Source organism: Ictidomys tridecemlineatus, chromosome 5 (assembly GCF_052094955.1).
Source record: "Ictidomys tridecemlineatus isolate mIctTri1 chromosome 5, mIctTri1.hap1, whole genome shotgun sequence".
Classification (NCBI taxonomy): Eukaryota; Metazoa; Chordata; class Mammalia; order Rodentia; family Sciuridae; genus Ictidomys; species Ictidomys tridecemlineatus.
In genome coordinates this window covers 192815407-193096336 of record NC_135481.1, presented here as the reverse complement: position 1 = coordinate 193096336, position 280930 = coordinate 192815407, and the positions used below count along the sequence as shown (strand labels likewise).

At 58.3% G+C, this 280930-nt stretch overlaps 1 protein-coding gene and 3 long non-coding RNA genes across 8 annotated transcripts; 3 read left to right on the top strand and 1 right to left on the bottom strand.

The window, feature by feature from the left end:
- Positions 1–35785: 35785 nt before the first annotated feature.
- Positions 35786–57007, top strand: LOC120886381 (uncharacterized). 2 transcript variants are annotated; one of them, XR_005729353.2, is made up of 5 exons: positions 35786–35926; positions 43210–43400; positions 43769–44842; positions 45626–45831; positions 45997–57007. It is a non-coding gene; the product is annotated as an uncharacterized LOC120886381 (long non-coding RNA). The 2 variants fall into 2 exon arrangements; XR_005729355.2 differs by lacking the exon at positions 35786–35926 and adding an exon at positions 39891–40083.
- A 35609-nt stretch (positions 57008–92616) lies between these two features.
- Positions 92617–96270, top strand: LOC120886805 (uncharacterized). 2 transcript variants are annotated; one of them, XR_013439793.1, is made up of 3 exons: positions 92617–93521; positions 94067–94215; positions 95137–96270. It is a non-coding gene; the product is annotated as an uncharacterized LOC120886805 (long non-coding RNA). The 2 variants fall into 2 exon arrangements; XR_005729915.2 differs by having other exon boundaries at positions 92617–94215.
- Positions 96271–116086: 19816 nt separating this feature from the next.
- On the top strand, positions 116087–122308 carry LOC144378172 (uncharacterized). The gene is made up of 2 exons (XR_013439792.1): positions 116087–120586; positions 121692–122308. It is a non-coding gene; the product is annotated as an uncharacterized LOC144378172 (long non-coding RNA).
- A 42652-nt stretch (positions 122309–164960) lies between these two features.
- On the bottom strand, positions 164961–280127 carry Nfatc2 (nuclear factor of activated T cells 2). Of its 3 annotated transcripts, XM_078051906.1 has the most exons (11): positions 279742–280127; positions 262637–263642; positions 257831–258002; positions 227470–227672; positions 226189–226361; positions 213275–213415; positions 200616–200671; positions 200096–200222; positions 197561–198250; positions 175371–175458; positions 164961–169122 (listed from the first exon to the last, which is right to left on the bottom strand). In XM_078051906.1, the coding sequence occupies exons 1-10, from the start codon at positions 279869–279871 to the stop codon at positions 175415–175417; spliced, it is 2742 nt and encodes a 913-aa protein (XP_077908032.1). In that variant the 5' UTR covers positions 279872–280127; the 3' UTR covers positions 164961–169122; positions 175371–175414. The 3 variants fall into 3 exon arrangements, with proteins under 3 accessions (XP_077908032.1, XP_077908031.1, XP_077908033.1); XM_078051905.1 differs by lacking the exon at positions 175371–175458; XM_078051907.1 differs by lacking the exon at positions 175371–175458 and having other exon boundaries at positions 262637–263146; positions 279742–279883.
- Between the last annotated feature and the right edge of the window lie 803 nt (positions 280128–280930).

The window sequence follows — 280930 nt, the reverse complement described above, 5'->3', positions numbered from 1 at the left end:
AGAACAGGTGACAATCACCTTCGAACGAAACTCCATGAATTATCCCAACCTCCGTGAAGAAACAGGGTGTTCCCCAACGTCTCACAGTTATGGGAATGTGGGGGTGTCAGAGGAAAGCATGTGGGTTGGCTCACGATACTCCTCTGTGTTCCCCTAACGTGGGGACACCGAGCCCTAATAGCTGGAAAAAAGTGCACAGCGTGACATCTGGCACCCATCAGTGACCCCAGTGCACCCTGATTTGCAATGATTGCATGTAAATAAACAATATTCTATTTAATTGTTCCTTGGTCACTTAAACTTTTACTTGAATCGGTCATTTTTCTGATGTTTCATTCATTTTATCTGCTGCTGATGTGAATTAAATGTCTCCTATTATTGCTTATAATCTAAATATTAATGGTGGTGCTTAATAGTTGTAATGTTTACAAGTCTGTGCATTCAGCTATGTTGAGTGATTCTTTTGGTGATTTTGGCACTTGGTGGATCTGGCACACTTTTCGATACAGTCCCAGGGTTGGACACCGACTTGCTGAGGCTGTCATTTTCCTCGGGAACAACACCCGCAGGAGTGTGATTCTCCTGTCAGTGTTAAGTTCCTAATGGAAGATTTTTATCTGTGCCGTTGATCTCAGGAAGGCTTTTGGAGGGCAAAGCACTCAGGTCATGGTCCCAAGAGATGGCTTGGCAAACAAGAAAGAGAAAGCAAGCGGGAGCCCAGGTCCCCAGCTGAGAACTGGGTCCTCTGAGCCTCAGTGGCAGTGCGACCTTGCAGGGTTATTAAGGAGAGTCAGGGTGACAGCTCCCTCCCTCCATGAAAGAGGTTTATCTTGATCTCTGCTAGAAGATTCCTGCCGACAGAAGAAGGGTTCAGAGGCCAAGCAGGTCAGAAGGGTAGTGGTTCTGGTGAAACCCAGCCGTCGACAGCCCTCGTAGTAGGACCAGGGGAGGCGGAAGGGGAGGCAGAACTGACCCAGGAGAAGTCTCGAGGCTCCAGAGTCAGCAAGCAGGCTACCGGAGTCATTCAATTTTAATGCCTTTCTCCTTTGGTGCATCTCGACTGGAAGAGCAAATTGAAATGGCAACGGCCTGTGGGAGCGTCTTCATTCGTTTTCCAGGCACCGTGAGGCCACCCAGAAGGAACTCGTGGGGTGGGGGGTGGTGTTGGGTGTTTGTTTTGAAAAGTGCCAACCAAAGAATTGGTGGCAAGATGCAGGGGGTGGCTTTCCTGAGCTCGTTTGACCTTGCAAGCAGCCTAAGAAAACCTCCAGCTAGCTATTGCCGGTGACACTGTGACACATTGTACCACCTCTTTCCTTGTTAAATAATTCAGAGGTCAGCAAGCTGGGCCTCCAAGAAGGCGGGTGTGTGAGGCTGTTATTTGCAGTGAGGTCACGTTCTTCCAGATTTCTGCAAACCTTGGTCTGTTTATCTGATTGCACAGTATAAATCTGCTTGGTTTGAAAACGCTGGCTGACACGCTCCATCACGTTCAGATGCCACCCGGGCTGGGATGAGACTTCTCGGCAACGTGCCGTGCATGGGTTCACCAAGTCGGTTTCTAAAATACTTGCCCTGTTGTTTATGCAGCTCCAGCTGTGTGCCGCTGGTTCAGCAGACACCCCCAGGAGGGAGACCAGCACCACAGAGCTTTCACCCCCTTGGTGATCGCGTCCCTCTGTCTCGCCTCCCTCACTTTTCTCTCCCGGCTTTATGCACAGGGCTGGCGCGTGGTAGGTCTGCAGAATCTATGTGCATGCATGGGGTTCAGAGAGGCCAACTGGGTCCAGTCTTTATGGGTGATTTCTGTGGACAGATGAGGACTTAGTGTAGTGGATATCAAGTCCCTCCGAGGAGCTGCCCGGCACTAGGACAGGGACTCTTCATGTCCACTTGCAGTGGCCCCATTGTTCAGGTGATCCAGCTCCAACATTTTGAAAGGAGCAGCTCATCTCTTAGGGCTCAGCCTGACCATTTTTTTTCCCTTTTTCTTTTTGGAACTAGGGATTGAACCCAGGGACACTTTCCCACTGAGCCACAGCCCAGTACAATACAGCTGCTTAGTAGCAGAGATGGATTCAAGTAGTCCAGGCTCTCCGGCTTAGGACAGGCACTCTTCTCCCTGCCATTTTCACTTTATTTTTTACTTATAGTCAGGGTCTCATTAAGGAAGTTGCTTGAGGCTGGCCTCCAACTTGCAATCCTTCTGTCTTAGCCTCCTGAGAGTCCCTGGGCTTGCAGGTGTGCACATTGCCCCTGACTTCAAGCTGAACATTCCTCACCCTCTAGCAAACTACACGCCCATGTTGCTGGAATCCGAGAAGCCGGAGTTGGAAGGGATGTACAAGTGTGGTCAGCTAGTCAACAGTTCATGATCTGTTTGAGACCCCCATGGGGACATAGTCACCTTACACTGGGTGGATTTTTACTGCTCTGGAGGTGGGACTGCAGCAGGGAACATGAGTGACAATCATCCCTGACCTTAAGTCCCAACCTCTGGGAAAAAGTGGGGGGAAGTAGTAATAAAGTCTTGTGATTTGAAGCCTGTGCGTGAGACGAGGCGAGGGAGGTTCGGGTGCACGTAGGGATTAACTGAGTGGTGACCGTGGGCAGGGAGGGTGTGGCCGTGGGAGGCGGGTTCCTGGGGTGTCCTGGGGGTTCGTATTTTACTCCTGGTGAGGGAGCTCTCTCTGCTCCTGTTGCCGTGGCCAGAGCTGCTTTCCTCCTCTGCGCCCTTCTGCCATGATGCTCTGCCCCACGTGGGCCCAGAACAATGGAGTCAGTCATCTGTGGACGAGGCCCCTGCAGCCATGAGCTCTGAAGGACTGGCCCTCCTCTATGTTGTCATTGTCAGGCCTTTTGGTTGCAGTGATGGAAAAGCTAATATAAACAGAAATAACAAAAGAATAGTAACAAATACACATGTCCCTGGAGTGGATTGGTGGACCCAGAGCTGAGGGGGCGGCAGGCGCCGGTGGGAGGCTAGAGATGCTCCCTTCCTGCTGGCTCCGGGGGCCTGGCTGGACGAGGTCAGGGTGGAAACCCGGCCAGAGCGGTGGGATGGATATTTCCCGGTCGCCGCAGGACACTCTGCATGAGAGACCTCCTGGGCAGCGGGCAGGGGCAGGGGGACAGGGTGGAGCCCCTGTGCGGTGGGCTCCCGCCTGCTGACTCGGTTTCCCCTGGGCCCTGTGTGGACCTCCTAGTTCAAGTTCTCGTCTTTGAGTTAATGACCATGATGGCCTCCTCCTGTTAGTGACTGTGATCTTTCTGCGTAAGGCATATGCTCACCTCGCCTGTGGACCTTGCCCTGCTCCGCCTGGTCCCCAGCTCTGCTGCTCCAAGTGACTCTTGGGTGTGGCTGCCAGCTGCTCGCCAGGCGGGTAGACGGCAGTGGAACCCCAGGTTTGGAGTGCGCAGCGACATGTGGGCCTGCTTCCCAGGCGGGCTGCACGTCTCCCGGGTAGAGAGAAGTCAGAGACAGAAACTGAGGGGGCTCTTTTAGGGCACTTGGGGTGCAGGACTGCCACCTTGGGCCTCTGGGAGTGCTATGGTCTGGATGTGAGGTGTCCCCCAAAACTCACGTGTGAGACAACAGGACAGTGTCCGCCATGAGCTCCAATCAGGGCCCGGGACCCCCATGGGGCACCCACAGGCCCAGCAAGTGCTGTGCTCACACGCCTGGGCCAGGACCTGGCTCCAACCTGCTCCTCCCTGTCCCCTTCCCCATGAGTGGCGTGCCATTGCCCTGCGGCCAGGACACAGCGGGTGCCCGTCTGCTTCCCTCCCCCTCAGGAGCCCCACTGAGTCCCGCAGGCCCCCAGCCTCCTCCCCCACCCCTCCCAGCAGGGCCGGGTGCCCTGGCTGCAGGCCTCCTCTCCTGCCTCCTCCCTCTGCGTCCCTGCTGTGCCCACTGGCTCTGCACGCCCCCTGGCACAGCCGGGCATGCTCAGGGCCGCGCTCCCGGGCAGGCCGGGGCCCTCCTCTCTGGCTCTCACTGCGCCTCCCCTCCCCCTCGTCACAGGCGCCCCCGTGACTGGAGCCCAGGGCAGGGGCTCGGCCCATGACCAGAGGTGTCCAAGGCCCAGTGGAGGCGCAGAGGGAGGGTCCGGCTCCCAGCGGGAGGTGGGGGAAGCCTCACGTGGGGCTGGCGTCCGTCAGGTACAGGGGACCCCTAGGGGTCTTCCCGCTGGAGAAGCAGGTGGCTGTTCTGGGAGGGCGAGCAGCCCGAGGAGGTACTGAGGGTGGGAGAGAAGAAGGTGCTCGAAGGAAAGGCGCGTGGCCGTCCGGGGAGGAAGGGGGCGCAGGGCAGGGCACCAGACAGAGCCAAGGGGCCTGGGAGACCCTGCAGCTGATGACCGTGGGCTCCATCCCAAGGGCCAGGAGCAGAGGTGAGGCTCGTGCAGCAGGAAGGGGGCCCTGGGAGGGAGGGGCTGGCCGGGCTGTTGGTGCTCCTTGTGCGACACCTGCAGGTGACCCCCGCTTCCTTCCAACCCGGGGCAGATGCTGGTGGCAGAAGGGACAGACCCAGGGTGATGCTTCTGGGGAAGGGGAGCCAAGACCAGTGTGGGCTGACGGGGCTTCCCCACCCTCTGAGCTGACATCCGGGTTACCAGCCAGGGCCTCTCTTGGGGGGACACCTCCACTCCCACCAGATGCAAGGGGCCCACCCTGACTGCGGGTGCTTCCCCTGTCTGGCTTCCAGGGCAGGAGCCAGGAAGGGCAGAGCCGAGTGTATTGAGTATCAGGCTAGTTGCTGCCGTGCCCTGGAGAATTGGCTGCTTGTTTCAGGACCTGAAAATCCACAGTGAATAGCCACCTGCCCAGGGGGGTTTAGAAAGCAGGCTTCGGGTAGAGCCAAACTTGAAGGTGGACAAAGAGGCTTGGTTCCACCTTTCCTCGAAGATCTACCACATGCCAGGCACAGCCTCATTTAATCCTCATGCAACTCTTCCAGGGAAGTAGTATTATTTTCATTTCAAAGGAAGAAACCAAGGCACAGAAAGGTTAAGGACCTTGCCTGAGGCCACACAGCAAATTCTTAGTTCTCAGTGTAGCACACAATCTCTACTGGTTCTCCTGGACTAGCTGCAAACTTTTTGCTTTTGTCCCAGATATATAATCACTGCTCAGCCCACGTTCTTCCACAAGCATAATTGCCAGTGTTTATTAAACATGTTCATAGTGCCAAGCACTGTCTGTTACATTATTTGGAATTCTTGCAACACACCATTTGAAGTGAGGGTGTTTATCCCCACTTTGCGGATGAAGAGTTGAGGCTCAGAGAGCTGAAGGGACTCATCAGGGTCATGCAGCTGGGAAGTACAAGCAGGTGTGCACCCGGGCAGTCCGACCTCAGCCCTCCTCGGGGACCAGCCCCTCAGTCTCCTCTGCAGACAGCTGGCTTCCCCTCTGCGCCTCCCCGCTCCCCACTCCTCCTCAGCAGGAGCTCTGCCCTGCACTTCTGCTCAGTCTGTCAATAAGCAAAGAGGGAGGGAGATGAAATGGTGTAATGAAGGAAGGGCCCTTTGGCATCTCAAAAGAATTGTCCAACCAGTGCCCAATCGCTGCCAACAGGCCGCCTTTTACTGTGTCTGTGGTCAGCAATGGGCCCCCGGCGGTGACTCTCTGTGTGCACTGGGTCCTCACCGAGCCGTGCTGAGCGGGTGGGAACAGTGCTCTCCTCCAGCTCTCCGGCAAAGGTCACGTCAATTCCTGCCAGAAATACAGCAAAAGAGCAAAAAGGCCCTTCTGCGCCCTGGGGGCTTCTCCCGCAGCATCCAATCAGGCTCAGTGTGATGCTCCTGGCCCGCCCCGCCACCCACCCCAGGCCCTTCCTGAGGGTCCGGCCTGCCCGGTGGGGCAACTGAGGCTTAGAGGTGACAGGGACTTGCCCTGTATCTATGGGTACATTGTGGGAATGGAAATTGGTCAGCGTCCCCTGGAGTCCCAGCTGTGCTGTGCTGGTAGATCCTCTGTCCCCGTCCCCACTAGTCACCTGGTGTGTGTCTGCTGAGGACAGACTCTGCACTGTGGTTTTCCTGGGTCAGGGTTCCGGGGGCAGCTCAGCTCTGGGCTGCAGGTCCCCATGTCACGGCCCTCTTGGGTTTGTCTCGAGCTCTGTTTCTCAGCAGCGGAGTCTGATGGGCCCCGGAGGTTTCTGAGCAGTCTCTGGAAGGCTTTGTCTCTGTGGCGCTGGTTTCTGGCCCCTCTGGCCGACTCTTGCTGTCCCCACTCCATGCAGTGTCCACTCAGGTCTGTCCTTCCGCCTCCCGCAGAATCACCCCGCCCACACCAGGCATTTTTTGCCCACAGTGGGCTTCCTAGGTAACGTTGGGGGCCCACAAGGTGACGGTCTCTGCAGCTGAGATTCCAAAAGTTCTCGGTTGACTCTCAGGCCTCGTGGGGCTTCTGTCAAGTTTTTATTCAAGGACACGGAGAAAGTGGACAAGTCAGATGGGTGCAGTGGAATGAAGCAGGCTCACAGCAGAACGTTCCAGCACCCCGACTCAGCAGCCCCTCCCAGCTCCCCGGCCCCATGCACTTTGCACAGGAGATCAGCGAATGCGGAGAGGACACCGGCCGTGGGCCAGATGCTGTAGGATCTCATTACACCACCTCTGAGCGAAAGCTGCTCCTATTCCTCATTGTGCAGATGAGGAAACTGAGGCTTAGATTAATCGCTGGCCCAAACCATGCTGGTGGGGGTGGACCTGGGGCTCCATTCTCCAGTGTCCCTGTCCTTAGCCTCTGGTCTGGGGAAGCATTGTGCACTTGACTCCTCTGTGCACGTCCTCGGCCCTCACGTGGACGCCCGCTCTGCCTTCCGAAGGCCAGCTCTTCTGAGTGACCACTGCTGCCTGACCTGGCCCTCCTTCACTGGGCAGCTGGTGGATAGCTGAGCGACTGCATGTCCAGGCTCACGAGTTGACTCAGCCTGAGGTCAGGGGACAAGAGCTGTGGGGACATAGGTGTCTCCCCAGAATCTGGCCCCTTGAGCACCCTCCCTGTGCTCCCTGCAGAGCCGTGTCCATCAACATTCCCTTGTCTTTTAATTTGGGGAAAGAGGACATGAAAGGCAAGAAACACAGTGGCGGTGGGGGGCGGGCAGGACGTCTTGTTGGCTCCCCGGGAAGGCGGGCAAGATGGATGGAGGGCCCCCGCCGTCCTCTGAGCTCACGCTGTTTGGCTTCAAAGTCGTTTCCCGCGTGATGCATTGTGCTATCTGGAAGATCGATTCCCCCTTCTCGAGACCACAGAAGAGTCTCCGTGTTTCAAAACGCATTTGGGCTTTTAAAAACTAACATATTCAGTCCCGTTGCCTCTGGGATCTGTAAGCAGACCCAGTTCCTGCTATTTTTGGGATCATTTCCAGAAAAATAATTTACTTTTCATTGTGGAGTCTGTCAGGCTAAGTGGAGTGAGTCTCTTTGTGGGGCTGGACGAGTAAATCCAGTCCTGAAAAAGATGGGGATTTAAAACCTTTCCTGCAGAGAGGGCTCGTCGCTGGGCCTGCCTCGTAGCTGGAAATCAAAAGGAGCTGTCAGGAGGCCTGTGCACGCCACACGCTTTGCTATCGTCTATCAGGTCTGTTTTTTTTTTTTTTTTTAAGTAGCCAGGGCTGTTTGCATTAATAATAATCATAATAGCTCTATCAAGAATCACCCTTGTGTGCTAAAATAGCTCCCTTCCTAGTTCAGAAGTTAAGAACTTAGACTTTGCAGTGGAATGGACCAGAATTCAAAGCTCAAGTTACTCAACCTCTCTGGCCTCAGTTTCCTCATCTGAAAAACAGGCTGAATACAGGTGTCTCCCACGGGGCGGTGTGAGGGGCAGGGGAGGGAGGCCCACAGGCAGGGCCAGAGTCGGCACTAGGCACAGGAGGCCCGAGGCCCACCTTGCTTTTCTAAAGGCCCCTTTAGAATGAGAAGGAAAATAATGAATAGGATGGTTAACAAACGTGTAGAAAACCAGCTTGGATTGTTTCCCCTTTGTATCACTATGGCCATAAAAATGTACTTTTAAATATCTGTATTTTTTTTTTTTTGGTATGGAGTAGGAGTTCACAAAGGCAAAAACGCCCCAGGCCTATGCAAGTCCAGCGCCAGGCCTGGCCTGCATCTGAGGCCAGGGCAGTTTCTGTCCTGTGAAGAAGTCCAGAAGGAGGCTGCTTGGCGCTGGCCCGGCCTCCCGGCTCCTCCAGGACCTGGACTTCTGTTTCCCATCACTTTGCCTCATGGTTTTAATGGCTGCTGGGACATTAGCCATCATGTCTGCATTCCAAGCATCAGAAAGAATGAAGGGGGAAAGGGCCAAAGGAGCCCTCTTCCAGAACGTTCTGGGAATTCCCCCAACCTGAGCTCAGTCCAAGGTCAATGGCTTAGATGCCGGGGCCAGGAGAGGGCGTGTTCCGTCTGTGGCTTTGCCTTTCCAGGGAAAGGGGTGCTGTTCCAGGCAGGGAGGAGGGCAGCTCCGAGACCCAGAGGGAAGGGGTGCTGGCTCTCCAGGGGAGCAGCCGGCCAGCAGGAAGAGGGAGACCAAGTCCTCCCCCAGGTCCTCTCGTGGAGGCGGCTTCATCCAGGCCTGGCCAGGCGCCCGGCAGGCACCGGTGGCTCTACGGACTGGGCAGGGTGAGGGAGGGACCCAGGGCCCAAGCAGGTGCGACGTCTGCGCCCACGGATCTGCACGCGGCCTTCTCTCCACCCCGTGGCCTGCATGCGTCCCGCGGTCTCCCCGGCCATGGGGAGCCTGTTTGGGGCAGGATCTGCCGGTCATTCCTCAGCAGCTCTGCCTGTCCCCCGCCCCACACACACTTGGGGCTCACAGGGGACAGGCGCAGGCTCTGGGCCTCCCCGGCTCCCACACTCTCCCGCTGCCCCACGGCTCAGGGCGCCTCGAGGCAGAGGAGCGCGACGTGTCGTTTTTGAAAAGGATTGTTCCCAGCTGTGTGGAAGGACTGGCCGTGGGGCAGAAGCTGGCAGCCGGTGGGGAGGCCCCTGCGGCTCCAGGAGTGGGGGGCGGCAGGTCCAGCAGGAGGCGCAGGGCGGCGTGGGGACAGGCCTGGGTGTGCCGCGACCCCACCGTCTCTGTTGCCTCCCGTGCTGTGCCGGCCTCCTCCACGAAAGGGGGCTGCTGGGACCTCCTGCCCACGGCTCTGACCCCCATTTACAAGGACGGCAGGTCAAGGAGCCCAGAAAGCCCTGTCCTGGGGTCACGAGGTCGCTGTCGGTGCTTACAGGTTTCTGGCTGTAGAAGGTTCCAGAACCAGAGTGACAGGGAAGGGACTCGTCTAATCCTGGCCCCTCCTCCCTTCCACTTTCCGTAGAGAGAGGAACAAAACATTCCCCAGTGTGTCCCTCGTCTGTGCCCAGAGCCGGCAGCCCGCCCGCGGTTTTACTGTGTTCGCTGGAGCTTCCCAGAACGTGTCCCTGGGCTTCTGCACCTGGGGGTTCTCTCCCAGAGCCCTCCTCACAGTGTGTGCGCGTGCGTGTGCGCGCGCGTGTGTGTGTGTGTACGTGTGTGTACGTGTGTGTGCGTGTGTGTACGTGTGTGTGCGTGTGTGTGCGCGTGCGTGTACATGTGTGTGTGGGGGTGTGCGTGTGTGTGCGCGTGCGTGTGTGTGTGTGTGTGTGTGTGTGCGTGTGTGTGGCATGGCTCTTGTTCCCATCCCCACTCATGGCCCTGCTTGTCATTCCACACTCCTGTCTCCCTTTGGTCCCTGAAGACAGCCACCCAGGGTGGAAGGACCTGCCGTGGGGGGACCCTCATGGGCAGAGGATTTGGAGGCTCCTCTGGAGTCTGCCGGGCGCTGAGCTGTGCGGAGGGAAAGGCCTTTTGCCCTCTGGGCTTCCAGGGGCGGTGGGTGGGGGAGATGCCTAGCCGTCATTTACCTTTTTCTACATTTTCCCAATTTTCTCAATCTGTTCCCATAGCAACCCTAATAGGGATTGGGTTGCTAGAAAAGCATTCGTTTCTATAGAAACAATTTGTTCTATAAGAGAAAAAGTTTACTTGGTAGCACATGAAATCTAATATTAGGATTTTGGTTTTGTTGGTGGATTTTTTTTTTTTCCTGTCAGCCAGAGGAATAGTTCCCGAGCCACCTACAGACGTATGTTGCAGCTTTAGGCTCAACATTTCATCTCACGTGTTTCCATATGGGATGGAGGTTGCTGAGTCTCAGTCCCTTGGATCTTTATAAGAAGACAAAATTAAAAACTGTTGACCACTTGCATATTCCGACACAGGGGCTAGACTAGGTAATCTCATGAGCTGTTATTAAAAAAAATTTTTTCCCTTTTGGCGCAGGAATTTGCTGTTTCTTTTGACTTTCCTTTAAAAACCCTGAGGCGTTTTGAATGGAATGAGGTAGGCACTTTGGTTGCAAGCAGCAGAAACCCAACTCAAAACTGGGCAAGAAAAACAAAGGAAGAGGAGGATTAATTAGTTTTCAGAATCCTGGTTTCAGGATCGGCTGGATCCAGGGCTTGTGAAGACCTGGTCCCTTACCCTCACTCAGCACTGTCTTCTTTCTGTGCTGGTTTCATTCTCAGGCAAGCTCCTGGGAGGTTCCAGAAGTTCCAGTTTGTTTCTCCAGGGAACGGAGAGTTCCACTTTTCCAAAAGTTCCAGGAAAAGTCAGGGGGATGATTCTAACCAGATTGACAGGTCGTGTGCACATCCCAGAATAGGTCGGTGGGACTGGAACAGGACGGAATGAACTGACTGGCCAGGCCTGGGCACTTCCCGTGGGGTCAGAGGTGAGGTCAGCCCTGACCGCCCCACAGACTGAGAGAGATGAGGAAAGTTCTCTAGTGGACCAGAGCCAGAGGTCAGCACGTGGAGGCGGAACCTGTCACGGACCACTCTGGGGACCAAGTCCAAATGGCCCGAGTGGACCGCTGTGTCCACAGCCTTACACGACGGGGCTGGCCTGTAAGAACTCGCTCGTGCCAGCCTGGACGGAGAGCGGGCAGCCAGGGCTTCCCCTCCAATCATTTCCTTTTCTAATTAACCTCCTACCAGCTCCACTTCGAGAACATCTTTCAAACAAGCGTTTCTTTTTTTCTCTTTTGAAGGAAGTTGAAAAAAAAAATCAGAATACATTTGCATGTTGCCTAAAACCTTCTAAACCCGTGTCTTATCTTTCTCACGAGCGGTCTGGTCTTTTCAGTGTCGGGAGCTATATAATGAGAGTTACCTTCAGCCTCCCCGGCTCTTTTTGAAAAGGTTATCGTGAACAGGGGACAAAAAAATCACCTGAAGCACAGCTGGGTCTGCTTTTCAATTGTCTTTTCATTGCAAAGTTCAGAGAGTTCCAGAAAAGCATGCATCAGCAGAAGCAGAGGCAGCAGCTGCCTCATATCTGTGCATTTTTTGGGGAGGATATTCCCAGGATGATGGAAGGTGCAAATTATTTCAGGGAAGGTGTTGGTGTGTGGCCAGTCATTTAGATCAACAGGATTTCCAGGGCTTATTAAGAGCTTAAAATAGGATTGTTAAAATTCAGAGAGCATTTTGATTTGAGTTTAACTTCTGCTATCTGGGCTTTTGGTTTCAAAAATGTTTAGTTCTCAGCGCCATTGATTTGCAAAGATATTTTAAAAGTTTGAAATATCCTTAGGATTCTTCTTTTCCTCGTTAATGATCTGGGTTAATGATTTCCGTAGAGATCATTTCCAACAGAGCTTCTGTATTTCCCGCCTGCAGCCTTCCTGCCGGGATCAGAAGGGAGCCAGTGGGAGTCTTTAATTTCAAGGCAGGACCGTGTGCCTCTCGTGCTTCTTGGGAGTGACCCCCGAGTCTCAGCAGCCATGTGAGGGGCTCTTCCAGGGATGGAGGGTTCCAGGGAGACTCGTGGGGAGGGCCTGGTGGTGAAGTGCGTCTGCGTGCACGAGCGTGTGGGGTGGGGGATTGGTCTATGATGAGTGTCCTTTCTAACACGGAGGACCATGGTGGCCTTCAGCTGTGGGGCAGGGGAGACTCAGGTGTCTTCCCCAGAAGGGCCATAGCTGCAGAGAAGTGACCAAGGGCACTCAGATGCACAATCGCACCACTGCCGTCGGGTGCAAGTGCAGGTCCTGACGCAGGCGGGGGCCTAGGAGTCAGTGCCCCAGTCATGCTTGCGGGCAAGAGGGAAACCACACACTCTTCAAGCTCTGCTGGTATCGCATTGACTAATGTACCCCTGTGTTTGTCAGCTTTCCAACACTATGACAACATCCTTGAGACAACTACTTTATAAAGTAGAGAGGTTTATTTAGCACCCAGTTTTGGAGCTTCCTGTCCAAGATCAGCTGGATTCACTGCTTTGGGTCTACGGTGAGGTAGCATATCATGGCAGGGGCATGTGGTGGAGCCAACTGCTCACCTCCTGGGCCAGGAGGAACAGGAGGGGATAGAGGTCCCACACTCCCAATGACCTGAGGACCTTCCGCTAGGCTCCACCTTTGAAAGCTTCCATCACCCCCCCAAAGCGCCACCAGGGGCCCTTGAGGGGACTTCAACATCCAACCAGACAAATGCTAGAGCAATCCCATGTCTATACCAGTGGGTGCCAGGAGGAGAGGGTGATGGGCTGCCTGCAGGGTGCAATTGCAGGGCTCCCTTAACTGGGGCCATTAGTGGAATTAATTGGCCACACAGCACCCGATTCCTAAAAACTTAATCAACACCTCATAACCACACACGTTTATGTGGTGCAGTGTGACACTGCCATAAAGTACACACACATTATGATCAAACCAGGGCAATTAGAATGTCCAGCACTTCAAACATTGGTCGTTTCTTTGTATTGGAAACATGCAGCTCCTTTCCTCTGCTATTTTTGAAATATGCAACACAATTGCTGAAGCTCTAGAACGTCTTCCTGTATTTGGGGGCCTGGCCACCTCTCTCCTGTCCCCACCCCTGCCCCCGCCTCTGGGGATGGCAGTCCTTTTCTCTCCCCTGTGAGGTGGACTTAGGAGGCTTCCACGTGAGAGCAGGAGCGTGCAGAGTCTCTCTAGCGGCGTCTGGATGATTTCACCTACATAATGTCCGCCAGGCTCATTCATGTTGCCACGAGTGACCGGGTTTCCTTCTGCTTTGTGGCTGGAGGGCCTTGGGTGGTGCGTGGTCAGCCACATCTTTGCCCACCCCTCCACTGAGGGACACCTTGGTCCATTCTGGGCTGTGGGGATGGGGGACGGGGCTGCGGTCAGCCAGAGCAGGCGCCTCCCCACCACCCTCTGGCTCTCCTCTGGTGCAGACCGTCACAGAGACGCGGCGGCTCCCCGCCAGCCCCAGACGGACAGCTCAGCCCTGGGTCTGCGGCCCCTGAGCCCGAGGCCTCTCCCTGCAACCACTTACTCTGGCTCATTCATGAAACGCTCACTGTCTCCTGGGCAGAGGGCTGGGCGCTGTCACTCCTTCCTTTGAAGTTTCACTTGCTTCGAGATCAACACCCACTTACTTTCCACCCCCAGATCAGCTCCACGTGGAAACTGCTAAAAGCTTTCGCCCACTCCTCGGGGTGGCTGTTGGATCCGTGGAATCATAGACTGTAGAATGAGGGAGGCCCCTGCCCCAAAGCCCCCGGGGGCAGCCATGCCCACTGCCCTAGAGATGCTGGGGATCTTGAGGGAGACCCTATCTACCACCTACTCTTGCAGGTGCTGCTTTTCATGATTAAAGCGCCTGGCCATACCTGGGAAGGTCTGTGGTCCACTAAGACCCTTGAATTATCACCTCTTGGAGGCTGTTTTGATCATCAATGCAAATAGCAATTTTTATTTCATGGGTTTGTTTGACTTTGATGGACTTAAAAGCATGTCATAAATCCTAAAGTGCCAAGAAAATGTAAGGGCCTCATTTATCACGCGTAGGAAGGAGACCCAAGTATACTTTCCTAGTGTGGCTGATGATGTGCTGGCAAGCTGGCTGTGCAGGAAGAGAAGAGAGTCTGATGGCAGGAGCGGCTGGTTTCCTTGGTGTGAATACACACAGCAGGGCCGATTTCTGCCGCGGGTGCTCTGATGGGCTGATCACCCGCTCACCAAGTTCCTGCGTAACAATCAGAATTCCCAGAGGTTTAACAACGTGCTTTCTTGAGCTAGTAGGAGTCGCTCCCGCTCACCCGGCCCACTCAGGTCCTGAACCAGCTCCGGCTCCTGCTGTCTCTGTAGTTTTGTGCAGGTGGCCAAACCCCTGAGTCTATTTCCTCATCTGTAAAGTGGGGATGTAATCGCACTTGCCTCCTTGGGTCAAAATAAAGACGCAGTGAGGTAATGCAGACAGAGTGTTTCACCCCCAAGTAGGTGCTCAGTTAATGCCAGCTACTGTTCTTCATGCCGTTTCTCTTGGTCACCTGCTCGTGCTGGGGTCTGGGCAGACACACTCCCTAACAGAGCTGCCTTATCCTGTCATCTGAAAGCCATGGACTCACCCCATTTCAGCCTGGGCACCGGGCACCTGCAGGTTGAGCTTCTCCAGCCTCTTACAGGTCACTCGCCCGTCCCTGCAGACCCCAGCCAGTGCCTCCCTGTGTCTTGCTGAGTCCTCCGGCAATCTGGGGGCGGGGGGAGCACTTCAGACACCTCAGTCTAACAGATGGAGCAATTGTGATGGCGGGAGGCTGGGTGTATGCCCAGTTTCACAGCTACCAACACGGAGGGGCAGGATTTGAATCCAGAATCTTTGTGTCTAAACCACACTCCCTGCTTTAGAAAAGGAAAACCCTAGAGTAATTTCCTGATTGGATCTATTCTTCTCAGCCCCCAGTTCAGATTTTGCCGTGCGGTTCGGTGGCTTCTCGTAAACTCACCAAGTCCTGCAAACATCACCACGACCTAATTTTAGAACATTTCCATCAGAACCCAAAGAAAACCTAGATGCCCCGTTTCCCCAACCCCAGGAGACTCGGAGATCCTGGACACACCTCTCGGCTCCCACGAGAGCACCTGAGCTGCACCTGAGCTGCACCAGCGGCCCCCACGGGGATGTGGCAGAGCTGGCAGAGCGAGGCGCTCACCGGGCTGAAGACCTGTCCTGGTCCCTAGAAAGCCTCTCCTGGCTGGTGGCGTCTTTCCTGTGCCCTCCCTGCCATCGTGAGGGGGTACTGACGCGTCTCCTCATCCCACCTCATGCCCTGCCTCCTCAGCTGCCCCCGATGCCCGCGGCTGCACATCTGCTGGGCGCTGGGGACGGAGCTGAGATGGGAGCCCCCGACGGAGCCAATCAGACATGGAAACCAGAGGGGGGCTCCAAGGGGCACCTGGAGGCGGCTGTGTGGCACTTAACCCCGGGCTGCTCAGTCCCCGGAGGACGCGTGTCAACTGCAGCCTGATCCTCGTATTGTCCCACAGCCCCCTGAGTCGGCGACTTGTGGCAGGCTATTTTTAGCTCCTGTTGCCTCTGGCCGTCCATTCACCTTCCCCGGCTGGTGACCGTGCGATGCTTCATCTCCTGACCCCCAGACTTGCTCCTGGTTGGGTGGTGGGTGGTGGTGGGTGGGAGGGGGAAAGGAGTGTTCAACAAAGTCACTTATCCCTGCTCCTTGTTGAGGCTGAGGGCTTGTGAGCCACACGGTGCCTGCAGGGGGGTGGGTTGGTGTTTCCGGATGATTCTTCTTCCTCTTTTCCACCTGGGAATCCTGCTGGCATTTGGGAAGACTCGCAGCGGCTTCCAATCCATGGCCGCAGAGAACAGCCAGGGCTGGTGGGCCCCGGGCCCCTCAGCTCCGGGGCTTTTGAGGACCACATCCTGGGCTGTGCGTTCAGACTCAAAGGCCACTTGGCGACCTTGTCCACAAAAGACGGCGTTTCACTCCTTTGTGGACCCCGGGCCTTTCCTGCAGAAGGAAGTCAAGTTCTCACTGAACGAGTCGACTCAGAACCAGGCCCCTGGGCCCGGGTGCCCTCCTGGGTGTCTCCCTGGGGGTGGCCCAGGCTGGCCGACTGCAGCAGCCCCGTGAGAAGGTCATGGACTACGGTCTCTCTGTCCCTGAACTTTCCAAGTCTAGCCTCCTGCCCTCCTGGCCGCCTTGGCGCTGTGGTACCCGGGGCTGGAGAGATCCTGGCTCACAGGGCGGTCCTGGGTGCTCCACGAGCATCTCCCCAGGACAACCCCAGGTAACCAGGACATGGCCAAATTGCTCCTGGGGGTGGGGTGGGGCACTGCTGGGGTTTTGAGAGAAAAAAAGGCAAGGGCGGGGGCAGGGAGAGGCCCACGTTGGGACCTTGATCCTGGCCCTGTTCTCGGCTGCACTGAATGGCTAGGTGGCCTGGCGAGTCTGCACCTTCTCCACGCCTTGGTTTCTCGTCTGTAAAGCGGGCACCTGCCGCACGGGCCTTGCTGGGCGGGCTCCACCCTGTCTCTGTGAACGTGCGTCGGGGGAGTGTCCCCTCCCCACTGCTGCCGTCCAAAGACATGTGTCCAGTCTGGTCCATGCGCACCTTTGCCAGCAGCAGCGGGCCGTGGGACGGTGCTCCTGAGTCCGCTGTGGGGTGAGGGCCGCTGTCCATGGCTGCGACTCGTGACAATCAGAGAATCATCCAAAGAAGAGTGAGGTGGGACGAGGGGCCCGGCAATGGTGGCGGGGCCCCTGGAGACAGGGCTCTGGGGAGGGGAAAGGGGTGTGGAACGTCGGGGCTGGGAGCCTCTGAGAACCCTCCCTCCCTTCTTGGGGCTGCAGCATTCAACCACAGGATGGTCAGAGCTGGAGAGCCGAGCGCCGGAGGTCACTCCTGCTGCCCGAGGGCCTCGCGCACCCGCTTAGCGAGAGGTGGAAGATGGCAGCTGGCGACTCCCCTGCTGCCGGGGCCCCTGCGCTGCCCCTGGCAGGACAGAGGAAGGTTTGGAGGCTAACATAGTCCCGAAGGCCTGGCCAGACCCGTGGTCATCTGCCCACGTGGGTCACTCTGGAGACACTTGTCCTGGTCCCAGACCCATGGCTTCCTTCTTGGCCGTGCCTGGTTAGATGGTGACCCTGCGGCCATCTCTGCCAGGGCATTCACCTGCCTCTTGTCGCACAGACAAGGGCCCTGGCCCTTGCCAAAGGTCCATGGCCTCAAGGACTCTCTTTCGCTCTGGGGTCATCCTTCCCTCCCTTCCTCAGGGACACTCATGTCCCTCTCCTGGGATTTAGGAGGGTGGCTGAATCCCACCACTGGGCTATTTGGCCTTCTCCTCCTGCACACTTCTCCCTGACCCGGGCAAGAAGCGCCGAGCTGGCCTTGCTAGAGTGGGGACAGGACATGGACGCAGGGAACCCAGGATGTCACCAGGGGGTCCTGACTTTTCTTTGTCATTCCCAGGCTTCCTGGCCACTGGCCAAGCTTCCAAAGTGTGGAGAGCCACCCGAGACCAGAGCCGGCTGTGGACCACACCTGGACAGTGGGGCCTCGTGCCATGGGGTGGGTGGGAGTGGACGGGTCCCGGGCTCCTGCCCTCAGGTGGAGATCACCCCGAGTTGGGGCTGCTGGAGCGGGGGTGGGCTGGGATGTGCCCCTGCCCTTCCTTGGGGGCAAAGGCTCGCTCTGTCTCCTGTCTGGTTGCTCAGCACAAGTTGGGGCACCTGCTCGGCCGCGACCGGACCCTTCTTCTAGTGCAGCGCCGTGCTCTGACATTTCCCCAACTCTCCTCTCCACTTCCATCTCCACGGTTGTCAGGGAAACGGTTTCCTGGGCAACCTGTTGACTTATTTGGCTGCCAAGTTTGTATTATCCAGAGTGGGGAGCCGTAGTGGAGGGTGGGGGAAAAAAGTGTCACCAAGGTAACCGTCAGCAGCCGCTTAATTATAGTTTTAGGTGGAGATGAATTCTCTTTTGCAAATGGGAGTGTATTTTTGGTTTGGGGAGGGAGACCCCCTCGGAGATGAACATTCTCTAATTATATGCCTGCGGTTGTGGAGGATTCGGCTTCATTGCAAGTAAACTTGGTCTCATTCAGGATTGATTGGGGGTGGGGGGACAAATAAAATAATGAAAACAAAGAGGAAAATGAATCAGTTGGATGGGAAACAGGCGGTGGGTGTGGTGAGTGTGGCCGGGCTGTGGGCAATGCTGAAGCCTGTCCCTGTCACTGGGGACTGTTCCCGAAACATGTTCCCCTTGGCCCAGCAAGGGGTGCAGGGGGCAGTCCTGCCCCGGGGCTGTGGAGTCACTCTGCCCCGGTTCAAATCCCGTCTTGGCAGCTCCTTGACTTGAGCAAGTGGCATAACCTGGCTTTGCTTCAGTTCCCGCAGCTGAACTGGGAGACACGAGTGGAGCCTCGCCAGGGTGACCCGTGGGGCCGAGATCTGGGTAAGAGGTCCTTGAAGGACAGCAGGGTGGCAGAGTGGCCCCATGCAATCAGCTGGCCTTGTCAAGCCGGCGCCTCCTCTCGTGCTCACCCTGAGTCCGTGGGCCACATGTTCACCACCCGGGTCTCCCGTGGGCCACTGGCTAGCCCACGGGCGTGGTTATCGCGTCGCTGTGCGGTGGTGTCATCGTCAGCCTGCCTACCCACCAGGGCAGAGCCACCAGGTCAGCTCACACTCACAACAGCCCCGGGAAGTGGGGACGGTTGTTGTGTCCACTGGACCAGTAAGGGAACTGAAGAGGGAGCGGGTACATTTCTTTTTCTTCGGTTAAAAGAGCGACTTTGCAGGACTTTGTAAGGAGCTGTCCTCGGGCTCTGTGTGGCTTTGACTCTCCCTGCTTGGTTTTGCAGTAGTTTGGACCAAATCGAGAATCCGGGTGGAGTTTTGGAGTTAACCTGGGTGCAGGGCAGTGTCCCTCCAGGGAGGCGCCCTTGCAGGTTCCTTGGATCCTGAATAATGGTAGGGTGTTCCGGAATCTTCCACCAGCCTCCTGACCATCAACCCTCTCTGGAGGTCAGAGCCCCAGGGCTGAGGAGCAGGCAGCTCTGGGGTGCAGGTGATGGTCCCCACTGGTCATTCTGCACACAGGTGAGCTGGGGATGATGCTGGCCAGTCCAGAGCAGGACAACCCTCTGCCAACACAGAAAGGGGCTTCCTTCTGCTCCTGGGATTCTGCAGCCCCAGGAAGCCCAGGTGTTCATGGTGTGAACTACCTGAGTCCACTGGGGAGATAAGGGTCCCAGACCTGCCGCTGGAGCCAGTGTTGAAGCCACTCTGTGGCTGTGGTTAGGAGATGAAGTGTCCCCCAGAGACCTGTGTGTCCAAGGCCTGGTGCCCACTGCAGCAGTGTCCAGGGCGGGCCCTGGATCATAGCTGAATGGGCTCTGGGGAAGGGGGAGAAACTGTAGGTGGTGGGACCTCGTTGGAGGGTGACTGTCTTGGGGACTATATCTTGTTTTCTGGCTCCTTCCGTTTCCTGGCATGGAAGTTTTCTCCTCTACACACTTCCGCCATGACGTTCTGCCTCCCGCAGGCTCAGGAACCATGGCGCCAGCTGACCACGGACGGAACATGAGCCCAAATCAATCTTTCGTCCTCTCAGTTGCTTTTCCCAGGCATTTTGTCACAGCAACAAAAAGTTGGCTGACAACTATTTTAGCTACCGGTCTGACCCCCGGCTGCAGTGACAAACACTGAAATCAGGGACCCTCGTGCTGAGGGCTATTACCAAGTAGGAATGACGCATCGAAATTTCCTTGCCAAGCGTACCCCATGCTGCTTAGAGGACATTCGATGGGACATTGCATGCATGCTTTAATAAGGTGACCTTGCTCAAGGACCAAGGCGGATCCGGGTTTAGAGCTGATCAGGTTTGAGGAAGTAACCGGCTCCTTGAGTTTAAGGCGTTGCCAGTTTAAGATAATGGGTTTTAGGGAAGTTAGAGGTTGAAGATTATTGCTGGGATTAGGGTGTTCCTGCTGCTTGTTCCCGTTGAGTTCTCGTGAGATTAAAATGGGATTTGGAGAGAGCCTCGTGGAGTAGGTGAATTGGGCGGGAGACGGCAGAACGAGATTGTCCCTGGACCTGTGTGGAGGCGGTGTGAGAGCGGGAATAAAGAATTGTTGTTTGAACCTACGAAGCTGTGTGGTGGCTCGTGATTCTGGTGCCAAGCCGAGACCTTGGCACTCTCGAGTCAGGGCCAGCACCTGCCACCATGTACCAGGTGACGTGGCAAATACCGCTGTTCTCGGTACCTCATTTCCTCACTGGTCAAAGGGAGACGATGGCCACCCCACTTCCTGGGGTTGTGAACTGAAATCATGACTCTGGAGCTGCTAGGACCAGAGGGACCCTCCGACCAGTGGTAGGTGTGGTCACGATGACCGACCCGCCGGGTTGGAACAGAGAAGTCCTCAGGGCCCAGCTGGGTGGCTCAGCCATGCCGACTCGGTCGCCTGACCCACATGAAGCGAAGCTTGGGCCCTTTCTTACTCCCTCTGCCCGTGGGGCCCCCGAGGCGTGAGTTGCCACAGGGCCACGTGTTCCGAGTCTCCTCTCTCCGTCTCTGCCGTCATCCACGCAGGCCCCTCTCTGCAGACCTCAACTGCCATTCGGCAGGGCCTGTTGGCTGTGCTGGTGACCCCTGGGGACAGCCGTCCTGTGTACAGTCTGCCCCTCTGCGGTGGATCATGGATATCCTCATCATCTTCAATGAAGACTGGGTGACCATGAGCCCGTGGGGCGAGGGAGGGACCTGGGGCCCAGGAGGGGGCGGGGAGGGCCTGGCCAAGGAGGGGCCACCCAGGGTCCTCAGGCCACTGTCTTCCTCCTGCCCAGGCCACCTTCTCTCCACCTCTGCGCTCCACCCCTGGGACAAAAGAGCAGCTTCTTGCTGGCAGTGAAACCGTCTCGCTCGCTCCCCACCCGTTTTCACAAAAGGCTCCTGGAGAGGCAGAGCCCTCATCCCACAGGGTGACGGGGCCAAGGTGGCCGCTATTAATAGAGGGAAAGAAACAAAACAGAAATTGTTCTCTTAGGGCCCAGGGCTGGACGGAGGGACAGCAGCCCAGACTGGGCCGATTTCCCGCCCCCAGGTGGACAGGAGCTCCCACCCTCTATCCAAGGTCACCAGCTACAGGACTGTGCTCGGGAAGCACAGGGGCTAGGAAGTGGCCTGTGTAGTGACTGCTCCATTAAGGGGGCCTCTTGGGGACTTGGGGCCGGGCAGGGGTGGAAGGGCACAGCAGGTGCCTCCTTGGCTGCCCTGGGCCTCAGAAGGTGGGGGGTCCCCGTGTCTTGGGGGAGCCATAGAACCAGTGTGTCAGGCGGGGACGATGGGACCTGGACAGTCAGATCATGGCCCACGTGGCTCGGCGCTCTCTAGGCTGCAGAGGGCGGCGGTGCCGGTGGAGTCCCAGTGTCGCGGCTCTCCAGCTGTGTGACCTTGGCAGGGCACTTGATCACTCTGTGCCTCCTTTTCCCTATCTGAAAAATGGGGCAGTGGACCACACATGTGGGCCTCGGAGTCCTGGCAGAGGAGCTGAGGCATGGGAAGCAGCCAGAGCCGTGCCGATTGGGCCAGCGCCCTGCAGAACCAGGGAAACCGGACTTCACCTCAAGCCTCTGGACTCCGGATCTGGCCGCGGTTTCTGCACGCCCACAGCTGCCTTCTGGTTTCTGCCTGTAAAGCCTCCAGCCCCCGCCCTGGGTGGTCGGGCAGCCTCAGACGCAACGCTCAGGACCCACCTTTCTGGTCATTGGCTTCTCTCTCTGTAAAATGCGATGACTTTGTGGTGATAAGAGATGACGCTGCTCATGGCAGAAACAGAAACTCAGACACAAAACCAAAGGAACGTTCCAGGGAGGTCAGTAGGAACCAGGCCTCTGTCCCTTGGTCCCTGGAAGCTTGTTGGCTTCTGCATTCGTCAGCTTTCCTCACTAGAACGAAACGCCCGAGGCAATGAAGGAGTAAAGAGAAAAGGTGTGTGTGGGCTCCTGGTTCCCGAGGCTCTGTCTGCCATCAGGTGGCCTCATTGCTTTGAGCCTCTGGGGAGGCAGCTCGGCCCATCATGGTGGGGCCTGGGGCGAGCAGCCTGCTCACCTGTGACCAGGAGGGAGAGGCAGGGGCGGGGTTCCCAGCCCATGACCACCCACTAAGACCCTCCCACTGGGCCCCATTCCTGAAGGTCCTGCCTCCTCCCAGGAGTGTCTGGGGGTCTGCCTTTCACACACGGGATTTTGGGGACAGGTGTGCCAGCCACAGTGGCTTCCAACAGGAGGGAATCCCTCCTGGGGGTACGCCTCTTCTTACTCAGGGCTGTGCCCCCCCCCCCCCCCCCCCCCCCCGCTCTCCCAGGTCTCTGGCTTTCCCTGTCCTTCAGCCAGGAAGCAGGATGTGGTGCAGGACTTCCCACGAAATTCACAAAGTGGGTCGGATCCATGTCTCTTCAGACAACTCGAAACAAGACAGCAGGGTTTTCTCTGAAACAGGCCCAGGAAGACCCTTCACCTGCCCCCAGGGCAGTGTTGCTGTAGGGAAAGGCGAGGCAGGGCCCAAAGACAGCAGGGGACAGTTTTATTTGGCTGCAGCCCGGTTCAGAGGGCACAGCCTTTGCTGTGATCAATCAGTCCTCTGAACCCTGAGTCCAGGGAGTTTCAGAGTTTTATACCCAGCATGCAAGGGGAGGGGCTCAGACGCCCACAGTCTGCAGAAGTTCACTTGAAGCAGCTTTTTTTCTCTCTGTTCTGGGTAGGTTGACCCTTCAAGGACAACACCTGAGAAGGGAGAGCTGCTGTTATGCTCGAATTCGGGGCCCCAAAAGACCACCAGAGACCAAGATGGATGTAAGCAGCAAAGAGGTGTTTACTGCGAGCTAGCTCAGTCCTCCGCGCACACAGCAACTGGTGACGCTGAGAGCCCAGGGTTTGCAGCAGTTTCACACATTCTTTGGAGAAGGCAGGGACCCCCACATACATCCTAGCATCTCTTAGCAAACCGTCACACACCGCGGGAAAATCAAATAACAGCTCTAAAACATGATTAGCACATTCACTGGCGGGAACAAGTGTAAGGGTCCAGCGGAGCGTGGGAGAAAGAGACCACACAACAGACTGGCTCCATGCAATTGGCAAAAGGGGATTTATTGGGGATCCATTCCAGCTCGCTGGGGCTCCGTGCTCACTCAAGAAGGGAGAGCAGCCCAGAGCCCAGAGCAGAGGTCAAGCAGAGCTTAAGTACACTTTTTGGAGAGGGCGGCGGGGGGGGGGGGGGCTTTGTATACATCAGAACAAATCATCATGAGGCGCGGGAAAATTGAACAACAACTCTGAGACAGGATTAGTGCATTCATTGGTGGGAACAGTCTGGGCAGGGGTGATTGGTCACTCCTAAGCGGGGTACACATTTAAACTGATTGGTTTTGGGACCTGGATGCTTACGTGCCGAGCTACTCGGAGCCCTTAGCTATTAAACAACCAGGGAACCAGGAGAAATATTTACTGGGCAGTTCAGGTATTGTCCTAACAGCTACAGGGATTACAGGTTTTGGGGGCAGCAGAAGAATTGTAACAATACCTAGTCTTTACTTTTTAGCCCAGGCCTTGCCATTTAGAGACCTTACAATACCCAGTCTTTTACACTTTAACTCAGGCTTTTGCAGCTTAGAATCAGCTTAGAAATTTTACCTTTACACAAGTTGGGTAGGGGTGATTGGTTACTACAAGAGGGGGATTCCTTTGAACTGATTGGTTTAGGCCACGAGGGGTGTTCGTGCTGAACTACATGGTTTCCCAACACGTTGTCAACCACCATAAACCACTGGGAGGGTCACCTGGCATCCCAGGTGTTTCCCTGTCTCATGCTGATTGGTGGCTGCTAGGGGGCTGCTATGGGTCCCCACCTAGCCTGACTGAGTCAGGGACACCGGCCCCGCAGATCTCTCCTGTTATTTGTAGATAAACCACTTAGCAGGGTGGGAATGAGCCTAGGAGTGCAAGAACAAAAGTGCGGTCCTTCCTTGGACAGGCTTTGCTCTGAGGTGGAGGCTGGTTTTTCACTGCTTCTCCCCCACTTTCCTCCCCCTCCAGCTGTACCACGGAGCCCAGTTGTAACTTCCTTTATCTCAGAAATGTAGCCGTCTCTGCGATGTTTACGCATTTCTACAAACTACTACACTGGATACGTGTTTGTGAAACTAGTCAGGGGGTGTCCAGCACCTGGAGTGCGGATTCCTTCCAGGCTAGCGGCCAAGTAAAATAGGGCAACACGAAAATAGAGTTTATCTACAGTGAACCCTTTTGTAGAGGCTCTTCTGCTGACAGCCCTAAAACCAGCCATGGTGAGGATTTCTGGAGAAGAAAGATGTTTTTGTGGAGGAGGGGGTGCCCCTACAGTGTGAGCTATGAAGACTCCAAGACTCGGGGGTGAACTGGCTGCAGGACCCCGGAGCTTCCTGTGGGCTCTGCAGCCCTGCACCCCGGGCCAGCTCTCCTGCCAGGTAGGGGTAGGAGGCAGCCTGCATTTTGTCCTTCTGCTGCACATCCGTGGGAGGCTGCTGAGGTCCTGCCATCCACTCACAGCTCACCTTGGTGAGACTTCTTTTAGCAAACAGTGTGGAGCGGTGCCACGTGCATCCCAAGATCTATCCTGTTCTTTTAAAAAATTTTTAAATTTAATTTTTAATCCTGTTCTTCTTGACAAATGAACCTGCTGGGTGGCTCTGTGCCCCACTCTGGGCAATCACTATTGGCTTAAGACTTAAACTTGAATCCTGTCATAACTTTCTCATTTCCCAGCTTCCTATGTAGTTGTGGATGGCCGTGCGGCTCATTTTCAACTCATGAAATGCACAAGGACGTCTGTTTCTAGCAGGTCATGGAAAGCTAAGCTGTGCTTTTCCCAGGTAAAAGGAGTGGATATGGCCGGCCATGCCCTCTGCCGTGCCCCTTTGTGACTGGTGAGCAAAGGTGATGGTTGGAGTTAAGCAGCTACTTTGTAACCATGAAGAAAAAGCTAAGTGCCTGGTTCACTCCAAGCGTGGTCTGAATTCTGCCCTTTTAGAAATGGAGAGTGCACCCCAGACCTTCTGAACCCAAATCTGCATTTGAACAGGATCTCTGGGTGAGGCATGTGCACATTGGGGTTTGAGAAGCCCTGTCTAGTGCCCCACAAGACTTCCTGCTTGCTAAGCTGCTGAGCCCTTGCTGCCGAGGACTGTCGTCCTCTGGGACTGTTGTCGTGGGTGGACTGTCACTTGCAGCCATGAGCATTCTTCATGGGTCCATGCAGCCCCAAGTTAAATGCCCTTTTGTGAAGGGTTTCCCTGACCCTCCAGGGGCCTGAAGAAAGTACTGTCATGTCCCTCCTTTAGACTCGGGCAGTGGTCAGCGGTACAGAATGCTCTTTCCCCCGGGGCAGGCAGTGGGGACGGGGCAGCCCTGCTGGATCGCTGACCTTTGACGTCTTCTGCCCTCTGGCCTCCGCCCCTCCAGCCTCCCGCCCAGAAGTCACCACAGAGAGAGCCCCACCCACCTGTGCCTGGCGGGCTGCCCAGGAGGTGCCTGTGGCTGGGCCGCGCTCCTGCTCCTGATCCAGGGCACTTCCTGGCGCATTCCCCTCAGGTCTCCTCCGCGCCTGTCACTCACACAGTTGAGGGGGCGCGTCGGCACCCTGCTCCCCTTCCCTGAGCCCTGGGCGGCTCCGTCTTTCCATCCCTGGCTGTCGATGGCCGCTTCGCGGTCCCTGGGGGACGGTGACTGTCCTGCCACCCCTGGACTTCCGCTGGTTTCCGTCCCCTCACCCCCAGGTGTGAACGGCTCAACTTCCCCATAAAGAAGCCCCGGTCTCTGCTGGGAAGTCCTGTCTCAGATTCCCCGGGGACTCCCTGGGGCCACCGAGGGGACTTGCGGACTCGGGGTGCGGGTTCTGGCCCAGTGTCCCCTCCTGGTGGCTTCCTGTGGCTCCCTCTTCTCTCTGAGCCCACGGGCGGGGTGTGCACTGGGCGCTCTGTGACGGTCCGAACTTCCTTGTCCCCTGTCGTCCCCACGGACTCTTCACACCTTCTCTGAGCCACATGCAGACAGGAGGCCGTGTGGGGAGCCCGTGTCCCTCTTACCTCTGCCCCGTCCCCTGTGGCAGGCAGGACTCCCACGGGCCTCGGGAGCCTCTGCCTTTTGCTGTTGGTTTCCCCCCTCCGTGCCTTCTCTGAGCTGCCGTCCCGGGGGCTGGTGGAGATGCCCTCTGTCACCTCCAGGATGTCCCTCACCTGGTATTGTCTGAGGCCTGGGGAGGGACGGCTTGGGTGGGACAGGCGGGCAGGCTGGCCCTTCCCCTCCCCAGGCACCGTCTGGTCTAGAGTCCCTCCTGGGTCTGCAGGCTCTGAGGCCGCAGGCACCGGACTTCTGCCAACTCTGAACCTTGCCCTGTACCTGGGCAGGTGGAGGGATGGGGCACCTTGAGGGGCACCGGTCCCTCCAGATGTCCACCTCTGGTCTTGCAGACACTCTCCTCTCTCTCCTTGCCTTGAAAACCCATCACCTTTTGCTGCCACCCGGGGACATGTGACATCTCCATGTTATTTTACCCAACTTTACTAGAGGCTTTGATTGGAGGTGCCTGTCCTCCCAACCTGTGGTGACCCCCAGGCCAGGAAGCCAAGAGGGGCCCCGTGCCCCGGAGGAACAGGACCTTGGAAAATGCAGGAGGGACAATCACCAGGAATCATATATTTTTTAAAGAGAATATTCCATTGCTGTCCTTCAAGGCTTGAAGAGTCCTGTGGTCAGGACACCTGCCAAGGGCTTCAGGCCTGTGTCCTTCAGCTCATCTCACCACAAGGCCTGCTCTCGTCTGTGACACCCTGTGGCCCTCTGTGGAGTCGTGTCAACACATTGGGGAACATTGATGTGACCCAATTACCATTGCAGTTGACCAGCGAGACAGGTACCAGCAAGAAGAAGTGGCTCTTCAGTCCCTCCCACCATGTCTGTCACCCACCCTCGGGTCCTCGAGGGACGCAGGACTGACTTGTGTGTTATTGCAGAGGTTTTCCTAAAAGCAGAGCGTAAACCAAGACCTTTCCAGGCATGTTTTGATTCTGCCGGGGAGGCTCACTATTTGCAGAGGTCCCCTTTAAATTCTTGTTTTTTAAGGAGCCACGAATCGCATCCTTGCTCTCACGGGCACATCTGGAGTTCAGGCTTTTCATCCGCCCTCGTTGTGAAATGTCCCGAGGACTCGAGAATCATCTCACAACCTGACATTCCCCGGCCTTGGGTCCCGATTTCTCTATCTGCAGACCCAAGGCTGGCGCGGCCCTGTGCGGGGACATTGGTCTGCAGGGCTCGCAGACCGCCACCGAGATCCGAATCGCTGATGATGTTCAAGGAGACAGAATGTGACACATAAATATCCTGTCGCAGAGGCTCTCTGGGCAGGGAAGGAAGAGGATTTATTGAGACGGTTCCAAGCCTGACAATGTGTCAGGTATTTATTTTTGAAATGATACTTGTATTTTAAATAGTGAATACATGTCTCTTGAAAAAAAATCCACACCCGAATTTAGACATGCAAGTGTCCCTGTGTGTCAGTGTCCAGCTACGGTGGTGACCCCCTTCTAGGGACTGAATGTTTGTCCCTTCCAAATTCCTATGCTGAAATCCTAGTATTCAGGGCAGTGACATGAGTCGGTGGAGCCCTGGGGAAGTGATGCGGTCCCAGGCGCAACCTTTGGGGACAGGAAGGGTGTCCTTATAAAAGAGGCCTGAGAGAATGCCCCCGCCCTCTGCCAGGTGGGGACACAGGCAAAAGACAGCCATCCATGCACCAAACACCTGGCACTCACCAGACCCCGTGTCTGCCTGGGCTTTGGAGCCTCCAGTGCTACAAAAAATAAACTTCTGTTGTCCAGGAGCCGTCCAGTGTTGGCAGCTTGTTACAGCAGCCTGCGTGGACTGATACACCCTCCCAAGATGCGACTGCTCTTATTGTCTTCTTAAGTCCTCCCATGGGCATCCCATATGCATGGGTTTGTAGAAATGCAAATTAGGTGCCTGAACATAAATAGGCTTTCTATATATACTATTCTGTACCTTGACTTTTGCTTGAAGATTGTTGGAGATTGTTCTTTTGTGTGTATGTGTGTGTGTGTTTGGTACCAGGGATTGACCTCAGGGACACGTGACCACTGAGCCACCCCCCCAACCCTATTTTGTATGTTATTTAGAGACAGGGTCTCCCTGAGTTGCTCAGCACCTCGCTTTTGCTGAGGCTGGCCTGGAACTTGTGATCCTCCTGCCTCAGCCTCCTGAGCTGCTGGGATTACAGTGTGGGCCACTGCGCCCAGCACCTTTGAGGATCCCTCTGTCAGTCCACACGGGGCTGGCTGGGTCTTGGACTGCTGGGTAAGTTCCTTGGGAGAGAGGGGCCTTCAGTGGGTATTGCCCCCTCTGAGCAGAACTTTCTAGTGCTTTTCGCCTTCTTGCCCTGGGTGGGTGGTGCTGCGCTGTGGGGGCTCCAGCCCAGTGCCCAGGACACAGAAGGCAGTGGAGAGCTCACTGACTGGGGTAGGGCCTGGGGGCGGCCACACATAGACGGCCGCCTGCAGAAGGGTCTCCCGTGCTGGCTGCCAGCAGGGCCAGGAGGGACTCCAGGGGAGCCGGGGTCTGGGGAGGAAGGGCCGGGCTGCAGGCCTGGGCCGGGGGCAGCCCTGGATGTGGTCCTTTCAGACCCGCCCAGAGCCCAGAGGAGGCTGTGGAGGGCCTACCCCGCTGCCATTTCCCTCCCCAGACTCGCCCAGGGGTTCCAGAGCAGCGGGAGGAGCCGCAGCGGGAGGAGCCGCAGGTGTCTCCCCCAAACCCAGGGAGGTCCTTCCGCAGAATCTTGAGACTTTGAATCGCCAGCGTGTCCGCATATTAGGACGGGAGGCCCTCGGCGCCTAGTAGCCGGCCTGGAGAAGCAGCGCCTATTTTTATCCCTAATTAACAGAGTCTTGCGGAGGAGCTGGGAGTTAATTGTCCTTCAGCACATCGTTAGAGGAAGTTAATTGGATAAAGATGGTCCCTTCCTCCCCACATCCCAATATTTGCAGGCAGATGGCATTGTTCCCGCGGAGAAGCTGCCGTGGCACCAGCACACACCGTCTCCTCCCTCCAAAGTATCGATCGGTTCCCGGGCCTCCTCGCGGGATGCTGTGACTGTTTGCATCTGTGCGCACTTTACAGTTTGCAAACACGTCCGTGCGCATTATCACGGGGAGTCCTGCAAGTGGCCGGGGTGTCATTATTCCCCAGGTTGGGGACAGGCTTCCGTGACTTGCCTCAGGCGGCAGCTCAAAGCAGGTACAGCAGGGCCTGCCCGGGTGCCCAGCTCTGCAGCGGCCACTTCTAGACGGTGGACGGGTCCTTGGTTCCTCTGTGACCTGGGTGGGCTGTGCCTCACCAGGGACGCATGCGGAGCGTGGTTCGTGTCATGTGTCCCCAAACCTGCTGGGTCAGTGTCAACGCATGGTGGGTGCCAGGGGCTCTCGCGAGCCTCTCTCCGCCACAGCACTGTGAAGAAGCCTCAGGGGTCCACTAGGCACAAGTGGAGCCCCACACCAGGAGAGGGCAGAGGTCAGCGGGTTCAGGGGCAAAGCTCAGTGAGCCTGGTTTGCCGGTGTCCCCTGTGCCAGGTCTGCGGCTCCTGGGAGGGCAGGACGGAGGACTTTGTGGGGGGAGGGCCACATGAGGCGTCCAGCAGGAGCTCAGTGTGCAGATGCCAAGGCCGCGCCTGTCCCCCTGCCTGTCCCCCCGGGGGAATCCGTCGTCCTTCCTTCCCGTCCCCCGGGGGATCAAGGGCTCCATTCTGTCCTCTGGGCCCTAACAAACCCAGGTGCTTTCCCAGCTCAGGGATGGACGGTGTAGCCGATGCCACAGGACGGGGTGTGTGCAGCCTTCCTAGAATGGGTCACTTTTAGCAGAGTTCCTGCCACACGCACCGTGTCTTGGTGTCGCACGCATGGAACTGTAGGGACGGTGCTGAGCAACCCGGAGGAGGCTGGCGACCCAGGGCCTCTCCTGGTAAATAAGTCAGGGACACTCTACGTCCCTCCCCCAGGGGCTCTCGGGCCTCCCTGCTGTGGATGGAGAAGCAGCTGCCGGGGACAGGCGTCAGGGCAGCACCACCAGAGCCTTCCCCGTGTGTCTGCACCGTCTCCTTTGACTGAGGGGTACAGCTGGCAGCGGGCTGGGCTTTGCTACGCATTTTAAAGAGCAAGTGCAGGCAGAAAACGATTCCCCATCCAGCGTCTACGCTGACTAAAGACTAGCAAGCGTGCAACTGGGCACACCCATTTGTGAGCAGTGTCAGTCACTCTCTGCCAGAGGTTCAGATCTGCAGGCCCTGGCATGAAGCTGCTCGGAGTCCGGGCTCCACCTCACGCACTATACAACCTGGGGCAAGGCATGAGACTTCGTCGGGCCTCGGTCTCTTCTTCTGTATGAGGGGATCAATGACAGTTCCTACCTCAAAGCATAAGGCCCTGGAAACATGCAGGTGAAGTGTTTGGCACCAGGTGGAGACCGCTCCAAATTGGACCTGGTGCTACTGTTCAATTAAGGCCCTACTTAACTCATGAGGCCACTGAGGCTCAGAGAGGGAGGTGATGAGCCCAAGGCCACACAGCCATGACTAGGAGACTGGGACCGAGGTCAAGCCCTCCACTGGGAACATCTAGGGAACCTATGGCAGAAGTGCTCTAAGTGTTAACGTTCTCAGAGAGTTTAGATGCTGTGTGTTTTTTACAGAATAACAGCGATTCCTTTCACGCGACATGTTTACTTGGCCCCACTCAGTACCTGGCCTGGGATACAGCAGAGCACAGTGACCAAGACCGGCCAGGTTCCGTGTCGTGTGGAGGCAGCAAGCCATCTGATGAGCAGGACATTGATTGATTGATTTTTGTACTGGAGATTGAACCCAGGTCCTTGCTCATGCTGGGCGAGCGCTCTGCTCCTGAGCCACATCCCCAGCAACCTCCTCCCTTTTGAGACAGGGTCTTGCTGCAGGCTGTCCCCTAACTTGCGTTTGTCACTGTTTTTGGCAAATGGGTGGTTTAATATCATGGGAAATGCAAAAGGAACACTACAACAGACTGAGGGGCCAGAGAGCAGCTGGCAGCTCCTGCCTCGGGGGATGCAGGGAAGGCATCTGCGAGAAGGTGACATTTGAACAGGAAGAGGAAATGAGAGAAGGAGCTGGAACGCAGTGAGCTGGTGCTTCAGCAGAAGGGCCAGCTTGTGCAAAGGCCCTGTGGTGGGGCAAATTTAATCACTTAACTTTCTTGGAGTGCTTTTCACGGTTGGGCTAATTTTCTGTGGCCACTCTAACAAATTACCACAAATAGGGTGGCTTCAAACAGCAGAAATTGATTCTGTCACAGCCCTGGAGGCCAGAGTCTGAAACGGAGGTGTCTGCAGGGCCGGCTCTCTCTGGAGGCTCCAAGGCAGAAGGCAGTCTTTGCGTCTCCCAGCTTTGGTGGCCACAGCCTGGCCTGACGGCGCCTGCCTCTGGCGAGGACCCTCGTCATCAGACCTCAGACACACGCAGATGACCAGGACGTGCTTCCCCCCCAAGTCCCTGACCTTTTGCATCCACAGCGAACTCACAGGTCCCAGGAACGACGCAGGGACGTGTCTTTTGGGGGACACGAGGCAGCCTGTCATGGAGGTCAAGGACGCGGAACAGGTTCTGACCATTGAGAACACCCAGAGGGGGACGAAACTCACCCCATTTTGAGTTGAGCCTGAAAACTGCGTCCAGTAGCTGGAACTTGTGACCATTCTGGCTCCTAGATGTTTAGTAGCAGATTCAAAGGTGCCGCTGGCCGCTGACCTCCAAGTCCTCCCACGCGCTTTCCTGGGCCTGTCTCTGAGGCCAGATGCGGCGCTGACGCGGTTCCCTGCGGGGCCTGGCGGCGGGTCCGCGGCTCTTCTCCTGGACATTCTGGTCTGGCCAGTGTCGGTCGGGAGGCCCAGGAACTGCATTTCCAACAGACGACCAGCTGTTCTGATTTGGATGTGAGTGGCCTGAGAGCGGCAGCGGGGACCTGCTGAAGTTGGGGTGGTGACGGGGGCAGGGGTAATGTCGGTCTCCCTCTCTGGTGGGTGCAGACACAACGGAGATGAGTGGCTTTGCTCCTCCTTGTGTTCCCGGTCACCATGAGCTGCCCCCTCACAGGCCCCAAAGCCACAGGTCCACCAGCCAGGTACCTCTGAAACCACGAGTCACGCCTCTCCTCCTGCTTGACATCGTTGTCACGGTTGGACAGCTGACCAACACGAGGGCAGCTACGGAGGCCACCAGAGCTCTGGGGCGGGGGACAGACGGGCTCAGGAGGCGTAGCTTCCAAAAAGGAGCAGTGACTCCACAGGCCAGCGGGGACAGGACTCGGGAAGGCCAGGTGGCCCTGTCCACAGAGGGGAATTAAAGCTCAAAGAGGGGCGTGACTTGCCCAGGAGGTCGGCCCTGGAGGACACCTCTTACAGCCAGGGACGGGCGGCTCGGGGGTGTCCCCCAGGAGCCCACGAGTTGGAGTAGAATAACCGCCAAGTCCACGGTGGCACTGAGGTGTGAGAGGGAAGGGCTGTCGGGGCCCAGCCGGCTCAGGGAGGCAGGGACATGTCGGGTGAGCAGGGCGGCCCCAGAGCTGTTCCTTATGGGTGGAAAGCAGTCACGACCCGGGAGGTACCGGCAGGTCCCTTGCCACACGCAGGCCCGGTCCCGGGACATTCTGCCCGATCACCAGCTTGATTCTGATGATAAGCCCTTGGGCAGGGACTGACACCACCTCCATTGTATGAAGGGGAGACTCGGACAGGTTGTTGTGGGCTCAAGGTCACGGGCCAGAAGGTGACAGCCAGGCTTGAACCTGAACGTTGGCTCCAGGCCGGTGCCCCGACTCACCATGCAAGGTCAGGGCTGAGCCACCCGCCACCGTCTGGGGTTCTGACCGCCGTAGCAGCTTGACTCGCTCTGCTGGTCAAGGTCTCGGAGGCCTTTGAAGAGATCCCGCCCTGTCACCTAGGACTGTCCAAGACAGGAGCCGGCCTGGGGGCAGGATTTGATGGGCATGACCACGTGTGACTCTCAGGCCCTCCCTTTGCAGTGAGGGCTGTGGGGCCCTATTTTACAGACGAGCAAGCAGAGCCCGCAGCGGCGAGGCCACCAAACCAGGCTGAAGGCCAGGGCCCTTTGTCCAGAGCGCTGCCGGTCCTGTCCATCTGCCACTGAGCCTTTTCTGAAACCTCCACGCCTTGGGCCTTTATTCTATGTCCCTCGAAGCCATCCCTATTCTTCCAGTAGCCATTGAGGAGTGACAGGTGAACTCTCTGCCTCAGGGCCCCCAGCTGCTGAGCGCAAAGCGGCTTCAGAGTCAGGTTGGTCCAAGCCCAGTGCTCGGGCTCCTTCGCCATCTGCGCCTCACGTCCAAGCACCGCAGACCGTCCTTTAAAATGACGGGCATCTTCCTTTGTAAAGTGGCCAGTCTGCAGCCAAACCCAGAGCGTGCCCAGGGGGTCACAGAGGCACATCTCCACTCCAGATCTGCTCTCACCAGCCGATGACCACAGCTGGTCAGTCCCTCCCTGAGCCCCCGGGGTGACAGAGACCCCCCCACGGGCTGGCTGTGGGGAAGACTGAGGTAGTTACTGGGTAACCCCAGAGCAGGGCTCCAGGGGCGGGGCTTGGGTCTGCATCAGCCAGGGCTTGCTGAACCCCTCTGGAATGAAGGGAGGGACTGCAGGAGGGGACAGAGGCTCACAGCCCCCCTGAAAATCCAAGTCCTCTTCCGGAGCCCCTGAATCCCAGCCTGGAGCAAATTCTGGGGGACTCTTTGTTGTGTCTCAGGAACCCTGGTGGAAGGTCAATGTGGACATTGCCCTTGGGGGCCGAGGCCTTCACAGGGAGTCTCACCTGGGACGGGAGGCCGACTCATTCCTAGGAACTCGACCCTTGATAAGTGTCGTCCTGCTTTTCACAAGCTTCAAATCCAGTGAGGAGGCCGCGCAGCTGGTCTGCACCGTTGGATTTGATGCTGGTTATTAAAGGGTCATCAGCAAAGCTTCCTCAGACCCCTGGAGCCTCAGCCTGGTGGGCGTCAGTGCCCCAAGGTGGAGGCACTGTGTGTGCTGATGGGCCCGTCCCTGGGGACACTGATGGCTTTTTGTTCTTGTTTGGTGCTGGGGTTGAACCCAGGGAGTTATACCACTGAGCCACGCCCCCAGCCCTTTCTAGTTTTAGTTTGTGGTTTTTTTTTTTTAATATTTTTTAGTTGTAGATGGACAATACCTTTATTATATTCATTTATCTTTATGTGGTGCTGAGGATGGAACCCAGTGCTTCACACGTGTGAGGCGAGCGCTCCACCACTGAGCCCCAACCCAGCCCCAACCCCACTGTTTAGTTTTTGAGACGGGGTCTCACTTCGCTGCCCAGACTGGCCTTGAACTTGGCATTCTCCTCCCTCCACCTGCTGAGTAGCTGAGGTCATAGGAGCGCGTGCCCACCAGGGCCGGAGCACGTGACAGTGACCCCCACCTGTGGCACACACCCCTGCTCTGGAAGCTGTCCATCTGCACCCTCAGGCCACCTCCACTGGGCCCCTCCCGACCCCGCCGAGCCCTCCCTCGGCCTCCTCTCTGCCCACCCTCTCCCACCAGCCCGCCTGCCCTCTGCTCGGCAGCCAGAAAAAGAAAACCCGGCCTCTGCTTAAACCGCCGTCGAGTCTCCTGCTCAGAATCTCTGCGCTGTCTTCGGGGCCGTGGCTGCCATTTGCAGGTGCGCGTTTCCTGGTTTATTTCCCACCCCGCCTGCCCCCGGGAATGGCAGGCTCCACCAAGATCCCCAGCGTTCACATCCAGGTTTAGCTCAGTGTGCGCACACAGTAGGTGCTCAGTAAGTGTCTGCTTAGTAAGTGAAAGAACAAGCACATTTCTAAGAGCCCCGAGTGGCCTGCTGTTCCCCGGGTGAGTTGAGGTTTGCAGAACTGGGGCCGCTTTCACCGTAAGGGGACAGCCAGGCCAGGTGTCTGGCAGGTGTATCTTAAACTTCTCAGGTGACCCGGATGAGAACCCAGGTGTCACAGGAGCCCCAGGACCCGTGCTAAGGGAACGCGGATGGGCAGAGTGGGGACGGAGAGCCCCTTCTGACCCAGCCACTGACAGCACAGACAAATGACTCCATTTGGGGGGCTTCTTTAGCCCCCAGCATGACCTCGCCCCAAGTGTGGCTTCCAGAAGCTGAGCTTGGCACAGTCCATGAATCGCGGGCAGCTTTCGTGTTTATGAGTCTGTCTGCTCCCAGCAGCCACCTGTCTGTATCAGTCAGCAAAGCCTTGTTTCCATTCATCGCAGGTGTAACAAAAGGGACCCCAAACAGAGGGGTTTTATCTGGGCACGTCTGGGGTGACAGTTCTGGATCTTGTTGGAAAGCTGCGGGGCCCAAACCTGGGGACTTCCCTGGAACTCCCAGACCCTGCATTGCTTCAAGCCTCTCCCATAGTAATTTGCAAAGGGAAGTCATTTCTTTAAGCAAAACAGGGTGCCCCCTCAGATTAGAAATCCAGAGACACAGTGACTGACGCTGTGGGTCACACTCACTCTAAGCAAATTCATCTGAGGTGTATCTGAGTCCAGATTTACCTGGCTTCCTATGGTTTATCCAGAAACCCTACTGGGGGTCTTACCCTCTGAGCCTACTTGAGGGCCAGTGGCATGGACATGGGTACTATAGATAACCTCTTCAGAGGCCAGCTCTGTCCCTTAGAGCAGACCCAGCCACAAGCTAGACGTTTAACTTCTAGAAGCTTCTGTCTTCTCATTAGCAAAAGCAGAAGATAATAGCACCAGTTTCTGTGGCTGTTGTAGCTATAAAGCACCACTAAGGGCTCAGTAAATGGCCTCTGTATAAGAAACAACCTCGGTAACACGCTATTTATAATCGTAAGACTCATGATTCCTTTTTTATAATTACAAGAATTCATGTATGTTTTAGAAAAATGCAGACAGACGCGAGGAAGGAAACAAAGATGACCTTCATTTCCACCACTCAAAGGTAAGTGCTTTTAACATTTTGAAGGTGTTATATTTGTTTTTTACCATTTGGTAATTATTCTCCCTTTTTTTTCCCTTAAAAATATACCTATGTTAATATGTGCACAGAAAAAGCCAGTTCCACGCTGAGGGTCTGCCTTTTCTTTCCACCTGACGTTATATTGTCAGTATCTCCCTGGCCTGTTCCGTCTTCTTTGAAAGCCTCAGCGTCACCGTATGGATGTAGATAACGTGTGTGGCCAGTCTCCTGTTGACACCTAGGAGCTCTTTATCTTTCATGCTAGTGCTGGGAGACTGTGGCCTGACCCTCAGGGCCTCCCCCAGCAGTGTCCCCAGTCGGCTGGCCACTGCTACCACCACAAGGGCTTTGCAAAGCCAAGGTGAACCGGTTTCCACCTGGGCAGGTGGCCCAGGGCGGCTCAGGGCCCAGTTCCTCGCTCTGGCCTTGGAGGTGGAGGCTGCTCTCTGCTGACAGGTGCCAACACCTGGTCCCTTCTGTCCTTTTGATCAAGGGGATTCTGTTTCTGGACTTCATTGTGTCCCTGGCTGCATGTGCGGCATCTCTGTCTATTGCCCTTAGCTCGCCAATTCACGGAATCAGGCGGGGAAAGAAAGTTTCCAAGGTCTTAAAGTTTTCACACCCTGAAAAATCCACCAGAAAACCTCAAGTGTCCACACTAAGCTTCCCCCTCCCCGGCCTCTGTGCCTCACAATCTGCGAGGATGAAGCCTCTGCCTCTGAGCAGCCGCCCACAGCTCTGCCCGTTTTCAGAGGTGCCGGGAGCCTGGGCGAGGGCCCTCTGGCTTCTCTGGTCAGGGGTGCTCCTAACGTTGGATGACCTGGGGCTCCTCGTCCTTGGAGGAGCAGAAAGATCCCCAAGACTGGTCCCACTTAGGAAGGAGTCTCCCCAGTGAAGCATGGTGGGCGGGGACGCCCAGCCCTGCAGCCCCGCTTCCTGTGCCTCATTATGTTTTGCTATTTTTAAGCTCAGCGAACATAGCTTGGTTTTGGTTTCACTCCAAGGGGCAGACCCCACACCAGGTCCAAACCACTCCTGTGGCGGCAGCCAGGAGGCAGAGCGCTTTACCTGCTCTTATTCTTGTCTCAGAACCTTCTGGAATGTGATTCTCAGAACAGATTTGAGATGGCAAATTGATTTAATTGGGGGACTCACGTGAGCCCACAGCATGTCTTCTTGCATGCACTGATTTTTTTTCTCTAAATTGGTTGAGTTTTAAAAAATGTGGTATTAAGCCTCCATCCACCCAGCCATTGTTCTTGGATAATTGATGTAATTTGTGGGTATTATTTAGCCCCAGGACATAGGGTCAAGTGCAGCTCTTGCTGTGTTTTGTGGAGCTACTGAATGGCTTGTTGGAGGGGCCTGAGGGACAGGGGCAGCCAGGATGAGGCGGGGCTTGTTATTCCCAGGTGACTACACCAGCCAAGGGGGGCAGCGGTGCCGGTGACTCGGGTTTGAGCCACAGCTTTGCCACGTGCCAGTTTTAAGACTTTGGCAAGTTGTTTCACCTTCCTCATCTGCAAAATGGGGAGAGCAATAGTTGCTATCCTGCAGGATGATTTTGGCTGTAGATGGATACTCTGCATTAATCACTGGAAGCAGGCCGCGACCGCCACTGGTTATTATTTGTCACGAGCCGAGTGGTGTTGGTGCTCTTTAAACGAGAGTCGCCAGGAGCAGTGCTTCCCCACCTTTAATGTGGAATCCTGCCTAAACAGAGACTTTGATCTGATGGGTTGAGGGATGGGTCTGTCCTCTGAGGGAGCAGTGGGCTGCCAGGTGGTCCCCTGGCTGCTGTTGGGGGACCACACTGGGAGGTTTGAGGACACTGAGTGTCAGATTGAAATTGCAGGTTCCCAGGTCCAAGCCAGGTCCATCCATAGTTCCAGAATCTCTAGGGAGGGGCTCAGACCCCAAGGGGTGAACTCACCCCCCAGGGGGTTGGCACGTGCCGGTTTGAACGGCTGGCAGGGCTCGTGGCCCAGGCTTTGATTCCCCTCCTCTCAGTTTCCGTCTCTTTCTGGGCCTGGCGGTGATCAGAGACCTCCTCTGGGTTTCCTCCCATCCCACCGTTGACCGGCCGGGAGACCCCTCTACCCAAGCCTGTGCCACATGGAAAGGGAAAGGGACCCCAGTGTTGGCCCGGGAGCCGGCGGCCACCCTCCAGGTCCTGACATTTGAGCTGTTTCTGCAGGGCCGAGGCCACACACCATCACGCTCCGCCTGGCCATTGCTCATCTGTGTGGTGGCAGTGGCAGGAGTTTGGGTCTGAGAGGCTGAGTGACGGGACCTGGCAGAAGGGGACGTGAATCCAGGCTCAGGGCTCGGGCGGGTGTGGAGGTGGGGCCTGGAAGGATGTGGGTGAGGAAAACAGAGGTGCCATTTCCAGGAGCATGGGGTGGGCTGCTGGCCGGGGGACACAGAGCCACGGGAGGGGGTTGGTCGGTCCCCCCTCACGCTCAGACTTGGAAGGGAGAGGAGTTTGTGGAGGGCCGCAGGGAAAGCAGCCGAGAGGGGATTCATAGCCAGCCAGAAAGTCCCAGCTGGGCTTTGAAACAGTCAGCACGAGGGGACAAAAGTCACACTGTGTTGGCATGCAGCCTCCCGAAGGCCCCTGAGAGGCCAGAACCAAGCCCGCCTTCCTGGGGGGCACAGCCAGCGTCTCGGCTGTTCGGGGCCAGAGGTGGCAAGAGCTGAGGCGTGTGGCACAGGGGCCAGCTTCATGCTCAGATCAGACTGGACCACCTCATGGTGGAGAAGGCAGAGGTGGCAGAAACCGGATATCACAGGACGTGGCCCTCGGGCAGCCACACTAGCTTATAACTAGGGGGTCCAGCTCCACCCGGAGGCCCTGGTTGTTGGGTGGCATCTGGAGGGACCGGTGACCCTGGGCAGATACCTACCGCTGGGTAGGTGCCTCTGAGACTGAGGCTGGTGGGAACCCGCCTGGGGTGTTCAGCCAGGATGCCAACACAGACGGGCGTTGTTGGTGGCAGGAGAAGCTCAACCTCGTGGGTAATGAAGGTTCAGAACTTCAAAGCAAGTGCCATTTGGGTTTTCCTCCCATCCCCTGGTCTGCAAATTGGCCAAGACAGCACCCCAGGGGACTCGGGGGCAGGGGAGACAGTCTGTCCGAAGGGGAGCATCGGCATGTGCAGCAGAGATGGCTTAAAGGACGCAAACCTTGGACCACGCCTTTCCTGGAGGGCAGCACCTAAGCACCAGTGAGCCCTGTGCGTAAGGCGTGTCACGGGGCTTGGGTTTGGAAAAGGTTAACCGTCCAGTGACGAGTTAAACACATTTGGGGTTGATCCACAGGATAAAATTTCAGGAAGTCGTGAAATGAGGACGCACAGCTTTTATGTGTTGCTATGGAAAGATGCTCCAGATATATCACTGGGCAGGACATATGCTATAAAATAACAGGCATAGTATGAGCTCATTTTGTTAAAAAAAAAAAAAAAAGGATCGTTTACATCTCCATATGAAAAGTACATGGAGATATTGAAAACAGCTCTCTGGTGGTGGTGAAGTGGCACCCCCTTTCTCCACAGAAAAGCCCCCTTCGCCATGGCTGATTTTAGGACTGTCAGCAAAAGAGTCCAATGTAGATAAACTTCCTATTTTCGTGTCACCCTGTTTACTTGGCCACTGGCCGGGAAGACACCGGCACTCCAGGTGCTGGACACCCCTTACTAGTTTTTCACAAACATGTATCCAGTAGAGTAGTTTGTAGAAATGTGCAAACAAGGCCTCTGGCCTTGAGCTGGGCTTCACGGAGATGTCTACATTTTTAAGATAAGTTACAAATGGGCTCCATGGTAACAGCAGGCGGGGGAGGAAAGAGAGGGGAGAAGAGGCTCTCCCCTTCTCAGGTGCTGTCCTTGAAGAGTTAACCTGCCCAGAACAGTGAGAGAAAAAGCTGCTTTTATGCGAACTTCTGCAGACTGTGGGCGTCTGAGCCCCTCCCCTTGCATGCTGGGTATAAAACTCTGAAACTCCCTGGACTCGGGGTTCAGGGGATTGACTGATCACAGCAAAGGCTGTGCCCTCTGAGCCTGGCTGCAGCCAAATAAAACTGTCCCCTGCTGTCTTCGGTGCCTGCCTCGTTCGTCCCTACAACAGTGGGACTAGGGGTGAGTCCTGGGCTTTCTAAGTGGTCACTTGAATAACTCAAGCAGAATGTCCTTCACATCCAGCGACCATGCTGGGAGGGTCTGGGAGGCTGGATGGTGGCCCAGAGCTGGGTGCTGGTCACCTTGGGCCTAGGTGACTCCTGCTCAGGCAGGTGTTGTCTAAGGGGCTCAGGGCAGGTGATGCCACCCTTCAGATTCTTGCTGTTGTCATGTGAGGTTGGAATCTGATGGCGTCTACTTGGTGACACCTGGCTGGGGGGATTCAGTGGGGTGTCTGTGAGGTGGCGGGTGTCGTCAGCCCTCGATGAAACTGGAGTCTATATAAATATGCTATCACTATAGATGGAGAGCATTCTCTCTCTCTCTCACACTCACACACACTCACACACTCACACTCACACACTCACACACACACTCACACACACTCACACTCACACACACTCTCACACCCTTGTCTAAAACTCCAGAGGGTGTAGCCCACAGGTAAGCCACAGGGAGACCCATGACACTCCAGGTGAGGTCCTTCCTAGGCACTTGTCTAGCATGCACAAGGCCCCGGGTTCGAGCCCCAGCAGGACAAAAGAGAAAATAGCTTTCCAGCTCCCCAGGGTGGGAGGGGGAGAGGCATCCTGGAGGCATGACAGTGGGTTCCAGTGAGCAGGTGGCAGAGGCTGGGAGACAAGGTTCGAGGTCAGATGACTGGGTGGACCTAGCCATTGGAGTCCTCCAGGTTCTCAGATTGAAGCCACTAGGTGGTGGACGAGAAGATGGCTCTAGTCCAGCAACCCGGGGCTGCTTCCAGCTGGGCCCTCACCCTGGGGAGCCATCTCTACGTCTCAGTGCTCAGTGGGCAGACGAACCTTGCTGGGCAGTTTTTGAAGGGATTGCCAATAATGAAATCTGGCTCCTACTCCTGGCATTATTTTTGGCCGTGCTGGGGACTGAGCTCAGGGCCTCGCACATGCTAGGCAAATGCTCTTCCGCTGAGCCACACCCCCAGGCTTTTGTATTTTTTATTTTGAGACAGGGTCTTGCTAAGTTTCTGAGGCTGGCCTTGAACTTGTGGTGCTCCTGCCTCAGCCTCCTGAGTGGCTGGGGTTACACGTCAGCACCACCGTGCCCAGCTCCTGTTAGTTTTGCTCTGGAGACAGTGGGGCTAGGACCTGGGCAACCGTTTGCTCCTTTCACAGATGCCTCCGGGCCCGTGGGTCCAGTTTCTGTGAAGCGCGGGGCCCTTGAAGTCTCCCTCACTCCACAGACGGCAGGTGTCCTAAACCCTGATCCTGCTGGGAGGCTTTATCACGGTGCCACACACGGGCAGCCGGGCCCTGCAGCCACGAAGCAGCTCTTATCAGAAAGTCACATCAGAGCTTTCCTGTGACGCGCACGGCTCCCTCTGACCTGGGCTGGACATAAGAAGCTCCAGGCGGGTTCTAAGATGCTGGGATTACTCTGGCTGTCCTAGAATGGAGGCTGGGGAAAGGGCCAGGGAGCGGTACCAAGCCCTGCTGGCTGTCCCCTCTGCTCCCCTCCTCCCTGCTCTTCCCCAGCAGTGCCCAGGAGGGAGGAAGGGACCTGGGAGCCTCCAGGACCCTGCTGGGAGGGGCCGCCCGTTGCAGGCTCTCTGCCTCCTGGTTGGTCCCCTGTCACAGACATCGCACTGCCCGGCCACCTTCCCTGGCCAACACAGTCCCACCTTGAGGGGCTCACCCCGTGTCCTGGCTGCGTGCAGCTGTGAACTCGTCTCCTACTGGCCCCAGGGCCCCCCCCCAAGCAGGTGCATGGAAGAGGGTCCCCAAGGCCCAGGGCACCTAGAACCCCAAGTTCACAGCCTGTGCATGTTTCATTACGTGCACAGCCTGATGCCACAGTGGCACCACACGCAACTTATAAAAAAGTCAACGTCATAGGTGATCACTGAAGTATATAGACAGTAATTCATAATCAGTACTTTGTTAGTCATACTAAATAAATTTTATTCTATTTCATAATTGTGGTTTTACCTGTAATGTGGACAATAGTAACTAATATATAATAAATAAATGATGTTCAATACATGCCAGTTATGAGCGTTTTCAATTACCATCAGTGCATGGCATTATCCCTACGGTGGGCCCAGGTCCTCATGATCCTACGTGCATGAACGTGAGTGGCACCATTCCAGTCCCGGGTCCTTCCACTGTCCCTCGCCTCCCGCTGCCCCCTCCTCTTCCTCTACTAGTCTTCCTTCTGTATATTCATCTTTTTTCTTAATTGCTGCTTTGTAGATATACTCAAAGGTGGAACTGGTCTAGACACAGCACAGGGTTGCTGATCGATGCTCCTGCTCCTCCCTTGCCCTGTCCCCTTCCCTCCCCTCCGTCCCCTTCCTCTCCTCCCCTGAGCTACATTTGGGGGGGATCCACCTTGCTTCCTCCTCCACCCCCCATTTTGCTCGAGCTTCTGTATATGAGAAAGAAAAACTGACTCTTGACCTTCTGAGCCTGGCTCAACTCACGTAGCGTGGTGGCCTCCATTTCCATCCACTTCCCAGCAAATGCCACAGTTTCATTCTTCTTCATGGCCGAGTAAAGCTCCGCTGTGTTAATAGACCACACTTTCTTCATCTGTTCACCCATCCACGGGCATCTGGGCTGGTTCCCTAACTTGGCTGTGGTGAGTGGTGCTGCTATAAACATTGAGTGCTGTGTCACTACAGTGTGCTGATTTTAGATGTTTTGGATAAATACCAAGGAGTGGGATAGTGGAGTCTAATAATATTGACACTAATATTAGTGCTAATAATGTCATATGTAATAAAATAAATCCTAATCAACACATACCCCTTATTACTGTGTTTAAAAGGTAGATGTGAGGGAGGGGGAAGGCAGAGGTCATGGGGACAGGAAAGATGGTGGAATGAGGGGGACATCATTACCCTAGGTACTCGTATGGCTGCACATATGGTGGGACTCTACATGGTGTACGACCAGAGAAACGAAAAGTTGTGCTCCATCTGTGTACAGTGCCTCAAACTGCATTCTGCTGTCATGTATAATTAATCTGAACAAATAAAAAAATAAAACTTTTAAAAAGACAATTTAAAAAACCCAAGTTCAATAGCTGCTCCTGCCCTGACCCTTCTAGACGATGTTTGCCGACTCTGGTCAACAAGGAAACAGAAGCCGTGTTTAGACACGTGAGCCCTAAGGCCTGCTGGTTCAGAAGGACGAGTTAGGGCACTAGTGGATGGCAGAGACCCCCACTAGAGAGACCCTCTTTGATGTCATGAGGATGGATCACAAAGCTGATACCCGTCACGTCAGGTGGATTCAAAGGTATTTTGTAATTTATTCCGGAGCTCTTCCCTTACAGTATCTCTGGGCTTGTGTTTCAGGGGACCCTAGCTGCCCTAGCTGATGTCCAAAGACAACACCAGCTCAGAAGACGTCTGTGTTCCCAAGGGCCAGGTCGTCACTGTTCCCAGAGCAGAGAGTCCCCGGGAGCTGAGGGCTTCCGTGGCCTGGCCAGATCCCTCTCCCCCTGCGGAGGGCAGAAGGGCCTACTTCCTTTTGGGGTTCACTTAAGCTGTGATTTGGGGGTTTCAGTCCTCCGGGTGGCCTCCTGGATGGAGGAGTTGGACCTGCCGGCTCTGGTGTGCGTTGAGCGCCATCCCCATTACTGAAAAGCTAATTTTGTTTTTCAGAATCTTCACCAGAAATATTGAACTGGAACGGAGAATTAAATTTGCCCAAGTTCAAATGTGGTTTGCTGTCATGGGAGCAAATGGCCTCTCTCCTGATTTCTGTAATCCCCTGTTGATCGTTGGGTGGACTCTCCTGAAGAAACTGATCATTTGCTCAAATGAGAACATAATAAAAATGGCCTCTATTTGCTAGTAACTCAGGCAGGTGGAACTGAATTTATTCAAATCCCAGAGCAAAGATTAGACAGCCGACTCCCGTTCTGGGACCTGGCTATTCTGTTTTTCTCCTGGTCTTCCAAACAGGGACAAGTGACTCTTGGCCTGTGCGCCACCTGGTTCTCCTCACACGGCTCCTGAGACCAGGAAGAGCGGTCCTGCTCACCTCTCTGACCACAGAGAAGTTTAGTGAGTTGCCTAAGGTCACCCAGCAGGAAATCTGAGGAGCTGGAACTTGATACAGGTCTAGCTGACTGCTGGCCCGCACCGTCTCCACGTCAGGGAGCCTGAAAACACTCACAGGTACTTGCAGGACGTGGCCTCGTCCCCCAGGGGTGAACAGGGGATGGGGCAGTGCTTGGCACATCTGCGGCTGGGGCCACGTTACTCCTGCCTCAAACCTTTCAGCGGCTCCCCGTTGCCTTCTGGGTAGAGCCGAAACTCCTGAGCCAAGCCTGCAGCTCCCCGGGAAGACCGTCCTCACTGCACCGACTCTGCAGGTTGGGTCAACACACTTTTTCTCTCTTTTTTAAAATATTTTTTTAGTTGTAGTTGGACACAATCCCTTTATTTTATTTATTTTTATGTGGTGCTGAGGATGGAACCCAGGGCCTCGCACGTGCCAGGTGAGCGCTCTTCCACGGAGCCCCAGCCCCAGCCCCCACACTTTCTCTTAAAGGACCACAGAGCAAACATTTTAGGTTTTCCTGGCCACGCACAGTCCCCCTGACGGCAGCTCTGCCCTGCACCAGGAAAGCGGCAAGATGCCATCCGAGGAGCATGGCTGTGTCCCAACGATGGACACAAGTGCGCAGAACAGCCTGCAGATTGCCGACCCTCGTGGGTGGAGGGAATTAGGTAGGTAGGAGCGCATGATGAGGACACTGCTCACAGTAATCATGAATCATTGCCGTCCGGCCAGGGCCCTTCACGTGCTCCGGGGAGTGGAGGACGGCCACCTGCCCCTCGTGACGGATGGCTCGCACAGATGAGTCCAGCTGCATTTCCTGGGCGTTGTGTTTGCCTTCTGGAAGCCTCAGAGCAGCGTTTAGACTAGAAGAAATTTAATTAAACCACAAAGAGATCTATGCTTATACAACTAACTGGCTGGTTTCGCCCACAGTTAATTGAAGTCTCCGGAGAATCATTTCAAAGTGGATTTTGTCGTCCTCCGGTCTGGGGCCTGGGACCCTGTTTGTCATTGTGATCAAGTCCTCTGGGTCTGTGGCTCCGGAGACCATCTGTCAGGGGCTGAGTGCGCATTTAGCTCCATTCGCCACCCAGGGTCCTTTTCCCGATATGCAGAGGCCAGCCACTCTGTTACCAAGTGGAATTGTCTTTAATCAAAAGTCTTAGAAAACGTATTTAGCCACCAGCCAGGAAACCTCTTTGTTCTTCTTGATCATTAGAATCCCAACTAGGAGGCCTGGGGTGGCTCAGGGTAGAGCTCATGCCCAGCGCTCCCAAGGCCTGGGGTTCCATCCCCCAAACAACAAACAAACAAAATCCAAATACGAATAAAGATCCCGGGCTTTTTCTTGGTTTTAGTGCCTCTTTGGAAATGATATTTGGAAATGATTTTCTAGAACAGGGTTTGGAATCAGATCCAGATTTAAATTCAAATGTATTTACTTACTACAGGTAACTGGAGGAAAACCCACTTGACCCCCAACTTGGGGATGCTGGTGCCTGGGTCCTCAGCCCCACTTAGACCAAGCCAGGCACTTGGAGGACTCGGCCGGGCATCCTTGTTCACGATGACCCCCACGAGGGGAATTGTTCTCTCTAATTCAAAGGGAGACCCTGAGGCGTAGGATGGCAAGGAGCTCACTAAAGTCACACAGCAGGTGAGTGTCAAAGCCAGGGCCTCAGAGGCGGGAAGGGGAGAAGCAGGTCGAGGACACGTGCGTCCCTGGGGGGATTGGGGGCTGCGGCCTGGTTCTGAAGCACGCACACTCCCCGCCTCCCCAGAGCCACTCCCGCCTGTAACTCATTCTTATTTGCTCCTGCAGGAAATGCAAGACAGAAATTAAAGAAGAAAAGTGCCCCACAGGTTTGGCAGCCACAGGTACAAAAAGATCTCCCGGCACCCAGTGCCCTCGGCCCCTCCCGGGAACGCCAAACGAGGGGCAGGGCACTGTGGGTGCCTGCCGTGGCTGCCTGGGGAGACCAAAGTTGCTCATCCCAGGCAAGTGACGGCAGGGCAGGCCGGTGGGCTTCCTGCCACCGCCACAGCCCTGCTGCCTTGTGGGTCTCAAGAGATACGAGGGGCCGTGCCCGACTCCTCAAAGGAGCACGGTGCTTGGAGTGAGGACCGCGGCTCAGTGGCTCTCCCTGGCCCAGGGAACACGTCTGCAGCAGAGGCCCCGTGGGCTTCTCTGACCCTGGTCCCCTCTTGCTTAGGTGTAGAAACTAGAGGGCTCTGTGCTCCTGGCCTCCTGGGCACGTCCGCTGAGCGCCCTCCCCCCCTGCGCAGCCCTGGGAATCCCACGCAGAGCGGGTCCTCCTTGGGGGGCTCAGACTCGACCTTCCAGGTGATTCTGTTTCTCGAGGCTGTTTTTAACCCCCGAGGTGCGTGTCTGCGGCCAGGAAACGTCCACAGGTGCAGATGCTCTGCTTCTGCCAGGGCTGTCAGCTTGCTTTGGATGACTTCCTGCAGAGGGAAATTAGAAAACCTAAACCAAAAAATCAAAGGAAAAAGAGGCCGCCGTCCACGGAGGCTTCGCACAGCCTCTCAGGCAGCTGAGATCTGAAGGCCGAGGCCCAGGGGGAAGTCCCTGAGCTGAGCCCGAGTCTCAAGCCATGCTTCTTGAGCACCTGCTGCTTTGGAAGTGGAGGTCCGAGGGGAGGGCGGAGCAGGTGCAGCAGAGCGCCAGAGAGAGGCCAGCCTGCCTCCCCAGGTAGGGCCTGGCAAGGAGGAGGCCCCGGGACACCCAGGGCTGAGGTGGGACTCTGCAGAGCCGTCCCTGGAGGCCCTGCCCGCCAGTCTGCTCCGTCTTGACGAGGCTGCTCTTCTCCTGGCCTTGCCGTTGGCCAGAGCAGGCAGGTCTCGGGGGCAGACTGGAGGGTCCCTGTGGCCTCCTCACCTCCTCGGCCCCAGCTTTCCCTGCAGCCCCTGGTGTCACAACTGACTCTGCTGTTGTCACTCCACAGCACGGCTCTCAGCCTCCACCTGGCTCTGCCGTGCTGTGCCACCCAGTTTCTCTGGTGCAGGAACAACACCAGCCTCAGCTCTCTCTCTCTCTGGGTGTAAATTAATAAGCTGAGTCTTCACTTTGTATGAAAGTGGGAAGATCCAGGAGCCACCAAGCCATCTCAGAGACAGACGAGGCGGGAGGGTTCGTGGTGCTCACCAGTGAGACTTCTCAACAGGTGACACAGTCAAGAGTGTGCTGTTGGCACAGGGAACTGAAAAGAATAGAAAGTTCCTGACACAGACCTGTGACAATATGATGTGACAGGAGTCATGACCGAGGTGGCCTTGCTGAGTGATAGGGGGAAAGGTGGTCTTTTCAGGGGCTGTGGCAGGGTCAGCCAGATGCCCACAGGGAGAAGTCATGGAGCTTGACCCCTGCCTGGAAATGACCAGCCCTAGGTGAAGAACAGGAAGCCGCTATCCAGAAGACAACCAGGCGGGGAGCGTCGTCACGACCTTGGAGTAGGGCAGGATTTCTTAAGCAGGACTCGACAGCATTGACCGCACGTGAAAGACCTGCAAATCGGATGACACTGAAATTAAGAACTTTTGCTTATCAAAGGCACTTAAGAAAGTGAAGAGAGAGCTGGGCAGGGTGGCCCCACCTGCACTCCCGGCCAGCTGGGGGCTGCGGCAGGAGGACCCAAGTTCAAGGCCAGCGGGCAACGCAGTGAGACCCTGTCTCAAGATAAACAACAGAAAGGACTGGGATGCAGGCCATGGTAGAGCACCCCGGCTCGATCCCCAGTAACCCAGCCCGGAAAAAAGTGAAGCCACAAGTCATAAAACGGGAGAGGTGTTTGTGACATGAATTACTGGGAAAGGGTCACGTTCGGGATATGTAAAGAAACCCTACAAACCAGTAAGAAAAGCTCCCTTTCCCGATTTGAATAGTAAATGGCAAGAATCTCAACACAGTTCACAAAAGATAATATCCACCTCTCGGTGCCGGCTTCCCTGGGCCCTGGGGGATGCTGATTAAAGGTTCCTGAGATGCTACTATAGACCTTTTGAGTGGCTGAAGTCAAAGGGACCAAGAATGCTCAGGGTACGATGTGAAGCCCAGGGGACCTTCACCCTCTTCTTTGGGGAGTATAAATTCAAACGGCCACTTTTGACAGCCGTCTGGCAGTGTCAGCTAAAGATCAACACGTCTTCTGACCCCATGTTTCCTCTCCTGGTACAGATTCAGAATCAAGTCCTTCTGCATGCCCAAGACGCGGATACCTTTCAACTGTCCAAATGTCCAGGGACAGAATGGATGGAAACAGTCCTGGTGTATTTTTACAACGAGGCGCCGGGCAATAGGAATGAACGTATTACAACTTCCGCAGCAATACGACAGGGCTCAGAAACAAGCCAGACGTGAGACAGTCCTCATTGCATTATAAAAACTTAATTTATCCAAACGATAAATGCCATATAAATACAAGGCTATAAAGTTTAATGCAGACAAAACGATGACTATCTTGGATGTCGGTAATGTGGTTACGTCTGGGGAGGAGGAAGGAGGCCTTGCAGATTTTTAGGATATTTCGTTTTTTCCTGGGTCAGGCTCACACAGATGTGCTCTTTGTGATAATCCAGTGAGCGGGAGACTTTGCTATACGTGTGTCTGCCTCAATAAAAATTTAAGAGTGTCAGCTAGAAATAACGAATGCTTGGAAAAGTAATTGTATTTAGCCGATGTGCATGTGCCAAGCCCTGTGCCAAGGAAACTGAAGAGATAGGTCAGGGTCCCTTCCTGGGGGTTACAAAAATGGAGAATCGTGTTGACCTGGTGGGCCAAGAGCGAGGTGCCTCCGTGGCTGGGGAGATGGCACCCAGAGCTGCAGGCTCTGCGGGGAGCCGGAGGCCACCTGGGGCCAGGCAGGGAAGGGTGTTCCCGGCAGAGGGAGCTGCCCATGGCAGGGCTCGCTCTTGTAGAATAAGAGGCTCGACGCACTTGAGGGACCCAAAGGCGCCCATTGTGAGCGGGCACCAGGAAGGCTGTGAGAGTAGTGGCCAGACCCTGTGGTTTCCTCTACACCCTGCCAACAAGTTGGGGCCTTACTCTGAGGGCAATAGGGAGCAGGAAGGGTACCTAGGGTGAGGGGACGGGGCAACAGGCTCAGACTTGAGACTTGAAGTGTCGATGGCGACTTCCGGGTGGTCAAGGGTGGAGGTTCAGAGACGAGCGATTGATAGCTGCAGCCGCAGGAGGCACGGGGTAGTGGCCCAGGAAGGGGGGTCTGGGAAGGACGTCGGACCAGGGCCTGGGGCTGAGCTGGCTTGAGAGGAGCTGGGACACCCCGGGCAGTAAGAAGCCACTTCCCAGGACATGTGAGGAGCAGGCTTCACCCGCATCCACCACCCAGGGCTCCAGGCTCAGCGGCATCCGCCCTTCTGTTTACAAGAAGCCCTGGGAGCTGACAGAGGGGACAGTGGAGCCAGCATCCTGACAAAGTGACCACAGCGTCAGCAAGAAGCTGCGAGTGAAATTTCCCGACTTCTGCACCAGACCTGGGTGCGAATCCAACACTGCATCTTCCCGTGGGCCCCGGCGCTGCCTTCTAGGAGCTGGGCGTCAGGCGTGGTGTGGTCTGGGCACTGAGGTCCCCAGGAAACCAGGGTCGGATGTCCGGCAGGTGGCAGCCTGGCCCCGGGACCTCCTGACAGCAATGTCTGGGATGGCCATCTGCAGTTCTGACCAGCCTGGCCCGGCTGGCCTCTCCTGGAAAGAGCTTCTCAGTATCCTTGTGGGGAACCTTCCCTTCTCCATGGTCAGCCCCGAGGGCAGATGGACCTGGCCCCACCCAGCTGCAGGCGTAGGTGGGGCCCAGGGAGGGAAAGCTCTTCTCATGGAGCTCCTGGAAGGATGGGTCAGCTTCTCAGGGTGTGCCCATCGGGTCCAGTCCTGGCCGCAGGGGTGCCTTCTGATTGGATGGGCGTGGCTCAGTGGCACCTCTCTGTGGGGGATGGGCTGAGCCTCCCGCTCAGGAATGGCGGGGGGCCGGGGGGCGACCTCCACCCCGCGGCTCTCATGCCCTGGCACGTCCCCCACGCCGTGTAGTTTTGTCTTGCCAGCTGCCCTGCCCCTTGGCAGCAACAAAGAGCCAGTGTCCCCGTCTCATCTCGGAGGACCTGTCGTCAAGGCTTCCTGCCCCTGCTGGCCGAGGTGGGCAGGAGGAGGCTGCAGCTTGTCTGTGGCTTGTCCTTTGACTCAAGGACCAAAAGTGGCTGCAGCTGACCAGATGGAGCCCCGCAAGTGCCGGCCAGCTGTGCCCGCAGACCTGTGTGACCTGGCGCTGCCCTTCTCCAGCCGCTCTTAAATGTTCCTTTCATTTTTAGGCTCAACTCATTTCCCTTTAAAATAATTCTCAGCGGTTTAATCTTTCTTTTAAAAAAAACTGAGGGAGAATGAAATGATTTGACACCTACCATCGTAAGGTGTGCGAGTCGGTGGCATGAACCGAGTTCACCGTGTGCACCCCTCTCTAGTTCCCAAACATCCCCAGAGGATGTCCCTGCCCCCAACACCCCACCCCAGCCCCTCCCGGCTGCCCCCGGCCACCACAGAGTGCCTTCTGTCTCCGGGCGCCTGTTCTGGAATCTGATGGACACAGGGGTTGATGGACACTGGGGTTGGTTGTTGGACACGGGGTTAGCTGATGGACGCCAGGGTTGATGGACATGTGGATTGATGGACGGAGTCAGCAGCCTGTGACCTCCTGTCTGGCGTCTTTCCCTAAGCAAGCTGCTCCCGGGGCCTCACACCGCAGGGGCACCCAGTGCCCTTCCTGTTCCAGAGCTGAGCAATGACCCACTGTCTAGGCCCACAGCGTCTCGCTCAGCCATCATCAGCTGAGGGACACTGAGGTTGATGGACATAGGGGTTGATGGACACGGGGTTTGATGAACTCTAGGACTGGCTGCGGGACACCAGGGTTGATGGACACCAAGGATAATGGACATGGGGGTTGATGGACACTAGGATTGGCTGAGGGACACCACATTGGCTGTGCCTTGCTGTGGCGCGCGGCAGCCTGGGCATGTCCAGCTGCCTCCTGCAGCTTTGAGGCGTCCCTGCTGACCAGGCCGGCAGAGCTCTCTTCACAGAGGGCTGTGGGACAGCGCGAGGAGGGCAGGAGGGAGTGGGGAGGGCAAGCGCCTGACCGGCCATCTGAGGTGGCTCCAGGGTGTTTGCAGAGGAGACGAGGTTTGAAGGTGTGGGCTGCATGCAGAGGCTTGTTCTCCTAGGGCGGGGCCATCCTCCGACCCAGGAAGGCCTGAACAGAAGGACGAGGCAGAGGACGGGTGAACTTGTGCTCCTGATGGAGCTGTGACACCGTGTTCTGCTCCTGGAATGGCCGCTCCTGCCCTTGGGCCTTTGATGAAGCCTGGGACACACACTGACCCCGGCTCCCCATCAGGCCTTCAGGCTCGGAGTGGACATACCCTATGGCTCCCTGGTTCTTAGGGCTTGAATCGAATCCCACCTGCTTTCCTGGCTCTCCTGCTGTGGACAGTGGTGGGGGGAATCCTGGCTTCTGTAAGTGTGTGAGCCAGTTCCTGTTATGCGCCTCTTGTGCATGCCCATGTGTGGCTGGGCACTGTTCCCTGGAGGACTTGGGCTGCCACTTAGAGGACCCAGCTTCAGCTGTGCCTTCTATGCAGAGCCAGGTGCCTTCTGTGGGCTGCCAGGCCCCCACATGCCCACGCTCATGGACCAAGCAGTGAATGAGCTTTTTCCCAGTTGGCTGGAGTTCTCATCTTGGAAAATATAGAAGAGAGAGAAATCCGCTTTGTTCGAGATCCTTTCAGTAAAAATACACAGTTTCTCAGTGAAGCAAAGCCATCTCCTGGGGACGGAGGGGAGAACCACGTCCTGACTCTCTTTTAGCTTGGACAGGCCAGGGCTCCTGTCCCAGGTCGGCCACCAAGAAGCCCTGGGGTCTTGGGACAGTTACTTCACCATTTTGAACCTCATTGATAAAGTGAGGCAGATGCACTCGAGACCAGAGTTAGCTATTGTTATCATGGTTCACTGCTGATCGTCCCACATTACTAACACCAGGGCCAAGAGTACTCAGCGTAAGGCATGCAGCTCACCCAAGCATTTAGAGATGACAGGGCTTCTCACCCGGCAGTGGCTGGTGCGGACTCTCTGGGCCTCCATGTCTTCACCTCTGCAATGACTCTCTTTTGAGGATTTGCTCTGAAGGTCTTGCTAAATAAGTTGCTGGGGAGGCTGAGCACGCGGCAGGCCTGGGTTGGCAGAGTTGAACTTCCAGCTCTGCCACTGGCTGTGTGACTTGAGCTACTAACCCAGCCTCTCTGAGCCTCAGTTTCTGTGTCAGTAAAATGAAGATAACAACGGTGCTTACAACTCAGGGGGTTGCGGTTGGAACTGAGTTAAAAGTGTGAAACGTTGAAAAAGTGCTGGGAACCCAGTGAGCACTTAATAATAAGCCTGATATGATTACCACCGCTGGATGCTGTGGTGCACTGGGATTCCGGGGCCCCTCCCCTCATGGAGTCTGAGGCACAGGAGGGGGTGGGTCAGGCACAACCCAGGGGGACATTCCAGGTGTAGGTGCTTAGGAGGGCACTGACCTGAGCCGGGCCCGGAGCTGGGCGGCTTGGCTTGGAATTCTGGCCTCAGACGGACTAGCCGTAGAGAGGACGTCGGCTCTAGGAGTCCACACCTGGCCCCGTGACAGGAGCAGGAGCTGGACACGGGGTCAGGTCTACTCCTGCTCCCCACCCCTGCCGGGCCCGTGGAACCTCCAGCGGAAGCCAAGGCGAAGCTGAGAGCTGACTCTGCCGGGGGACTCAGGCAGGGGACACGGGGTACAAGCGGCAGCTGTGGCCAGCAGTCTGCGAGGGCAGGCGGGATGAGCAGGGAGGCCGAGGTAGCCGGGCCCATGTTCAGTGACCAAGTGTCCCCTGAGCCCCTTTGGAGCCTGGCCGCTCAGGTCCAGCAGTGCACGGGGGACTTGGTGGTTTAGCCTTCAGCCCAGGATGGCGGGAGCCTGTGCAGGAAAAGGAAGCAGGAAAGGCCCTTCAGGAAAGAGGCAGAGGCCGATCCGGGAGGACTCAGACCCCGGCCCCCACAGGGGCCTGCAGCCCCATCTGGATGGAGCTGTCCTGATAAAGGACGGCCGGGCACCCTGGGCCCTTTCCCTGTCACCCCCAGACCTCGAGGACCCCTTGGGAGGGCTGTCATGTAAGACACGGGGCACCCCTTGAAGCTCGAACTTCAAGTAAACCATGTTCGGCCTGAGCGTGTCCCCGTGTTGTGTGGGGCACTTCCCTGGTCACCTCTGACTCCCTGGCCCAGGGGGCCGTGTCTGGAGCTGACCGCGGCATTTGGCGGAGCTCCAGGTTCCCCGGGGTGCCCACCTGTGCTTATCCTGCCGCCCAAGGAGGGCAGACGGGGCCGCCAGGCGAGAGGGGCCCGGAGCTGCCCTGCCGGCCCTGGTCCCCTCCCCTTCCCAGTCACCACCCTGCAGCTCGAGTTCCCTGAACCAGGGCACCCTGATGGCGTCCCGTAGCGCAAGTGTGGGAGACGGCTGTGGCAGGGGATGGCCACAACGTGTCCTTCTGAAGGCAGCTCATGGGCTGGCGGAATCCTGACCCCAAGCCGACTCCGCGGGGAGTGAGGCCGAGTGTGCCTGCTGCCATGTGGAAGGCCGCAGGCTCCCGGCCCAGGGGCTCAGCCAGGCCCGTGGAACATCCTGTGGTTTGCCTTTGTCAGGTTGACTCCTGTCCTCAGGCTCGGCTCCCGTGAGAAGGCTAAGCCCCGCTACCCTCCTCCTTCAGCCACCGGGGAGAGCCACTTCCTCCTCCTCAGGGGCCGGTCTCCCAGGCGTGACCTGAGCTACTGGGTGCAAACGCCGAGCTCCGTGGTGCCTGGCACTGGCCAGTATCCTCCAAGGTCAGCCTGGGAGCCACCATCTCTGTGTTACCAGGGAGGAGCCAGCTCCAACCCCGACCCCAACCTCCACCTTTCTGACACTTTGCCCCAGATGATGGAAAGGACCCCATGGGTTCTCCTGCCCGGGGCCCGTGGACTTCTTCAAGAAGCTGAAGCTTACTTGGTTATGAGACTGTGCATATTCATGGACTATAATTTGGAAAATGCACTTCTTGCCAAAAGAAGAAAATAAAGCTCCCGGCGTTCCCAGCCACCCAGAGAAAACCACGCTGATAAGCTTGCTGAGTATTTTAAGACTTCGGGGGAAATTTAAAAACCTAAAGCTGCGACTCCGTTCATGGCTCTCAGCCACAGCCTACGGTCTCTGCAGTCCACCGGGCGGCTGCGCTCCGAGCCCCGCGCCTGGCCGGGGGCTGCCCTGCTCTGTGGGGGGTTTGGCGCCGCCCGGCTCGGCCCCCCCCCCCCCGACGCCATTTGCACCCTCCCCCACGCACGTCAGGACTGTCAACAGTGCCTCCGGGTGGTGCCAGGGCCCCACGGGCCCTGCTGGAGCCTGGCTGGGTTCACGGCACCCCTGGGATTGGTGGCTTCTTTGATGAGGCCCCTCAAATCCCAAGCAAGTTCACAGCAAAAACGCCAGTGGCTTCGGCAGGCCCTTCTCTCCCGAGCGAGAGGCACGGCTTGTCTGCAGCCCTGGGACTCCGACCAAGAACGTGGCTCTGCAGCGGATCTGCTTCTGCCCCCATCTCTGCCCCCAGCTCGGAAAGTTCAGGAAAGTGACTGAACGTTTCAGTGCCTCCGTTTCCCATCTGTAAATCAAGGCAACTGTGGAACCCGTGGGGGTGCGCAGATGAAATGGGCTCACCCCATAGTAATGGCCATGCATCCAGTCCAGCACCACGTGCGTCCAGTCCAGCAAGAGGGGAGAGGAGGCCTAGAAACCACTAAGTGGGGTCCTGCCGATGAGAATCGCTGAGCAGGACGGGGCTCCAGACCAGGCGAAAGTGCTTGTCCACACCTCGGCTCCTCTCTAGACCCTGGGTGTGGTAGCTGTCCCCAGTGTCATCAAGCTTGAGTGACATCCGGTTAGCCTTGAGATCTGGGACAGTGGAGTCCACTCCCCAGGGAAGCTTTAGTGTAAAAAGGCCATTGTGCCCTGGGGCTCCCAAGTCTTTGAACTTTTGTTCTTTAATTGTGAACCTCTGTGTCACCATTCTGAGTGTGCAATCCATTAAGTACGTCCCCGTCCCCGTTGTACAGCCACGCCCACGTCCAGCCGCAGAGCTCTGTCCCACCTACACCGGCTGCCCACCCTCCTCTCCACCCTCCGCCCCTGGCAGCCAGGATTCCGCTTTCTGTGACTTTGAACTTGACCCTCTTCGGTGCCTTGTGGAGCATCAGAGCTTTGGCATCTGGCATGTTTCACGTGGCACGTTTCCATGTCATACCCACGTGTGGCATGTGTCAGACCCCCTGCAGTTCAGGCTGAGCGCAACTCCACTTCGGGCACAGACCGCGTTCTGTGTGCCCATTGGTTTTCGGCTGGGCGTGTGGGTGGCTTCTGCCTTTCGGTGCTGTGTGTTCGGTGGACGTGGTGGCAAGTGTCCGAGCCCCCACACTCCATCTTTTCGGGTCGGAACCTGGAATTGGGGTTTCTGCTCCAAGAGACGACTCCATGGCTGTTCTAGGAGCAATTGCTTCGGGGACGTTCCTACCAGCCACAAGCAAGGGCTGCGTGTTTCCACGGCCTCACCAACCCCCGTGTCTTAACCCAGCACCCTGGATCGCACACCTCGGAAACAGAGTGGTGCGCTCAGGGCCCCTCCTCATAGCGATTCTTCATTCCCAAAGAGCTTCTGACTTCTCCAGCGAGCTGCTGTGTGTTTGAACCTCCCGTCGGTGCCGCCAGGTGGGCGAGGCTGAACCGCCTCCGTGAGTCTAGAAGATTCTGAGTCAGCACTCGGGCCTCCTCTTTGGGCCTCTGCTCTAGAGCAAGCACTCTGCCCCCGCTGGGTCCCCTGTTCCCAGCGTGTCACAGGGGCCACCTCCAACCTGCTGGTGGGGAGAGGCCGTGAGGCTTCTGCCACGGGCCTCACTCTGCGCTGGGCTGAGGACGGGCCCGTGAAGCAGGATCAGCCGAGGAAGAGGAGCCCCAGGATTCCTGTCCCTGTCCTGAGCAAGACCCCTCCACACCTGGGAACAGAGGTGGCTCTTTATAGGTGACTGATGCTCTGTCGTCTGAGGGACAAGATTTCACACACAGCCTTTTCCAGCTGGCTTCTCTGTCACCATCAGGACATCTGTCACCATCATGGGATGATGCCAGTGGGGCTGCTGGGGACACACAAGCCAGCTTTGGTGACCAACCCTCCCACCCAGTTGTCACTCCCCCTTTGGTGTCATTGCTCTCAGGGTGGAAAACTTCCTGTCCTCATGGCCTGAGCTGGTTCGTGATGAAGCTCTCAGCCTTTATTTGGCCTTCATGTAGGAAGGTGTCATCCTCCGATGACGCGCCATGAGTTGGCAGGTCTGTTTTGCTGCCAGTCTTAGGTAGGAGTCACTCCATTCCCTCGGGTTCTCGTGACATTCAGTCGTCATCGGCATCATCCTTCCCGTAGGTGAGGTGCTGTCTTTGATTTTCCTGGCAGTGACAGTTTCCCGTATGTTTGGATTTCAGGAATCTGGCCACAATGTATCAATGTGCAGTCTCATTGTATTAATCTTATTTGGGGTTTGCTGGGCTTAGACTTATACATTGATGTCTTTCACCAAATTGGGAACTTTGAGGTCATGATTCCTTTCACTTGATTTTTCTTCTCGGATTCTCTCTCCTCTTCTAAGACCCCACATGTATGTTACCCACAGGCTGCACAGGTCAGAGGCTCTGCTAATTAAAGAAAAAATAGTCTCCCTGTTGTTCACATTTGTATTTTCTGTTGACTGGTCTTCAAATTCAGTGACTCTCCTATCTCTAATCTCAAGCTACAGACATTTAGTAAACTTTTCATTTCAGTCATTAGACTTTTCAGCTCTAGAAACTAGTTTTTGTTTTTTTAATCTTCTGTATTTCTAAGGTTTCCTATTTGTTGATTCACTTTGTGTACACATTCTTAGCCCCTGAGCACATTGATGATAATTGCCTTCACTGTTCCAACAAAACCTTCGTTAACACCTCGGATCACTTTCTCCTGACTGCTGTTATTCTTGGTGAGGGAGCACCTCGTCTTGCTTCTTGGTGTGTCTAGTGGCTCACGATTCCTTCTTGGCTGTCACCAGCAACGTACTGCAGACATTTCAGATTCTGTTGAGTTTCTCAGAACAGTGATACTTTCCCCCCTGGGCTGTGTTAATTTGGATGGGCTCCATTCTGAGCTCTGCTTTCCTGTGTCAGCAGGACCAGGACTGGACGCTGCTCGGTCCCTCCAGGATCTGAGCTGATCATACACCGCAGCCCCGTGAACATGTGGCTTCCCCCCACCCCTGTCCTTCCCTTTCTCCAGGGTGTGGGTAGGTGCTCCCGCCACAGCGTTCATCAGAGGATGTGGGGCGAGAAGAAGCGCCCAGCTCACCATCACAGGTGTCCACCCCTCGGGGGCCACAGACACCCATGACCTCAGGGGCAGAGGAACGCACTACGATTAGGAGAGGGGTTTTGAGGCTTTTTTGTTCTTCAAACGTAATTTACTTAATCTTACGCCTATGCGATTCAGTGGTAACGGTGGTTCTGTTCACCAGTGGGTCAGCAGAACCCCTAAACACACGGCAGCCTGCACGGGTCACTCCAGCTCACCGCCAGCCAGAGGTATTTTAAGGCCACTGCACTGTTTCTGGGGTGTGGGGGGTGGATCACAGGAGCCGCTGGGCAGTCACCATTGAGCTTTAAGATGCTGTTCCCAGAGCCACCACCAGAGGCCGCCCCTCTGGAGGTCTGGGGCTCCAGGGACCTGCCTTGGGTGGGAGGGCCCCCTGGGGGACTTGGGGCAGTTCTGGGTCTGGCAGTGGCCTGGAGCTGGTTCAGTTCCAGTGTGGTTCCATGGGGTGGAAAGGAAACCTCGCCAGAGGAAGGGAGTCCCTAGCCTGCACCTAGCGAGGTCACTGGGTCATTGAGAACAGAAGGAGCAGGCAGAGTGACCGGGCTGGAGGGGATGCTGGCAAGGGGCCTGCATGGCCTGTAGGGATGCTCAGTGGGCGTCTGTCCCCAGCCTGTGGACCAGCGCGGGGTGCGAGCCGCACAGACTTTGGAGTCTGAGGCCCCCACTTGTGGGCAGCCTCCCGCCACCTCGCATACGCTCTTCTGTCGAGCAGGGACGGTCATTCCCCACTCACAGGTGGCCCTGAGAAGCGCTGCCTGTGAAGTATCAGGGGGACGAGGGCCAGCGTCTCATTAAGGGGCCCTTCTTCCTGCCCAGGATAATCCAGGCCAACCTGAAATGCACAATCTCAAATAACTAGTAAGTAACAAAGCACAAATACTCAGAAATGTCTTTACATAAAGCAAAGCTCCTGATCTATGTGGTCCATGTGGGTTTTGGAACTAGACAAAGGAAACATGGCTCCCGTAGTTTATTTGAGGGGGTTCATCAAAGGCAGGGGTAAGGTTTCAAGGGCAGAGTCTTGCTTCCTGATGTCTTGCAGTCAGCTGTTTGATTGACGTCTTGGCAGGTCACACCCACATCAGGTGCTGCATGTGCCATGGCAGAGTGAGAAAGAGATTCACGTTGTCCCTGGGTTTAGCCAGAGGAAATGTCCACTGGTCATTCCCAGACACCAGATGTCTGTATCCACACGGCTTCTATGTGTGGGGACCCACAGGCCACCCATGGACGGCTCCTCACAGTGAAGGACCCCGTGTGGAGTAGCTCAGCACAGGCAGATGCACCAGTATCTCCTCGTGTGTGCACACGCACGTGTGATCACGCTGTGGGTGAGCAAGAGAACCAGCCCGAGGGCAGCAGTGTACAACCCTGGCTACCGCCAGAACTTGATGCGGAGTTCAAGGGCACCTGGTCTCCAGGCAGTCACTGGAAAGGTGGCTTACGCAACAGCACCTCTGGGAGGATGGCGTTAGCACGGCTGCAGCAGCTTGCAGAGGACAGGAAGGAGACAAGAGCACACTGTCCCATGGGGACAACTGCGGGAGGTGGAGGGATGTGCCTCTGCTCTGTGTCACCAGAGAAGAGGAGGATCTGAATGACTGATTGCAGCCCTTCAGCCGGCCCAGCTAGAAGCCTGTGAGCAGAGGCCCTGTCATTAAAGATGCAGGAGGCAGGAAGCACGCCGTCCGTCCGCAGGGTCCTCCTGCTCCTCAATGAAGCTGGCAGATGCCATCAGGCAGCTTTTAGGCGTTACTTTGGGGAGAAGCAGGGAGCGCTCCTGTCTCAGCAGGGCAGGTTTGCAGAGAGGCCAATCTAGAAATGGAAGGTTCCAGGGACGTGGCCCAGCAGAGGGGAGGGTGGAAGAGGGGCCACTCTTGAGGAGCCTCTGCCCAAAGGTACCCTAAGGCCTGCTAGAGGCCCTTCTCCAGAAAGGGGATGAGTAGGTAGAATAGAGGGCAAAGCGGTCAGGCAGTCAAGGCCATGGGCTCCAATGAAGGTTTCTTCCAAATGGAAAGAGCACTCCATGAGGTTAACCTGCAGGAACCTTCCAAACGCTCCCTGCGTGTAGGGAAAGTGGAAGTGGGGGCCGACCCCAGGGGAAAGTTCAAACTCAGGGGCTAAGGGACACGGCCAGTTAGAGGTCCCAGCCAAACCAGGAGCTCAGTACTTTCTCAAATACCCATTTCACACAGAGTCTGACAGCAGCCTAAACTCTCTTCCAATACCTCTTCACATGGATTCTGATCAGTGCCCACTCAGCTCCACAAGCCCCCAGACTGGCACATGCAAGTGGAAAGCCTGGTGTCGGGTCCCCTCCCGCAAGGAGGGGTTCTCTTTCTTCCCACTCACATCCATCCTCTGCTTTTACTCTGCCTTCTGCCGTGTTCCGTGGATTTCATTCTTGGAATCTGCAAGACAAGAAACGGGTGAGGCCTCACGCTGACTGGGCTCCGCTGCCAGCAGAGCACAGAGCCTGTGTCCTCTCAAACTCTGGTTTCATCTGGGGACTTGCAAAGAGCCCTGGGGACTTGCAAGGGATGGGAAAGGTGCTTGTTTGGGGACAGCCCTGTGCCCCTGGATTTGAATAGAGGCAAAAAGGGACAGAGCTGGCCAAGGGGCCAGGGTTCTGGGAGAGGCTGGAGCCCAGATTCAGGGTCTCGCAGGATTGGACGGTGGGAGCACTTGTGGCCTATTCAGAATCTAGGGAGTACCTGCTATGTGCGAGCGCCAGGCTGGCCGCGTAATTTTTTTTTTTTAATTTAATCTTTTTTTTTATTGGTTGTTTACAACATTACAAAGCTCTTGACATATCATATTTCATACATTAGATTGAAGTGGGTTATGAACTCCCAATTTTATCCCAAATGCAGATTGCAGAATCACGTCGGTTACACATCCACATTTTTACATAATGCCCTATTAGTAATTGTTGTATTCTGCTGCCTTTCCTATCCCCTACTAACCCCCCTCCCCTCTGGCTGCATAATTTTTCCAGTGCAAAATGAAAATGTAAAGTTGCACTGAAGAAAAAAAAAAAAAGAAAGAAAAAACAGGAAAATAGTGTCATTAAAGGTACTTAAACATAAAGCTTTTTCTTTTTTTCTTTTTCTTTCTTCCCATGCTCTTTCTTTCTCAGCTTATCATAGTGCTTTTTCCTTGCTATTTAACGCCATTCTAAGTAAAGAGAAATTAAATTTAAAAAATTTAAATTAGCATGCATTTTCCTGTTCACAGATTTCTATTTATTTTTGCAGTGCCCATTTAGAATGCAAATAGAAGAGCAGTGAGCGCATATGTGCAATCGCTGCGGTCACACAAGTGGGGGTTTGTGGGCTGCACGCGGAGATGGCTCTCATTCTTACCAGGAGAGTGGAACCCGCCCAGCACCGGGCCGGCTGCTCTTTCTCACTTGTTGATGTGCAGGTCCTACCCACTCCCACCTGGGCTGAGGGGCGCCAGGTGGGCCCCGAGGAAGGGGCCCTGGGCCGCTCTTTGCCTTCTCTCCGGGGTGTCTCTTTCAGGGTGCCTGGTTGGCTGGTGCTGAGTCCCACATCGGCTCAGAAATCAACTGAGAGGAATCCTTGGTTGATCCTGTCCCTTGGAACACCACAGCTTCTTTCTGTGATGGAAGTAAATTCTGACCAGGGCAGAATTGACCCTGGCCTTGTCCTCTCTCTAAGCCTCATGGAGCTCCGGGTCTCCCCATCTCTGGCAGCTCCTAGGGAGGCCCATCATGCACCTATGACCCTACGGAGTAGATGCTCATACTAGTGGCATTTTGCAGTTGAGAATTCTGGGTCAAGGGATCAAGGGACATCTCTGAGGTCCCAAAGCCAGGAGGTGGGGGGCACTGGCTTCTAGCTGGGAGTCTGGCTTCAGAACTCAGTTGGAACCACCAGGTTATTGTTTGACTAAAGGGGTTAGGGTACGTGGGGTCTCAAGTGTTGCTGATACCTGGGAAAAGGGGTACTTCCCACCTCACACCGTACACCCACGGCCAAGAGAGAGAGAGAAAGAAAAAAAAGCAGCCTTAAACATATGAAAACACAAAAGAATTAAAACTTTGGGGGAATATTCTTACAATTCTGGGTCAGACGAGTCTACTTAAAAGGGCACAAAACCCACAATGCGGAGGGACGGACACACTTGCCTACAAGAAACTTTTTACGCTTCTCTGTGGAAGAAACCATGCAGATCGAGTTAGAAGAAAAGCTGCAAATCTGGGAAATATTTGGATCCTAATGGACAGTCTTAGAACCCATGAAATACAGAGCTCCCTTAGAGATCCATCAGGAAAAGGCAAACTCTGCTACAAAAAAGGGCCAGGCCACCCGAGGCCACTCACAGGCAGGAGGGAGGCTTTTCTCCAAATGGCTCCCATCCGTTGGCCTCAGGCTGCTGGGGAGAGAGAAGGAGGCTGCGATGGACCCCAGAGAGGCCTGTGTTTTGGGTGCTGTTCTGGAATGTTCCTCCCAGGGCTCACGTGCATCCTCACTTCCTTCATCTCTGAGGGAGGGAGCATGACTCTGTCATCGACAGCGGTCCCCTGGCCCTGGGCTCTGCCTTCCTCCCTGGCTTGACCTTGGCACAGCTCTTCCCAGCAAGGCTGCCCCGGCTTCTGTGTTTGCCATCCGGCCCCCTCCCGGGCTGTGAGCTGCAGGGGGTTGGGCAGGAGCGTCCATTAGCCCAGGGCTGTATTCCCAGGGCACACAGAAGGTGCTCCCTTAGCATTTGACTGTCCAGGGAAGAGTGGAGATGTATCCGTGCTGTTTTCCTGACAATTTATCAGTGTCAAAAACCGAAAAATGCATGTCATTTTACCCAGAGATTCTACCTTACGAAATTTATCCTAGAGAAACATAAGAGGCAACAGGTATATGTATTTTTTTGTGTATTTATTGCCCGGTGTGGAAATCACCCCTAAGAAAGATCTACTTGGACCGACTCGGGGTGCACCGTACAATACAGTACTGTACATGCTTTTCCAAGCACGAGGCGGCTGCATTTAGGCTTAGAGAAAGCACAGCTAGAGGAAGAGCTCATTAACCCATGCAGACCGTGTATTCCAGAATAGCACGCAGTATGGAATGATTCCATTTTTACAAAAGGAAGATTCGTGCACGCTCGCACTGGGTATATGTAGAGAGACGTCCACGTGGGCAACCAGCCTGCTACCCAGGGCTTGCCTCTGAGAGCGGGGCGGGAGACTTCGCTTCACGTTTGTCTACTTGTTTAATTTTAAAAAATGTAATGAGCACGTATTGCTTTCTAGCTTTTAATTCCAGAATAATTAATTACAGACTCCCCAACATGCATCATTATGGTAATTATAAAATGCAAATCGGGTGAGGAAAATGCTGGCATGCAAGGGGTTCTGACTCCGTCGCAGCAGAACAGACTTGATAGTTTTGAAAGAAGAGGATGGTTCTAGAAATTACAGCGGCGTCTTCTCAGCAAAGACCACCACTCCCACCGCCACCTCCTGCAGCTGCCACAGGGCAGGGGCTGGGTGAGGGTGAATCGCAGGGTCCTGCTGAGAGCACAGGGGTTGAGGAGCAGGGCAGGGACCGCGGGTGCGGCTGGCGCGGCTCTGTCAGCGCTGAAGAACCAGCACACTTGGCTCTCCCCGGCCTTGTGCATCCATGAGCCTGGGACCCCGCCTGGCGTCCTGGGTCAATGGCGGAGGTTGGTGGACGGCTGTGCTGGAGGGAAATGCGATCCCTCAGAAGCCCTCATGTTTCACATTATGTCCAAGTTTCACGTTGGCATAGCTTCACTTGGGACATCCGATTCACCACGTGCCGACTATTGTAAATAAGATCTGCACAATAAGAAGCTCTGGGTGTAGGACAGTCTGCAGGAACTGGATGGGCACAGCTCCAACACTGAGCCACGTCCAGAGCAGAAGTGGACAATTCCCTTGGCAAATGCCCAAGGAAAATAGAGCCCTTAATTCACGAGTTTGGTCATGCATGCCCTCCCCCCTCCACCGCTCGTTTCGATATCTTTGAAATTGAGACACTCCACCGTCTGGACGGCTCTGCTTGCTCTGGGGCAGGGGCAGCAGTGTCGATGTGGTTGTCACCGCGCCAATGTGCAAACCCCGTTCCAGCGGTTCTAAGGCCGTCCCTTCTGTGGAGTTATGGGGAAGTCTGGAGCCAGCTGGGCCAAGTCTGTTTCCATTAAGAGGTCTTTCCGCCACGCTCACCTGGCCACAAGGCAGATGGGCCTGAGCACAGGCCAGTGGGCATTTGTTTGAAGTCAAGGAGGCGAATGTCCCTCGTTGGAGCTAGAATCATCAGTTCCAACTTTTTTCTTGTAAAGCAACACCACATGCTTTACAGGATCTAAAGAAGGAAGATGCAAGGGTCGGCGCAAGTGCGTTACCTTTGGTTGTTGAGGTCAGTGCTCCAGATCTCCCACCTCTGGCCTGTCAGCTGCACCAAGGGCAGGAGGAGGGGCCAGATCTCCTTGCAGAGGCAAAAGAAATCTAGAAACATTGAGGGGCTGGGGGAGCACTCACGGCATAGAGTCGGGACTGCTGTTAAGGCCTGGTATCATTTAAATGGCAACTTATTTTTCTTTTTTCATTTTTACTTGTGCATCAGCTAACCGTGTGTCTCACAGCAAATGGCACCTTAGATGGCACTGTGACAGGTGGCTCTACACAACTTGGGGAAACAGCACGAGGGGTGTTGCCACTGTAAAAGTGCCATCAGCGCGGTCATCCTTGTCCTTCTAATGGGTGAGTCATCATTCCCATCATGCCCCGGGCCCGGAGCCGGGTCTCTGGGGGCCCTCGCTGCCCAGTGTGGCCCCACCAGCCACGGAAACTTTAGAGCCACTGATGACAATTCTGAGCACAGGTGGAAGGTCTCAGCCACGCCCAGGGCGGCTCAGCTGGCTTTCGGGCAGAGAAAGGTCTCTTTGATCCACAATTTAGTGACTTGACTTATAAACTGTCAGCTGAGCCACCAGATCATCTCCCCAGAGTTCCAGCCGCCACACAGCCGCCCGCCGTGCGAGTGGAGGCCCTGGGTGTCTGTAAGGGTGTCCATCTAGTTACCCTCTGGTCCACCCTAACAGTGCCAGGATTCGCCAACAGGACAGCCTGGGCCTCATCTGGGAGCTTTTCCACGTTCCAGATGCTCATGAAGAGACACCGCAGTCAGACGGTGGGTATCGCAGGCTGGGCCACCGCGGTCACCTCCTCACACACGTGGTCAGAGGTCAGTACATGTGGTCGGCAGGGGAGTGGACAGGCAGTCTGAGAGTCTCAACCCAATGGTCATCAAGTCCCCAAGGATTCTGGGGGGCTTTCAGTCTCAGGGTCCTTGCTGGTGGCCTGGTGGGGGACTTGAGAGGATGCACACCACACACCGAGGTGGAGAGTGTGTAATGGGCAGGGTCAGCACCCGGCAGACAGGAACGGAATTCGAAAAGCTTCCAACACCCAAGTCCAGGGGCGTGGCGGCACCTTCTGAACACAGGAGAGACGTGTGCAAACTGCCTCACCAACAAAACCAGTGCTTCCCCATGGAGTGGAAGGACCCCAGGCCAGGTGACCTTCCCAGCTCCCTGAGCCTCGGTTTCTTTAAGGTAAAACGAAGCATCGCCCCCTCCCACAGAGCTGTTGCAACAAGGTTCACGTGAGCCAATGAGGGGGCCCTGGCACCGTTCTGGGCATGTAGTGGCTACTCAATAAATGCCACCTAGTTTAGATGACACCCCAAGCTCCAGGAAAGCCACAAAAGCCAAAGCACTGTAGAAGCAGGGTCAGGAACAGTGGATCAGACAAACCCCCCAACTGGGGCGGGGACGTTTCCTTGGGGATCCGTAATCAGCCTGCAGCACGCTGGGGTGTCTAAAGGCTCATGGCCACACTGGAGTGTCCTCCTGGGCTCTGCACCCAGCTGGCCCTGGGTGGAATTCTGAGCCCAGCTGGGGCCACATGTTCCCCAAAGCCCTGCAGACCTGGGAAGGGGCCCCACGAGGCGTGGCCGAGATGACTACAGAGATGGACAATCATCCCGCGGAGAAGGCAGGAGTTGGAAGAGTCACTAAATTGCCGAAGGGGATTTTAAAAGCATTTGATGCAGGCATATTTAATTTCCTCTCTTACCTCGGGGACAGGCGCTCGGTGCTGTCACATCCCTGCCTCCTGGCCTGCTGTCCTGTACACATGCTGAGCCACAGATCACCATGACTTCAATCAACGGGACGCTGGTACCTCACGGGGACAGGAGTCCGGCCACGGGTCCCTTGCTCACCTGTCACAAAGCCCAGTTGGAGGGGCGCAGGGCTGTGTGCGAGGGGCGCAGGGCTGTGTGCCTTTCTGGAGCTGGGGTCCTCTTCCAGGAGCACACTGCTGATGGCAGAGTTTGGCTCCGTACAGTGGAAGAGATGCAGCACCACACTCTTGAGAGCTGTCACTGTCCCGTCATGGGGACTCTGCTAACCTTGACCGTGGTTACTGAGGACTGGCTTCACGGTGTCCTGCCAGGCCATCTCCAGTGGCCTTTTGGAAAAGGCATCTGAATGTCTCTCTAGGAAAAATGCCGAGAGCCCGACTTGAGAGTCACAGAGCTGGGCTCCAACGGGACTGCCGGGCTCCACAGCCCAGGGTCTCCACATTCAAGGACTTGGGGACGGGATCCCTGAGTGGCCCAGGCAGGAAGTGGGGGGGACTGGCCTGTGACCTAGGACTGGGGCCCAGCAACAAGCTTCTGAGACCACTTTATGGGCTTCCTGACACACGTCCCCAAATAATAAGCCAGCTCACGTCCACCCAGGCTGGCTGCCCCCGGTAGGAGAGGAAAATGTTGGCAGCTGTTAATCTTGAAACTGGAGCAGGTTCATCCACCAATGACAAATTTGGAGTTCCTAATGGCTCTGTTTTCTGCTGGCACCGTGGGGAACGGAGAACCATCACTGCCAATGAGGACCTGGCAAGGTAATTGAAGAGAGTGTTCAATATTAAACTGAAATTTAATAATAGAAATATTAATAATTGACCAGCACCTGTTATGACGGCAGGGAAAGGGCCAGGCCGGGTAAGCACGTCACCTGCATTAATCCACTGCCTGTCGCCCACTGGCTGGGCACCACGAGGACCCTGTGGCAGGGCTACTATCCCTGATCTTCACTATGGAAGAGGGGCGGAGGGGCTCAGGGGGTGGCTCGAAGCCACACAGGGAAGGGGCAGTGCATCTCCTGTGGCGTCCTGCCCACGCTCATGGCCTCTGCCAGGCAGACCCCACAGGACAGCAGGAACAGGGGACTGAGTCGCCGAGCACCTTCTGGTAGGGACGTGGCTTGTTCACCGCAGCACACAGAGCACCGGGCTCTAAAATGATTTTCTAAATCTCTGACATGTAAACAATGCGTTTTGAAGGGAAGCTGCGATCCGGAGGGGAAGAGTCAAGGGGGACTTCCCTGCAGAGGAGGCTCTGGGCCATGGGTGGGCCTGGGCCTCCCTGGAGGACAGGTGCCCAGGACAGAAAGGAGGATTTTTAGATGGTCAGGGAAGACAGTGGCTTAGGACCAAACGGTCCCTCATATTCCCCACCTGACCTGGACCGATGAGGGCAGCAGGAGACACAGCCCCGGGGGCGGGACTTCCTCCTATTCCAGGCTTCTCTGGCCCAGCAGGTGTGCGTGTGGGCACATGTGTGTGTGCGTGTGTGTGTGCATGTGTGTGTGCACATGTGTGTGCGTGTGTGCGCATGTGTGTGTGTGCGTGCGTGCGTGTATGTGTGCACATGCGTGTGCGTGTGTTGGGCTGGGAGTGCCCAGCGGATACAGAGGAAATAATAATCCCAGCAATAAAGGAGGAAGGGTGTGCCATCTGCCGGTCCCCAGGTCCAGGATGAAGGGACCCAGCCACCAATCTGAGAAGCAGCTCATGTGCCCATCGTCCTGGTGCCTTAGCATGACCTTAGGGACCTCCACCCCGTTGGCGTTGGCTCCCTGCTGTGCGTTAAGAGAGACGCTTGGAGGTTCTGTGGCCCCATCGGTCCCCTGGTGTCCCAGCTGGGCAGCGCACACGGCCAGTTAGTGGCTGAGGCGACGGCAGAGTCCCCTGTGGGTGGTTAGTGTGGCTGGTGATCTGGTTTCTCTCTTCAAGGCTCTGCCCGATTCCCTGGCCCAGTTTGACTGTGGACTCTCTTCAGGAAGGCACAGGTGGCCTCCTTGTCACAACTGCGGAGGAACCTGGAGCACAGGGTGCTCTTGGTTCCGCTGCCAGCTCACTTGGTGGCCTCTGAAGGGCCGGGGCTGCTCCCACACCTCCACCTGCTGCTGCTGCCGGGTGGGTCTGTGCCCGTGCCCTCTGCATAGTTCCCCGGGTCTCTGCTGATGTGCGTCTGAGGCAGCGGGGCCCAGACACCTCGGGCTTCTGTCGGAGCTGTCTTTCTGGCATTTTGGATGCTGTGTGTGTCCTGTGCCCACCCCGATGCCCGCGGGATGTGATATTTCAACAAGAGTGGCCCTGATTGTCCAGCGAAGCTGCCATTGATCAAGCACCCAGGGCCAGGTCCCTCGTGGGCCTCCATCCTTACAAACATGGAAAGAGGTGACAGGAGGGCGTGGTCAGCAGGATTAGTTCTAGAAGGCCAGGCAGATGTGTCCAGGCACGGGACCTCACCTCCCTTGGGCCTTTCAGGGAGCCCGAGGCGTAGATGGGCAGCCACACGCACCTGAAGTGACGTGTTCAAAGCCAGTTAATACAGCAGAGTGGAGACTGGACCCCCTGCCCGTTTGCCCGCCCTGAAACAACCGTGCTATTCCCCTGGCTCTCGGGCCCACAGCCACCCTCTCCAAGGAGCTCACCTGCAGTAACTCCAGGTGGGGGCTGGGCTGTCTCGTGTCCCCGCACCACACCCCCTGGTCTCTCTGGGTGGACTCGAGGGTTCCCGGGGGAGCTGGCAGGAGAAAGAGCAGGTCATAGCTGCTTTCCCCAGCGTGGCCAGTGGGTGAGCATGACCCAGGGGGCCCCAGAGAAGTGTGGCCAGCCAAGGGATGATGGCTGGGCCTGCTGGACTCCTGGGAGGCCACGGAAGTCTCCAAAGGCAGAGAATATACTGACCCTCCCCTGAGTGCGGGGAGGGGGGTGTCACCTCCTGAATCTGGTTTAATTTTGACAAGAGCGGTGTAAAGGAAGCTATTTTAGGGAGAGAAAAGCCACTAGCCCAAGGCCCCCCGGGCAGCATGTGCTGGCTTTGGTGGGTTCAGATCCCAGCCGCTGGCCCTCCCCTCCTCCCTGTCTGCACTAGTCCCACCCAGCGCTGGACCTGACGATGGACGGCCCATCACGTGGAGGGCAGACCCCAGATGTTCCAGCACCGTGTAGGGCAGAGGTCACTGATGGGCAGCCCGAGGCGCACTCCGGCACGCTGCCCTGCCGTCTCTCTCTTGATGAAGATCTTTCTCATCCAGATAGAGTAAAAGCCACCTGCTTCGTACGATTCCAGGGCCGCACAGGCCTCCGGCTGCCACGTGCTCATCAGGCAGAGTGTCCAGCAACCGGTTTCCCTAGGCCTCCTCGTGGCCATCTAACAAAGACCATAGACGGGCGTCTAGGAGAAGCAGGCACCGCCCACCAGGAGGACGGTGCAGAGGGTCAGGCCAGGTAAGGGCTCCCTCTGCTTCATGGGCAGCGCCTCCGACTCTGTACTCCCGAGGAGGAAGGGACCAGCAGGCTCCGTGGGGTCTCTTTTGCAAGGACCAAGCCCTTGTGACACTGAGGCCTCCTACTGCCCCTCTTCTCAACGCTGTTGTCCCGGGGACTTGATCTCAACAAACGAATGGTGGACGGGCAAGCGCTCAGGAGGACTCGGGGGCACCCAGGGGCTATTGGCCATGGGGGCTCCCAGTGGAGCAGCAGGTGGCCGTGATTGAAGTGGGCTCCTGCCCAGTGACAGCAGGCTGGACTCCAGGCATGTGCTGCCCCCTGGACGGTCACTGCCCCCTTTGTCAGGAAGGCAGGGCCAGCTTCAGCATTTGCTTTTACACATTTGCAGTGACTTGCTCTGGCCACCGTGGTGAGTGGCCCTGGGACTTGTCACGTCTCTGCCTCCTGCTCTTTCTGAAGTGGCACAGATCGGGCCTGGGGTGGGATTCGAAGAAGGTGGAGAAGCTGCCGGTTGGTCACCATCCGTCCTGCAGCAGGGTGGCCAGAAACGTCCTTGGGGACGGGTCTGAGTGCAGCGCATGGCAGTCCACTCCCCATCCTCTCTCCTGGGTGCCTGGAACCCACTCAGGCTTCTCCCTGCACCACGTCACCCGGGCCTCCTCCTCGGTCCACGCCCTCGGCCTGCAGAGCTCGCTGTCTGCCAAAGCGCTCCGCCTCCCTGACGTGGAAGTGGAAGTCACCCTGTGGAGGCCGCTGGTGGTCGAGGGAAAGGCTGCCTCCCAGGGCTGGGGAGAAAGTCTCCCTGGCAAGGGCTCATGTGACCACAGCAGGGCGGCCCCAGGACACGGCAAACGCCCGTGGCCTGGCGAAGGCGTGTGTCCATGAAGGGAGCAGAGGCAGGACGTGGGGGTGAGAGGGGGACGTGGGTCTGGCAAGGATATTTTTTAGAGGTGAGCAAGGCCATCGATGGGGGAGGGGACAGGGAGAGAAGGGGGCTGACCCAGAGATGCCTTTCCATCGTGGCAGAGAAGGGAGGATGTCGCCCCTGGAAGTGTGGCTTTAGAGAATCACGCGGAGGCAGCTTTCCTTCATGGCAGAGAGGAAGAAGAGAACCTCACAGTGCATTTGGGGACATGTCCATAGAGGGTCCCCTGACATTAAGGGAAAATGAAATAATTGAGACGATTTTAAATAACTGAGAGGGTTTTTAAAAATGTTCATTTCGTGCCAACACATCCCAGGTGTCCTGAGCACACAGGTCTGAGGACGCGTTTGGTAGCAGAAGGAGGCCCCTGGCCCTCTTTTCCCCAAGCCTGGAGCAACTGGATGTGGCCATGTTCCAATAAAACTTTATTGACAAAATCGGGTGGTGGGCCATGGTTTCTTGATCCCTGCTTCCTACCAAGGAATGTCTGTGTACCGCTTCTTCGGTCTGCTCGGCTGGATGAAGCTCTCCCTGGAGTCAGTGTTTCTACATTTTATCATAACAAATTGGGAAAAGAGGGTTATCAGACCGTGACTGGAACAGCCAGGCCCCTGGGCAGTTGCCAGAGATTGGGATTTATCTACCAAGCTAACAACCTCTCCTCTGCCTCCAGCTGCCTTGAGGGCCTTGGGGAGGGGTGAGGAGGCACAGGAAGAGCTAATGACCACACTCGGTGAAGAGGAAATCTCCCCGGGAGAGAGAGACCCAGGCCAGGGCAGGCCCAGCGTCCCTGAGTGGGGACACCAAGCCTCCAGGCTAGCAGACTGCAGACCCCCAAGGTTTTTGAGCATCCTTGGCTCTTCGGAGGGACACTAGAATCTCTCCCTTATGCTTGTTTTCCAAAATTCTCTTATCCCTTCAGTAAAAAGGAAAGAAAAACTCTTCCTCCAGCAAGTTGCTTGAACCTTGGAGCTGCTAACTCCAGGACACGCTGTTGGCACCGAGCCTCTTCTGCAGATGTCCACTCTAAATTCTGGAGGTGGGCCTAGGAGGGGCAGCAAGAGGTGGAAGGTCAGGTAGTGCCAGGCTGCTAGCTGGCAGCCCGCAGGGCAGCTTGGCCTGGGGGCAGGTTTTTGGACATCACAGCAGGGGCTGCTTTCAAAAAAGGTTGTTTCCACTCAAAAGTCCACCTTTCTGTTCTCTTGAAAATCTGGAAGCCCTGGGGCCTTCGGGATCGACTTCCATGGACAACAACTGGTGGAGGCTAGGAGCGGAGGGCAGCCGGTGCCATGTCTGCCTGCTGCCTCGACGTGCAACGTGGAGTTTGGGTGCCTGTTTCCAAGGTGTGGAAGACCAGGGTGGGGGACCACGGGGGCCTCACTAGCCTCTGGTGTGGCCTCCAGCCTGCCCCCAGCCTCCACACTCAGCTCCTCGTAGCCTGCTCTCCATGGAACAGCTGGAGGAATCCTCTAAACCGCCAATCTCAGCTGCTGACACGGCGCCTAAGGACCAGCTTGCCTCCTGTGACTTTCTGGGCAAAGACCCAGGCCCTACAGCCTGCAGGGTGGGGGGTGGTCTCATCTCTGCCCCTCCCAGTTGCCTTCCAACCTGTGTGCCCCCCACTTCGCCCCTCCAATGCCATCTTCCAGGCATATGGAGCACCTTTCAATTCCTTATAAAGCCTTTTTCTACCTTTAAGAACCCAGATTTTACACATGGACTTTGCAGAGACATGGAGATTTCATCTGGGGCCAGGTGGAGCTGAATTTGACAGAAATTCAAAACCAGCAAAAGGAACGCGTTTGTGTCACGAAACAACCTGAGTGCGGGCTCAGGGCTGTGGGGCAGGCAGCGGCACAGACTCCGTCACTCAGACGCCCACTCTCGGTTTGCTCTGCTCCAGGGGGAGCACATGGATTCCAGGGGGCTGCATAGAGAGAGGGAGGCCGGAAGAAAGGAGCAGGGGTCACACACACAAGCACGTCCCTTCTTACACAGGACGCCCCCCAGGAAGAGGCCTCATTCCATAGTCCTCTCGTGGTCTCAGGCCAGTGGGGTGGCTCAGGGTCACACTGAGCTGCAGGGAAGGCTGGGAAGTCAGGTGTCCAGCCAAGGCTGAGCCATCTGTCCCCACAGAAGGCACAGTCACCACCACATGCCCTGCAAGGCCTCTGGTAGACTGGGAGAGATAAGAAAGTGTGGTGGTCCACCTTCAGAATCCAGCGTTTAGCTTCAAATGTGAAATCCCTGGGTCGGGAGACACACAGCCGGAGGAGAAATACGGCAGAGGGGGCAGCCCCTGGCAGTTAACTCCCAGCAGCCTGCGGAGGAGGCAGGTTCAAAGTCCCTGTACCCGATGAGGATAAGGGATCGGCCTGACCAACAGGGACAGAAATACCTTTGCTAAGAAATAGTGTCTTAAAGGAAGAAGAACTGTGTAGGGGCCACCCAGGATGGATGGAGGTGCAGACGGACTCCAGTGCATTTCTTTAAATAACCCGACAGGAGACAGAAAAACCTAGGGACTTCTGGAAGACTGTGCACCCCTCAGTCCTCAGCCAGTGAGGGGCCGGGGAGGGACCTTGTGCACCAGGGGAGAAAACGAGATCCTAACGGCTTTGGGTGCACAGCTCGCCCAGACACCCACCTTGCAAGATGGTCATTAAAGTCTCCCTTCTACTGCCCCCAGTGTTCCCAATCCGTTCTTTGGGTTTGGGAGGTAAGTGTGCTTCTCACCAGCCCTGAGCAGGGTTTGGGTTCAGAACCATCTGCCGCACAGCTGCGCCCTGGGCCCATGCTGCATTGCTGGCTGGGGAGCACAGCGTCACGCCACAGGGGCTTTAATGCTCATGAAGCAAGGAGATGCCAACGTGGGGCGGGGCCCTGGGGAAGGACTGGGCTGGGCGCTCACCTCGCTCTGCTCCCTGCGCGACTCCCTCTGCCCCGGAGGGAATGGCTTTGTAACTGAATTGACTTGGTCAGGATGGCGCACAGATCATTAGAAGCACACATTTTGAGGGAGCAATTCGATGAGTTTTGATGAATGTGAACACTCTCGTAACGGTCACTTCAACCAAGACGAGGGACATTCCTGTGATTGGGAAGGTCCACAATATTCCTGGGTGGCCAGTCCCAACCCCAGTCCAGCCTGGGCCATCATGGTCTGTTGTGTCACACATCAGCTTTGTGGGTCTTCGAGCCTCAGAGATGGGAACACACCGTTGAGGCCCTTTAAGGTCCGGCCTCCGGGCTCCACGGTGGGTACTGAACAGATCCTGTCATTGCTCCTGCCAGGGCTTTGCCCCTCTTTGTCACTGAGCAGTGAGGACATGGGTGAGGACGACCTGTTTGCCTGCTCACCTGCCGTCGCATATTTGGGCTGTTAGAGTCAAGCTCCTCTGACACTCCAAGACCTTTTTGTGACCCTGGGTTTTCATTCACACCCTCGGGAGGGGCCCGCTTGGCCGTGGTGACAGGAGCATGTGACGTTCGTGGTAAACTTCTAAACTGGGCCTGCGTCTCCCCTTTCTCACCTCTGCCCGCGAGGCCTGAGGGTCCTAGTTGCTCACAGCGTCGCCCACACTTGGTATGGTCGGTGTTCTGCTGTTGGTGAACTTTCCCGATTATCACGGGCGGCCGCGCAGGTGTACCTCACCTTGTGGTCCCAGCTTGCACTTCCTGAGGGCTAAAGACGCTGACCGTCGTTTCACATGGTTCCGGCCTTGTGTCCGGCTTTTTTTTCTTGGAGGTGTCTGTTCGACTCTATTCATGTTATGACTGGGCCTTTGCCGTGCTGATGAGTAGAAGAGTCCACCGAACATTCCAGGCCCAAGGCTCTAGTCAGCTTCCCTCTTCATTGTCTTCAGGGCGTCTTTTGATGAGCAGAAGTTTCCAATTTCAATTGAGACCATTGATCCTTTTTGCTCTGGTGGCAGGCACTTGGTGTCATGCTTTAAGACCATGCTGTGCCCCTGCTGTGCGGGTGACCAGGAGATGTCTCCGTGGTTGAATTTCTTCAGAGCGGAGCAACAACTTTCGAGTCCCTCTGGTATTTAGGTGCCCGCTAGGAGGCAGCTCCCTACCCTGATCCCCTAACATGCTAGAAATCAGGCTGAAGAAGTAGAAATCAGGCTGAGGGCGGGCCAAAGTCAGTGTGTGTGCGCGTGTGTGTGCGTGTGTGTGTGTGTGTGTGTGTGTGTGTGTGTGTGTGTGTGTGAGAGAGAGAGAGAGAGAGACAGAGACAGAGTGTATGGTTAGGTTCTGTTCTTTGCTGAAACACTACAAGAATAAACCAAGTGGACCGTGTCTCCTGTTCCCTGGGTGCGGTTTCTCCAGACACCTGCTCGGCCCCTGTTCTCTGGAAATGCTGCCCCATAAATCCCGGCTCCTGTGATCGCCTCCTGCAGGCCCCGGTGACGGCCTCCTAGACACGAGTCTGGAGTGGCGGTAATTACCCCTGCGCGAGTTCATTCAAGTCTGAGAGCAGATTAAATAATGAATAGGAACGTCCTCTGTTCCTTCCAGTTTAGAGCCTCGTCTCATTACTTTCCTGGATGAAACTGAATGTCAAGGGGAGGTGAGGACTTGAGGGAAGGGGGTGACGTGGGAACGGGGCACCGTGTGAATCTGGGGACAGGCTCAGGACAGCGCCCACTCTATTCGCCCACACACCAAGCCAGGTGCAGGGTGCTGGGGACGAGGGGCCAGGTGAGCAGCCCTGGGGACATGCCTGTGGGTTCTGCTGTCCTCGCTCCTGGAGAGCCTCTGCTTGTCTTGTGACATTTTTCCCGTGAACTGTAAAATGCAGAAAAGCAGGAAATCTCCCCGCCGTCCTGCCTCCCAAGGCAACTGTCAGGAGCCTCCCCTCCCCAGCCTCTGTTTTCCTGCTGAGCTGTTTTTAACACAACTGAAGGCCCCTGCTGTGCGGCTGCTTCCCCCAGGACAGGAGCAGTTTTTAATGGACGCTGTGCTCTTTATGAACAGCACGCTCTGTGGGCTCTGTCTTCTCCCCTGGGCAGCGGGTGCCCGTACCCAGCGTGTCAGATGGACAGGCCGCTCCTTGTGCCTGGGTGAGACCTCGTGGCAGTGGTCCTGCGGTGCCTGAACCCCACCCCCGGAAGAGAAAAGGCTTTCAGTGGCTGAGGGTGCAGCCCCAGGGCCAGCCTGGCAGTGCAGGGTCATGCTCGGGAACCTGTGCCTTGGAGCTGCACGACCCGGGTTTGTACCCCAGATCCATGGCTGTTCAGCTGTGTAACCCTGAGTAAGTATCTTAACCTCTCTGAGCTCAGTTTCTTCAGGTAGACAACCATTCTAATACTAATAAATATTACCTCGTAGGATTGTGCAAAGAATCCTGTGAAATAGATCAGAACCTGAGAAAGTGGTTCAGTTTTATTCATTGTTGAGTGACCTTGAACAAGTCATTTTACCTCTGGGGCTTAATTTCCTCCTCTGGAAGATGGGGGAGGAGTTGTGATAATTCAGTGGGATGAGCCATTTGAGGAGCTGAGCCTCAGTCCAGCTTCCACTACTTCAGACTGTCCCAAGGTCAGCGCCCCTAGAGCCCTCCTGGATCCCCTGCTTCTCCCCCTTTCCACATTCCTCCAATGTCCCCTGCTGTCCTCGTCACTGTGCTTCCCATGCAGCCCTGTGGTCTCCATTCTAACCTGAGTCCCCACCACACCCGAGTTCTTGGAAAGCAGGGACCACACAGTCACCACTGTCCCCAGGCCCCGGTGCCCAGCACCCAGTGGGTGCTCTGCAAAGCGGCTGTGCAGGGAAAGCATCAGGGTGGCCAGTCGGGAGGACGGTGGGGCAGCCGGATGGAGGCCAGCACCTCTATGAGCCGTCTCTGAGAAGAGGTGTTAGCAGAAGCTCCTGGAAAAACCAGCTGCGGTCATCAATCTCAGCTCTGCCTGGCCATGTTCCGTCGATCCATCTTTTCCTGACTCAATTCGAAATTGGAAGGGAAGGAAGGAAATTTGTCTGGATGACTCCACAGTAACAAACTGTAATGAAGCCCTGGGCACCGTGGGGCCCCAGCCACCAATGTGCATCGACAGAGGGCAGAAGGGGAAGAGTAGCCACTGGACCTTGGGCAGGGGTGGTCAAGGGACAGTGGCGAGGGAATTCTGGGCTTGTGTGCTCCTAAGTTCTGAATGTCCTGCTTCTTGTCTTCTAAGATCAACTCCAGGAGGCACAATTTCTATGCTGTGCAACGTACCGGCTTCCCCTCTGCAGCCTGAGGACTGATGCATGCACACACCTGTGTGTGAGATGTAGGTGAGATGTAGGACTCGGCTGTCAATCACTCCAGAAGCATCCCTGTGCCCTTGGCAGTCACCCTGCCCCTGCCAACCCTGCCCTGGGCAAACGCAGCTGATCTTTTGGTCCCCACAGACAGGTTGTGAGGTTTGGCTTTTCTGTAAATGGGACCATGCAGAATGTGGTCTCTGGAATCTGCCTTCTTCAGTCAGCAGAAAGCCTTTGAGATTCGCGTTGTGACTTAAGGGTAGGATTCACCCCGTGGATCCACACTCGGATCCCTCTCCAGACCGCCCAAGGCTGCAGGTGGGCGAGGTATGTGATCTGTCCTTACCCCGACTCTTCAATAACTGGCTTAAATGCCCTGTCTGAGATTCCTTCCCTGACTGTGTGTCCCCCGGCAGCGCCAGGCTAAGAACTGCCACTTAATGAGTCTTCACCCTGGTGATAAGGCCACGGCGTGTCACCACCCATTCCTAGGGATCACTGTTCCCATTTCAGAGAACAGGAAGCCAGGGCTCAGCGAGGGCAGCAGCTGAGCTGGCGTCTATGTAGGAACAGAGTCAGCATGAATCCAGACGCCACGCCCAGCCAGCCGCACTGTCTCTGGGTGGACGTCCGCCCCGTGTCCTCCCTGAACATGCCCGTCCTGCAGCCCTGCTGCGTGGAGCCCAGCACTGCTGGTGTCTTTCCCACCAGACTGGGTTTTTTTTTTTGTTTTTTTCCCTGCAAATAACACTCTAGCATTTAATCAGGAAGAAACTTATTAAAGGAGGTAGCAGCTCACAGCATCTGGGAAGCCCAGCCCCACACAGAGCCCTGAGAGGCGCCTGCCCTCTGCAGCCCCAGCTGTCCCGAGAGCCGCCTGCCCACTCCTGGACTGAGGCTCTTCCCACCTGTCTTCGGTGCACTTCTGAACTGAAGTAGCCCGTGACACTGATTCTGACACTGGACCAGGCCTGGGGCATGGGGGACACGGGAGAATGAGCCCCAGGCTTCCACCAGGGAAAGAGAGAAATTCCTCTGAGCCTGAAACAGACGTTCCAAAAGGACAGGCAGCCAGAGACGTGGCAAGTGCCCAGGACACTTCCTCTTAGACCCTGACCTCCTCTGGGGCAGGGAAGGAGTCTGATTTGATTCTGTCCCCGCACCTGGAGCGTGGCCCATGTAAGAGAGCTGCTCAGGGAGTCCGCTCGGGGTGGGTGAGTGGGCAGGGGTTTGACACGGGGGACCCCAGGATGCACAGAGTCATTTTGAGATACACCTTCTTGGCTTTGTACTTCTTCAACTCCTTCAAGACTGCAGGGTGACTCAAGCCGGGGACATTCCTCACTACTTCCCCAGTCAGGGACATGGGGCTCTCAGGACCAGCGTGCAGCTACAAGCAAAGAGAAGAAGCCTGTTGTGTGCCCATGTCAGCCGTGGAGAGGGGAGGTGACAGGTGACAAGCACCCACTGAACCCCATGGGCTCTGACGTGGGCCTCAGTGGCGCTTTGAGGCAAGGACGGACATTCCCACTTTAGAGATGGGGGAACTCGGAGACATTGTTATGGTGAAGAATTTTGTTTCAGCCACTAGGTGTTTTGAAATCTGGCTCCGCCGCCCTGTGACTTCAGGTGAGGGCAACTTGAGGAGTCCTGACGTCACAGGGGACGGCGTGGATTAAAGGTGAGGACGTGTGGGAAACACTTCCCGAGGTGCTTGGCACCTGGTATGTGCCCTAGAGACGTCCAGTTGTCCCAGCATGACTGTTGAAAAGGTCATCCTTGAACGGCCTGTGAGCCTTGGTCAAAAATCAGTTGGCTGTTTTGTGTGGGTCAATTTGGGGGCTGTCCATTCCGTCCCATTGACTTCTGGATTCATCCTTTTACAAATACCATCTATCTTGATTAGCGTGATTCTTATAAATCTTGAAATCAAGCACAGATTCCACAAACTAACTTACTTTCTCTTTCAATTCCTCCTTTTCTCCTTCTGAGAATTGTTTGGGCTGGTCTCAGTCCCTTATCTTTCCGTATAAATTTTAGAGTCGACTTGTGGAATCCGACAAGAGTCTCCCAGAAGTTGTGTCTGAATTGTGTTGAATCGCAGACCAAATTAGAGAATTGACACCTTAACGGTACTGAGCCTTTCACCCCAGGAACACAACATGTTTCTCCACTTATTTGGGTCTTCTTTGTTTGCGTTCATTTGTGCTCTTGGTTCTCAACGTAAAGGGCTTCCTCATATTTTGTTAGATGTATATATCAATTTCTCATGCCGTGGGTGCTGTCATCCATGGCATTTTTAAAATCTCCAGTTCTTATCCTTTCTGCCTTGTATCCTGTGAACTTGTGGAATCCACTTATTAGTCCTGGAAGCGTCTCGCAGACCTTACCAGGTATTCTACATCGGTGATCACACTTGGTGTAAACAGGGACAATTTCCCGTCCGTAGGCCTCATTTCCTTTTCTTGCCTCTTCCCATCCCATTAGGTCGGTGTCAGAGAGGATGTGAGCAGGTGTGGGCCAGGACATCTGGTGGATGGCACCAGTTGGTATTTGGATGTTAAAATAGCCTCGCGTTCCTGGGATAAGCCCCACCGGCCGTGATATCTTTTTAAATACTTAATATTTTTAACATACTCTTGATTTTATCTGCCCCTGCTGTGTTGAAGGATTGGTCTGGTTTCGGTCTGTGTTCTTGTAGTGGCTGCGTCTGGTCTTGCTATTGGGTTAACTCTGGCCTCATAAAGTGAGTTGGAAAACATTCTCTTCTTCTGGAGGACATGATACAGAATGGGCATTTAGTTCTTCTTCAAATGTGTAGAAGGATTTCCCCGTAAGAGTCTCTGGGCCCGAGGCCTGTCTTTTCTTTTGTTATTGGGAAGGCTTTAAACTACACGTTCGCCTGCTTCCCAAGTAGGACCCTCCTGCCACCTATTTCTTCTGGGGTGAACCTGTAGCTGCCTCACTCAGCTGCTGGACTCGCTGGCCTAAGATGCTCCTTTGAGGTCTGTGGCTGCCGCGTGACAGTCCCTCCCTCCATTTCAGACATTGCTCATTTGTTTCTTTTGAGGACACTGATGGATTTTACTGGTTGTTTCAAAGCAGCGGCTTGGGCTTCCTGCCTCGTCTCTGATCTTTTCCGATTCCTGCTTGAGTTCCCCACTGTCTCCCTTCTGCTGGCTCAGCGTCCTCTGTTCTCTGCTTTCTCTGGTTGATCGAGGCAGAGAGCTTACGCTACTGAATTTAGCTTTTTCTTATTTTCAAATGTAAGCATTGAAATGCACGAATTTCCGCCACCAGTAGCATTCCACAAATCGTGGCATGCTTTATTTCCATTTAGTCCAAACACTTCTTGATTTCCCTTGTGATTTCATCTCGAGTCTCCGTGAGTTTTTGAGAAGCGGAATTCCTTTCCCTTCCTGGCTTCTGGGAGCATAGTTGCTATGATGGCCGTCCTTTTAAACGTGTGAAGGTTTGCTTCATGGGCCAGATTGCGTGGGGTCCTGGCGAGTGTTCATGTGCATTCAGACAAATGTGCATCCTCCGTCGCTGGACCGAGGTTCTGTGAATGAAGCGAGGTTCGGGTCTTCTGGCCAGCGCCGACTTTCTGCCTACTCGTTGAGTGGCCAGGAGAGCAGCGTGGCCGTGTCCTGCTGCGTCTGTGGATCTGCTTCTCCTCCTCCGTTTGCCTCATCTTCCGGCCCTGTGGTTAGGCACGTAAGTGTTTAGAATTGTTGCGCCGTCATCTTGGAGAATGGCCAGCTTCCCCTTTGTTCACCAAGCTCCCCTCCATCCTAAACCCTGTTCTGAAGTCTGCCCGGTCTGGAATTAACATCTTCATTCCTGCTCTGGGGGGGTTGGTGTGTGTGTCTCTGGAACCTTAGTGTCCTGATGGGGGAGGCCCCAGGAGAATCTCCTTCTGTAAAGCAGCCAGCGCACATGCAGGGGCGTCCGTCCACAGAGCCACCGCCAGGCAAGAGTCCCCAGCGCAGCCCGGCGAGGCTCAGACGGTGACCCCTGCAGCCTCGCACCTGGGTGGAGATTTCCGAGTGGGAAGGCGTGGTGGCCGCCACCAGGGCTCGGGTGCTGCTGTCCTGTGGATGTAGATCCCTCTGTTTGCCGTGGGGAGCCCGAGGCACCCAGGACCCGATATTTTATTTTACTTATTTTATTAGGCATAATCTCTAAAATACATTTCTGTTTTAGTTGATATCGGGTCATCGCACATGTCCTTGGGGCCCAGGGTGACGTTTAACACGTGTGTGTCTTGGTCGGAGCTGCAATGTCCCCCTAAGCTCGGGGGTTGAGGACTTGGTTCCCGAATGCAGTGATGGCCAGAGGTGACCATTTTGAGAGGCGATTGGGTCTCTGGGACGCTGACCTCCCCAATGGACTGATGTATTTGGTGGATTAAAATGTTGGATGGGGGCTGGGATTGTGGCTCAGCGGTAGAGCACTCGCCTAGCTGGGGCGGGACCCGGGTTTGGTTCTCAGCACCACAGAAAAATAAAGGCATGGTGTTGTGTCCCTCTACACCTAAAAAAACAAAGAAATGTTAAAAATAATAAAAATAAAATGTTGGATGGTGTACTGGGGCGGGGAACCTAGGCAGGTGGAGCGAGGTTGGAGCAGGCAGGCCACTGGGGTGTGCCCTTCGGAGCTGTCCTGTCCCAGGCTTCTTCTTCCCCATCCTCCTCCCACCCCAGCCTTCCCGGCTCACGCCCTCTGTCATGTTGCTCTGCCTGACCTGGGACCCAGGCTGGTGTAGCCGGCTGACCACAGACAGAGACCTCGGAAACCCTGAGCCAAAATAAAGCTTTCCTTCTTTAAATTGTTCTCTCTGGCATTTGTCACAGTGACTAAAAGCAAACACAACGTGTAATGATCAGATCAGGGTACGGGCCTGCCGCTGCAGACATTCATCATTTCTATGTGTTGGGAACATTCAAAACCCTCTGCTCTCGCTCTTCTGCAATAAGCAATGAACGTGGCCAGCACATGAGCCCACGGTGCCACGGAACGTTAGAAGTCATTCCTCCCTCCCAGCTGCACCCTGACCCCCACCAGACCCTCCACCAGACCCTCCACCAGACCCTCCACCAGACCCTCCACCAGACCCTCCACCAGACCCTCCACCAGACCCTCCTCCAGACCCTCCTCCAGACCCTCCTCCAGACCCCCCAGGCCCAGGAATCACTCATCTATTCCCTACTTCAGAGATCAACTCCTGGGGGGAGCTCACCTCTATGTGGCTCGCATCTGTGCCCTCGAGGCTTAGGGGATGGAGAAGAAGCACATTCATAATCTCCACTGCCGTGGGACCTCAGGGTGGTAGTGAGGGAGGGAAGCCATCCAGGATCCAGCAGGAGACAGGGAAGACTGCCCCAGGCCAGCTCTCATTAGTGACCTGCGTTTCCTTGGAGTTTTAGCCTCAGCAGGGCTGAGAGGGCAGCGGCGAGGGGAGGGAAGGTCACCAAGCATGGCCTTCCGATTCTAACTGGACGTCACTGGAGACCGAGTGGAGCTGCCTAGGTGGGAGTAGCTGGCTGCCTTTGTAGGCCTGAGTGGGAGCAGCGGATGGAGCTGGGTGACAGAGTGGAGAGGAAAGGCTGTGCCAGCCTCCCTCTGCGGACCCCTGGGTGCTGGCAGCCACAATGAGGGCAGGACAGGCCGGAGTCCAATCCCACCTGCTGGCCGAGGGACTTTGCTGCTCTCGGCCTCGGTTTCCTTATCTGTAAGTGAGGATGCTCATGTGCATTTAGCCCGTCTGCCAGCTCACCCATGCAAATGATCTCCTTCTGTCTTTCCTGCTCCAAGTGCACAGCCCACGCCAGCAGCCATTGCTCCCCTGGGAGCCCAGAGGAAGTCCAGCGCCTCAGGCCCTGCGCAGCTTCTGCCCTGGCAGGAGCTGGCCTGCGGGGTTCCAGTGCACGCAGAAGCCTCCCACCTGTGTTCTTTTGCTGTCTCCAACCCTCCTTGCAAGGCAGTGCAGAGATAGCTGGGGTTTCCGTGGCCCCTTTCCTACATTATCCGAAGGCCCACCCCCCCCCCGCCCCCACCCAATGCACCGAGCAGTTGGAAGATGGCAGTTTCTTGCAGCTCCAAGGAGCTCCGGCTTCTGTCTGGAGTGTTCAGGCTGAACCCCCGCCCTCCGCTCACCCCCCCACGCCCACACACGGGCGAGCAAGGCTTACTGTGCGCATCTGTTCACATTTGTTAACATTTGTGAATAAATAGTTTTAGGCGACTCAGATCTCATTTTTTAAGTGCACCTAAGGGAACCTGCCATTGAAAGAAGTCCCATGGCGAACGTAGCTGCAAAGCAAATAATTGCCAGCTAATTCATCCATTTACAAAGCTTAATTTTTGCATATTACAGTTTCGGAACAAAGCCGGTTGAGCTGCTGGAAGCTTTAGTTCCTAATTAGCAATATTCTAGCTTTTTTAATTTTTTTTTTTTTTTTGGTGTGGGCAAAAAAGGTTTCTTTTCCCATTCTTGGTGGGATTCCAGAATCACCTGTGGAACTTACTGTTTTTAGTGCGTAAGTGTGGATATGCTTACCTGGGTATACACCTGTGCAGGTCAAGACGGGAACATTTTGGAGCCCAGCAAGTTCTCCCGAGTCCCTTGCTGGTGGATGCTGCCTCCCCAGGGACAGGTTTCTGATTTCTGTTGCATGGATTCCTTCTTCCTCTTCTCGAGTTCCGTATAATGGAGTTGCCTGAGTATTCCTGCATATCTCGTTTCCTCTAGTCGCCATTATTTCCTTGACTCCTGCAGGCGTGGCCCGCGGTGACGGTGGTGTGTGTGCTATCTGTGTAAGGCACACTCCGTTTCTCTTGTCCACTCCACAGCAGGAGGGCATTTAGGTTGTTTCTAGGCGTGTGCTGTTACGCACAGGGCTGCCGTGAACAGGATGGTACGTATGTTGGTGAACGTAGGTAGGTGTCACTGATGCGCATCTCCCGACAGATGGAGCTCTGGGGTCACAGGGTCCTTGACACCAGCCGGCGTGGGTAGATGCTGTCAACAGTCGCCGACATGTGCCAATGTACAGCCCGCCGGTCACAGGAGGGTTCCAAGGAAGGATTTTAATGTCAGGGAAATGAAATGACAACATGTTCCTGTCCCAAGAGTGAGGCTCACACACCCCTTGTGAGGTCTCAAGCACAGGGTTCTTTGGCTCAGCGGAAACATGAAGCATGAGGCCGTGGTCACCTGGGTCACTCTGACCGGGGCTGGATGGTTTCTGCAGACTCCCTGATACCACACAGATGACACACCAAGCCATGGGAGCCTTTCCCTCTTCCTGGAAGTCTTAGCTGGAAGGTGCAAGTGGCCGGCAGCCCCTGGACACGCTGTGCTGTCCCTAGAGCCTGATGCAGTGGGGACAACCAGCTTGCTTCCTCCCCCACCTTTTCTTTGTATTAATTCATAAAAACCTGGGCCAGCCAGAGGCACTTGTCCCAGTAGCTGGGGCTCGTCTGTCTCCCCACTGCCATCCTCGTTTGGCCTCCAATGCACTCTGCGTTCTCACACTTGGTGCCGGACCCCCACGCCCACCCCACGGCCTGTGAGGTTGACGGTCTCCGCTCTACACCCACGGGGACCTTGTACCACGACAGGTTCCTGGACTCTCGCTCAGAGCTACAGAATCAGACTGCCTTGGGGTTGGGGCTTGGGGAACTATTTCATATCAGTCCTCGGTGCTCTTGAAGACAAATTCGGTATGGGACACGGTGGGTCCTGGTCACCAGCAGCCGTCGAAGAAGGTGGTAAGCATCCTTCAGAGCAAAATAGAGAGAAAGTTCACCTGGTTGAACTTCTCTGGAATTTTTGATCTTTGTAGGCGAAGATGTGCGGTTTGTGTTTTGTGACTTATTCATGTTCCTGAGGCGTGCTGAGCAAGGAGGCGCACCGTCACCTGCCTCACGTGCGGCTTGCATCCTAAACGTCCTCTGAGACTCGTTGGTCAAAGGCTTGGTGCCAGCCGATGGTGCTGCTGGGAGAGGGCGGGACTGTTAAGAGGTGGGGCCAGTGGGAGGAAGTGGGGTGGGTCTCTGGGGTGTGCTCTGCAGGGAGTCCTAGGACCCGGCTTCCTCCTCGTACTGTACCTGGCCTGGTGCTGTAATTCTGCCAGGACCTACTCCCTTTCCAAAGGGGCCAAGCGGCTAGGCCAGGCGTCCCTGGACTGAAACCTACAAAACTGTGCGCCAAAATCAACTTTTCTCCTTGGAATCTGATAAAATTCATTTTGGCTAAGTGATGGAAACCTGACCGGCACGGCCTGTCGGGGCTCGGCCTTCTGGGAGTCTTCAGGCCCTGCAGCTACTATGTCAAGGGCAGCTGGAGGGTCCTCCACCGCCTGCTCCCCGATTCACCTTGACAGAATGGACAATCCCATCAATAGCCGTTGCTCCTTGATTTCCTTAAAATGCAAAAACCCTCTGGAAAAGCAGCTCAGGACACCATTTCTACAGGAGGTTGAAGTGGCTTATAAAATAGCTGGTCTCAGTCCTGAGGGAAGTTGTTATTTACGGTTGTGACAGTACCTGGCATTTGGAAGGAAGGGACAGGGAGCCTCATTGCCACAGTCTGGCTGGGCACAATTCACGAGCCACTTATCAAGCAGAAACAAACTGTATTTTTAGAACACACACAGCACCACACAAGCTCTTCAGGAATTCCCTCAGAGCCCAACTGCCACCAACTGCCACCACCGGCTTCCCACAAGCCTCTCAACCCCCCACCCCCACTCCTCCTGCGCTTGAGGCCGATTGGCTGGGTCATGTGGGCGGAGCCAAAAGAGTCCCCCAATGAGCAGCTCCGTGGTCTGAAAGGGAGGGGAAACAGCCCAATGAGCATCACGGCAGAGGAGCCAATCAGCTGGCAGCTGGAAGTTTTCTGGGGCCTCTGTGAGCCAATCATCAGCCGGCAGCTGGAAGTTTGCTGGGGCCCCTTCAGCTGTGGCTCTCAACATCTCATCATGCCACCTTGTGAGCCCAGCCGAGCCCAGTGTGTCCCAACCCAGGTGCACGCAGCACTTCCCTGAGAGACACTGACCCTCCCCATGGGGTGGATGGAGTGGCCGGGTGGGAGGACCCAGAGCTGGAGCCAATCTGGACTTCACCGTGTATTAGATGCATGACAAGTGACACCGCCAGCTCTGTGCCTCGGTTTCCTCCACTTCAAAGTGCAGGGCAATGGTCAACTTAGGTCCTCGGAGGCTCTAAGGACGACAGCATGTTGATGGGCGTGGAGGGCTTAGAGGGTGTTCCCAAGCGTTAATGCCGTTGTCCCCGGACCTGGAAGATGTAAGGACAAGGTTCCAGATGACACAGGGAAGAAAGGTGCTTCTGAGGGCCCCTCCGATCAGAGTTCAATTGTCAAAAAGTGCATAGACACGCAGTGATGGTGTGCAGTTCCTCGTGACTCAGGAGGAGCTGATGGACGGGGCAGCTCCGAGCGGGGGGCTCTAGAGTGAAGCGGGCACTCCGTGGAGAACATCAGAGTTAGTTGCAAAGTCTGGTGGGCACCTGGTTCGAGTCCTGCAGAACAAAACCCCCTCTTAGGCCATTGCTTCTCGTGGGCAGAAAGCATGTGTTTTGCTTCGGATAAAAGTGGCTCACAGGTGCTCTGTATTTTGACTTTCTGGAACCTTGACTTGGATCAAGACTCACAGTTGAGAAAGCTGCATTTCCTGACACCCCTGGCTCTCCACTTCCCAGAGTCACCTGGAAGGCTGGTGACACGGACAGGCACCGGACCCTTCTGCAGACCCTTCTCCCACAGTCTGCATCACTAACAAGTGCCCAGCGGATGGTCGGGGGCTCACTCTTCAAAAACAGCTGTCCCAGAGCACCAGGCCACCGGAGGCCGAATCGTGCTGGGTGGCTTTGAAAGCTCATGCAGTGACCTCCTCAGTTTTCCCTCAGTGGCCTAACTGTCCTGTGCCCCTGGCTCAGGGCACCTCTGTGCTGATTTGCCTGTCATGGGTAAGACGGGAGCCAGCGCGTCCCCGTCCTCAGCAGCCCGATCCCTACGGCAGCCTTGGATTAAGAGAAAGAAAGTGGAGATAAAGTTCTGTTTTCGGTGTATTTTTAAAAACATTTTTTCCAGTTGCCGATGGACCTTTATTTTCTTTATCTCTATGTGGGGCTGAGGATCGACCCCAGGCCTCCCACACGCCAGGCAAGTGCTCTGCGCTGAGCCCCAGCCCAGCCGCTTCAGTGTGTTTTTAATGAGGCAAAACAACTTGCTTTTTGAGCCTCTGAAGCGGCTTCACTGGGCACATTCTCCTGAGCCTCCGACCCGGGCCCCGTCCCCATGGAGGTCACACACGCAGGTCATTCTGATGCCCCGACCACAGGCGAAAAGCCAGGGTCTCTCCTTGGATTCTCTTCTGAGCCCCTGAGACCTGGAGGCACCGACATCCCACAGAGGCCACCCAGGAGCCTCACTGTCCTTTGAAAATGCAGGTGAGCGCCAGGTCCGCTGGCTGTGAAGGGAGGGTTTCTTCTCGGTTTTTATGAACAAAAATCATTTTGCTGTCGAGCAGGCGTCCGGCAGCGCCCACTCCCTGTCTGTGGGCTGCTGCTCCGGCCGCCGGCTGCGCTCCTTTTCCACGGTGGTGATTTCCCCCCCCCAACCAGCCGGCCCACCTCCCCCTGGAACTCGTTTCTGCTGCTGTTTTCCCTCTAAATTAATGGTTTCTCACCGCAGCCGACTCCAAGCTCCCCTCTGTAAACTTGCCCTCAGGAAATGGAATTCATAGATGACACAGCCTCTCTGCGGGCACAGGCTCAAGTATGAGAGACCGTGTGCTCTCCAGGGCCAAATGGGTGAGAGACACAAGACGAAATCATTTTCTAACAACAAACCTGTGTGCATATCATTAGGTAAGTTCCCAGAATGCCTCTGTCAGAAGGTAAAAAAGAAGAAAGATTAACGCCAGCTCCAACGTTTAGCACTGGAAAAACAGCCCGATACCCACGGGTGCAGAATGATCCAGATTAACAGACTGACCACTCAGGTGACATGACGGCATTTCTGTAGACAATGTGGTTTTCCAAAAGGGCAAACAATTCTTGAAAGCCCAAGACAAGCCGTAGAGCCTTCCCTTCTCATATGGGTACATGGTATTGCACCTCAGGAAAATCCGGGATGTGTCAGAAGTCATGCAAGAGACGCTTTTTAAATATATAAACTAGTGTTAAGTTCTAGGAGTTTATTTCAAATAGATTTTTTCTCCTTTGTGAGTGTCCAGTGGACATTTGGAAATTGCGTGGGATTTGGGACAATTCTTTCTTGGGTGTCCTGCTCCTTGGAGGCTACCTAGGCTTCCCTTCCCCCCGGTCACCAACAGAGTGATCTTACTGAGGCTGGCTTTGAACTTGCAATCCTCCTGCCTCAGCCTCCTGAGCTGCTGGGATTACAGACGTGTCACTGCACCCAGTATCATGTCGGGGTCTCGAAGCTCTAGGCCACCGACTTAAAGGGTGTCTTGAGATTCCGCAGTAGCGATGTCTCAGTCACTTGTTGCCACGACATTACTGTGTGACTCCACCCACCTCAGTTCAGTGGCTTCTAAGAAGGACGGTTTCGTGGTGGTCCTGTGTCTGCAGGTAGCCTGCCACAGGGGGTTCCCAGCCAGGTGCTTTTTGGACCAGCAGCTTCCTGGAGGCACGTGTCTCATGGCAGCCGCAGAAGGCCAGCCGTGCCAGCCTCTGCGTATGTCACTTCTGTCCCAGTCCCACTGGCCCAAACAAGGCCCGAGGCTGGGCGGGGTCAGGAGGAGCAGATGTGCCCTGCTCCTCCAGTGGGGCTCGACAAAGTCACCTGGGCTGAGGAAGTGGCGATGAATTGGGGTCCCCCATGCGATCTGCAGGACAAGGCATTCCCAGGCCACCGGACCCGACGAGGCATGAAGAGCAGGCGCCCAGCCTGGAGTCCTGGGGACGCATGTGCTTGCCACAGCCTCAGACCTTCATGGTCACCCCACGTTTCCGGAAGCATCTGGCCCTTCATCCCACACAGGCAATGGCGGCGCTCCTTACAGGGACTAGTGGCATGATAACGGCGCCGTCAGAGAGACGACAGGAGGCTGTGGCGAAGCCCGCGGTGTGTGCCCAGAGTGGAGGGTGCAGCCGTCACGGGATGGCGCCTGTCACGGCCAGCCAGGAGAGCAGGCCTGGGGCGGCTTGGTCCGAGATGTCAAGAGAGGCTGAAAATCCAGGATGTGGGTGAACTTCTTGACTTTAAAATAATGACTAATCAGAATCCAGGTGGGAAATGCACTGCAGGCCGCCACCATCTTGTGACTTCTGTTCTCTGACTCTGGATTTACGAGGTGTCGGCAGGACTTCTGTTTTCCCTGCGGCCACCGAGGGGACCACGGTTTGTCTTTAAGGTCCCGGCAGTGAGCGTCCCTGTGGAGAGGGAGGGGCAATGAATTCAGAGACTCCAGGGCTCACTCCTCCTCGTCCTCCTGTTCCCATAATAATTTGATTCCATTTAAACTGTGAGGCAAAGGGAGTCCTAATTACTATATTTATAAAAATTATACACAATTAGAGTGGGATTTCAGGAACCAGGCCAATTCTTCTCCAGAACACGTTGAAAAAGTACATTTTTAAGGGACAAAAGATGCTTTGGGGTAAGCCGATAATGGGACATCTCCTGGGCCACTTTGGTCATCTGGGGGCTGGGTATCAGGTGTTCCTGGGTCTTTGTTCTTGCTTGGACCCACACCACTCTAAGGACGTCAATCTCCGTCTGGGGACTGCAGGTAGCTGGCCGCGCTGCCTGAGCCAGAGTCAGGGCACTGGCTGGCTGAGGCCTGCCCGCTGGGCACGCACCTGCCGGGCGGCGTGAGGTCAGGGTGACAAAGTGGACCTGAAAATGAGGGGGGACGGGAGTGCTGCCCGGGGGAGGACGTCCGCAGGCCCTGCAGGTCCTCAGGCCTGGGACTGAGCCCACTGATGGAGGGGTGCCAAGTCTGGCCCAGGGCAGGTGCCAGGGGCCAGGGCCCCAAGGAGCCACCTGCTCCTCAAACCTCAATCTCAGGGCTTATTTGTGTCCCTGCAAGATGGAGCCCACTGAGCTCTCGCCCCGAAAGGACATTCCTCCGAGTTGAGCCTGCCCAGGACACCTGATGAGACCCTGCCCACGTGCCCCTGTGACTGTCACCCTCTACCCTGCTGCCACTCCTGCTGTGTCCTCGGCCAGGATTGACATGGCCCCCTCTGCCATTGGTCAAGACTCTGGTCCCCAGGGTCTCTTTAGTGGTGCCCACTCCACACAGAATCCAGCATCTTCCCTGAGCTCACGGGACACGTCCCATGGGTGCTGCGATTGCTCGCCAGATTGCTCCCCGGGTCAGGGTGCAAAGTCACAGTGGCTGGGACAAAGCCCGTCTGTATGCTCCCCTCCCTCCCATCACGGGATAAGCAGCCCAGGGCGGGCAAATGCTCCCTGCCCTGCTGGGCCGTTGCTCCACCTTCCCAGCTGTGGCCTGTCTGTTGGGAGAGTGCCCCCCACTACCGAGTTGGGGTGGCAGCTGGGAAGGAGGGAGAGGCATGCCTCCTTTCCCTCCAGGGTGCCACTGGGAGATGCACCCCGCCCCATTCATTGGCACCCTCAGCATTCCCACCCAGGACGGTTCACATCTGGAAACTGTTGTCAGAGCAGGCGGCCCCTGAGCTCCTGCACCAGCCGCTGCCTGCCCGGTGGAGGGGCCTTCGATGGCTCTGAAAGCTGCTCCCTCCCTCCTGGACTTCTCTGGGCCGCCTGCCCACCCAGTCTCCTGCCCAAAGCCTGGGTAATTGTGGGAGATGGTGCGTTTCATCTTCAACGTGGAAGACCCGCTCCCACGAAGCCCCGTTTCATTGGCTTCTCAGAAGCCGAGGCTCACTTCTCTTTGCGTGGCTTTAAGGCACCCTGGTGGCTTCTTTCCATTTCCTCATCTGCAGGAGCAGCAGTTCAACTTTCTGTTCTCCTTTTTGCTTCTGGGTCTTACAAGGCGCTATTTCTGCATTATGGACTCTCCCCCTTCTCCGACGCCCTTCCACCGTCCAATGGCCATAGGAACGCCCACCTCCTTCGTGACAGCTGGATAAGATAATGTCCGAGTGGAAGTTTGCTTAGCAAATGAAAGGACAGGACACCTGGGCCTAAAGTGCTGGTTCAGTGCTTTTTAGTGTATGTCCCAAATGTTGTGTCGGGTAGATTTATACTTAGAATCATGGTTTTCTCATATTGACCTGGCAGCCTGTATTTCATCTGACAACCTGAGTATGAGGGGCTTCACCGAGGTCACGGTTGGTTGGAACCGTTGGAGTGAACAGTAGGGATAGTGGTGAGGACGGCCGTGACGCTGATGGCTCTCCCGTGGTGGCAGAATGGGAACACCCTGAGGAGGCCGCCATCTCTTTGGTTGGTTTCCTCTTACAGAAGTGTCACCTTGCCCGAGTCAGAGTGTCTCCAAAAGCCACAGGTGGGTTCTTATAAAATCAGCAATGCCGCAGGAGCTTCAAGACGTCAAGAGACCCCGGATGAAGCCCTGGAGGGTCCTGCTCCTCTCCTCCCGCCCAGGTCAGTACTGACCCTCACTGTCAGTCACCCTTGGCCTCTGCTTCGCGAGGCTCCAGCAACCCTTCCCCAGTGTCTGAGTGGCTTCTAGGTATCCTCCTCTCCCTGCTCAAACACATGCCCCAAAGTGGCTTCCAAGGGGTGGCGCTGGGGGTCCGCCCCATTTTATCTCTTCCCCTGGAGCAGAACTGGCAGAGGCTGCAGTGACAGGCCGTCATCCTATGGTGACCACGTGGAGACAGAATCCTTGTGCAGACTGGCTCTTCCTTAAGAGTGACATGAAGAGCAAGCTGCCACAGCCTTGGGGAAGAGACTTCTCTTGGGAACTTTGTGAGAATTTCATGTCCCCTGAGTGGCAACGTGAGCAAAAATGCCTTTTGGGAAAGATTAAGGGATTGCAACGAAATTTAAAGATTAGTGCAGGCTGACCCTATTTGTTTCCCATCTGATAAGAGAGATCCTTAACTGCTATATACAGATTTCTAAGACGGGGAAATTGCCTCCGGGCTCTTCCAACACCATCTCTATCACTCTGTGTTGGAGAACTTTCCACATCAGTTTGTAGAGAACTACCTGAGTTTTAATGGCTCATGCATGGTATTTCACATTCCGGCTAGAAGGCATTAAAACAAAACAAAACAAACAAAAAACACTGAGATTGGTGTACATTTTGCTTCTGAAGAGAAGCAATACAGAATGTTGACTGAGATTCTTTAGATTCAAATCTCAGCTGCAGAAGTCCTAGCTGTGTGCTGCTGGACAAGAAGCTCAACCTCTCTGTGCCTCAATGCCCTCGTCTGTACCGTGGGGACAGTCCGAACACCTATCTCAAGGAGGATTCAAAGAGGGACACACGCAAAGGCATCCAGGACGGTGGGTGCCCAGGGAGCATGAGTCATCAGTATTAGTATCGCAAATTTTTTTAAACGTAACTAGGAAAACTTCACGGGGCAGCGATTAACATTTAACAATGCTCCCTTGTTTCCATGTTTCCTTGAATAGGGTTTGAAAACAGATTTTTTAAACATCAGTTCCCTAAAAAAATAAAAAGCCCAAAAAACTAATATCTGCTCATTATAGAAAATTTAGAAACAGAAAGAAAATCGCCCATAGTGATTTCTGCTGCCGTTGGCCCCCCGCGGGGTGGGGGTGATCCCCTTCCGGTTCTGCTTCATTCCCGCTATCCCAGCGCAGGGCAGGAGAATAAAGAGGAGGGGTAGGTGCGCGGGCAGACAGGCCACACAGTGTCAGGTGCGGAACTTCCCAGACACTCCGGCCACCTGGGATGGAGACGACTTGTCTTGAGGTTTGAAATGACCCCCACTTCCTGCCAGATGGAAATCACCCTAGGTCCAGGGTCCTGGTCCCCGGGTCACCCATTCCCTGCAGGGCCAGTGTGTGTGAGCACGGAGGAGTCGTCACCGAGAGCCTTGCCCGGGGCCCCGTCGTCAGGCGCAGGGCCAGGCGGCCGAGTTCAGAGCCGCTTTGATTCGGGAGAGCTGATTTTGAAGGCAGAGTGATTCTGGGCTCTGAATCAGAAATAGGCCCATCCATAATGCATGGGCCTCATTCTAAAGACAAGGGAAGGGAGTCTAAATCTAGCACAGGCTGGAAAAAGATGGAGAGTGATTGAGAAAGCCCCCGAGCCAAGCCCCCACCCCTCACCCCTGGGGAGCCTGGCGGGCACTGGTGTTAGGAAGATCTGCAGGGGAGATGGAGGGGACCGGAGGTGACAGATAAGATCAGCACAGGCGTTTCCTGACTCAGGGAGAACTTTGTGTCATTACTCTAGATCCTCTTGAGGATCTTATTTGGGGATTTTCCGGTTGGCTGTGGTGTTTGCCAACTGGACCCTTCTAAGCATCCTGGGTGGGGTGGGGGCCACCTATGGGTCGGGGGACCTGGCTGAACCTCTGTGGTCTGAAATGACCCCCTCCCCCCAGGCCAGACCTGTCTAGCCTGTTAAGCGACATTTCTAGAGCCTGCAGCCACCCATGCGCTGGTGCCAAAGGTCTGGTCAGTCTGGTGACCGCAGAGGGACTTCATTTGCTGCTGACACTAGGTGGATTGATTAAGGTGAGTTTGGAAGCCATCTGCAGCGGGTCCACAGGTCTGAGTCCTGACTCTGTGCCTGTGAACGTGACCTGGTTGGAAACACGGGTTTTCGCCAGTGGACTGTGGGGACGGGGAGGGGGTCTCTGGATTTGGGTGAGCCTACACCCAGGGGCCGGTGTCTTTATGAGAGAGCGGGCCAGCGGCGCACAGGGAGGAGCCACGAGAAGCTCGGGGTTGGGTGACGCTCCCTGAGCCGAAGCTTGCAGAGTCCCCAGCAGCTGCCAGCGGCGGGGAGGACCCTCCCTGGGGGCTTCAGATGCAGAGGACCCTGCAGGCACCTCGACTCAGGCCTTCGGCCTCTGGAACACGAGCGTGAGAAACCCCCCCGTTTACGGCCGTCCAGGGGTGGTGGTTTGTCACAGGTGGCTTTAGGAGAGGGACGGAATGTTCCAGATCTCAGTCTCTCTGGTTTCACTCTGTCCGGTTTGCTGTCCCTTTTATGTCTCAGCCTCAGGGGTTTCCTTGAAGTTTCCTGTTCCCTCCCACCTTCCCCAGTCACCACGTCCACCCGTGCTGTCCCTGGACTGTGGCTTGTCTCGCTGACCCCCGCCCCCCAATGGCCCCCGGGGAATCCTACTCCATGGAGACAGACCTTGTGCCACGGGGCATCCAGTGCATCCGTGTCCCAGGCGCTGCGCCCGGCCAGCACCTGGCCCTGCATCCCAGTGATTGGCGGGTCTTTCCCACAGAGGCCGAGGGGCCGCTCAGCCCCCACTGCGCTGCAGGCCGCTGACCTTTGTATGAGAGATTTTCTTTCTAAAGAAATGTTGGTGTGGACTCGGGCAGCCTCCCGCTCAGGGGGAGACGCTGGACACTTGGCATGGAGCCGGGTCCACGTGCTGGTTTTGCCTTTCCAGGGTCCCCGCTGTCCCCGTCCTTGGCTCCTGGCCCTCCACCCTCCACCTACAGTCTGGGTCCCCATCTCTTTTGCTGTCACCTCACGTCTCATTCTTAGGCTCTGGCCTCAGCCTCCCTCTGAGGACCCTGGTGATTCTGCTGTGCCCACGTGAGTGACCAGGCCAACCCCGTGTCAAGGGCCCTAACTCCATCCCACCTGCAAAGTCCTTCAGGCCTTGTGAGCTGTGGGACCATGGGCTCCTGGGTCAGGACGTGGGCACCTTTGGGGGCCTACGGTACCCACACAAGCGGCCATGGCGGTCAGCTCCCCCTGTCGGTCTGGGGTTGCTGGGGGAGGAATTCCCTGAGTCCATCTCCTTCGGGTGTGAACTGGTGGCAGCAGCAGGAAGGCCACGTGCTGCAGCACACACCCTGGCCATGGCTCCCTGTTGCGCTGGACACTGGACCTTCAACTCTGGTGGGAATTGATGGGTCCCCAGGAGAGGGACGGAGACCACCTCCATGGTCCTGCACCAGATGACGCTGTGGCCTGGGAAGGGCGTCCTTTCACTCCCCCCCAGTCCCTGGACCCGCGGGAATCGGGAAGGGAAAGGTGGTGACGTCCTGCCAGGGGACAGGATGCCGTTTAAATACGCAGCGTCTGAAGCAGTCCCTGGGAAAGGTGTCCCTCCCTGGAGGAAGGGCCAGGCCCTTTCATGAGCTGGTCCACGCCAGAGGGGGACCCACTGGCCACTTGGCCCATAGGGCCAGGCACTGGGTGACCCCTGGAGAGAACCACGCAGCTCTCACAGAACCAGGGGCTTTGAGGGCGTGACGTCCTCGTCCTCGTTCTGTTCTCTCTTACCCTGAGGCCACTGATCACCCCTCGGTTCGGCCGTGATGACCTTCCCACGTGGGTGGTTGGTGATAAGGAAGGTCCTGGTGACCTGGTCAGAGGAGAGAGGGATTGTAGTCCACTGTGGCTGGGGCCCACTTTCCTGAGCTCGTCTGCTTCAGTGAGGTCCCCGCCACCTGGGGGACGTGATCACCTGGGGGCGCGGAGGCTGACCTCTGCCCTCCTCTTCTGCAGGTGCCCATCTTTCCTATGAGGTTCACGCTCTGGGACTCCTTCTCCATCCCCCAGAATCGCTTTCTGGACCCCAGGACAGGGCTAAAGGTACCTGTGTGTGAGTGTCTCATCCTGGGGGCCCTGGGCCTTCCTCCGCAGCGACTCACCAGCCGCCTGCCCCAGGAAGCAGCCCTCAGGATCCTCTGGCCTCTGCAGCACTGACCAGTGCTGGGACCATGCCGGGAGCGGCTTCCAGGGTCCCGGAGAATATTCCCACGCGGAGGCGGGAGACGGAGCGACGGGGACGTGGGGTGACGACAGCAGGGCTGGGTCTGCCCCCACCTCCCCCGCACCCCCTGCTGCCCCCCAGCCAGCTGCCCGAGCTCTTCCTCTGCCTCCTCGCCCCTCGGGCCTCTGCCCTTACTGTTTCCTGTACCTGGAGGCCATTTTCCCGGAGGCGTTCAGGATGGAGGATCGCTCTGTCATTCAACTCCAGGGTCACCTCCTTGGGAAGGCTTTTCCTATTGTTTTGCTAGGGCCACAGACGGGTGGCCTCCATGACAGGAGAACACTGTCAGCCGGTTCCGGAGGCTCAGGCCAGGGTCGAGGGGAGGCCTCCTCCCGGCCGCAGACGGTGTCCTTCCCGGTGTCTTCCTATGGCCTGGCCCCTGTGTGTCTGCGCCCTCATCACCTACTCAAGGTCACCGAGGACGCGAGCCATCCTGGATGAGGGCCTCAGTTCAACTTAATCAGCACTTTAAAGACTGTCTCCGACACCGTCACAAAGGGGGGGACGGGGTGGGGACTTCAGCACGCAGACCAGGCCAAGGTTTGTTGGTTCTGCCCACAGGCCCGGCATGTGTATCCAGTGCCCTATTCTGTCTCCTTGGGGCGCTTGTGCCTCTCTAATGTCACCTTAATTGTGTTCCTGCTCATTTTTTTGGTTACTGGCTACAGAGCAGGGCTGTCTGGTGGCAATAGGACACCAGTGTAAAGGTCCCCATGCGGAGAGTTTGGCAGTTTCCGGTGACCACGTGGGGAAAGTGGAAAGAGACGGCTGGACTCACTCTTACTAGTGCATTTTATTTCATCCCCTATATCAAGATCACTAATATTTCCACATGTAGCCAACATGAATACCAGACATTTCACTTCTTGTTTCTACTGTCTTTAAATCTGGTGGGTTTTTAAAACGTCTTTTGGTTGTTTTGATTTGGTGTCAGGGATTGAACCCAGGTGTACTGAACTGCTGAGCCACATCCTGGCCCTTTTTGTTTTTGAGACAAGGTCTCACTGAGCTGCTTAGTGCCTTGCAGAGTTGCTGAGGCTGGCTTGGAACTGGTGAACCCCCTGCCTCAGCCTCCTGAGCCGCTGGGATTGCAGGCGTGCGCCACCAGGCCTGGAAAATTCAGTCGGTTTTATGCTGGATGGCACATCCGTCTCGCTTTGGACTGACCTCACTTGAAGGGCTCAGTGGACGAGCATCTCCGTATTGAGCAGCACAGGTCTAGAGTATCAGATCCTGGAGAGCAGAGGCCTTTCTCTGTGTCCAGCAGGGTATCTTGTGTCCAGCACCCAGTAGGTACTCTGCTTGCTGAAGGCTCAGTGGGTAGAACACACGCTCCGTGTGACTGTCCTCCCTCCTAGTCCCAGAGCGGCCACTGCTGGCCGAGCACAGTGGCTTTCCTGAGGTGGGGAGGGTTCTGCAGGCCGGTCCCCCCGCTCCCTGAAGACCTGAGGGTCTCCCCAGTGGGACCTCTTTGCCACCCCTGATGGGATCCTGGGGTGCGTGCCCCATCTGGTGCCAGCCATTTAGGGTGGCTTTGTTTGCAGCTTTGTGGCTTCTCTGGAACACACGGATGGCCGGTGTGAGGTCGGGGCTTGGCCCTCCCCCAGCAGGAGTGGACCTGGGGCAGCCTGGTCCTGCGGGCGGAGCGGGGGTTTGGAAGCAGACTTTCTGGGTCCCTGCCTTCCCTCCTCCACTTCAGCTGCCTAACGTCTCTGAGCTCGGGGGCAGACATTTTCCCTGAATGTCCAGAATCGCCTCCCTGCACCCAGCCCAGGCAGCACCCAGCCCGGGCCTTTCTCTCCCAAGCCTGCAGCTGCCTCGGCACAGCCGGGGGTCCAAGGCAGGAGCTGGCTTTGGGAGGACAAGCCCACCCAGACCGGCACCCACACAGGGGGCCCGGGTGGGCTCGGGTCACAGGGCATTTCTGCGGCGACTCAGGCCGCGGCTTCGATCTTGCTGGAGACTCTTGGGTGCAGAATCCTAGGGCTCAGGGACTGCAGGGTCCCTGCCAGGGCTGCTGGGCAGGACCGGTCCCTCCTGGGGTCCCCGAGGTCCTCGGAAGGCTGCAGGAAGGCGGGGCAGGTCCCCGATGGAGTCGGGGGCCATTCCAAGTGTGCGTGGGGCTCTGAGCAGAGGGGACGAGGCCTGACGCGGCTTCTGCAGGTCCCTCGGCTCTGCGAAGTGGCAGGAGGGAGACCCCGGGCTGCCCAGGGGAGAGGTGGCGGCCTGGCCAGGAAGGAGGGCCAGTGGCTTCTGGTCCCTCGCTCTCTGTCCCTGCGCTCGCCCTGCCTGGCTGGACCGAGATGAGGCCCCCCGAGGGATCCGCTGCCAGGGATTTTCTGGAACGTGCCTCATGAAGATGAGTCGCCTGCTCAGGACCGGGACCTTTGGACACTGGACCCTTTTCTGCTGACCTGTGAATTGCAGAGACTATTCAACCAATTCAATCTGAAAAAGAAGAAAAAAGAGTCTGGAGTGTGCCGGTCCTCCAAAGAGGGAGTCTGGCTGGGCAGGAGGGAATGTTCTAGAACGCTGTGGGCCCCAAGCAGTGTCTTGCTGCCATCCTGCTTCCCGGTCCCCGCCCCCCTGGTGTGTGGGTGTAGACTGGTGGCAGTGTCCACTCTCCCCGGCCAAAGCAGGGCAAGCCCCCGGGAGGACCAGGGCGAGGGGAGCCCGGAGAGGGCTGAGGATGCCCCCTGAGGGGGACCGGCCAGCCATGCTGCAGGTGGACATGGGCACTGCAAGTCCTGATTCCGGGGGACGTCGGTAAAACCCGCCCTCCCCACCTCTAACACCTGCCTTCCAGGGAGCCCTTCTCCCTCACGGGGGACACCCTGCAGCGTGTGTGGCCCCAGAGCCCAGGTCACCATGGAAGAACCAAATCTGAGCCTCATTAGAAGAGCAGCCGGGGGAGGGGGCTGTTCACGGGGGAGGGGCCGTGGGCAGCTGACAGTGCTGCGCGGTGGCATTCCTGGGGGCACCAGGACAGGAGCAGCACCGGGAGCTGGCACCCCAGGTAGTGTGGGTCAGTGCCCAGGCCTGGAGATGCTGACCCCAACGTCCAGCCCCATCCTACAGGACATGGCGCTCGGGCAGGTTAGAAGTCCTGCTGGGAATGGTCATTCTCCTATTGGGGGGGGGTGTGAGAGGTGATGGAGTCAGACTGGCCCCTGGTGACCCAGCAAGGTGCATGGCTCAGCTGGGTGGGTCTGGCCGCCTGACTGCAGACCCCACCCACTCGGCAGCCATGCCAAGCCCACGCGGGCTGGCATCTTGCCACCTCATTCTTCTACCATCAAAAGGATATTAATTAATCCTCATGTTCCCATGAGAACACTCTCATCCCTGTGAAACAGTTTCTAACGTGCGAACGATGTTCTAAGGGGCAGGGAGCTGTGTTAGCGCTGACAGGGTGGCTGCTGTTTTAATCACAGTTTCTGGTTGGGGTGGGGGCCCACGCCTGGAATGCTGGCTACTCGGGAGGCTGAGGCAGGAGGACAGGAAGTTGGAGGCCAGTCTGGACAACTTAGCGAGGCCCTGTCTCGAAAAAAGAAAAAGAAAAGCGCTGTGGACGCAGCTCGGTGGTGGAGCACCCCGGGTCAGTCCTGTATCCCACCCCAATCACTCGCTTCAGCAGCTGTCAGGCGGCTGGTCCTGAGAAGCGCCTCTGGCGAGCCGTGTGGACCCCATCGTGTCCTCTCAGACTCAAGATGGGCAGCTCTCACCCCGGGGTGAGCGTTGGGGACAGGGTGGAGGCCATTAAGGTGCGCCGAGGCCACGGGGTGGAGCCCCGGTGCCATAGAACCCTCATGAGAAGGGGTACAGAGGGTGGGGAGAGGTGACAGAGTCAGACTGGCCCACGGTGACCCAGCAAGGTGTGTGGCTCAGCTGGTTTGGTCTGAGCTGAACCCTGCAGAGGGGGTGCTGGATGTGTTTGGTGGCCCCCTTTACGGTGACAAAGCCGAGGTGGAGAGAGAGTTGGCAGAGTTGGGGTCTCTAGATTACGGTGGCCTGCTGAGGCATTTGTACAAGGGCCATACTGATTTAAGAACCAGCACATGGGCCCAGAGAGGGACAGAGATTTGCAAGGAGCCACACAGCAGGGCATTATCACCAAACTCACCAGAGTCAACTGATGGGGAATTTTTCTTCCCCAAAAGATGATTTTCTAAGACTCCATTTCCTCAGGGAGGCTCCGTGTGATGATTAATGCCCCCCTGGGGTTCGTGGGTGGCCATCGGCTGCTCCATGATTCTGCAGAGCAGGATTCCTTCCCCTCCTCCGTTCTGGGTGACATTCTGGAGGGAGGATCCTTTTCTGGGGAGGGCCGTCCCCTGCATCATAGGCGACCGACCTGGTGCGGGGCTTCAGGGGAGCCTAATGCACATTTCTGCCGTGCAGGGAGCCCCGGGGAGTGAGCTGTGGGGCTGGTACACTGGTGGCCGCTGCCACATCCCGTCACAGTATTTGCCTGGGACGAGGCTTGTCCCTCCCGCACTGCCCGCCCGTAAGGCCACACTCGAGGTCCTGCGGCTGAGTGAAGGAGGCAGGAGTCCTGGCCTCTGCTGTGAGGTCCCGCGATCTTCACGTCACAGCCCTCTGCTCTGGCCACCGCCCCTCCTTCCTGTGTTGGTGACAGGTCCCTAACCCCCTGCCAACTGCAGCAGCTCATGGGCTCTGGGGACCGGGCCACATTTTCACTTTCTTGGCGAGTGACATGGCTGTCAACACCACGTGTCCCAGCTGTGACTGCCAAGGTCCATCTCAAGCGCCGTCAGTCCACAGTGGCTGTCAGTCACCAGGGCCTGCCTTTCCTCCTGTGCTGGGGCCGTGGTTCCCGCAGGGGCGCGACATCTCCTTCCTTTCACAGAGCGCAGGCACTGCCCGGCCGACACCTCTCGTGCCACCATGTCACTGCAGCCATCTCCATCACGCTGCCCGTCACGGCTCTCCCTAATTTTAGAGTCTTCCCAGGGACGGGGCACAGTGGGGACCACGCCTTTCACTGCTGCAGAAACCCCAGCAGGAGCGTGAGACTCGGCCACGGGTGGCAGTGGCGGGCAGGGTCCCGTCTGCCTGTGCGCACATGGACGCCGTGGCTCCCGACCACAGAGTCACGGGTGCAGGGTCCCTTCTGATGACCTCTCACTCCTCTCTCTGGACCTCCCTCTCCGCTTAGCGGTGGGACTGCGGCACTTGGGAGTCCCCCCACCCGCTCCAGGCCGGGTCTGGGGGTTCGCTTCTCTCTTGGGACACGCGGCCTCTCGCTCGTGTGAGGCGCCGTGGCCCTTGCTCTTGCTCTGTCCCCAAGGGGTGCATGGGCTCCCTGCACGCTGCTGCCCAGCGTGTCCTCCTTCAGGCCGGGAATCCCAGCCACGTGTTCTAATCAGCCTCCTCAGCACAGGGAAGCGGGAGCAGGGCCATCTCAGGTGACAGCCCGGCCCTCAGGTGACCTGGAAGATGAGCGGGAGGGAAGTGGCCATGCACCTTCTGCTCCCGCTCCCAGGGCCGAGGGCGTGTCCCCAGCCCAGGGCCCTCTGGGCGGCTGGTGCCGGGTTGGACCCTGGCCTGGGGAATTGCACCCTGGACCACACCGACCCTGCCACCCGGCTTCCCCACCAGGGGGCGCGCTGACGGCCCTGAGCCCGGGAGCGTGGACTCCCTGCACCGCACCTGGGAAGCTGCGCAGGCCCCACGGCCAGGAGGCTGCGGCCAGGAGGCTGCGCAGAAGAGCCGCGCAGCTGGACCTGGACAGCATCGCGGAGGTGGAAAGCAGCCGCTGGGGACAGCGGGGGACAGGGCGGAGCCAAGAGCCCGCAGAGCATTCCCGCACCCTCCGCGCCTAACCAAGCGCTTGGCATATGGTAGACATTCAAAAATACTTGTTGGATGAATGAACAATCGAGTGAATGATGTTGCTTCTGAACGCTGTCTGGCTCTGAAGAACAGATGAGCCCGGGAACTAACTCGCCTGAATTCAGAAAGTCGTTCAGCTATGGAAACCGAGTCCCAAAATAGTGATGCCCACATATCTTCCTCTTTTGGGAGACAGTCTGTGTGAGCATATGGGGGCTAGTAGGGCAGCTTCGCCATCATCTGAAACCAGGCTCTTTATTTCTTCCTGTTCCGCCGTCTTCCACACACGGTTTCTATCTCATGGTCCAGGGTGGCTGCTCTAGCTCCTGCCACCACATCTGCCTTCTGACCATTTTTCATTGTGTCTGTCTGCCAGCCAGTGGTTAAAGGGAAAGAACGTTCATACTTTTTAAGGGCATGACCCAAAAGCTGTACCTGTAAATTCTACTTATATGCTATCGGACAGTTCTCAGTGAAGACGATCCTCAGCGATGCTTCAGTAGCCCCTGATTCATGCCAGGGCCCCTGTTACCTCTTAGGTTATCTTATCTTCAGCAGCTCAAAACTGTTGCCACAGCTCCAGCTATCATACCTTCCTTCACACCTCTGCATCCAGAGCAGGCTTTCTTAACCTAGACATTGGGAGTTGGACCGTACTTCCTAAGGAACTTTGCTGTGTACTGTAGGACATTGAGCAGTGTCCCTGTCCTCTGCTCACTAATATCACCAACTCCTTCCCTTCCCTGATCCACTCCCCTGGTTGGAACAATCAAAAATGTCTCCAGACGAAATTGGCCCCAGTTGGGAGACACTCAGCCGAGGCAGAGAGAGGGAAGGGCATGTTCTCTGCTGCAGCCCACACTCTCTGCACGGAGGAAAGCATTCCCGATGACCCCCGGGTGTCAGGTGGGTCCTGTGTCCCTGCTTTACTCAGAGAACCTTGCCTTCCGGCCCTGGCCACTGGGAGGGTGCAGGGGGACATGGCCGAGGGGAGCCCCCACCCCCCGTGAGCCGTGGCGTGCTCCACAGGAGGGCGCAGAGGAGGGCCTGAGACCTGCCCTGGTCTTTACACGCGGGGAAGGTGCTGGCCGTTGGGGACGGTCTCTCTGGCAGGGCGTCACGTGCCCAGCCTCGTCAGCCGCTGCTCAGGGTTTTACACATGGACATGGCGAGCTGTCACACTGGCTCTGGGGAGGCGACTTTCGTTCCTTACAGAGAGGAAGACGTCAGGGCTGAGAAAGGTCAGGCCTCTCACTGAGCCCCCACTGGTGAGGGGCCTGGGGTGACTCTGACCCCAAAGCCCCGTGGGCCCCTCTGCGTCCTCAGCAGACAGAGCCACACGGGCTACTCGGGCACAGACAGGGCTTCTGGGGCAGTCCCAGGCCCCGGGACCCAGGGCCGAGCGCAGAGGGCTGCCAGGGGCTCCGGAGCCCTGGTCTGTCACCACCTCTGGCCTCCACCCGCAGCCAGGGACGCGGAAGGCACTGTGGACAGTGCAGGGGACTGTGGACAGCCGTCAGGGTCGGGCAAAGAGACCGCGGGGCCTTCAGGAGGCCGCTGGGCCACAGGATCCAGCTGTCCCCACAGCTGGCTGCCAGGTTCCGGCTCTCGAGGGTCTCGTCCCAGGGCCTGTTCTCAGCCACCGGCGCTGGCTGAACTGCCTCGGGAGGCCCAGTCCCAGGGGTCGCCTGGGGGGGGTTCCCTCTTCCCAGGGAGACTTGAGGGAGGTGAGGTCAAGGTCACCTGCAGCCTCAGGCTTCTCCACACTGCCTGCTGCAGTCACCTGTCACAGGCTGGGCAGTGTAGGGGCCTGCCCTGGGTGAGGGCCTCCGTGGAGCTGAGGTCCAGCCACGGCCGCAGCAGCTCTGGTCCCCTTCCCCTGAGGGGGGCAATGGGCGGCTCCCGTGGGTCCAGGTCTGCACCTCGCTTTCTCCCTCGGCCCCTCCCCTCTCCGGCCACCTGCGGGCGGGTGGCCTCTTTCTCACCCCCATCACCCTTCAATTCCAGAACCCACTCCGAGCTGGTCGCCCTCTTGAAATTGCGCTCAAGAGGGTTACAGGGCCTGGGAGCTGCCGCTGGGCGGCAGGGCGTGTGATGGAGAGAGAAAAGAAAGGTTGATCTCGCCACAGTGTGTCTGGAAACTCAGAGACCCAGGAAGCCTAAGCCGACCTCGGCCTGAGCTGAGCATCTTCCATGACGCGTTCTAAACTGTATTAGTCCAAGAGGGAGAGACTTTCAAATCGGCACGCACGCCGAGCCACGGAAATCAGTTCACGGTCCCAGTGACTTTGGGCAGATTCTGAAATAGCCTCCCCCGGGCCTATGTGCACGTGTGTGTGCACACGCGTGTGTCAGGGAGCGGGAGAGGGAGGTTTAGCGACCCCACACTGATTCAGAGTAATTGCAGTCTCTTTTGAACCAAAGAGGGAACCTTTGAGACCTTCTTTTTAAAAGTTCTTTCCTGATTCTTTCTCCAGTAAATGGTGCTGAGAAGTGACCTGCTCCCTCCTCCCCCGGGTCCTCCTCTCCAACAGAACGGCCCCTCCATTTCCACCCCTGCTTTATCTCCCGCGGGTCTCCTCCCGCCCACAGTCCCCACCTCTTCTGTCACTCCCATCAGCACCCTCCTCTCCACCTCCTCCGTCCTCATTCCAGTCAACAAGGGAAATGGCCAGGAACCCAGTGGAGAGGGCAGCCCCTGGGGTGGAGAGAGAGGACCACGCCCCCTCAGGCCCCCTGTCTTGGTCCTTGGCTCTTGGGTCTGTGCCTAAGCAGACGAATCTTTTTAAAAAAAACATTCACCCACATCCCCAGTCATTTTTAAATTTTTTATCTGAGACAGGGGCTTTCCTAATTCATGAGACTGGCCTGAAACTGGCAATCCTCCTGCCTCAGCCTCCCGAGTCGCAGGATTACCGGCATGGGCCACCGGGCCCGGCAAGTGAATATCAATTTGATTTTTTTTTTAAAAAAGAAAATAAGAAGACTGTGTGACTTGAGTCTTGCAAGTAAGGACCCTGACCCCTGACTGTGGTGGCCACGCCTATTTGAAGCTTTTACATTCTGAAGATTACTAGGAGGCGAGTGTCTGGGGTGTGGAAGGGTATCAGAGGTCCCCAAGGCCACCCAGGGGACTCACAGCACACAGCTGACACTGGTGTTGGTGGCTACGATTTATCACACTGAGGGGTCAGAGCAAAGCAGCAAATAGAAAAGGCCCACGGGGCTGGTCCAGAGGAAGCCCGGTGCCAGCCCAGAGTCCCCGAGCAGTGACACCCAAGGACACCACGACTTCCTGCCCTGAGCCGCAGTGCGCATGGCAGCGGGGTCCGTCCACCAGAGGCTCCCTGGACACCCGCCCCGGGGCTTATACTGGGCTGTCCCTTAGCCAACTTGGGCCTGGTCTGTGCTCACTTCCCGGAAGGAAGCCGGGTGCAGCGTGAAGCACCTTGTGCCGCTCTCGCCAGGACCTGGCCGACCCTGGTGGCTCCACCTTCCTCGACGCCCCAAAGTGTCTGGAAAGCCAGTGGCCTTTGGAGGACAGAGTCTGCCCGCTGTGGTGACCGGCTTCTGCACCGAGAGCATTGAACATAAATAGCCTTCCCCGCCACCCCCTGGAGCCAACCAATCAGTCATTGTCCCCACCTGGAGAAGAGACCCAGGCTCAGAGAAGGTAGGAAATCTTCTGACAAGAGCGATGGAGTGCTGAATCCCAGACAGAGACGGGGAAATGAGGGGCCACACGGTCCTCACAGGCCACCTGCCCCTCCACTCAGCGACTTCGACTTTAAGGAATTACCAGCCGGCATTTACTGAGCCTAAGTCTCTCCAGGGCCAGGCACAGTTTTAACTCATTTCCCTGCCCTGTCCAGGTAAGCCCACCCTGTAAGATCGTATTACAGTTATGAACCATTTACAGACGGGGAAACCGAGGCACAGAGGTATTGACAAAGGCACACAAGGTCATGATGATGTAGCCCGGGGCTGGGAGCCTGGGGGGTAGACCCTGAGCTGAGTTCTGCACATTCAGCAGGCCTTTCTAGGTCTTAAGACATCCTTTAAGAAGTGCCCTGGCTGCTTCTGGTCGAGCCGGCGAGATCTAGGGGTGGCCCCGGGCTGGGGGGGGCTTGAGGTTTGTGTGCTTCTTGACTCCAGACTGAGGAGGTCCCATGGTTCATGTCAGAGAGGGGCAGCTACCATGGTGGGTACGTGGCACTCTGGTGCCCAATTTGTAGAGGAGGTTCAGAGACTATTAAAAAAAAAACGTGCCTGAGGCCACAGCTCGTGGGCAGCCCTGTCCCCAAGGCAGGTCCTCCTGCATTTGTGTACTGGCCCCGCTGAGCAGCCTGGCCGTGGGGCGGGGCGGGAATTCAGCCCTGGCAAGCCCTCCCCCTGAGCTCCAGCCCCGCCCAGAGGTGATCCTGATGGAGTGAGGGGAGTGCACAGAGAACAGGAAAGTCCCAGGAGGCCAGGCTCAGCAGGGCTCCAGGGGTTCCTCCGGAGGCCGAGTGGGCAGCAGAGGCAGCAGGAGGCTCCTTCACCACCTGCAGAAAGGGCAGAGCCATGGTGGGGGGGCGGTGCCAGCTCAGGGCTCCAGTGAGCTCCCATGGCAAAGCGCCTGTTCTGCCAGGGGGAGAGATGCTCTGCCATCTTCTTCCTCCTTCTCTTCTACCCTGGCCCCACCCTGGCCTGTGGCCATCAGAAGTAGGGACTTGCTGGGGCAGAGGACTCCTTGGTGCAGACCCATCTGACCAAGCCCAGAGTACCACCTGGAACCTGGGCAGAGCGTCGGGGCAGGACCAGTGAGGGAATCAAGTCAGAAGGCCTCGGGGCCCACTCAGGGCTGCTCCTAGGGCCACTGCCCGCCTCTGGCCCTGCTTCTCTGTGCAGTCACGGCATACCTGTCCTAAAGGGAGGCAGTTTGTGAGACATCCCACTGTCCTAGAGAAAGTGGACAGTGGGCACCGATTGTGCAGTCCTCTCAAGGAATGCCCCACGTTTCCACTGACAATGCAAGGTAATATGGTGTCGAGCTTATGCTAGTGGCTCAGTTAGTGTTCATTTGGAGCATCATGTGATCCAAACGGACACTGAAGTCTCTCGGTTGCATTTCCCTGCAGTTTGGAGGGAGATGGGGCAGAGCAGCAGGGACTGCCCACTGGGGATTTGTAAAGCACCCTGGAGGAAACGGCTGCGGAGCTGTCGAGCGACCACAGTGGAGAGGCAGTTTCTACCTCCTGCGCGCCTTGAAGCCTCGCCCATCCAGCTGAGCACCCAGCGCGTGGGTGTGACTGGAACCTTGGCCATCCAGGCAGCCGAGGGGAGAGGGCGCCTCCTTCACCTTTCAGTTCAGGCGAGTCAGTCACTTCGGCTCCCAGGCCTCAGTTTGCAAATCTGCAAAATGAAAATAACCACAAATGGAAATCAAATAACCAAGACCAGGGAAATGAGACCTAAGATGGCAAACGTAGGGCACCGTGGTGTGTGGCACGGAAGCGTCGCATGCACAGGGCCTCTGCTGCTGACGTCCTCGTGACCTGACTGCATCTTGAGCACTCACGGGGAGTGCAGCCCAGTGACACCGGCAGGACTGGCGTCGGTGCCAGGGCCCATATCTGAGGGAGACAGGGGTATCTGCCACCAACTAGTCTTTCCCCTTCCAGAATCTCCTTCATTCTTTGGGAAAAGATGACTCCACCCCCTTGCTCCAGTGGTGGGCCCTGATTGGTTTACAGAGTCCATGGTGGGCTCTGATTGGTTCACAGGCAGGGGTGTAACCTGGAAGGTCCTGATTGGTTTACAGAGTCCATGGTGAGCTCTGATTGGTCCACAGGCAGGGGTGTAACCTGGAAGGTCCTGATTGGTTTACAGAGTCCATGGTGGGCTCTGATTGGTTCACAGGCAGAGGCGTGACCTGGAAGGTCCAATCAGGATGCAACTTATGTTGACCTGCGCTCATCCTCCATCAGGGAAGGTGCGGCTGCGGGGATGCTGAGGGCTGTGCCCCGGAAGCACTGACTTGCTGTGCCGAGATGGTCCCAAGTGGCATTCCTAGGACTTTGGATCATCCAGCCCAGGGGCAGGACTTTGCACTTTTCATTTGCACGGGCTCCAGTGAGCCCCCATGGCAAAGGGCTGTTCTGCAAGGTGGAGAGAGGCTGTGGCCGCTCAAGCTGCATTTCTCCGACGTGCAGTCAGAGCACCCTGTCACCGCGCACTCTTATCACCTTGGCCATGGAGAGGACAGCGGCCTGTTTCATTACTCTGGGATCCTGCTTTCTAGTCAGTGTCGAGCATATCTCAGGCAATAAATCATTGTTTGTTGAATTCGTAGGACATGACTCTTCCCTTCTGGAACTTTCTGTCCCATTGAAAACATGAGACACATGGATATGAATCTAAGTAAAATATGAAACCAGCCGTGACTAAGTCCCTGTGCTAGTTCTACAGGCAAACGATGTTGTCATAGTTAATCCTCCTCTTTGAAGTGACCTTTAATGCTGTTGAGGATGGACAGAGTCCATCAATGACAGACCTGCTCAGACAGCCCAGTGTGGCTCTGCTGAAAGATTCATGGAGCGGAGGAGGTCTTCCCTTAAAGGGCAAGTTGGAGTCATTAATTAAGTGAGTGACAGGCCCAAGACAAGATGTCCCTTCGAACACTTTGGCTCAAATGAGACAGAGACTTGGTGGCAGAAAGCACACACACACACACATAGATGGATTTACCTGCACGAAGTGCGTTGATTTATGTGCGCATCCAGGGGTGTGTGGCTCTTTGGGGACTCGGCTGATGCAAGCCGAGCCTCAGCTTCTCCCCCTCCCCGAGCCTCAGCTTCTCCCCCTCCCTCCACTCTGTGCTCTCCCTTCCCGGCCGTACGGCTGCCAGCCTCGGAGCAACCTGGGGTCTCCTTCTACCTCACCAGCCCAGTGTCCCTCCCAGAACCAGCTGCTGTGACCAGGCAATTGTCCCATGCGTCCGGGCTTGTGTCACACACCTCATTTCTTAGGTTAGCCCAGGGGTTGTGCCCTAAGACACTAGAGGCACTGTCCCCGAGGAAGGGTGAGCGGCTGCTGGGACGGAGGTGACTAGTCCTCCGTCTAGTCCTCCTCCACACATTGTGTGTGGCCGTGGATGGGGAGGGCTCCCTGTTCTCAGGTGCACACAGTCGCACCTGGCCAACCTGCACAGGAATCCCAGCACCACCAGAGATGGCCTGGCTTGGGCACTCCCAGAGCAGATGACCGGTGACATTCTTCCTATCTAGCTTAGGACGAGGACGAGGCACAGAACTGGGTAAGACCTCCAAGGTGCCCCAGCCCCTTGCCCACAGGTGTTTCAGCCAGGAAGATGGAAACCCCAACAGCCCTCCCCTCCATCAGCAAGCGTGGCGGACTCTCGTCCCCTCCCCTTGGTTTCTTCATGTCTGGCGTCAGGATTCTAACCGCCCCTCCCTCCCAGGCTGTGCAGAGGGAGCAGAGACCAAATGCCTGGGAGCCACCAGGTTCCAAGCTGGGGCTCAAGCGGAGCCCGTCCTTGGCTCTGCTGGGGTGGCCTTCTGAGACGCGTCTGCCTGCGGTGAGCTTCTCGTCACGGCTGGGGGAGCAGTCGGGAGCCTGGCCTGGATTGTGCACCGCCACTTATTAGCTATGGGACACCTCAGCCTCTCTAGGCGTCAGTGTGACACCTGTCGCAGGTCTAGTGTGTCTGTGTGTCTGAGCTGCTGTACTTCTCCCTTCCCCACAAGCGTGCAAGGACCTCGGTTCGCCTCTGTATGGTCCCCCCAGCATCTGGCTCAGTGCCCAGCACACAGTAGGTGTTCAGTGAATCCAGAAAGCAGTGCCTGGTCCACACGTTGCGATGGGGGTGGGACATTCTTGGGAGGTGAGCTCAGGCTGCCCAGCACACTCGTCGGCTGGGAGTTGGTCTCGCTGTGGGTAACCAGGCGCCTGGGTAATGGGGCTGCGTCAAAGCCGGCTGCTTCTCCCTTACCCTAGAGCCTGGGCGGGACAGTGCAGAGCTGGGCCTGGACCCTGTGGAGTCAGCCCAGCTCCTCCCTAGGGTGGCTCTGGAGGCCACCTGGCCAGCTCAGGATGGCGCCCTGCCCACCCATGTCCAGGTAGCAGTTGGAGATGAAAGACGAGCACGTCACCTCCTGGCAAACCATCCACTGGGCAGAGCGTGGTGGCGGCCAGGCAGGCTGGGTTGTGGTCTCCCGGGGAGTCCACCTGCTTGGTTAAGAAGCAGGATTCTGTAGAGGGACGGGGTGGGGTGGGGGTCCGTCGGCTTTTCACCACTGTGACCAGAACACCCTCCAGGAACAACATGGAGGAGGGAGAGTTCATTTCCCCATCGAGGCTTTGGAGGTTTCGATCCGTGGTCACTGACCCCTCTGCTCTGGGCCTGCGGAGAGGGAGAGCTTCATGGTGGAAGGGCGTGGCCCCGAGGAGCTGCTCCATCTTGGCAGAGAGACAGTGAGGAGCCAGGGGCACGATACAGCCCGAGGGCACGCCCCGTGGCCTGCTTCTTGCAGTCAGTCCCCACCAATTACAGTCACCACCAGTCGACCCTTCAAAGCCACCAAGTGGACGAATCCACGACTGGTCACAACTCACCATCTAATCATTTCACCTCTGAACTTTCTTGCCTTGTCTAACATGAGCTTTTGGGGGACACCTCATATCCAAACAGAGGGGAACAGCCTCAGTCTCGGCCCCTAGACCAGAACACTGCCTGCTGGGCGGGTGGGGTCCCGGGGAGGTGAGTGGTTGGTCCAGGACAGCCGTCCTTTGGCGGGATGAGGGCCGTGGAGAAGGTTCTGGTTTAAATGGCAGCACTGCCTCTGTCCCCTGTCAGGGCCCTGAGAAGGCCCTGCCCAGGTTAAAGGAACCAGTTTCATGCAGTGCCAGACCCCAGGTCCCAGCAAGGAGAGGGAGGGGACTCTGAGAAAGACTCAAGGTGGACAGAGCCTCCGTCTCCCTCTGAGTAGGAGGCATGGCTTCAGGACAGGGAGAGGAAAAATTTAGAAGCGACAGAAACTAGCTCCTCCAGGTGACGCCTCTTTAAGGCAGAGCTTTGCCTGGCACAGGTTCTCCACATCCTCATCTTCTAGATGGGGCCTCTGAGGCCTGGAGACGGCGAGTGCTCAGCTCCTTGCTTCAGCCCAGGGGGTGGCCCACCGTGGTCCACAGGTCGAATGCGGCCCACCATCTGTTTCTGTAAATAAAGTTTTATTGGCACACAGCCACAGCCATTCGAGTGCCTGATGCCTGCTGCTGATTTCTCACTGCAACAGCAGAGTCGCTGAGCAGCTGAGCAGCTGCCATGGAGACCGTGTGGCCCACAGAGTCGGAAAGCGCCTGGAGTGGGGGGAGCGTTTGAACACCTGCTTTTCTCCTGGCCAGAAATCAGCTCAGGAGAGGGCTCCTAAGCCACTACGGTGAGTAGTTGAGACTTGTTGTGTTGGCAAGGGACTGTCACCATGGATCAGCTTTGTGTTCCAGGGCAGCCGACCGGCTGCTGAGCCAGGGGGGTTGCAGGGAGAGCAGCAGCCACCAGGAAGGAGGGTCAGCGGCTGGCGACTGGGGATCTGGGGAGAAGCAGAGAGAAGAACCAGAACAGACCTGAGCCAGGCTGATTGGAGCCGCCCTCCTGGAGCAGGAAGTGCAGGAGGAGGGGGGGCAGCCGTGGGTGCTGGGGGCTCACTGCGACGCACTGAGTCCAGGTATCCATGGACCTTGCTGGAGGTGGCCCTGTGGCCCTGCAGCTTAGGGGAGAGGGACAGGAAGGCAGAGACGCAGGACGGCAGCACAGAGGTGTCCACCGGGTGGGCCGAGCAGCATGGCCATCTCATATTAGCCCAACGTGCACTGGAGAAAGGAGAGCCTCTTCGCAGAGGGAGCTGGGAGAACGGGGAATCCTTAGGCAGTAAACCCCTGTCTCTCACCACGCACAAAACTCAGCTCAAAGTGGATCAAGGACCCAGGAAGTAAACCAGAGACCCTGCGCCTAACAGAAGAAAAAGTAGGCCCCCCGTCTCCGTGATGTCGGATTAGGCCCGACTTCCTTAATAAGACCCCTAGAGCGCAAGAATTAAAATACATCAATAAACGGGATGGATTCAAACGAGAAATCTTCTCAGCAAAAGAAACAATCAGTGAGGTGAATCGAGAGCCTGCATCTTGGGAGTAAATTTTTACCACTCACACATCAGGTGGAGCACTAATCTCTAGGGTCTATAAAGAACTGAAAAAGCTAAGCACCAAAAAACCAAATAGTCCAATCAATAAATAGGCCAAGGACCTGAACAGACACTTCTCAGAAGAGGATATACAATCAATCAACAAATAGGTGAAAAAATGCTCATCATCTCTAGCAATCAGAGAAATGAAATCAAAACGACTCTCAGATTCCATCTCATTCCAGTCAGAATGGCAGCTATTAAGAGCACAAACAACAGTAAGGGTGGGGGGAAAGGCACACTCTTACACTGCTGGTGGGACTGCAAGTTGGCGCGGCCAATGTGGAAAGCAGTAGGGAGAATCCTTGAAAACTGGGAATGCAACCCCCATTTGACCCAGCTGTTCCACTCCTCAGTCTATGCCCAAAGGACTTAAAAACAGCATACTCCAGGGACACAGCCACATCAAGGTTGACAGCAGCACAATTCACACCTGGACTTTGCTCCAACACCCACCTCCTGGCGGCTCCCCGCCTGCCACTGCCCAGTGCCCCTGAAACTGCCCCAGGACCTTGGGGGAGGCTGCTGCCCAAGCGGGGGGCTGAGGCCAGGCAAATGCAGCCCACCCCCGGATGCCCAGGCTCCAGCCTCAGCAGCAGGGGGAGAGCCCCTGCCTTGCGTCAGGACCCCAGGAGGGTTGAGCCGCCACCTTGGTGGGGACTTGATGCCTGTCCTGCTGAGGAGCCCTGTTTTGGTGCCTTGCGTCCCCAGCTGTTTCTGCAGAGCCTGGTCTGGAGCTCTGTGCACCCCACGGGGCCTCTCTGCCGTGGCTTCCTTCTGCCCCCGGCTCTGGGCGTCCCTCCCTTCTTCCTAGTGGCCGTGGAGCAGCGTGAGGGGAGGGTGGTAGGGTGGCCCCGGCGCTGTCCTGGCGGGTTGCAATGTTGGGGAAAGAGTCCCCTCGGTCTGTAGGCCACTTCCCACCCCTTCTGTGTCACTGCCTGCCTCCTCACGAGCCTCCAGTAGCCAGCTGCTGACTAGTGCTGGTTCTGTGGGTCAGAGCATTGCCAGAGGCAAGGGACAGAGTCAAGCCGAACCAGCTGGGGCACAGAGGGAAGTTATTGGCTTAGGTCATTGAACATTTTCGGGTAGACTCCACTTCAGGTAAAGCTGCATCCAGGAGCTCACTGGAGACGGACTGTGTCGGCTTCGTCCTCACACACTCTTCACGCTGTGGGCGCTGTGGGGTCCCAGCCTTCCCGACCAGAACACTCATTAAGACTCTGCTAATTAACGTGCGGTAGAAGTCCTGGGATTCGCGTCAGTGGCCCCGGCTGGAGGTTTATGGTGGTCACGGCCATTGCTAACCGGCCACTGTGGTCTGGAGAATGCTCTGCTCTCATTGGCCAGGCCAGGGTCACATGCCCCTCCCTGGAGCTGGGAGGGGGCAGCTCCAGCCACAGCACCCTGGGAGCCACAGGGACTGAGGCTGGGTGGGGCCGTGGCTCTCCAGAGCAGCTTTAGGGTCCTGCTGCTGCGGCGCTGTGACGGGCAGGCAGGGATGATGGGTGCTGGGCCGACCCTCCGTGAACCGTGATGGGAGCATGGCATCATGGCTCTCATGGCTCAAAAGAAGGAAGTCACATGCAAGGGGACTCCTGTGGCATGTCACATATAAGGCAGCCATCCACATGGGGGAGGTGGGGACATGAGGGGACTCCAGTGCGTGAGAATGAAGCCAGCACAAAGGACAGCAGAGCCCCGAGAGAGTCAGATCTCTAACGACCACTTGAGCTCCTGGATCCAGCTTTACCTGAAATGGACTCTACCCGGAAACTTTCAGTAACCTAAGCCAATAACTTCCCTCTTGTGTTTAAGCTGGTTTCACTTGAAAGTGTCCCTAGCTAAGACCCAAATGAGGGGGATGGGGCTCCAGCCCGGGGGAGGGCTCTGGCTCCCTCCCTCCCTCTTCCCTTTCTCTTCCTGACATTTGAGTGCTGTCCCAGGGACACTAGGGACCAGGGAGCTGGACAGAGACATTCCTGCCTCCCGCGGCCTCTGCTCTGCCGGGGGAGCCGGACAACAACCAGAAATGAGTCAAGACGGCTTCAGGGGAGCTGGAAGTGGCCAGAGTGCGGTCAGTGCCTCACTAGGTGGCCAGGAAGGGCTTCTCGGAGGAGGTGACCTTTGGGAAGAAGCACCAGGGGTGAGATGGTGGCCTCGAGGGCGCAGAGAGACAGCGCTGGGTGGAGTCTGGGTGGAGGGGTGCTAGAGCCCAGGTGGCTGAGCAGGGCCCAGGTGGCTGAGCAGGGCCAGGGGTGGCTGAGCAGGGCCCAGGTGGCTGAGCAGGGCCCAGGTGGCTGAGCAGGGCCAGGGGTGGCTGAGCAGGGCCAGGGGTGGCTGAGCAGGGCCCAGGTGGCTGAGCAGGGCCCAGGTGGCTGAGCAGGGCCAGGGGTGGCTGAGCAGGGCCAGGGGTGGCTGAGCAGGGCCCAGGTGGCTGAGCAGGGCCCGGGGTGGCTGAGCAGGGCCAGGGGTGGCTGAGCAGGGCCAGGGGTGGCTGAGCAGGCCCAGGTGGCTGAGCAGGGCCAGAGGTGGCTGAGCAGGGCCCAGGTGGCTGAGCAGGGCCAGAGGTGGCTGAGCAGGGCCCAGGTGGCTGAGCAGGGCCAGAGGTGGCTGAGCAGGGCCCAGGGGTGGCTGAGCAGGGCCCAGGTGGCTGAGCAGGGCCAGGGGTGGCTGAGCAGGGCCAGGGGTGGCTGAGCAGGGCCAGGGGTGGCTGAGCAGGGCCCAGGTGGCTGAGCAGGCCCAGGGGTGGCTGAGCAGGCCCAGGGGTGGCTGAGCAGGGCCCAGGTGGCTGAGCAGGGCCAGGGGTGGCTGAGCAGGGCCAGGGGTGGCTGAGCAGGGCCAGGGGTGGCTGAGCAGGGCCCAGGTGGCTGAGCAGGCCCAGGGGTGGCTGAGCAGGCCCAGGGGTGGCTGAGCAGGGCCTGGGGGTGGCTGAGCAGGGCCAGGGGTGGCTGAGCAGGGCCAGGGGTGGCTGAGCAGGGCCAGGGGTGGCTGAGCAGGGCCAGGGGTGGCTGAGCAGGGCCCAGGTGGCTGAGCAGAGCCCAGTGTGGTCCTGAGGCTGCCAGGAGCTTGGGTTTGGGGCTGAGGATGGGGCTGAGCACGGCTGGCTGCTGTCCAGGGGGCAGACAGTGGGGACAGAGAACCTCGCAGCAGCCAGACCCAACCTTCCAGGAGGAGAGAGAGGGGAACAGGGCAGGTGACCTCAGTGCCCTGTGTCCGTGTCCCTGACCTGGCCAGAAGGACCTCAGGGAAAGGCCTGGCCCCTGATTCACAGATGGGCGGGTGGCCGGGCACCTCACCACTGCGTGGAGCTAGGGCCCCGGCACAGGCCTTCCAGCCCCCAGCTCCCCTTCTGCACAGAACCGCCTGTCACCAGGCCACGGCGAGGACCAAAATAACACCTCCCCACACTCCTGGCACAGCCCACGAGAGCGTCCCTGTGCGTCCTGCCGCCCCTGGAGCACGGAGGTGGCCCCGGCTGCAGGCTGGCAGGACCCCGGCCTGAAGGCTGTGCCTCAGCCTGCGAGGCCGTGGGGGACACACGCCTGCGTCCCCCCCCTCTGGAGGCGGCTCTGCAGCAGGAGGGAGGATGGTTTTCCTGGCACCTAAATGTCACTCTGCTTCTTGCCTCCTTCTCTCCAGCGCGTTGGAGAGGAACGTGCTGCTTCCTCCTCCAAACCCCGCCAGGACCTCGCGGGGCGGCTGCCAGCGGAGCCTGTTCCCGGCCTGTGCCCCCGGCTGGCCTGCGAGGTGTGGGCGGTCAGGCCTGAGCCTCCTGCCCGTGCCTTAGGGTCCCCGCGGGGAACCCGGCTCCTGGCTGGGCGCAGGCCTCGGGGCTCTGCGACACGGGGCCTCCTGTCTGCACAGGCCATTTGTAGTCACAGGAGTCTGGTGGCTTTTCTCATAGGATCTCTGTTCCCGTGGGGATCACAGCCGCCTTGACCCTTGCCTCGCACCTTGTGGGTGGGCAGGAAACCCCCGCAGCCCCGTGTTTAGGAGTGATCGAGACCCGGGTCCGGGACAGTTGCGCGTTCTGTCCTCTTGATGATTCAGGTGTGAACAGGAAGCCCACCAGGGGAGGGAGATCCGGCTCAGGGGCATGGAGGTGCAGCAGCTGTCCCTCAGGAAAATGCCAGCTGCGCTCATGACCTCACGTGATCATTAGGTCTGAACTCCAGCAGCCTCAGGAATGGCGGAGTCCAGGGCTCGAGGATCTGATCCAAACCCGTCTTTCCCTGCGCTCCCCAACTTCCCGTTTTGCTCTCCTCTTTCAAGAGGGCTCTCCCCTAAGAGCAGTTCCCGCCGGACCCTGGGCGGAACCTTGTGGAAGAGTGGGAGCCTGCCCGGCCCTGCCCCCACCTAGTCAGGTGCCCAGACGGTCACCCGCCCTCTGGGGACCCCAAGAGGCATGTCACCGTGTACAGGACGGAGCTCCTGCGGGGAGGAGGTTGGCAATGGGGGTGTCCGGGTCTGGGACCGCAGGGTGCTGGTCTCTGGCCCCCCCTGGCTTTAGCCCAGGGTCTTGTTCTGGGGGGCTCTGGGGAGCTCTGGGCAGCTCACTCTGCCCATTCACAGCAGGAGACTCTGACACAGAGTTGCATGACTGTGGCCGGTGCCAGGCTCTGGGGTTGACACACTTGGGCCTGGCCCCTCTGTCTTTGTCCCTGAGAGATTGTGGTGGTGGTGAGCGGGGTCCCTACCTTCAGAGCTCCCGAGGCCACACCTGTGCAGCAGAGGTCACCACGCCACCGGCGTCAAGGCACCGTCACGGGGCTGGTGTCTGGCCCTGGGTCTGGCCCAGGGAGGCAGGGAGCGCTAGCCAGCGCCGGGCAGCCCCGTCACCTCGCGGGTGTGGTTTGGGGGAGAGGGTCCCTCAGGTTTTAAGGAGAGCTCAGTGAGAGGTTCTGTGTTGCTGAGAGCCGACCCTGAGGTGAGCAGGGCCTGCCCCTCAGGGAGTTGCTCAGAGCCTTGCTAAATTGCTGAGGCTGACCTCCAACCTGAAATCCTCCTGCCTCAGCCTCCCAAGTCCCTGGGGTTGCAGGCCTGGGCCACTGCACCCGGCTCCCTGACGCTTCTTTTGTGCACTGGCCCAGGTCACCCGCTGCCCGTGGTCCTGGCTCCAGCCTGAGGGTCTCATGGTTCCTCCTTGGCTGCCCCGGGGTGGCCAGCCAGGCTTGGGGTGATGAAGAGAATCGTGGGGTTCCGGGAGCCTCCTGCTCTTGGCGGTTCACTGGAGCCGACTTCAGTTCTGGGACTGGACGTCCGCGGGCCAAGCCGAGTGGGCGGGCTTCTGGGCCCTCGGGTGTTGGCTCTTAGCCGGTTGCGGACCCTGTGCAGGTGAACACTGACTTGATTTTGTTTTGAATCAACTCACTTTAAAGTGTTTGTTCACTCATGTCACTTCCCTCACTGGCCGCCTAGTGGGAGACCAGAGGGGACGGTGACAATGGCCTTCCACTGCCCCCTGGGGCCGCGGATGAACACACCCCTGTCCACAGTCAGGATGCAGGGAACCGAGAAGAGCGGTCCTTGTCACGGCGACACCAGGGGCAGCCGATCCCCGTCACTTTGCACGCCCAGACGGACACCCGCCGGCTTCCTGCAGTCACTCCCAGACACGCGCAGCAGAGCAGAGTGAGTCCCCGGGGGGCACATTCCTGGCTGGGTCACACTGCGGGGAGACCTTGTCACGGCTGGTCCACACAGAAGAGCCCCTCCTTGCCTGAGGAAGTACACGGGCCTCCGGGCCCCAGGGTCCACATCTGCAGACTCCACCAACCACCCAACCAAAGGCTGGGCAAGCCAGACCGCAGCCAGCCCTCCTGAGCTCGCCAGAGGTTCCCGTCCCCTAGACGCTGCCGTGTGGCCATGATCCCTTGCTACTGTGTTACGGGACCCAGTTCCCGGAGCCCCACCCCGGGTTCTGTGCCCGCGCCGTGCGGCTTTGTGTAAGGGACGTGAGCACCTTGGGTCTGGGTGTCCCTGGGTCCAGGAGGCGGGCCCTGGAGAGGCCGGGGGTGACCGCACGCTGGGTCAGCTCCGAGCGCTAGATTCCAGAGAGGCCCACGAGCCTCCCGCGCCCAGGGTAGGCTCCAGTGTGGGGCTGTGTCTGGCCTCGGGGGTCTCTTAGGAGGGTGTTTTCAAGCAGAAACACGCAGGCGGTCACCTACGATTGGTGGGTGACGGGGTTGTGGTCGGGGGCCCCTGGGAACAGCCTGGCTTTCCCTGGGAGCAAGCACGTGGCCTCTGCCCACTCGCTGTCCACAGTGACTTCCTGGGGCACACCAGCTGGGAGTCACTGGCACCGGCTACACGGGCCGTGGGTGGGGACACCATCATCTTCCAACCCACGCACGCCCCTGGCCACGGGCTGTGTCCCACTCAGTGTGGGAAAGTGTCCCTCCACAGGTCCCCACACGGAGAGCCACAGGACGGAGCCTCGCTCAGAACCCAGTCTGCCCCTGGGTTCCCACCCGCTGGGCCTCTGATGGACTGAGTGAGACGGGCCTATGGCCAGGGCAAGGGAGGCCCTCGGTCACCAAGGCCACAGCGGGGGAGGGGCAGGTCCCTACCTGGGGGCACAGCACCCGGGGGGCAGCCTCCTTTGCAGAGAGGGCTGCCTGTGCCCGGAGCAGGAGGACACACCCTGGGGAGGCCAGGGTCTCCGGTGGGAGCATTTGCATCAACCAAACCAAAGCCACGAGCCCCGTTGGCATCGAGGTTTACTTCTGCCAACAGAAGGTGCTTGGAGCTGCTGATTTTCTCCATGTTTCCGCGGTGTTGAGAATGCTCCAGAAGTCTCCCTGGGTGGATGGAGAAGTGGACTGGTCCCTGGCCGGTCCACTCAGGGATCTGCAAAATACGTCCTGCAGGCCGCTGAGACCAGCCCCGGCCCTGCTCTCTACGCCATGAAGGCTCAGAATGACTTGCATTTTTAAAAGGTGGGGGAAATGCAAAAATCGTCTTTGATTCCAAAGACAGAGAACACTGTGAATTCCCACATGAACGAAATATCACCCCCCCCAAATTCTTTTCTTCTCATCTGTAAATCTTTATTATTATTATTACTTTTATTATTATTTTCATGTACTCAGGCAGAATGGGGAGGTGCACGTCTGTAATCCCAGCTACTCAGGAGGCTGAGGCAGGAGGATCCCAAGTTTGAGGCCAACCTGGGCAAATTAGTGAGACCATGTTTCAAAATCTTAAAAAATGTAAAAAGTGCTGGGGACGCAGCTGAGGGATAGAGGCCCCAGTTCAGTCCCAGCCCTCAAAACAAGCGAGCAGACAGTCCCACGGTCCATCCCTCTCCTGACAGCTGGAATGTCATCGTAACAATGGGTGGAAATTGGTTTCTATTTTGTTCTCTGTGTGTGCTACTCATTTTGCTCCTGGGCCCCCAGAGCCTAATACTGACCGTGAGGCCCTGTACAGAAACGCTGGCCCACCTGGCCGCCCCCCGGGTTCCTGGTGAGGGGGAGCCGGGTCGGGATCAGAGCCCCCTCTGTACCCACGCGTCCCCTTTGCCCCTGGTGCTGTGGGGTGGATGCATGTCCCCCTCGCTGTCCTCTTTCCTGGAGTCTGGAATTCCCCAAGGTCAGGATAACAGGTAGAAGTGGACTGGATGCGCTGGCCAAGGCTGAAGGGCAGGCGAGAGCCCTGTGGCTGGGTCGGTGGCCTCCACCCACAGGCCGTGGCCCACCCGGGGCCAGCGTGAGCTGTTCAGGGCTCCTTCCTCCACCTCGTCCTCCCTCGTCCTCGTCCTCCGCGTCCTCGTCCTCCATCGTCCTCCGTCCTCCATCCTCTGTCCTGATCACCGCAGGGGCTTTCTCTTCCTTCCTCTTTTCCTCCTTCGAAATTCAGATGTCCCTGTCCACGTCCCCGTCCCAGTCCCCGGGTCAGACTCAGCAGAAGGCGCAGGGTCAGCGCAGTGCTGGTGGAGGAGGAGCAGCCAAACCCAGGGCAGCAGCCGTCAGACCCCGGGAAGGAAAGGACACAGGACGGGAGGGGGCGGCGTAGTCACAGTCCCCGCAGAAGGAAGCCAAGCCTGGTGGCCCGAGGCCTCTGTTTCCGAGATGGGACCAGGGCTTGTCACGAGCTGTCCGTGGGTTGCATGTGGGTCACTGCATGGAAGAACACAGGTGCTGGCCCTTCTGGTGGTCCGCCACCGCGGCCCCTCTGCATCCGTGCCCAACCCCCGCAGGCAGACGTGTGCCCTGAGGGCTCTGGCCTCTGGCCTCTAGGTGCTCCTTGGAGGCAGAACTGGCAGCTTGAGCCAGGAGAGAGGAAGCCACCTCCAGTGAGCTGTCCCTGGAAACCCGTGGACAAGAGTGCCCGGGTCAGCCAGCCTCCTCCTCCAGCTGGATGGACACCGGCCACGGTGGAGAGAGTCGCCTCAGGTCTCCAGGTGGCCCCTGGGCGGCCATGACCGCCTGTCCCCTAGACCGTTCCTCCACAGCCTCCTGGGAGGACAGCCCACAGGGGACCTGGCTCGCAATCGAGGGAGGCAACCGGGGGGCAGTTTGTCCCTGGTGTGACCCATCCTGAGCAGGCTTGGCTCTTGGTCCCCCAGCCCCAGGCAGGCCACTGACCTGCCCTGGCGAGTCACCCTGGGGACAGCGCTGCTCCAGGGCAGGTGCCGGCACACTGGAGGGTGTGGCCTCCCGGCCGGGATGGTGGCCCCTGCTCCCCACTCTCTGGCTGGGTGGCCTCTGGCCCGTGCCTTCCTCTTGCCGCGTCCCAGCTCTGCCCTTCACGGTGGCTGGTCTTGGGTGAATTAATCATCAGGTCCCAACAGCTCTCCCCTGCGTCTCACTGTCCAAGGAGCAGGGGGCGGCCGAGCGGCCTTCTGGCCAGAGGGTACTGAACGGGAGACCGTGGCCCCTCTCAGTTCAGTGAATAAGGTCATTGGAACCCAGCGGTCCCACCTCTCCTGGAGCACGGGTGGACGTGGCAGGGGACGAGCAGTGGGAACGAGGCGTGACCGGAGCACTCAGCAGCTGGCCGCAGCGGTCATCAGCTCTCCTCGGCTGCCAGGCCCGCCTCGCGGACAGTGTGCAGGGCGGCGCCGCTCCTGGTTATCGTGGGGGTGAGCACTTCCCTCTCGGCTCCCAAAGGCTCCTCCGTGCTTCTGTGCACAGAGCCCTGGGATCAGAGCTCCCTTTCTCACCAGAGGCCCCTTGGGAGTGGACGCCTGGGTGCTCCACACCCTGACCCCCACATGCAGGCCTCTAACGAAACCCACCGGGACCAGGCAGGGGACGCTCAGCCAGAGTGTCCCCGGGGACCTGCTCTTGGAGTCTGGGTAGGGCGGGGTCTCCCAGAGGCCGGAAGCAGGAGGGTGCAGAGGCTCAGCCCCAGCCTCCCGTCCTCTGCCTCCTCTGCCGGGAGCAGCCCTGAGCCCACCCCCTGAGCTCTCTAAGGCCCGTCTAAGGTCACGTGGGGCCCACAGCGGTCGCAGGCTCTTTTGGCCCCTGGAAGCACATGAGCACTTTAGCTTTGGGGGTCTTGCTGGGGGGTGGAAGGGAAGCTGCGTCCCGCCCCAGGATTGCCCGGTGGCGTCTGGTGGCCCTTTCACAGGGATGGCCACAGTGGTGCACTGTAGTCCCGGAGGCCTGGGCTGGGTGGGGTTTGGCCTCAGCCTGGATCCCGCTGGGCTTGGGGCTTAAACAAGAGACTCTCTCCACGCAGAAGAGAAGCCAGGAGTGGGGTCATCTCACGGGCCGGTCCCAGTCCTCGGGTCCGTGCCTCTCCCACCACCAGGGTTCGGATGCCATTTCCCCCAGGGACAGTGTGTGGGGAGCTCGGTCCCCGAGTGGTGGTCCTGAGGGACTGTAGGGGAGGGCCTGGGGGCAGGTGGCTGGGCCACGGGGTCCTGCTGCTGTTGGAAGGCAGTTCTCCGTGGCCCGTCAGTTCCCAGGAGAATGGGCTGTGGTGAGAGTGAACCTGACCCTGGGTCACGCCACCTGACTTCTTACCTGTGTACGTGCATCGTGATGCAGAAGTACTACCAGGAGGTTCTCACCAGAGGCCAAACCAATGGCTTGTCCAATCGTGCCCTTTCAGCCTCCAAAACTGAGAGCTAAATAAGCCCCTTTTCTTTCTAAAGTACCCAGCCTCGGGTATTTTATTATAGCCATGGGAACCAGACTGACACACATCCCTGTATTCTGCTTCTGATCTCTCCACTGTAGCCCTTTCCCCCACCATCCCGAGAAGCATCCGGAGAAGTTGCCATCACACAGACTAATGAAACATTCTTCCCGTTTCGTGCCGCTTCCTGTCCCTATTCAGACTTGCCAGGGTGGTGTTGAACATTGGATGTTGCAAACCCAAGACAATCCCATATCAATCACAAAATGAAATCGGACAGACCCCCCCAAAATGTGGGACTTCATGGAATTGAATAATGTGATGTTTAATAGTCAATTTCTATTTAAAGCCTTCGACAAGCTGGTGGATTGGTCCAACTACAAATCAAAGGTCAGAAAACTAAAGATCAGGACAGGATCGACTGCTTCAAACAAGAGGGGTCAACGGCGAGGCTGTCCTCCGGGAGAATGGAGGCAGCCTCCCTCGCAGTGACCCACTTGGCGACATGATTTAAAGTCGGATCTGAAGGCTGTTTGTCAAAAACCCAAGGGGAAGAGACTCCACGGGAAAACGAGCCACGCTGAATCCGTTCATTTCGCATTTACTCGTTTAGTCCACGGCTTCAATTATAACCTAAAATTCTGAAGTGTTTTTAAACTGTTCTCTTAATTTTGTGTCTCATGTTTCAAAATAAAGCTGACGTTTGTGGCTACTGAAATCCAGCCCGTGTTCTAGCACGTTCTCCTCAGGAGGCCATGTTTCAGTACCCGTTGTCACACATGAAGTCCCCCAGTGCCTGCCGGGTCACCCGTCGACCACGTGGCAGCACAGGCCTGTCCCTGAGGCCATGTGCCTGGTGTCATCTGGAAAGGGAATAACCCCGACCTCTACCAACAACGTCCTTCCCTTCTCTTCCAGAAGCTTCCGTGGGGACGTGGAGGCCACCCGTGGGATGGGGACCTACCGCGGGGCCGTGGCCTCCCTTCCTTTGGGGTGCTCTCACGGAGGCCTGCTGTGCCTCCCGCCTGACTCAACCAAGGGCTCCCCCGGGAGGCAGGGTCGACGCTGCCAGGGACGTCAGTGGCCCGGGTGGTGTCTGTGGGGACCACGCCTGGCTGAGGGAGGGAAGCAGGCAGCAGAGGGCCCTGTGCCCCCAGCAGCAGAGCCCCATGATCCCGTGGCGGTTTGGTGTGGTCAGTTTTCCCGTCCCATGACCTTGGTCAAGAACCTCGTGACTACAAAGCAGCTGCTCAGAGCCGGCCCTGCCGAAAGGAAAGTGCATCCGCCCGTCCATTCAGCAGTCACTACCGTGCGCCTGTGCTTCTCTGTCTTGTCTGTGGCTTGTCCCCTCACAGTCTCAGGGCTCACCACAGCTGTCTGTGCTAGAGGCAGGTGGGGGTGGCGGCTCCTGCAGCCTGCACAGGGCAGGAAGGAGCAGACTTTTCCAGAAGCCCAGCCGGAGCAGGGTCTTGTGAGCATCTAAGCCCTCAGGGGCTGGGGGATGAGCCTCCAGCAAGGGACATGGCTCCACCATGGGTAACTTGTCACACAGGCAAAGTACATGACCCACTGTGACAAGTTAGGACTCTAAGGGCAGGAAGCAGTGAGGGCCAGCCCTTGGGGCCAGAGAGCGCTCACGGGTCAGTCAGAGTCCTGTCTGAAGTGAGAACTGCTGGAGGACCCCCACCCTGCTGTCCCTGGGAGGGAGGGTGGTGGCCGGGAAGGGAAGGTGGCCAGGCTGCCTGGGAAGGACAAGTGCGCCCCCTGGTGGCTGTTCAGAGTGCAGCCCGGCATTCTCCAGGAGGAGGAGGTCTGTGGCCACCAGCCCTGGAGGGGATAGGGGACCGGTGACGCTGACCCTGAGCAGGAGCCTGCCACATGCCAGGACTACCTTTCCAGCCACCTCACGATACTCGGTCCTCTCGACACCTCTGCCAGGTTGGCCCCGTTGACGGATGCATTTAACCATGGGTCATCTGCCCGATGGTGCCAGGACAGGAGGTGGGCCCAGGTCCCCTCTCTTAGAAGAGGCATTGCAGCCGTGGGCGGGGGCTGTGCAACATGCCCCTAAAGACCACCTGGGGGCAGCTGCAGAGCTTGTGGGTTGCATTTCTTGATTGCTTTTATTTGCTTCTTTAAACACTGAACCACTATTTCCTAACCCGGAGACCTCAGGGGTCTTTTTCTAGGGTTTGGAAAGCCGTGGAATTGGAAGTAAAACGCCGTGGCCATCTCTGCACCTTTCCTGGGCCGTGGCCACCGGGTGGCCAAAGGCCGGGGACACACTGAAGGTGAAGGGCCTCCTCCCCCACGTTTCTATGCCGCGTTTATTCTTGCACAGATGTTGGGGGGGGGTGTCGCGGTGGAATTGATTGGAGCATGTTTGTCCCGAAGCCTGGGCGCTAATTGACTCGGATGATCTTACATTTTGCATAAATCAGCTTTTGTTTAGTTCTGGAAACATCTTGGTTTTGACACCTAATCAGGGCCTTTCAGGGGCGAGGAAGGCCAAAGCCACCTCTTTCAAGCAAAAACTGTTTAAAAAGTCAGAAGGGGACGTGGCAACCGTGGAGAATGTCAAGCGTATTTAATCAGGTCGTGCTTTGGCGGGGCTGGGGTGTGGCTGGGTGGCAGAGCCCTGGCCCAGCGTGGGTGAGGCCCTGGGCCCCGTCCCCAGCACTGAGGGGCAGAGATCAGCAGAGCTCTCCAGGCCGTGCCCCATGGTGACACGTCCAGCTCTCCAGGCCGTCCTCCATGGTGACACGTCCAGCTCTCCAGGCCGTCCTCCATGGTGACACGTCCAGCTCTCCAGGCCGTGCTCCATGGTGACACATCCAGCTCTCCAGGCCGTACCCCATGGTGACACGTCCAGCTCTCCAGGCCGTCCTCCATGGTGACACGTCCAGCTCTCCAGGCCGTCCTCCATGGTGACACGTCCAGCTCTCCAGGCCGTGCCCCATGGTGACACGTCCAGCTCTCCAGGCCGTGCCCCATGGTGACACGTCCAGCTCTCCAGGCCATCCTCCATGGTGACACGTCCAGCTCTCCAGGCCGTGCTCCATGGTGACACGTCCAGCTCTCCAGGCCGTACCCCATGGTGACACGTCCAGCTCTCCAGGCCATCCTCCATGGTGACACATCCAGCTGGCTTGGGACGACGCCAGCAGTCTCAGTGGGAGGACTCTGAACATGTGGCCAGGCCACTGCCCTCCCAGCCCTGCCCCCACCTCAGAAGGCACCCAGCAGCTGAGTCGTCGTCCCTGGAGATGGCTTGGAGTAGGACAGAGCATCCCCAGCCCTGCCCGTGCCCGGGACGAGTCGGAGGGGAAGCAGGCTGCTCTGTGAGAGCCCTGAGCTGGGGCCGGCCCGGGAGGGACAAGGACCCATCATGTCCTCACTGTGTGTCTGTGTGTCTGGCCTCCGTGCCGGGCTGGGGTCCGATCCCCACCCCACCCCACCTTCAGAAGGACGCACTGGAGCCTGTGCGGAGGACAGCTCTTTGGTGGCAGTGGAATGAAAGGTCTGGGCTTTGGGTTTGGCTTCTGCTTCTGCTGCCTTGGGCCGCGACTTGGGGTGAAACTCTTTGAACCCCGGACTCCTCACTCTCCAGGGACTGCTCCCTCCCCAGGAGTTTCAGGCAGCGGGAGCTTGGTGGGGGCAGAGGGTGGACAGATGCGGGGCTCTGCCCGGCCCTTGGGAACGCACACACAGGTCACTTGGAAACAGCAGACCTCCCGGGGTTGGGTCAGGAGCCATGACCCTGGACAGTCGCCCCCGCAGTCCTCCTCAGAGCCTCCTGGGGTCCTGCTCCAGTCTCATCTGCCCCCCCCCCCGTCCCCTTCCTCTCTGCCTCTTTCCTCCCTTCCAGATTCCCCTTGATTCCTGGAGCAGAGTCCTGCGGCCTCCTGGTGGCCTCCCTTCCAGGACCACCACAAACTGTGGCCAACACAAGCCCAGGTGGCTCCAGTGACATCACGGTCCACAGCAGAGGGCCACACACTTCGGCCGCTCACTGTCGGGTCCGGCCCCCCCGTCTGCTCTTATAAATAAAGTTTTATTGTCACGTGGGGCTGTGTGTGGCCCTGCTCCCTGTGCGACTGCGGAGCGGATCTGGATGTTTGCTCTTGGAACCTTTATAATTCGACTTTTTAAATTAAGTCCTAGACCATGTCTGGACCCAGCTGAGGGTCCTTCCCTGTGTCCCCTCCAGTCACATGTCCTCTCCAGTCACACTTTACTGTCAAACCAGTCACACTCCTCCATGGCCAGTCGGTTGGCCTGCCCTGGAACACAGAGAGGCCCCGTAGCCCCTGCTGCCTTCTTGAAGCTCCCAGCTATGCAGGTGAGTCTGTCGTGCACTGTGCAAGAAGCATGGAGCGGGGACAAAGTCACCCCAGGAAGGGGGGCCCTGCAGGTCTGAGGGCAGCTGGTTTGGCCAGCAGGTGGCCCTGCAGAGGCTGGAGGGCCAGAGGCGGCCAGCGTTCTCCCCTCCTTTCCTGGTTCAGGAGGTCCCTCTGGGCTCAGGCTCACCCGACTGCCCCACGGTCACGAAGACCTCCCAGTCTGGTTTTGGGTGAAATCTGCCGTTTTTGTAAACATGGGCACGAGTTACGCAATCAGACTTCTCCAGCTGCTCGGGCCACAGTCTGAGGCTTTGGACAGAAGGTGATGGACACCTTCCCTGATAGAGCCCCATGAGTCTCCTACACACGTCCCCTGATACCCCAGACCCTCCCTTCCCCACACAGCCCGGGACAAGGGGTCCTGGGCACAGGGACCACGGTGGAGGACAGGGAAGGGTCGTCACTGAGGGGACACTTCCTAGAAGGCAATAGAATGCGTCCCAGAGGGCAGCCAAGAAACCTGCAGGGGGGATTCGAACTCGGACTCTGGTAGCCAGGTGCCGACTGCAGCTCGTAAGGCCCTCCATTCGGAGGTGTTTGGTCACTGTTGCCACAAGCTGGGGCCAGCCGGGGCACTGATGATCCTTGCTGGTTCACCGTGTGGCCCGTGCTGGAGTGGTCACTGTGGAGCTTGGAGGACTGGCTCTGTGTGTGTGGGCGGTGGACTCCAAGGCCCTCTGCCCACTGGTACCTGGGAAGGCTCTCAGGCGTTTCTTCCAAGGTGCCGGGAAGATCCCACCATCGTCGGAGCGGCGTGTGGCGTCCATCGACAAGTCTTGACCCGAAGCCCTCTCCAGGTGGACAGGGCTGGACACGGACCCATCTGGGAGTCAGCGACTGGCAGCTCCTCTCTGGCCACTGGCGCCATCTGTACCAGGTGCTGGCAGTGAGTCTGTCGCACAGACTTACGGACACGTGTGTGAAGGCGGCTTGACTGTCATAGGCCCGGCCTGGGCACTGTCCCTAGCCTGGACTTGGCCCTGGGGTGGCCCAGGGTGGCGTGTGGGTTCCCACGCTCTCACAGAAGCAGATACAGCAATGGCAGGGTCCCCTGCCAGGGCCAGCCGTGAGTCACTGTCCCGCCACCCGCCCTCCACGTCTGCTCTCTGGGGCTCGTGGTTCTGGGGGGAGCGCGGAGCCTGCTTTGGGGGAGAAGGCAGCCGCTGTCACATAGCCGAGGGCCACTAACTCGGTGGCTCACAGCCCCACCCAGGTACCAGACGGGCTCGAGTGTCTGCGGGTCAGGTCCAGGCATGTGGAATCGGGTTCCCTGCTCCAGCCTCTCTTGCAGGGTGGGAGTCGGGGTGCTGGCCAGGGCTGGGTCCCAGTCTTCTTTGATCTAACCACGGACGTGCCATTCCCCCGAGTCTTTGTCCCTTTTGTGTTGCTTTAACAGGATTCCCAGCATCAGGTGATTTATAAAGAAAAGAGGTCTCTTTTGACTCAGTTACAAAGGCCAGAAAGTCCAAGCACACAGAGCTGACCCCTGGGTGGCTCCTGGGGAGGCCTCTGGGTGGAAGGGCAGTGGGTGAGCATAGAGGAGTCCACAGGGGGGTGGACTGCCTTACAGTCACCCACTCTGGGGACAGCCGATCTCACGGTCAGTGAGAGCTCAGCCCACTGGCTCCTGGAGGCGGCCTGGTCTCCTGGGCCCCCCAGGCCCCTGCCCTCCCCCAGGGCCAGCCCCTCGCCTGCAGGAGGGGCCAAGCCTCCAGGTGAGTTGACCAGCATGGCCATGTCCGTGGGTTTGGTGGACGTCACTAGAGGCCAGGGGTCTCCCAGGACGGTGGAGAGGGGGGTCTCATGGGCTGTGACAGCTGGGAGGAGCCACAGGTAGGGGCCGCCACCTATGAGTGCCACCCACGCTGTCCTGAGGTCACCTGCCCTCTGTCCAGGAGGACACTGCTCACGCAGGCCAGGACAGCACTGTGTGCGGGCGGGTGTGAGGACACATGGAGCTGACCAGGCCGTTCTCACACCAGAAGGACTCCTTGCTGGGCCGGCTGGGGGACGGGACACCTGCTGTGCAGCCAGGGCCGCTGGCTCCTCGCAGCTGGAGGCTGGGAAGCCCCTTCCGGTGGACACTGGTGCCGCCCTCTGATGCCCACCGGCCAAGGACAGGAGACCCACACGGGACATTAGGAGGGAGAGAGCTGCTGACCAAAATCTGAGGGTCCCCAGTGCCCTCTGGGGGGCCGCCTCTGGCACAGCAAGCGGGTGAGCCCTAGGGAGCCCCTTCCCCTGCCGTCCAGCCAGGCCAGCCACCAGGGCAGCCTGCGCTCAGTGGAGACCCCTGGTGGCAGCCGGAGCCACTGCCTGGCAGGTTGTGAGTTGCCACCGCTCCAGGCTGGGGCCTCCAGGTCCTGGGTGACGGTGGTGGTCAGTGGTGGGAAGGAGCTGGAGGAGGAGAGAGACGGGGCGCTGCGGGCTCCCCGTCCTTACTGACAGCAGGAAGCCCCGGGGGCATGTGGGCAACTCCATGATCGTCTTTCTTTTTGCTTTTGTGCTGCTGGGGCTGAATCCGGGACCTGATGCCAGCTGGGCAGGTCCACTGCTGAGCTACCTCCTCAGCCCCTTGAGGACCCAACCAGAGGTCAGCGTGCCTGGATCTAAGTCACACATGCGTGTCGGAGGCCTGGTGGCCTGTGGGCCGGCCCCAGCTAACAACACACTCTGCCGTGGACAGTGAGTGGGAGACGGAGCAAGGCCATGTTCCAAGGAAACTTATTTATAAGAAGAGCAGCCACGGCCCACAGGCGCTGCCCTGGGCTGGCCGCGGAGCCCGTCTCCCCACCGTCATGAGCAGAGGACCAGGCACGGCTTTGCGGGAGCTTCTTCCCTTCCCTGGTAAACGGAGGCCGTCTGTGGATCTGCTGCTCTTCCTGGTGCACGTGGAGAGGAAGCCCCTCCTTTCCCCTCTCCGCCGGGCAGTGGAGCCCGGGCCTGAGCTGCCCCCTGGCCATCTGCGGGGACTCTCTCGGAGCCGTCACTCGGGTGCCCTGGGTGCACACGCAGCAGCTCAGGAATGTACTACTGCGGTCACCAAGTGGAGCTGCTGTCTCCTGCTCCCAGAGTCTGGAAAAGTTTACAGACTGCACATAGAATCTGCGGATTGTGCCACCAGAGACGTCACTTCCTGTGTCACCCCCGCCCCCAGCACCCCAGCACCCAGCCGCCAGCCACAGCCGCTCAAGGCGAAGCGGCATCAGGGTTTCCACTGGGCGGGCGGCCTGCTCCAGCGGCCAACTCCGAGCCGCTGCTGCCCGCGAAGCCATGGCCAAGCCCGGGGCTGGGGGCAGTCTGGGGAAGCCACCGAGCTCTAAGAACCAGGGGTCCGGGTGACGGCGGGGTCCCTCCGCCCTCCCCCCCAGGCCGGCTGCCCCGCGGCTCTCTGCTCTTGGGGCTTTGCTCCTGCGGCTGTTTCCTTGTGGGCTGCTCTAGTCCTGGGCCTCCTAGTTTTATCTCAGGGCAGGGCCTCGCTGAGTGGCCCAGGCTGGCCTTGGACTTGCCAGCCTCCTGCCGCAGCCTCAGCTCTGGCTGATTCAAATGATTGAAAGCAGTGGAGCGATGGGGTCGGCGTGGCCTCTCCTGTTGGAAAGGAGAAGAACCGGCCCAACAGTCCCATCAGGAGTGGGTCCACCGGAGGGATGCGCCCGGGAGCTGGCCTTCTGCAACCGTGGGGCTGGCCCCTGTCCAGCTGGGGCTGTTTCTTGGAACCTCGATTCAGCAGGGCAGCCCCTGGGAGGGGAGGATGGTCAAGAGGGGGTGGGCAGCCTGCAGCCCACAGGCCGCAGGACCCTCGTCTGTCTCCCGCTGCCTCTCTGCACCCAGTTTGCTGACCGCTGGGCCCTGCGGGGGGATGCCTGCGTCTTCATCCCTCAGCTGAGCAGGCGCTGCCCGGTGCAGAGGAGCTCCAGGAGGTGCTGCGGGCAGGAGCTGCGGGCTCAGGGCCTCCTGTGCCCCCAGGTGACCCGCGGAGGGCGCCCACCTGGAGGGCCCCACTCCCGCACCCTCCATCCAGGCTCATGAGAACGTCCGCCCCCCCCTCCCCACCCGCCCAAGGTCCCCCGGGGCCTGTGCTGACCAGGACCTCACCAGGGCCTGCGGAGGGGACCTGGGAGCCCGAGGTGGCCGAGTCAGGGGGACGCGAACCTGCCCCAGCTCCCTCCCTCCGGGAGGTCGATGGCATGAGCACAGGCAGTGGGGGTCCATTAGAACTGTCCCTCCAGCTCCCGATTCACACGCGGACCCTACAACGTCCACCAGAGGAAGCTCCGCGCAGCGGGAAGGGCTGAGGGTCAGAAGCCCAGGCTGAGACCACGGGTGAGTGGCCGAGGGCCAGCCCTCGACCCCCTGAGACAGCGCGCTTCACTTGTGGGCTTCAGAAGGCCCACTGCGCGCCGATGACTCAGACAAGGCTGCGAGTAGTAGGTGCGCAGTGAGACAGCATGCGATACCTGGGGCAGCTCCACGTTCAGAAGTGCCACGCCCCTGAGTGTCCCACTAAACCTGGGGTCAGGGGTCCTGACCAAATGGCCAATGTGGCTGGGCACAGAGCCGCCAGCTCCGGGCAGGGCCAGCAGGGCCAAGGCCCCGAGGCAGGAGCTTGTGTGCAGGGGGAGAGAGGCCCACGTGGCTGGAGCAGGTGAAGGAGGCCGACGACAAGGAGGCGTCCAGCCAGGCCACGAGGGCCCGGCCCAGGGTACGTAAAGGTCGCACTCACAGGGGCCGGCGGTTGGTGCGTCTCTGGTCAGGGGTGGCCCTACCAGGCCTGGCCCCTTCTAGTCCCACCAGACCTGCAGCCGTGCTGACTGGGCCCGTTTGCAGATGGGGACACTGAGGCCACAGAGGCTACAGGACCTGCCTGAGGCCGCACGGTCAGGCTGTGGCCGGGCCAGGGCTCCAGGTGTGAGTCCACCAGCCGAGCTTGGTGGCCTGGGGACTCCGTCTGTCTCCCACCCCGTGGGACAATCTGTCTGAACTGGGATCTGCTGGAGCTGCTGGGAGAGGTCTGTGCTCATGTCCAGGCCCTGGACAGCGCTGGCCACCCATGGCCAGCAGGCTGGAAGTCAGGGTGGGCACGAGGCTCTGGGGAGGAGCACAGAGGCGGGGGGTGCCTGGGCCTCGCCAGCTCCCGAGGTGTGTGTGAGTGACCACGGGCAGCAGCGGGCTGGACAGGGATGCGCCATTCTGTGGGGACCACAGCCCCCCGTGCGAGGCCAAGCAGGCAAGTGTGTGGACAGTGGGGGCACCCTGCTCTGCTGGTGCTGCCCACGGTCCTGTGGCCACCGGCCAGCCCAGCGGGACCCCCTAGGCTGGTTTCAGAAAGGCCAAGAGAGTGGTTTTGGGGAAGGCCGAGGCCTGGATGTGGGGCCTGTCCTCTCCCACCCCATTACGAGCAGCGCTCCCCAGCTGGCCCGTTCCCCACAGGGAACTTGGCCATCCTCCTCCCGCACCTCGGAGGGAGCCTGGGCACCGCGGGCCTAACACGGGGACCAATAAGACGGCGGATCCCACATCACCCTCCTCGGGGCCTTGGGGTGGCTTCAGGAGCCTGTGAGGGTCCCCACTTCAGAGCACCCAGACAGGGCTTTAGTGTTGATAAGCAAGGACGGGTGGGGAAGACCGTCCAGTCTCCATTCTTCCTCTTCACCACGGACCCTGACCTGAGTCACTGCGGCATTGCGTCTGGTGAGAAGAAACCAACACCAGCCCCCCCCCCCCCCCCCCCCGGGCAGCTGGAGGAGCCAGTTGAGGGACCAGAGGGGCTTTGCCAAAGCCTTTTTACTAAGTGTCTACTTACTGGCTGATAGTAGAGCCGCTATGGTACTCCTCCTTTTGCCTCCTGTTTCCTGCCTGGAATGCCAACATGATGGCTGGAGCTCTGGCAGCCACGTTTACCATGATTTGCCATTCAGCATGGAAGCTGTGTGCTGAGATGCTGGAGCATGAGCCAAGGATGTCAATACCATGGCGTCAGCGCCAGAACTGAGCCTTTACCAGGCGCCGTTCACTGAGCTGAGAACCATGCTCCCACTACCCCATAACCCTCCCAATAACCCGCGGAGGCCGGAGGGCCGTGCACCCAGGTGGCCTGGATTTGAATCCTGGCCTCTTTCAACTGGGACGAGTGACCCCAGCTCTCTGTGTCTCACTGTCCTTATTCTAAAGTGGGAGCAGCATCAGCTGTGTGGACCCTCCAGACTGCCCATGGGATTAGATGAGATGATGCATGTAAAGTACTTCAGCTATCGCCAGGCACACAGTAGGTGTGCAGTGGACGTGCCCACAGTCCCGACCGTAAGATGAGGGAGCTGGGTGGTGAGTGAAGTGCTGTGTCCAGGGCTCCATGGCCAGAGCAGGGAGGGCAGGAGTTGAGTCCAGACAGGACCCTGCGGCAAAGATAAAATGCACCGTGTTTACCCTGAAAAGTTCCATAAGGACCGTGCTTGTTCTACACTCTGTTAGTCTAATGTCATGTGAAATAGTGACAACGGAGGTGACATGTCTCCATTTTTCAGCTAGTGAAGGAATACTCAAAGGAAAATGAGGAGCCCTACTGCGTGCTCAGGCTGGTGGGCCGCGAGAATTCGACGCAGGATAAACCAGTGTGACGGAGCCGGGCCTCCAGGGGCAGCTGGCCTGGCCCTGCTCACACACAGGAGGTCACAGGTCCCCAGCCACGTGAGCTCCGAGCAGGGGCTCCTGACCCAGGAATCCTAGCCCTGGAGGCTCCCAGAGAAGGGGACGTTACCCCTCTGTGACTCTGTCCTTCTGGTGGCCTGCTCGCCCTGTGCGGCCCTCTGGCAGGTGGGAGGTGGCCTGACCAGATGGGAACAGGAGACCCGCGAGCAGACCCGGACGTCTCCCGCGTAGGGCCCAGGACTGCCCAGGGAGGGGACCTGAGCGGGACCTGGGGGGTCCCGGGCACGTGGGCAGGTGGCCGGCCTCTCCAGGCCTTGGTCAGGAGAGCAGGTGGTCAAGGTCCCCTTGCACGGCCGCGGGGGACGCCTGGGGTCAGGAAAGACACACTGCCCACTGCCGTCGTGGTTCATCGAGGTGACCTGCACAGCACGTCCCTGCTGTGACTCCCTGGAGGGGACCGTCCCAGGCTGCGGCGGCCACCAGGAGGGGGCTCCCGTGGGACGTGCTCTGCTCCGGCTCTGCCTTGGGAAGAGGCCCAACGGAGAGCCTGGAGCGGGCCCCTCTGCCGGCCACCGAGGCCTGACATTCCATTTGTGCTGCATCTGCCCCGGCTTCTCCCGAGCACCGTCCCTCCGCCAGCCAGAGGAGCCCTCGCCGTGATGTCATCGGGTCTCGGTGTCCCGTCTCCCGGCGGCCCGTCTGGATCCCGGGGGTGGGGTGGGGTGGGGGGGGGGTGTTCCCGGGGCTGGCGGGCCTGGCGACATCCTGTGGGCTGCAGGCATTTCTGAGCGCTCCGCCTGCCGCCTGGCTCACCCCGCGGCCTTCCAACCCCTGCCCTGGGTCACCTGCCCCGTGTCAGCCGCTGGGGCTCCTGGGCCCTGGGTCTCAGGCTGTGAGCCACCCACCAGGCCGTCCCACCCTCCAGACGGTGATCTGCCCTCGGGCACAGCTGGTGACTCTGCTCTCGTTTGGGGAGCAGGAGGAGAGAGGCCCGGAGGCCTGGGGTGCTCCCCGCCCCCCGAGGTGACCAGACACCCTGACGTCCCCAGGGCGAGAGGCCACGCTGGATCCGCCTCTTCACCACCCACCTTGACCGCCTGCCTGCGCCAGACCCACGAGGCCCGGAAGACGAGACCGTGGCCTCTCCCCCTGGGGGCCCACATTCTGGTGGAGACAGATCTCAATAAGCCAGAGTGCGCGGCCGGGCCCACAGCCCACGTCTAGGATCCCAGCAGCTCGGCGGCTGAGCCCGGAGGATCGCGAGTTCAAGACCCGCCTGAGCCAGGGCCCTAGGAAAGGGCTGGGGATGTGGCTCAGTGGCCGAGCAGCCCTGGGTCCCATCCCCAGCACCAAAAGCCACACAGGAAACAAAGATCAACCCAGTCAAAAGCCAGTGTAGGGATTGTCACTGTCCCTAGGGCACTTCAGGTGACTGAGGTCTGTGGGATCCGGGACCGCGGCTGTGTCCATGCTCCTCACACACCGCGGGGCCTTGGCTGCAGGGCTCTGGGGGCCGATGCCAAGGTGACTTCTGAGTCCTCGGCCCTGCTCCTGGCTGAGTGTGTGCCCAGGGTGCCTCTGTGGGCCTCGGTTTCTTCTTCTACTCGGGGAGGTGATCATGGAGCCCCTCGCAGAGCTGCGGGGACGGTGGCTCCTGGCACACTCCTGGCCGAGGCTTCCTGCCCGTCCTTCCGCACACTCCTCCCTCACCACAGTGTGCAGATGCCCCTCCACTCCGGCCCCTTGCCGGAGGCTCTCGTTGGCCCCAAGCACCTGGCACAGTGTGGCTGACCCTCCAGCGGCCCGAGGAGGGGGCGACAGAAGACATGGGCAGCGCTGAGAACAGCCCCCCGCTGGGCAGGACGCGGTGCGATTCCACATGGTGGCGGGCCCTCGGGGTCATCCTGGTGACCCTGAGTGAGGTGTCCTGTGACTCCCAGGGACTCGTGCCTCTGGGCTGGAGCAGGGACGACTCTGCCCAGGCCACCTGGATGGAGAGTGGCCCACAGGTGCCCCCAGAGAACCCGGTGCCGTGGAGGGCAGAGCCCGAGCCACAGACGCCCCCGCGCCCCTTCCCCTCTGCGAGCGTGAGACCCCGGCCACGTCCCCGCCTGCGCCGACCTCCCCGAGAGCCGGGGCTGTCGGGGGCTCCCGCTCGGGTGCACGGGTGTCTGCCGCCACAGGGCCTTCCTGAACCCCCAGCCACGGGCGCCCGGCTGGGCCCAGCAGTCCCCGTGCCCATGGTCCCCAGAGACGGGCCACTGACACTCCACCCGCCTCCGACTCGGAGCGAAGCCCCTTCCCAGCCCGCAGCCCCTTGGGTCCCTGTTCTCCCCGGAAGTCCCCTGCGACCTCATGGGACAGTCAGGGTGGGACACCAGGGCCCACACTGGCCCACACAGCTGCTCTCCGAGGCGGAGGTCCGGACGCTGTGCCCCGGAGCCCCCGGCATCACCTGCTTGAAGACCCGGAGGAGGAGCCGGCCGAACCCTCTCCGCGTCGCTGTTGGCGGAGCACAGTCAACACTCCCGGATCCCACGCTGGGGGCCCCCCGCCCCGCCCTGGGGGTCGCCTTCAAAGGGAAACCGCGGACGGTGCAGTGGCGGCAAGGACAGCCCCTGGCGCCTGCTGCGGGATCCAAGAGCCGCGCGGGCCAGCGCCGGGTGGTCAGCGCTGGGCACTGGTCTGTGCCATTCTGTGGGGGGACACCGAGGCAGGGGGACGAGGTGGCTTGGTGGGGTGGCCCGGCTGCTAAATGGCCACTGCCCACACAGCCCGGGCGGAGCCGGGGCCCAGTAGCTCGTCTCGGGATGTCCTGGCTCTCTCTGGGGCAGGGGACAGTGGCACCCCGGGTCTCGGTGTCTCGGGTTTGCTCAGCACAGCCCTCGCCCCCCTGCGCGGTGCCTCGAATGTTCTGGGGCGGGGTCTGGCGAAGCCGCTGAGGCTGGGCTTGAACTTGACATCCTCCGGCCTCAGGCTCCCGAGTCGCGGGGACCAAGGTCGGCCCCAGGCTGCCCCTCGGCGTCTGTCGGGGTGGCCCATCCTGGCCAACTGCAGGCTCTCGAGGTGCCCACCGCACGTTTCAGTGCGACTTCAAGGCCACTTCCAGGCAGCCTGGCGGGACCGAGGTGTCTCCCAAGGCTGGCGGAGGCGACAGTTGGCGACGGCGCTGTTTTTAATGATGTTTCATTTTGATCAAACCAGGAAAGAATGCAGGAAGGCCAACAGCCTGTTCAGCAGCTCCAGCTGTGGCCGCTGACCCGCAGCTAGCTCGGCTGATCACAGAGACACCGCGTCCCCCTCCGCCATGCACTCTAAGCCCCCCCCCCCATGCCAGGAACTGATTTGCTTTCTCACTCTGGGTGCTGTAGGTAGTGTTGTCTACACAGCAGCACCAGACCTGCCGCCTGGGTTGCCCCCTTCCAAGCTGCGTCATTAACACAGAGCTTGGGCCCTCAGGCTAAACACCCTAACTTTACAGAGCCACATCTGTTAGAAATTGCAGAGGAGGAGGATCACGCCAGATTTCCATTATAACCAGTTATCCGTGTTAGGATTTGGTTTCACTGAATAAAAGAGAATGAAAATGTCATGACTTAAATGAGATCAGAGCTCATGATTTGCTCACACAACAACATCAGCAGAGGCCTAGATGTCTATCTTTCTGTCATCCTCAGCATGAGGCCTCCATTCTCAAGATCAACTCATGATTCAAGGTGGCTGCAGCTGCTCCCGCCATCTCATCCACATTCTAGGCCAGAAGAAACCAAGGAGCTGCAGGGCCCTCAGAACCTCCTTTTTACAAAGCCTTTCTTATAATACCCCATTTAAATTTCTTTTATTGTCATAGACCAAACCTAGTGAAGTGGTCACATAACCTCTGGACACTGGCTGTTATTCACCAGTCTTTGTCCCCCTCAAAAATGTAATGTGACGATGGGCCCATTGGTGACAAGTTCCGGCCACTCAGAGCAGTGCTGGGACCCCCAGAACTCCTTCATCCCTCACTGGCTGAGTCCTCGTTATTGATTAGGGATAGAGGGACTTTCTGGCGCTAGGCGACTAACTTGGCTCAGCACAGCGGAAGGAGCGGGCTGCTGTGCCCCGGGTGTTCTCAGGCTCTGCCTCAGACCCGCTCGGCCGTGCCCTCAGCCCAGGGATCTTCAGCTGAGGCCGTACAGCACCAAGCCCTGCTCTGCCCTCAGGAGAGAACGGAGCCGTCCCGGGCGCCAGGAGAGCAGTCTGCCGTCTTGCACACGTCACTCCCTGGGGGACCCAGCGGCCAGGCTGCTGGGACAGCCCAGGTCCTGGCAGCAGAGCGGGACCTCGGCGGGCGCTGCGGACCCCCTGTGCCCGGCCGCGCCCTGGGTGGACGGAGATCTGGACTGCGCTGTCCCCGCTGGGGAATCTCATTTGGTTTCAGCTTCTCCAAGAAGAGATTGGAGGAGGAAAGGGAAGGTTCCAGATGCTTCCGGAAAGAGCCATCTAGGCAGAGGGACCCCGGAACAAGGGCTGCGGGCCAGCCCCACCTGCTGGTGGCCGGGAGGTGGCCTGGGAGATGACGGCAGAGCACAGGTGTCGGAGGGTGCTGGACTGGCACCCTGCAGTGGGGGGGAGGGGCCTGGAAGGTGGCCCTGTGGGGGGACAAAGGCATCTGTGGGTGTAACCAGAAATCCCCAGGAGTCCTCTCGGATTTGGGGTGGAGCCTGCATCCAGTGGCAGGTTTCCTTGGAGGAGGGACAAGATGGAGGGGTGTGGAGAGCGGGAGGGACGGGGAGAGGCTGCGGCACCTCCGACCTCCGCTCTGGCCACCCACGCCTGGCTTCTGGGCTCGGGTGTCACCCACATCCCCATCTGCTCCATGGTCCTCAAGGCCCTGCCACCTGCCCTCGCCCCAGAGTTTAAGACCAAGCATCTCGAGGCCATTTAAAAAGTCGGGGGTCCACAGGGGAGTCGAGGTGACGGGGCGGGGGGACGGGGTGGTCAGGGGGTCAGGATGTGCACTGCAAACTCGGCCAGCCAAGGGCGGCTTCTGGAGCCCTAGGCACAGTTGACCTCCAGAATGGCGTGTGACCTGGGGAAGTGGAGTCACCGAGGCGCTGGGCCCCCTTCCTGATGGCCAGATGCCGTCTGTCCCCAGGACATCCACTTGGTCACAAATGCCACCCTGAGGCTGGCCTTGCTGGGTCAGGGCAGCTCTCAGGGAGGACCCTGGAGACCTGCATGGGGTGGCCAGTGGACACTGGCTCCTCCACAACTTGCTGCCCCTGGAGCCAAGGCCAGGGAGAAGGGGAGCCGGTCTCCATTCCAGCCTGTGCGGAGCCTCCGGCCAGGCCTCTCACCCGGGGTTTGTGGGGCAGCCGGGGGCCAGCCCCCCCAGTGCTCTGATCTGGCTTTTCCTCAGCAGTGGGGGGCCAGAGAGAGCTCGGTCCTGAGTGTGGGGGGGTCGTGTTGGAGACTGAGTCACCTCTGTTCCGGGCTCCGCCAGTGACCAACTGTGTGGCCCTGGGCAGATGACTGGGTGTCTCTGGGCCCTGTTTTCTGGGGGTAAAAGTACAACAATGAAGCCCGTCTTCCAGATGCCAGGGGGTCCACAGGCTATCAGGAGGGTCCCTCTGTGACCCACAGGGCAGCGCAGGCAGCTCCCGCCAGCCCTGGAGAACCAGCTGGTGAAGCCCACCCACCCTGGCAGCAGGCGGCGGGGCCGTGGGAGAACAGCTCAGCCCCCCCATCCCACCCCATCCCACCCATCCCACCCCACCACACCCCACCCCACCCACCCCACCCCATCCCACACCATCCCACCCCACCCCATCCCACCCCATCCCACACCATCCCACACCATCCAACCCCACACCATCCCACCCCATCCCACACCATCCCACCCATCCAACCCCATCCCACCCCACCCCACCCCATCCCACCCCATCCCCCCATCTCACCCCACCCCACCCCACACCATCCCACCCCATTCCCCCCATCCCCCCATCCCACCCCACCCCATCCCACACCATCCCACCCCATCCCATCCCACCCATCCCACCCCATCCCACCCCACCCCACCCCATCCCACCCCATCCCCCTCATCCCCCCATCCCCCCATCCCCCCCATCCCATCCCACACCATCCCACCCCATCCCACCCCATCCCACACAACTCACCCCATCCCACCCCACCCCACCCCACCCCATCCCACTCCATCCCGCCCCACCCCGCCCCACCCCGCCCCACCCCGCCCCATCCCACCCCACCCCACCCCATCCCATCCCACCCCACCCCATCCCACCCCACCCCGCCCCACCCCGCCCCACCCTGCCCCATCCTCCCATCCCGCCCCACCCCACCCCATCCCACCCATCCCCCCCATCCCGCCCCACCCCATCCCCCCCATCCACCCCATCCCCCCCATCCGGGTGGGGAAAGGAGGCGGGGCCTGCAGAAAGGGCCGCTTCCCTTCGTGTTCGTCTCTAAATGAATCTTGAAGGGCTTAAAAGGCAGGAGGGTGGAGACAACCCCAGGTGGACCCCTGTGGGGTCCTGACCACCCCAGCCCCACCCTGGGCAAGCGCACCCCGACTGCTGTGTGCGCCGGGGAGGGGGCTGGTCACTCGGCCTCCCCCTTCCTCTCGGCACCCCTGTTTTGGGCTGTGGCCATGTGGCCAGGAGACGTGACCGACCCCAGATCCGGGCGCTCTGCCTAGTCCAGGCCTGGGCTCGGCCGACGTTCCAGGTCAGGGGCTGGAGAGCGATGGCCCTGGGCTTTGCAGGTCAGGCCGAGTGCGTCACCAGTAAGTCACGGTGGTGACAGAGCCGAGGAGCCGCCGTGGGTCACACCTGGGCGAACAGTGGGGCTGTGTCCCAATAAAGCTTTATTTAAGCCAGGCAGAGCCAGCGTCACCCTCAGGTAGCAGTGTCCCCACTGGTCAGCCAGCCATGATTCCCGTCAGGGACTGGCTCCGAAGCCAGGCTGAGGCCCGTCGCCCAGGCGCGGCCCGGTGACGGTGACAGTCACCAGGAGCGCAGGAGGCTCAGATGCTCTCAGAGGGGCTGTGGCCGCAGATGGCACTTGAGCTGGGACCCCCTGGCGAGGCAGCTGCAGGAAGAGCTGGCCGAGGGGTCCCAGCGCGGGTACCGCAGATACCAGGGCACAGGCGGGACGCACTGGTCCCAGAACGGGGGCAACCGGGGTCAGAGGGGGAGGCAGGGCCTGTGGCCTGGAAGGGAGCACGTCCTGGTCCCCAGTAACGGGAGCCGCGGGAGGACTCGGTGGAGGGCCCAGCAAGCCATCACCACACAGGCCCCTGGAACCATCCGGAAAGTGACGCAGCTGGCGGTCACAGTGGTTGTCCGACTCCGGACTCCGCCTGTGAGCCTCCTGACGTTTCTCGTTTGACATTTTTCATCTCAATGGACACACGGGCAGGATGGCTCCGTGGAGCGCCTGGTGCCTCCACCAGCCTGGGGCCCAGAGGGGCCCGCCTTGGGGTGGCCCCGCTTCCCCAGTCTTGAGATTCTCCAGGATTCTTTCTCTGCACTCAGTCTTGGAAGCGATGTGGGAACCCAGGAGGTGCAGCCTCTGCCAGAACCAGCGTTTGGCCTCGGAGCTCCCCCGCGGACCCGGCAGGAAGCACCCACAGGCCCCTCATGAGCTGTCAGTGACGGGGGCGGAGCGTGTGCAGCAGCAGGTGACCCAGAGGCAGCGGGGCTGGGCTGGCGCTGCGGTCTGGTGAGCAGAGCACAGCCTGCATGTGACCCCCACTCTCCTGCGGCCCCACCTCTTCCAGGGGTAGCTACAGTTGGAGTCGCACAGTGTAAAAATGAACGTAAAATATCACGCAGGTAATTCTGAGATCTTTATTTTTCCTTCCTTAAAACAACATTAAAGGGCAAATTAAAAGAAAAGGAACCCGAGAGGGGACAACTGAGCGGAGGGTCCGGACGGCAGCTCCATCCTGCCCGTGCCTCTTGCCACGGCCAGCCCGCGGGTCAAGCTGCCGTCCCGTGCGCCGTGGCGGTGGCCAGGGAGCAGCGGGGCCAGGCGCGGGCACAGAGCGGCTGGCGTGGGGCCCAGGCCTGCCCCCGCCCCGGGTTTGCCGGAGGAAGGAGCCGTGATTTGTTTGCACTCGGGGCGGCTAATCGGGTGGCGCAGGCCCGGCCGTCACTTAGACTTTATGACAATATTTGCTTTGGCTCCGGCCTCCCCTTGAAGGTGCGGCTGCTGGGGCAGGGCTGCCCAGCCCGCTCCCCGGGGTCCCGCTGGAGGCAGAGGCACGGAGACAGCTCATTTTTCTGCTCTTAAACACAATCAGGCCCTTTCCCTCTCTTATTTATTCTGTAAGTTCAATTTAGAAAGGGCCAGGGGCGTGACTCAGTCCCTCCCCGTCCCCTCTGAGAGGCCACAGGCCTGGCTGATCTCCGGGAGCCGGGGAGCTGTATTTACGACCCGGGCACCAGATGGCCCCCCGCGCGCCCCCCACGCCAGCCTGCAGTCCCAGAGCACCTCGGCTCCTGGAACTGGGGGGCGGCCAAGGGTGGCCCAGGGCCTGTCCAGCACCTGGGCGAGGGTGGTGCCCAGAGAACTCTCCAGCACCTTCCGGCGTCTCCGCCTGGAGGGCCAGACGGCAGGAACGTGGACAGGAAGGAAGGGCTGAGGGAGGGCGCCTGGGTGGCAGGATCAGCCACAGGCCTGGAGCCGCTGCGGAGCCTGTCACCTTCTAGGGTTCCAGTCGGGGAGGGGAGGGACTTGAGCTTGGCTGGGCATCGGCCCTCGGCCCCGGGGAAAACCCGGCTCTGGCCTCTCTTGGCTCTGAGCCTGAGCCCCAGCTCCGCCGGTGGCCTTGAGTGACACCCTGCTCCTTTCCCGAGCCTCAGTTTCCCGTCTCTGAAAGGTGGGTCGGTAGGAAGTCACGGAGGCCAACCTTCACATCCACTGGCCACCAGCCTGGGAGACTCCCTGGAGGCAGTGACATGGAGGGTGACCCGCTAAGGGCCACTCCGCTGGCATTGGAGATGCAGAAATAAATAAGCTCAGGCTGTGACTCTGGTTATGTGGATGTCACCTGCACAGAGGCGCCTCCCAGGTGGGAATGCACCTGTGGGACTCTCCTGGCCTGGCCTCCACGGCCCTGGTGACCGCCATGCACCCAGGTCATCTCCTGGGCACTGTCCCCACCATGGGGTCAGGAGTGACGCTCACACTGTCCCTCTCCACACCTCGGGGGCTGGTGGGGCTGCTGGCACAGACTCGTCCAGGACACACTTGACTTCATCCACTGGACAATTGATTTATGGGGCCATAAAGTGTAAGCTCTGGTCCCTGTCCTTGGGTGTTACTGTCCCCTGCTCATGGCCTTGTCCCCAGGTGAGGAAGCCGTCCCTGATGCTGGAGGGACCCTTTGCCAATCCAGGACCCAGCTCCGCTTTCCCAGGGGCGGGCTGTGCAGGGCGCTTCTGGCCCTAGGAACAGGAAGGAGTGTGGGTGCAAGGCCCGGGGCCCCCCCGCATACAGGGTACAAGTGTGGGGGCTGTGCGCCATCGTCCCTTTAAACCTCTCAGAACCTCAGTTTCCTTGTCTGTAAAATGGGGTGACGACAGCCCGCCTCAGGGGGCCACCAGGGTGAACTGAGGTGACCCCCAGGGAAGTGCTGGTGGCGTCCGGTCACTGCTGGGCCCTGGCGCAGCGCTGGCTTAGCTCTTGACACCGAGACCCAGGTGCCCAGGGGGAACCGGAGGAGGGTCTGTTCTGGTCCCAGGGTCCTCAGTGCCTGTCAGCTGTCTCCGTGGCACTGGGCCTGGGTGAGCAGAGCGCCATGGGAAGGCGGCAGAGGGAAGAAGCAGGGAACAGAGCCAGGTGGGCTGCCTGCCCTGGCGGCCACTTCCTGCAGGGGTCCCACCTCCCAGTAGTCCTTCCGGCCTTCGGTGGATTAGTTCGTCCAAAGGGCCGACCCACTGCTGCCCGAGAGCCTCGCGATCCAGTCACGGCCTCAGCCCACCCTCGCTGCAGGGGGCACCATGATCTCAGCACAGGAGCTTCCGGGAGCTTCCGGGGCCTTCCAGATCCGGGCATGGCAGGGGCTCTGGGTGTTGCCAGGGAGAGAGGCTGGCTCAGTGATAACGTCTCTGGCTTCAAAAATGGCCTTTGTCACTGATTTTCCAGTGGGTGCTGGGCATGACACCCCAGCAGTCAAGCCTTAGCCTGGGGACATCAGGAAGATGACAATGACATTGGGTCCATCTCCCTGAGGGGCTTGTGTGGAACCCATCTTATCTGATCTAGGGCCCGAGCCATCCACGGTGTCAGCTCAGAGGGGCCGGGCAGGCAGTGGGGGGTGTGGCCCTTCCTTAGGCCCGGGACAGACCCCTCTGACTCCCCTCTCGGTGGCAGGCACAGCCCCTCTAGGCCCTGTGCTCACAGACCGTCCCCCTGGGTGAGACACCTGTGACCATGGGCTCACTGTAGAGTGGCAGCATGCTGGCAGCCAGTGACAGTGGATGGAGCTCTGTCCCCCCCTGGCCAGAGCGTCCCCGAGAGCCTGAGCGTCCCTGACTGTCACCATGGATGGAAACCTCCCATCTGGTTCCCACAGCACTTCTCTCTGTGGGACCAGGGAGGAGAGTAGAGCTGGGGCACTTGCCCCAGGGGTTGGCGACATATGAAAGGGACAGTTGTAACTGTTAAAAACATCCATGGTGCCTCACCGCTCAGAGGAAAATCCGGCCTTCCCTCCTTCTCAGGGCCCTCGGGATCTTGCTCCGTGGCCCACTTGACTGCTGCGCTCCTGCTCTGCTCCCTGGTCTCTGAGAAACCCTGGCAGGCACAGTCACAAGTGGGGCTCTGGGGTCCCTGTGCCTCTGCTCAGGACGATACTCTGATATGTGCATGTGCCTCCCTTGCTCCCTGCCTGCACTCAGGGTGGTGGGTGGAGGGGTAGTGGATGGTGGATGGTGGGCAGATGGTAGATGAATGAATGGTGGATGGTAGGTAGACGGGGATGGATGGATGGTAGTTGGTGGATGGATGGTGGATGGTTGGTGGATGGTGGATGGATGGATGAATGGTGGATGGTGGATGGTTGGTGGTGGATGGTGGATAGTGGATAGTGGATGGTGAATAGTGGATGGTGGATGGATGGATGGATGGATGGATGGATGGTAGATGGTGGGTGGTAGATGGATGGTGGATAGTGGGTGGTAGATGGATGGTGGATGGATGGTGGATGGTGGATGATGGGTGGTGGGTGGATGGTGGATGATGGATGGTGGATGGTGGATGGTGGGTGGTGGGTGGTAGATGGATGGTGGTAGGTGGATGGTGGATGGTGGATGGTGGATGGATGGTGGATGGTGAATGGTGGATGGTGGATGGATGGTGGGTGGTAGATGGTAGATAGTGGATAGTGGATAGTGGATGGATGGTGGATGGTGGATGATGGGTGGTAGGTGGATGGTGGATGATGGATGGTGGATGGTGGATGGTGGGTGGTGGGTGGTAGATGGATGGTGGTATGTGGATGGTGGATGGTGGATGGATGGTGGATGGTGAATGGTGGATGGTGGATGGATGGTGGGTGGTAGATGGTGGATAGTGGATAGTAGATAGTGGATGGATGGTGGATGGTGGATGATGGGTGGTAGGTGGATGGTGGATGGTGGATGGTGGATGGTGGATGGTGGATGGTGGGAGGTAGATGGTGGATGGTGGATGGTGGATGGATGGTGGATGGTAGATGGTGGATAGTGGATGGTGGATGGATGGATGGATGGTAGATGGTGGGTGGTAGATGGATGGTGGATGATGGGGGGTAGGTGGATGGTGGATGGTGGATGATGGGTGGTAGGTGGATAGTAGATGGTGGGTGGTAGATGGATGGTGGATAGTGGGTGGTAGATGGATGGTGGATGGATGGTGGATGGTGGATGGTGGTAGGTGGATGGTGGATGGTGGATGAATGGTGGATGGTGGATGATGGGTGGTAGGTGGATGGTGGATGGTGGATGGTGGATGGATGGTGGATGGTGAATGGTGTATGGATGGTGGGCGGTGGATGGTGGGTGGTAGGTGGATGGTGGATGGTGGATGGTGGATGAATGGTGGATGGTGGATGATGGGTGGTAGGTGGATGGTGGATGGTGGATGGTGGATGGATGGTGGATGGTGGATGGTGGATGGATGGTGGGCGGTGGATGGTGGGTGGTAGGTGGATGGTGGATGATGGGTGGTAGGTGGATGGTGGATGATGGATAGTGGATGGTGGATGGTGGATGGATGGTGGATGGTAGATGGTGGATAGTAGATAGTGGATGGATTGTGGATGGTGGATGGTGGGTGGTAGGTGGATGGTGGATGGTGGATGATGGGTGGTAGGTGGATGGTGGATGGTGGATGGTGGGTGGTGGGTGGTAGATGGATGGTGGTATGTGGATGGTGGATGGTGGATGGATGGTGGATGGTGAATGGTGGATGGTGGATGGATGGTGGGTGGTAGATGGTGGATAGTGGATAGTAGATAGTGGATGGATGGTGAATGGTGGATGATGGGTGGATGGTGGATGGTGGATGGTGGATGGATGGTGGGCGGTGGATGGTGGGTGGTAGGTGGATGGTGGATGGTGGATGGTGGTAGGTGGATGGTGGATGGTGGATGATGGGTGGTAGGTGGATGGTGGATGGTGGATGGTGGATGGATGGTGGGCGGTGGATGGTGGGTGGTAGGTGGATGGTGGATGATGGGTGGTAGGTGGATGGTGGATGATGGATAGTGGATGGTGGATGGTGGATGGATGGTGGATGGTAGATGGTGGATAGTAGATAGTGGATGGATGGTGGATGGTGGATGGTGGGTGGTAGGTGGATGGTGGATGGTGGATGGTGAGTGGTAGATGGTGGATGGATCTGTATGATTGGCAAGTAAACAAGTAAAAATCTGCTGATGGCTGTTTACATTGAAGAGAATCCCGGCTGGTTCCAGGGTGTCTGGCGCACTGTGTGGCGCTGCATGCTGACCGCTGGTCCCGGTGAGCTTCCATCTGCTCTCCCGTGTGATGGGAATGGAAGCATGCCAGGGTGGTATGACGGAGTGGTAGGATTCATTGACTTCTCAGCACGGTCAGTGTCTGAACTGGAGGGGACACTCGGTGAGTGTTGTTTGTCCCTATTATTTTACACCTAGGATGAGTCTGGAGAAGGAGCCGCGGTGTCAGGGTGGAGCAGAGCGGCTCACGTGGATCTCCAGGGAGAGGCGGAGCAAACCTGTAAATCTGCAGCGGGAGTCGACAGTGCAGCCTTGGCTTCAGCCCTGGGGGGAGGCAGCCCGACCACGTTCCCACTGGGACATGGCCCATCTGACGCTGCTAAGCCTGGTCTCCTCATCTGTGGCTGGGACAATAATGGAACCTCCCGCCATGGCCAGTGCTGGACCTTAGGGCCTGGCCCAGAAGAGCTCAGCCCTGTTGCCCACGGGCCCAGAGCCTCCGGGTGCCTCTAGACCACCCGGTTTATAGTGCAGAGTACCAGCGACTATCTCTGTCCCCCACTCGGGCGGGCTCCTTTGGAAACAGGCCTTTGGATTTCAGCTTGGCCTGTGCCACCTTGGCTCCATGAGGACAAATGGCCAGCTCAGGCCAATGGGCTCTGAGCAAGTGTGGGCACCCACCAGCTCTGGCCCTCAAAAGGAGGGGCTCACCCCCAGCCCCCCACTGGCTGAACTCCTGCCCAGGTGACCTGGTGGAGAGCCACTGTGGACCTTCTAGACGCGACACTCCAGAGAGGGGCAGCCCCACAGAAGGGAGGCTGGCTGCTGTCCCAGCTCCAGGCCACCCACCACCTGGGGACTGCTCGGGAGAGAGCTGTGACGTCCTGTCTTTGGAAGCTGTTATTGGAAGTCTCCAGGGCAGCAGGTACCCCTGGCCCTGAGTAGCACCCTAGGGACCCCCACCCGTGTGCCCGACACACACGTCCTTGGGCTGGGCACAGTTGCGACCCCGTTTGGATTTGGAAACCTCCCCTGGGGTGGGGCGAGAAGGAAGCCGGTCTTGTGAGGAGGGGATCAGGGTCAGTGGTCCCCAGTGGCCATGGGGGATAGCTCCAGGGTGCCCACGGATACCCACATGGGAAATGGTGTGGTGTTGGGTGGGACCACACGCACCCTCCGGTGCACTTGGATCACCTCTCCTGACGTCCAACACCTGCCGTGGAGTCAGTGCCACGTAGGCGGCTGTCCCCCGTAGGCGGCTGTCCCCCTACTGTCCAGGGAAGAATGATGACAGGGAATCGGCTGCTGCGTCCGGGGAGGCCCCATCTTTTCTAGAGGGTTCTGAGTGGGGGTGGGTTGAGTCCATGGGTGTGGACCCGAGGACACAGAAGGTGACTGTACAATGGCATATGACAGGACGCTCATGTCCCGGCGTGAGTGGCCTCCAAGGCTGTGCTAAGCCTTTCCCTGCATGGCCAGTGAGTCCCCGAGGGTCCTGCAGGTGGGGTCCTCTCAGCAGCTGAGGCACAGCGCTCCAGGCCCCAAGTCCTGGACAAGACACACTCCACTGTGGACCGGCCAGAACCCTGGCCACCTGGGGCCGGCAGGTGGCCACAGGGACCTCCGTCACAGCGTCTGCGGATCCTCCACCAAGGCAGAGAGGAGGCTGGGCTGGGGGAGGAGGCTGCCCGGCCCCTGGTCAGGTGACGGGGCTGCAGCAGCCCAGGGTCCCGGGAGAGGCGCCCTGCAGGCAGAGGAGCAGCCAGAGCTAAGGACCAGACCCTGGCTCAGCAGGTGGCCTCCCCCACCCACCTGGATGGCCAAGGTCGCAGGGCGGGCTGAGGGGGCGAGAGCTTTGCAGACTCAGCTGCCCGGCCAGAGGACCCCTGAGCTCAGCGGCCCAGGCCCCGTCCGTGCCCCTGACTCAGACTTGCGCCCCAGGAGAGCTGTTCTCCCAAACAAGGAGGAGCCTGCGGTGTGCTCGGGGCAGCCACAAATGAGGGGTCTCTGAGCCGCCAGGCTGCAGCGGCACAGGCTATTTTTAACCAGCAGAGAGAGAGGCGGGGGTTCAGGACAGCCCCAGGAGTCGGAAAAAATGAGGCATCACTTCCCAGGCTGCCCGCAGGGCTGCTCTCCCTGTGTGCTGTCCCCTCCGAACAAGAGAGCAGCATGCAGGCACCTCTCCTGCCTCTGCTACCCAGGGCCGTGTGAGCCTGGATGATCCGTAAAACATCTCTAAGCCCCAGCTTCCTCCTCTGTAAAGTGGGGACATGGGAGTAGCTCCCAGCAGCGTTGTGTGAATCAAATGAGATGATACAAAGAAAACACCCCACATGGTCAGGGTGCTGTACAAATGACCACTCTTATTTTCTGTTGGAGACATTAATCGATGTATTAGTTTCCTAATTGCTGCTATAACAAACTACCATATAATCAATGGCTTAAAGCAACACAACATTAGTATGGAACCGTTGTGGAGGTCAGAAGGCCTCAACTCTGTGGATGGCCTTCCCTCTGGAGGCACAGGAGGGGGCCCTGTGGTCCTGCTTTCTCCAGCTTCTAGAGGTGGTCAGTTCCTTAGCTCATGGCTGCTTCCTCCATCTTCCAAGCCGGCAGCCTCTCCAGCTAACCCTCTCTCTTCCTCTCTCTCCCTCCCTTCCCTGCTACCACCGTTGAGTCCCCCTCTCTGACCCAGGCCTCCTGCCTCCCTCTGATAGGAACCTGGTGACCCAGCTGGACAATCTGGGACCGTGTCCCACCCCAGGATCCTCCATCACGGCTGCAAAGTCCCTTTGCTAAACAAGGAAAATGTCCAAGATTCCAGGCGTTTGGCCATGGACCCTTTGGGGGCCACCCTTCTGCGTTCCATAACTAGGGAAGCGGGTGCTCAGAGGACAATGGGGTGGGTGTGGGGCCTTCGCCACCGAGGACGGTGCCGCAAAGGCCCCATTAACAGTGGCTAAAGCGAGGCTAAACCCGTCTCTCTCTCCAGGCTGGGCTGCCGGGCCTCTCCCAAGGGACCAAGCCGAGGGCACGACGTTAACTCGGTCCACTCCTCCGCTCTGTTGGGTCCTTTATGTCTGCCACTACCCGCTGGCCGGACTGGCTCACATGGACACACCTAGAGGCCAGGGAGCCCGGGACCAAGGTTGTTCTAGGGGGCCACATACCCGTCGTCAGGGAGAGTTCTGCCATTAAAAGAGAAAGAGAGGCCACGTGAGGAGACAAAGTGCCACCCCTACCACAGACTGACAGAGAAGGAGAAGTCGAGGCTCCATCGTGGACTTGGAGCAAGCAAGCACCTCCTCCCTAGGGCAAAAGTGCCAAACTGCCCACCATGCACAGTTGCCCAGTGCGTTCAAGATCCAACATGGTCGGTTTAAAAGCTCCATCCCCAGTCTCCCTCGACCAGTGAGAGCCCTACTGGGGAAGGAGACCAAATAAGGTGCCACTTACAGAAACCAGCCACCTTGTTCTCTTATCTTAAATATGAAATGATATAGTCAAGGAATCATGAGATTCTGGAGAAAACAAGCATCCGAGGAGTAAAGGATCCAAGTAGGTAAGCTGATAGTTCACTCTGGAACAAGCAGAGATAATTCATTTCATCCTCATTTGCATCCTCAGGAGTATTTGAGAGACTGTTGTACCCACGAAACAAGAACAGACTGTTGTGAAAATAGAGCAGGCAGAAAAGACGAAATGGCTCTTAATGATGAGAAATTGGGTATAATCAATTTCAGTGAATGGGCTGAAAAATGAAATAGGTGATGATGAAATTAGTCATCTGAAAGGCAGAATGGAAAGAATCTGCCAGAATGTACAGTGAATGGGCAGAACCAGAAAGCAGAAAAGTTGAGATGGAGAGAATAAACCCAGGAGGTCCAACTCTGAATAATGAGAATTTGAAAAGAAGATAAGTGGGGGGATAAAGAAATGGGGAGACCGTGTTCCTGCACATTGTGAGTAGAACCTTCAGATTTCAGAGTTTCGCCCAGGGTCAATTGGGAAAATAAAGAGCAAAGCAATTGCAATTATTTGCAAATAATTGGAAAGCAATTGGGAAAACAAAGAGGTGACCCTACCAGCATTTGTAAATCATAATTATAAAAGGGGTCAACCACAAGAGACTCAATAGCAGACTCACGCCAGACTCATCATCCACAGAGATGGCAGAGGAGGATGAAGATACATCTTCCACGCCCCGAGGGTAGAAGATTTCCCACCAGGATTCTTCCTATTACTTAACAAAAGAGTGATGCTCTTGGACATTTAAGAATCTGAAAATTCCCAAACCATATTCTCGATGAAAAAATGACCCAAGGGTAGATGTCAGTCTTTCCCCTAAAAAATCCACCTAAGGAAGAGGGTGGCACAGCCGTTTCTGGAAGTAGTAGGGGGAAATGGCCCCAGTGGGACCAGGGGCGCTCGGAGGAGAAGGGCGGGATCGCCTGAGAGTGGAAGGCCTGAGGACCGGGGCCCACTCCCTTCTCCCGGCCTGGCTGCCCGTGGCTCCTCCTTGAACACGGGTCCTTGCTCATCCTGTAAAGACGGTCTAAGGGCTTTGAGTTTTAATAGTCAACCTACTGACAGCTCGAGATTGAGCTCCACGTTTTTGAGCAGCGCGGTGAGCCGGGAGCTGGCGCTTGCTGAGGCCGGTCGTGTACCAGGCTGGGTTCCGGGCCCTGAACCTGAACGAGCACAAAGTGCCTCGATCCCCGTTCTCACCACCCTGAGAGGCAGCCGCTGCCGACGTCTCCGTTTGCACCGTCGAGGAAACGGGAGCACGGAGGGGTTCCAGCACCTGCCCGCAGGCACAGAACACGTGGAAGAGGTGGGCATGGACTCCCCACGGGGTCCCCAGATCCAAACCAGACCTCGCGAGGATGGGAGAAGGGCGGACGGGAGTCAGAGTGAGGGGCTGACCTCCCTCTCCCCATGGGGGCATCACGGAGCACCCCCCGAAGCTCCTGGGTCAAGGAGCAGAAGCAGATGGGGCTGACAGCCAACTCCACCATCAGGAAAGCTTGGAAAGCCAGAGCCAAGCGTGAATCCCCCTGGGGAAGTGGGCTTGGGGGTCCCTGGTGGAGGAAGACCGGGCCCCTTCCTCTCACTCTGCGCAGCAGTCATTTTAGGAAACAGTTCAGTTGGCGGGAAGAAAATCGACAAATGCAGCGAGGCCTCTGGACAATCCCGAGTGGGAGGAAAGACCTGGTGCCCGGGCCCTGGTGGCCCACGGTGAGGTGGCTGTGGGGTCCGCAGCCACCTCTGGCTGGGCCTGCCCCTCATCTGTGGGTCGGGTGGCCCTCCCACTCCCAGGGCCAGTCTGCCTAGACCCCTCCTCCCCGTCCAGCAGCTCGGCCGACACAGAATCGCACGGGGACCGAGATGCCTGGCCGATGACTGCGCGTGCCCTTCCCCTCCCCGAGGGCAGGGAGTCGGGAGACGGGCCTGGAGGGACAAGGAGGAGGACTGTGGACACTGCGGTCACATCCCCAGCGGGCACTCTGGACATCTGCAAACCCGCCTGGGTCTGGCGGTATCCTCCAGGTCCTGGACATCACGGTGGGGTCCCGTCCTGCTGTGGGGTCTTGTCCACGCTCCGCCTTCGGCCTCAGTCTGCAGTCCTCCTGGCACCCACCGGTGCTCCGGGGCAGGCTCCCGCTGCCGCATCGCCATGGTCCCCGCCATGAGTCACGGTGGCTGGGCTGGGCGCCCTGGCCCTCGTGGGGAAGTGGAGATCCCCCTGATTCCCTCCAGCTGCGTCTCTGCGGGGCTGAGGTCATCCGTTCTGGCACAGTGGGGACCCAGCGCTTGTTGTGTCTTTGTTTCATTCAAATGGTCGGGACGATGACTCACTCGGCTTCTCCTCTCTTTCTCTCTAAACCAGGGCACCGTCTGGGAGTCATTTCTGATTAGACGTTGACCTCAGAAATATGCTCTCATCATTTTGAAAACATCTTCCAGCGCCGCAGACCCGGCTCCAGTGGAGAAGGGACGCCGAGGGGATGGTGGCCAGGGCTGGGTGTGTGCTCGGCCGCTGCCTGGGACCAGGGCCTTCCCGAGTGCTCCCAGGGGACCGTGGGGCTGAGTCAGTGAAGACACTGTCCCCATCATGCCCTGGATGCATGTATATGGCCTGGGCCAGCGCCGGGCACGATGGTCCTCCTCCTCCTCCTCATCGTCCTGGTCAGGCCTGGCTGCTGCGGTCACACGGCTGCTCTGGACCACACGGTTTCCAGGACCACTGGTCAAGTGACCTCACTTCATTCTCTCAGCACCCTGCCCGGCAGGCACCCTTGGCCTGGAGCTCCGGGTGGTGATGTCACGTGGGGCAGGGCGCGAGGCGTTGCCCTGTTGATGGTACAGGACCATCGGGTGGGGTCAGGTCTCAGGATCAGGAGCCCCAGAATCCAGGGTTGCTCTGAAGCAGGAGGTGACCTCGAGGGGTGGAGGGGAGGTCGGAGGTTGTGAGCAGGGCCGGAGGGGGCCAGAGGTCAGCAGTCGCCGCTCAAGAGTGGAGGGCGGCCGAGAGCTGCGAGCCGTGGCCGGCCGAGGGCGCGTTCCAGATGTTCCTTATGCCTGGATTCTGAAGGCGATTCATACAGTGTTCTAAATAATTCGATGCATGCAACAAATCTCACAGTGTGGAGTCTTCCACTTGTTATCACGTTGGAGCTCAAGGAGTTTCAGGTTTGGGGACATTTCTGTTCTTCAGACTAGGGACACTCCCCCTGTACAGTGTGTCAATTCTTTGCTACACCTCACCGTGCGCCCCGGTGTACAGGTGGAGGAGGCAGGAAAGGTCCATCCCGGGGCCTGGAGCCATGAAGGAGCCCAGCTGGGCAGGGGACGGTACTACCTCAAGGTTGAACCAAAGGGGGGTCCAACCAGGCGTCGAGGGACAGCTCCTGGAGGAGGTGGCTTTGGAGTGGCGTGACCTCCACCCAGGGAAGAGGGCTGCTTGCTCACTGAGGAAGGAGCTGCAGGTTGGCAAGAGCAGGTGCCGAGGGAAGGGACCAGAGGAAGCGAGAGCCACAGGACAGACCAGGAGGGTTGACACTGGGGCAAAGGATGCTCCCGAGAGCCAGGCATCCAGCAGCTCAGAGAGGGGTCGGGGTGGAGCTGCTGTCCCAGCAAGAGCCGCCCGTCAGAGAGTGTCTCAGAGACTGGGCACCTGTGCCCTGGGTGGGATGTGTGAACACTGAGGTCCGTCTGTGGTTGGCGAAAGTGCGGGTAGCGTATCCCTGATCCGAAAACCAAAGTGCCCCATCATCGGAAATGTTCCAGCCCCAACGTGACACCATGTGGAGAATTCCACACCATGAAATTCTGTTCCAGGCACTGGAATATTTTAAATACCGCATAAATTGCCGTCAGACTGGAGCTGGGGAATAGAATACCAAGTGAAATTAGCCAGTCCCCAAAAACCAAACGCTGAATGTGTTCTCTGAGGCTGAGTCACCGTGGGGTCGGGAGGGGGAGGGAGGGGGCAGGGCGGGGAAGGGCGGTGGAACGAGGTGGTCTTCCTCACCCGAGTACACGTATGAAGACCTGAACGGTGTGGGTGCACTCTGTCTACCACCAGAGATGTGAAAAACCGCTCTGTGCGGGTAACACGGATTGTCATGCATTCTGCTGTCATATGTGACAAACTAGAATAAAAATCAAAAATAAATGGATTACCATCAGACTCTGTGCATGGTACATGTGAAACATGGGTGAATTTTATTCTTAGACTCCGTCCCTGCCCTACGACATCTTCTTATGTATATGCAAATACCCCCTGACCCAAAATAGCCCCAAATCTGAAGCACTTCTGGCGCCAAGCACCTCGGACCGGGATGTTCCGACTACTCATCCCTGGGGCTGCGACAAGGCCCCCCAGAGCCGGAGGCCTAAGCACAGCCCGTCCCTGCTCTCAGTTCTGGAGGCCCCAAGTCCAAACTGAAGGCGCCGCCAGGCTGCGCCCCTCCCAGGGCCCTGGGGTCTTGCTTGCCTCCTCCGGCTTCTCCTGGCCACAGGCCCCCCCGGGCCCCTGGCAGCAGAGACCAGCGTCTGCCTCTGTCTTCACGTGGCCACCCCCACTGCCCAGGTCCTCTTCTCATAAGGACGCTTGTCACTGGACGTAGAGCCCACCTGGATGATCGAGGATGACCTCATCTTGAGGCCATTGACTTGTTTACCTCTGCAAAGGTCCTTTTTCCAAATAAGGTCACCTCCGCAGGTTCCTGGTGGACTTACCCTTTGCAGGCTGGGGCGGATGTGGGAGGGGTCGTCACCTGGGGACTTGCTTCAGCCCACTGCCCCCACCAGTGGGCGCTCCTGGAAACAGACACCACGAGTCCTCCTCCCTTCCTTCACCGTGTCCCAGGCACACGGGGCGGGGGGCAGGGGGCTCTGGGACACCCCGACCATCCCCAGGAGGTCAGCTCGTTGCAAAGGAAGCAAGGGAGGGGCAGAAACGATGGGCAGGGTGGCCAAGCCCCAGCCCAGCAGGCCCGAGAGGCCTCTCTGGAGGTGAGACAGGAGGGCTGGGTCCCAGAGCAGCCCCAGGACCAGTCCCTCCCTTGCCCTCAGCCCTGCGTGCCTCTGCCCCCAGGTGGGCACCCACAGACCTGGGCTCAGGGGTTCTGTGGGCATGTGTGTGGAGAAGGCAGACTCAGCTGCCCATGGGGCCTGGTGGACAGGTGACAAGGGTGAGTGAAGTGGGTCAGGAAGAGTGAACTAGAACAGGATGGACGGCGGCAGGTAGGACGATTCGTAGCCCATCCACGGCGTGGTCACTGCTCAGCTCCGAATCATGGTCACCAGGAAGGATGTGGGTGTGGCCAGATTGCCTGGGATCTTCAAGAGAAAAATGGAAATCTGAACCGTCTTTGTGCAGGTTCCTGAATGACAAATGGTTTATAGAACGAGGAAGGGACCCCCCACCCCCCGCGTGGACATGGGGAAACTTCGTAAGCCAAGCGCATCCACAGGCCAGGTCCAGCCGCCTTCAGGCCCAGAGGATGGTGGATGCAGCCACAGGGTGTGGGGAGGGCACTCTAGGACGGGCAGCTGCTGAGCGGAGGGCTCGGGACAGCGGAGGGACGGGAGCAGCTTGGAGAGGCTGGAAGAGTTGGAAGGGTCTCGGCAGCTTTGTGATAAAGGTGGCCTTCCTGGGGTGTGGCACCGGGTCCAGCCCTGCCCACCCTTACACACCGCCCTCCGGCCACCCTTGACTGCAGGTACAGATTCTTCTTTTATACAATTTTTATTTGTTTTAATGAGTTACACAGGACAGTAGAATGCATTCAGGGACTTTGATAGATCACACATAAAAGGGGTATATTTCTCATTTTTCTGATTGTGCGCGTTGCAGAGTCACATGGGTCATGCAGTCGTATGTGTACATCAGGTAATGATGTCTACCTCATCCTACTGTCCTTCCTGTCCCCGTATCCCCTCCCCTCCCTTCACTCCCCTCTACCTAAACTAAAGTGACTCTATTCTTCCTAGTGTCCCCTCTCCACTTATTGTGAATTAGCATCCACATATTAGAGAAAATATTCAGCCCTTGTTTTTTTTGGATTGGTTTATTTGGCTTAGCATGATATTCTCCAGCTCCATCCATTTACCAGCAAATGCCACAATTTCATTCCTCTTTAAGGCTGAGTAATACTCCATGTATACTTGTCTCTCTACACACAAACACACACACACACACACACACACATACACTCTCCATATATATGGTTTAGCTATTATGAATTGATCTGCTATAAACATTGACGTGGCCATGTCACTATAGTATTCTGATTTTAAGTCCTTTGAGCGTAAACGAAGGAGTGGGATAGCTGGGTCAAATGGTGGTTCCATTCTGAGTTTTCTGAGGAATCTCCACACTGCTCTCCAGAGTTGTTGCCCCAATTTGCAGTCTCGCCAGCAATGTGTGAGTGTGCCTTTTCCCCACATCCTCTCCAACATTTATTGTCACCTGTGTTCTTGATGATTGCCATCTGACTGAAGTGAGATGGATGAGTAGTTTGTATGGACATTTCTCTAACTGCTAGAGTTGTTGAACATTTTTTCATATATTTGTCGATCAATTTCTTCTTCTTCTGTGAAGTGTCTGTTCAGTTCCTTAGCCCATCAACTGCTTGGATTATTTGTTTTTTTGGTGTAAAGTTTTTTGCATTCTTTGCATATCCTAGAGATTAATGCTTGATCAGAGATGCATGTGGTGAAGATTTTCTCCCTTTCTGTAGTCTCTCTCTTCACATGATTGTTTCTTTTGCTGAGAAGAAGCTTTTTAGTTTGAATCCATCCCATTTTTGATATTTGATTTTACTTCTTGCACTTTCGGGGTCTTGTTAAGGAAGTCAGATCCTAGGCCTACAGGGTGAAGATTTGGGCCTATTTTTTCTTCTATTAGGTGCAGGGTCTCTGTTCTAGTGCCTAAGTCTTTGACCCACTTTGAGTTGATTTTTGTGCAGGGTGAGAGGTAGGGGTTTAATTTCATTTTGCTACATATGGATTTCCAGTTTTGCCAGCACCATTTGTTGAATAAACTATCTTTTCTCCAGTGGATGTTTTTTGACACCTTTGTCTAATGTAAGATAACTGTATTTGTGTGGGTTTGTCTCTGTGTCCTCTATTCTGTACCATTGGTCTACAAGGCTATTTTGGTGCCAATACCATGCCATTTTTGTTACTATAGCTCTGTGGTATAGTTTAAGGTCTGGTATAGTGATGCCTCCTGCTTCACTCTTCTTGCTGAGGATTGCTTTAGCTATCCTGGGTCTCTTATTTTTCCAAACTAATTTCATGATTGTGTTTTCTATTTCTATGAAGAATGCCATTGGGATTTCAATAGGAATTGCATTAAATCTGTATAATGCTTTTGGTAGTATGGCCATTTTGACAATATTAATTCTGCCTATCCAGGAGCATGGGAGATCTTTCCATCTCCTAAGGTCTTCAATTTCTTTCTTTAGTGTTCTGCAGTTTTCATTGTAGAGGACTTTCACCTCTTTTGTTAGATTGATTTCTAAGTATTTTATTTTGTTTTTTCAGGCTATTGTGAATGGAGTAATTTCCCTAATTTCTCTTTCAGTGGATTCATTGCTGATGTATAGGAACACGTCCGTTTGATTTACGGGTGTTGACTTTATATCCTGCTACTTTGCTGAACTCATTTACTAGTTCTAGAAGTTTTCTGGTGGAATTCTTTGGATCTTCTAAATATAGAATCATGTCATTGGCAATAGTGATAGTCTGAATTCTTCTTTCCTGTTTTTTTTTCCCCTTTAATTTCTTTCTTCTGTCTAATTGCTCTGGCTAGAGTTTCAAAGAGACGTTGAATAGAAGTGGTGAGAGAGGTCATCCCTGTCTTGTTCCAGTTTTTAGAGGGAATGTTTTTAATTTTTCTCTGTTTAGAATCACGTCGGCCTTGGGTTTAGCATAGATGGCTTTTATGATGTGGACGTACGTTCCTACATCCCTAGTTTCTGTAGTGTTTTGAACGTGGAGGTGTGCTGTATTTTGGCAAATGCTTTTCCTGCATTTATTGAGATGATTCTCACGTGATTCTTGTTTTTAAGTCTGCTGATGTGATGAATGACATTGATGGATTTCTGACTGCGGGTAGAGATTCTAGCCCCTGTGTTTTGTCCCCTTTCTGTGTTCAGGGACCCAGGGAGGAGGGCTGAGTGCCTGCTCTGTGCCCAGCGGGGCAGGTGGAGGGTGGGGTGTCTCTGGAGACCCAGCTCACAGCCCAGCGGGGGTGGAGGGTCATGGGATCACACAGCACCTGTGAAGTTCACGGCTGTGAGTTCTGGGAGCAGGGCCAACGAGGAACCAGGTAAGGTCAGGAGGACTTTGCTGTGACGTGAAAGAGGTGACGGGGCTCAGCTCCGAGCACACATCTGTACCCTAAGGGCATCAGAAGCATTGGAGGCTCAATTTGGGGAGTAAGGGTGCTGAAAGGTGACCTCAGAGACCCTGGCTGTCTCGCAGGGCAGCAGAGGGCGCTCTAGTGCCCATCTGGTGAGAGAGAACAGCTCTGGGCCATTGCACAGGAACTGGAGAGTGACCACTGAGGCGCAGAGAGAGGTGGGTGGAGTCCCGAGACTCAGAAGAGGCCAGAAATACCTGCCGGGCCCCTGCCTCCCCTCCCCTGTGAGAGAGAAACCCCTGACATCAGAGAGGGAGTCCTCGGGGTGACCAGTTCAGATGCCAAGCAGACGGCTCAAGGGCATGACCAGACTGCCCAGGTTGGAGCCCGAGGCTCAGCTCCCCCACCGCGTGACCTTGGGCAGGCGGCTAATCATTCTGCCCTGGTTTCCCTGGGAGTAAAACAGGACAACCCCCCAGTCTCCCTGAGCCTCAGTGAGCTCCCTGGGGACCCGCCCAGCTCACAAGCACCTGCCTTCACCCAACAGTGCACCAGGGAAGCCCCCGGTGGCCAGCCCAGAATGTGCCAGAGTCCTGGTTGACAGCTTGACAGATATTTATATTTTAAAACAAAAAACCATGAAAGTCTCCGTCACAGCAGACTGGACAGCCCTGCGTGCCTGCTGCCGCTCCAACTCAGAGATGGGTTTGTTGCATCGAGCCGGGGCACCCGGCCTCCCTGCCTCCAGAGGTCTTCAGGAGGCCTCACGCCTCCCACAGAGGTTGCCATGGTGCCAGACAGGGCAGCTGAGTCCCCGGGCTTCAGCACACAATCCAGGACACAAGTTTGGGGGCTCCTACATCTCGTCACCTCAGCAAACAGACTGAGGCCAGGCAGAGGGTTGTCCTGGGGCAGGGGCCAGAGGACAGGGAAGGTCTCTTGGTCCAGTGAGAGCCAGGCCCCTGGCCAGAGGAGCACCCAGCTGGGCTCGGGATGGGTCCTCTAGGGGGCAGTGGGGCTCCACGGCAGGCTCCCTCGGGCTCACCTTGGTACGGCCTCCAGGTCCAGCATTTCTCACCGCTGTGCCTCCTGGCCCCCAGGACACATCTTTGGAAACCAGATGTTTGGGGGGAGCCTGTTAACAAGGTGAGACTTGGGGGTCATGATGCCTGTTGAATGTCTCTTTAGTAGAAAGCTGGACAGCTGTGGCCACTTAGGGGCACACTGGACTGCAGAGGCCACCTGCGCCAGCAGGGCCTGGCCGAGGAGGGAAGTTGGCTTCCTAAGGCTCCCAGTTTCCACAGGGAGAAAGCACACATTTCCACACTGGTGTTCTTGGCCAGATTCGGGGTTTTAGATTCCCTTGACCCGTCTGTCCCCCTTGCTCCCCAGGCTGGCTCTTGTTGACCAACATGGAAATCCCTGGCCATGTTTGGGGTAGTCACCAAGCACCCAAAGGTCTCTAGACTCGGGGAAGTGCCCACTGTGGCCTCTGATCCTCTGTTGGTGGCAAGGGCAGAGTGACCAGCATATCCACTGTGGGTCCGAATCCTAACTGCCCCTTCTGTCTGTGTGGTCACCAGCCAGCGGCTCCCTGAGCCTCCTGCTCATGGGACAGTGAGAAGCCTCACCTTCCAGGAGACTTGGTGGAGGATCCGGGACACATGTCCTCCCGTCCCTCTAACTGCCCACTGACCCCTCCTGCTGACTGGCTGCCTCTTCCCTGACACCCGTTACTGAGGCCTTGTCTCTGTGCTTCCAGGGTCCAGTCTGTCCCTCCACTGCTGGGCGTGGTGGGTATCCCCACGGATTTGTGGAGGGCATGAAGGAATGGCTTCGTGCTTGGACCTCGGTTCTCAGGGCTTCCGTGTCCAGCTCTGTGCGATGGGGACGGGGCAGCAGCCTCAAAGGCGGCCCAGGAGGGATGACGTGGCACCTGCCTAGGCACGCTGCAGATGATGCCGGGTCACGTTCTGTGTCTGTCCTTGGCTTCACAGCTCCGTCAGAGGGTTGCCACCTCCCATCCCGGACACAGCCCAGGGTGAAGGGGCCACCATGCACCAGTGCCAGAGGAGAAGGTGACCGTGACAGCAGGTGGGGACAGAGAAGGTGCTGAGGCTCGGATCTAACTGAGAGGGAGCCAACGGGATTTTCTGACAGATCTGAAGCTCGGGTGCGGACAGTGAGAGAAGGAAAGCCCCCGAGGATGGGATCGTGGATGGCCAGCAGGACACGTGCAGCTGTGTCTGGGATGCGGAGGGCAATCCAGGCAGGTGAAAGGAACCTGGGAGCCCCAAGCCCGCAGGTGGCATTCAAAACCGCGAAGCTGGGTGAGATCAACAAGGAAATGAGGGCCAGGGATCCTGACATCGGGGAGCTGAGCAAGGGCCAGAACAGGGAGGGCGCCCGCTGCAGAGGAGGACGGGGTGAGGATGCCCACCCAGGAAGGAGCCTGAGGGAGGGAGAGGAGGGGAGAGTCGGCCTTTGCACTTAGCAACCGGAGGGGCCAGCAGTCTGCCCCAGGTGGTGTCCACATGGAACATTGTGAAGGGGGGGGGCGGGCAGGGCGGGGCGTTGGGAAAGGTGGGGATGGGAGTGTTTCGAATTTTGCATAAAGGAAAGGGGAAGGGGATGCAGGGTCCACCGTCTTTTTAAACAGGAGAAGAGGCTGTGCGTTTATTCTGAGGGAGGACGCTGGGCCACTTATTGAGAAGGTGTGAGGGCATGGGGTGGCCCCAGATAGGGGCAAAGCAGAGCCTCTGGGAAGGGCAGAGGCCACAGCAGGAGCACTCAGCGTCCCTTCCAGAAGCTTCCATTGTCCTCTAGAAATAGGCAGTGAGGCCAGCAGGAGAGGCTGGGTTCAGCTAGGAGTCCAGGAGATGGCCGCCCAGCGGAGTGGACAGCCAGTGGACACGGAGATGTGGACTCTCGCTTTCAGGCAGTGATAGGAGGCCGCCCGTTGGTGCTTCTGTGGCAGCCGCCTGCTCGCCGCCTGGGTGGCTGCATCAGGCGCTGGAGGGAGAGGGCTCTGTGCCTGGAGAAGAGGGTGGTGCTCCTGAGAGGCGTCCCAAGGGCCAGGGAAGGGGGTCCCAAAGGGTTCAGGACCCCTGGCCCCCTACAAACCCTGGGGACCTGTGGGTAGGTGGCCTGGCACAGGAGAGCTTGCAGGTGTGACTGCTGATCACGGTGGTGGGAAGCCTGCCCCGGGGGACCAGGTGTGCCCCATGTGACCACAGCCCTTATCAGCCAAAGCGGGCAGCGTGAGGGTGGGGACAGCACCAGGGACTGCTGGCTGGAGTCGAGGTGGGCGGGCGGCCACGTTTGCTCCCCAGGAGCCCAGAGAAGACAGGAAGAGGACGGTCCCCAAGCCGCCTGCTGATTCTGGCTTAGCTCTGCCCGTCTTGGACCTCCGACTCTGGGTCTGTAAGGCCGTGGGTTTGTGTTGCTTTACGCTGCTGACGCGAGCGAGGCCCGGGGCCTGGAGGGCCGGGTGTGAATGGGGGAAAACGGTGATAGAAACTTGTCCTGGGGTGAAGCCACAGCCTTGGGGCACGGGGGGCCTGGGTCTGGACCCCGATTTCTAGCCCTCAGAGGGGCCCCTGACCGACCTCCTCCAGGCAGTGCTGGGGCCAGGGCGTCCCCCGGGGACGTCAGGAAGACCTGCCCTGGGGCCTCTGGATCTTGGAGCCCAGGCCAGGCAGGGAGGGCCGCGCAGGGACCGTGCACCTGGGGCCGCCCTGGCTCATTGGCATCCTGTGGAGGATAAATGAGAAGGTGGTTCCCGGGCGGAGGGTCCACCTGGGGAGGACCAGGTGGTGCGGGCCAAGTCCCGCACCTCGGCACCGTCCCGGGGAGCTGGGCCCTGGCGCGGAGATCCCCCTCTCACCTTGTCAAACACCCCCCCCCCCACCCCCGGGAGGCAGCAGCTCACGTTCGGCTTGTAAACGGCAGCTGGCCGGCTGCCCTCCTCTTACCCGTCCCCCAGGAGCCATTGGGCCGTGGCAGCCAGCACTTTACAGGCAGGGGGGGCCACAGGTGACGGCAGCCTTCAGGAGGTGGACGGTGGCCTGGCAGCTCTGGACCCACGGAGCTGCAGTGAAGGGACAGACTGGAGACAGGGCCCTGTGACCAGAAACGAGTCCAGCCAGCCACAGGGGAAAGGTCTCCCGCATCCACGGTTTGGGTCTTAAAACGCATCAAGTATCGGGCAGCGATGGGTTTCCCACACATTCCAGAGCCCACTGCTCTCGGGGCCACTTGTGTGTGGAGGTCGGGCATGTCTGTCACTCAACACCCCGTTGCCGAGGGCCTACTGTGTGCGGGGCCTGGGGATGTCATCTGAGCAGACCGGCGCTATCCTTCCCTCCTGAACTTGCAGGTGTGAGGCGGTGGACACGGTGCAGGGTATCCAAGCAGGACAGGGTCCACACCATGCCAAGGGGCGTGGGGCGGATCCCACATGACACCTGGGGGTCAGGGCCGCCTCTGAGCACGTGACGTTTACAAAAGTGAACAGGGAGGAATTCGGGGACTGGGGGACGTGGAGACGGGAGGGAGGGTGGGGTCTGAGCCAGGACCACAGGAGAAGTCGAGGTGAGCGTGGGGAGGGGTAGGCGGAGGAGGGTGGCCGCCTCACCTGGAGTCCTGCGTGCCGAGGGGTGGTGGGGTTCGAGGCGTTGAGTGCAGGATGGCTGTCGTGTGGGCGGGGAGGGCAGACGAACCAGGGGGGCCGCCCTGTCACCCAGGCAGAAGATGAGGGTGGTCCCAGGGGCACAGAGCCAGAGGCACGGCGGGCCTCCAAGAGGGGCCACCACCCTCGCTGATGTGTGGGGAACAGGGCAGTGGGGGAGCCGGGAGGGGGCTCCCAGGATTCTGACTAGGCAAGGAGGGGTGGGCAGGGACCAGGAAATGGGGGGGGGTGTTGAACTGGACGTGCTCATGGTCACCAGGCAGGGACAGTGCACAGGTGTGTGCGTGTGGTGCCTGTGGGTGTCTGCCGAATCTTCTGCCAAGATTGTCCCCAGATGCCTTTTCCTCAGGTGCCACCCAGAGCCTTGGGAGCAGAAGGAACCCAGACAGTGTGGGGTGATGTGTGCAACCCCCGCCTCCACCTTAAAAAAAAAAAAAAGTTTAGGGACCCCTGAAGTGATGGGTGTGGTCCTTGGAAAAGTCTCTGTGCTTCACGGCCGTGGTCCAGCACGGAGTCGGAGTTTGAAGCTGCCGGGCCACAGGAGTCCTGGACGGTGGGGATCATCCGGTGGAGGTGGGGTGAGGCGCCCCGTCTCTGGTGCTAACTCTACAGGGAGTGTCACCAAGCTCGGCTCTGAATGTCACCAGGAGGGTGGGGCGAGACGGCGCCGAGCGAGAAGCCCTTTTGGAGAAAGTGTGCTCTGACCTCATTTGAGTTTGTACCACAAAATGTCATGAGGTTTGTAGCGAACGTGACCCCTGCCGCTTGTCACGGCCGCGGGGCTCCTCACTTTCTCTTCCTAAAGGCTGTTGCCGTCCGGGTGTCCGCGTCCTCCGCTCTGTCTCACCCGAAGCCTGGTCCTGCCCAGAGACCAGGTCCCCACGTGGGACCCTGCAGAGGGAGGAGGGGACATGGTCTTCCCAGGTCTTCTCAGTCCCCGGGGGCGGCTGCACCAGTGACCTCGTCCCGCTCCTAGGGCACAACTGCACCCCACCGCGCAGAGCCAGGGGAGTTTCCCGGGTAGCGAGGTCCTGGCCGAGTCGCCCCACGTTGTCCCAGTGTGCACTGCCTTCACTTAGGTTCAGATATCGGATCCTTCGAGTTTCTGGGTTTGATCTAGTTACTGTCTGAGCTCAAAGGCTGCTTCCGGAGGGTGGGAAAATGAGGTCCCAGGGAGCTCACGGCTCCGTCAGGAGCTTGGGTGAGTCTGAAACCATCCGCTAGACAAGGAGCTGGGGGACCAGTAGCCAGAGAGAGGAGCGTGCACCTGGGCACGGGCAGGTGGGGACTGCTGTCTGCACTGTCCACCTGGGGAGCCCGAGGCTCTTTGCTAAATGAAGACGGTTCTGGTTTTCTCTTTGGGAGCGGAAGAAGGAAAGGAAGGGAAAGGAGAGCATCCCGCAGCTGCAGCAGTCACCTCGCAAGGGCGGGTGGCCCCCAGGTGTGTGGCCTGCTGGGTGTTCTGGGGGGGGGTGCTCCCGCTCGCCACGCTCTGAGCCACCCCAACTCTGTGCTTAGTCCTCTTCTGGCGGCCCATCTCTCTCAATCCCACCAGCACAAAAGCGCTGCAGCAGGCACAAGCGCCATCTGCTCACCTGGATGCGCTTCAGGGCATCTGAAGGGGAGAGATGGGGACAGCTGGTCCCAGCCAGCAGAGGGGGGACTCGGGCCATATCAAGAGAAGCGTTTCCAGCTGCCAGGGCCCATGCAGGCCTGCCTCTGTGGTCCTGCCCTGTGGTCCTGCCCCTGGGGTCCTCCCCCTGCCCCTACGGTCCTGCCCCTGCCCCTGCCCCTGCCCCTGGGGTCCTCCCCCTGCCCCTGCCCCTGCGGTCCTGCCCTTCCCCCTGGGGTCCTGCCCCTGCCCCTGGGGTCCTCCCCCTGCCCCTGCCGTCCTGCCCCTGCCCCTGGGGTCCTCCCCCTGCCCCTGCCGTCCTGCCCCTGCCCCTGGGGTCCTGCCCCTGCCCCTGGGGTCCTGCCCCTGCCGTCCTGCCCCTGCCCCTGGGGTCCTCCCCCTGCCCCTGCGGTCCTGCCCTGCGGTCCTGCCCCTGCGGTCCTGCCCCCACCCCTGGGGTCCTATCCCCGCCCCTGGGGTCCTCCCCCTGCCCCTGCCCCTGCGGTCCTGCCCTGCGGTCCTGCCCCCACACCTGGGGTCCTGTCCCTACCCCTGGGGTCCTGCTGGCTCTGGGCACCAGAAGAGAGTCTGGGAAACCCCCAGGAAGGAACCCCAAGTGTGGAGCCGTGGTGGGGAGGGGCGGCCCCCTGGGACCTGGCCTGGTCAGGGCCCTTCTCCCTGGTGGGGTGTAAGAGTAGCTCTGAGGTGAGGAACAACAGGAAGGAGCAGGTTCTAAATGTCCTAGGAGCTCAGCGAGGGGAGGCGAAGCACCGCCCTGAGGAGGAGGCCAGCTGAGACCTCTAGTACTTGTGCTGCCTAACTGTGGGGCTGATGGTCAGCCCCTTGGCCTCCCAGGTCCTGGCTCGGCCCCGCTAGCTACAGATGCTCTGGGGCCCGTGGGAGGGGCCTAAGGTAGACATCATGAATCTCGAGTTTCTGGACCCTCAGAAGGGGTCAAGGGACAGAGGAGCCATGTCAGGGAGAATCGGACCCCGCTGGAGCTTCCCGCTCTGCGACCTGGGACAAATGGCTCTGAGCCACTTAAAGTGGACGGCACCGTCGCCCCAGACTGAGGGGAAGAGGCAATGAACTCCCAAGGAAAGCTCCCTGCTCTACAGACGCAGAGTGCGGACCGTGCCCAGCGCTCCCTCCCCAGACAGCCACGCAGCTGCTGCTTTCAACCATTTTATTGCTCAACTATCATAATACAAGCCGTATAAAAATACTTTACATATAGCAAAAATAAACTACATGAAACTGCAGGTTAAAAACCATTTTGCATAGGAATGTGATGTATTCTAACCCCTGGACCAGTCGGGATTCTCAAACCTTCCAGCACGGCGCTGCCGGGGCCGCTGATGTCTGGGGAACCCCATTACGACCCCACGCCTTCTCCCCCGGGAGCTGCAGGAGCCATGGCGGCCAGTGAGGTTCTCGGCCAGGGTGTCCAGAAGCTGGACTGCTGGGCCCTCGGCCACCTCTGCTCAGGCCAGCCGCCACGCTGGGCGCGTCTGCTCACACGCAGCAGTGTCCTCTGCATCCCAGCCCCGCCCAGCCCCGACCTGGCAGGGGAGCCGAGCCTGCCCGCGGCTGCAGGAGGACAGCGGTGAACACAGTCCCAGGGCCATACTGCGTTTTTGGGGGGGCTTAGCTTGGGAAGCACCCTTCTTGCCAATCATCAAAGTTATTTTTTGTTTTGTTTTTGTTTTGAAAGTGAATTAAGACAGTCATGCTATAACTTGAGGGCCCCAGGAGAGCTGAGGGTCGGACACTGCTTTCCTCTAAGCATGTGGCTGGGCTGTGTGACAAACTGGTATGGTGCCCACGTCCCCCGTTTGGGAGACCTGAGGTCAAGACGTGTCGGGTCCCTGAAGGGCTGTCCCTCCGGCACACGAGTTCGGGAATGGTGACCCGTCTTGTCCAGAACGTCACCACCCCCGTGCCACTTGTCAGTGAGAAATGAGCGCAGTTGTCAAGTGGACCTCCGGCAGCCCCTCAATCCCAAACAACAGGAAGCACGTGGAGAGTGGTTTTTGTGACATGAAAATAAACAGCCTCTTTTTCAGTCCCGAGTGACAATCGGAACACATCAGCTTCCAATGGCCCGCGTGACAGCTCCCGCCCTGGCCGAGGCTGGCCCGCTGAGACAGATGTCTTGGCTGCTGGATGCAGGTCTGCAGAGCAGCGCTCCAGCGTTCCTGGGGGGAGCGGCTCTGTTTGTCCTTGGCGACGTCCGTGTGGGAAAACTGCGGAGGTCCTGTGGATAATGCATATGGGGTCACCTCTCAGGACTCCGATTTGGTCAGCTCTGTCCAGTTCAGCCTGCACCTGGGGTCCTGTCAGTAGGAACTCTCTGGATTCCATTACTACGCAGGCAGGGTTCTGTCGTTGCTTTAAAAATAAAAAAAATCACCTTCTAGATCGTTTATTTACAATTCTCGGTGACAAAACCCAGGCTCGGCCTGCAGAAAGCAAGCACTACTCTCAGCCAAGAACAGGACGGATTCTTCTTCCCCAGAACCGTCCCCTTTCTTAGTCTGAGGTGCTGGCTCCTGCTACCCTAAGCACCCACCAGGCCCAGATGTGGGGATTTTGGTTTCTTTCCTGGAATGATTTACAAAAAGTTTTCAAGAATACACCATTTCTCTTACAGAAAAATAATCAACATATATGTAAAAAGAGACACTTAAAAAGATTTCTGACCATTTATAAATATTTTCTAATTCAGGAATGCAATATTTTGAGGGCAGATTAAAAAAAAGCATAAAAATACAGGTAAGAAAATAAAATTTAATAACATACTAATTAATCTGGATTGCCATATATATTATCAAGCAGCAGTATTTCTGTATAACGCGGGAAGACTTGCAAACTTTAGAAGAACAGTACATTCAGCAACCTGGCGGATTTGCCAGCGCAACATAACGCACGTGGCCGTGATGGGGCACGTACAGACCTCGACTTGACTGGGGTCCCTCTGACACCTGCGACATACCCATCTTTCCCATTTAGCCGCCCTTACTGTCTCGTCCTCTTGGAGGATCTTACTGCCTCTTCCCTTGCTGAAAATATTTCTCGCACGATTTGCTCTCGGCCGAGCTTCCTCCTGGCATTGACGACGACGGACAAAGCCTTTGAAGCCGTCGGTTCCGGATACACTTTCTCTGGCCTGCTTGTGTCTCTAGACAAACGCTTCCTTTCCTTTGCTGTTCGGTTCAGTTGCTATGAAAATGCTTTGTCTCCAGCAGTCCTGGAGGGGGGGGGGGTTATTTGTGCATCACGCACACATGCACGTCTGAGCTGCCAGGAAGCCCTTTTTGCAACCATGGTGAGAGGGTGGCTGGAAAATGTGTTAGTCCCTCTCTCGCCCCATGGACGGGGAAGCCGAGCTCCTTTGTGACAATTGCAGGAAGGCACTTGGGTGAAACATTCAGACAACTGAGGAGAAGCTTGATTCCCTCATGTGCAAAAAATGGCTCCCAGCCAGGCCAAGTGACAGCAGACCACTCAGCCAGCCCTTGAAACTCTGCCCCAGCAAAGTAAGTACTGCTGGAGAGGGACTCCCTTAGGTAAAGCTGCTAGAGGGGACTTTTCTTTGTTAATGAGGAAGAATTCGGCATCGCAGAAGCTCTGTGGCGGTGCTCGGCTTCTTCCTGGCACTCTGCGCATCAAAGGGACTCTGCCCGACTCCGCGGGGGGTGGGTGATGGGGTCTGCTGCTCGTAGGAGAAATAAATGCTACGCATCAACCTAGAAGGTCCACACCCCTGGGTGCAGAGAGCAGAACTGGGTGTTCATCCTCTGTGGAGCGCACCAGCCATGCCGGGCCCGGCTCTCGGGAAGGCTCGCCCATGGCTAGCCCGGACAAGACGGCAGGGACTTAGAAAAGCCACTGTGCATGTTTAACAGCCGGGCTCTCCTCCTAGGCCTCCCCTAGCAGACTGGACTGAGAAACTCCTTCGAGGACAGGCTGAGGATATTTTCACCTCATGTTTGATGGCTAAGGAATCAACTGAACGGCCGAGAGAGAACGCCCAGCTTGTCCTGGGTGCCTGCGACGCATGCGGTCATGCACATCTGTGTGATGACCACCTGCCAAGAAAGCCCAGGGTTTCATTGGCAGAAACGGCACCCAAGGAGCGACCTGTGCAGGGCCTTGTGCAGCTGGGGATCACACAGACCTGCTGCTGTTGGACGCTCTGCTCATGCAGGAGGGGTGCTAGGGCCAGCACTTTGGGGTTGAGGGGAACTTTAAATGGACTCGGGTAAAAGCCACCCATGATCCTGGGGGCCAGCGCCTGAGGCTCCCTGTTTGACTCTTGAGTTTGGAGCAGAGAGGGAATCCAACCCTTTTTTGATCTTGCACTTGGGTGTTTTGAACGAAAATCTTGCACTTTTTTTTTCTTCTTGCTGCTGTGGCCCTTCCACCTCGTCCCTGACATTCAATACGCAGGCCTGAGGCTCTCCTAGATACTCCATGAGAGTGCTGGCCGGGAGGAACACGGGGAGGACTCTCGAGGAGCACAGTGGACAGTGGCAGCAGGCCGGGCAGCGCCCCCTCCGGGACACTCGGCATCAGCGCTGGCTGTGGGCAGCAGGGGGAGAGAGCTACTGGCCGAGAAGGCTCAGCCCCCAGCCTCCTTGGCCAGCTCTCTGAAGCATAGAATAATAACAACAAACGTGTACACGCCAACACCGAGCCGTCGTGACTGGGGATCTAGTCTGGGCAAGGCAGTTTGCTTTGGAAGGAGAAAATTCCAAAATAAAGCTCCCGCTGTGGCCCACGGTGAGGAGAGCACCACGGACAACGGTCCAGTCTCGGCCTCAGCCTCGAGGGTGTGGGGTCCGTCAGCTGGACTCGGCGGCCACATCCCCTTGGTGGCTCTGAGGCCCCGTCTCCCTCAAAAGGGCCAGGAGCTGTTCCCAGAACCTGGAAAAGTGAACGCAGGGGCCCTTCCCCTCCAACTCCAGCCACGCCGGTCTCGGGCCAGTTCCAGCTTCCCGCCACATTCCCAATGTGGTCCTGGTCAGCAGGCACTTGATACCCAGATGGGTCACTGTGAAGGTCAACCGGGAGGGTCTTTGGGACTCGAAATTCAAAAGGAAGAGGTGCTCTGGCGTTTCCAGAGAGAGGAGCAAGCTCCTGTGCCAGCAGCTGGCCCGAGCGTGGCTCCCGTGGGGCCTCTGGCCAGGAGATGAACAGCAAGGGACAGAAGCGAGGGCGGCGAGGGCTCCAAGTGGGGGTCCGAGGCATGAACGTCTTGCGATGATGGCTGCTTCTACGTCTGGTTTCTGGAGGGAGGTCCAGAAAACTCCTTCCTGATGATTTCATTGACTAGAAAAGGAAAGAAGAGAGAGACCAATGAGCAGCGCTGAAAACGTAGGTCAGTTTTCCAGAACGGCCCTCAGGCCAGCTTTTTAAACATTGATTTGACGTTTTAGTTGCAGTTGGACACGAGGCCTTTATTTTACTTATTTTTATGTGGTGCTGAGGATCGAGCCCAGGGCCTCACGCGTGCTAGGCGAGCGCTCTACCGCTGAGCCACAACCCCAGCCCCTCCATCGGGCTATTTTTTAAAGACCTTCACAGTGACCCATCTGGATATCAAGTGTCTGCTGACCAGAACCACATTGTTTTTGCTCCTCGTGATGATACACTTGACCATTTTTTTCAGCATGAGAAATGCCTTCCTATGTCATGTTTTGCTTTCCTGGATCAGAACGTTTTGTGCCGTCGGCTCCCGAACTCCTTCGCCGACTGCCTACAGAAACACCTATGACATGATGGTGTCCCACAAAAACCTAGGATCCCCTAAAGGACAGCAAGTAAGCAGCCGTCGATGGACGTGAAATCTCTATTTCTGCACAAGCAGGATCTTCCCCGCCGGTCGTGAGCCTTAGAACTTGAAAGTATCCTCAGAGGGACCCTGGGGGCTTGGTCACCTTCACCTCCTTCAGGATGCATGGAGCTCTGAAAGGGCCCCAGGGGCACGAGGCCAGCCCCGGCCAGCTCTCTGCTCCTCCAGGAGGGTCTTCGTAGGTCACGGGCGGCATGAGACCCCCGGATGACGGATCTTGCCAACAGACTCCCTTTGGCACCCCTGGAAATGGCCACCCTCGTGCCGGCTCACTGCCGAGGTCGGCAAACGTGTGCCCCGAGGCTGGTGTGTTGACTGGGGTGGAAGTGGGGGGCAGTGGGACCCTTCTGGGTTCCTATCAAAGGCAGGCCACCCTCCCCTGCCCCAGCTCTGACCCTGACTTCTCCCATGGCCCCCAGGCCCTCATCTGGGCCTTTGCCTGAGGCTCTGGAGATAGGAGGCTGGTGTGTGTGGGGGTGCCTGTGCCCAGAGCCCCTCCCTGGTGCAGCCAGGCTCCCCCGGCTCCAGGGTCCTGGTGCTCTGCCGGGATGGTCGGGGACAGGGGCGGGGAGCACCCACAGCTTTAAAGAGCTGAGGCCAGGCTCCTCCCCGTGCTCCCCTAGCTGGAGGTGTGGCTTCACCTCCCGGGGCCTCATGTCCCCATCCTAGGCCTGCGCTCCTTGTGGGGCGGCAGGAGGACACTAAGCCTGCGGGGCCTGAGGCGCGTCACTGGCCAGGAACATCCCCGCGGGATCTGGGCACTGTGGAGCCCGGGACCATTGTGCAGGGCAAAGGTCCTGGTGTCGGAGGGTGGGGTCGGAGTCCCGCGCTGGCCACGTCCTGGCTCTGAACCTGCCTGTTGTCGTGACAGGACGGTTCTGTGCCTCCGTTTCTCCATCTGCAAGTGTGACTGTCGGCACTCCAGGGCTGTGGAGGGTCCTGGGTGAGATGGCCCAAGTAGAGAAACGCCCGCGTGCCCTGGGAGCAGGTGCTGGTGTGCAGAGGGAGTGTGTGAGAGAGAAGGGGACAGCTGTGCGCTCACGGGGGGGGGGGACGGGACCGCTAGAGGGACAAATGCTTCCCAGGGAAGCGGCTGCACACACAGGACCTTGGGATGAGCCCGTTCAGCTCCCCAGCGCCACTCGGCACCAACTGAACGAACGGTGCTCCGGCCACCAGCGGATCCCAGGGGCCGAGCTGGAGACTGGATGAAGACCCCCCCCTTCCCCGTGTGGCACCGCCAGGGCCAGATAAGCTGAGGTGCCCCGAGAGGGGTGGGGTGGAGTGGGGTGGGGTGGGGTGGGTCGGGCAGCTTCACGCGGAGCTTTTCAAAGCCCGGATCCTGAGGGCCTTCCTGTTTTCTCAACCTAGGAAGCCAGGAGCCCATCCTCGGTGGAAACTTTCCACAGCCCCAGGTTTCTAAAAATAGCCCTGGGCAGAGCTGGAGGCACCAGGGCAGCCTCACAAGGGCCCGGGCCCTTCTCAGATCACAGGCCCCGAGGGGCAGCCTCTCCTGCAGGCAAAGCCGCTTTCCCCTCCCCTGGGACGAGATCCGTGCTGCTGCCTGGAAGCCTCCTTTGGGGGGTGGGCAACCGTCTGGAGGCTCAGCAGGAGCTCTGCTCTGAGACCCCACCGTCACCTGTCACCGCTGGGGGTGGCTCGGGGGCTCAGACGTTCAGACCCCACCCCAACCTCTCTGGGTAGAGACCTTTTCTTTCTGAAACCTCAGCTTGCTCCTCCCCTGGCTGCAGACCAGGAGAAAGTTCTACAACAGAAATGTCAGCAGGTGGCCGTGGGGCCAGGTGAGACTGCAGACCGGGGCTCCGAGTCCCCGAGGAACTTACACTGAAATCTCCTTCTGCAGCGTGTCGGGGCAGGAGGTGCTCCCTGTCCCTGGCATCAATCCCACGTCTGTCCACCGCGGCCTTGGGTTTTCAGCAGGTGGAGAGCCCCTCACTCGGTCCTGTCACCGCCTCCTCCTCCCTGGGTGATCCTCTCCCTCTAAGCCCTGCCCTGGTCTGCCCTCCACCAGATCCTGAGTCCCCTGTCCCCTCTGACCTCGCCTCCTCGACCCTCCCTCGCTGACCGTGCTCCATGGCACCAGCTTCCATTCTGCCCATCTCGGGCCCCTGCCACCCTCTGTCCTGGTCCCAACCGGATCCCTCTTCACCCCGGTCATCAAAGCTCAGACGCAGGCTCCTGGGCCTGTGGGGTCCCTGGGTCCCTTCACTCTGCCAACTTCTTGCTTCGCATGCTCTGGGGCCTGGACGAAGCCCCGGCCTTTCGACCTGGGGGACCGGGGACGCTTAGTGATAAGAACACAGACCTCAGAGAGGGCTGAGACCCTTCAGGCCTCGCCGTCGGAGCTGAGCATGGCCCCGGGCTTGACCCTGAGATCCAAGCAATTTATTTACCCAACAAATGCTTCTGGCACCTGCCCTGTGCCAGCTACGGCACCTCCGGCCTCTTCCCCGGCTGGGGCCAGGCCGTTCCCACAGATCCCCTCCCGGTCGACTCCACCTTCCTTCCTGCGCTTGTTCCAACGCCACCTCTTCCCAGAAGCGCCTCCTATTTCACCTTTGCTGCCTTCAGAGAGGCAAGTGCTGGATTTCCACATCCCCCCGCCCAGTGCACGGCATCCCCTGTGCCCACAGCAGGTGCTCCTCGCCCTGCCCCAGCAGCTAGGTCTCCCGCTTTGGGGAGCTGGTTTTCCTCTGTCACCCAACTGGCGATGGGCGTCTGCTCCCCTGCTCTCCAGGAGCCTGTCCCTGCAGAAGAAGGTGACCCTGCTCCTTTCTCCAGAGCTGGGGGCCGGGCCTGCACCACGCCTGGGACCTCTCACGCCTGGGACCCCGTAACAAAGTCCCCATCCCCTTTAATCCGTAGGGAACAGAGCCGCCACTTGTCATTGCAGGCAAAGGGGACTGGGGTCTGGACCCAGGGCCCACTTTCTCCACCGCCCTACAACTAGCCAGAGACGGTGCTGTGAGGTCAGTCTTTGTCATCCTCAGTGTCTCTTGTGTGACTCGGGGAAAAGCAAGGGACGGTGGCCACAGCAGGTGCTCTGCCTGACGAGGCTGGCGGTGGTCACTGCCAGAGTCCCTGACCCTCCTCATCCTCAGAGGTGCTGGCCTGACAGGACCGAGAGCAAGTGGGTCTATAACCTCTGGGTGACCCCTAAGTCTGACCCCTAAGGCTGCTACCAGAAAAGACGGACAGATTTCAAGTGCATGAAAATCCTACACTTTTTAAAACGCAGAAGCACGAGGCAATATTTCCAGCATAAAGGACGGTCATGGCACCGTGGATAAGAAGAATAGGAATAATCTAATAAAAGTGGCTGCCCACATCAGAGCAGGCTGCACCAGGGTCCACGAGGCCCCTTCTGTAAAGGGGCAGGTGGTGTCTTTAGCTGTGTGGGTGCCATAGCCACCTCCTCAACGGTCTGGCTCTGCTGCTGAGGTGCAGAAGCGGTGACCGGCGGTGGATGAGCGACGGCTGTGCTCCCGTCAGACTCCTTTACCCAGACAGGCGGGGCCAGCTCTGGCTCAGGAGCCCGCGTCAGCCGGCCCCTGATTAGATCCCCGTGGCAAAACAGAAAGGAAAGAAGGGTGTTCTCCCCACTACTCTGGGGGGACAGCCCTGTGGGGAAACCAAAGCCTCAGCTAGTATCACTCATCAGATGGCTCTGGGTTGACTTGGTGGCGAATTCTCAAGCGGGACTGCCTGCCGCCAGCGGCCCGCTCTGCCAGAGTTTCTGCTTTTTTGTGAAAGACCCCGTCACAGGTCCTCCACCTTGGGCCCCTGGACGGCTGCTCAGGGTTGCACCAATCTACCCAGGTGCAAGGAAGGGCCTTTCGGGGTGACTCTCCTGCGGCCCTTCTCCCCGTAATGCTGACTTTAAAACTCCATCCCCTGGGAAAGTGGCAACAGGAAGGCACCAGGAGCCCGGGGGGGGGGGGGTGCTATCCCAAACCTCCACGTCCCGCCATCTGGCTAGACAGCTTTTGTGCCCATCAGAGCCTGAGCGAGTGCTGGCCACAAAGGCCACAGCCATGAAGACACTGCCACCTGCCTCTAGGCCACACCCCAGGCAGAGCCGAGAGGGGCTGGGCACTCACCCATCACCTCTGCCCACCATGACGGGTGGACCCACTCTTGAGACCCTCCTGCCTGCCTGGGGCAGGACGAGACCACGGCAGGAAGCACAGGAATGCTCTCGGCTCTGCCTCTGTTCCTACCACTCCTGGGGGAATCTGCTCTGAAGGCCAAGAAAGCTTGCCAGGCCTCAACTGTCCACTGCCTGAGGGCCTCCCCAGGAGTGGGGGAAGGAGGCTGGGGAGGAAAGCTGGCCCTGGCCCGCCCGGCCACCCCTCCCCAGGCTCTGCTTAGCGATCTCCAGCCCTGTCCTCTTCTCCCGGCCCCTTCCAAGGAGTCTGGTCACCTGCACACTGTGGAGAAGAGGCTTCTGGACAAGCCTGGCCTAACTACAGGGACTCAGTGAAAGCAAAAGTCCCCTTGATGGGCTCTCGCCCAAGGGGCAGGTGGGGTCTGAAGAGTCGGGACCCGTCGGAGCTGGGCCTGCACGGGGTCTTTACACCCTGACGTCCCAGACAGGAGCAGAAGCGGGCCTGCCTGGGCGCTGCGCTTCACACTTGCTCGTGTTTGGGACTCGTGTTTGGGGGCTGTTGGAGCAACCGCCCTCCGGCTAAGCCCTCGCGGTGACACTGGGGAGCATGGGCACAGCTCGGCCCTGTCCACTGGGAAACAGGGCTCTGAGCTGACCGCTCTTCTGGGTCTGCTGTGGGACGGCTTCCGGGTGCTGCTTTCCCCGGACTTCAGAGTGGCCTTCAGTGAGAGTCTGCCTCAGACTCCTGGACCTGGCCTGGGTGGTATCAGAGACTCTGCGCTTGACGAAGGGACCACAGAGAGCCACAGACCGGCAGCCAGGAGGCACACAACCCATCAGGCCGCCATCGGGTGTCCCCGAGCTGCATGCTGGCTCAGTGTTCTAACGAGAATGGCAGGAGGTGGGACCCAGCGTCAGCCTCTAAGAAGCTGAGGCACCGGAGGTTCAGGAACTTCCCCAACTGCCCACCTGATCGTGTCCTCCACCAGCCTGTGACCCTTGCGCTGCCAGGCCTGCGCTCACCACCCGACTGTGCACAGGCTCCGTGGCCCCAGTCACGCAGGGCGGACCCGCTACTGAAGCCGGGAGGGGGGCCCTGTGGAGACCAGCGCTCCAGCCTCGGTTCCAGAGGCACATTTCCTATCCAGACACCGAGCAGCAAGTTACGCTGTCAAGTGACAGAGCACAAATGTCCCCAGGGAGGACTGAGACAGAGAGGAGAGGGTTGACAGGAAACTGCCTACACATGGGAGCTTCCTGTGCCGCCCGCTAGGTCTATGTCCTCCCTGCCATCTGTCTGTCCCCTGTGCAGAGCCCCCCCCCCCCCCGTGGAGTTTGTCCCTGCAGGCCAGTCCTGGAGGGGTTGGGGAGCCCCCGGAGAGCATGCGTTTCCCCAGGCCCCCTCCCCTCTCCTCCTGCCCGGGCTCACAGACCCAGAGCGTCCTCTTTCCTTGGGAGCAGGAAGGGTGGCTGTGAGGGTGGCTGAGGAGGGGAGAGGGCTTCCGGTTGGGAAGCTTTCTTGTACTTAATAAAAATAAAAAAGTTAACACAACACACAGCTGGAAAACCAAAGGAGAAGCAGAAGATGACAATTACCTTTAACTTTGGTTTCTCGGATCAAAGATCACAGTCATTCTGTTTCATAATATGTTTTGTATCCAGCTAAGGTGTGTGTCTATCAGCTCTGAAAAAGATGTGCAAAACCATTTTTGAGAAAAAAAAAATCATCTTTGATCTCTATTATAGTCCAACCAAGTCACGGCCACACCATCCACCTCGGGTCTCTCCAAGCCACTCAAACCCAGAAGCGAACGCAACCCTGTGGCTGGGACCGAAGCCCAAGTTCTGTATCGTTTTCATGTCTGTGCCACCATGAACCCAGAACCAGGGTAATGGTCACTGAGGTGAGGGTCACTGTAAAAGTCCTGGGGCTCTCTGAGCTCGGAGCACCTCAGCGACGTGGAGGGGACGTGTGTCCACTTCACGCTCGTCCAAAGGCCTCTGCCGTGGCATCTTAAACAGTGGCCGTCTAGAGAGAGAATCCCAAAGCTGGCTCCTGCTAAGGTCAACGGGGAAACCAACATCCCCAAAGTCGGCCCGTGTCCCTCTACAAGCGATCACACCTCAGCAGCCACGTAAATTCCTAAGACTGCACCTTTTCTTCCTGTTTTGTCAGTGTGGGGCGGGGGGGGGTTTACTATTTTTACAGCCTCTGCCCAATCGGAGCGAGAGCAGCACCTGAAAACGAGGAGCCTGCGTCACTACCGCGGGCGCCCTTCCCTCCCACCGTGTTTTCTCCTCCTATTTATGTAACAGAAATGCCTTCTCGGTCTCTCTCTCCAGAACCCTCTCTGCAGCTTTCTGGACACCGCCTTCCCGTCCCCTCTGGAGGCACAGGATCAGGCCAGAGGTCGTGCTGAGGGTGGCCTCTTGCGGGGACGGCACCGTCAGCTTGAGGCAGGAGGGCTCCCTGAGGGCTCGGTTTCGGGGCGAGGACGCTTGGTAAAGGGAGGTCTCTGAGCCGCTGTGCAGTCCCAGGTGACTCCCACGGGACCTGGGTATTGGGGTTCGATTCCAGGCTGCTGCAGCCCTGGGGCAAGAGGACCGCCTCGTCCCTCCTCCCTCGAAGCTGCTGCAGCCCTGCACAGGACCCTGCGTCTCGGGCCACTTCTGAAACAAAACGCCCACTCTCCATTGCTGCAGGGGCACGTGGCCCGCAGTGGTGACCGCCGTACTTCCCCTCTCTACTGTAGACCAACTCTCACAGACCCAAGGGCAGCTGTTGTCAGATAAGGCCCTGGGGGACCCTAAAACACGACCCCTACCCCAACAGCAGTCCAGACCGGCGCCCCTCAACTTCAGACTTAGGTGGGCAGGTTGCCCGCTGGGCATCTCAAACGTCACAGGCCCCAAACCAGGCTGCAGACCCTCACCGCTGCCCCTCGTCCCAGAGGTTCCCGTTCCACTGGTTCCCGTCGTCCCAGAGGTTCCCGTTCCACTGGTTCCCCTCGTCCCACAGGTTCTCGTTCCACTGGTTCCCGTGGTAAGAAACACAAATTCCCATTTTCGTGGAGGACGACCTTGGTGTGTTCACCGCCCACGTCCCCTCTCTACACAAATGCTACGACCTACCCTCAGACCTCCAGAGGACACGGACACTCTCCACTACCCCCACCCTGCGCCCCACCCAACGGCAGGGTGTTCCTGTTGTAAGTTAGAAGGAGCCCACCCCACCCTGCAGAGTTGCTGCTCTCAGAAAAATGCAGCTCCACAGGGCTGGGACAGTTTCCTGTCATCCAGGCTGCCCTTGGGAGCCAGCAGGTGTCACGCACAGGTGGCAGCCTTGGAAGAACAGTTGGCGTCTAGGTGGCAGCCCAGGGGCCAAGCGCTTACCTCCACCTGGACAGAGCGAGAGCTCTTCCTCCAAGCCCCATGCCCTGTGGTGCTGGTGGGAGGCGGCCACACTTGGACTCCCTCCATAGGCTCAAAAAGCCGGTTTCCAAGATGGTGACAGCTCTGCCACCGTCTCAGAACAGCAGCCTCCAGCTGCTGGTTTATCTGCAGCACTGAGAGGCACAACATCCTGTTCAGTCATGAAGTCTCGCCTCTGTCTGCTTCTAGGTGGACGACGGGGCGTTGGAGCCAGAAGGGCCTGTCTTAATTCAACCAACGCCTGAAATTCAACTCGGCTCCCGCCTACCGCCACACATCCGCTTGGCGGGTGGATATCCACTCTGCCCCATTTCAGGCTCTGGGCTGTCTTCAGGGTGATGGCAAGTCCCATCCTTGTGCCAAGGCACTAAAGTGGAGAGAAGGGGGCCTTGCCCGGGACAGTCCCCTGGCACCCGGCAGGGCTGAGATGGGGCCCCAGCTCCATGGGGGTGGTCCCAGGCCAGGGCTGCCCTAACTTGAAAGATCCTCAGGGTCCCTGGGAGCTCCATGAAAATGCTGACTCATCACTGGAAGTTTCTGGAACTGAGCCACTCTGGCAGTATACCTGCAAAGGCCTCGTGGTCTCCTGCCAAACTTCAGATTCCTGGGCCCAAAATGTGGACAAGAACATCTCCGTGGTCTGAAATGACCCAGCTGCCTCGTTGGGACACCTTCACTACCGTCCCGCACAGGGGGAGAGGGAGGGAGAGGAAAGGCCAGTCTGCAGCGGTGCCCTCCCGTAACCAAGAGCAGGATTCCGCTTCCCTGCACCTTTAAACAGCAGCGAGGTCTGCTGGGCCACACTTGGGTTCGGGCCTGTCAAGGGACCAGGCAGAGCCAGGAGCTGGATGTCCTTGGTGCCATCTATGGATCCCTCTGGTCTTGGACTCACTGCCCTGTTCCAGGGTCCTTTATGAGGCTACAGCTTGAACCACACAGTGACATGGCTCACAAGTGGGTGAGTCACCCACGCTCGTCCATGGGTCAGACGGCTGCGCAGTCCCATCTTGGCCCATCCTGCAGCTGGCCTCCCAGACAGCTGGGATGACCGGCAGAAGGTTCCAGTAAACAGAATGTGCTGGAAGGCCCGAGAGAGCGTGTGTGGATCGTGGTACCCGGGGATTCCCACAGGTACAGTGTCCCTCCAAACCAGTGTGGAACCTGCTCCCATAGTCCCCATCCCCTGCTTCCTGGGGACTCCAGGTGGCCCCACAACCTAGGAAGAAGTACCTGTTGACCTGGACCCTCAGCTGCCCCAGCAGGAAGGACCGACAGGCTGGGAACAGCAGGCCTCGGAACAGTGCACCCTCCCGTCCCGCTCTGCAGCTCAGCACCATTTCTTACGACACGCAGCTAAGTGTCATTTCTTCTAATGACACACCTCTGCTACCGAGCAGCCACACAGCTTCTAAAGCATGACCACAGGCAGGAAAGAGGCCTAAACAAACCACGCTGCTTCCACGTCCTGCCCGTTGGCCCCCGCGCTCGGCATGCAGCACAGGCCACACAGCGAGCGCTGGGAAACCGAGGCCCCGGAGCAAGCCACTCTCCCACGTGGAGCTGAGACGGGCAGAAACACAGCCTGGCTTCTAGAGCACTTTCCTTCAAACATCTGGAGATTCATCGACCCTTCCAGCCCAGTCCCGTAGATTCACCTTCCAGATCATTCCATGTCCTCGCCCACCAGCCAGGACCACCCCAACACAGGACCCCACATCTGCTCCAGGACACCTGCTGGTCCTTCCCGGTGTCTCAAGTCTTTAATTTCCCACCAGATATTTTGACCGTCTCGGCCTCCCTCACCCCTTCCAGATCCACAGGAGCCACCGGCTGCCTAGGAAAAAGTCCCACAGTGTCCAGCAGGGCCCCGACTCGGTCTGAAGTCTCCCCAAGTGACAGCCACAGGACTGGTCTCGGCACTTGTCACTCAAGACTCAAAGGCTGCCTTGGGTGGCCATGGAGGCATGTGTGTGTGACACTGCTCCAGGACCCAGCCTTTCCTCCCCACGTGTCCCCTCAATCAGACCTTCCTCCTGACCGTCCTTGCTGTGGACTGAACTGTGCCCGACCCCCACGCCCCAGCCCCCAGCATGATGGCATCTGAAGACAGGGCCGCAAGGATCAGCGGGGTCGGGAAACGGGGGTCACCACGGGACCCTGCCCCCAGAAGACACACCAGGAGTCTGTTTCGTGTAAGGACCCAGCAGAGAGGGCGGCCATGTGCAGGCCAGAGAGGGCACGCGCCACAGCACCCACCCAGGTCAGGTGTGGATCTGAGGTCCACCTCCAGAACTGTAGGAAGGGACATGTCTGAAGCCACCCAGCTGCAGTGTCACACAGCCCAAGCTATCTCTGCAGCACTGCTGACCCTTGTGCATCCCTGTTGGACGTCCACTGTGCTCAGGGGCAGGCTTCTGCCAGCCACAGCACCAAGGCTCAGGGACTTGCCCAGCGCCACTCCGCTGGCCTATCCGACTGAGGAGCATGCGCTGCTGTCACCCTCGCCTCCCTGTCTGCGTCTGGCTCTGCCTGGGGCCCCTTCCTTTCGCTGCTTCTGAGCGGCCTCTGGCCAGCCCACGTGCCTCTGGCTTCCTCCAGGGCCGCCCCCAGGTGCAGCCTCTCCATCCCTGGACGCGCTCTGTGCATCTCCAGGTGGGAGGGTCTGCGGCCAGGCTGCTCTCAAGGTGCCTGCTCACGTCCTGCCCGGGGGGGCCCCCCCTCCCCGCTGCTCAGTGCACCCAGGGCCCTGGGCTGGCGACACACAGCAGCGCTCTGAGTCAGCCACCCCTGCACCCTGGAGGCCCCGGAAGCAGCCCGGGCAGCAGACCTGCACCCCCTCCCCAGACGGCTTACAGGCACGGTCTCGGGGCTTACAGGAAAAATGCCACGTCCCAAACTGTCCCCAGCTTTCCGGATGAGTAAACAAGGTAGTTCTGAGACTCTGGTTTCGAGGCAAAGGCAGAGGTGCTAACTGGGAGGAAGCGGATCTGGCTGCGGCCAAGAAGGTACCAGGCCCACGCTGGGGGGGGGGGGCAGCCTCCAGGGAGAGTCATCTGCCCTGCAATGGCCAGGCCACATGAGGCAGCCTGGTCCCCAAACCCACTTCCTGGGGCCTAATCCCAACACCCTCCTGTCCCTGTACCGCGCAAGCCCACTGGACTTCAGCCACACATTTCAGAATCCAGGTCCATATGTAGCCCGAGTCCACCCAGAGGCTGAGAGGGCAGCACCAGCGGGCGGAGGAGCCTCCCCATCAGGGCCCAGACAAGAGAGGCCACCTGGGAAGCAGGCAGCCGGGTCGCCTGCAGAGTGTCTAGAGACCAGTGGACAGTTTCCACGCAGGCCCACGCCTCCCATGTCTCTGTGCCCACCAGAGACCGTGAGCAGGGGCCAGCTGCTATAGACCCTCGGCCTCAGGCGGCTCCAAGAGAGGCCTCAGGCGTGCCATGATGGACAGCCTTGCGCTGGCCTGGTCACCATGGCAGAAGTCCCTGGTTGTCTGGGAAGGGGTAGCCCAGCTCAGGCCATAAGGATCCTGATCTTGAAACCAGTGACACTTTAATGTCACTGGGTTGTAACAGCCTCATGAAGACGGGGACCTCATCCCCCTTGTCCACTGCTGTATCCCCATCATCTGAGACAAAGCCTGGCACTTAGTAGGTGCTCAGAAAAAAATTCAAGGAGGGATAATTGTGTGGAAAATGAAACACAACCTCCCGATCGGTTAGGTTTGACCAGAGTCCTTGGCTTTGGGCTGTCTTCAGTGGCTGGTCTCAATCCTACGGGGAAGGTTCAGGCCGTCGCTAGCTGGGCCTGACCCTGCTGGTGTCTGGCTGGCGCGCCCGGCAGCAGGGGCTTGAGCCTTCCTGTTCCCTGTGCCAGCCCGAGCCGTGATCAGCAAGGAGCTGAGGGACGACTGAGGGTCAAGGGGAAAAAGGACAAGGGAACCAAGAACGGCTTCTCAGGGTTGGTGACCCAGGGTGGCTCGTCCCGCCAAAGGTGTCCCTCAGACGATCATGCGTCACGGTCGCGGCACAGCAGACGGTGCCCCTGAGCTCTGGGCCACGGCAGGCACCCGCCAGGCAGACCCCGCTCCAGGCTCCAGGGAACTCCTGGCCCTGGGTTCCATGAGGCCCGCAGCCCACCCTGGTCCCCAGGGGACACATCAAACCACGCGGCCAATGGGGTCAGGACCAGGGCTGCGCAGGGGGACCGAGGCCTTCCGTCTTAGCCCAAGTTGGAGGAGGAGAACGGCTGCTCCATCTCTGTCCAGACAAACCGACCCATGGAACCGAGCTGAGCGCCCAGGAAGAGGACACCTGGACACGGGGAAGCTGCTGGTGGGGACAGGACGGACCGACGTCTCAGTGGATGGTCAGGGGCAACCAGTCATCCCTACAGAGAGCCATGACATCAGAAGCCCCCTCGTGCCCAGCACAGCGACCTATTCCAAGCAGATCCCACTCTGAGGTGTGTAGGGAAAGACCGCGTGTTTGGGAGCAGCCCGAGAGTCGCTTTAGGAACGATGGGGGGGAGGACCTCTAAGGAACACAGAGTCTTCCAGTCGCCCACCCCAGGGTCAGTTTAGCGGGTCCAGTGGGTCCCAAGAAATCAAGTTTCCAACAAGCTCCGGGTGACGCCAGTGCGGTCACCCTCAGAAAGCCCCGACCTTCAGAAAATCAATTAAACTACATTAAAAACTTTTCTTCCTCAAAGGCACTCTTTCAGGCCCACCAATTAAACAAAAAAGTATCTAAATAGGCAACCAACATCGCAACAGTGTAGAGCCAAGCTCCCTGACAGGAGGGCAACCCGCCCAGCTGCTGCCAAGACCATCCCATGCTGTCTGCTAAAGCTGTAGATGACGCAGCCCCATGACCAAGCAGCCCCACTGGCCGGTCTCACCCTACAGAGACTTCTCCACGTGCATGTGCCAGGTGGCAGAGAAGGTGTCCCAGACATCCCTGGCTCTGACAGCAAAGAGGAACCACCTGGACCCATCAGCAGACCTGAGGAACAAGGGTTACCCTGAAATACTACACACCAGAGAAAAGGAAAGGATGTCAGCTACAGCAACCAAGTGGTGACTTTGAGATGGAAGCAGAAGCCGCAGAGGCTACCACAGGAGGCCTCGTTTGCATAAACCTCTCAAGGCTGCAAAACCAAGTGTATTGTTTAGGGGAAACCATCCTGCGGTCAATCTACAGAGGAAAAGAGGCAACAAAATTCAGGGGAGCGATTACTCTCTGGTGGGAGAGAAGAGGATGTATTCAGAGGCCGTGCTGACCTGGCCCTGGACAGGATGGGAGACATGGGCCATGAGGCAGTGGCCGGGCAACAGGGCAGGGTCTGACCCGGCCCCGACACAGCCAGCGAATCCCAGAACACTCAAGGATGGAGGACGTGTTGGACAGTGTGGGATTGCAGTCAGGACGCAGGGCACCGAGTTCCAGGGACAGCATGAGATGGCAAGGGGAGAAAGTGGGCAGGGTGGACAGAGAGCCCAAAAAGATGCTTCATGCGGTCAGCATCTGGGCCTCCTGGGACCCAGAGCAGGGTTCCATAAAAGCTCCATGACACACACCTGTAACGACCCCAGCGGCTGGGGAGGCTGAGACAGGAGGATCGTGAGTTCAAAGCCAGCCTCAGCAAAAGCAAGACGCTAAGTGGTTCAGCGGTCAGGTGACCCCGAGTTGAATCCCTGGTGCCCCCTACTTCCCCCCAAAAAGAAAGAATGTAGAGAGGAATAGAAAAGTGGGGGTGGGCAGAGGCAGGAGGAAGGAAGGGAAAGGCGAGGGGTCAGGGACTGGGGGAGCAGGGCAGAAGGCAGGAGGTGGGTGGGGTGGGGGCGGGGCCTGGAGATGAGGACGTCACCAGGAGGTGGTGGCCCTCTCCCTATCTGCCACAAGACCTGGAAGGTGGTCCCTGTAATGGCTCGTCCCCCAGAGAAGGGGCCTGCACCTGTCCCAGAGCCTCCCCTGGTGACCTGCCCAGGTCTCCTCTCTCCCAGCCCTGGTTCTCTCTCCTCAGCACTTGAAATTCATTTCTTTGTCACATTCATTTTTCTTCCCCATTAGATCGTGAGATCCATGAGGCAGAGACCTCGCCCCAGTCACCCAACACCTGCCGATCTACCCAGCTGGTGGCAGTATTGGCAAATGGTGGCTGTGGTGGCAGCTGGCACCTACTGTGCCAGGCCCACTCTCAGAAATCCACACGGAGCGCCACTCCCGGCTCACGGCCACGTGCCAGGCGGGGGTGTTTCCAGCCGACCCATTCTGCATCTCCGTCCACCAAGGCCCTGAGGGACTTGGCCAGGTCACGCGGCCAGCGGCTGGCCAAGCTGTGGTCCTAACTCTGACCCCAGGGCCTCTCCGGACGCCGGCCTCACAGTTAAGGTCCGCCTGATGGCCCGCCGTGAACTGGCTCCACTGTCTCCTCCTTTCTTACCAACGCTGCAGCCTTGAAGGAGAAGAGCAGAGCGGGGGCTGGGGGCGTCACAGAGAGGCCCAGGCAGAACACGGGGCCTGGTGGGTCCCCAGCCAGGACTCCCCGGGTCCAGCCCTGGCCTGTCTGGCTGACGGCTGCTTCCCGGCTCTGCCAGTCCACTGAAGCGGGGGTGTGAGGAGAGGGTCCCCGTCTCTGGCTTCCAGACCAGCTCAGATCTGGAGGAGGCTCCGTGGGAGCGGGAACCAGGTATCAGAGGAGGGTTGGTGAGTGCCAGATGCAGGGACTCGACACTTCCAGAGCCCCGACACGGGGAGGGGCAGCAGGAAGGCGGCAGCGGGCCCACCGTGCTCGCGTCTGTCCATCATCCACTTCAAACCCCAGTGCTGCTGCTAGGCCACTCCACAGAGGGGGTGACTGAGGTCGCAGACATCACAGAACGCGCCCCAGGCCCCAGCCCACCCCTTAGGCAGCCACACAGACGAGGAAGATGAGCCCAGCACAGCCCGGTGGGGACGGACGCGCTCACTGTAGCCTGGAGGAGACCGATTCCCGCAGGGTGCCCGTGTGGGAGTGCCCGGGGGGCGGTCAGCCAGTGAGTGGAGCGAAAGCCAACCTCCTGGATGCTCATCAGGGTGGGGTGAAAACCAGCCAGCCCCTCCGACGGTTCACCCCATTCACAAGGTCGGTCTCTCTCTCTCTCTCTCTCTCTCTCTCTCTCACACACACACCCCTCCTCCAGCCGCTCATCCTCTGTGCCCCGGGCCCGTGTCCTGGGCTCTGTGGCCTCAGACGCATCCACCCTCCCTCCTCAGCCTGCCTCTCCCCTGGGAGACAGAGAGGCTAAATGGTCCCAGCCTCCTCAGGGGCTTGTGACGTGTGGGGATGCTGACATGCTGTGTGACTTCCTGGACTTGCCACCTGCCAACACACAGCCAAGCTGCAGCCTCCCCGGCCAGCAGCTGCCTTCCCTTCCAGAACAACCCCAGGCCTGTGAGCCCCTCCAGCCAGACAGGAGAGCAGGCTGCCGCTCAACCCCCGGGCGCAGGGCGGCCCCCGACAACTGAGATCCCATCCCAGATGTCAAAATGCCGAGGCTGGAAAACTTGTTTCAGGCAAAGAGCTCTTAAGAAAATGCCCTGAGGCCCCTGGACTTCCCGGAGGGGCAGTGCTCCCTGAGTTTGGGGAACAAGTGAACATTTCGGTCTTCTCCCCTCATCCCGTCTTAGGCTGGTCGCCACCCACACGATCCTGTGTATTGACGGAGCTGTTTATTTCCCCGACCAGCAGGTGGGTCACCAAGGCCACACTCGGCTTCAGGCCCCTCTGTGTGCCCTGGGTCTACGGCTTCCACTTGGCACACGGGAGGCGTGCGGAAGACAGACTGCGGGGGCAGATGAAGGAGTCACCGGAGGTCAAAGATCCCACGGGAGCAGGCTTCCGCAGAGACCCCAGATCCGTCCTCCCCGTCCTCCCTGTCCTCCACAGGAACACTTTACTATTCACATGACAGGGTCACGTGGGTACCAAAGCCAGGGGCTGGGGGGCAGCTGGGTGGCAGAGCACTTGCCTAGCCTGTGTGAAGTCCCGGGTTCCATCCCCGACCCTGCCCCAAACAAGAAATAAATGAAAACTACATTTCCCAGCCTCCTTTGTGGCCTGGTGTGGTCACGTGACAAGACTCTGGCTGAAATGAATCCCACCATCATGTGTAACTCTCATGCACTAAAATTTTTAAAATTCTATCCAAGAACCCCTGGGCAGAGGACACTGGGACACCACTTTAGGAACGGTGGCACCTGGTTCCTGGCACCACGGCCCCAGCACAGGAGCCAAGAGGGCATAGGACTGAACTGTTACAGGAGAAAGGAAGCCACTGCCCTCTAAAAGCCACCAGCACCCTCAGGTGTCAGTCCCAGCCCCCTCCAGACCCTGAAAAACACCCACCCCTCCTGTCCTGCAAAGTCTGACTGCTCCAAACCGCACGTGGGGACTCCTGCAGCCCCAGCACTGGAGAGCTTTCAACGCCCCCTTCACACGTGCAGGGCTGTGACCTCCATCTGCAGTTGGCTCCCTCCTCCCGGAAGCCTCCAAATATCCGACCCAAGCAGATCGCTAAGTCAGAGAGAGAAAGGCAAGGAAGTCCGATTGTCTAGATCCGCCAAATGACAGGGACAAAAGGGACCATTCAAAAAAGCCCATTCAAATCTTAAAACATCAATTATGCTTAAACCCATGAGTTCACAATGCACACACACACAGAACCCCGAACCCACCAACAGCCCTAACTGATACCACCGGGGGCTGTCAGTGAACCAACCCATTATTTTAAAAACGAGTTCAGGAAGGGGAAGAATCGAGCCTTCATCCTTCTCTCCCTCCGTGAATTCGGCCATTGTTGATGCAGGGAACTTTCCCTTTATAGCAGCTTCCCCGCTCACGGAAGAGGAAGGGAGGGCCGAGCCAGAAAAACTGCACCGTTCTGCAGTTAATGTGCCCACGGATTCACGGAGCTGGGCATGGACCATCCACAGCTACTAATTTCACCAAAGAGAGGCGACCAGGAGCCATGCCCTCCTGACCAGGACCTGTCACCCTGAGCAGCTGACCAAGTCCCTGGAATCAGCTGTTGATAGACAGGACACACAGTGAACAAAGGCACAGGCTAAATGTCACCATAGGGACACCATCAGCAGATTTCCAGGATGAACTACCTCCCTCTTTTCAACAAATAAATGGCTAAACAACAGCAGCAACAGCATCCTCCAGAGGTTCAGCTGTTTAATCTAGAGGAGCAGCCCCTGGTTTAAGACTGGCTTAACCACTAGGACCTTCTCCTGCCTCGGCTGACTCCCGATGCAAACAAATGGCAGAATAATAAAAACAAAGAAGAAAGACTTTCTGATGTATGAGACCAGCTGTTGGACCATCAGCTACCTCAGGATATGAAGGAAGAATTCCTGACGCCCAGGTGTGGCGCTGGTCTGCATTTTCAGAGGGCTTTTCTTGTAGAGAAACCTACTGATTATTTACAGACAAAATGACACGACATCTAGGTTTGCTTCCAACTGTCACTGTGCCCTGAGCTGGGAGAGAGCTGAAGTGGAGAAGAAATCAGATTGGTCATGGGTTGATGACCGCTGCAGCTGCGGGGTGGGCCCGCGAGGGTACTCTATGCCATTCTATTTATATAGATTCAAAATACTTTACAGCAAGAAAATTTTAAAGCCCATTTAAAAACCATACTCTGCTGCTACAAGGAAGAGGAAGGAAAGAAGACTTTCAAGCCCGACACGTGCAGGCCCCGTGTTAGACATTTCTATAACAGGGGTCCAGGTGGAATCCTTGACCAAGTCAGGCCAATCAAGAATAAGAGGACCTCAGGACCATGTGTCAGACCATCCACCTGCAGGAGGTGAGGGGGAGTGGTGGGGACCGTGGACAAGGGCAGCCTATGCTCCGTCTAAAGGTGGCTCTGCTCGGGACCAGCCTGGCCACAGGTAGCTGCCATGCAGAATATGGGCCCAAGGTGGGCAGATCCTTGGGTTTCCAAGGGGAGCTGGAAATCTGTATTTTTATGTGTAAACCCCTGGTTTTTAAACGTTGGCATTTAATCCAAATATTTTTTTAAATCCTGTGTGGGTGGGCCAAACATAATATCTACCAGCTAAATGCAGCCATGGAACACCAGCCGGCCGCCCCTTCCCCAGCGCACAAGCCGACCACAACTCAATCCATCTGTAGGGAGTGGAGAGGGTGCTTTCGTCAACTTTGGGTCAATTCTTTTTCAGGCCTTCAATAAAATTGGGAATTCAAATGACACCATCGACTTCCAGAAATCTATAAGAACCGGCTGCAGGGTATTTCAAAGGCACCTCCACGTCGGAGGGTTATGCAACGAAACCTCCACTTTGCCTAGAGCTTGGGAAATTCACAGCCAGGGAGCGTCCTCTCAGCTTTCCTGGGATAGTGGAACTAACAGGCTTCAGATGGAACCCATCTGTTGGTTTGCAGAATGCCTGGGACCGTGGTCCAAACTGCTCGCCACAGACAACCCCGTCGTAAAACCAAGCTGGGGCACTAGAGCTCACGGTAACCTGACCAGGGAACGCTCCGCTTGGGTTGCCTGGCCAGAGATCTGGTTTCCTAGCAGCTTAGAGGGACAAGACAGATGTCATCCCCGACTGTGAAAGTGGCAGGATTCACTGCTGAGGACCAGAGCGGACTCCTTCCAGCTCGTCATGTGGAGCCTCTGACTTCACCTGGAGGAAGATTCTTGACCTGCCGGATGGGCAAAACAGGCCCCAGCCTCCCCCATAAACGGTCTCAACCCGATCAATAAAAAATTAAAGAAGTGTCAAAAATGTGATGGGGGAAAGCCAAATAAATGTTTTCCTCATTCCCCAACCATGGACCCCCGGCTTTTTTTTCCTGCAAGGGTGGAAAGTAAAAGGAAATCGGTCCAATGATAAAGCTGAATAGATCCACGGCAAGAAGAGTCTAGAACCTCACCTGAAGGCACCGAGAGAACAGAATGCGACCAGATCTCAATTCTGTGGAATGGAGAAAAGCCACAGCTACAGCAGGAGAGAGAGGCTTTAAATCTGAGTCCCCTATCCCCCGAAAAACAAAGCTTTGCCATTTACCCAAAACAGATTCACGAGTGAGGGAGCAAGTAGGAAGTACAGAAAATATCCAGTATATAAAATAAGAATTGATGGACTGAAAGCCATGTAATCCATAGCTTCAAATGGCTTAGCTGCTTTCAAGTTCTATTTTTCTGCAGAAGAAAAAGATGACAGTTACAATGGATTTGGGAACTTTTACATATACTTTTTTTTTCTTCTTTTTTGGTACCAGAGATTAAACCCAGGGGCACTTGACCACTGAGCCACATCAACCAGCCCTTTCTTATTTTTGGTTTTGAGACAGAGTTTTGCTAAATTGCTGAGGACCTCACTGAGTTGCTGAGGCTGGCTTTGAACTCGCAATCCTCCTGCCTCAGCCTCCTGAGCTGCTGGGCTTACAGGCCTGCACCATCATGCCTGGCTAGACTTTCTTTTTAATATGAAAAAATTGTGGATTATTTTGGGCAGTGGCCGGAGGTAAGTGACAAGTCCTCACAACCTGTAGTCTTGCATGCAATGATGTTCAGAATAACGGCCCCGAGTCGCAGCCTCGCTAGGGAGGGAGGGAGGGAGGGTCTGGCGCCCGCCCACTGAGCCGGGCGGTGAGTCTTCTGCACTCTTACAGGAGTGAAAGTGCAGGGCAGGCCTTTAGAAGTTTTGTCAAGGCTGAGCTAGGACCTGTGACTCTTGCTGAGCTGAGCACCTGGCTCATCACAGGGAGACTCGCTTGTTATTGCAAGAGAGCAGCCTCGTTTGGAGGTGGATGCTAAATGGGGCACAAATGACTCATAGTGAAAAGTGCTGGTTTGGCTGGATGCTGGGTTGCCTGTCGTGGTCTTCTGTGTTGAGAGCCGCCTGCTCTTTGTGGGTCAGATGCTGCTCCGGAATGTGGGCTCAGAGGACAGCGAGTCTGGGAATGGACTTTCTTGCGGTTTGGGGGCATCTGACCTCCCAATGCAGGCCCACATTCCTTTGGAAACATCTGCTTTGCAGAATTTCAGAAAGAGGCTGAGCACCCTGGGGCCTGGAGGCAGCTGGAAGTAACTTTCTTATGTAAGTGCGCAGAGCAGAGCGCGCTGCGTTGGGGAAAGGGTGGTGAAGTGGCCCAGTTACAAACGTGAGGTCCTCAGAGGGAGCAGAGGGGGCTTCAAGGGGCCAAATAAAGATCGCTGGGGACAGGTACCACAGGTGTTTATTCTCTCCGGAGAGAGACTCAGACCTGCCAGGCACACATTTAGTGATCTTCAAATAGCAACTCTTGGCAATTCTGTGAGCTCGTCGAAGGCGAGCTGAGTTTTCTGGACTCTGGAACTTTCTAACGAGGCTATGGCTGATAAGTTAGCAAGCAGCAGCCTGATGGGATGAGAAGATTCAGGCGGAGTCCACCTCACAGCCCTTCCTCAAAGCCCAGTTCTACCCCTGCTACCTGCACAGGCAGAATGGATAAGGACCGGCCTGTGGCCCCCACGGCTGTGTGACGGGCACCCAAGACAATCTGTCCCCGCTGTTGGGGACCGCAAGCAAAATGGAAGTTTCCACTTCCTGTGTGTATATTTTGCTACCTTTTGAGGAAGAAAGTCGGAAATAAAAATATATATTTGCATCTGATGGTGATTACATCAAGACACCCTAGAACATGCATTCCCAAGGTGAGTGGTACAGCCCCCAGTGGTGTAAAAGTTGGGTTTTTTTTGGGGGGGGTCTAAAATATCTTACCCATTTCAGGGCTTGGTGGCTCTGCAAAGAGCTAGCCACCAGCAGACACAAAGCCAGTTTATGAATACTGCGTTTCACTGGGATGGTGGTCAGGGATAATCATCTAAAAGGTTTCTTAAAGAGGAGAGGATGATAATTAAAAGAGGTTGAGAAAATACGGTTGGGTTCTGTTTGTTTGTTTGTGGTGCTAGGGATTGAACCCAAGGTCCTTTGCCACTCAGCTGTCCCCCCAGCTATTTTTACATTTTGAGACAAGTCCTTGCAAAGTTGCTGAGGCTGGCCTTGAACTGGAAATCCTCCTGTCTCAGCCTCCCCAGATGCTGGAATGACAGGCCTGTGCGATGGCACCAGGCTGAGAAATGATGTTCTAGAGGCTAGAGGAAAACTGGAATCAGAGGACAGGGGAGAAATGAGAATAAGACTTCTACTGCAGTCTTTCTGTATTGTTCTATATCCTTCCAACAGAACATGCAGAACATATTCTTAATGTATATTTGAAAGAAGCCTGGGAAGTTTTGTTTTTTTGTTGTTGTTGTTTTTGGTGGTGCTGGAGATCGAACCCAGGGCCTTGTGCATGTGAGGCAAGCCCTCTACCAGCTGAGCTGTGTCCCCAGGCCCCCTTAATGCATATTTGAATGAACAAAATAAAAAATGGTGCTCAGTAGGGTCCTGCAACTTGGTTGGTGCCCTGGACAGGGGAGTATGTGAATTAAACTTGGTGCTGGTGGTTTCTGGGAACTCCGGGCATGCCACACAGCCCCGTGTGATGACACCCAGGTGCCCTCATCAGGCAGCCAGCCACCTGGGGTGGTGCTCATCTGAACAGAGACCCCAGGTTGGCCCCTCAGTCAGCACAGGAGACCCCGCCTGAGCAGAGCCCACGAGGCGCCAGGCCCTCCTTGGGCTCTGCAGGCCCCAACACAGGAGCCGCTTTGTCCCAGGCTTGCCATGGGCATCGCGTGGCCCGGAGAGCGCCCCTGACCTGCTGAACAAAGCAGGGCCAGTTATAAAGCGCTTTTCTTCCCCCGGTTCCTTCCCGCTTCCTGCCCTCTGGAGGGTGCGCCTCGCTCATTCTCGCCAGTTTCTCACGCACTGGCACTGCCAGGCTTGGGTGAAGGGCCTTCCCACAGGACGCCTGTGGCCCCTCTGCCACCGATCTGCGCTCCACCAGGGCGCCACGGCAGGCACTCACCTATGGGAGCCCTCACACTCCCTGAGTCTCTCCCTGCCTGGGATTGCTGCCACTCCCACCTCCCCACCTCGAGACAGGGCCTGAGCATGGGGCATGCCCTCACCAGAGACGACAGCAGCCCGTATCTTCTCCCTTAAGATCTATTTAAATTTTTTGAGCCAAGTTTTACAAGAAGTCAAGGCGATTAAGCTCACAGCCAACAAAATCAGCAGCTCACGTCCATCCGGGATTCCCTTTGTGCCAGCGCGGAGCACTACCTGATCTCCTCCCTGGCACACTCCCAGGGGCAGGAACGGGATGCCCTCCACTTTGCAGATGGGAAAATGGAGGCACAAGGTTACTGGTGACTTGCCCAAGGTCACGGCATCAGTGGCAGAGCCAAAGGTCTGACGGAGACGTGCTGAGCGGGCACTGAGCACTGGGAAGGCGGCGAGGGGGAGCTGAGGGTGCCAGCGAACGGGAAAGAGTCGCACAGGGCCAGGCCACCAGGCCGGGCACCCTGCCGTGGGCTGAGCCACCTGGCAGCCCACGGCCACCCCCACCACGGAGGCCTGCTCGAGCAGGTGGCGAGCCTGGCTCTCCAGGGGTGCCGAGGGCCTGCCACAGGTGGAGAGCTGCTGCCCGGCCCGGCCTTCCCGCACCGAGCCAGCTTGGGACCGTTTCTCCCCGAGGCAAACAAAACATCTACCGGCTTCTCTGCCGCCGAGAACCATCGCCTCTTCCTCTGGGGCTCTTCCCTGTCTATCCGGAGCTCTCCATAGCCAAGCTGGGCCCACGAAACGCAGGACTGTAAAAGACGTCACGGGAACCTGACGGCAGCGCGGCTGCTGCCATCACCCTGCTTACTGTTCACGGCTCCCACGGCCACTGAGGCCACCGATCGTGACGGTGGCTCCAAGTTCTGACCTTTAATGCACTCTGCAAGCGGACGAGCCTGAGAAGTTTTTTTCTGCAGCCAGAGGCCAAGGTGGCTCAAGGGCTGGCAGGCAAGGGTCAGCAGGGGACACCCAGACATCCCGCCTGGGGTCCAGGGCTCAGATCCCTGGTGAAGAGACACGTTCTCGAGAAGTGGGGGCTGGACCCACGCTCGGAAGACATAGACGCTGTACTTGAAGGCTGCGCTCCACCCCAGCCACCCCGGGGAACAATGGGATGAGCACTCTGCAGAACTGGGGGCTCCGCTCCTGGCCACGCTCTCCCGGCTTGGGCACACGCACAGCGTTTTACTGAGCGCTCACCACCTCTTCCTCTGGGGCTTTTCCCTGTTTATCAGGGTCGGGGAGGGAGAGACCGTGGGAGACCCTTCCCCAGCATCATCCTCCAGAGGAGAAGGAAAGAACCTCCCCTGCACCCAGGGACAGGGACACTCACAGCCCAGGAGCCAGACACAGAAGAGACCCACTGTGTGGCTTTTGTTTGCAAAACAAAATGAACCTCTGTGGTTAGAAGGCAGGAGGGTGGGTGCCTCGTGGAGGGGACAGAAGGACACGTGGGTTACTGGGGCACTAACCACATTCTGCCATGATGCAGGCACAGTGTCGCGTGGCCCACCCGTGACCTAGGCGGAGTAGACTGCCGGTTTCTGGGTGTCCGTTGTTTAGATCTTTAAATACAGAGCAGAATACTCAAGTTCACTCAATCCACGCATCTGGGCATGGATTTCCAAGGACTCCTACGAGGTCCCGAGGATCAGAGTCCACCACCAGCGGTGCCCTAGGTGCCTTCTCCGCAAGCGAAAGCTCTCACGCTCGCACTCGCGGCACGTGCTGTCCTCGCCGGCCCCCGGCCCCAGAGAGCAGCAGACCACATCCTCTCTCCAGAGGAGGTTTCTAGAACCGGGTCGAGGATCTCCTGAGCGGAGACCGCAGGCCTCCCCCTCAGTCCTCTAGTCTACGCTGTGTCTCGAGGCTGCTGGGCTGCACCCCTGACCCCAAGGCCTGTGGCGGAGTTGGTGGTGAGGTGGCCTGGTGACCTCAGAAGGCCCAGTTCAGCAGAGGCGCCCACGGCACCCGGGGAATCACGTCTGGGGCACTTTCCCCAGCGTCTCCCGCTCACCTGGGAGGGGGCGTGGAAATGCACAGCTGTCCCCTCCACTGTAGGGAAGTGCCCACTGGGCAGCTCCAGGTGTGTGGAGGACACACGGCCCTCAGCTGCACAGGACGTCACCCTCCTGCTCTGGGACTCGCCTTCCAGGGCTGGTTCCTCTCGAACGCAGAGCAGTAGCCCCCTTGGCCTGGGGACACGGGAGCACAGGTCCCCGGCGTGCCAGGGCTCCCCGCACCCTCGCACCCGTGGCCGAGCCCAACTGCACATCAGGCGCAGCGGGAGGCTCACAAGGACGGCCAGCGACGAGCACGGCCGCTGTGACCACACACCCTGGTACGAGTCACTTCAAACTCACTCATTACGTTAAGAAAACGTATGGACCACGTGTTTTCCATCGGACGTTTTGGGCCGAGCTTGACCTCGAGTGAATGAGACTGAAGAACAGGCCCCACAGACGGGGAGGGGACTGAGCCCCTGTGGGCCCCGGAGCACCAGGTGCCTGCTCTCCTGCCCCCCTACTATCCCCATCTTTCAGTGGCCACCAGAGTGGCCTCCAACTCTGTGGCCTCTGCCACCGCGGCTCCCTCCCTCCCTGACGCCCTTGCTCCATCTCCCCTGCTCCTTCGGCCCAGCTGCTCTGCAGGGACCCCCAGCCAGCCGCCCCCCAGTCCTGACCTGCTGGGTCTCCCTCAAAGCCTGCACTGCTGTGTGAAGGTCCCTCGTTTATCACCTTATATACTAATGTCCACCCTATCAAAAAACACGCCCCCGAGAACAAGGACGTCACTTGATTGTCCACCAGTGTGCCCCTGAGGTCCAGGGGGTGCCTGGCATAAAGCGGCAGCTGGCTAGTACTTACAGGTGAGAAGAGGAGTTGGCGGTGGCCATTGAGGTAAAAACAGACAGGTCAAGGGCCAAGGACAGAGGGAAGGAGGAAGGGTTAAGGCTGGGGAGGGCTGGGGAGGAGAGCAGGAGGGGGAAGGGCAGGAGTCACAGGTCCAGCTACTTGGAGGAGCTGTGGGGCTTTGGGACAGGAGATGTCACAGGAGGGGACAAAAGCAGGGAGAAGACAGGTGGGAGTGAGCATGTTCTCTGCTTCCACAGATCGGTGAGGAAGGGGCTGTGCGGGGTGGGAGGTGGGTCCGGCACGGGGCCCTGCAGTAGCACCCGCTTTGCTATTTCAAGAGCGTTTTGCAAGCATCGCGGGCTTTGTGGGGGGTGGGGGGCAGCAGAAGCAGAGTCCTGGGCTGCAAGGAAGAACAGATCGTCCAAGACGCAGCTCTGCGTGCAGGGAGGCCGACTGGGAAGAGGCCGTGAGCAGGCGGGAGGATGCCCCATGAGGCCCTCTGGGGCTCGGGCCAGGCGTGGGGAGAGAGCGCCAAATGCTGGGGGCTCCTGGACCCCAGGGGAGAGGCCAGGCCCGTCTCCAGCTCAGCGTGTGCATCTGTTCTCTGCTGCCCGCCTGCCCCCTTCCTCCTCCAGCTGCAGACCCCTCCGGGGCCCCCGGCACACGGAAGCCAGGCTCTCACCCAGGTTTTGAGGAAAGCCAACTTTGGCAGAATCCTAAGGGAAATCCAAGAAGCCCCCTCCCTGGAGCACACTGTGCCGCCACGCGGCCTGGGCTCGTGCGCCAGATGCCTCTCGTGAGAGAACCCTGCACCCACACAGGAAAGGCACGGGGAAGGAGCCGAGGCCTGGGACCTGCCCCAGCCAGACGGAGACGTGACCCGTCTACTTGTCACAAGTAAACACAGAACAGCAGACCGTGAAGTCTGACTCCCACATCCTCGCAGAGGGACATCTGGGAATGTGCGCTGGAGGCCCAGCCAGGAGGCCGCCCTGTGGGGGGGGGAGCTGAAGCCCCAGCCATCGGGAGGCTGCACCTGCATCTTTCCAGTGGCCACGACGTGGCTCGTCACTGGGCACATGAGGCCGGACAGAGCCAGGGGTTCAGGTCAGGGGTGCACTCACTGCCCAGCACCCGCCTGCTGCCCTGTGGCCCGCCTGGAGAATGCTTTCTACTCCCCGTGCCCCCAGGCCCAGGACCTCGAAGGCAGAGAACTGAGAGGACAAGAAGCCCCATAGAGAATGCACTTTTCAAAACCTTGCTTTTGGGGCTGGGGATATGACTCAAGCGGTAGTGTGCTCGCCTGGCATGCGCGGGGCGCTGGGTTCCATCCTCAGCACCACATACAAATAAAATAAAGATGTTGTGTCCACCGAAAACTAAAAAATAAATATTAAAAAAATTCTGTCTCTGTAAAAAAAACACAAACCTTCAATTCAGGTCCCCCCCCCCACCTTTCAAAAACCATGGATTCCTCCCCCGCAACGCCTGCCCCACGCTGCAAGCTGCCCCGTCCAGAGGGTGCCCTGGGAGGCCCTAGGTCTCCACGCTCGGCGGCTTCCTCTATGACGTGTGCAAACCATCTGAGGATCCCGACCTGCTGAGACATCCTGAAGGCCTCTGGACATGGCAGGTCCCTAACAGAAGTGCTCACCGTTCCTCTTCAATGTGGGCGAGGGGCAGCGTGAAAGCGGCCAGCACATTTCTCACCCTGGAGACCAGGGCCCACTGTCACTGGGCAAGCTCCTGCCCTGCGCAGCCGCTCATCTAGTCATAAAGCACCTCGCCTCCAACACAGTCCCCTAGGCGCAGATGGGGAGGCCCAGTCCCAGACCTGTCCCCGGGGCATCCTGTCCACTCCCAGGGGCATCCATCCACTTCCTTCTCCACTCTGGCAACCCCCGTTAGAGGAAGCACGGAGACTTGATCTCAGCTCTTGGGCTGCAGACGGCCCAGGGATGGGTTGTGCACACGGTTCCCACTCAGAGGGAGCACGGTGTCCCTAAGGCCCGCTGCACCGACTCCCAGGCTCGGAAAACCCATTATTAACACAGCAGCCTGGGGGGCAGCTTGTGAAGCTCGTGGGGCAGTGCGACCCTGGGGTAGGCGGCCCAGGGGCCTTTGCTTGATGAGACCGGAGGACGTATTTTGGTGGATAGTTTTAATAGAAATTACTAGAAGTCACAGAACCCCCCGGCTAACCTGGCTCATCAGGACCGTGTAAAGGAGTCACAGGTTCCTGGGTCAACACCGGAGAGTCTGAAATTTCACACCTGGTCCTTCTCCCCCGGGCGCTGTTCTGAAGCTCTCTGCCTCGCTTCCTACGCCTTAGCTGGGTCCCTGAGAGTTAGTTTCCCTAAACAAGTGAGGTTCTGAAGCTCAGGTTAAATATCCATAAATCTGAAAATTCAAAAAGCTAGGAAACCCAAAACTTTTTGAGCACTGATATGATGATGCTCAGAAATTCTAAGTTATTCCAGATTTCAGATTTTTGGATTCAGGTAAGGTCTTACGCAAATATTCCAAAACCTGAAACACCCCTGGTCCCACACATTTTGGGTAAGGGCTCTTCCAACAGTGACATGCACTTTGGGGCTGGGGGGGGGGCAGCCAGCCAGGGTCTCCTCTCCTGTTGGGAACTGCCCACCACCTAGCTTCTTCCACCCCCCCGAAGTCCCCCCCCCCCAGGGAAGGCCGCTCTGCCTGCCCCATCTTCTTTGCCCCGGCCCCACCTTGCTGATCTCAGGTGAGTCCCACCAACAGGACTGGCCCCTCCTTCCTGAGAGCCAGACCAATGTCACATCACAGCTGGCCCAACCAGATGCGCCTCTGGCCTGGCCTCCTGCCAACAACCTCGGGCACCTTCAGACCCACACAAAGCCTCCTTGCATCTCGGCCTCAGCCCAGGCACCCACCGGCCGCCACTCCACCACGGAAGCCACTGCCGCCTGCTATCAATGCGCCTCTGTTCCCCCGACACATGGCGCAGGGCTGCCCGCAGCCTGCCCATCGGGCTGCCTTCTGAGAGCCCCTTTCAACGGCCGCTCCTGCCTTCTCCACCCCTCCCTCCCATGCACAAAGACCAGCTAGAAAGTGGGATTTCTCTCTATGGGAACAAAAGGAGGTTAGCCTTCTTTCCTTCCTGTTTTTCCTGTCCTCAATCTAAATCTGGCAATTGGAAAGAGGGTGGGAGCAGTTAAAGGGACCCAGTTTGTGACCTTAAGGGACACTCTGGTGACCAGAACTGCTCTTGTTGGCTTTCTCTACTGGGGTGGCTGGAGGGGGCATCTGAAGCCGTCACCACCCCAGCTCCTGCTGGGAGATGATGGTCACATGGCCTCACAGGTCATCTTCTACAAGCCCCTTCATTAAGGGCGGACACTGAGGCCCGAAGCGTCTACACCTGGGCCCCCAGTGGGCTTCTGGGGCAGCTGCCGGGGCCCTTCCCGACCGGCAATGGGGAGGCAGAGCTTCTTACCATCGTCCAAGTAGGCCTGGTCCAAGTTCTGCTCCTGTTTAATGGTCACTCCCGCAGGTAATACTTCCTTTTGGTCACTGACTGGGGGTCCGTTTTTGGCGGCTCTTTGGCTGGTGGCATTCTGCTGCTGGATCACGGTGGGGTAGGAGCCCGGGCTCAGCCTCTGCCCTTGACTGACGGGAGGCGGGCCGGGCCGGGCAGCGCCTGGTGGGAAGTTCTCGCAGTACATGATGTGCTGGAACTCCTGGTGGCTCCCGCAGCGCAGCGGCTGGTTGGTGGGCGAGTAGTGGATCACCGGCGGGGCCTGCTGGCTGGCCGGGGAGGGGTGGAGCAGGGCCGAGCTCTGCCCCGGGGAGCCGGCATGCACCAGCACGGAGCGGTGGGCGTCCGCGAGGGACAGGGGTGCGGCCATGAGGGTGGGCTGCTGGTAGCTCAGCAGGCTGGGGCTCAGGCTCTTGCTCCGCTGGTAGAGGACGGCCGCTGGGTTCTGCTGTTGGTAGCGGGCATCAGGGGACGAGAGCCCTGAGCGGAACTGCTGGCAGGGAGCCATGGTGGCCACGAGGCAGGAGGGGGACTCGGCCACCATGGGGTGCTGTGGGTAATAAGACTGGCTCCCCAGGCCCCCGGGGGCGGGGCTGCAGATCAGAGAGGGGTCGTACTCATCGGTGGGCTCCGTCTTGATGGCCGGGACTGCAAGGAGAGAAAGCACGCGCTTCAGAACCTCGGTGGGCTGCGGATGTGTCCCGAGGACAAGCGGACAGAGGCTGGGGACAGGCATTGGCAGTCCCCGTGGTGGATCCCAGGGCTGGACTCTGCCACTTACTACCCTGGGGTGAAAGGCTCCCTGGGAATCCGTTCTCTCAAGGTGGAAACTTCATGGTGCAATGATCTCAGGTGAGAGATCTTTCCAATGGCCACCGGGAGGAGGGCAAGACCAGAGAGCAGCCCTCACCCTCTTCCCTTCTGTAGTGCTTTAGGGAGCAGGAGCAGGCCTCGGCTTCCCCGCCTGTTCCTGGTGGAAGCCATCCCAGCTGCTCAGTGGGGCTAGTGGGAGACGGAGACCTGGATACCTGCCATGGAGCCCAGCGACTGGCCTGCAGAAGGTGCGAGGACTCTGCCATTGCCGCTGCTACCTTGCCATTAGTGCCACGATGACTACCACTGCCCACAGAGTCACCGCTGCCTGGCACGAGTCACCAGCAACGGTCCTTCCCCGGGGCCCCGAGTGCAGGAACCGCTGAGTAAAGGAACTAGTGGCAGGACAGGCCAGAGGTTAGAGGAGGGGGTGAGTGGGACAGCAGGGCCAACTCAACCACCAAAGTCACTTCTCCAGAGGCCATCTGAAGGCCAGCATCTGGGTCCCTGGCCCAGCCAGGGGCCAGAGGGCTCATTCAACCCTGCTCAGCCAAAAGAGTAAGCACGGAGGCCAGGCCCAGGGAGGCCGGGCCCAGGGACGCCTCGTGGCCTCAAATGAGACCATCCCACAAAAGGTGACTGACACCCTCTAGATTGAAAGGAATGGTTGAGCTGAAGCCCAGAGCCCACCCAATGGTGCCCACGTGCTCTGGTCATCTGACCGCTACTCCTGACCACGTGTGACGTCAGTCCTGGGACAGGGTGTCCCTGCAGGGACACAAGCCTCCAAAGCCAAGCTCACCGGGACCAGGTGTCCCCTTGGCTGAAAGATCTCAGGCTGGCCGAAGACAGGACTGATGCCCTGGGTGACGCAGGTCCTGGGTTACGGGCTTCCACTCTGGGAAAGTGTCCGGCAGGTCCTTCTCTGGGAAATTTCTAGCCTCTTCCCCAGAAGAGCTTGAAGACGCATGTTTTCACTTAAAATCCCACTTTCCTGGCTGTTCCTGACCAGCTCTGCTGCAGCCGTGTTATCACCAATGTGCCAATCACATCAGCCTTCTCTATTAGCAGCCCCCACCAGGGTCAGGTCAGGTTGGCGGGGTTCCATCCGTCCCACTCCTGTGTCATGTCTACAGTCCCCATGCTCAGATACTTTGGGGACAAATGAATGAATGAATGACAGATGGCAGTCACCACCTGTCTTGGGAACATGTGCATCTGGAGCTGAGAGCTCGGGGCCTGGTTATCCACCCAGGAGCACCACTGGCCGCCGGGAGCCTAGCCGCTGCACATCCACCGAGGGTCTGCAGCTTTAGGGCACGCACACCCACTTCTGACCTCTAGAAGGGTCACATCCAGGACAGTGACAGCAGCCATCTGCCAATCAACCCCTCATACCCATCTACTCGTGGCCTTCTCCCTCCCCCACCCAAAGGAAAATAACAATAGCCGACATCATTGTCACCAGCCCACCCTGCACTGCGCCAAGTGTCTGATGTGCATTTGATTTTCATGATTCTTACGAGGACGTTGCCATCTGACCAATGAGAAAGCTGAGCCTCAGAGACGTAGAGTCCCTGGCCCCAGGTAGCCCAGCTGGAGGCGGAACACAGGAGTCCCGAGTCCCGTGCCTCAAGACTGTGCTGCCTCCACCAGAACAGGAGTCGGGGAGCTCCTCACCTGGGTGGTAGGTGAAGTGCTGAGGCTGGCTTCGTTTTCTTTTCCCGTTGATGACGTAGAAGTTCACCTTCACGGAGGTGCGGATGTGCTTGTTCCGATACTCGGGGATCTCAACAAAAAGCATGTTCTGGAAGGAAGGGGTCGTCATGGACTCAACTGCAGCAGGGTCCGCGCTCCCACCAAGACCCCAGGGGCATTCAGCCAGCCCCCCTAATGGCAGGGCACCCTGCGCTGACCGGGAAACCCGACTGAAGGGGAACTGAGCCTTTCAGCCGTGGCCGGGGAAGAGGCTGCACCGGGGTCTATTAAGACCCCACCGCTCAAACCAGGGGGCCTGGCCCCATAGAGACTGGACTCACACAGGTTCGACATGTACTTACTGAGTGCCTGCCAGATCCGCCACAGTGGGAGACGCAGCGGAGGAAGGAGGGAGGGAGGGGACAAGGACACAGAACAGAGACAGGAAGCAGGGCGGGGGCTTGGGACCCCCTGCCACCTGAAGTCCGCACCCCAGGCTTACGGGCTGGCTCTTGTCTTTATCCACGGAGGCTTCCATCTCCCAGACCTGCTGCCCATCTGGAAAGCAGAAAGCAACACACTCTGAAGAAACTACCAGAAACCAAGGCTCAGGCCCAAACCCCGCCCCCCCAGGGTCACCTTGGGACGAGTTTTTCAGTAAGGTGTGCTGTGAGTGCACGTGCCTATGTGTACACCTCCCTACAAGGATGACTCTCTTCCAAGTGCAAGGCGTGTTGACCACAGAAAACAGGAAAAAATTAGACACTGCTCAGAATTCTGCATCCTTAGCTTTTCCTCTGTATCCGAAAGTTACTTCTCTTTCTTTAAATAAAAAAAAAAAGTATTGTTCTGTCTCATACTTGATGACACGCTTTGTTCAACCAAAGGCTATTTCCAAAAGGTCCTGCAGATGCCAAGAGTGTCCCTGGAGCCTCGTTATGGATCCCTGACCGTCCCAGATGTGCCTTCTCCATTGTCTGAGAACCAGGTGACTTAGACATTCTGGCCTCGGAGGAACCCAGTGACCTCAACGGGGTCCTGGCTCCCGAGTCACCAGGGTGCGTGGAGACGCAGGAGCCCACCCCACACCTTTCCGGCAGCAGAGAGCCCAGATTCCACAGTGTGAGTCACGGCACCGACGGAGGAGGTTTTGCTCCTTCCCGGGAGCCGAGCACTGGTTCCCCAGTCTGGGGCCAAAAAGTTGGGCCAAACACAACTCTGCGTTTGCAGATCACAGGCTTCGCTCGCTGACCACCTACATTGGCCACTGGGCAGTTTTCAGCTGAAACAAATCATTTCCACCGGCGTTTCCAGGGTGTTTGTGGAACATTGACTCTGAAGGATATGAAAGGGTTTTACGAGAAGGGGAAACTTCTACAAGCTAATAAGGATTTGGAAAACGCTGAGTCAAAGTCAGATGGGTCTCTTGACTACAGGACTCCCCCAGGCTCACCTGCAGAGGAACCCCTAGATGGGCTGCAGTGGGTGGCCCACCCTGACGTCGGACCACAGAGCCCCCGTCCCTTCCTGGAGCATGGCCGATAGCATCTTCCGTGACAGTCCAGACCTGGCCCCACGTGGTCTCAGCTCTAAAGCTCAGCCTGAGAAATCTGGGCTGCAGGCATTGTTGGAACCTACCGGAATGGCCCACCACCACCCCACCATTAGCACAAAGAGGTTGCTGGGAAGGTAGGCGCAACCTGGAAGATCTTGCAAAGAACCAGCAGTGGACAAGCTGGAGACCTCTGTGACAACCAGGTCTGCGGTCTTGGGCTGTCAGATGAAGTCCCTGAGATCAAAAGAGGAGGAGCCAGGAGCCAAGCTGAGCCCGCAGAGGCCCTGGGCCCCATCCCCGGCCTCAGCAAAGGCACGTGCCCACCTAACTACGGCACGGGGTCCCTGCGGACGGACAAGGTATCCCCGCGCAGTCTCTGCACCACGCTGCAGGGAGATACTTTGTGATTGAGTCTCCCAGAGAGTCGGCAGCTCCACAGGCTGCTGAGGGGCCCCAGAGGAAGTCCCAACAGCAGACACTGCACAGAGGGAAGCAGGAAAGGACAGACAGGCGGACATCAAGGCGGCTGAACAGAGGTCCTCAGGGCTTGGTCCTTCCATGAGCAAAGATCTCAATCCTGGTTTCCACGTCACAGACGGGTCAAAGGCCACCCAACAGAGCCGCGTGACCCCTCTCAAGAGAGGTCACCACCAGGAGTGCAGCGACTTGGATGGGTCCCCTTCCAAAAGAGTGTCCTCACACGCTGACCGCAAAGCGAGCCCTGAGCCAGAGGTCAGGTCAGGCGTTCACAGAGGAAGCAATGGTCAGTGTCTGCTCGTGGCCCGTGCCCAGCGCTCGCCGGCCAGGCTGAGCTCTGCCGCCACCAGAACTTGGCTCCCGGGTGGGGGAGGCCCGTCTTCAGGAGCTCAGGCCTGGGAGGGAAGCAGGGCCCCTGAACCCTCCACAGAGCTCAGCCCCAGGACACCCCATGGCAAGGGACGGGCCACCACACCCTGAGGCCTCCCCTGGCCCAGCAGGTCTGAGGGGAAAGGCAGCCCCAGGGTGCAGGAGGAGTCCCTGCCACCCCAGTGTTCTCTGCCACATGCCGACTGCAGCCAGGACAACTCCCCTCTAGTCACCTCGGTCCTCTTTACTCCTGGCTCCCTCAGCTTTGGAACATGAGAGCCGCTTCAGATCCCTGATTCCGCCAAGTAGCTGTGTGACCTGGGATAAGACACTAGACCTCTCTCTGCCTTTAATCCAAACTATGAGGATCTCACATCCCTAGGCCTCACGGGGTCCTCATGAGGATTCAGCAGGATGCCTGGCATGTTGGCGAGGGTGACAATTATGCCCGGTGGCACCAGGTTATTCCTACACTGACTTCTCAATGGCTCTTTCGCATACTTTCCGCCACGTGCTACGACTGGAATGAACAGGCATCCTTGAACCAGAGTCCAGTGAACGTCCTCTGGCTGCCCCTTCCAGCACCTCTGGCCCCAGGAAGAAACCTGCAAAGAGGCAGCATCTGTCCCGTCAGGCGCTCGACTCTCTTTGCTTTCAAAAATGGGCCTTTTACACCATTAACTTGACGTTAAGAGAAAGCGTGAGGGGTCACAGGCATGGCAGACGTGGGGGTACCTGGAGGCCTGTGAAGCGGGGGGCTAACTTCTTTCTTTTGCACCTTTAGGGTCAGAAGCTCAGAGGCGCGACCCCGCTGGCCGAGCCTTGCGTGAGCACACAGGTCCCCAGCAGGAAGTGAAAGCTGACACCACCCCCTTCTCCATTTAGATTTACACAGCGAGGAAGACGCAGCTCAAGGGACTGTCACTGAGGGAACTGGGTGGTTTACAGAAGGTCCCAAGGCCAACTTCCCGGCTGCACCCCGCCCCCCCACGCCTGCTGGTGTACACGTCCGGGGCAGGCCCACCCCATGCTCATGCACCAGAAGCAAAATAAACACTCAGCCCGAAGCCACTGTGTCCAGGTCAAGTCCTCCTGTCACCATGTACGGCCGGTGTGGCCCTCAGGGTGCACACCTCTTAGGTCTGAGTTTGCTCATAGGCAAAAATGGCGAAGCTGGCACCGCTGAGCTCCAGGAGTCTGGGGTCGGAACTGAACAGTGGGCAGGTGCACACAGCACAGGACACGCCCCCCCAAGGCCCCGCCCCGGTCTGTGCCGCCACTGTTACTCTAGAACCCCGTGTGTCCCCTGGGTCCCCTCGAGGAGAAGAGAGTTGGTGGCCCTCCTGACCCGCGTGCTCTGGTGAGGATCGAAGTTTTTCGTTTGTTTCGATGCCTCACATTCTTCCTTACAAATATAAAAAGTGGCCACAGAAAGTCTTCGCTGACAGGGGCCTGGCTGAGTTCATGACAGCCACCTGCAAGTAGGAAGGGCCACCAAGCCCATGAGGTGTCAGGATGCTGGGCAGCGCGTAGAGTAAGGAGAGCCACACTCTCTGACCTGGAAACACGCCCCTCATGTCACAGAGCCGACTGGCTGACGTGCCCGCCTGGGCCACCACGGATGCAGGAGCGCGGGGGACTGTGGGCAGCCACCACGGATGCAGGAGCGCAGGGGGACTGTGGGCAGCCACCACGGATGCAGGAGCGCGGGGGACCGTGGGCAGCTTCGTCTGCATTTTCTCATTTGGTGCTGAGCGCACCGTGCAGACTGTGCCACCTGCTCACCTGCTCGTCTCCAGGACCCTGTGGGGCCCAGGCTGCGTGGAGGCCAGATGTGGACCACTAGCACAGGAAGCTGCTCCTGTTCAGCAGGCTGTGGGGCCACGGAGGACCCTGCTGGCCTTCCTGCCCTTGAGGGGTGTCCAGACTGAGAGGACTCCAGAGAGAGGAGGACTTGAGCTGCTCACCTCTGCTGGGATGGGGACGCCACCCCACACCCGGCTTGGCTTCAGCCACTGGGCCTGCCCTACCCTCCAGAGCCAGCCTGCTCCATCTCCACGCCCCAGACCACGCCACCACTGCCCCCCCGCTCCTCTCCTGACCCTCACGCCCAGTCCCTGCCCTCCCTCAGCAGGGTCCCCTGGCAGCCACCTCTCATCTTCTGCTCCTCTCCCACTCTCCGACGTTATTTTAGCTACCTCCAGGTTGGCATCTCTTCTCACTTCAAGTCCCAAGCCCCGAGAGCAGGGCCACACCTACTTAATCCTCTGCCTTTTCCCAGTAAGAGTGTCTGGTCTGTAATGGTTGCTCAGTAAATACTAAGTGAATCAATGCACACACTGGTCTCAGCAGCCCCCTGCATGGCCCACAGTCAGAGCTCAGGAAACATCTGACCCTAGGCCTTTCCAGTAAAAGGCCTGACCGAGAGGAACCGCTGGGCCCTTCTCGAAGAGTCCCTTATGCTAATCAGCTGAAGAGGAAGGCGTTGAGAGTACAGGTGCAGACGAGGAACAACACTCTCTGGCCACGCGGCCCTGGTAGGACTCGGTGCCACTCGCAGCAGTTCTGCACCATCCGCTCTCGGCCCTGCTCCAGGCTGGGCTCTGGCGGACCCTCACTCACGAGCTGCACAGAGACCCCGTGGGCTTCTTCTGCACCCATCTGAGATGAAACCAAGAGCCCTGGTGTCTTGAGCAGATCTGGGCCACCTCTCCCATCCTAAGTCGGCTGGCACGGTCAGCCAGCACGGAAACGGCCCTGCCAAGTCTCAGTCACGGCAGGCAGCGGAGCCAGCAGCCCAGGAGGAGGGGCTGGGTCTCGGGAGAGGCTGCAGGAGAGCCCTGGGTGCGGGGATGCGTCCACCTTTCAGCCCTGGCACCAGCTCCAGGGCAGGAGCCCCGCGGAGCAGCAAGAGCCCTTTGCTGGTAGATGGCGGGACGCTAGGCTCGCCCTCTGCGCAGCTCCGTGGCGCTGGGGTGGAAGCGCACGGCAAACAGGAGGGCTGGCCTCAGGGGTCAGTCTGGTGACAGCACGCGGGAGGGCCGGCGAGCTTTCCAGGGAGGGAGGCAGACGTTTCGGCCCTGGGGCGGTGAGCACGCCACGCCGCTGGGCTCGGGACCCAGGAGGAAATCAGAGTGTCAGCTCGCGTTAGCGCACCGTGCCTGATGCCTCGCAGCCCCGGCTCTGCTTTCCAAAACCTCGCTAAATAAAGACGGCTGGAGTCATTTCGGTCTGCTCTTGATGACGGCCGACTAACAGAAAAGCGGATCCTCCCTACGAGCACAGGCGTGGGGCACCAGAAACGTCCCCTGGGCTTAGGGGCATCTCACGTCTGAGATGGCGATGGCACCCCGATGGACTCCTCTCTCCTGTCCACCTCCACCACAAGGGGCCTGTCCCAGCCATCCCTGTCCCCCACAACTGGAGCAGAGACTCGAGTCACCTCCCAGAGCCACCTGCACACCCCGTCCCCAGTCCATGCTGGGTACAGATCACCAGGGCAGTCTCATGACGGTAAACCAGAGAGGATCTGGCAAAAACGGCGAACCAGACAGTCAGTGCCCCACATGCCACACTTCTCAGGCAACCACCGGCTGCTGTGGGTGACCCACGATCCTGGCCACACCCACGGGGCCAGCACCGCCCACCCCTCCCCGCACCCTCTCCGGGTCTGGCTGGTTTCTCACCACCATCCTCCAGGGGCCAGGGCCCTCCCTGCTCGCCACTCCTCAAACACCCAAGTCAGCCCCACGCTGCCACCTTGGCCCTGACAGATCCTTCCCAACCCGCTTCCCCCAACAGCTGTTCTGCCCCGACTTTAGGGCTCTGCTCAGAGCGGGTGCTTTGGGAAAGATCCTCCTGCCCTCTCTACCCGGGATTGCCCAATCTCACCGATAAAATACCCGACATCCAGTTACATTTGAACTTCACAAACCCCTGCCAATGGCCAGGACACACCTTACTAAAGGAACTCGTTGTTCCCCTCCAGGGTTAGCTGGGCCATCCTGCATCTCCCCGACCCTGTCACCCCCAGGACCAGGCTTCCCGGTTCTCAGGTAGCACTTCTCCTCATCTCAAAGTGTGCTGCTCATGAAGAAGTCTGAGACTACCCAACCCCGAGGCCAGGGATTTTATCTGTCATGTGTCACGTACCTGACCCAGTACTGCACACAGTAGGTGCTCAATAAATGCCAGAGGGGGGGTATGGAGGCACGGGGGCTGCGTGAGTCAGGGGAAGCAGAAAGACTGCGTGTGGTCAGTCCTGGAGGCCACTATCAGCCCGTGCTCCTCCCACCCCAGCACTCTCCTCTGCACCAGCCACCATCCACAGGTGACCCCCGCGTCAGGCAGCCAGTAAGTAGCTCTGGGAACCCGGAAACTGGGGTGTGGAGCCCCACCTTCCACACTGAGGAACTCTGTCACCTCAAGGAAGCCTGTCAACCGCGCTGTGTGACTCAGCTTCCCCATCTGCAAGAGGGGGAGGTGAGACAGCAGCCACGTGTCAAGTCCTCCAGTTCCGTCAGATGTCGGGGCCAGGAGTCCCAGAGGCCAGGAGTCCCCCGTCTCTGAGCCATTCTAATCCACATGGGAACCAACATATCCCCCCTCAGGCCCACGCAGAGCAAACCGAGCTCCCCAAGGCACAGACAAGGCACCTGACACAGCCTGAGCACCTACTAACTGCCTGGCATCTTCAATTCCTTGATTTCTTTTATTGCTAAAACACCACCCTCCCCATTGTAGAGGTGGGGAAACTGAGTCCCGAGGAGCTAGCACGTGGTTAATCCAAGCTCCAGGCCAAGTCTGCCGGGTGTTCACAGTCCAGCCTGCTCCCTGCCAATCCCACAACGGCTTCTGCACTAAGAATGACATCGGGTGGCGGAAACGCTCAGACCCGAGTTAATTCGAGAACTCATTTCTCTGCGGCCTCTTTGGAAGGGGTGGAGGAGGATGAACTGCAGGGTCCTTCTCCTTGACAGTCTGATCTTATATGCAAGCAAAGGTTGGGCTTCTGAAAATGAGACCATCTTCTCTTGAGGGGCTTCGGGGCTGCAGGCTGGCCTCTGCTCCTGGGGCAACACTCCGTGCCCCAGCCAAGCCCAGGGGGCTGTTGACACTCTGGTCGTGAGTCACGGGGGCAGAGGTCTGCAGCGCCTTAGTCATGGCCCGGCCCAGCCTGGAGCCTGACATTTCCCAGAGAGAACTCAACAGAGAGATTCCCATCCCGGGGCTATTATTCCAAAGACCACCCTAGTGACACGAACCCAGGGAGAGAAGCAGGTGGCAGGGGAGAGGTCCGATGGAGGCCGCCAACTCTCCTAGGAGACTGATGCATGGAAAAACACTTACTTAGCAAAAAAAATTTTTAGAAATATATTTTAAGCACATGCATTTCTATTTATTAAACAAAGCTCCAAATACAACCTTTGGGAACCTCCAAGTCATAAAATGACTCATGTCAGGACACGATGACTCAGTGGGAAAGAGGGAATTCCGCCGCCCACGCCTCCTCTCTAAAAAATCAATTTGCCCTCTCGACAGGTGACGGGAGCTTCTGCCATCAGGCCGCTCCAAGAGAACAGGCCAGCAAAACAAAACTCCCTTCAAACAATCCGAGGCTCAAAGCTGAGTAATCCGCCGTCGGCCCGAGTCCAGCTACGCCCCCGCGGGACACGCAGAGCGCGGAGCGGGGAGCTCCTTGGCCGGCCGGACCTGCACAGAGGACTCACCAGGCCAAGCATTCCAGGCCCCTGTGTCATGCGGAGGAACCTTCCAGACACTGAGCCCGCCCGGGCGGGCAGGGTGCGAGCGCCATGGCAACCCGTTTCCGCTGCGGCGTCACTTGTGTTTTTGTGCCCTTAGATTTTTTCCTGTTTTGCAGTGTTTGGCTGGGACCCCCGACTCCCCCGAGGCCCGGGGGTCAGGGTTCCCACTGAAGTCAGGAGCGGCCTGGCCCGGCCGGCGTGACCCCTGCCTGGAAGGTCATGCCATATTCACCCCTCGGAGAAGGCAGCGGTGGCTTTCGGCCATCGCCCAGAGTGGTCACGGGGAAGACACTGATGGCTCCGTGGGCTGCTCTGACCTGGCCAAGGTCACCACGCCAGGGTGGAGGTCAAAGCTGCCTGGGGGTCCCCGGCTCTGCCAGCAGCGGTGGCCTGGCCTGTGCCCCCTGCTTGACCTCTCTCAGCCTCAGTTACCCCACCTGTAAGGTGGGGGGACGCTCCCTGCCTGTCCCAGCTGGAGTGGCATCAAGAGAGATGTCACTGTCACTGAGCATTGTGAAGGAGCACCTGCTATGCGCAGGGACTGTTCTACACACTGAGGGCAGAGCACCAAGTGCCAAGTCCCCGCTCTCTGCGGAGCAGAGGCTGGCACCAGAGGCCGGGCTGCAAAGGAGCTAACGGGCCAGGGGACTGCAGTAGCAACCTTGGTGCCACGAGAGCCAGAGACGGGCAGGTGCACCCTGAGGACGGGCGGACGAGGCCTCGACCTGAGGCCCAGGAGGCCGCAGCTTCGTAAAGAAACAGTGGAGGAACGTCCTGGGAGCAAGGCCAAAGCCCCCCGCCCCAGGAAGGAGCACAGGCTGCGAGGACAGAGCAGCAAGACGGGCATCACCCGGCGAGGCAGGGGCAAGGCCTGCAGCGGGCAAGGCCAGGGGCAAGGCCCGAAGAGCCAGAGAAGGGCCAGATCTCACAGGTCCACCTAAGTCAAGAAAATAATTAAAAATAGGAGTAGAAACAACACGAAAGCTATTATTATTACTGCTGCTATAAATAAGATGCCATTTTCCAAAACACCGAGCGGCCTGGCCGCGGAGCCGCGCCCCCTCCCCCTGTTTTTCCAGCTCCAGTGTCATCTTGCTGGAGTGGAAACTGCCGATCCCACTTGAGTTGACAGCTATAAAAAGAACGTTGGAGCCCGTGGTGCCGATGACCTAGCGCTGGGCTAAGATTAGCCCCGAGGCTGTCACCTTCCTTAATGCGAGAAACAGCTGGGGTTCCCCTTGGAAAACTCGGCTGTTCCACCCGCCCGCAGCGCCCTGCCGGCCAGCGTGGCCATGGAGATGGGCGCCGGGACGGTTTTGGAAAGAAGAGATTGAGCAACAGGGATTCCCCCTGCGAGAGGTGGCCAGGCGGGGAGGGGGGGCGCCTGGGGTCAGGAGCAGGCCCAGCGGCCTGCAAGTCCAGCGGGCTGCTCTGCCGGAGCTGCCGGGGCTGACGCCCACCCAGGGAAGCCGCCTGGGCCCTCGGGGGCCCCCAGGTGGCTCAGACGCCCTTGCTGGTGTCCTGTCCTCCACCCGGGAGCGCATTCACCTGGGGTCTCTAGAAGGCACAGAGGTTCCCTGACACCAGCCAACCACAGAATTCAAAGGCCTCTATCGTCCCAAGATGGCTCCAGGGAACCGCTGCTTCGGGGAAGCTGAGCTTCAGGCCAAGCAGCCTGGCCCCCCGCTTTCCCAGAGCAGGACGGCTCCCGGTCCAGGCTGCCTAGAGCCAAAGGTCACCACTGCCACTGGCCAGCTGTGTGAGCTTCACCAAGTTACTAGACTTGTCTGTGCGGAGGCTCAGACACTGGAGGTCAGCAGCTTCCTGTGGGGGGCTGTCACCAGAGTCAGAGCACTTCACACACGCAGAGCGCTTGGGCCCAGGCTGGGCCACTGCTCGTTATTATTACTTCTTACTGTTTTTTAATGACTCTTGGTTCCGTGAGGCGGACTCTTCCTCATGTTTGTTCTTCTACAGCCAAAGGACAGTGATGATAATGATAAAAGCCAGCACTTACTGAGCGTTTTCACTGGGCCAAGCCCTGTGCAGAGAGCCCACCCCGTATGGCCTCGCCACCTCCCCTCACCTCCCAGGAGCAGTGAATCACCAGCATTGGACAAAAGAAGGGCTGCCTCAGAGAGGTATAGCCACTGACCCAGGGTGGCACAGCTACCAAATGCCGATCAGGGATTCACACCTGGGCCATTAACCTCTGAGCCTATACTAGTGACAGGTTGCCCAGCCCAGGCTAGTGCAGGAGCAGAATGTAGTGACCATATATGACATGGTCCTGAAGGTCCACAGAGGACCACAAAAATGACAAGGGACATGGGGTGAGAACCCTGCACAGTAGCCACAGCTGCCCACCTCCAGAGGACTGTCCACTTCACAGAGGAGAAAGTGAGGTCCCAGGGGACAGAGTAGAGGACAAGGCTGCATATCACCCATGAGAGAGGCCCCCGCCCCTCAGAGTGTCACCATGTGTCTCCCAGACACCCACAGGGCTGACGAGGTGGCACTCACAGAGCCACAGGCCAGGGCCACCCACGCACGGCTCTCGAGGGCCTGTGGGGTCCATCTTTCAACATGCGGCTTTGCCCGAGCTGAAACCAGCTTGGCACGTCCGTCCCACCTGAAGGTCGTCTGGAGGTCAATGACTGGGACCTGAGGGTGAAGGTGGACCCTTCACCCAACCCCAACCCTAACCACCCCCCCACCCACCTGCCAGCCGGCCACACAACACGGACCGATGCCCTCGGGCAGCTCAGAGTCACTGCGCTCTGAGACTCTTGAGAGGGCGCTGAGGCCCGGCTCCAGGGGACTTGGAAAGGTCCACCTCACGCCCTTCCGCCCAGAGGCTCTGTCGACCTGGGCTTGTCCTCAGCCAGAAAGGGACTTCAAGGGATGTCCTTGCTGTCAGGGCAGCAGGGCGGTTTCCTGGTGATGCAGAGGGATCTCGTCTGGAGAGGCAGGTCCTGCTCGGCCATTTCCACTTCACGTCCCTCTCCTGCCCAAGAGCCCACCAGGACTGCCTGTTCCCTGACCGGACCTGGACCAAGCCAAGGCCATGTCTTCCTGGCGCCGGGAGACTTCTCATTCCGGCCTCTGCCTTTCTCCCTACCCCTCCCAATGTCACGCAGCCTCAATAAAAAGGAGGCCCACTGGCCCAGGAGAGGGAATGCAAAGCCACCGTCAAAACTCAGGCCCTCGGAGCGTTAGGTACCTGCATAAATGTCCACGATGCAGGACTGAAATACAAACATGAAAAACTTGTGATAAGCCCGGGACCCCTTGGGTGGCGGGTCAGGCCCACGCTCCCATCAGCACCCAGTCTCAGAACCGCCTGGGGCGGGTGTGCAGGTGTCTGAGGGCAGGAACTGCGTGTGGCCTGGGGGGCGGGCACAACCCTGTTCTTCTCCTTGCCCCTAGCGACCTCTAAACCATACAGCAGTAGGTCTCAGCCAGGGGCACATTTGGCAATGTCTGGAGACGTTTTTGGTCATCACAACTTGGGCAAGTGATACTGTCACTGAGCGGGGGCTGGGCAGGGGCTACCGAACGCCCTCAGAGCAGAGGACGCCTGGCGATAACTAGATGGCCTGCATGGTCCACGCCCAGGCACAGACACTGCACCCGCCACCTCCCGTCCTCCACCAACTCCTCTGTCACCGCCAGCAGGCTTGCTGTTACTTGAATCCCCCAAGCACTGTCCTGCCTCCCGGGCTCCCTGATTTCCAGGGATTTTGCCTTTGCTGACCCTTCCCTGTCCCCTCCCTTCTGCCTTATAAGTCCTCTGCCCAGGCAGGTGACAAGTCCCCAGCCTGCTGTCTACACTCTCCCTTCCCCCACTGGAGGCTGCCCTGGGAAGTCAAGTCTACTCCCAGGACTTTAACAGGGACCTCAAGGTCAACGGCCCCCACAGCAGTGGCCCCAGCCAGGTCATCAAGACCACGCGGCCGACTCCTGGGGGCCCCTGGCCTTTTCGGAGGCAGGACTGTGGCTGATCCAGGAAGGCCCAGGGCACAGCAACTCAACGCTTCCACATACAAAAGGGGACCCGCAGCCCCGCCAGCCGCGTCTCCACCCAAACCACTTCTCCTGCGCAGCAAACCTCAGCTGGAGGGAGCACGCTCAAAGTCAGTCACCTCAGCGCCCAGAAGAGCAGCAGCCGAGTCTGCCCCTCGCCCAGCGTTTCCAGGGCGTCCATGAACAGGATACGAGCCGCGCTCAGCAGGGGCACGCAGTGGGCACCGGCTCCACACCGCTTTTTGAAATTTTTTTTTAAAAAGACCCATCTGGGATGGCCAGAAACGATCGCGGACGTGGTGGAAGGTTCAGTTTGCAGATTTCTGGAAGAGAACTTAGCCATAACTTAAAGGCTTCCAAAGGACTCTGCTGCCGGGAGCCAACCCTCAGTACACAAAAAAGATGCCCACGGAGACGCAGGCCCCACAGGAACTACCCTCCAAGAGTGAGAATAACCACGGCACTAATTAAAGTAAAAGTGTTGACGGGCCTACGACAAGCCTGGTGCTGTGACGACCAGACACTTATCGTTTCACCGTCATGACAACCTGTGGGTGACAACTCCAGTCATGATCGTCGATGTAGGAAGGAACCGAGGCCCAAAAAGCTCATGTGATTTCCCTGACAACGGGCTCAGCTGTCCGTGAACCCAGGAGCGTTCGGGCCACAGCTCAGCCAGCTCAATCACCACGCCATTGGGTTTCTCTCCTCTAAATAGGAAAAAAGTTTCAAAAATGTATCTATGTAAAAAAAAAATGAATTTTTTTCCTCTTTACAGGGAAGAGAGGAGTGTGGGGACAACTTAGTATCCGTTCAACAGCGGGTTCAAACGTGGTGGCCTATCTGTGGAGCAGGGACTTGGTGGCTGCCCCATGGGTGAAGACGGCCAGTAAAGAGAGCCGGTGTGAGTCCCCCCGCCAGGCCCTGCTGCAGCGCAGGAGACAGAGGACAGGAGCCCCCAGCACTGACCTGTGGTCTTCTCCGTGAACACGACCTTGGACTCGGCCGTGAAGTTCTGGCCCGTGAGGATCATCTGCTGGCCCCCGTAGACCAGGCAGCTGTCGATGTCCTGTCTCTCCACCATGGGCAGCTCGTGGGCGGACCGCTGGGCTGCGGGCAAGAGGAAAAGAGGTCACTGTGACGGGAGACAGCTGCTCGGGAGAGCCACACGATCCCACAGGACACGGTCAGCCCACCTCTGCCACCTGCGGTCATGCACATGTGGACTCCCACCCCTGACAACAGGGAGGTCTACAAACATCACGTTCTCCTGAAGCTGCCCGGGTGACCGGAACCGCTTTCCTCCCCGCAGCGAGGTTTGTTTTGTTTTTCATGAATCCCAGGACCTCCCGATGCCTGTCCGCAGCAGGCCAGGGGAATAAGAAAGTGGCTACTTCCTAAGGGGCAGAAGGTCGCTGTCCTCTCCCCTGCATCTGTCAGAAACACCTGCTGGACGCTGGGCGCGTTCCTGGAGGATGGGTTTGTCTGTTCACTCCGGAACCCATCTGTGATTCCCACTGTCACCTCCAACACATGCACGTGCCCCACCACCTCACTTCCTAGGACTCCCCGATCACGCTGCTTCTGCACGCTTCCAGAACCTTCTCTCGTCTGCATGGGGCATCCCATGCATGTGTACCTTCTGGCGCTCTCTTCCCCAGCGCTGGTGGCTCCCGGGGCTGCCTTAGCCCCCTGTTCTGAGGGTCGGCCCCACGGGAACCCACAGCCCCTGAGGCCTGGGGTCGGCCCTCCCCCTCCCCCGCACTCCTCTTTCTTGTGTGGCCTTCAGAGAACTTTCCTCTCTGATACGTCCTGTGCCGCTCTCCTCCCTCATCTCTTTTCACCTCGTCCTCCACCAGGAGCCGGGGCTTCCCTTGGGTCCTGCTCTGCGTCTAAGCCAGAATCAGTGCCGGCTCCTGGTGCAGGAGGCTGAGCTGGTGGGTGGGGGCACAGATGTGGGTGGAGGGTCCCCTCCGTGTCTCTCTCAGTGTGTTTAACAACAGCCGTTAGTGAGAGACGGGGGCGAGGACAGGCCTCTGCCAAGCACCAAACGAGACGGGACCCTGGGACGCCCACAGCGACCTGAGGAAGGGGACATGAAAGTCATTTGCACTTGACTGGGTAGGAACTAAAGCCGAGAGTCAAGTCAACCCGTGGCCAAGTGGTGTCTGGCGAGGCTCGGATCACAACCCTCTTGAGCAGGCCTGTCCAGCCCCAGAGCCCAGTCTCTGGGCCCCTTGGGCCACCACTGGTCCTTGCGGAAGGCCAGCTGCAGCAGACAATGAAGACAGTGGCCTCTGCTGCTCCCAGGGCAGGTGAGAAGCGGCCTCCGCCACATCAGAGCCCCACCTCTCTGCCCCTCCCCAGCTCAGCCGGGAGGCCTCCCTTCTCCCGCCCCTTGGTGAGTCAGCCCCAGCTCTTGGCCTTCCTCCCGGAGCTCAGAGCACTGGGCAGCAGGCCAGCCCCTTCCATGCCAGAGGCCTGCAGACCTCCCCATCCGGGAGCCTGGGCAGCAGCCGCGTGAGGCCCAAGGCCCAAGCTTAACCCTTCCCTCCTGGCCTGCGCAGGCTGGGGCGGCCGAGAGCGTCCCTTTCCACCTGCCCCAGGCTACTGGGGCCACAGTGAGGGAGCAGCCAGGCCCCTGGCAACACTGCAGGGGTCCTTCATGCGCACCAGACGGTTCCAGACACTGCCCCTGGGAAGCGCAGCCCAGCAGCCCTCAACAGTCCCCTGCCCCTGGCTCCGTTTCTGACATCCCGGAGACCAGCCTGGCAGCGCTCTTGCAAGGGGTGCCCGCTCGCTCACGGATGCAGTAAAGGGCCTCTCAGCAGAAGCTGCTAATTCCTCCCACATGGCTGGTTATTAATCCTTTCTTTCAATATTGGCGTTCCGCGATGGCTCCTGCCTGAGCTGCCACAGATGGAGATTTATTAGCAGTGAAAGCGGCCGCTGCAGGCCCAGCCTGAAGATCTGCCTTTGATGACGCTGGGGGGCTCAGGGGCCTGGGGCACAGGGCAGGGGTGGGGAGGTGGCCAGAGCCACCCTTCCCATTTTACAGGTGGAAAACCTGAGTCATCGCTACTGGGCAAGCCCGCTAAGGGCCCGCAGCCAGCCAGCCCGCCTGGCGGGGACTGGACGGGGCAAGCTGGGTGCTGGGCAGGAGGCTGGCCCGGAGGGACGCTCTGTGAATCACCGCCCTGCTGTGGGCACGCTTGCCCACTTCCTGAGGCCACCTCACGGCTTCTCCTGCCAGTCGCACAGCCCCAAGCACTGCCTGGTGGCCGTGGTTGGGCGGCGTTTCCTCCTCTGTGCTGAAGGGAACTTGTCCCTCCAACGAAAAGCTGGAGAGGGAAAAGGGGAGCAAGAGGAGTCAGGGGGCTGCCGGCACGCCCCGTCCAGCCCTGCGCCTCAGAGGCAGAGGCCCGGCTTCAGGAGCCAGGCTACAAAGGCAGGGCTCAGCCCTCCCTGCACCCAGTTCCAGGGTCACAGGGAACCCCAGAGCAGCCCGCTCTGCCGGCAGCACATGGAGTGAGCCGGGACCGAGACGCTGGGCACACAGGCCTGCTTCCGCTGGACCACCTCGGCCTCCGCACGCACGGCCGACACGCAGGGCTTGGCCACCCTCCGTGGGGAGGTGGTTCTGGGCACTGCGGGGTATTTAGCAGCATCCTGGTTTCAACCCACCAGATGCCCCGCCCTCACCCCTCTCCCAGCTGTGACAACCAAATGTGTCTGCAGACACGACTAGATGTCCCCTAGGGAGGAGGAAAGGGCACTGCTGTCATCCCTGGTGGAGAGACAGTTCTAGAGATCCTAACTTAAATGGTACGACCCCAGTGTAGATTGTATTTAAAAAAAAAAAAAATTAAAAGATAGTCCTGCTGGGCATAGGGTCACTCGCCTATCATCCCAGCGACCCAGAGGTCAGGCAGGAGGATCACATGTTTAATACCAGCCTGGGCAATTTAGTGAGGCTCTATCTCAAAATGAAAAATAAAAAGGGTGAGGATGTGGCTCCGTGGAAAAGCACCCTGGGTTCCATCTCCAGTGCCCCTCCCCCCACTAAAAGACGATCCTGATGGTTCCAGTGGGCCACAGCCAGTGCAAGCAGAGCGCGAGGAGCAGCAGGAGAGCACACACCTGCACACTGACAGGGTTTTGAGCCTGGCATCTGCCACCCTGTTATTGGTCACTTCTCTGAGTCATGGGTGTCTCCTGAGTGACACCCGCTCTCAAGGGCCTGCTTCAGGCAGTACAAGAGATCACGTGTGTCAATACGTGGTCAGAACACGGTGGGTAAACTATCTGCCATGGACCCAACTGCCCACGGATGGACAAACGGATAATCGGAAGGCGATCTCACCAGGCGGAATATACTCGGTTACGTCAAGGAGCCAAACACCAACACCTCGGACACCTGGTGCTAAGTGCGAGGAACCAGTCCCAGACGGACGGCTGTCGAACCTCCCCATTTATCTGAAATGTCCAGTGGTCAAACGCACAGGACGGAGAGCAGACTGTGGAGGCCAGGGGCTGGGAGGGATGGCAGTGACTGATAATAGGCACCGGGTTCCTTTCTATGGTGGTGACAATGTTCTAGAACTAGATAGCGCTGGTGGCTGCACCCTGCTATGCATGAACCTGCTGCCCCTGAACGGTACACTTTAAGGTGGTTACAATGTAACTTTAGCGTCGCTTGTACTTGGACACAATAAAAGATCTGATTACCACAAAACCACCCAGCCCGTGCCTGGTGCCCAGCAACACCCGGGGAACTGCAGTCTGTTAACTGTCTGGTGCCCTAAGTCCCTCCAGTGGGGTTGGCGTTGCTCCGGGCCACGTCTGCAGCCACCACTGCCCAAACTGCAGGTTCAACTCACAGCCCTGGGCTGGCCGTTGCCGAGCCTGTGTGACCGCCCACGCGACCCCTGGGGCACCTGTGACCACTGTGGTTCTTGGTGGATTCTGTGCCTAACCCAGGTCCCCTGACCCTGGCTGCCACAGGCAGCAGAGTCACCAGCTGGGACAAACTCTCAACTAAGCTGCAGAAGGCCAGCGGGCAGTGCCCGGACCTCTCGGGCAGGGGCCAGCCGCGCGCAGCTTAACCATCTCTCCAGGCAAGTTGCTCCACACGTTTGTTTGGCGCCGAGTTCCACATTAAGAGGCCACCTGAGGACGGGGAACTCCTGGGGCAGGTCCCCAGTCCTCAGAGAGCCCGGAGGCAAAGCAAACAAACCCAATGAGCCTCTAAAAGAGGAACTGGGGGGGAACGCAGCAGCCACAGACATGGCCTCTGGGGCCCTCGTCGCCATCTGATGCAACTTCCGCCACCTGTGGCTGCTAATTGGACACCCAGGACCTCAGGGAGGGCTCTCAGGAAGCCTCGCTCCAGGGGACCCTCCGACGCCCATTCAGCTTGTCATTCATCTGGGGACTCCGACCACCCAAAGCCGCAGTGGCTGGTTTTCTAACCAAAGCCCGGGCCTGGGGTTATAGCCACCCCGGCCCCTGCTCCAGCCTCCAGGTGGCCCTGGTGAGGACTCCCCGGCTCTGCTGCTGCTCCGGCTTCTGGCCGTCCTAAAGGGGCTCGGGGTCTTGTATTTTGTGAGTCCTCGGGGGTCGCTGGCACAGGCGGCCGGGTGTTTACCTTCACTGGCAACAGCGCCACCCCGGGAGCAGCAGCAGCCCGCGGAGGCCCCGGGGGAGAAACAGGACCCTGGGCCCGTGGGCAGCCCATCCTGTCACAAGACTGGGTGGCCAGAGTGACGGTCCACCCGAGAACCAGGAGGGAGGCGGGGGAGGCCGGCCCACCCAGAGAGCCAGCCCTGCAGAGGGCGGTTCTGTGAGCCCGGAGCAGTGACTGCCACCGAGGGGGCCCGGCTGCCAGGCACATCACCAACTCACGTCCACTCATGTCGTCAGGCACACCCGTCACCAGGCCATGTCACCTCTGCTGCTGCAGCCTGACGGCCGAGTCCCCAGCCCAGGCCAGCGACAACCTGGCGTTGGGACTTGGGTCAAGGAGTGGGACTCTCCGTGCCTCCACTTTCTCATTGTCAATGGGAACGAAAGGGCCACCAGTCCTCAGAGCTGTTCCCAACCGAACAAGCTCAGGCTCAGGAGTGAGGGCACCTTGCCGGGCCTGTTAGCTGCTGGGACCTCAAAGCAGGACTTGCATCCCATTCAGGAGTCAGGGACACTGAGATTCCTGGAGAGGGGACATGCCCTAGAGCACCGGGCTCAGTGAAGCAGGGCTCTGGACCCAGACTGTGGGATTCCGGTGCCCGGAAAACCCCTGGAGCAAGGCCCTGCGGGAAGGCCACCCACTGGCGCAGGCCGAGAGCAGCCTCGGCCCTCCCAGGGGTCATCATCTGGCCCAGGCACTGGCCGCCAACTCCACAGCTGTGAGAGCTCCTTGTCGCTGCCTCAGGTCCCTGTCCTTGGCCACAAGCCTGGCTTGACGTGGCCTGCTTGGCCAGGACACAGTGCGGCCTCAGGCCTCACCCTGCGGGGCAGTGAGTGGGGCCCACAGATGGCCCCGCTGGCCCTTCCCCAGGTCTTCCCCAGAGGGCCCCAATTCTCCCTTCACGTGGGCTCAGCTCTGAAGGGGCTGTCGACACACAGAGCGGGAACGGGCAGTGCAGGCCGTGGGCCACTCCTCGAGGCTCACTTCCTCCTGGGAAGGGGAGCCACGGTACCCACCCAGGAGACGGCTGGCTGCATCTCCTCCTCCGTCTCCATGGCACCCGCTGCAGAGCTGCAGGTATCCTCCCTCCTGATCAGATCATTATTCTACCATTTCAACAGGCACCGCCAGAGGACCAGACCCTCCCCGAGGCTCACAAACTCATCTAACCAATAAGCTCTCTTCCCACAGAGGGACGCGGCAGCCTGGACCGAGAGCGGAGCCTGGGCTTCAGCCCCGCCCCCTCCTGGGAGCCGGGTCCAGCTGGTCCCCGTCCTTCCTGAAGCTCAGCTGGATGTGCTCCATTCTGGGCCCTGGTCCCTGGCTGCGCCCGCGCTCAGTCACCACTGCTCCACACAGTGCTGAGCGGATGAACGGCAGGAGCTGAAGGATGGGCCTCCTGGGGCCTGGCATGGGTGGACGCGACTGGACAAGTGTGTCTGTGGGACCCCGAGGGCGCTCCTGGGGTAGTCACGCCATCCCTGCTCCCACAGAACTGGCCTAGGGCAGGGCCGTCAGCAGACCAGCCGCCCAAACTTTCCTCGGATCTCCTGGGCAGCGAGCTCCCGGGCCTGGAAACCCGCTGGGCTCCCTGGGCGGCTGGCCCCTCCCCTGCAGCCACCAGTGCACGAACCTCCTCCGTGGCCAACATGCTCTCTGCCCAGGGCCCAAACGGCATCCAAGGTCCACAGGCACACGCCTTCAAGGGACCTCCAGTGCCCTGGGGCAGGAGGGTGCCCACAGGGGGCCCGAGCTGCCTGGTGATGTGCATGAAATGACTCCACACCTGGGCTTCCGGCCCCCAGTAAGCTGTCGCTGTGACACAGCTCAGCCCTGCTGCCCGGAGTCAGCAGACGCAGACGCTCAGCTACCCAGCCCATGGGTGTGACAGAGCCACAAGTCGCCTAGCTTCTCCCTGCTTCACCTCCCACCCAAAAAGGGGGCACAGGAGCCAGGTTCTCAGAGCTCTTGTGCCGATGGCTCCCTCTCCTTCGCCTCACCCCCTCCTCGGCCCTCTCACCCCCTTTCCTCAGACCTTTACTTATCTGCACCTGCTGTGTCCAGGCCCTGTGCTAAATGAGCTGTAAACGAGAATCGCCTCATGGAGCCAAGGCTTCCCATTTTGCTTAGAATAAAACCCCAAGTCCCCAGCGTGGTCTCGCCCCCCACCTCCGTCCACTGTAGTGTCCTGGGGGCTTCGTGTCCCCAGGCCTGTCCATCCCAGGGCCTCTGCACTTTCTGGACCCTCCACCTGGACCACCCTCCCCCTCACCTGCATCCAGGTTAACCCGCCACCTCTTCCGAGGGGCCGTCTCAGGTCTGCAAGACTCGTGCTGCCGCTCCCCACCGCAGCCCCCAGCCCCCACGGTCCCTGTCATTTCCCATGACTCTGAGTTCAGTTTCAGGTGTCGTCTTTGCCTCCTTACTGCCCGCTTCCCACTAGATGGAGACCTCTGTGGACGCAGGGACATGGTCCTGTGCTCTGCTGTGTCCCTGGGGCCTAGAACAGTGTCTACTGTACACATCTCCTTCAAGCAGCAAGAATGAGTTCTAGGGAAGCCTACAGCCAGGCTGCTTTCCACCATCTCCCGAGCAGCACCTGGGGAGTGGTGAGGGCCAGTGTGGGAAAGGGCGGCGGCCGGAAAGCGCCTGGGCCGTGCTTCACTGGGGAAAGAGCAGAGCCTGGCCCCGCCACACGGCATCCACAGGAACACCCCGTCCCCGATCCGCAGAGCCAGAACCAAACGCTCCCGGAGGGAAATGTGAGAGGCCACCTCTGCCCCCTTCCGATGGGCACCCACCCCTAGAGAAAGGAGAAGGACCGACGCGGCTTCCTCAGGATAACGTGCTGCCGGAAAGAGGGAAGGAGCAGGTGGAAGATAAGCCCAAGACCCGAATCTGACCAAGGAGTCCCAGCTAGGGCAGGTTCAAAACTGCCACCAGCAGGAGACAAAGACGAGGAACCCAACAAGCAAAAAAAGAGGGCACAGAGAGCGACCAGGAGCCCCACGAGCAGGGTCCAGAATCAGTCATCAGGAAAAGCAAACGGAAACCACCGAGATCCCATTTCACTCCAGAGCGGATGACACCAAACGCTGGCGAGGAGTGTGATGCTCGAAAGACCACCTCTCGTCCTCTGGCCGCCCCTAGCTGTCCACCCGGGAGAGCTGAAGCCCCCGCCCACGGAAGGCCCTGAGCAGGAACACTGGAACTGCCTTGTTCATGATCCCCAAGCCCTGGGGACAAACCAAAGGTCATCAGTGGCACAAACAATTGCTCTATTCCTACAGTCCTGCCCAGCAATGAATAAGAACCAACCACTGACCCAGGCCACAGCACCATGGTCTCCAAACACACACAGGACCCAGAAGGGCGTCCACCATGCAGGCCAGTCCCACCAAGTTCCCGGAGCTCCAACCACCGCGGCTGCCTTTCCATGTGGGGCCGAGGGGAGGTGGGCCAAAGGGACAGCAGTGGAGGAGGCTCCGGGTCTGGCTGTGAACAGCGGCCACTCGAAATTGTCAAAAATCATCCGCTGCATGCTGACGACCTATGCAACCTACAGTATCTTGATCATACTCAGTCAAAACAATAAGTGGGGAGGGGGAGGCAGGATGCACCTTCCCTCCACCCACCCCTCCCTCCGCCCTCCTGTAGAGTGAGTGAATTTACGTCCTGTGCTGCGGCCGGCAGGGTTTGGTTTAAAATTGCTTTAGGTGTTTTCTGAAATGCAATGTACAGAGAGGCCCGTGTGCAGGGCAGAAGTGCGGTGAGTCATGGCTAGAGAGGTTCCGGAAGGTTCTCTCGGGACGGGGAGTCTGAGCCTGCGGACATCCCTCCCTGTCTCATGGCTGCCTTTCCTCCCCCCTCCCCCAGGCGACACGCAGAGCTTGCCTCCCTCTCATCTTCTCGATATTCTGGAGGCTTCTCTGTGCGCCAGGCCCCGCAAACACCTGGCCCAGCCCTTACGTGGGGAGACTGCAGAGGAACCTGGGTTGTCGAGCACAGAGGGACCCGAGCCCGTGGGTGGGTAGGACACTTTCCCCATGCGGGCTGCCTGACCGTGACTGAAGGCTACAGGGGAGGGCTCTGGGTCAGCAGTCCTCAACTTGGCCCTATATGAGACTTATCAGGGGACCCCTGAAAGCCTCCATGCCCAGGCTGCTCCCCACAAACAGAATCAGGGTCTCCGGGTTGGGCCCCTGGCACCAGTCATTTTATATCTATCCATAAGGTAAATATAAAACACGATCACAACAGGTGTGACTCACAGAGAGGTGTTAGGTGGGTCGAGATGTCTCACAGGTGATTCTAAGGTACAGACAAGGTTGAGCACCTGTGACCTGGGTGGAGGTGACAGCCAGGAGTCAGCAGAGAGAGACCCCAGTGCCTGAGATCCCAGGAGGGGACGGAGGGGAGTCGAGAAACGTGTCCAGAGAGGCGGCAGCTGGCGTGCCCCCCCAAAGCCTCACGTCCATCTGACAGCTTACGTGGAAACAGGGTCCTGGCAGACATAATCAGGGCAAGATGGGTAGGAAAACATCCAGCATCGGGGTGGGCCAGAATCCAGTGACAGTGTCCCGGAAAGGACACGGGGAAGCCAGGAGAAGGCGGGGCACACCAAGGAGCACGGCGGGCCCTGCAGCGGGGAGGGCTGCCTGGGACAGCTCCCTTGGGGGCCCCAACGCAGTCAACCTGTGGCCCTCGACTTCGGGCCTCTGCCTCTGGGCCCAGGACAGAATAAACGCCTCATGTTTAAGCGGCCAGCGGCAGCTGCCCAGGAAGCCTGGGAATCGGATACGGGGAGGCAGGGCCTGCTGGGCCAACAGAGACAGGAGCTGAAGCTGGGACCACCGAGAGCCAGGGAAAGGGCCTGGGCACAGGAGGCAGGCGGCTGAGCTGGCCAGGAGGGCCCCAGGAGGGAGGCTTGCTGTGGGCAGGACACCAGCGGCTCCCTGACTTCTGCCCCGGAGAAGTGGGGGTGGGGCGGCGCTGAGAGGATGGAAGCCTGCAAGGTGCCACCGTCTGGGTGGGACTACGGCAGGGGTCGGGGAGGAGGGGGTAGCACCCAGCAACACCGCAGACCAGCGTGCAAGGTGGGGCTGGACCTCGGGCGGGCTGCAGTGGGAGCTAAGAGAAGGAAACCGCGCTCTCCACCTTTTCCCCGAGCTTGGCTCCAGTAGCTGGTTCACGTTTCTTCTCGAATCTGGGAACTCGCCCTCGTTTCCCGAGAGGGCACACAAAAGGCAACTCCCAAGTCGACAAGTCACCTTGCAAGTAAGTGCCGGCCCACTCCGTTTCCTACCACGTCATCCTCTCCAACAGGCACACACCAAGTCAACTGGCCAGTGATGACCTACTGCACACCGACTGCGCCAGCACGTCCCTCGCACGCTGTCACTGGACTCTGATTGACTGTATCCCTACAGATTACAGCAACCCGGTCAGTCAGTAAGCATTTACGGAACCACCAGACACTGGGCCAGGAACACGGAACCAAGAAGCAAAGAAAAATGGCCAAGATTCTGGGTGAGAGGGACAGTGGCCAAGAGGCAGCCCAGGGTGGTATGACGAGAAAGGGTGGAGTTATGAGAAAGCTCAAAGCAGCAGGTATTTCACACAACTAGAAAGTTGGAGATTCGGCTTCGCCACCTACAGAGCGAAAATGGGTGAATCACTTTACCAAGAAAATCTCAGTTTCCTTATCCGTCAGAACGAGGCGGGTGAATCTAGTGCTTTTTAAAAAGAAAAGAAGAGAAAGCACATTTCCTAAGGCCCCGTTGACCTTGTAGGAGGAGGAGTATGACCCTGGGTGGAGGAGGAGTATGGTTTAATAATGATTCTTAAAGACGCCAGATAAGTTGTCGTGAGGAGCAGAGAGGGGACTCCCGCGGGCTTCGGCAGGTGGCCCTGCTCAGGCCAGAAAGTGAAGACCTTCTCTGCTCACAATGTCCCAGATCACTGGGGAAGCACCTGCATCACCTCCCCACAGCACCCTAAGGTGGGGTGCATCCCAGGGCAGGGTGTAGCAGCCTGGAGACCACAGTTGGTGAGGGGAAGTCTGCATTCCTACGTGTCAAGGTCTCCACACACGTCCCCTGGTATCTGCTGTGGGGCCCTAACTCTCCCAGCTCAGAATACAAACAACACCAGCTTGGCCCCCCAAGAGGCAGCAAGAAAGCAGAGCACCCCTCCACCCAAGACCTACCAAGGCCAAGCAACGGCTGCTCTCCTAGAGAAGGGGCCGCCCTGCCTGCTGCTGGCTTCTCACCCCAAGGCCAGTCTTCCCCAGCCCTTCCTGTGTGAAACAGCGCTGCTCTCCCATCGCCCATCTGCAGCTCAAGACCACCTCTGAGTAACAGAAGCCACTCGCAGGCTTTGTCTGAGCCTCAGAGTATTTTAAATTCGTTGCCATTTTTAATCAATTCGTATGAGTGTGCTAGAGACGGAACCCAGGGCCTTGTGCATGCTGACCACAAGCTCCACCACCAAGGAACACCCCAGCCCCGTCGCCATCTTTAAAACACCCAGAGCTGTGCTGTTGTGCACAGGAGGCTGAGGCAGGAGGATTGCGAGTTCAAAGCCAGCCTCAGCAACTTAGGGAGGCCCTAAGCAACTTAATGAGACCTTATCTCAAAAAATAAAAAAGGCTGGGGATGTAGCTCAGTGGTAAAGCACCCCTGGGTTAAATCTCTAGTACCAAAAAATAAAATATAAATAAAACACCAGGAGACTTTGGTTTAGGTTTTACAGTTCAAACATCTGGCCACACTGAGCCCACGTTCCCATGTGAGAATCCTGCTGGAGCTGGGGAAGAGCAGCCCAGGAGGGGAAAGTGCCACTGATCCCCAATCTCTCTAGCCCTCTGGGTGCCGCCCAGCCCTCTTCTGTTTCTACCACCTCCCCTGCCTCTGTAGGAAACTGAGGTTGTGATACCTACCTGTGGAAAAATGTCCAATAAAAAAAATTCAGAAACAACACGGAACATGATTACAACAACGTGAAAGGTTCCTTTTCATGGAACCCAGGGGAGCTTCACCACTCAGCCACACCCCAGCCCCTTTATAATATTTTATTTAGAGACAGGGTCTCACTGAGTTGCTGAGGCTGGCTCTGAACCCGCAATCCTCCTGCCTCAGCCTCCCAAGTTGCTGTGATTATAGGCGTGCGCCACCACACCCCGCACAACACAGAAGATTCTTCAAGGAAGACTAAAAATATTATCTAAACAATTTTTTTTTTTCTGAAACAGTATCCTTTTTTCCTTCTTTGTGCTTTTGGAAATAATCGTAAGCTTTCGGAAGCACAGCAGAGGGTGAGCTTCATGAAGTCCTCCTGCCAATTCCTCAGAGAAAGCTCAGGGCAGCCCTGAAGCTGAGAGGCCGAGCTGGACGTCCTGCCCCGTGCCCTTCCAGATGGCACCTCCCGGCCATCTCGTGCTGGATGCTGAAGGTGTCCTGCAACTTCACGACTGTGGGCAGGAGGTCTTTATCCCCGCCAGGCGAGAGCTGGTGGACAGCAGGGAAAGTGGCCGGCTCCCTGGGGCGGCCCAGCACCTGCCACCAGAGAGTCCTCAGGAAAGCCACAGCAGGGCCGGGAGGGGACAGAGCTCAGCTCCTCGGGCAACAGATCCCAGCCCTGCCGCCCTCTGGCCGGGTGGTCTGGCTGCTGACCCCTCCGCCGCCCTCCTCATCTGTAAAATGGGACAGCGACAGAGGCCAGGGCCAAGGACTGCTGTGTCCCGTAAGCCGCTGGGAGTGCAGGGCTTAGCAGGGTGACTGGCAGCAGCAGAGCCCGGGGACGCCAGGCGCTGTCCTGTAGCTGATGTTCCCACTGAAAGGGCAGAGGAGGAGAAGGAGAAAGGGACACCGCGTCCAGGGCCCTCACGCCAACCGCATGGGCCCCTTCTAGGACCACAAGAGCATTTATATGTTCCGAATCCTCCAAACAACGCCACAGCTCCCCATCAGCTGTACTATTTTTTAATTTCCTGTGAGGCCACAAAACCCTCCGCAAGTAAACAGAAGCAGAGATAAAAACCTGGCTCGCTCCCTGTCCCGGCCCTGGGTCATCGTGGACCCACCGTTAACCCTCGTGGCCCTGTGCGGCCCAGCAGGCCTCCCGGGTCCTCTGACAGGTGCCCTGCCCAGGGTGGACGCTGGCGTAGCCCGGTTTCCCACCTGGGGCCCCCACTTACAGCACTCGATGGGGTTGGACGCCGTCTGCAGGGAGACGATGCGGCCGCTGGCCTCGGGGATGTGCACGCGGAACACCAGGCGCACGCGCGTGTTCTTCCTGCCGATGTCCGTCTCGCCCTTGCGCAGCTCGATGTCCGCATTGCGCAGCTTCAGGATCCCCGCGCAGTCGATGCTGCAGGAGCGGACAGCCCGGTTGACAACCCCGAGACTTGGGGAACAGGAGGGGTCACCCACCAAACCACCTTCCGCAGCTCTCTGGATACACGGGTGCAGCTGGCCGCTGGGGACAGGCCCTGCCACACACCCACGGGACCTCAGCCGGAATGTGCCCCAAGATGTGGCTGAAGAGAAATTCCCCAGGGAATCGACTTGCCTAGGGGACCTTCTCGCACCAACCCTGCTACTCCCAAAAGTATCTGAAAAACTCAAATATGCCATTGGCCAAGGTGAGGGCGGAGCCGGGTAAGGTCTCCTCCCTTGAACTTGACCATGTGCTGGGCTGTGCAAGAGCACCTTTGTTGTTAGGTGAGGCCCACTGAGGTATTTAAAAGGCCTAAAACCTGCAATTAAGTCTCAAAACAGCTCAGGGAGGGAGGACTGGAAAGGAAGGGGTATATTTAGCAAATGGGGAAAAGTTAACAATTGCTCCATCTCAGTGACCGTCTCTCGGGAGTTCCCTGCCCCTTTCCTGCCGTTCTCCTACATTTGGATCTATTTTCTCATGAGAAGATGGGTTAGTCCAGGCGTGTGCAGCCTGACCCTCTCTACACCACAGGACGCTGGCCTGGGAGCTGGGCCCTCTGCGTTGCTGCCTGGTAAGTTCTTTAAGCCAAATGCATTTTTTAAAATGGACATAAACGGAACCTCCCCCCAAATCATGTAACACAGAGATTCATGAGTCCCTCCCAAGACCCAGGAAAGCATCCACATGGAACACTTTAAACCTGGAAATGAGCGTGGGTCTTCCACAGACTAGGAACTGACAGAAACGGCAGAGGACATAGGACCCTCCACGATGAACAGAAGCAGAGGTAAGACCCTGGCATGTCCCCTGTCCCGGCCCCTGGGCCACCTCGGACCAGCTGTCTATCCTGTGGCCCTGTGTATTCCTCAAGGCCACCCAGGTCCCCTGCCAGGTGCCCTCCCAGGGTGGACGCTCCCCATTCTCCAAGGACAGGCCCCGCCCACCGCTGCACCTTTAGCACCTCCACAGTCCCGCCCCCTGGCCCTGCGGCTTCCCATCCAGAGCCACGGCGCCTGCCCGGCATTGCCGCCCTTACGTTGCCCGCATGTTGTTCTTGGGCTCCAGGGGGATCTCCAGGACCTTGGTGTTGCCCACGATCTTTTCGTAGCTGGTGGTGGTGACGGTCTTCCCCGTGATCCGGTGCACCTGGTAGAAGGCGTGCGGCTTGAGGATCCGCTCGTCGGCCGTCCCAATGAAGATCTGGAGCCCCAGCGGCTTGTTCTCCATGTAGCCGTGCAGCTGCGGGGAGAAAACAGGATCGTGAATGTGCAGGCGGCCGTGGCCCCCGTCTGACAACCAGAAAAGCTCCGGCACAGCAGAGGGAACCCGGGAGGGCTGCAGGGTCACCACGAACAGAGACCAGGAGCCACCAGGTGCCCATCCAGAGGGGACCGCCCGCGGGAATCACAGGCATCCCCTCAACACGGAATGTCCAGCAGCCTCAAGACAGGATGCACTAGAGAGCAGCACAGTCCCTGAGAAAGGCTGGCACTGAACGCAGCCAGCGATGGGCTGTGGGCAGCGTGGCCTCACAGCGGGCACAGAGAGAACCCGGGCGGGAGCAGCCCTTGACACGGCTGCCGGTAATCAGGAGAAAGGCCGTGGGCGCCACTTCTCCCGGCTTTTCCCACCTCCTCCTCCTTCCCCAAACTCAACCCAACACACTCTCTTTTCTTGATTTTTTTTTTTTTTTTGGTTAACCTCAGTCTTCTTCCCACAGATAAACTGCCATCCATGAGACAGGAATGTTTTCTGTTTGGCTGCACACAAAGATCCCTGGCACTTAGAATACTGCGTGGCACACAGTAGGCACACTAGGACGCGTGTGCTGGATGAAGTGATAAAAACTGCGCGACAGAAACATGGCCAGGAATCAGTCCACAGGGAAGCAGCCACGGGCAGAAGAGAGGGTCTGTGTGGCTGTAAACAGGCACAAATCCAGCCTCCACAGGACACCACCTGTCCCCTCTTGGATTGGCATACACAGAGGTACTTGGCAACGTCGAGAGCTTTGGAGACTGTGGAGGAACAGGTGCGCTCGCGTAGCTGATAGAAGTATAACCCAGCGTAACTGCCATCATGAGCGCTGAACAGCAGCGCCAATAAGAACACAGATTTAAAAACAGTCACTCTCCGACCCAGTAACCATGAACCTCAGCATGCACCCTACAGCAGCACTGTGCGTGCAGATAAATAAAAAAAAAAATGTTTGCTAAAACAAATAGAATAATGAACAATTAGTTTTATCAATAGGCTGGATTGAGATGACAGGCCCAGGCAAAGAAGAACACACAATGGTTTGAAAAAAAAAATCATTCTTCATTATTCATCATAGGTAGATCTATGAAGTGACCCAGAAAGATCCAGCATACCTTGTTGAAAGAAAGAAAAACCATGTGTCAAAACCTACAACCTATAAAACAATGCAGAACGTTTTCCGCTCATCCACTTCTACTTATGCCATAGAAAAAGGTATGGAAGGATGCGCTCCAAACTGACCACACCATGACCACGTCCAGCAGATGGAGGAGGAGCTCAGGATTGAGAAGGAGGTCAGAGGAGACTTTGACATCATGCACATGATATAGGAAGAATGTTCTGCTGAAAACTGGGGAAATTTAATATTAGTTTTAAATACCCAGGTCAAGATGATGATCCTCCAGTCTGATGAAGAGTTCCTGCCACTCACAGCAGAGGAAGCCGGGCCCCTCATGTCACCCTCTCCTGCCTCCAGTCCTTTCTCTGCCAACTGAAGGGCTCTTTGACAAGGGACAGCTCCCTAAGATCCCACTCTTCTTCCGAGTTCCAGGAAACTCAGCAGGATCTCCAGTCACAGGTTAAAAAACAAAGAGAGCCACCAAGGCCGTGGGTGACTTCCCACGTCTAGCTCTGTGCTGCCCAACCCAGGAGCCACTAGCTACACACACGCTAATTAAAATCAAACAGGATTCCCAGCTCGGTGGCACAGGCCTGGGATCCCAGCTCTTTTGGAGGCTGAGGCAGCAGGATCACAAGTTCAAGGTCAACCTGAGCAAGATCCTGACTTCAGTAAAAAAAGCCTGGGGAGATAGCTGAATGGTAGAGTGCCCCCGGGTTTGATTCCTAGCACTGAAAACAAAACCAAAAAAACCTCTTTTTTAATTACAAAATTAAACAAAATTGGAAATCCAGTGTCCGGGTCCCACTAGCCACATTTCAAGGGCTCGCCCACCATCGTGGACAGCAGGAATACAGAACATCTCCATCATCACTCTCCTGGACCCGGGCCAGTCTGGACAGACGAGTCCTTTCATCCTCTTCTTTATTGTGTCACGGCCGGGAGAGGCGCAGAGCAGGGCGATAAGGGATGAGGCTCGTCTCCGTCTGCCGCTGCCACCCACCACATTGACACAAGTGTCCGACACCCGCCCAGGAGGCCCGGGAAGATGAAAGTCCAGGGAGAAGGCCCTAATCTGAAGCCCAGGTGGCAGAAATCAAAGGGAAGGAGGGTAGCGCTGAAGAGATTTTGTTTTGTTTTCCTGCCTTTCATTCGAACCCAAGATAAATATGTTTGCTCATCTCTTCCGCTTGACTTATCAGGAGTGGGAAAACTGGGCACGCACGGGAAGAAAAGCAGGCGGGACGGCGGGGCCGGCGCTTCTGGGCTGCCTCCTGCTCCCTGCCAAGGGCAGGCAGCGCGCTGGGCGGACGCCTGGAAGACGGCCAGGGAACACCTGGAGATAAACCTGTCACGTCCGTGGCCCTGAGTCCAGCTGCTTCTGTTTCCTCTTCTGCTGGCACACCAGCCCGAGCCACCACATCAGTGGGGGACCATCAACGCCCGGCTTACCTCCTGCCGTATTCATAGGGCAGCTCAATGCTCTTTTTAAAAATGCAAATCAGATCCAGGCATTCCCCTGGTTAACCCTCCAAAAACTCCCTGCAGCCTTAGAATAAAAAACCCAAACTCAGTGGTGGCCTGCCTCTGTCTCCTCCATCCTCCATCCTGCTGGACTCCGGGGACACCAGCCCTCCTTTGGTTCCCTGGACAAACCCAGCCCATTCTGACCTCAGGGCCTTTGCACAAGCCATTATCTCTGCCTGGATAACTCTTCCGCTGTCCATTTAGTTTTCAGATCTTCAGCTCTTTCCCAAACCACATTATTTGGGTGCACGCAATGCCAGAGCCAGCTCTTTCAACCTCGCAAGAACCAAGTGTCCAATGTTTAGCAATTGAAGAGCCAACGGACATCCCTTGGATCACTTAGCACCGACATTCCCAGCCAGGATGGTAACATTTCCACCACAAAAATTAGCAACCGCTTCAAAGCAGGGCTTTTTCCTGGAGAGCTGAAGGAAGGCTTTGCTAGCTGCCTCCTTCGTCACCATCTGAAGTGCTCCCCGTCTGCCGGGCTGCTCCCTTGCTCAGTGCCCTCCCGTCCACCTGAACACGAGCTCTCCGCACCAACGGGAACCTCAGTCACGGGCATCCGAGGATGGCCCGACATCTGCAGAAGGAAGGCTCGCCGTCGGCCTCACAGCTCATGGAGAGGGACGCGCGGCCCTTCACCAGCCTCTCACAGAGCTGACCGTCCGCTCTGCAAACACAGGCCTTGAGAGGACGCGCTCTGACCTCAGGTCCCACCTCCTTGACCCCGCAGCAGGGAGACCTCGGCCTTTCCCGCTCCCGCCAAGGTGGGGTCTCCTGGAGGGTCCCTCCAGGCCTGCCGGTCAGTCTCCTGCTGGGAGGTGGCAGCTGCGTGGCAGCCAATGGAAGAGGAGCCCCTCCTGCGGCTGAGAGGAGAGCCGGGGCGACTGCGGCTTAGGAGTTCCGGGAAGAAGGGGCGCCCTACGCTGCAGCCCCTGGAACCCGCATGCTGCCGACTTCCACCCGCGGCTGAGTGGACGCTCCGCTCCCCCCTTGCTGGCTGGGCTCCGTCACCTCAGCTCGGGGAGGGCCGCGGGGTGTGAGTCCCGCACCCCCTGCCCGGTCTCCGGAGCCAGTTCATAAACGACGCCTTCCTCCGCGCACCGTCCCGGGGGAAGGCTTTTCCTCAGATTCAGATGCCCGCGGCCAGGGCGGACAGGACCCCGTGACCATGCTCAGCCGTGAGCAGCCCCTCCCTGGGCAGGTGACAGCGGGGTCCAGTCACTGGCCACGACCCCCCCGCTCCCAGGCACTCGGGTGACAGCCTCACTGTCAGGCTTGCACCAGGTCCAGGGGAAAGAGGCCACGTGCCCCGGAGCCCGCGCTCTGCCTGGTCCCTGTGCCCAGGCAGGCAGGAGGAGGCGACCCCAGGTGTGTCCCGTCTCCGTCACCCACAGTACGGAAAGTCCGCCGCTCACTCCCCCCTAAACCCCAGCACTGCCCAGGCCTCCCACGGGGATCCGTCCGATGCAGAGACAGACCCCTCCGTGCTGCAGTCTCTGTCCCTCTCTCCTGTTACCAAAGCAAGAACAGTCCACTCACTGCCGGAAACACAGACGCCCAAATCGAAAAACACCGCCTCCGACTCCTCCTGTTCACCCCCAGTTCTTGTTCAGTTTACCTCTACATATTGTAATCACCCTGATAAAGGTGTAAGTGCACACTGGGGTGCAGCGTGGGAGTTGGCGTTCACACGGCAGAACGACCAGATCCAGCTGAGTCTCAGGCGACTCAGTTTTACTGGGCAAATACTTGAAACCTACCTTTAGCCATTTTGAAACACAGGACGGGTCGCGGGCCGCGGTGCCCGTTCTGTGGGTCGCTGAAGCGCCTCCCCTGGCCCTCCCTGCCCGCATCCCTCCCCCCCTCCCCGGGCCTCTCTTCTGGGCGCAGATGCACACCTCTGGGGTCCTTCCTTCCACTTCTCTTCCTTCATGGTGAAGTGTGGCCGTCTCCCTGCCACTAAGTCTCATCCCATGAGAAACCTCACGGGGCTCCTTGACCAACGATGGCCACATCCACCCAGGCCGAGGACACCCTCAGGGGAAGGCGTGACCCGGGCTGCCTGGTGCTGTGCCCGCGGGGTCCTGGGCTGCCTGGTGGCGGGGCCTGCTGCCACCTCTGGCCAGCACCCAGAGGATCAGCCCACGGTCACGGCCGGGAAAGAGGGAGACCGAGAATGGCGCCGCCCGCCCTCGCAGGCCGGGAGCCCAGCCGGGCGGGCCGGGTGCTCCCGACTGGGCCGCTCACGCCCGAAACGTGGGATTCATTTACCAGATGGCAGCTGGCCAAGCACACTGCTTTGGGTTTTGCTAAAAATCAAACATTAACAACGTTAAGTAGCGTTTTTGTTGAATTAGGAATATTAGGAAATTGGTACCGTCCTCAAAGCGTTCACTCTGAGGAAAGGAAGGGCCACCACGGGGTGTGTTTTACGGCGATTCCCAAGGGCCCGGGGCACGTGGAGAGGAGAGTCTTACAGACACACGCGGGTCCCAAACCCTGCACTTTTTTTGAAGCAAGATTTGAAGCTCAGACCCGGCCCCCTGACCCCGCTCCGCCCCCAAGCCAGGGTGAGCTGTGCACACACGTGTGCCAGACAAGCTTCGTGCACGACATGACTCATCTCAGCAACCCCACAGGCACTCCACGTCCCTGTGAGGAGCTGTATCTGTCACTTCAACACAAGCCCCCTCTGCCTCAGCCCACGCAGGGCCCATCCAAAGCCCTGTCCTGATTCCCACCGCCCTCGCCTCCTCCATCTCCTCCACCTGGTGCCCCAGGTGAGGAGGGGGCCTGGCCTCCCTGCCTCTACCCTGGCCTCCCTGCCTCTACCCCGGCCTCCAGCCACACAGTGTCTCCACAGGGTGCTAAGGATCTTCAGGACTGCCCCTGAAGCGTGTCCCTCCTGTGCCCAGATCCCTTCAACAGCAGAAATCTTCCTTGGACCCCAAATCCAGAGTGCCAGCCTGTCCCGGAGGACCCTACTTGATCCGTCCCCCACCCCCTCTGTGGCTGCCACCCTGGCTCGTCCTCAGCAGGGCCAGGCGCACACCAGGCACACTCCTGCCCGGGGTCTCAGGACCCCTCCTGCCCAGGTGCGCAGGCCTCCCCTCTTCCCACTGAGTCTGAACCCAGAGGACCCCTCGCCCCGGCTCCCACACCCTTTCCCCTCCCCCCATCCCCAGCTCCACGCGGCAACACCCCCCACCCCCAGGCCCGTCACCACCAGGTGTGGCAGGGCTTGCTCCACTGTCCTCTACCTGTCCACTACAACATGGCCACCCCGGGCAAAAGCTCATCTGCTCCACGTGGAGCCTCGTGCCCCCCGAGGCGCTCAGAGTGTGAGTGGCGCAGGGCCGGCGCAGCGGGCAGGGTGGCCGCCTTCTCTGTGCGCCTTCTGTCTGCACAACACAGAGCTGAGTGTCCAGTGACACTGGTCCACGGGGACCAAAGTGTCCCAGGCCTGTGCTGCTCAGCGTGGGCAGGATTCGGATGATGGACAGCTGGCTCCCGGGCTGCCCTGTACCCAGCGCGCAGCCAGGACACGGTGCAAGAGGGAGCCACGTGTGCCATGTTCCCAGCCTCCCCCACCTGAGTAAGGGTCCCACAGCCGCAGGGACCCGGGATGGGCCGCCCCCAGCCGTGGTGCGCTTCGGGATCACACGAGGAGCCACAAGAAGAGAACGGGATGTCTCGCAGGGGCCTGAAAACAGACCGAGTCAGCCTCCCTTCGTGTGCTAAATTAAGAATCAAGTCATTCTGTATTTCTCACATCACTGGAAATGAAAAACAGACCCGTCTACCACACAGCAAGCACGCTCGCGAGGGGCCTGACGCCCGAAACACGCTAAATTTGTTTCCAATTACCATGTCGCACTGGAAACCCGGGGAAGCCGGAGGCCCGGTGGGCAGCGATCGGGGTGAAGCAGGTCCCCCAAGGGCCTGGGGCCAGAGGCTGCACCCAGGCCCGCCACCCGCAGTCCAGGGCCTCTGGATGTAGACTCGGACCGCGGGGCTCCCTCCTGGGTAGAGCCCGGATCTGGCCTGCGCAGCCCGCCCGCCCCTCCAGCTCCGTCCACAGAAGCCCTCAGCCTGGCTCAGCAGGCTCCCTCCTCTCTGGTTCCTGCGCCCAAGAGCGACTGAGTCACACAGGAGATGAGCCGGCAAGTCCTGGATCAAACACGCAGGCCTCCCCAGCCGACAGGGCGACCTGGCTGCAGCTGGGTTTCTTTGTTTGTTTTTAAGAAGCCAGACGAGGCCCCGTCAAGCACCTTCCTGCCGCGCCCCGTGCTGAGCCAGGGCGGCAGCAACGTCCAGGTCCAGGCCCTGGAGCGCGGCCTCCAGACTCTCACGGGCACCGCACTCACGGCATCATGCAGGGAGGCCAGCCTGCGTCTCCAGGCCTTGGTTTCCCCCTGTGCGTGGCCGGATGGCGGTGCACTCCTCCGGGCTGTGGGGAGGACCCAGGGTTCTGCGCGGCCCCGGTGAGTGAGTGAGAGCTCACTTCTGTGCACGCTTTCACCTGTGCATGGGTGACTTTCAGCAGTGGGGCTGGGCTGGGGCTCCGTGGCACAGCGCTCGCCTAGCATGTGAGAGGCCCTGGGTTCCATCCTCAGCACCACAGATAAATAAATAAAGGTATAAAAAATTATTATTAAAAAATTTCTATTCTCTGTCTTGGTAGTTGGGAGAAATAATCTCAAAGGATAGCTTTCAGGTATGAAATACAGTGATCTTCAGGTGCACGTAGAACAAAATCCGAAATCCTCATTATGGCCCACAAAACCTGGCCCGTCCATGTCACCAGCTTTATCTCCTCCATCATCTTCCACGTGGTCCAGCCACAGAGGCCAAGTCTATTCCTACCTCAGGGCCTTTGCACACACCATCATCTCAGCCTAGAACACTCCTCCACTGGGTCTTTTCATGGCTGGTCCTACGATGCTCCTGGTCTCTGCCTCGATGCAGGACCTTCTCTCAGTAGCCTGACCAACGCACAGCTCCCCTGGCTCCTGCTTCCTCCTAGGGGCAAGTGTTACCTTACACACTGGCTCGTGGTCTCTATTGCCGTGCTAGAAGCTGGGCCTGCTCGTCACTGCGTCCTGTTCCTTGGATGGTACTGGGCAGGCAGCAGCTATTCAATCTATGTTGGTTGAGTAAATAAAGGAATAGATCCGGTCCCCGGCTCCCTCATGGATCAATAGCCCCGGTGCCCTGAGAAGGCACCTCACTGTGTCTGGCCGGGAGTGCCCAGGTTCGCAGTCTGCCTGGACGCCCGCTCCCCAGCCAGGCTGCAGGAATACGTCTCACCGTGAAGGAGACATATCACACCGGCCAAGTGCCCTGGAAGGCCCAGGAGGAGACAAAGTTGGGCTGGAAAAGTGGAGCTCACAATCCTGAGACTGAGTGGAGGGGACAGCAACTTGGAAATGCTATGGGGACAGCGAGGTGACAGCAAAAGACAAGCAATGTCCCTGCTGCCCACCCGTTCACCCCGAGACCAGACGGGCCGGGCCGAGGAGAGCACCAAAGCAGTTCCCGGGTGGCGCTCAGCACCACCCCGCGGAACAAGGTCCCCACTGTCTGTGGCATCTCCCTGGGAGCAGGAAGGGGAGAGGACCAGACCTGGGGACCGCTGAGGAGAGAAGGAGCATGCACGTGGGACCCCTGCCATCGCCTGGCCCTGACCGTCCCCTGCATGGCCGCCTGTGGACAGATCCTACCGCGCCAGGCCCAGGGCAGCCCCGTCTGGCACCCAGACAGAGGCCCTGGGAAACTGCAGTCGCGCTTCACGTAAACGTCCACCCGAGACGGGGACGTCTGGACGAGGCACACGCTCTGCCTCTCCACTCCCACGGCGGCCAGAGCTGGAAAGGATCCCTCAGGATGCGCAGGAGACCGGCCGGGAAGGTGCGCCCTCCCCGCACAGCGCCAGCGCCAGCGCCACCCTGCGCAGGTCTCTGGAGCCAGACCAAGAATTCTGAGTCACTCCTGCCACGAGGGGGGCGCGAGAGGAGAGGGCAGACGTGATGTGTACCTTTCCGCACTCTATTTTGGGATTTTGAGATCCGATTTCTTGGGTTTCAAAGGGTGGGTGGGAGGCTCTCTGCGTAACGCACCCACTGAGCTCGGCTAGACGGCGGCGGGCGGCCCTGTCGCGACCTGACGGGAGAGGACGTTGGCAGATCAACACATCGCATCACCCGGGAACAAGGAGCCTGTTCTTGTGCAGACCTGGCCCTTCAGCGCGGTGGAGGCCCGGGCCGCCAGCCTGACTCACCTCCGCAGGGAAGGCAGCTCCCAGCCCATCCAGGCTCCTCAGACGCACACTCAAAGCTCAGCGCCTCTCGGGGAGGGGACCCGGGAGCTGATCTTCAGAATAATCAACACACAGCCCTGGGGGGTGGGGGGGGCTGGCAACTCCAGATGAAGGACAGCTCGTCCAGCTGCGCGGCTCCCAGAGCACCCCAGACAGGACCCCTCACAGGAGCGAGGCCACCCCCCCAGCTCAGGAGCCCACGCCCCGGGCCCAGCCACGCCAGGGAGGCCAGCGCTGGTCCACGCAGAGGGCAGAGCCCCCGTGGCCTGCCACCTCCTCGAAGTCCCAGTTCTCGGTACCACTGCATTGGGGATGAGGTCCCAGCACAGGAACCGTGGGGACACAGGGAAGCCACACAGCTGGGAACATCTGGGACCACCACTGACGCACGGTTTACTTAAGACACGGGACTCAGGAACCATCAGTCAGGACCCCTCACCCCCAGCAGTACGGGTGGCCGCTGGGGACTGAGTTGGGGTCTTTGCCGAGTCTCTGTGGGGGCCTGGCCTGGCCCACCCTGGGCGGCCATGGAGCCAGGTAGCAGCACCCTGGCCTCTTGACCCACTAGATGCCAGCAACCAGCTCTGCCCAACTGTGACAACGTGTCCACAGACACTGCCGAGTGTCACTTGGGGGACAAAATCTCCCCAGTGGGACCCACTCTTCAGCGCAGCTCACGGGAGCGGGGAGCGGCTTTCTGCAGAGCGCCTGCGCCCAGGGCCTCCTGTCCATCAGGAGCGCCCACTGCGCCTCCAAAGGACTCCCGACTCCATCCTCACCGCTCCTCCTCCCCTGAGCCCGCTGCCCCCAGCCCTCCCTGGGCCGCAGCACCACACCTGCTCCTCTCTCTGCCCGCCCTCGCCCCATCCTAACCCTCTCCACAAGCAGCAGTAAGCAGAGGAGATCCTGCTGCTCCCCAACTCAACCCCCCCCCACCATGGCCGCCCGGCGTGTGAAGAATGAAACTCACTCCACGCTCTGCGGCCCCGTAGCTCGTGCTGCCCTGGCCACTGTCTGCTGCTGTCCCCTGCGGCTCACTGCAGGTAACCACACAGACAAGGTAGCTGCACCCTGAAGGCCAAGCTCCCCGCCACAGGGCCTTTGCACCTGCAGCTCCCTCCCCCTGCAGTGCTCTGGCCTGGAATCCCACCCGCCTGGTTCCTCACCACCGTTCAAACAGCAACCTCGACGGACCCTTCCGTGGAAAGGCTGTTCCGGAGGACCCAGCACAACAGAGCCAGCCCCCCACTTTCTCTCTGTCACCTATTCCTTCCCCCAAGATGCTCCATCACCGAAAATGACCCTGGGTACAGTTCAACCTCTTGGGGGTCTGTCATTGGTCTCCTCCACTGGACCCCTTCAAGGGAGTCAATAATTAATCAATCCACGCAGCCACAATGACCACATATGACTCTATCGTAAGGAAAGGCCCCCTAAAAACAGCGGCAGCAGCACCTGGCTCAGCACCGGGAGCACCCGCCTGTGGGACCTCAGGGCCTCACGCCCGGGGCTCCCAGCTCTGTGCTCCATCTACGAAATCCAGAGAAGCCAGAGGCCTCGGGGCTCCGCAGAGGAGGAAGCCACGGTCCCACCCACTCATTCCTCACTGACTGCAGAGAAGCGGACCAGGAGCCGCCCAAGTGGCAGGTGCTGGGGCTGCAGGGGGCGGGGCGGGGGCGGGGCTTGCAGGAGGAGTCTCCGCCTCCAAGAAGCAGCTCACACAGGTGGACAGCAAAGGCCCCAGGGCTGCCTCCCCCTGGGACTTACCCGGCTCCTGCCCTCTGGACCTGTCCCAAGCCCCGCCACCCTGCTAAGTCCGAGGGTCCCCTCTGCAGACCACAGGCTGCGGAGATCCAGATGATGAATGAAGGACTCCCCTCCCCACCTTAGCCCCGGGAAACCGTGCTGCCGTGTCTTTAAGGCTATCTGTGGGGATCGCTGCTCTCATCCATTATCCATTCTCCCTTCCTCTGAAATAGGATCGGGTTTATCTCAGGTGGCCGCCAGCCCAGCCAGGAGTCTATACTCGGCCTTCTCCGCACGTGGCCACATTACTAGATGTGGCTGATGAGACAGAAGCAGGACTGCATGAGGAACTGCAGGAAGGCTCCTGACCCAAGCTGAGCTGGGCAGTGGGCCCCTTTGCCCTGTTCCCCTTCCTCCTTGAAACTTAACTGGTTGGAATGGGGACATGAGGACCGTCATTCTGACAATTATTCTGGACCACGAGATGACCTTGAACAGGAAGACAGAAGGCACCAGGATTCCTGGTGACTTCCTCGCTCTTTGGACTACTCATCTCTAGACGTACTTCATAGGAAAATAAATTCTTGGCAGGCGTGGTGGTGTGTGCCTGGGTTCCCAGCAATTCAGGAGGCTGAGGCAGGAGGATCACAAGTTAGAGGCCAGCCTAAGCAACTTGGCAAGACCCTGCCTCAAAAAATAAAAAGGGCTGGGGGTGCGACTCAATAGTAAAGTGCTCCTGGGTACCAAAAAAAACCCCACAGTATCAAAAAGAAAAAAAAAAGGAAACAAATTCTTGGTTGTTGAAGCAACTGCTATTGGGGGTTTTCTGCAAGATGCAACCAAACCCAGCCCAAGAGTCCCACCATGTCATCACCGTCACATCCCCTCCTCCATACCGACGCGCCCTCCTCCTCTGCACTGCACTGGGAATAAGATGCCGGTGAGGGGAGCCTCCCCTGCACCACCCAGGGCAAGCGGCAGCACTCTGGGTCTCCCCGGCTGCGTACAAAACCCTCACGAAAAGTGACTCTTGAGAAGCGGGCGCTGAGCACGTCTGGAAGACGCCGTCCCAGAGGAGAGGCCCAGGAACACCCGGCGTGGCTGCACCAGCCTCCGCCCTGCCACTCGCCCCCCAGGAGGGGGGGGGACTCTGTCTGACACACACGGGGCCACCACGGTGTCGCTAGAAATAAAACTGCTGCTTGCTCTCTGTCTGGTTTCCGAATTGCTTTTTCCTGGTTCGAAGGTGCCAGGCCTGGCAGCTTCCTAGACATCTACAATTCAGGACAGCAAATACTTGTCAAGCCTGTTTACCCAAGAAGCCACTCCAGGGGAGATGTGCACAGCAGAGGGACACTCGGATCACAGCAATGACGAGGACAGCAGCGTCTTCCGTCCCCAGAGCCCGAGACACGGGTCCTGTTACTTCATACAGGAGAAGACGGGACACAGAGAGGGTAGGCAATTTGCTCAAGATCACACAGCCAGGAAGAGAGCAGGTCTGCCCCCGAGACCCGCTTTCTTGACAACTGTGGTCTCTGAAGCGGGAGGAAAGGACACCCACCAACCACGGTCACCAGCCGCTCTCCGGCTGCAGTCCTGGTCTTTTACTGAACTGTTAGTTACAAGACCTTTAATTCCTGTCCTTACTTGCAGAAGTTTATCTCAAAAGAAGCTCCACGTCACCACCTAAGGAGGAAATCAGGACTCCCAGGTGCAAAGTCAAAGGTGTGCATAAATGACACCATCACACAAAGGTGCCACTGAGGTAGTGATCAGTGTTCAAAATGCTGACGGAGGGGCTGGGGCTGGGCTCGGTGGCAGAGTGCTTGCCTGGCACGTGCGAGGCCCTGGGCTCCACCCTCAGCCCCACATAAAGAGAGGTGCGCTGTCCATCCAAACTAGAAGAAACATTTTTTTAAATGCTGATTAGCACAAAGTTACGGGGCAGGCCCTCCTGCCCAGGGAGCCCCGGCTGGCAGGGCATGGCCTGGCATGAAAGTCCACCAGAGAAGGTGCCACACAAGGGCAGGACACGTCGGAGCCCCTGGTGAGAAGCCGCTGTCCCCAAAGCCCAAAGGTCATCATCCTCAGGCTGCTAGAGAGTCCCACCAGGCAGCGCCCACACGGCAGGTGCTCGGCCAGGACTTGCGAGGGTCCAGGGGAAGGACTGCAGAGACGCCCTCTGCCGTGGGCCCAGGAGAGGCCCAGTACCCAGAGGGGGACCCAGAAAACCACCCGGGGCCACATTCTGATGTAGTTTTCAGAACTAAAAGTGGCGATTGCTCATGTAGCCCCCAGGACAGTCTCTGCCTTCCCTGCGCGGCTGTGCCTGCCCCTGTCCCCAAGTCTCCCTGCGCGGCTGTGCCTACCAGGCCCCATGGTGACGGGTACCAGGGAAAAGCCTGGCATGCGTGCTGCCCATTTCATGGCGTGGCTTGCAGCCCCAGTGTGATCTCACTGGCATGGGGCTGGGAAGAGCCGCCACCACCCAGGGGTCCCGACAAGCAGATGTCACAGACGTTAAAAACCTCGGGAGCACAGACTGCGGGAAACGCAGGGGACACTCAGCCACCGCTCTCAGGAGCCAGCAGACACCCCCCAGGGCCAGGGCACGAGTGGCCTCCGTGCACACGGCTCAGGGCACTGCTGTTCCCACAGCCCTGCTGCCCAGGCCGCTCTGGCCCCCGCCTTGCCCACCCACCAGACCCACACCCTCCCGAGCCCCGGGCCTACGCCCTGCCCCTCCTGCCCTGCTGCATGCCACCGCTGCTCCTGTCCCGGGCCCAGATCCCAGGAGCGCCCCGCAACCCCACACTCACGCCCCAGGCCAGAGGACGCCAGGCCCCGCGCTGCGAGGCCCCCCCCAGGTGCCAGGCTGCCCCTCCAAGCCCATCACATGCATCCCCCGCCTGCCAGGGCCAGGGACCTCACGGCCTGAGAGCGGGCACAGTGCAGGGCCTGGGGCTGCACCAGGCCCTGTGAGACTCGGGGCGGCTCCTGGGAGGGGCACAGCGGGCAGGCGAGCGTGTGCGTGCCTGTGCCATCGCGTGTGGCGAGCGACCGCGCTGCCAAGGGCCATCCATCATCCCTTCGCTGAAAAGAGACAACAACGCCCCGCGGCCCGTTTAACGAGAACCACACACAACAGCCCGGAGAAGCCCTCTCCTCCCGCTTCCCTTTCCGGCCCAGGGCCACCGCGCCAAGATAAGAGGCAGCAGCCGTGGACAGTTCAAAGGGACTGCGCGGCCCCAGGACCCTGTCTGTCACCCCCAGGCCCTTGGGAGCCGCCCGCTGGCCCGGCCATTTGGAAGAGGTTCAAGGATCCCACCATTGAAGGGAGGAAGTGCCCCTGGCAGGAGGTGACGAAGCGCCCCTCACGGGATTGCCTTTCAACTGCCTCCAAGTGGCCATCCGCTGCCCGTCAAGGCGGGGCGTGCTCCTTTCATGTGGCCCTGGGCCCTGTCCTCGAGTGTCCGTGTGCGCACGCAGCTGCAGCCTGGGGCCGAGAGCACCACGGCTGCCTCCCAGCCCAGGCCTCGGAGCCACAGGGCAGCTGCGGAGTCACTGGGCCCACCTGCCCTGGCTCTGCCACCAGGAACCAGAAGAGACCCCCGAGGACTCAGGCCGGGGGCTGGGGGTCCACCGCCTGGTCAAGTCCTAACTGCGGAACTCGGGCTGCTGAGCCCAGGAGGTCACCTGGACCCCGTGTGCTTGCCCACACGCAAGCCCGCCCGTGTGTGTGGCTCTGAGGACCAGTGTGGCACACAGTAAGTGCTCAATAAAGGCTCTCGCTCCTCCTCATTGCTCCAAAGCTTGCTATTCCCCCTGGGAAGCTGTGGGTACAGAAAGAGGGCGGGAAACAGCTCGGGGCGCAGGCAGTCCAGCTCTCGGGAGAACACCCCAGGGGGACACAGAGACCCTCCTGTCCTCGGGAGGAGAGGATCCCTTGCTGCCTGGGCATCTGTCCACCCTGGGCATGCGTCCCACTGACCTGGGCCTGGACGGAGCCAGCGACACTGTCTGAAGCTCTAAGGTGGTGGCAACCTGGCCCGGTGCCACAGTCCACTGGGAAATCTGGCTGGGCCACTTCCCTGAAAGGCAGGACAGGGTCCAGAGGACAAGTCCCTCCACCCTGCTGGCCCCAGCTCAGGCCCCAGGCAGGACGCTCGCCCACCGTCCCGGAGGCACACTCTCAGCCAAGCGCCACCCAGAGCAGGCGGCCGTGACCTTGGCGTCCCGGGCCCCTCCTGCACCACCGACCCAGACCCGCCAGGCTGAGGGACACCAGGCTCGCCCACGGGCCCCTGTTCATACCAGGGGACATATCGGGCACCCACCCAGGTACGAGGTGAGGGAGGGACAGGGTCGTGCCCCTGGAGACCTGAGAGCGAGTCCTGGCACGCCCAGGCGCCCAGCAGACTCAACCCTCCTGCAGACCCCGGGGGCCGCCCGAGCCCCCGCAGAGCGGCCGTCCACCAGGCGCCCAGAGGCCCAGAGAGCAAACGTGAGCACCCAGGCTCCGGGCTCCGAAGCACCCAAGTGCGGTCACTGGACACCCAGCCCAGTGTCCCCTGCCGCTGTGCCCGGGCTGCGCCTGCTGCTCGCGTCTCTGAATCTCCCTCTTCCTTTCAGGTGGGCAAGCGCGAGGCCTCGGCTCTCACCGCATCCCGGGGAAGCCCGGGCCCGTCCTCCTCTGGACCCCAAGACTTTCCTGGGCCGCCGCCTTCGGGCCTGCCTGGGCTCCCAGGGTGGAGGGTCCCCACTCCCCAGGCCCAGAGCCGCGAGGGCACAGGGGCTGGAAGCCCAGGACAAGTAGGAGGGAGGGACAGGTCGAGGAGCCACCAGGGCAGGGTCACCCTCTGGGGAAAAGGGACGTCGGGAAACCTCTCCCCAGGACTGGGAGACCCCGACACTGGGCCCAGACTCAGAAGTCCTCCGGTGGCTATGAAAAGGATGGCCACACGCTGTCCCAGATGTGACCACAGATGGGTGCGTCCACCTCCTCTGAGGTGGCCACACGTGGGAACCAGGCCAGCACAGTCCCCAAATGTTACCCAGTTACTTGAGAGGCACCGTGCGGTTTGGGCAAAACCCTCTGGGACCAGAATCCCCGACAGGAGCAGAGGGTCCCCCAACATTCAGGGGTCACACCTGCGATTCCAGCCACTGGGGAGGCTGAGGCAGGAGGATGGCAAGTTCAAGGCCAGACTCAGCCACTTTGCAAGACCCTATCTCAAAAATCAAAAATAAAAAGGGCTGGGGGTGGGGATGGGGTGGTGGCTCCACGGCCGAGCACCCTGGGTTCAATTCCAGCATCTCACAAGACACACAGAGAAAGGGACGGGGGCAGGGGGAAGGGCAGGAGACGCCCATCCGTGCCGAGACGAAGCCGCGGCCGGGCAGCACGGTCTGCCCTACCTGGGGTGGGCCTGCTGGGTCCTGACGGCTTCCCTTTGCCGACTGCAGGAAGGCCACCGAGTCCACAGCCCTCGTCTTTACTACGACAGCCCCAGAAGGACCTGGGAAACCCACCTGCTCCCCGTCTAAGTTCAGGGCCCTGGATTCTGCCACTGTCTGAGTCTGGAGCCAAGAAGGAGCATCTCTGCTGCGGGCTGCGGCGTCGCAGCCCAAGCCAACCCCAGGGCCCGGTGGACCTGCAGGAGGGCCGCTGCTCCGGGATCTCCTTCAGGCCTCGACCGCCCCTCCCTCTCCCCTGGGGTCAGCGCAGACCCCATTCAGCAGGAGGGGGCCAGCCTTGCACTGGGAGGACCTTCTATTAAACGCAGGCCTTCGCCCAGACACCTGGACATTCAAGTCAGGCACAGGTGAGGCTGCTAAGGAGTGGACAGGGCCTGGCCGGCCTGGCAGCCTGGAGAGCCCAGGGCTGGTCCAGAGGAGGACCAGGGCTGAGCCCTGGTCCCGGGGTGGGAAGGGGCCCGTGTGGCAGCTCTTCTGACGGCCACCACCAGCTGGAATCCCGACTCTGAAGGACAGATGTACCTTTTCAGTGTCGTGACCCATGTTGCCCTGTGCAGACCGAGACCCTCCGGTGGACAGAGCCAAGGCTCAGGCACATGGACCCAGAATGCTCTCATCCGTCCTCTCCTCTGGGAAGCAGATTCCCTAAGGCTGGGCGAGCAGGGGCCCCAGACGCTCAGTGCTCCCGCCATGATGACCTCTCCCCCCTGCTCTGCTCCTATCTCAACAGTCAGGACGGCTGAGAGCGTACTGAACACACAGTTTAACCTGCGGCCACCACCACCTCTTTTTTGTAGAGTGCTGTCATCCCACTTTACAAGCACAGAGAGGTAAAGCAATCTGCCCAACGTCACACAGCCAATACAGCGGTCAGGATATGAATCCAGGCCATCTGACTCCGTCCCCTTTCTATTAACTTCTTTGTTAATCTGCACGCCCCCTCCCCTCCACAACTCAATTATTCCTGTCTGAGTTTCTAGTAGCTGAAGAGTTCCCTGAAGGCAAGAACTGGCCTCACACCTCCCCCTTCTCAGGGTACACAGCTGACGTGTGATAAAGGTGTCTTGACCGACTATGAAGACTGCTGCCAGACCTGGCCTCCAAGATAGGAGGCCCCTGGGGCAGAGGGGGTGGTCCCACCCACGCTGTGCTCGGCAGCTCAGCTGGGTATGCAGATGGGTTCAAGAGAGAACTGAGAAACGGGCGGGGGCTGCCCCAAGCAGGACTCACACCCAGCCCCCAACAAGCCACAGCTCTCCAAAAGCCCAGCTTCTCTCTGCTGATGCGCTTCCCAGGCTGTGTCCGCCCAAGAAGAGGGCGGCAGTCCCCCTGCCGAACCGCGTGGGCAGCCCCGGCCCCCAGTGTGGGGGCACTGGGTCACCCCCTCTGCTGCCCGGCCAGAACCTCCGGAAGCCTCCCCAAAACACCCAAGCAGAGCGGGGGAAGGGCCGTTCTGAAGATGCACGTGGGGTGCCCTGGGGCCGGCCTGCCAGGGTCCCCTGTTTGTCTCCCCCAGGACCCCACCCTGAGGTTCCCCGTGTAAGCCTGAGCTGCACTGAAGACCTGCCTCCGCAACTGTGCCCGGGCTGGGTGCTCGTGCCAGGTGCTCACACTGGGTGCTCATGCTGGGTGCTCATGCCGAGTGCTCGCTCTGGGTGCTCATGCTGGGTGCTTGTGCCAGGTGCTCATGCTGGGTGCTCATGCTGAGTGCTCATGCTGGGTGCTCGTGCCGGGTGCTCATGCTGGGTGCTCGTGCTGGGTGCTCGCCCCTCCGCATCAGCCTCCCAGAGGGGCTCGGCCCCACCGGCCGGGACAGGAAGGAGCTGGGGACCCGGGGCTCCTCGGGCATGGTGAACAAGCCTGGCGCCTGTTCAGGGCCGGCCCAGGACCCCCACCTCGCCCAACCCCAAAGCTCTGGTTCAGAGTTAAAGTTAGACACACGCAGAGCGGAGCCCCCAGGGAGCTCGCCGGCCACAATGGTCTCTTTGACAGGGAAACCACAGGGGAACACCCACAGCAGGCTTCTAGATTAAAAAAGGAAAGTGAAAAATAAGAGGGTTTCTTCTTCTTCTTAATCATTAAAACGCCAGCTTGCGCCTGCTCCATCCAGTCACGCCCCTGGCTGGCCCCGGGCAAGCCCTGGTCACTCTGACCACAGAGACAGGCGCGGGGCAAGCTCAGGCGCGGAGCGCGGCCCCCGGGTCCCCGTGAATCATTCTCACTTCCTTCCTCGGCTTCCCTCCGCACAGGAAAGCCACCGCCTGCGTCAGCACACCCAGCGCCCGACTCCCAGGGCCCCGCGCAGCCAGAGGCCGGGGAACGGGCCCCCGAGGGGACCGTCTGTGCCACGCGGAGAGCAGGGTCCCTGGCATCTCCTGCACCTCGGACACTCGTCACTTCTTTGTGTGAGGAACATTCTAAACCTTCCTGGTGGCCATTTTGAAATATTCGGGGCTCCACTTCCTCATTCGTAAGATAACAGGACCCGACGGGCAGGGCTGCGTGGGCAGCACGAGCTGGTGCAAGCTGGGACCTGGGTGTCCCTGGCTGTCACACCTGCCCGGTGACACTTCCCTCCAACTCCTGCTGGCAACCACCCCATCCTGGCTCTCGGGCTGGGCTGCATCCCGACAGCACGCCACCTCTCTGAGCCTCTGCGCGGTCATCTGCCAGGTGGCGGCAGTTCCCACGGGATGAGGCAACCGGGGCACAGCAAAAGGCGTGGCCCGTGGGAGCTGAGGACCTGGGAGGGGAGACGGGAGTCAGGCACAACAGCGCTCAACCCATTCCTAAGTCCCCTTCCGGCTCCATCAACGTCTTAAAAGGGAAAAGAAACAGAAAGCTTCAAGTTCAAGTTCAAGTTCAAGTTCAAGTTCCCTGAAAGAGCAGCCTGTAGCCACCACACTGAAGGCAGTTCACACTGAAGAGAGGCCGGAACTCCCACCTCAGGTCCTCAGGTGAGCAGAGCTGGACGCAGGCACCTCCACCAGGGATTCCAGGTCACAGTGTCCAGTGAGCAGAGGCCAGGAGCACACAGACTCACCTCAAGAGGCGCAGAGGCTCCCACAGCTCAGAGAGGAAGAGCACAGAGGCTGAGGCTGCACAGCAAGGTACAGGCAGAGGAGGAAGCCCACGATGCCCCCCAACCCCGCCCCGCCATCCTGAGCAGTCGGGCTGGTTAGGGGACTCGAGAGCAAGGAACCCACCCAAGACAAAGGGAAGAGCCCACATGGTGGCACAGACCTGTGATCCCAGCAACTCGGAGGCTGAGGCAGAAGGATGGCAAGTTCAAGGCCAGCCTCAGCCACTTGGGGAGGTCATAAGAAACTCAGTGAGACTCTGTCTCAAAAATTTAAAAAGGGGTCAGGCAGGTCATGTCAATGAGCAGAACAGCCACTGCAGAGACTGAGGGCTCCGTCCCCAACCTAAAGACACTCAAAAGTCGATTTTTTTCCTCTCTCTCTTAAGCAGTGATGCCTCCCGGCCGCTGCTGGCTTGTCTAGCACATCTGTGCAGATGAGCACGAGAGCCCACTTCCTCTGTCCCTTCAGCAGGTACGTGTCAGAGCAGCCTCTCAATAAGTACCCAAGGGAGACCGGCACCCACATGATCTGCAAGGTATGGCACAACCCAAGCAGCTGCACCCAGCGACACACACAGCGTTCCCCGGGCCACCAAGGTCCCCTGGCTGTACTCTATGGTCTTATAAAAAGGCCCAGAGACGTCCAAGCAAAGCTCACGTAGAAACCAGAAACCACACTCGGTGTCCACACCCAGCCCCGGTGTTAGGCCCGGCTGGCTCCTTCCTCGGCCGCGGCGATGCTCAAGATGGACACCCAGCAAGCTCCTGCCAGGCCCTTTACACTGGCTGCTCCCGCTCCTCCAACATGTTTCTCCTAATAAAATGACACTTCTTACTCCCTTCGCTACATTCAAAATCCTCTTCAGGGCTCTGTCCGACAGGCAGAGGAAGGACAGGAGGCGGACGTGGGAGAGCAAGAGCGCTCGGAGGCCTGCTTCACGTCACTCAGGGTCACCAGGAGAGCCCCAGGGTTTACACACGTCCCCTGACGAGGTTCCCCAGGCTGCGTCGGCCAGAGCAGCAAGAAGCCAGCGCCCCGGGGACCAGGAAGGGGCAGCTGCCCAGGTGCCGGGGAGACCTGGGAGCCATGCCCCTCACACCTCCAGGCCCACCTGCACCTCCCAGAATTAACCAATGGACAGAACCAGGGCACCCAGCACCCACGGGCTGGTCTTGCACCCCCACCCCCACCCAGGCCCAGGTGGACACCTTCCCCTTGTCCACGTCACACTCCCTGGTGTGAGGACAACCTGGGCTGAGGTCAAGGAAGGTGGGCAGGTGCCACCACTGTCTGCACACAGGTCGGATTGTCCCCACCTGTGCGAGGGAACTAAGCCCCCAGAGGACATCTCAGAGGCCAGGGCAGGTCACCCGGGAGCATCAACAGCAGCCCAGGGTCGTGACAGTGTACCTGCCCCTAGGTGGCCACTGCACCAAACACCGGGGGGGAAGGATGCCAGGTGCAGGGGACACCGCCAGCTGGCATGGACAGGATTCATTTCATGAATATGTCAAAACACTTAAGGTAACACTGAGAGCCCCTGCACCTGGAAAGTCACCTCAGGGTCATTAGAGTCTGGTTCTTGTTTGTGGCCTAAGAAGGTAAGAGTGCGAGCTTCTGAGTGAGGCCACTCAGGGACAGCTCATGGTTCACCCACTTCCTGTTGGCCGTAGGCTAGTTACCTGACCTTTCTGTGCCTCTAAGCATTGCCTAGGAACCTCAGGAGGACTAGACCCACTCACACGTGGACAGCACTTAAGGCAATGCCCAACCTGACTTGGTAAAGGCGGCTCCCACCCGGGGTCATCTAAATACCCTGTTTGTCAGTCTCAACAGGAGGGCAGGGGCCTGGTGCTGAGCGTCGGGAAACGCAGGCTAAAGGGATCTGGCCAGCACAGGTACACGGTTGGTTCCCTGTTCATTTCTCCTGTGTTCAACAAGAAAAAGTAAGAATCCAAATAAGAATCCAGGGAACCAGGCACACAGGAGCGTGCGTACGTATTATATATACTCACATCTGTTTATATATAAGGTGTATGTAACTTACGGGAGTTGGTGTCTGTGCACGTTTGCAAACCCATGCTAGAGTGCTCGGAATCGGCTCCCCCGAGCGCAGGACTTGGGGACCGTCCAACACATGCAAATGGCTCAGCCAAGGTGCCCCCAAGATGGGCTTTGAAACATCTCCCTCCTGTTGGGGCTGCATCCGCGGGCCTCCCGAGGCTGTTCCTCACCTGTGGGCCCGGAGGCTCACCAGCCCCACGTCAGGGCAGTGTGTGCGGGGACAAGGCTGTCACAGGACACCCTCCAGAGAAGACAGTGCTCACACAGGCCTGGCACGGCCTGGCCCTCATCCTTCCTGGCTGGAGCGGGCGTGACATCAACCCTCCCACCCTTTTAAAAAAATCCTCTCAGGATGATTCAGAGGAAAGAAAAATAAGAAACAAGGTATGTCCTGGCCCGGGGAGGGGCCCTGTCTCAGCCTTCACTGTTCTAACTACACCTCTGCAGACCCCACGAGGCTGGCTTCCATGTCACCCCCCTGAAGAGCAGTGTGACCAGGCACAGCCACTTGGGTCCTCGGAGCCGCAGCTCCCTCGTCTGTAAATGGGGCCAACAACAGCACTGCAGGCCGCGGGCGGCCCCGGGCACCGGGCTGGCCTCATGTGGAGGAGGCTTTGGGCTGCACTGTGCACAGAAGGCCCTGTCACCTTCCAAAGCCGGCACACGGGACCAGCTCAGCCACAGGTGACAACGTGCTCCCTGGGAAAGCCACTCAACACCTCTAAGCCTGGTTTCCTCTTTCACAAAGCAGGACATGGGGGCCTGCGCCGTTCCATGTATGTGACGTGCTGGTCACAGAGAAAGATCAATAAAGAGACGTGATTGCTGCCAGGGACTGCCACCAAGCCTTGGCCTTCAGGGAGGCTCCGAATGAGGAGCTCCGACATCCACCTGGCCCATGGCTGCCACCTCCCTGCCCATCCCCCACAGTCCAGGTCTAGCGTCTGGAGTCTCCTGCAACCGGATTAGAAAGTGCTGCATAGCCCAGAGGCCATGGCCATGCCCACCAAGCCTGCAGGGCACCGGGAGGCAGCGGGGCCAGCGGGGGACTCCAGAGCACCTCACTCACAGCAGCCACCTGTACCCAGCTCAGGGCAAGATGGCAAGGGACCTCTGGAGGGCTCCCAGGCATGGTCACAGTCCCCTCGCTCTTGTGGCACATTGCGACTAACAGGTGCTTGGAGATCCACAGCAAGCCCTGCCTCCTGCCACTCAGGCAGCATCGAGGTCCTGCATGAAGAAGGTGGGAGCCAAGGTAGCCAAGTCCCGGCTCCGGGTCCACCACCCGAGGTGCAGGGCACCAAGTGCTTCTCTAAGCTGCTGCGGAGGAACCATCCTGAAGCCCCACCCAGCTCAGCTCCTTACTGAGGCCCCACATGCACTCCTGTGCCCCAGCTCTGTGCCCAGGCTGCATGCAGGGTGGCAGGGGACAAGCAGAGGCACAAAGGGATAGCGGGGGTGAGTGGGAAGGAGACGGCCCAGGAGCTAAAAGCCATCCCCGGGCTGTACTGCCCACTGCCACCTGACCCAGGGCAGGTCACTTCCCTGAGCCTCTCCACCCACCTGTAAAGGGGAAGAGTCAGAGCCCGACTCCCGTGGGGTCACGGGACGGAATCCGCCTCACAGGCAACACCCAAGCATGTGAACAAAGGACCTCGGGAGAGCTGGCCACCGGCCAGACTGGGTCGGCAAAGCCAGAAACAGCGTCACAGGCTCGGGCTGAGCTTCGCCATTTGGCCACCTCCCTCAGCAGAACTACCTTGGCCTGGGACTGCTCAGCGCCCAAGATCCCCGGGGCACCTGGGTTCGGCACCCACCACTCCTGGCAAAGCAATCTGAGAGACGGGCTCCTCCTCCTCCTCCTCCTCCTCACTGCAGAGCTGCAGCCCCCAGGCCGTCCCGAGCCCCAGGGCGCTCCCTGCCTTCTCCCTGCATTTCCCTGATGTGGCCAGACCGGCTCAGGGTGGGCGCTGCCTCCAGAAGCCTACGCCCAAATCAAGCGCTGTCACCGCCAGCTGGGGGACAGGGGTGACATCAAGGCAAGCTGCCTAGCTGCTCCGTGCCCCAGTTTCCTCGTCTGTAAGATGAGCGCAGTAACCCTACCGCCCACTCTGCCTGTCATCGCTGGGAAGACAACTAGGTCACCCCGAGGGGCGCGCTCCTGTCCTTGGGACACGCCGCCCTGCACTGGGCAGCGCCCAAGGCTCGTCTGTGGGACAGATGACGTTTCCTGCACGTTCTCACTGGCTGCCGGGAACATGACCAGGCTCGGACTCGGTCTCTCTTTGGGAACAACTGTTGCACCAAAATTCTGGAAGCTTTCGGCTTTCCGCCCCCATCAGGAGGAGGAGCTTCGCGGAGGTTCACTCCCTCGCCACGTTCCCACGTGGCTGCAAAGCTCCAGCGCCCCACCTGGGGGCGTGCTGACGGGCAGAGGAGTGGGCATCATCTGCCTGCGCATGCGCGGCCTCTCCGTCAGCAACCGCGCCTGCGCCGCTGCCCACTGGGCACCTCTCCTCCGCCTGCTCGCCCCGGGAACAGCACGCTGGGCTGGAGCCCGTGCAGGGCTCTAACGCATTTTAACTCAACCACCAGGTTCTGATCAAGGGCCTGGTAAGAGGAGAGGATGATGAGGATGTGGGGAACAAATGCCCCCCACTTAGGGGTCCTCCAAAAATCCCATGGCCCCCGCCTGCCCTGCTAAGCCTCGTCCATCCTTGACTTTCGGTGAAAAGGCCGGCTCGAGTCACCTCCTCCGTGTGGAACCAGGAGGAGTCTCAGTAGAGAGGGGCAGGGTAACTCGTCACAGGGACCCTGCCTTCCCCGAGGCCACTCGGTCACAGTTAGATGAGAACCTCTTGCTCCCAGCGAGGCTCAGAGACCGCGGCCAGGCCAACTTACCAACTGCCCTGAGTCCAAGCACTTCTCGTGACTCCCAGCCAGCCCAGCAGCTGTCCCCCTAGCCTGGACCCCTGGGCCACCTCCTCTCTCCACTTCCTCCTGGAGTCTGTTGTCCTCAGCAGGCAGCCAGAGGGTCCTGCTGAAACCTCCCTCACAGGCACGGTCCCCTAAGTGTGCAAGTCCAGTCTCCCCCTGCGCCCTGTCCCACGTGGCCAGACCGCTCCAGACTGCGCCAGCTGGGCGCTGGTGGTCCCCAAGCCTGGAGTCCCTCCGCCAGGTTCCCTACTTCTTTTACTCCCTCTCCTCCCTCTGGGGATGTCACCTCCTCAGGGAGGCCTCTCTGGCCACTCCCTCCTCTTGCCCCGTAGCTTCTTCCACGGGACTTCTCCCGCTCCAACCACTATTGGATCCTCTGACGTCTCAGAGGGACAGGGACTCCGTCTGCTCCCCACGCGCTCCTGGTACATGGTAGGTGCTCAGCAAAGACTCTGAATAAAGGGCTGAATGGGTGATTGACCGGGACCTTCTCAGGACACCCCTCCCCCTGTTCCCCTGTCAAAGATGGAGCCCCTGGGTCCCAGCTCACTCCTGGGTCCCGCCTTCCAGAAAGGCCCAGAGAAGCTGTGCAGAGGCCAGCTCAGAGCTGACCAAGACAGACGAGCCTCAGCAGGACCTGCTTCCTGTCGCCTGTCCTGAAAGGAAGGGGGGGGCAAGCGCCCCAAGCGCAAAGTTTCATCCAACAGAAGCCAGCGACCGACCAGCAGCCTGAGCAGGACACTCCCCCAAGGTCCAGCTTCGCCTTGGGAAGAAAAAGGCCTGTGAGCTCGCCTCTGCCCCTTCCCAGATGGCACTTAAAGTGGCCCGTGGGTCGTTCAAAAGCTGGAGCCCACAGGAGGGGCCTGGGCGCCCAAAGTCCATTTTACGCCAGGAGACTTTCCCAGGCTGCTGGGAGGCAGTAGCCTGGACAGGTGTGCGGCCACTCCTCACCCGGCACCGCTCACCACTGCTGCCCGGAGAGAGAGGCGGGTCCTCCACAATCTCAGCATCTGTTCAGAGTCGAGCATCATCCCGGAGGTCAGTGCCAGAGCTCAGTGTGTCGAACTCTCGCTGTTCGCTGCCTGAGAGGACCGTCCCTCTCACTCCCTCAGGGCAAACGCCCCAGAGTGGGAGAGGCCAGGAGAAGGACGGAGGAAGACCGACAGACCACCCTCTGCCTGCAGACTGTGCTTACGGGGCTTGGAGGTGGCCGGAAAGGATGGGGTGACAATGGTGTGACCCAGGCCGCCCTCCGCTGGGCTATTATCACATCCCAGAAGCTGAAGAGCTGTGGGACATTCGCAGCCCGACCCCGCAGAGCGGCTCTGAGTGAAGGTCTGTCTACCAGAGCCCCACTGACCACGCCCGTCCTGGAGCACGAACAGGAGGGCTCTTTGGAGACGAATCCCTTTTCCCTTTCGCATTTGGTACCTACAGACCCATCAGGCCAGGGAAGTAAGAGCCCCAGGCTCCCCAGAAAGAACTGCAGGCTCCTTCTGGCTCATGAGACTGACAGCTGTACAAGAGGACCTGCGAGAGTGGACCTTCCCGGACTGGATATTGCTTAAAAGTCCTACAAATAGAACCTGTCTCGTACCTCCCTTTCTATCTGGAAAACCTTGAAGTAGCACATTTCTTGGACATGAACTTGAGGGTATTTGGAGCACAGCCCACGGGGACTGAACAGCGCCACCCCCTTGAGATGAGGCATACACTGGTATGCCCTGCTCCCCACCGCTCCCCATTGCCCCCCACGTGGCCAATTCGGTCACTTCCTTTCATCGCCCAGTACCCCGGAGCCTGCCGGGTTGTGAGCCTGTTTACCCAGGGTCTTCTGTGGTTCTCTCCTCAGTCCCCTGCCTCTAGACTGAGGTCGCCTGCCACTGAAGGTGTACAACGTCCTTGAGCCCTCCAGTGACGGAGCAGGGGGGCCCGGGCCTAGGGTGCAGCTGAGCCCGCCAACCACCACCTCCGGTCTGCACGGCAAGGACAGGCCCTGCAGTTCCCCAGACACAGCTCTTCCCTGCCTCAGGGCCTTTGCTTGCGCTGTGCTGTGCGGGCCACTCTCCACCCAAAGACACAGGTGGACAGAGAGGCGGGGGGGACACCATTCATCTCTCTCTGTGGGCTGGATCACCTGCGTCAGGTCCCAGCTGGCGAGTCACCTCCTCAGCAAGACCGTCCCTTGAAAGCAGGTCTTCCAAGTATCATCTCTTTACGGGTCTTGTTGAGGCGGTCACCCCGAGTTGTGAATCCACCGGATGGGCCCCTAATCAGCTGTCGCATCTTCCCTTGAGCCCAGGCGTCGGCCAGCAAGCCCACTCCAGGTCACTTTCACCCAGTCTCGGGCCTCCCTGAAGCACCCCAGGCTCAGCGACACCCAGGCCCCAGGTGCACCTGCGCAGCAGCCCCTGAGCTCCACCAGGGCAGGGGCTGTGTCCACCTCACTGTGCCGGCCACACGGCAGGTCCTCCACACTCACCCGGACTGAGTCATGAGAGCTAAAAGCATTGCAGGTTTTTGATCAAACTTTCATCCCAAACCAAGGGGTGCTCGGAAAAAAGAGGGGAAAGAAGAACAGCCGAGCGCGGCCCATGGGGAACATTTTCGATTTCATGTTTAGAGAGAGAAAGAATGACACGGTCTCAGCTCATTTCCTTCTTATATAAAGAGGAGCTTAAAACCACTAAGCATGTGAAGGAAAAAAAAAAGTGAAGTTCTACAATGTGACAGATAAAAGGGAGAAGGGTGGGGACCAGTCACCAAGGAGAGAAGAGGCCGCGGCCCTACAGCACAGCGGGGACCCAGAGGGCGGGGAGTCCCAGACAGCCGCCACAGAAGCACCAGCAAGGGACACTCGGGGCGACGCTGCCCCTCGAGGACAGAGAGGGTGGGCTTTGAAGATTTTTAGAGCATACCACGGGTTTCCAAAGGTATAGGCCAGGAGGGAGAGAGTCCTTGGAGACCACGAACTTCAGATGCAGAGGGCGGGCATCTTTTGAACTGTGCACCCAGCCCGCTCCCTTCTCTAGAACTCTCCATGGCCCCAGTCCCCGACGTATGGTGCAAAAGCCCTGCAAAACCCGGCCCTTGTCACTCCCAGCAGAGCGACAGAGCCCCGGGGCACTGGCCCAACAGCCCCTGCCCTGCGCCCTGGGCCGGCGGCTGGCATGCTGCCAACGGAATCTCCCTGAGAAGCAGGACTTGGGCCCCCGAGGGCTGGTGCCGGCTAGACGTGGGCAGCATGTGAAACTGCAGGGATGGAGGGCTGCCTGCGGGGAGTCGGGGCGGTCCGGAAGCTGTGAGCCATGCTCCCGCCCCTCCGACCAGGGACAAGCGGCCCACCCCAGCCTGTCTAACCAGGGCCTGCTGGGGCGGCTCCAGTGAGGACGGGGTAAGTGGACACGTGCACCACACTCAGAAGACGGCCTCGCACATGGTGACTGCTCTCTGAGGACTTCTTATCATCTTGTGGCTCATGAGGGTGAGAATTTCCGGCTGCTGGGGCTGGGGGTGCAGCTCTTGTCCAGCACGTGGGAAGCCCAGGGCTACCCCCCGAATTCACGAGAAAAAATAAAAATAAAAGCGCTCTCGGGCTTGTTCATACCAATCCCCAGAATCTGGCACTGCATCCGGTCCATAGTAGGTGCTCAACAAACATTGGTAGCACGATCAGTGGATGAGCCTAGCACACAGCCTGGAGCCTTGGGAAGAGCCTCCCAGCGCTCATCCCTGTGAAGCAGTCAAAGCGGGTCTTCAGAGCCTGAACCAGACCATGTGTCTCTCCTGGTCTCCTCCATGGCCCTGGCCTTGCCTGCTCTGCCCCTTGCCACTTCTCTTCCCTCCCCTCTGGCCCTTTACGCTCCAGTTACACTGGAATCCTCAAGTTCCTCTGGTGTGGTCTATTTCCCTCTGCCCCTGGGCATTTGCACATGCTGCTGCCACATGCATCCACAGCCCGGTCTCTTCCCCAGAGACTCTTAACTGATGTTCTTCCCTCCATTGCATTAATGCCTCTGTTTTACATGCCCAAAGCTCCATGCACTTTTTCTTCATGCCACCTGCTGCAGCTCATAACCCTACCGTTTGCAGAATTATTCAGACCAAGAGCTCCATGGGAGACCACACTACTTTTTCTTCCTTCAGCAGCAAGACCGTATAAGGCACGAACACAGTGTGTGCTCCACAGGTACTTCTGGGGAGCAGCCGCTCGTCCAACGGACTGGCTGAGCCAACAGACCCTGGGCCCACTGCCCACAGCGGGCCTCTCCACCAGACCTCCCGCTCTGGTTCTATGTGACCTCCGGGAACCTCTCAGAGATTCCCCTTCCCCTGATCTGCCCTGAAAGAGGCTCTCTCCGTGTTGCCACAGAAGCGTTGACTCGAATACACACGTCGCAGCAGCCTGCAGGACCAGGGGTCCCCCCAGATCACCAGTGGTCGGGAGGCTCTGAAGCCAGCTAGCCTTCCCACCACAAGAACTGGCAAAGGACCAAAGTGCGGAAGAGCCAGCCCTCGCCCACGGAGACCCACGGAGGAGAGCGCAGCGCTAAGACGCGGCAGCATCAGACTTAGGAAGAGCAGCTGCCAGGGTCTGTAAGTTCTTCTCACTGTCACACAAGTCCTTAGCCAGAGCACACACCCCAGGAGTCTATGAAGAGTCTTAGTCTGGGGGCTTTTGTCGTCTGTCTGTCTGTCTGGGCTCCATTCCTATTACAGTTTCTTTCTTTCCTTTTTTTTTGCGGGGGAGGGGAGGGGATACTGGGGATTGAACTCAGGAGTATTGGACCACGGAGCCACACCCCCAGCCCTATTTTGCATTTATTTAGAGACAAGGTCTCACTGAGTTGCTCAGCACCTTGCTTTTGCTGAGGCTGGCTTTGAACTCACGATCCTCCTGGCTCAGCCTCCCAAGCTGCCGGGATGACAGGCGAGCCCACTGCACCACTGCACTTGTTACGGATTCTCATTAAGCAGCTCTGCAGGCTCAAGAACAGCTCTCAGGGTGCTCGCCACACTGTACATGAAGAACCAACTTCCTGTCACAGAATATTTCCACTTTAAGGCAAATTAAAAAAAAAAATAGTGACATTCATTTAAATAGATCGAAGATTCTGGTTAACTCAGCTGGTTGGTGGGCACCAGTGGTAGTCCCTGGTTAACCAGACTATATAATTAAGATTATTTCAACTCTAATTCTTTTGGAGGAAAAAGAAAACAGGTCTATACTTACTTGAGGGGAAAAAAAAATCAGATTGAAAACCACAGACATAAAGGATACTAATTAGGAAAAGAAAAAAAAGGGAAATGCTCTCGTGGTTGTAAAGTTTTTAAATCCTTACAAACTACAGGTTCGCTACAGCACCAAGCATGTAGGTACACAGTCCCAGAGGTTGTGAATAGGAAAATACACAACAGGCCATCCACCAAAACACTAGTCTCCGTCACTTTAGAGAATGTCGTTTTAATTCTTCCCTTTTTGTGTGTATTTTTCAAGCGTAAATCATTTTTCCTTGATAGACTCACATCTGAGACTCAAGATGACGACACCAGGAACCGTCTGCCAGCACCAACCTCTCCAAAGCTCTAGCTGCCTCTCACTCAGAAGAAAAAGGGAAGACTTCTCCCCGGACAGAGGATCCCCTTTATCGTTATCGAGCTCAGGAAGGTTTCCTCTTGCCCCCGCGGGCCGGCCGAGCGTCTGACAGCGATCCAACCTCAAGTTTCTCACCCCTCACGAGAGCAAGAGGCTGAGACCCGAATGTCGGCCAGCCGCACAGCCACAGCAGCGGCTCGGCAGAAGCGAACCACCTGGGACACACGCGGGAGGCAAAAGCAGGAGAACGCGAGTCCATACCTGAACCACAGGGTGGCCTCCTGTGGGGGCTTTGACGGCCCCTCGGCTGCCCTCCGTCTCATAGTGGGCCCGGTGATGTGGCTTGGGCTGCACCTCAATCCGCAGCTCATAGGAGCCCGACTGATTGGAGAGTGGCCACTCGAGGGGCGGAAGGGACGCGGTCACTGGGATGCTGGAGGAAGAAAAGCAATCAGTCACGGGTGTGGTAAACCAGAATCAATCCCCTTGTACAATAAACATAAATGGACCCTTTTTTTTCCCCCTGAAAACTGAATCCGGTGGATTATGAATTAAAACGGTATTTGAAGGGCCACGTGTTGCTTGGATATGACAGCGGCTCATTAGGACGCAGAGCTTTTCCTTTGCTTTCTTGTCCATCCTGATGAGGACATTGTGACCGGCCTCTCAATGCATGAGGCCAGTGGCATGCTATGTTAGTTCTGTTTCTAACCACGCTCCTCACTGCTGTCACTGCTTCTCCTCTGGGGACTTGGAAGAACAGCACCTCCCACCTCTCAAAAACACCCCTTTGCAAAGATGCGTTCCTTTTTCAGAGGGTTGACGTAGGAGAAAGAATATTTAAGTGGCAATCAGGAGAGCCACACGTCATGAACGTGCCCTGGGCCTTTAAGCAAGAACTTCACCTCCCTTATTCCCAGTCTCTAGAACCACGTGGCACACATGCTGGCCAGCAGCTGAGAGTTCTCACAGCTCCTCCTTCTACCCGAGATGAGCTCGAGTAAACGTGCACTTGGGGAAGAGGCCATTCCCAGCCATGGTCATGACTTATGAGGTCAGTGAGGAATGGGTCCTTGGACCACAGAGATGCCCTGATATTACGTGGGGCGTGAGCCTCAGTAACAGGACTGGAGTTACAACCCAGTTCAAATCCCAGCTCCACCTCCAGCCCTAAGTCGGAGCCTCTGCTGCCCTAGACCTTAGGGTCCTCCCTTGCAAAGTGGGGACGTGGAGATCACATAAAGAGCATGACACAGAAGGTGCTGATGAACGTTGGCTGTCATCGTTTTTCCCGTCACACATCGTATGAGTCAAGCAGTTATCTCCAGGAGACCCTCTGCCACGGACATGGCAGCGGCCACACAGATACCACCGAGGAGGCCTTGGTGGGCATTGCCTTAAGTTTAATTTTCTTACAGAGTCTCAAGAGCACCGGGTACAGCAGCACTTGACAGACGTGTAGAATGGCATCACTAAAGAGCTGACTGAGGTCTTGAAGATTGGCTGGAACATCCCTTCCATCTCAGAGAACGCGAAGGCGCTTCCCCAAGATCACAGGTCAGGACGAGGACAAGGCTCCGTTTCCAGTCTCCTGACTCCAAGGCCGGGACATCAGGGCTCGCTGCCTCTTACCTTGCTAATTTATTTACAATAAATCCAAGACACTCTCATTGACAGCGTGTCTCTAGAGCACCGGACGTTTGATATCCCATTGATCTGTGAATCTGTAGTGGTGGGTGGAAGATGCATGTGGGATGGGCAGGAAGGTGACTGAGCAAATGCACACCTTTATTTCAAAGGAGGCCTGAATACTCTTGCAGTCTTGGAGTGGCCAAGGCCAAGATTTGTGCCCCTGTGTCCCGATTCCTCGTGCAGGACAGAAACCCTTAAACTGATCGGCGTATTCTTTCCCACTGAGCTTAGGGCTGTGAGAAGCTGGCATTAGCAGAGGACTTAGTTAAGCACCTGCAATGAAGCCAGTTCCTCCCTCCTCTGCTTTCTCAGTCCCCAGGGGAGAAGGGCAGAGGTGGGAGCACACCCCCACGGGCTCCCTCAGTGCCAGAGCCCAGCCGAAACATACACTCCACATTGGCACTATCCCGTACTATGCAAGAAAGCCTCCCCCGTTCCTCCTACCCAGACGCCTCCTGGGCCTCATGACCCCCAGTGTTAGGGTGTCCAAAGGACCTTTATTTCCACCTTGTGACAAAACCAAGAGGCCTTCAAGCTTCTGCATGGAGCCACCAAGCCACACGTGTCGGACGCTCTTACTAACTGCCAGCGTGTACGCAAGTGGGAATGTTTTAAAGTTTGCAAAATAAGACCAAAAAACCCCTTTAGTCCTACACTAATAGCTAAGATTCACTGGAATACCCACAAGTTCCACTTCATAATTCTGAAATAGGGTCTGACCCTGACATGGACTCCTAAGCAGTGGACCCCTGGAGTGGCCTGCCCTCCTGCACTTCAATCCCAGGCTCTCCCGAGTGTCCTCAGCTGTCTTCCTGAGACCAAGGTCACCAGGAGCTTCTCCCTGGAGGCTCCATTCTCTCCATCCCACAGAACATTTCTGCCAATGTCTCATCGGCTGGAACAGGTGGGGTGTTGCTCGGGACTAAAGGACTCCGACCCTCAGAGCCTCTGAGATCAGGCTGCAGAGATGGAAGGGGAGGGTTTACCCAGGATCAGGTCTCAGACCTATCAGTTCGCATTTCAAATCCAAGTTCCTCCCTCTCTGGGCCATCAATCAAGTCGTGGTTTGGAAACCGATCTGTAGCGGGGAAACCAGCACCAGGGACCCCAGGTTCCAGTTCCCAGCTCGGTCACCAACTAGCTGGTAACGGTGCGCGTGTCACTGCTCTGCTGTGAGCCCAAGTTTCTGTCTGTACCAGGGCCTGGCCTTCAGGGCATTTCCTAAAGTGGCCCTGAAAATCTTCAGGCACAGACCTCAGGGCGCTGTCACCACTGGCCTTTGAAATCACTGCCCACTCTGCCCACCTCGAAGGCCCTGAGAAGGCCTGCAGGGGCCCCTGGGAAACCCCTCTTCCAGGAAACACCAAGGGACCCACTGTGGCCCTGCCGTCCGCAGAGCCTGCTCTGGAGGACTGCCACCCCGCACGCTCCCTGTGGTCAGCTTTGGTTGGGTGTAGGACTGAGCAAAGCCACGTGGGCAGGGTCCCTAGCCACCCTCATCCCCGCGTCAATCAAAACAGCTCTACCAGGGTGCGGTGGCTCTGTGGCCGAGGCTCACCGGCATGCACAGGGCCCTGCGTTCCATCCCAGAACCACGAAACATAAACAAATAAATAAATACAGCAAAACCCCAGCTCTACCTTGACCCACCGTGACTTTCAACTCATTCTTTTATTTGGGAAAACTAAAAGGTTTCCATTTGCTAACACAAATCCCAGTTTGAAAGCCACAGGGACAACCGTGACAGCATGAGCCTTCCAGGCCTGCACCCCACAGACAGGGTCTCACTAAGTTACTTAGGGCCTCTCTAAGTTGCTGAGGCTGACCTCAACCTGCAATCCTCCTGCCTCAGCCTCCTGAGCTGCTGGGATTAGAGCTATAGGCCACCACACCCAGCACCTCCTTTTCTTTAACATCCAAATGAAGATTTAAAAAAAAAAAATTCCAAATAATACCAAACCAGGTTCACGTGAGAATTACGTGGAATAATTGGGTCCTTAGACCTGTGCTGACACATGGCAGGCATCCTTAAATGTGGGTGGTTATCGATGTCATTGTCCCTACTCTGAATGTCGGTAGCTATCAATGTCACCATCAGTACTCTGAAGCCTACAGTGAGCTCAATCTCCTAGCACAAGGCTTTTCAAAGAGGAAACGCCTGACTTATAAGAATAACATTTCCTGAATAGCAGCAGCAGCTCCTTTCTGAGCTCTTACTTTGTGTTGGCTCTATGCCAAGAGTTGGACGAGTGTCATTTTACCTAGTCCTTGAAAAAGACCCTATTAGGTAGGTACCATAATTATCCTTATATCTCTGGGAATGAACCAAGGCCAGAAAGGGCTCAGTAAAAGTATTAGGAGGCTGGGGATGTAGCTCAAGTGGTAGCACGCTCGCCTGGCATGTGTGGGGCACTGGGTTCAATCCTCAGCACCATATAAAAATAAAAAAATAAAGATGTTGTATCCATCAGAAAATAAAAAATAAATATTAAAAAAATTCTGTCTCTCTAAAAAAAAAAAAATTAGGGGTCCTGATTGATTAGCGATGTCTGATCTGGGCCTAGCATCAAAAGGTACTCAGTGAGAAGGTGGAGATTGATTAGCAACGTCTGCCACTGACACAGCAACAGCCCAGCAGAACCAGAGATACCAGGATCACACAGGGGCAGCAGGGCAGAGCTGGGGCTCAAATTCAGTCCTCAGGGATCCCAGAGCCAGACGCTGCTCTCTCTGTGCATCTCTTCAGCCTACCAAGATCTTAAGCCCCTTGAGGACTGTGGCATTTGACTTCTTCCAGGGCTCCCATGGTACTGAGCCTAACACTGAAGACGTGGCAGACGCTGAGGAACACCGGCTCCTGTTGAGATGAGGGGGGCTTCACATAGGAAAGCTGGCTCTGTGCCCCCCGAGTGTCAGCTCCATAAAGGCAGAAATCTTCTGTCTAGTAGTCTGGCACACAGTAGGTCTCTGATAAATAGCACCCGGGTGATTGAACCCAGGGGTGCTGAACCACCGAGCCACATCCCAAACCTGTTTTGTGTCTTATTTGGAGACAGGGTCTCACTGAGTTGCTCAGGGCTGGCTTTGAGCTTTCCATCCTCCTGCCTGCGCCTCCCCAGTCTCTGGGCGCCTGCACCCGGCTGATAAATAGTTTTGAGTGCGTGAGTGAGGTGCCCCCTGTCTGGGCACAGTGTGGCATGGCTGCACCTTGGGCCGCCAACTTTACAGATGGGGAAACTGGGCCTCCAGGCTGGCAGGTGGCAGAGCCAGGATTTAGGTCCGCTCCGCCTGGCTCCAGCTTCCCCGCCCACAGCCCCCACACCCACCCCGCTCAGCCGCACCCTCGGGGACGGACCACCCTGGAGCCCGGCTCACCTGCAGATGGGAATGGCCGGCACCAGCTGCTTGGGCCAGGTGGGCGACACCAGCAGGATGGACTCGGGGCCCGAGTTCCTGCGCTCCTCCTGCTCGCAGGGCCCCAGGAACTCCACGGCCGGGTACAGGTGGCGGGGCAGGCCGGCCTTGGGCGGGGCGGCCGCCACGGGCGCGGGGTCCGGGCTGGTCTTCCACATCTTGGGGGGGATCCCGCAGGGCGAGTCCGCGGCGAGGCTGCTGAGGGCGTCCATGAGCACGGCGGGCCCCGCGGGGCCGAGTGCGGCGGGGGGAGCGCCGTCCCGGGGCGCCGCGTGCGAGGGCTGCGGCGAGGGGCTGCGCGAGCGCTGGGGCGAGGCTGCGGGCCGCGGGGCGACCGGGGCCTCGGCGCACGAGTGCCTCCGCTTGGCGCCGGGCGACGAGGAGCGCGAGGCCGGACGCGGCACGGGCGAGTGGCGGCCCTGGCAGCTGTCGTCGGCGAGGCTGGTTCGAGGTGACATTATTGGCGAGGTTCTGGGGGAATAATGAGCAGGGATGTTTTGAAACTGCGGACACAGGTCGTCGGGCGCGCCGTTATTGGGCGAGACGCAGGGCGAGGTGTAGGGGGAGAAGGTGTCGGAAATGAAGCTGGCAGAGGAGCCGCTGCTAGCGGGGCTCAAGCAAAGCGGCTCGCGGTAGCCCTCGAAGCCGGGCACGGGCAGCGTGAACCTCGGGCCGGCCGCCGGCGGCTCCACCAGCAGGGCGCAGTCCCTGGCGCGGAGGGACCCCCCTGCCTGCATCAGTTCGTGGGACGGAGTGATCTCGATCCGAGGGCTCAGGCCCGAGGCCCCCGCTGGCTTGGCCGGGCTCAGAAAGTTCGGGGGCCCGACCCTATCGGGCTCTGCGAACCGGCCGGGGGGCTCGCCCGGGAAACTGGCCAGGGGGCTGTAGGGCTTGGGGCCATAGTCCGGGACATCATCGGGGTAGATTCCGGAGTGTGGGCTGACGACCTTATGTGCATTCGGTTCTTCTGGAAAGAGAAGGGGGAGGAGGGTCTTATAAGCCTCTAAAACAGAAGTCCCAAGTCGAGCCACCAATCACAGGCTGGGTCGCCTCCTGTCACTTCATTCTGTTCAGCACCCCGCCCACACCAAACCACCGGCTAGAGCAGTGCAGCCACACCTGGAGGTGAGGCCATCGTCCCAAATCCCCTGAAGAGAGAGGGGCCTTTTGAGTGCAGGGTAGGGTTGGTTCCAGACCCACATGGCCATGACCGGAAGACCAGCGGGGCTGATGCTCCAGGCGGTGGTTTCAATGGAAACCTTAGAAGAAATGCAATTGTCTCCCACCACATTCATAGCGAAATGACACCCTGCTACCCAGGATGTGCTCTGAGCCTCCTGGGGCTATTTGATGTCATTGCTGTTGGGACCCATTAAGCAGATTTCGTGCCCCTCAGAGCTCTGCCTCTGAACCCTAGGTGATCCCAGAAGTGGCCGATTCAGAACCAGCAACAGAGCCCATTCCCCACCTCACACTGTCGCCTAATTCCAAGCCTAAACCCCCCTGGACAGACATCCTGTCTCACTGACCTGCGCCCTCCACATGGCACCCTGCACAGCCCAGAGCACCCACCAGGTGGGAGGTTCCTGTGCAGGGGACCTGCTTGTCCCACCACCCTCTCGCCCCACTGCCCCTCCAAGGCCCCCCAGCTGCACCTTCTCCACCAGGGACTAGGGTCAGCCTGGCTCCTGGGCCCTGCCCCGTACCAGCTCTCAGCAAGTCCTCAGTGCTCTGCTGCCCACACACAAACCAAACTCACACGTCCCCCCACCCATCATGCCCACCCTGGTCCAAGCCCCGCTCTGCTCCCCCCTGAACTCTGTGGTCACCTCCTCTGGTCTCCCCATGCCTTCCCTCTCCCCCTCCAGGCTGGTCTCCAGGCCATAGCTAATGAGACGTCCACTCTAGAAACCCTTCGTCAAGGCCCCCCTGACCCTGTAGACAGGCCCTAAAGCATTGCCCAGCCTGGTCCCACGGTTCCCCAGGCTGACTCAGCAGCAGCCTGGCGGTGGGCGTCTGTTGTCAAGCAGTGCCTGACTCAGAGCTCCTCCCCCGAGACCTTTCCCGGGCGGCTTCCCTGGCAGATTCCTGTATGTCTCTGCTCAGCCAGCATCTGCCTCGACCATCGGCAAGATCACCTCCACCCCTCACCTGCCACCTCTTCTCCACTGGCACCTTCTACCAGCTCACATCACATCAGACACCTCTCTGTTTGGGGAACTCATCCTGCTAAACCCAGAGAGGCCAACTAGGGCCCACAAGCCAAATCTGGCCCACAGACTGCGTCTGTGAATAAAGTTTTATTGGAACACAGCCACGCTGGTTCATTTACACGGGGCCTGGGGGGGCAGGCCACCCAAGCTCAGAGTTGTGGCCACACTGACCACAGGGCCTACGATATTTACTATCTGGCCCTTTGTGGAAGTCTGCGACCCTGCCCTGGACACTAGGCTCTGCCAGGGCTGGACCGTGTCTCTTGTGGCTCCGTGCTGTTTGCCAAGCTCCTACCACAGTGCCTGGCACTGGCTCGCCCTCCACTAACACTGGTGGAGTGGTTGAGAGAACAGATGAACAGGGAATGGTGCCCGGCCAGCGGTGGACCTCTTCCTGAAGCTGCCAGCCTAGCTCATGCCGGGGAGTGAGCGTGGACACTCAGGGGATCCTCAACCTCCTTGTGCCCTTTTGGGGTCACCCTGGAGGAAGTGCAGTCTAGCTTAGCTGAACTGATCTCAGAGGGTCTGTAGGTGACTCCACTTCAGGTAAAAGTCCCAAAATGGCTTCCCACAGCTCTCGGGGTACAGGTGAATGGCTTCCATTAGGCCAGCCTGGCCGGGGATCTCCTAGTCCCTCCTCTCTCCACTCTCTTGCCTCCCTCTCTCTGGACACCAGCTAAACTGGACTTTGTGGGGAGCACCTCCTTCCTTCCCACCCCAGGACCTTTGCATGTGCAGCTCCCTCAGCCTTGACAACACTCCTCACCCCTTCTCCACACATCCAAAGCTCACTGAGGCCCACAAGCTCCAGAGTGCCACGGGCTCTCAGAGGCTTCCTGGCTTCCTGACTGGCTCAGGCCGCTGCCTACCCTGCACTGTTCCAAGTTCTAGTGAGATAACTGTGGGGTCATCTTATCATCATCTGCCTGCCCCCAACCCATCAGTAAAGGCCATGGGGTTCTCTTGCCCCACACTATCTCCAGCACCCAGATGGCACCTGCCACAAAGCAGGGGCTCAACAAAAAAAATTTTGTCAGCTAGTTGAAGTTCAAAAAAGTCTCTGTGGGACACTGGAACTCAAGATGCTAATATCCAAACCCAAAGGCAGACAGCAGCAACCTCGTCTAGAGAGGATGATGGAGTAATATCTGTCAGAACTCCAGGCACACATGCCCTGGGATCTTAGCAATGCCACTCTTAGAAATTGATCCTGCAGGGACACTCTCATCTGTGCAAGATGAAGTGTGCATAAGACGGTTCCCGGAGACCTGTCTGTTGTCAAGGGCTTGGAAGCAAACTGAAGTCCACCCCGTGGGAATGGCCTAGATCCTGGTCCCTTGTGCATGGAAATGGAACAGCACTAAGACTTAGCACTGAAGAAGAAAGGTGGTCTGGAGACGCTGTGCACGGGATGAAAAGGGTGGGTGAGAGAAGGCACACACACGTGTGCATGCACGCGCGCACAGTGCACAGATCACTTGGTTTTCTGGAAGTTACAGGTAGCGATGACTTCCCCGCAGGAAGAGGCTAAGTAACCAGGGATGGAGGCACAGCAGAAAGGAGACTTTCCTACCTCTGCATTACGTACAGAAAAGGAATATAACGCCCCAGCATTTTAAAGATTTTACTTTACGGGCTGGGGGAGGGGGAGGGGACAGAGCAGCATATGTGGCAACGGAACCCTGGCTTACGAAGCAGGAAACTAAAAATCAAGTCCTGCTTTGCCACTACCTAGCTGGGTGACTTTGGAAAAGTCCCCCACCCACTCTCGGCCTCAAGCTCCTCATTTCAGAACAGAGGGGTGCGAAACGGAATCCATCTCCTCTGTGGCTTCTGGCTCTGAGGCCCTCTGATTTTTCTAGCTAGAGTCTGTGGGGTCTGGAGTTCTTGTGAAGTTGCAGCCAGGGTAAACTTGTGTTTGAACTTGTGCACACACACGCCGGCATGCTCACACACATGTCCAGGCACGCGCGCGCGCGCACACACACACACACACTCGCACATGCCTTCCTGGCAGGTAAGAGAGCAGAAATCTGTAATCAAGGGGAAGATCAGCGCCAAGTCCATGTCCAACAACACTCTGAGAGTCCACCGCTCTGCAAACCAGCAAAACTAAGCCTCTTAGCAAAAATTCTGGCCTTATCAGAAAAAAACTGCACTGCAGCTTATCAGAAACACCCGGGGCTGCTGTGGACAGCCCCAGAAATGCAGGCACAAAGCATAAGTCACTGCCACTCCCGGAGAGCCCCGAGAAACAGCCAGACAGCCGGCTTTACTGCACTCTGAAGTGTCGAGCATTCGCACTGGTTTTAATTAATCCCCGCGGCAGAGCCTTGCTGTCCTTTTCCCTCCCCTCTCCTCAAGACTGGATTTGAGCGGCAGGCGGGGAGGATGGCGGTAATTAATAACCACCGGCTTCTCCGTCCTCTGGGTTTTGGACAGCAAGTCTCACAACCAGCGCATCAGTGAAACATTTCCTGCAGTAGCCGAGATTTCTCCTGGGGCTGCGGCACCCTGGCACGGCCGTCCCTGCGCCCACCCCCTGCAGGAGCTGGCTCTCTCCCACCACCCCGGGTCCTCGAGAGACGCCAGAACCCTTGCAACCCCAGAAGATATTACTGACTTAATATTTCTATTTAAATTCATTCGCATGTTAATTTTGCTGTATTTTAAAAGGAAACTTCATACTGCTACCACAAACGGAAAATCGGTGTCACCTCCATAAACGGCAGGCAGGGTAAAAATACAGCAAAAATAGAAGTCACCAAATTCAAGCAAGACCCGGGGGCCGGTCTCGGCAGCTGCACTGCCCACGTTCTGTTTATTGAGGTCTCACATGTATACAGCTGATGACGGGAGCGTGCAGATGTTGAGCGTAGGGCCCGCCAGCTCTGTCCAGGGTTAGCCCCCTTGTTACTGCCACCACGATTGAGAAGTGACCCGTTCCCACCACCCCATGAAGTCCACCTGCGTTCAGCCCCCATCACCGAGACCCCACTCCTGATGAGTTCAAAAGAGAAGACAGCACCAGGAAGGACACAGCTCGATCGTGGGCAGCGTCCCCACCTAAAACCATCTCACCTGCCACGGGAGCTACCTGGCCCGCCCCCGAGATATGGGTGCCAAAAGGCAGGAAGAGGCGGACGCAGTGATGGGAGAGGAGGTGGCCTCCGGGGTCTTGTGTGCCTTCATGACTTTGCACGGGCCGTTCCTCTCGCCAGCAGGCCCTTCCATGCCTCCTGCCCGGCACGGCTCAACTTGAGCCACCTCCTCCTGCAGGCCCCCCGCTCCCCAAGCTGCAGGAGGCAGGTCTTCCTGCGCCCAGATCCGCAGGGTCCCAGACTGAAGTCCATCTCGGGAGTCACTCTCCTGTCTCCCCTGGACTGTGGGCTTTCTGAAGGGGGGCGGGGGCCGTGGAGAACGCACAGGCGCTGCGGAAGGCCCACTCCGTGGGGTGGATCATCTGATCCCCCAACCCTGTGTGAGGGGGGACAGTTTGTCCCCCGTTTACAGAGAGAAGACTGAGACACGGAGAGGTGAGTTAAACTGCCCAAAGGCCTCAGCTGAACCCAGGCAGCCGCAGTGCACCCACCCCAGCCGGGGACACTCGACCTCCGGACTCTGCTGTGGGCCCCTGTGGCCTCCGACAGCATCCCTGGCCTCTACCCCCTGAGGCTAGCAGTGGCCTCCTTGGCCCTCCCACTGAGGGCACTGCCAGATGCCTCCCGGGAGGCAGAGCCACCCCAGCTGAGCGCCGCCAGGCAGGGCCCCACCGGGCAGAGGCCCAGGCATTGGAGGCCTCAGCCCGCAGCGCCCACCCGCCAGCCAGCGTGACTCAGGAGGAGCTGCCAGCCTCTGCAGGTAGCTCATTTCTGCAGCAGCTACCTGGAAGTTCCCATCATTATCACCCCTCTTTCCTGCCAGGTTCCTGGGTGCTTATCAGAAAATCTAGACCCTGTGAACTTTTGGGGAGAACCGGAACACTCCCCAGAACTGCAGAACAAGGTTTCTGGGAAGGCCAGGCCAGCGGCTCATGGGCAGGAGATCCACTCCAGGGGTTCAGATGCCACAGCCAAGGGCACAGCGCCACCCCGCCCCTCCTGCCAGGGGGGGCACTCCACGTTCTCGGGGTGACGGGCCACGCAGCCTACCGCAGCGCACCTGGCCCCCAAGCTCCCTGCACACGGGAGGACGCGGGTCAACGGGAGGACTGGGCCTTTGCCATCATGGAGAGAAGCGGAAGTTCCGCCCTTTCCTGCGACAGTGACCCTGTTTTATGACTTGAAAGTGTGACATGTGCCAGCCCCGATCTTCCTTCAAAAAAGGAAGAGATTTTTACAAAAATAGAACGGACTGGTCAGCACTGCAGGGAATTCTCCTTTTCATCTCAGATTCTGCTAACCTTCAGCAAGTGTGGGGGGTGGGTGAAGAGAGCCTGCGGCTCCCCCTCACCTCCCCAGGCCACCTGGGCCCCAACTCAACCTTACCAAAGCCTCGGTGACTCAGTGAGCTACTTGTAATAACAGAAGTGATAAGAGCCAACACGTAGACCTTTCATTGTGTACCAAGAACCACTGCACTCCTCTACCACATGAACAGGTTCCTCTCACCAGAATCCTGTGAGGCATGTAATCTAGTTTCCCCCATTTTAGCGTGGAAAATGAGGCTCAGAGAGGGTGAGTAATCTGCCTAAAGTCACACAGCTTTTGAGTGGCTGAGCCAAGATTCAGTCTTAGGCAACCTGACTCCTCTCCGGTCCCCAACACTGCTCCACCCCACTTCTTATAAAAGAGGCCATTTCCTGGATGGTAACACCTTAACCCCGAAACAGAGAAAGGAGGCTCTCCCTGGGGCCCCTCATAAGCAAGGACACCAACTCCTTTCTTCTGTAACGTTCTCAGTCCTCCACTGGCCGAGGACGGGGTCGAGGGACATTTTAAAAGTCTCATTCAGGCCTCGTGGGGGCCTCCCCAGGACCTCTGCTCCAGGAGGCCCCCTGCCCGCCCTCAGGAAGACCCAGGGCCGAGCACAGGGCAGCCTCCCGGGGACAGCCCACCAGCCACAGGAGCCTCTGAGAAAGGGAACAGCAGCCTCCTCTTGGGGAAGGACCCGCGGGTTTTCAGGAAGCAGAACAGACTGACCCCAACAGAAACCCCGTGGGGACCTGCAGGAGGCGCCTGTCCCTCGGGGGGAGGGCCCAAGTCCAGTGGTGACCGGGGGCTTGGGTGTCGGGAGGAGAGGAGCCAGGGCCTGGCCTGGGGTGACCACGGGCCGCCCGGCCATGTCCGAGGTGCCCCCTGCCCTGGCTCACGCCCTGAGGTGGTGGCGTCCTGGGCCCTGGCTTGGAGACAACACAGTCTGTCACCATGGCAGCCAGGAGGATGCCACAGCCTGGCACCGCGGCCTGCAGCCAGGGGAGAGGGTGGCGGAAGGAGCTGGCCGCCGCGGCAGGTCTCTGGGCCTCCTGCTCGCGGGGGCTCCTCACCCACAGCCAGGGCCTCCTCCAGAAGCCACTGGCGGCTTCCAGGTCACAAACCTGTCCCTGTCACTCTGCAAACTTCCCAGGAAGCCTCCAAGCCCCGCTGCTCCGCCAGGCACACGCCACGGGAGCTGGATTCCAGATGGGTGACTCATGTGCGGGAAGAATGAAGGAAACTCAGGTGGTCACGCCCTGCGCTCCGAGGTGACACACACAGACTCCGCTCTGGAAGCTGAGAAATTCCATCCGGATCAGCGAGGCCCAGAAATGTCAGAACGGGAGGGAAGACGTCCCGCCTGTAGACGTCCCTGTCCTGTCTCCTGTCGCGTCGAGCGGGGCCTTTGGAAAAGGCCACCTGGCACTTCCCAGGCCACTGCCACAGGACAGGCGCCCCCACAGGACCAGGACAGCCCCAGAACCACCTCACAGACTGGCGGGCCACTGGCCAAACACGCCCCACGCTGCGGCCCTGCTCAGGAGAGGACCGGAGCACACAGGCCCCAGGTCACTGTGAGGTGGGGGCAGGGGCCCTGACCCCAGCTGGCAGACACCAGGTCTCTTGGCTCCTTGGAATCTGGAGGGAAGGGCTGTGTCTTGCTGGCTCAAAGCCACCCTGGGGCCCCTGCTTTCAACACTCCAGAGCCCTTCCTGCACCCTCATCCCGAAGCCACTGGGCGGGACCCCAGGAGCCCCCAGGCTTCCCCCTGCAGCTGACACCCATCCTGGGAGGCAGGCACTGCCTGTACCTCTGTGCCAGAGAAGGGGTGGGGGACAGAGGAACCCACTGGTCAAAAAAATGGTCAAGGACACAGCTGGCTCCCAGGGCCCCGCCCAGCCAGAAGCTCTCAGGACCCGGTCACCATCCCCGGGCTTGGCGGTCTTGACGCACACTGGACACGCCCTCTCCCTTGGCGAGGCTGGCCCCACGGTGTGCGGGCACTTCTTGGTCACTGCAGGGGAGTGGGCCTCTGGATGGACACACCCCCTCTTTACCCACCTCCCCCCTCCTTAAAGGAGACAGCCACTCGGTGGCACCCGTGATGGGGAGTGTTTGTGACCAGACAGTGAACGACGGACAGAGAAGAGGACTCAAGTGGCTTCCTCTCCAAAAGGAGAAGGAAAGATCTGGTCAGAAAAAGTGGCCAGAAATAGACTTCAGATAATCCTGCAGAAGCTGGCTGGCCTGCAGGAGGGACACGCCTCCTCATCCTCCCATGCCGGGCGCCAGCCCTCCCCAGGAGCAGTGGCCCTGACTGATCCCCATTCCCCTGGCACCGTCGGAAAAGCCGGTTTCCACTTTTATTTCATCAACTTCAAATCCAAGTGGAAACTTCCCCTTGGAGACAGTGGGGCCCACGTCGTGCCTGGCCAGGGACAGAGACTTAAAATCAATACGTTATTGACTGGCGGGTTCTCATTTACACTTCTCCCCAAGAGCTTTCATTCCAGTGCCATGTTCCCGGAGGTGGGCACACTCATCATTAAGACAATCCTTCTACTCTGGCGGCAGAACCCAGGTGAGGTCACCCACTGCAGATCTGAGACCTGCAGAGAACCTTCTGGGGACTGTGCAGGTCAACGGCGCCTTCCCTTAGCCGCCAGAGAACTGTTGCCAGCATCTCAGACCCAAAGCCCCGCCCCCACTGAACACCCTGGGCCTGCAGGCCTGGGTTTCCAAGCAGGTCTGTTGCGATAAGGACCTCGCCAATCCTGAGCTTTGCAGCCACTTTCCTGCCTTCAGAAAGCTCACCCAGGCATGGCTCAATTAAAATCCACGTGGGGAATGCATTTTATTAACTAAAACAGTCCCAGCTGGAAAAAAAAAAAATGCTTTTTCCCAAATCCTCTGATTAGAAAGGAGGAAGGTCCCAAATGCCAACTCGGGGGGAAAAAGCCACTGTCCCCGCTGTGACTGTGGCTGGCAGCCGTCTTTGGTGTGTTTCTTTTACAGAGGAAAAAACAATCACAAAGACCATTAAAGGCCCGAGGCACAGGGCTTCAGAACCAAACGCAGGTCTGTAGGAACCGGGGGTGGGGGGACAGAGGGACACGTGAAAAGACGTCACAGAGATGCCACAGGAAGATCCAGAGGGTGAAGAAGTGCACTTTGAAATGACCCTGGTCCGCGACAAGCAGCCGCCAACAGCCGGGCGAGAACGTCCACGGGACACAAGATGCAGGGCCACGTGGACCAGTCCCAGGGTGGGGGTCACTGAGGTATCGGGTGGAACAACCCAGCTCCACAGAGATACTTCGCGGACGAAGCAGGAACACTGGGGCGCTGGGCATGCGGTGACGATCTTGGTTTTCATGATGGTGCATGCAGGTGGGTCTCCGTGGCCCTGGGCTGAGCCTCTGTGGAGGAAACCACTTCCAAAAAAATAAAGCAATCAAAAGTATCCAGGGGGGAACTGGACTGAACACTAGAGACAGTCTCCTCGTCCTTATTCCTTAAGTAATCCAATGTGACAACTGTCTGTGTGGCACTTACACTGTACTAGGGACCACAAGTGACCCGGGAGGGATTTACAATCCACAGGGAGGTTCACGCAATCCTCTGCCTACAAGGGACTTGAGCCACACCCGGAGGATCTCGGTGTGGCAGGGACGCTGGCCCTGGAAGAAGCCCCCGAGGAGACTGAGGGACCCCGTGTTTCGTTTGTCTCATCTTTGAGAGATGGATACCTCCTAATCTATTAATAAGACATCACGACACCTGGAATTTCACTGAAGGTAGCTGAGGGTGGGGCGGAGAAGACGTGGGGACTGAGACACAGAATGAGCCCGTCCCCACTGGGATCCCCTCTGCTGAAGTGGGTGACGGACTGGGAGCTGATTATACCATCACCTCGACTTTGCATATTTTGGCAAAAGTTCATAATGGAAGTTCAGGGGCAAACCAAAGGTGCCCTCTTGTTTGGGGGACTTGCACCAGGCCTGGCTGGGACTGGTCAACCCCCCCCCCCCAGACCCAGAAGGGCCCAGGGTGGCGTCTGGCTCTATCCCCTGAGCTGTCTGGAGAGCATCTGTGCCCTGCACGGCGAGCTCAGCCCGGGCCTGCGCGGCTTCCTGTGCTGGGCAGGGAGGAAGTCCCCGGGAGGGGCCCCCCCCCCCCCGCACCCATGGCGCTGCATCTCCAGGGCTGCTCCTCCAGCCCTGGCTCGGCAGCCCTCAGGGCCAGGGTATGACACCTGGGGAGATCCCCCCGCAGCAAGGAGAACCTTCCTGTCTCACAATCTGGACAATTAAGGAAGCAATCGCAGCCAGCAGAGTTCCGGGCTGAGCCGACGAGTCCCAGGTCAGAAGCGAGCGGGCAACCAAGCAGGGCCAAGACACCCCAAGGTGCCGGCTCCCATCAGGCCAGCACCCCTCGTTCCTGGCCCGTGTGCTCTGACAGCTTAGGGTTCACCGGGGCGCAGGAGGCCTCTCTCCTCTCCCAGGCCGCCCAGAACTCAGGACAGGGAGAGGCTCATCACCAAGCCGCTGCCGTCCCACACTCCCGAGCCCCTGGTGGACGAGAATCTCCCACCTCACTAACACCAGGGAGACCCAACAGGGAGGCCGGGCACTGTCACCACCGGCCCCCCACCTCACAGATGAGAAAATGCAGGCCTGGGAGCCAACTCCACACGCCACCAGCACATCTCTAAGAAGGGATTCTGCAACTTTCACCCATTTCTCTGGCAACTACATTACAGGCTTGCCAGACGCCAGGCACTTCCCCCTAGCCAAGGCCACCCAGGTGGAAAGCAAGGAAGGCGGAATGTCAAGGCGGGACCTTCTGATTTCAGACCTGGTGCTCCAGCAAGCCGAGTCAGTGGTTCCCACAACTGGAGGGAACAAAGGTACAGGAGGCCCAGGGAGCATGCATGACCATCCATGAGACAGAGAAAGAAATGGACACACAGCCGGACCCCCACTCACACCTCACACTCTTCTGTTTCTGTTTTTGCTGGAAATTCTAAAGCAAGTCTAATCCCACGAGGGGAGTAGGCAGCACACAGGTGACTCTGGGCATATCAACTATAAGGAGGGACCGGGCACACGCCACCGCACAAGGGCATGCTGGATGCTGCCAAGACCACAGCTCCAAAGGGGGTCCCGCTGCTCTGGGGGTGCAGTCTGGCGACAGGCTGCAGTGCTGAGGGAGGGACTCAGGAACCCCAGGGGCTCAGCCCAGCGCCTCCCCTGCCACTCACCAATGCCTGGCTCTCGGCCAAGTTCCCAGTTCCGGGCGGAACCCAGGAGGTTCCACTGCACAGGCAGGAGCGACGGCCACTAACAGGTGGCCCTGCATCGCTCACATCTACTTCACCCGCCACCTTCCAGGTGTACAGAGCCTTGGGAACTGAGGTAAGGCCTTAAGGTTTTCACAGCCTCTGCTCCCAATCCAAAGCTAAGGCCCCTAAGGGACAGAGGGCCTTTAATTTGGGAGCTTGAGTGACATGTGTTGAGCAGAGCAGAGGATGGCGGCAGCTCTATCCCCAGGTCCTCTGCTCCCTGACAAGGCCTCGGCTCAAGTCCAGCCTCGCCTCACCTCCCAGCTGCACCTGGAGACAGGCTCACTAAGGCCTGTGCCCAATGCCACACCGACAGCACCGTGTGCGTCACGTGTGTTCAGAGAACCTGCCTGCTTGGCGTGCAGCCCTATTTTTAGCAAGCACCAAAAAAACCAGTTACTGTATCACAGCACCTCATTTGTCCCTATTTGTTTACCAGGCTGTGCCCCACGTTGGCCCGGGGGCCAGGCAAGGGCAGGGACCACATCTCATTTGTCTCTACACCCACGGGGCCTGGCACGAAACCAGCATTCGGTGTGTTTGCTGAAAGAATGAGGTTTTAATTGTCCCCTGTGACAGGGCTGAGAGCAGGTGTTCCTCAGGAGAAGTGCTGTCGGCACTAGGGGGCGGGCCAGAGGGTCTGCAACTGCCCTGAGATGGGGTGCAAGGCACACGTGGGGGGCAGCACTCGGGGAGGATGCAGAGGCGCCCCCACGGGCTCGTGCATGCTGTGTGCACCTACAGTCCTTAGAGTGTGCACACTCACATGTGTGTGCCTGAGTGGCACCCGCAGCTTTGTCAATGGGCTTTGTCAACGGGCTGCCACCCCCAGAGCTGAAGGATCCGAGGAAGAGACTCTACAAAACAATAAGCAGTGGCCGGGAAGAGTCTGCCGTCTCGGGGAATGGCAAGGCTGGCGCCAGAGGCCTAACTTCCCAGGACTGGAAGGAGGGACGCAGCAGACCTATTAGGGCAAACCAGAGATGAGCACCCTACCACATCCATGGCCAGGCAGCACACGGGGATCCCACAGTTCTGGAGGTGATCAGGATTCCCAGTACCCATCTGTCTCCCTGAAAGTATTATGAGTTGGGAGAAGTGAGAGTCCACCAAATTCCAAGCATGCACAAGAAATCCAAATCCTCAAGTGTTCGACAACAACACGTCCCCTCCAGGGTGGGACCTGCAGAAGTCAGGATGCCGTATACACACACATACACACACACACACACACACATATGATATGCTTGGCTGCCCCTTCCACTAGTAAAAATATGTGCATGCACTTGACATCTCTAGTCAAGTTTGAAAGCCTACATAGATGAAATGGATCGTTTCTTAGAAAAATAGTTTACCAAAACTGACTCCAATAGAAATAGAAAGTGTAAACAGCCCAATCCTCACAGACTCAACAGAGAAAGTCACCCAGAAACAAGCCCACAAAAAAGCACCAGTACCAGAAGTTCCACAGAGGACTCTGGCACAGTGTTAAAGACTGTTCTGCTCGGGATACATGAGTTGCTCCCGAGCATAGAGAAGGAACAAAACCTAAAGCTTGACTGCACAGGAAAAAAGGCACTAAAGGTGAATATTGCTGGAAGAAAAAACACTTAACTATTACCAACAGATGTCACCGCTCTTCAAAAAAACAATACAAAGTCACCAAGAGAGTTTATGTCAAGAATGTTTCAATATTAGGCATTTGATTAATATAAGCCAATACGGTAACAGGTCTCAGAAGAATAAAATCCTATTTCCCATAGATGCTAAACAGCCTTTGATGTGATTCAACTCTCATTCCTAACAAAACTCCCAAGGAAATAAGAATGGATGGTTACCTCCTCAACATAAGTAAATGTGTGCACCTCAATGCTAAACCAACGCTGACGCACAACCTCCTCCTGCAGGCATCTGACAATGCAGTCAGACACAGGAAAAGAACAGGCACATTTTAAGGCATGAGGTCTTATTGTCCATGGTATTCCCAAGACCTAGCATGATCCATGCTTAACAGTTGGTTGGGTGAGTAACTGAATAATGGCTCTCATTAATTGAGCACCTCTATTAATAAAAGCAAGAGTTTAACAAAATGCTGGTGATGAATCACACCTTGTGCTGATTTAAATGAATTAACCCACTCCAGGTGGGCCATGATCCTTTAAGGTGAGGACCGTTATTTCAACCACTTTACACATAAGCAAACAGAGATCCAGAGCTGTCAAATGACTAACTCAAGAACACCCTGCTCGTGTTTACACGTCCACCCTTGCCATGATCCCAGGGGCCTGGCCAATGGCTATGCATGCACCTCTTATCAATGGAGCAGTGAGGAGCCTCCTAGAGTTCTGAGACCGAGCTCTGGAGCATGCTCAGACCTGAGCTCTGCCGTTGACCAGCTGTACTTTCTTGAGAAGATCACTTTACCTCTCTGTGCCTTCTCACCCTTCTCTGTAAAATGGGGATGGAAGCAGTGCCTGCCTGCTAGGGTCCCAGGGATATTAACTGGGCTGATCCAGGTCCACCACACGCTAGTTCCATAAAATGGGATCTGACATCCTAAAACTTCCCTGAGTTCTTGATGGTGGTGCCTGGCCCCTCGGTGGTCCTTCTCCTCCCAGGCTCAGCCCAGTGTTAGGGCCAACACTCCAGGTTAGGAGGTAGCGCGCATCACCGGGGCGCTCCCATCCGGGACCAAGCTGACAAGGTTGGCTTTGGCTCTCGGAGAGGTCCGTCATGCAGAAGCTCAGAAATGTGACAGCCAGAGCCCCACCCACGTCTGGGACGACTCATCTTGGCCTCTCAAAGCTCACAATGTCCCTTCTGTTCCTGGGGGCTGACTCTGCTGTCCTAGCTCCCTGCAGCAAAGAGGCATCATTTAACAGACGCACAGCAAAACTGAACTTCGACTGTGCGGGCTCCACACAGAATTGCCTTCCAAAGGAGTCACTGAAGAGCAGAAACCCGACCAACGTACCTACCCTCTGCCGGGCGATCAAGTCAACATCAACGGTGACAAACTATCGACAGTGATGTGTGCAGTGAGAAAGCACTTAACCTTAGCGGCCTTCTTCCTAGATATCACACAGCCTTATTCTAATCAAGAGAAAAAATGGTTTTTAAAAAAATTAAGGGACAGTCTACAATATACCTAACCAGTACTTCTCAGAACAGACAAGGTCTTAAAAAAAAAAAAAAAAAGAACATCTGAATCTAAAAAAGTATAGACTTCAATAATAATGTATCGATATGGGTTCCTGAATTATAACAAATGTACCATATTAATGTGAGATGTTAACAATTCGAGGAAACCCGGTCCTGGGCAGGTGGGGGGTTCTGTGGTAGCTTCACAACATTTCTGTAAATCTGAAACTGTTCCAAAAAATGAAGTTTATTATTTTAGAAAAAAAAAAAAAGATTCCAGGGCTTTCACTGTGGTCATTAAGATACCCATCTGGTGGCCACCAAACACCACTTGCCAAGAAAAACTATAAAAAGTACCTCCCACCAGATTTGGCTTGGAAACTATTTCCCCGGAAATCCTCCCCCTCTCCCTAACCCCACCCCTCAAAAAAAAAAAAAAAGCTAGCTGATTGTGCATCCCAGAGGGGTATAAGTATTAACTCCCTGCAAAACATGGCTTTAATCTTAATGAACAGAAAGACCACCGATGTTAACTGTTAACAAGGATCCTTCCCAGATTCTTAATTGTATCTTTTCAAAGCAGAGGATGTCCTCCAGATTACAGCTGCAGAGCCTGGGTCTCCTCTGCTGGCTGATTGTTTCCATCTCCAGTCAAAGCACAAAATTGTTACTAATTGCCATCTCCCGGGATCCAAGGGAGAGTGATACCCACAGTCAGAGACCAGACCGTCCTCAAAGGTGGCCTGGGAGGACACAGGTGGCAAGTAAAAACTTCTCTATCCAGCTGCCTGACAGAGGCTCTGGGAACCAGGAAGCCACTAAGCGCCCCCCCACAAAAAAAAACACCAAACACATACAGGGGCTTATTTCCCCAGCAGGGAAACACGAGCCCTTTCTATGGGGCAGGCCCCCAGCACATCTGGAAGTTACTTGCGCGCACCCTGGGGCTGGTAACAAGCACTGAAATCAGGAAGCCTTACTTGGGGTTTTGGTTTTTTTTTTTTTTTTTTTTTTGGTGTGTGTGTGTGTGTGTGTGTGTGTGTGTGTTTCTTCCAAGACAACCTGCTAACCAGAAAAATAGTGAGAGGCCAAGGGTGACACCTTTTCTTTCTCCTCCTTCTGATGAAGGCTCCTGTGACCTGGTGAAAGGCCCCCCATTCAGGAGCCTGCAGCCCAGCCTGGGGAAGTTCCCAGTCCCCAGCCCCCAAAGACTCAGGGCACTTGCAGGTACAGAATGCAGGGGTTTAGGCAGAAATGTAGACTGTCCTCCTGAATCCACACTCCTGCTGCCCGCCAGGCCCCCAGCCATTCCGACTGGGCGGGGAAGACCACTTCACAAAGCTCAGAGTGGACCTCTTGGGGCCGATTGGCAAACGCAGCAGCAGAGCCTGGAGAGGAAATGGGCCGCCTCACACCACCGAAGTCAACCACCCTCCAGCGCAGACAGCCAGCCTCTTCCTTATTAGTTTCAACACAAAGTCCCCCACACCACGCTGGTCGGGAGGTGGTGGGGCACAGTCTCACCGAAGCCCAGGGATCCCTCGCTGCTGCTCGGGAGCTCCGTCCCCACCCTCCCCCTAACCCCAGTCCTGGCTCCCTCACCTCCTCCCTCCAGAGGCAGCTAAATCACTTCCAGTAGGACCCACTGCCGGGCCCTAGGCCAACAGAGTCCCCCAGCCTGGGGATCTGCCATCTTTTGCTTTTCCAGCAGCGACCCTCGGGTCGACGTCACAAGTAATTGGAAACTGTCGCCCCTACGGGGCACGAGTGAGCCTACCGCCCCCTAAGGGTGGCGCAGCCACTGTCGCCGCCTCCCCTCCCTCTCACCTGGGTAGGGGCACCCCCAGCTCCAGGCCTCCCAGGAAGTGAGGCGCGTGGGGCAGAGAGGCCATGTCCCCTCCCCAGGCTCGCGCCCCCGCCCGGGCTCGGGGCGGCGGGGGAGCCTCCACCGACCTGGGATGGGATTCAGATAGTCATAGTCGAAGAGGATGGAGAAGTCGAACTCGTCCTGGGGACTGCCCCCGGGCTCGTGGCCTGGGGCGTCCCCGCCGTCGGGGTCGGGCTGTGGCCCCGGGGCGTCCATGGCGCTCGCTCGGGAAGGCGGAGGGTCGCGGGGCTGGGGCGGAGGCAGGCGCGCTGGCTCCGGGGCCCTGGCCGCGGGTGGCGACCGCCGCAGGACGCGGGGCCGAGGAGGTCCTACGGCGGGGTCCCGCTCCTCGCGGTAAGCGCCGGGTCCCGGGATGGCGCGCGTGGCGCAGCGGGTCCTGGTCGCGCCGGGGAGCTGAGCGGCGGCGGCGCGAGCTTCCTGCTCCGGGAGGCACCTGTTGCCGCCCGCGGAGGGGGCGGGGAGGCGGGGACAGCGCGGCCGGCCGGCGGGGGCGGGGCCGCCACGCGGGGCCGAGGGGGGGGAGGGGCGGCCCGGCTGCCGGAGCCGGGAGGAAGGAGGCCGCTCGCTGGCCGCACTCGGGGCACTGCGCTTGGCCACTGGCCTGGGCCACCGCCCGCAGCTGGGGCGGTCGCTGCCTCCCACCTTCCCCGGGTGAGCGGGCCGCGCCCTGCCCAACCCACGGTCTAGGGAAGAAACCTGCTGCCACTTGCGCTTTTGCGCTGATGCCTGCCCCTGACTTTTTGCTTTCTGTCTTTGGAGGTGGGCACCCACTCCCCTCTATTGTACACTCTTGTCCCCAGGTGCTCCTGTGTGCCCATAGCTGTGCACGATTGCCTGCCCCTGACTGCATGTCCCAGGGGCTGGAAAAGGCTCAGATGCTCTGAAGCTCATACCACTTTGCAGTCCCTACTTCTGGCCACCTACCAGTGCCAGGTGCTGGGCCCCAGCATGGACCAGCCATTGTTGCATTGGTTTCTGGGAATGGGCAAGGCTGAAGGAGATAAGGAGCCAGAGGTTGTCACCCCCTCCCCTCTGGGTGCCAGGCTAATAGGATAAAGACTGTGAGCTGGGGCGGCTTCATTCAGTCCCTTGGTGACAGGAAGGGCTCAGTAGGGAAGTGACATTGAAGGAGACTGACTGATGAAGACGGGGAGTGTCTGGCAGTGAGAGGCAGGAGCAGAGCAAGAGCTGGAAGTGGTCTGGTGCGTGGGCGCCAGAGCAGGGAGTGTGTGCCCTTGCAGGCTGTGGCTGGCA

Bases quoted from the DNA above. Each gene is read 5' to 3' on its own strand.
- Nfatc2 (XM_078051905.1), bottom strand. From the start codon at position 279,871: ATGGACGCCCCGGGGCCACAGCCCGACCCCGACGGCGGGGACGCCCCA. The intron at 213,416-226,188 runs GTAAGTGGGGGC...TCTTGCCCGCAG, and splicing joins GTCCAACCCCATCGAGTGCT to CCCAGCGGTCCGCCCACGAG. The intron at 198,251-200,095 runs GTGAGGAGCTCC...CTCTCCTTGCAG, and splicing joins GCACTTCACCTACCACCCAG to TCCCGGCCATCAAGACGGAG.